Source organism: Cajanus cajan, chromosome 11 (genome assembly GCF_000230855.2).
Source record: "Cajanus cajan strain Asha chromosome 11, NIPB_CcT2T_4, whole genome shotgun sequence".
Lineage (NCBI taxonomy): Eukaryota > Viridiplantae > Streptophyta > Magnoliopsida > Fabales > Fabaceae > Cajanus > Cajanus cajan.
Window position 1 is genome coordinate 45,571,744 of NC_138527.1, and position 240,565 is coordinate 45,812,308.

Here is a 240,565-nt window from a genome sequence, read left to right on the forward strand (position 1 = left end):
ATTGGAATGGGACAAGACATTTTATTAAACATTTTTTTCATGACAAAATTACCATTCTTTATTTTTATAACTCTTTCACCACACACCCAATTAAAAATCAAAATCTTTGTCGTAATCCTTTTTCGTCTAGCACTGTTCGTTGCTTTTTTTTTTCTCTCCTTACATTGTTCATTACTCACACTGCATATAAGGATAAAGCAAGTTTTTTTTTTCTCTTTTGCTGTGCTATATGCATCATTGGAATTAGTTTCAGATGAACTTTAAAAGTTAAACTTAACTTGTGCTGATCGAATTGAAACAACTATTAGGATTACAAAATGTCCTACACTTACAGGACTGTTTCTTAAGATGGTATGAGAGGATCGAGCAAACTTTGTCCATAGGATGCTTATGGGTTGACACATACATTACTACAAAGTTTTATTTTATTTTATGTTTTGTTTTATTTCCTAATGATATTAAAACTTGATGTTTTATTTTATTTTTGGACATGATTATTTTATATAGTAATAACAATATATTTAAGTTAATTATATTTTATAAATTATATTTTATCAAATATTTCATATTTACGTATTTAGAAAATAATTATAAAATATAAATATTAATATATTAATAACTCTTAAGAATATTATATAATAATAGGCATAAAATAGCAAATGTGAAAAAATGTTATATTATGTTTTGTTTAGTTTTTTATACTCAACCAAATATTAAATATGATAGAGATATATATGTAATTAAACATTGTGTTCTGTTCTATTTAAGAGGCACCAAACGTAGAATAGAACATATAATTCCTTTCTATTTTATTGTTACCAAACACAATATAAATACATGATTATTCTGTGTCATTCCATTTTGTTCTATTTCGCTCTATCCCGTTCAATCACCAAACACTACTTAAATGATATCCAATGCTATTTAACACTTAGAAAAAGAAAACGAAAATAATTATATTAATCAAAACAATTAGTTGTTAATTAATTAAGAGATTTAAAAAAGAGTAATATTGTATGGTTGGAAACTATTTTTTATGAAAGAGTATGCAATGCATGTTAATCATATTAGACATCGAGTAAAAATAAAATAAAATTACTAATTAATTTTATGAGAATAATGAGATACGGTTGATTTAATCTTTCATACTTACTTTTCTTGCATGGTATCTTTTGACTTCTTACTGTTTTACTTTAAAAACATTTAGCATATAATTCGACAAAAATCAACTATCGTATAATTTTGACGAAAACTGCATTCAAGATAAGTATATATATATATATATATATATATATATATATATATATATATATATATATATATATATATATATATATATATATATATATATATATATATATATATATATCGAACTTAAATAATCAAATCGCTAATTAGGACGCAGAGGCTGCTGTTTAAGCTTACAATTAGTATGCAAAATTAAATACTATTAGAAGAAAAAGATATGAAGTAAAATTAAAATAAATCTTTCCATAAGTTCAATACTATATTTAATATCTTTAACAAAACTTGCTTAGTTAGATTTATTAAAAAAAAATTGAAAAAAAAGTTATTATAAATTGAGTATTTTTTTTATCTCAATATTATTATTTTATTAATTTTTCAAAATTAAGTCAACATCAAGTAAAAAAATAATATATAAAAATATATTTTTTCAATTTTTAATTATTTTTTAAAATTAAAGTTCTACATAAAATAAAATAATGACACGTAAATAGTATATATAATCATAGTGTAAAACTTAAAATACATGAAGTCATAAAGTATAAATGATAATATAAATTGTTTTAATACTAAATATCATTTTATAAAATTTACTAAAAATTAGTATCGTTGTTAAAATATTGTAAAACACCACTTTGAAAACATTTTTAAAAATATAGTCATTGATATATAAAATGTTGCTAAAAACCCTTAATAATATAGGCTTTATCTTATATTTGATAAAATATTATAAAAATATATTAACAATATTTTATAATTTAACAACATTTTTCTAATGTTACTAAAAGCATTGTAATTGTTAAAATTAATTTATACATAAATAAAAAAATAAAAAAAAACATTTTTATAAATTAACTTATACATAAACTATTTTTAATTTATAAATAAATTTATTTTTTTTTTCTTCATATTAATTTCCCCTCGGAGAAATGTTTATAGAGCGTTAATTCTTGAACAAATGTTTTAAGAAATTAACATTATATTTTCATCATGAATTAGCTATTGGGCCTCGTGGACTATTTACCATTATAAAAAATGTGTGATTTGTGGCGGTTATTTTAGCATTTTCTGGTGGTTAAAAATTTCCACAAATTGCATTATCGACGTCAACAACAACCGCTAAGTCCACGGTCGCAAATAGATTTTGTAAATGTTGGTGTCAGAAAATTTAATTACTTTGTGGCAGTTTTAAACCGCCACAAAATGTATTTTAATGTTTAGGGTTTTACAATTTCTGGTGGTTTAAAACCGCCACAAAATTCATCTAAGTTTTTTCCGTTTTAAACCGCTACAAAATTGCATTTTTTTTTTCAACTTGAAGTCTTACCTTAAATGATTACAAGTATCTTCTTATACCTGATTGAATTTGTCTATGGATTTAGATTTGATCAATAACCAAAATTAAAAATTTACACAAAATCACTAGATCATGCAAAGTCACGTCATTCAAAGAGTTTGATTATGATAACAACGACCTGAGATGACATACTCTTAATCATATGGCAATACATAATTAGATGATAGTGTTAAAAGTTCTCCATTAGCAGGATCAAAAATTAAAGTCTATATTTATTGATTTTTTTTTTCATTTTTTTTTTTGCCAATGTAGTCTTTCCCAAGCCTCCAATACCCACTAAGAGAATAATACAAAGACTTATTTATCACCATCACCAAGAGGGTGAGGCTGCATTAAATGTTTTAAAATGACTTCCTTATCATTCTCCCTTCTTATAACCCCTGTAGCATCATAGGACACTACAACAAAAATTGTTTTTAACTACAATTGTTTAATGATAATAATTTAATTGCCGTTATTTAATTATATAATAAAAATATTAATGGCTAATATATAATAGTCACTAAAAGTGTATTTATATTACACTAAAGTTTATTATTAGCGACAATTATTTATTGAAAAAAACTAGTCTCACATAGAGATAAGATAATTAAATAGTATATAAGTGAGTAATAACTATCACCTTATAAGTTAATTTATAGGATTGAGTTAGACTCTTAATTCACTATAATAAATTAGTATCAAATCACCCATTATTACCAAGTTTAATAGTGCTATAAAACAATTAGAGAGCAACTTTCACCTTATAAATCTCACATCTCTTAAGAGATAAGATAATTAAAAAAATAAATTAAAAAATATATAAATAGAAGAAAACCCTCATCTTACAAATCTCACATCGACTAGAGATAAAAAAAAAGAGTATATAAGTTATGAATTTAGAAAAGAAAATTATAGGAATAAAAGTCACTAAATGGATAGAAAGGAGACAATTGAAAAAATAACTTTTAATAGCCTTTAAAATGGCTACTAAAATTGCCACTAAAAAAATAAGTTTTCCCGACAATTTAGTAGGTCTTTACCAGCATTTTATATAAATGCCGGTAATAGTATTAGCGACACTGGATACACCAGCCATTATTTAAATGCTGGTAAAAAAAATAATGACCATTTATATAGTCGCTAAAGAATAAATTAATTGCCACAAAAACCTAATTTTGGTGTAGTGGGAATAAGTCATTTCCCTCCTTTGCACAAGTCTGTGGTCATCAATCCTCCGAAGACCAAACTTGTTGCCATCAGCTGCTATCTTATCCAATCTATTCCTAATATATTTGATTTGACGAGCCATCTTAAAACGTAAAAGAAGAGAGTTAGAGGAAGAAAAGAAGTGGCCTACCTTCATTATGGTATTGCCTCAAGCTTTGACAACTTGCTTTCTCAAGTTTTGGCACTGATTCTCAAAAATTATAATTTTCAAAATTTATAATTCTTAAAAATCATGATTTTTGGGTATAAAAAAAATCCCTACCAAACACTCCTTGCTTAAAGTTTAAGGTTTAAGTTCACCAACCAAAGAAAAAAGGTTTATTATCAGTTTTATAAAATAAAAATGGTTACATATATTGTCAAAAAGATCTCATATTGTTTGTAAAAATTGTAAAAGAAAAAAGTTTATTATTAGTTTTATAAAATAAAAATGGTTACATATATTGTCAAAAACATATCGTATTGTTTGTAAAAATTGTCCTAGTATGTTTTAAAAATACTCGATATATATCTTTTTCATTTTTAAAAAACGCATATATAAAATATACCAGCATATTAACTCATAAAATTTTTTCTTCTGTGTTTTTCAACAAAGTTATATATATATATATATATATATATATATATATATATATATACCTTACATGAAAAGTAAATAAAAGGAGAATTTTTTATGAGTAATATGGCCGAAATTTTTTATATATGCATTTTTTTTAATTTAATTTTAGCCTCACATATTATTGAACCACCCCGGTGTGAGAGAGCTAAAATGTTTATAGAGTGTTGCGAGTAATTTTATAGTATTGAAAAAATTAATAGCAAAGAAAAGTAGTTAACAGAATGCATAGTTATTAAAAAATGGTTGTTTTAAATGTAAGATTTTATCTTATATTATTTTTTAAATTAAATTTATATTATATTTAAAATTTAATTACCTTTTGAGCTTAGAAATATGTTGTGTTTATTTTTTCTTTTAGTCTGTAGTTTTTTTTTTAAATTTCGTCCATGTATTATTTTTTTTTTAGTACATCACGTTTTAGTGTATCCTAATATTTAATATTATAAAAAAATGATGTTTTATTATTGTGAACGTGATATTAATAATTTGATATATTATATTGATGTAATAATGAAAATATCATCTTACATTAGTCAATTTAATGTTTTTGTAATGAAGTGTGATGGAAACTAAAAATGAAAATATTGGAACTTGTTGATATGATTACAAATTTTTTCTGCAATGATCAAAGCATTTTTAACATGAATAATTCTAACCTTTTATTAAGAAGTATCTTGATTTCAACTTTGAATAAAAGCGTTTTAATCGTCATTAAGTTACATAATTTTTTACATGCAGTCAAAGAATAACCAAAGATACAAGTTTGAATTCTGACCTCTCATTTATAACTGTCTTGATTTCAACTTTGAATGAAGGACTATCATTAAGTTACATGATATTTTACAGCACACATTAACTAAAGATAGAATCCTGAATTCTAACCAGTAGCACTTCCTTTATTTTACATTAACTGCGCGTTGGGTCGTATTAAAAGGTTTTTAGTAAAGGCAATAATAAATGTTATTATTATTACGAGAAAATTGTACAGATACTTTACGATGATTATTAAAAATTATTTTTACCGACACAATATATATAATATTTTTTATTTTTATTAAAAAAATAAATTTTTTTATTTTTTATATAATAATGTTAATATTTTCTATTATATATTATGCATATTAGTTGTCATATTAGGTAAGATGTAAGGGTATAATTAATAACATAGCAATTCATGTTGTCTTGAAATTTGAAAATAAAAAATAAATAGAAACAAATTTTACTAAAAAAATCAATAGATAAAAAGAAATGGAATGGGTACAAAATCAGGAAATATACTCATTAAATAGAGTGCAACACCCACTACATTTTGTATTTTCCAATAAAATTCAATCAATCAAAAAGTGCATATGAAATTATCTTGCTAACATTTATCTTTTTCAAATGTTAAAATTTTTGTCATTGTGAAATAGGAGTATCTTAATTTAAACTTTGAATCCAAACAATTTTAAGCTTTTATTATTAAGTTATATGATTTTTTTCTAGAAAAAACTTAACTCACCATATTTAATGAGGTCTTTTCTTTTAATTATATCTTTGTTATTCACATGACTTAAATTCAAAAAATTATTTAAATAAATCAAGTTCAGTTCTACTTATACCAATAATTTGTTGATTAAATTACATGTTTTTGCAATAATCCTATTTACATTAAGCATTAAACTTAAATTTTAATTTATTTTTTTAATTTATGTTTCAGAATTTTAATCTTAAATTAAATTTGAAAGAAATCTTAATATATAATAAGAATGACAAAATGGATCAATTCAATTCGTTTAGGCCCAATGTTCGTATTTTTAATAGGCAAGCGCACCCAAGTCTCTGTAGTAAAAATAAAAGGTTGTCGAACCTCAGGGACTTGTGAGATAACTTAGATTTCTATTATATTAGTTGATGCTTATAAATTTAAAACTGGAATAGTTACACATATTCAAATTTGAGATATATGATTTTCCAACTTCAAGAAACCAAAGAGTAATTTGATTTAAAGAAAACAGATATAAGAAACAGTTGGGATTTGATTTCATCAATCTCCCTCCTATGTATTCCTATTGATTCTTTCTAAAATTTCCATTACTCATTGTTATTGCATTCTCTATTTTCATTCAAACCCAATCCCTTGGCATAAGAAATTCTGGGATATTCAACTCAATGAATGATTCCTCACTTCATTTAGTTCAATATTCCGCATTACGAATCAGAACTTGTTACAACTATTAAGATCAAGACCATCCCTGGCTCTTAAAAATAATAGGTGATTTGACTCAAGTCTAGATCCAGAAAATGTTTTCCAACTAAATTCTAAATCCAAAATCAAAGATAAGTGATCAGTTTATCTAAGCATTAAGAATGGAATACAAATCACTAACAAAGGGTAACAGATAATATATATATATGAATCAAAGAGAAATACATAGGAGTTTGATGACTACATCAATCCCAAACCTAGAGATTAGCTCTCCATATTACAAGAAATCACCAAGTTACAAGTTGAGAGGTAGAAGAAGAAGATCCTTTGAAGATTCGCGTTCCCACGAGCTCCAGAGTACTCTGTTTTTTTCTTCCTCTCGTGTCAGTCTCCCCTTTCTCTCTCTTTCTTTCCTTATATATGAAAACAGAGTAAGCAAGAGAGATATGAATCCGCTCAGCGCCTCGAAACGGCTGAGCGGATTGAGAGTTCTTCACCATGAAGAAACCTGAATTCTTCACCATGAAGGAACCTAGGCGCTGAGCGCCTTTTATTCGCTGAGCGGATAGGAGGCAGAGAGCACCTTCACATTTCTGGATGAAATCCGCTGAGCGGATTGGAAATGGCTGAGCGGATTGGAGGCAGAGAGCATTCATTTTCTTCCAGGGACCAATTCGCTGAGCGGATATGATCCGCTGAGCGCCTTCATTGTGGAAACTCTCTGTTCTTATTCCGCTGAGCGCCTTAGAATGGCTGAGCCATTCTTCTCCAGGTTTCAAATCCTACAAAATAAGCACAAAATTAGATCAAAGGCTTCCTATTCTATGTGCTAACATTGATCAAGAGTATCTCTTTGATTCCATGCCTATATAAATCAAAATAACATTAATAACAACACAAAAACTATTAGATAAATGTCTCAAATGAATGTTAAATCAAGCTAATTAGACACTTATCAAACTACCCCCAACTTAGAAATTTGTTTGTCCTCAAACAACAATCTTCGTTGAGAATAATATGACTGACTCATCTTTCCAGTGAATACAAAAGTTTCACCCAACAAATATATCAATACATTTTTCATGATTTCACAGAATACAATGAACTTATTTTTCAAAATCCAGTGAGTGATTGCTACAGCAATTGATACCCAATTGATGACAAACATTGTGAACCTCAAGCACACTCAAGGAAAATATCCACTCATCTTCCATTGTTTTCAGCCAAGAGCACTCAAATTTCCTCACTAGTGTATAGCTCTCTTAGTATATTGAGCAGATGAGTGTTTCTCTCCTTTCATGCACCAAACAAGCTAAGTCTGATTTGTTACCTGTCTCTCACAAGTCTATTGTTAAGACTAAGCATGAATTACTAAGGACTTAAGAGGGTTGTAACATGGCTTGGCTATCAGAGATTTGGTTTTTCTTTGGGAATCTGATCTGAAAGCCTGTTTGACAAGAGACATTCTCACTCATATGGTTAATCAAATCCTTGCTCTAGCTTGAATTCTCTTGATTCTTTATACCTCATCCCTCTTTGAATGACTTACTGGTTCCTTCTCTTTCGAAATATTGCACAAATTAATGGAATGATAACAAGGAACCTTGATTACAAAATTAACTCAATTTTTTTTTTTTTTATATATATATTTTTTTTTTATATATATATATTTTTTTAAGAGATATACATAATAATACACTGTAATAGAGATATACAATCCAGCTTCAACCACATGATCTCTCCATGCAAACTACCCCCAACTTGGTTCAAACCCACTTGTTTCATAAAAATGTCTCTTATCAACAAGGCTAAGGACAATCATGGTTTTCCATTTTGAGCTTAGGGGTTCTGTTTAAGGTCAGATTTTATGTTCAAGGATTCATGGGTTGGCTTTTTTTTTTTTTTTTTTTTTTTTTTTTTGGCTACTTGTTAAATTAAACAACTGCCTTAGAAATTTCATGCATAGCATAACTGTAACTAATGAGAGACTCAAACAAAACTGACCGCATGAATTAGTGATGACTCTCCAAGATTGTATTTTAACTGTTTGGCTCACTCACTCACACGGTTTGGTTAAGTGCCCTAACATCAACAACTTTAGAATCATTTCAACTTCACTTGAACAAACTTGAAGCACACAATCAAAGTCAAAATTGTAACCACTTGTGCAACAATGTAACTTCCCAGATTAGAAAATATTGATCATTGAAAACTTGGAATCATAAATTTGCACTTTCTAGAAAAATTTGTCAGTTGAGTTAAACCAAAGCAAGCAACTAATGTATCCAAAATAAAATGCACAATACTGATAATAAATAAAACGAAACAAAATAAACTGCACAAAAACCCTCAGATGTCCTCATCATCATGGTCATCTCCTTCAGCTCCATCTCCTCCTTCTTGCTCCTGCTCATCCTCTCCTCCTTCAAAATGTGGACTGTCCCCAGGCCAATAAAAGTGTTGCTGAAATGCCTCTGGGGATGGCCATTGGAAAGGAGGGCCACCCTGAAACTGTTGCTGATGGGCATGATACATGCTAGTGTTGAGTGACATCAATGCCAGATGGTTGGCCAGATTCTGCTGCTCTATGTGATGAAAGTGTGCAGCCATGAAGTCCTGAGCAGGTACTTGGGAAGAAGAAGAGCCTTGCCCATGCCTCTGGGGTCGAGGTTGTGAAGCATCTCCATGCTGCTCACTTTTGCAATGTATTTTAATATATGCAGCATTGATGGGAGGTCGGAGAGCTTTATTTAAATTGCCAGGCAAACGAGAACCACTAAATAAACATAGCCCAGTAATTAAACCTGGAAAGCCCAAAGGTCTAGAAACACCTGTTGAAGACGGAGAAGATAGCACGATCTTGTGTATTTCATCTGAAATAATTGTAGGTATATCCACCTCTGTCTTTTGCAAAATAGAATAAAGAAGTGTTGCTCTGGGCATGTTTAGATCAGATATGTGGGTGATGCAGTACACATTACAATATAGGAGATTCTGCCAGATACGTGCAGTGGTAGTCAAGTTCTTCCTAAGGAATGAAACTGGGTTACCTGTGAGTCCCACTGTGTATGTACATCCAGGCAAACATAACAGCTTAGCCATTTTGTCCGCATTAAAAGCATGGGCTTTCTTCAATCGGCCAAATTCATCCAAACCATCACCTCCTATAACATCACGACTACCCAAATACTGTTGAATGGCATCCCTAGAATAACTGACCACAGCGCCTCTGACCCAGCTGTTTCTAGTTTGATCAGTCCTCTAGAGCGGGTAAGCATTGGCATAAAACTCCTTGATGATCTCTTCATTATATTTCTTTTCAGGAGTAGCCAATTTGTTCCATTTCCTGCGAGTCAGCTCCCTTTGGAAGTCCATATATTCTCCAGCTTCCAACTCCACCCGTCTTTCAGCAACTATTTGGCGAGGCTCCAACTCAGTATATCGCTGCTGCTTAGTTTTGGTCATGAATCTGTTCCTGTCCAAACGGATTGAAGCCACAGGTGAATGGGTAGGCTCCTCAGTGTCAGAATCATGTGGAGGAGGATTTGAAGAAGCAGCCCCCTTCCTCTTTTTACTGGCTGGAATCTCATGAGTGGGTCTTGATTTTCCCATCTGCAATTCATTCAGAACAAGAGCGAACCATAAATGTTAGACAATTTCAGTTAATTCATGCAATAAAAGAACATGAGATTCTGCATTCCATCCGCTCAGCGCCTCTTATCCGCTGAGCGCTTTAAGCCATCAAGGGTTTCTGACCTCTATCCGCTCAGCGCTTTGGAAGCGCTAAGCGCCTTGCTCCAGAAGTTGAAACTGAACTATCATTTTTAAAACCCATGGCTATGGAACCCACGCCAAAATATACTTAAACTTAACAATGTATGGCAGTGAAATTCAAACCCTGATTTTGGAATGCAGAGAGTTATGCCCCTAACATATAAGGTACGAACCTGAATGCAGCAATTTCAAACCCTAGACATATATCTTTAAAAACAAACCATTGGATTACAAAATTTCAAGAACAGAATAATAACCAAATCCTAACTAACATAAATAGGGCAAAGCAGCAGAATGTATTTCATGAATAACAACCAAGGGTTGGCGCAAAAGAAGAATGTATATGAGCATACCTGGGATTTGAGATGATGATTTTGGAAGCACACAAAAGACTAAGGAATCAGAAGAACTTGAGAGCAAGTGAGAATAAAAATAGCAAGAGGGAGGAGGAAAGGCTCTTTCAACGTTTAGAATAGGAAAGGGCTGAGTGGGTTATGTGTGACCCTTGAGCAGTTGAGGCTTTTAATTCAAATGAAGGCTCAAACCCGTAACTCATCCGCTCAGCGCTTGGGAAGCGCTGAGCACTTTGGCTCCAGAGAGATCACTAACCCCAGGCGCTGAGCGCCTTAATTTCGCTGAGCCAATTGGCTCCAGAGAGTTCTAGGGGTTTTCTCCTTCCAGGCGCTGAGCGCATCCCAGGCGCTGAGCGCCTTGCCTCCAGAACCCCTCCTCATATGAGGCGCTGAGCGCCTATCAAGCGCTGAGCGCCTGACCTCCAGGGACTCATCTGATTATTGACTGATATAAAGGGCTGAGCCACTCAGAGGGGCTGAGCCACTGAGTCCTGGATCAGAAATTATACAATTCTTATTCTAGCTCAGTTTTGATCCCAAATTCCTTAATATTCTTCCTTTACTCCATCAAAACAAACACACATTGAACATCAAAGAAAATGCATAATCTAACACAATATTCTTGAATTTATTTTAAGCATTAAATTCTAAACTCACTCCCTAAAACATCACACATATGAAATTAAACATGCAATACTAAATAATCAAACCACTTTTAAAAACATAACGTCTGGGTTGCCTCCCAGCAAGCGCTTCTTTATTGTCATTAGCTTGACACTTCTTGAAGTCATGGATCAATGAGATGAGTGACATTGGTGAGTTGCTCAATGTCACCACCCAAGTATGGCTTAATTCTTTGGCCATTCACCATCCAAGATCTTCCAGAGTTTGGTTCTTCCAATTCTACTGCCCCATATGGCTTGACTATTTGATCACAAAGGGGCCTGACCATTTGGATTTGAGCTTTCCAGGGAATAATCTCAACCTGGAATTGAACAATAACACCTGTTGGCCTGGTTGGAAATTTCTCTGGACAATCTTCCTGTCATGGTAAGACTTGACTTTGTTCTTATAAATCCGGGAAGATTCATATGCTTGTAACCTCATTTCTTCAAGCTCATGTAGCTGGAGCTTCCTTTTTTCACCTGAGGCCTTCAAATCAAAATTCAAAGTTTTCAAGGCCCAATAGGCCTTATGTTCCAACTCAACTGGTAGATGGCAGGCCTTCCCATACACAAGCTGGAATGGAGATAGTCCAATTGGAGTCTTGTATGCTGTCCTGTAGGCCCACAATGTATCATCCAATTTCACAGCCCAATCCTTCCTTGAGCTGGCTACAGTTTTTTCTAAGATCCTCTTTAACTCCCTATTGGAAACCTCTGCCTGTCCATTTGTCTGAGGATGGTAAGGTGTAGCTACTTTGTGCCTCACACCATAGTGCTCTAACAACTTCTTCAACTGTGTGTTGCAGAAATGAGAACCACCATCACTTATGAGCACTCTCGGTGTTCCAAATCTGGTAAAGATGTTCTTTTTCAAAAACTTAATCACCGTTCGTGCATCAGCTTTCTGAGTCGCTACAGCTTCCACCCACTTGGAAACATAATCCACAGCAACCAGAATGTACTCATTGGAATAAGATGATGGAAGGGGTCCTACAAAGTCAATTCCCCAGCAGTCAAAAACCTCAACTTCAAGGATATTCTGCAATGGTAATTCATGTCTTTTGGAAATTCCTCCAGTTCTCTGACACTTATCACAATTCTTGCAGTGTTCATGAGAATCCTTAAAGATAGAAGGCCAGTAAAATCCAGACTGAAGAATCTTTGCTGCTGTGCGATCTCCATTGTAATGACCTCCATAAGGTGAATTGTGGCAGTGCCACAAAATATCCCTGATCTCTGCACCTGAAACACATCTTCTCAACAAACCATCAGCACCAATCTTAAATAAATAAGGATCATCCCATACATAGTAAGTGGAATCCTTGAAGAATTTCTTTCTCTGTTGCCAATTAAGATCTTCTGGAATGACCCCGGCTGCTTTAAAATTTGCCATATCAGCAAACCAAGGTCTTTCCTGCACAGAGAATAACTTTTCATCTGGAAATTCTTCATGGATAGCACTCTCTAGTATGGTCACCTCTTCATTTTCTAATCTTGATAGGTGATCTGCGATGTGATTCTCACAGCCTTTCTTATCCTTTATCTCTAAATCAAATTCCTGTAACAACAAAATCCATCTTATCAACCTGGGCTTGGAATCAGATTTAGTTAGCAAATACTTAATAGCTGCATGGTCAGTGAATATAGTAATTTTTGAACCAATCAAATAAGAACGAAATTTCTCAAGTGCATATACTATTGCAAGTAACTCTTTCTCTGTGGTTGCATAATTCATTTGAGCCTCATTTAAAACTTTACTTGCATAGTGTATGACATGAAAAATTTTGTTTTTTCTTTGACCCAGCACAGCACCCACTGCATAATCACTAGCATCACACATTAACTCAAAATCAAAATTCCAATCTGGGCTAGTAATTATGGGTGCTGAACACAACTTTTGCTTTAAGAGTGAAAAGGCAGACAAGCAATTATCATCAAATTTAAACTTAACATCCTTCACAAGGAGATTGCTGAGCGGTTTAGCGATCTTTGAGAAATCTTTGATGAACCGCCTATAAAATCCAGCATGTCCAAGAAAACTTCTAATTCCTTTCACATTTGATGGTGGAGGAAGCTTAGAAATGACCTCAACCTTAGCTGGATCCACCTCAATACCTTTCTCAGAAACTTTGTGGCCAAGCACTATTCCTTCAGTCACCATAAAATGACACTTCTCCCAATTAAGAACCAGATTTGTTTCTACGCACCTCCTCAGTACCATGTTGAGATTCTCCAAACATGAATCAAATGATGATCCAAACACTGAGAAATCATCCATGAAAATCTCAATACATTTTTCAACAAGATCAGAGAATATGGCCAACATGCACCTCTGAAACGTGGCTGGTGCGTTACATAATCCAAATGGCATCTTTCTATATGCAAAAACGCCAAAAGGACATGTGAATGCTGTCTTTTCCTGGTCCTTCGGGTCAACTGCTATCTGATTATACCCAGAATAACCGTCCAAGAAGCAATAGAAAGCCTGACCCGCCAACCTCTCTAGCATCTGGTCCATGAAGGGCAATGGAAAGTGATCCTTCCTTGTGGCCTGGTTCAGCTTCCGATAATCAATACACATCCGCCAACCAGTGACTGTCCTTGTAGGAATTAATTCGTTCCTGTCATTCATCACCACCGTCATGCCTCCCTTCTTAGGTACCACCTGAACAGGACTAACCCATGCACTGTCAGAAATAGGGTAAATCATTCCAGCTTCAAGTAACTTAATCACTTCTTTTCTGACAACCTCCTTCATTGTTGGATTGAGGCGCCTTTGAGGTTGTGCTACAGGTCTATAATCCTGTTCCATCAAGATTCTGTGCATGCAGTATGAAGGACTAATACCTTTAAGATCAGACAATGTCCATCCAATAGCCCCTTCATTTGCTTTTAAAACCTCAACTAACTTCCTTTCCTCCTCCGAAGATAAAGAATTGCTAATTATAACTGGTTTTCCACCATTTGCCTCTAAAAACACATATTTGAGATGGCTTGGCAATTGCTTCAATTCTAGCTGCTGAGGTTGAGACTTGTCCCCTTTGTTTAACTCTTGTACACTTGCAGGATTAGTAGAAACCTCCTTGGCTTTGTCTAACTCCTCCAGACATTTCTGAATTTCTCTTTCTTCTTCATCATTAACTTCACTGACCACACTCATCAATGCCTTCTCCAATGGTGTAGCTACTGAGAAATTCTTTTGAGCTTCCAAACACAGCTCATCAATCACATCCACTCTGAAACAACCTGCCTTATCACTTGGATGCTTCATGGCCTCAAAGACATCAAAGTTCACTTCATCATCCTGAACTCTAACCTTGAGTTTCCCATCATCAACATCAATAATAACTTTGGCTGTCTTCATGAATGGTCGTCCCAAAATAAGAGGAACCTCAGAATCTTCCTCCATATCCATGACAACAAAATCTACTGGGAACCAAAACTTATCAACTTTTACTAAGAGGTCTTCAACAACACCATGAGGATACTTGATGGACCTGTCAGCCAACTGCAGAGTCATTCTAGTAGGTCTCACCTCCACCTCACCTATCCTCTGTAGCATTGACAAAGGCATCAGATTGATACTAGCTCCTAAGTCCAATAATGCCTTCCCCACAGAAACATTTCCAATAGTGACTGGCAGAGTAAAACTCCCTGGATCTCTAGACTTTTGTGGAAGTGACTTCTGAATTATAGCACTGCAACCTGCCTCTAACTCCACTGTTCCATCTTCACTCAACTTTCTCTTCTTTGTCAAAAGATCTTTCATAAATCTTGCATAAGATGGCATCTGTTCCAAGGCCTCTGCAAAAGGTATGTTGATCTGTAACCTCTTGATTATATCAAGGAACCTTGCAAACTGGCGTTCCTTGTCTTTCTTTGACGGAGCATGTGGGTAAGGTAGATTCTTCACTGGAGGAGGCCTAATGACTTCTTTCCCTTTCTTCTTTCTCTCCTCCCTCACATCTCCATCTCTCCTCTCATTTTTTTCACTCTCTTTTTTATTATTTTCTTTTTTTTCTTCCTCTTTATTCAACTCCACCTCTTTCTCACTTTCTAACTCAACTACACTCTTTTTCTCTTCTTCCCCAACACTATTGTCTCTCAAATTGTCACCAATCCCCTTACCTATCACAGTGCCTCTCCTTGTTGTAATTGACTGACACTGCTCCTTCGGATTGACCTGTGTATTGGCGGAAAAATTTTTATTTTGTTGATCTGCCAACTGCTTGGCTAGCTGCCCTACTTGAACCTCCAGATTTCTGATAGACGCTTCAGTGTTCTTCTGATTAGTTGTGGAAACCTGCATAAATTGTGTAAGAGCCTCCTCCATTTTTGACAACCTATCAGGCTGATAAGAAGACTGATTTTGATATGGCTTTTGTGGGGGCTGCCTTTGTGAAGGCCCTGCTTCTTGTTTCCACCCAGAATACTGATTCTGATTACTCCTCCAGCCTTGATTCTGATTATAATTACCAGAGAAATTCCCTTGCCTTCTTGGATTGCTCATGTAATTAACTTCCTCCTCCTGTTCTGATTCAGATATAGAACATTGCCCATTTGGATGATCACCTGCACAAAAATCACATCTCATTACTTGTTGAGAGCGTGAAGATGATCCTACTTGAAGTTTGGACATCTGTTTCCTTATCTCTTCCATCTGCTGAGAAAGAAGCTTATTCTGAGCCAGAATTGCATTTTGAGTATCCAATTCTAGAATTCCCCGTTTGGAAGGCTGGCTCCTGTCATGGTGAGCTTGGTAATCACTGGCTGCCAAAGCATCAATAATAGTGATTGCTTCCTCAGAATCTTTCATCATCATAGAACCACCTGCAGAAGCATCCAATAACATCTTTGTTTGAGGCCTTAACCCATTACAGAACATGTTGAGTTGTGCAACATCATCAAACCCATGATTTGGGCATTTCCTCAGCAAGGATTTATATCTCTCCCAGGCCTCACACAAAGGTTCATCAGCGCCTTGAGAAAATGTTGCAATTGCTGATTTGGCACTTATATATCTAGAAGGAGGAAAGAATCTAGCTAAGAACTTCCTTTCTACGTCCTCCCATCTAGTTAGGCTCTGATTTGGATGAGCCTGCAACCATGTCTTCGCTTTTCCTGTCAAAGAGAAGGGAAATAATCTCAAGTAGACCGCTTCTTCATCTTCTCCAGGAATGCCCATAGTGCCAATAAGCTCATAGAAAGTTGACAGATGTGTGTAGGGATCTTCATGGTCCATCCCTGCAAATTGATTGGCAGTGATGAGAGATAATAATGCTGGTTTCATCTCCACCCCCTTAGCTGGTCTGGCTATACTGGAAAAGTGCCTAGGACCCAATTGATGATTGTATTCTCCAAGGAGTCTCCTTGGCTGATGATGAGGTCCATGACCACCTGGTCCTTCTTCAGCCATTGATTCAGAATTAAAGTGTTGAGCTGAAACTGAAGTGGAAGTACCCTCCTGTTCCCGTCTCTCCTGTTCAAGCTTCCTTTGTCGCCTTCTTCTGCTATTATTTTTCCTAGCTGTTTTCTCAATCTCTGGATCAAATAACAGCTGCTCAGCAGGAATTTTTCCTCGCATACAAAGACTGACTTAAACAGAAAAGTTAGAACAACAGGTAAAGAATATATTCAACAAAATGAAAACTAAGAAATATATACAATAAGATCCAACTAATACAATAGAAATCACAACTATCTTGACACAAGTCCCCGGCAACGGCGCCAAGAAACTTGTTCGTATTTTTAATAGGCAAGCGCACCCAAGTCTCTGTAGTAAAAATAAAAGGTTGTCGAACCTCAGGGACTTGTGAGATAACTTAGATTTCTATTATATTAGTTGATGCTTATAAATTTAAAACTGGAATAGTTACACATATTCAAATTTGAGATATATGATTTTCCAACTTCAAGAAACCAAAGAGTAATTTGATTTAAAGAAAACAGATATAAGAAACAGTTGGGATTTGATTTCATCAATCTCCCTCCTATGTATTCCTATTGATTCTTTCTAAAATTTCCATTACTCATTGTTATTGCATTCTCTATTTTCATTCAAACCCAATCCCTTGGCATAAGAAATTCTGGGATATTCAACTCAATGAATGATTCCTCACTTCATTTAGTTCAATATTCCGCATTACGAATCAGAACTTGTTACAACTATTAAGATCAAGACCATCCCTGGCTCTTAAAAATAATAGGTGATTTGACTCAAGTCTAGATCCAGAAAATGTTTTCCAACTAAATTTTAAATCCAAAATCAAAGATAAGTGATCAGTTTATCTAAGCATTAAGAATGGAATACAAATCACTAACAAAGGGTAACAGATAATATATATATATGAATCAAAGAGAAATACATAGGAGTTTGATGACTACATCAATCCCAAACCTAGAGATTAGCTCTCCATATTACAAGAAATCACCAAGTTACAAGTTGAGAGGTAGAAGAAGAAGATCCTTTGAAGATTCGCGTTCCCACGAGCTCCAGAGTACTCTGTTTTTTTCTTCCTCTCGTGTCAGTCTCCCCTTTCTCTCTCTTTCTTTCCTTATATATGAAAACAGAGTAAGCAAGAGAGATATGAATCCGCTCAGCGCCTCGAAACGGCTGAGCGGATTGAGAGTTCTTCACCATGAAGAAACCTGAATTCTTCACCATGAAGGAACCTAGGCGCTGAGCGCCTTTTATTCGCTGAGCGGATAGGAGGCAGAGAGCACCTTCACATTTCTGGATGAAATCCGCTGAGCGGATTGGAAATGGCTGAGCGGATTGGAGGCAGAGAGCATTCCTTTTCTTCCAGGGACCAATTCGCTGAGCGGATATGATCCGCTGAGCGCCTTCATTGTGGAAACTCTCTGTTCTTATTCCGCTGAGCGCCTCAGAATGGCTGAGCCATTCTTCTCCAGGTTTCAAATCCTACAAAATAAGCACAAAATTAGATCAAAGGCTTCCTATTCTATGTGCTAACATTGATCAAGAGTATCTCTTTGATTCCATGCCTATATAAATCAAAATAACATTAATAACAACACAAAAACTATTAGATAAATGTCTCAAATGAATGTTAAATCAAGCTAATTAGACACTTATCACCCAACCAATAATAGGTCCGTCAAAATGAGTCACGTCGAGTTGACCCACCAGAAAAAAATTGGTTGCAAATCCTAACCCATGCCACCTGACTTGCTAGCCTGCCAAAAAAAAAAGGAAAAAAATTCTATATTTGCTTTGAGTTACCCTTCCAACACACATTTTTTTTCTCAATATCTAAAGAACCAATATAAATTAGTGCACCTAAATGATAAAAAAAAATTTAAATTACATATAATAAAATAAATCAAATGCATAATAGATTTGTTGCACGATAAATCTCAAATTATATACAAAATAAATCTAAAGTGACTTAATTAAATTTAAATTAAAAAAGTAAGTAAAAAATATATTAAATATATATATATATATATATATATATATTGTGTTGTTTGAGTAGCATTGGGCGCAACATACCTATTTTATGATGATCTATTGATGGATATTGATGACCATGATGTATGTATGATAACATATAAGAATGAATACTTAGTTGTAAGTTGATAGATAAATTGATGATGTTAAGATGTAAGTTGTATGTTGTATAGCTGTAAAGTTGTGAAGTTGTGGATATATGACTGAGATACATGTCTTAGTTAAGATACATATATGCTAGAGGAGACTTATGTTTACTAGTGCAAAAAAAAGTATTTTATGTCGGTTATTTTGGGATTTTTTGTTTTAAAGTTGGATTTTCCTCTTGGGTTTATGTGAATTGATATGGAGGTGAACTAATATACCTAACTTAATTGAGATATGTTTAACGTTCTAGTTCGATAGGGTCAAGTCAATTAAGTTGTAAAAGATCTCCTCAATTAACATGTTTAATGATACATTAATTATTAATATATGTATGCTGAAATGTTGAGTATATTAAAGTTGATAAATGTCGAGCACATGATTGTTAAGTTATGAGTTCTGGTATTGTTGATATATGCTTTTGTTGTCTTTGATGTCGTATTGTTATATTTGTTTCTTTCATAAGTTTATTCTTCTTTTTCTTGTGGTTGAGATTATGATAATCATACTTAATATGCAAGTAGGATAGAATTAAGTGGTTAACTGAAGTGATAATAATGTTTTGAAATTCTCGACCACTCATCTAAAAGATATTTTTGTAATAGTTTAATCTATGATGTATATAGTATATGTACTAAATTTTTATATATCGTGTATATTTCATACATTTTACCTACATGAATAGTCAGTTATCTTTGCAAGTTGATCTATCTAAATGATTTATCTATATTTTCTTTTAACTTTTGCTTTATTGTCAATTTTTATAGTAAATACGATGACTTATTTGGATCGTTACACAATCTCCTCCTATGAAACAATAACTCAAGATTTTTATTGTCATTTCTTTCTTTTTTACAACAGATACCTGATGATTGTTAAATATTTATATTTCCGGCCACTTGCTAGCTAGCCAATACAATTTTAAGCATGTATTGTTCGTTTAATCGTTTATAGAAATATAGCGTTTAATTTATATAGTATTCAGCTCCATCTGTCATTCATTGTCAAATATTGCTGCATCCTTATCTCCACGCCCACTGCAATTCACAACTACCTTACTCCCATCGCATAGAGTAGGAGCCAACTTATCTAACAAAGCCAATGCGTGTGCAGCCTCCAGAGATGCAAATATGCCCTCTAATTTGCATAATCTTCCGTATGCTGCAAATTATATATATGTGATCACTACATTAATGGTTATATATATAGTTGCAACATTAATTTAAAATACATATGCATGCTTATGTTTATTGCATGTACCATCCAGAGCTTCTTGATCATTTGCGACGCAGAATTCGGCACGGCCAGTCTCTTTAAGGAAGCTTAGCTCAGGAGCAACTCCTGGATACTCCATCCTGAGTTAAAAGATGGATAATGAAGGTGAATGGTGAAAAGTGAAAAGATATATAATATTTGAATATATATAAATGAAAAATGAATATGAGTAGTGACCCTGGTGCGATGGAATGAGGTTGAATAACTTGACCATCGTGATCCTGCAGTAAATAAGTGAGGGCTCCGTGGTAAACACCGACTTCTCCAGCGGTCAAAGATGAAGAATGTGTTCCAGTCTCCAATCCCAAACCACCTGCCTCAACTCCAATAAGCCTCACATCTCTATCATTTATAAACTCATGGAACAAACCCAAAGCGTTGGACCCAGTCCCCACGCAAGCCACAACAACATCTGGTTTCCCTCCCCATTTTTCCAACGCTTGAATCCTCGTTTCTTTCCCTATCACTGACTGAAACTCACGAACCATTGTCGGACACGGGTGTGGTCCCACCGCTGAACCCGTCAAGTGGTAATTCTTCTCCAAATCCCCCACCCAATATCGAAATGCCTCTGATGCTGCATCTTTGAACCCTCCATCAACTCCTTCAACCTCAGCTCCTAACAACTTTATCAACCTCACGTTCGAACATTGTCTCTGCATGTCTTTAGTGCCCATCAACACCATGCACTCCAAACCAAGTTTTGCGCATGCTGCGGCCGTTGCAAGGCCATGCTGTCCAGAACCAGTGGCGGTCACGATGGTTTTCGAACCCATGCGCTTAGCAATCATGGCTTGCGCAAGAGCGTTGTTGATCTTGTGAGACCCAGTGTGGTTCAGATCCTCTCTCTTTAAGTATATGTCGGGTCCTTTCCCATTATTCATGCTCTTGTAGTACTCCGATAAACGCTCAGCATGATACAGAGGTGTCCCCCTCCCAACATAATCTCTTAATGCTATCCCTAGCTCTCTCTGCAAGTACAATCATTCAAATAAACATTTCTTCCAATTAATTAGTATATTCAATGTTTTTTAAAGATTACCCGCTGTTCAATTTTTTTAATATATTATATATCTACTATTGTACTAGTAGCCTAGTAGTTAATTGGTTCATATTTCTACTATTGTACAGAGGTGTCCCCCTCCCAACATAATCTCTTAATCCCACCGCTAACTCTGCCTGCAAGTACAATCATTCAAATAAATTTGTCGAATTCACGGCAATGACAATAAATTATTTTGTTGGCTAGCTAATTTAGTATATACAGTACTATGAGTATGTTAGTACAAATTTTTTAAATTTTTTTTTAAAACTCCTTTCAAACAAGTTTGATGTACTTTACACTTTGAATGGCAAGTGGTTTAATTGGTTCATTGGAATTAAATGTAATATTTTGTGAGAAGATATCACTAGTAGAAAAATATATTTTTATAAAAAATATTTATAAAAATATTTACGAATTTTCTTGCAATAATAATTTTACAAAAAATTTTTACGAATTTATTTGCAAAAAATAATTTGCAAATTTTGCTACAATTTTAATAATCATAAAAAAAATTTCATGGTAAAATTTTACAGAAAATATTGTAAGAATTTTATTTTATTTCTGGCAGGTTTTCTTGCAAAAATAAATTTACAAGTAATGTTTACTAATTGATAGAAAAATTTTGCAAATAATTTTTCCTGTGAATTTTCTTGTTAATCTTAATCCGCAGGAAAAATCAAAAAAATATTTAAATTTATAAGTTTAATATTTTACAAAAAACTTCAAGTTTCACATCGATTGAAAATAAAACAATTAAAGAGTATATAAGTTGGGGCAACACTTATCTTACAAGTTGATTTATATGGTTGAGTGTTAGACTTATAATAATCTACAATCTTAGGGTTTAAAAGATCATGTATCACATGTTAGAGGCGTGGAAACAAATGCTTCAGATGAATTTATTGTGAGCATTTAAAAATTGAAGAATTATTGATAAAATTTATAGTAATTTCTTTGATTTTTTTTTGTAAAAAATATTCCTGCAAAATTTCTTGCGAAAAATTTACAAAAACTTTTCTGTAAATTTTTTTTTGAAGGAAATTTTTCTGCAAAATTTTTTCGCAAGAAATTTCACAGAAAAATTTCTTGCGAATTTTAAAATTCGCAAAAATTTATTATCTACAAAGGTAAAACTTGTATATAAAATTTCGTAAAAAAATCATAAAAATAATGTTTATTACAAATTTTAATAAAAAAATTATATATAATAAGAGAAATTATAATAGTGATATGGATTATCTAAATGAAATAACCTGAAAAAGTTGATCACGGAGGACGTTATTGAAGGTCAGTTCAAGGTGGTTCAAAGCCGCTACAAGTGCCTCGGGTACAAACTTGCCTCCAAACCTACCGAACTTTCCAGGAATAGAAGTGGTGGTTGTGAGGGGTTTGGTCTCAAGAATTTGTATTGAGGGTGTGGATGGGGGCACAGAGGTGATGGCCAATTCGGGGAACTTAGTGGTCTTAAAGGTTTCTTGAGTGACCACAGCTTGAGCCACTACCGAGGTGGCTCGGCCCTTGGTCGCACTTTTCTCATCTGAGAAGTGGCTGCTAACAATTGCCCCTTGCAATTTGCATGATGCCATCATCTTTCTGTTAATTTCCGTGAGAGAGAGAGATATATATTATTTGTGTGTTGTGATTGCAAGCATGTCCCCCATCAGGCCACCTTTATAATGTGCCTGGCTAGTGGTTACGTACGATGTTTGACGCCCTCCCGTGGATAAGAATTTCACCGCATTTTATTTGTGTTTGTTGAATTTGGATCATACGCGGTGTTTATAAAACATGATTCACTTTAGCGGATCTATAAATTTTAGATAGTGAAGATAATACTTATTCATATATTTGTAGTATTAAAAATTTTATATATAATTTTAAAGGTATAAATATATCATAATTAAATTTTACAAGTTTTTATATTTACAATTACAATTAATTAAAGATGAAAATAAATTAGGTTAGATTAAATTTTATCACAATTTATTAGGTTTGAACCTAGCTTTTTAAAAAAATATATATCATAAGTATGACTTATTTATCTATTATAAATATTTTTTTAAATGTTTGGAAAGAACTACAATCCTAAAGACCTATTTTATAATAATTTAACACTATTAAAAATAAATATGTCAAATTTTATAAAAATCAAGTTTAATTTATTTATAATGTTTTTAATATCTAATATATATTTTTAGATGATAATTTATTTTAAAATATATTTTATAATAATAATTCTAAATGGAACATAAATCTTTCAATTTTTTATTATAATTTTTTTATTCAACGTATATAATAAATAAAAACACAAAAGGTAATCATGCATACAGTAAATCTTATTTTATCAAAAATTATTTTTTTTAATATATTACATTATATATGCGAGTATTAAGATATATATATATATATATGTTATAATAAAATTTTAAAAAATTGATTTATTATTAAGGAGTATTCTTTATTATATAAGAAAATTAATCTCTTTCAAAAGTTTAACAAACATCAAATAAATAAATATCTTTTCCAAATCTATATTTTATACATATGATAATTTAAACATATATATGTATTTTATTAGAATATAACTTTTTATTTTTTAAAATATATTATATTTTTAGATAAAAAATTGTGTATATCTTAAATAGTAGTGGGGCAAGTGCCCCCACTGTGTATAATGTAGAACGTTACAAATAGCTAGCCCTAAGATTTAGGGCGATTGCATGCACGAGGCAGAATTTGAACCCCTGACCTTGTTTAAGCGTAGATCAACCCTTACTGCTGAACCACACACTTTATGTGTTATCATTCTTCTTCTTTTTTTTTAATGTGTATTAGTCTGTAAAAATAACTCATAATATTATACAAATGTAGTATATATTCTGTTATTTTCTTAGCAATTACGTATTTAATTATTTATGTGTTTTTATCTTTTTAAGTCTAGGAAGTGAGATCCTAATTTCATAAATAGCATTCAAATATTTATAAAAGCAAATTTTTTTTCAGACTAAAAAAAAAAAAAAAAAAAAAGTCAGCCGGGCAGATTAAAGAACGCAAATCCGTGGCTGTGTATGTGATCTAAACGTGTTTCACGAATACCATCTGATCTCATGGCTTTTATAATTCTAATTTCTATCGACTACCCTTGGATTAGATTTTCTGCACCTATTCTGTCTCTTCAATTTTTATTTTTGTAATTTTTGTAATCATTGATATAAATCTGATCGTCAAATTTTTTGATGCGGAGATAGCACAGCTACAGAAGATCCTTACGTGAACTATATTTCTTTTTTAAAAAAACATCAATTTTTTGTAATGTTATATTAATACCAAAAGTAATAATTAATTCATACATTTGAGGATTGTAAAGGGACACAATCTTTTTTAACATAATTTATTCTATATTTAAAGTTAAAATTTGAACTCTAAATACATAGAACATCAAGTTTATTAATTTTAATGTTTAAGAAAAATATGAACTAGTAAAAATAATATAGATTAAAAAATAAAGAAAAAATTATTTATTTATTTATTTATATAAAAATAGTTTTTGACTTAAACTTTAATAAAGTTATTTATTGAAATAATAGAAAGGCTCCAATAAATAAAATAAGATTAAATTGATCTAATTTTTATGTTTTACAATATATTTCAATCAATTAAAAAATTATTAAAAAAGGTGTATTAGAGAACTTGTTCCCACATCCTATCATTTTATTGTTGTCATTCTAAATTGAAGGAAAAAGTACCCCTATAAACTTGAAATTTGAACCACCGCATGGGTGGTGGGAACCACGAAAATAACTCATTTGTTTTGTCACAATGATATTAAATCTCTTACTTAGGTATTACCTTGAAGAATTAATTGGTCACTTTGGTGGGGATACTATGGGTTAAAAAAGAAAGTATTTAAACTCAAGCGTTCAGTAGGGGTTGATTTACATTTAAGTAAGGTCAAGATTCAAATCCTGCATTGTGTATACAGTCGCGTTAAATCTTGGAGTCAGCTATCTCACCCTTTGACGTGCCTCCAACCTAGCGAGGAGATTAATCACTGTTATCGGCGGTGGATACTCTAGCTACCCTTTGACGTGCCTCCAACCTAGCGAGGAGATTAGTCACTGCTATCGGCAGTGGATACTCCAGGAATGAACAAAAAAAAAAAACATGATATGTCAATTTTAAAATTTTATGTATAGCTAAATTACAATTAAAGATAATTTATATTTTAAAATAAAGAATATCAATATAAATAAATCTAATTTTATTTATATAAAATATTATTTTTAAATTAATCTAATTGAATTAACATGCCTCACAAGTCACAATGAAACTTAAATCTCTTCTCAATATATATTTAATTTAATTTTTAAAATTCAAACTGGTGAAGTTTTATGAGATAAAAGATTAAAAGTATCATTCTCTTCGGTTCTTTTTATAATAATAAAAAAAAAAAGTATCAGTATACCAGTAATAGTTATTTTTTATGAATTAAAAGGACTCGAAGTAATATTATATTTGTATTCAGTACAGTTATATAGTTTTATTTATAAAAATACACATGTATATATAATATTTATTTCAAATGTTTTTTTATGTGTATAAAAGTTTAAATTTTTTATTAGTTTTTTCTTAATATCTAATAAAATATGAGTTAATCACTTATACACTATTTCACACTAACAATTAATTATATCTTTTAATTGTATCATGTCATTATTAAAAATAAATATGTTTATAGTGACATAACACAATTAAAATATATAATTAATTGTCAATAAAAAAAATTTACACTACAAATGTATAAGCGATTAATTTATAAAATATTTAGGTTCATTCATGAATTAATTTGTTATTAATATATAAGCTATTTTTAAATAGATATGTTGCGTGATGCATGACTGCTATCTTTCATGCAATTATTGTTCGTTATCTTTCATTTAGAACGTGGGTATATGTTTCTTTCTGGCACGCTTTTTTGTTTCATTAACCTTAAAATTGTTCTGGACCGCACATTTTCCATCAATATCCTCATCCCGAAACATATTTTAGGCATATTGGGTGGTGTATGGTTCTTCTGTGATTTAGCGGGAACAAATAAAATGGGTGAAAATTAGGGTTGGGCAGGTTTTGACTTTTGACACGCCGGGGTAGGCCTGAGCATCGGTCGGCCACGGTCGATTTCGGATCAAAATTCCTAAAATCATCCGAAATCGATTAAGAAAAATCAGGGGCCATTTTCCGACCGACGAAGAACTCAGATTTTGGCGGGTTCAATCCGTGCGGGTTACGGGTTCATCGGATGGATTTATCGGTTTGAGAAGCTTCCTCGTCGCCATCCGTCGCCATTCTTTGCCGATCTCTGTCGCTGCTTCATTTGGGGGAAATCACGGAGTTTCAGATCTCCGCATCACCACCTTCATCAACCAGAACAGGAAGTTTCTCAGCAGCGGTAGCCATGGAAGAAGAAGAAAGAAGCAGAAGAAAGAAGACGAAGTGAAGAAGAAGAATAAAGAAGACAGTGTGAAGAAGAAGAAGAAAGAAGCAGAAGAAAGAAGATGGAGTGAAAAAGAAGAAGAAAGAAGACGGAACGAAGAAGAAGAAGAAAGAAGACGAAGTAAAAATGGAGAAAATAAACGGTGAAGACGAAGGTGAAGAAGAAGAAGATAAACGGTCGGATTCGGGTACATCGGATGAGAAAATTCCAACACCGAATCCGACCGTTCAAAACCGTTTGAACCCGAAATTTGCTTCAAAAAAAATCCGATATACCTAAGAATCAATCCGCCTCACCCAATCTGATCATCGGTTTGGCCGGTTTCGGATCGGCCGGAAATTTTTGCACAGGCCTACGCCGGGGATAAAAACACATAGGCCAGGGCAAGCAGGTTGGTCAGTGGTCAGCTTCTTAAAAATGGAGAAAGAAAAATGATTGAGTGTCCCAGCCCATGATTGAAAATCATTTCGAATGATTAAAATAATAATTTAAATTATAAAATATTAAATTAAATAATTGTTTTATAATAAATTTATTCAAAAATATTAATATTTTAATATTCGGAATAGGTTATTGCTACTTTGGAACCAATTGGTAGGCCTGTCGGCTGTTCAAATTTTTATTATTAATTCAAATGACAAATCTAATTTTTCACAGTAATTAATAATCTAATTAAAACTTTTATGACATATATTTGCTTTTCAATTTTAAACTATAAAACAGAAATAATAATTTATTAATAATCTTCATATTTAATTAAACAGATCGATAAGATAATTTAATTCAACTTGTCATTTAGTTTAATAGTCTAGCCAGATCAGATAAGGTGGGTCAAAAAAACTGATGAGTAAAATGTCTAACCTATCTCACCAATTTTTTACATATTAGCTAGTTTGCTGGTTATGAACTTTACCATTTTCTAGTAAAAATAAAGGAGAAGGATAAACAAAATTATTGAAAATATATGAAAAATGGGTATATTTACATTTTAAATTATAAGTTATTTTGTTTTTAACTTATTTGGTTAGAAGAAAAATAATGTTTGAATAAATTATCGAGATTTAATTTGCATAATACTTATCATGTTTGCTCAATTTAATGGTTTTTCAAATCAATTTTACAATATTATTGAGTGTGTATGTGAGTTGGTGGGGAATCACTATGACTTTGATAAATAAAAAAATTCAAGAATGTAATTACGTTGTAACTACATATATAAGAAGATATTTGTTGTCCACAATACCCAACTTGAGCCAGTTTGGTTAAGTAGTACTTAAATCGAACAATTGTTTTTTTTATAAAAGTTCAGTCTTTAGATTTTTTTTATTAAGATAAAACATTTAGCTCTCTTCGTTGAATTTAGATATAAATTTATTGTATATTATGATAATCATTAAGTATGTTAACATTTTTTACTCAATTTAGATAATTATAGTGCATATCTTATGTTTTAGAGTCATGTTCCCATAAAAATAAATACTTTTAATTTAGTCCTATTTGCATTAAAATAGAGATACACAAAAAAAAATTAAAATGTTAATAAAAATTAACACATTTATCATTTTGTTTGTATGCATCTCTACCCTACTAAAAAAATCAATATCCGAAGATGATTCAAGCACACCAAATTGGAGAAATAACACATGGCAAGATATATGGAGGATTTTTTTTAATAAGAAAATATAACTTTTTTTTTTTATTAGGTTAATTCTTATATATAGAGATCAAGTGATATTTTTAGTCACAATTATGTATTTAAGTAGAAAATGAACTTGTAATTTTGATTAAAGAATACAAGTATCAAATTATTTGAGTTAGATTTTTGATAAATATAGAACGTTTATAAAGAAGTCCAAAATTTATTGAGAATTTAATTGAAAATCTTAAATTATTTAATATAAAGAGCTATTAAGTTATAACTATTTTGGGTAAAAAAAAGTTTAGATTGATTAGGATAAATCATAACTCCAGATTATAACTAATCACCAATTTCTTTAAAAATATTTAATAAAATAAAAAATTAATCATTTTACAAGGACAAAAATAATATTTATAAATTTTAGAAAGATAAAAAGTAAAAAAATCATTTTAAAAGAATCAAAACCAAAATCATCAATTTTACAGGGAACAAAAATACATTTAAGCATAAGTTATATAAAGTGATCGTATCAGTTATTATTTTTTTTATATTCTTATTTAACATTAAGATAATTTAAAATTAACAAATAATACATTTATTTAATAAAATTATTAGAATATTTATTAAACAAATTATATTATTTAATATTTTTTATACAAATATATAAACATACAATCACTTTTATTTCAAAATTCCTTTTTAGTTACCTCTTTTCTCATTTTTTTTAAAAACATCATTTAACTTATATATTTTATCTTACTATTTTAAAATTTTTATTATTTGAATGAAAAATATATTAAATAATAAATATACTAATATTGTATTATTTATTTTACTACTCATATTATTTTTATTTGATATTGGTAGTATTGTTTCTTATAAAAAAGATACTGGTATTTTTTATGTAAAAAATATATTTTATTTAATAAATATAAAATTTATTATTCAATAATTTTTCTATAAAAGTGTCACATCATTAATTTATGTAAGTTGTTACGTTACAGTTAAAGTATTACATGTTAACATTAAAATATTATGTTTGAGTTAACATATTATATTATTAATAATTAACAGATAATTATTTAATGTAATTAAAATTAACAGATATTATATTATGTAAATTAAAAGTAAAACTTAATAACCTATTATTTATTTAATATCAATATATATATATATATATATGCACCTTTTTTTACTAAAATTTATATACACTTTGAGTGATTCATACTTTTTCGTTATCATTATGTAATATATATATATATATATATATATATATATATATATATATATATATATATATATATATATTAATCAAGTGACCTAATATCTCAAAAACTCACATCTTGTCCCGAACATAAACCATAGTTGAGTTCTTGGTTCAATATTATTAAACATTCTTAAAGCACATCATTTTTCTGTCTTGCGAGTATCATGTCATCCCATCAGTTTTTGTTGTTGATAAAAAATAATTAGATAGCTAATTAATATTTATGGTTATGATCAATTCCTGCATGATATTTATTAATCGATAATATAAAAGAAAGAAATTTTGCAATAACTCATTACCTCTAAAATGTAAAATCCACAATTTTATTATATCACTACTAGAATTTCTTTTATTACATGCAACTTTTCCTGCGAATTTTTCATAAAATTCGCAGGAAGCGTTGTTCCTGCAAATTTTTTTGCAAAATTTTATCTATAGGTAATACCTTCGTGGATAATATATTTTTGCGAATTTTAAAATTTGCAGGAAAAATTTCCTGCGAAATTTCTTGTGAAAAAAATTTGCAGGAAAGTTTCCTGTAAAAAAAAATTTCGTAGGAAAGTTTCTTGCGAATTTTTTCGCAAGAAATTTTGCAAGAATATTTTTTACGAAAAAAATTAAAAAAAATTACTATAAATTCTATCAATAATTTTTCAACTTTCAAATGCTCACAATGAATTCATCTGAAACATTTGTTTCCATGTTTCCAACATGTGATACATAATCATTTAAATTCTAAGATTGTAGATTATAAACCTAACATTCAACCATACAAATCAACTTATAAGGTAAGTATTATCCCAACTTATATACTATTTAATTGCTTTATTTTCAATCGATGTGGGACTTGAAATTTTTAAACTTATAAATTTAAATATTTTTTATTATTTTTCTTGCGAATTAAAATTTGCAGGAAAATCCGCAGGAAAAGTTACCTGCAAATTTTTTTTACCATTTAGTAAACATTACTACGAATTTATTTTTGCAAGAAAATCTGCAAGAAATAAAATAAAATTCTTACAATATTTTTTGCAAATTTTTACCATGAAAAAAATTTCTATGATTATTAAAATTGTAGCAAAATTTGTAAGAAATATCTGTAAATTATTTTTTGCAAATAAATTCGCAAAAAAATTTCTGCGAATATTTTTTTGTAGGAAAATTCGCAAAAAATTTCTACAAATATTTTTTTTGCAACAAAATTTGCAACAAAATTTTGTGAATATTTTTTTTGTAGGAAAATTTGTAAGAAAATGATACTTTTGTAATAGTGTATAAAGGTTACTTATAAAAATTACTTGTATTGTAAATTTGTACGTGTTATAGTAAAATTGTTATATCCAATATATATTGGTATCAATGGTGCATAAAATTACTTGTATTGTAACTATTAAATAAGGAAGTGTTTCTCCTAATTATATGTTATAAAAAAAATTCAAAACAAATTATCTTTTCATTGGAAAAAAAATCAAGTTTTTACATAAACTAATTGGAACTGTATCAAAACAAAACAAAAACTAATTAGAAGATCTTATGCTTTTAAGAAGAAGAAAATCAAACCAAGTGCTAATAGAAATAGTTGCACCATAAATATTTATGAAAACAAAAGGCTAAAAAGGGATGCATCTTATTCTTTTAAAGTGAGGGATAACTCTGGAAACTAAAGTAAAAAAAATACTTATTGCTTACAAAAATAAGTATTAAGACGCGTGTACTCACATAATTTATAATAAGGTTTTTTCAATGATTATGTTGAAAACTTTAATTGAGGAAAATTAAATATAAATTATTCTATGAATTAATATAATTATTTGATCATTTAATTGTTAAATATTTTTAAATTTTTACTATAAGAAATACTTTTTAGTATTTTTAATATATTTTTATACTATAATTTAAAATTTTATTTTATGAAGAAATATAACTCTTTAATTTACTTTTCAAATTTATTTTATTATTTTCAGGATTTGATTCAAAAGTGACTGAGTAAAGTAAGTAATCACAGTTTTTAATAATATAAAAATCAATAGTTGATATTTTAAATTTATAATTGTATATATACATGTGTACATAATATTGATTATTGATTTTTTTCACCAAATATTCATATTTATTACTTTATAAATGATTCAATCAACATAAGTTATATGAGTCAAATCTAAAATAAGGTATTCTAAATTTATAATACTAAATAAAAAATATTTAACAAACATTTATTTTATTTCTCTCGTACTACATTAATTATTTTATTCATTATATTCGTCTTTTTCCTTTCTTTCTTCTTATCATGTTTCACATGCCCCCAAAACATGAAAACAACGTTTATGTGCATCAATCAATAGGTCAAATATTTTGTTTGGGAGAAGGAGAGGAATATAAGAAAATAAAAAGGAATATATGAGAATTACTATTTTTTTTTTCTTTTTTTACAATATAGTTTAAATTATTATTTTTATTATTATTAACATATATATATACCTATATATATATATATATATAATTTTTATAACGAAATTTATCTAAAAATAAAAAATAAAAAATAAAAAATATTATTATTATATTTGTTTATAATTATTAAGAGGTTAATCATTTATAAAATTATTTAAAAAAATATAATTATTTTCATATTATATATATATATATATATATATTATACAACTCCTCCCCTTCTTATTTTTATAAAAAGTAAATTTTTTCACAATTTTCCTCATTTTAAAAAGGAGTTTTTTTGGGGATTCCACCCCATTTTCTTTACAATTCTTCATAATTTCTCTTTACCAAACAATACCAAATGTTTTGAATTTTCTACACTTAGCTTGAATCCCCTCCACATCTTCTCTATTTATCCTTTATCAAACATGGCTAAATGTGTTTTTCAACCACATTGATATCGCTTTGGAGGAGGAGGAGGAGGAGACGTGAGTGAAGTGGCAATAGATGCCAGTCCAAACACGCACAACCTTTTAAACGTGTTTCCAAAACATAATAAGAAAACAGTGACTGAAGTTGTTGACTTGAATTCATGATAATGACGTTGCGGATGAGCATTAACCAATGGCCCATGGACTTTATGTTGCTCCAGTTGAAATTGGGCCGAGTTCTTGTTGCAAGTTGCATAACCAATGCCCCATGGACCTTAAGTTGCTCAGGCCGTAGGTTTTTTTTTCCAGCCTTTTTCCCTTTCTCTGCCTCTTGCCTCAGGGCCCAATATGTTTTTTTTTTAAGATTATAAATGAAACCTGAAGTTAATTACTTGAATATTAAACTACCACTCATCTAGTAATGTTCTAAAATTAATAATAATGCTTAAAATGTATCGAGGTGTAGTCACACAGACACACATCCCTGAGGGAGTAAATTGTAATGATTAAAAAAAGAGAGCAAAAAACATTATAGCTTAAGATTCTACCAAAAAAGATAAATTTATAATTTGATAAATACCAACTTTTTAATTATTTTTTGGCATGAAAAGCTAAATTATCATAAAAATGGTGATACTTAAAAATAACTTCTAACATTTATAAAAATAGAATTAAAAAGTGCTGACGAGTTGCCCAAATCTTTGTGAACCTGTCAATTTTTTTGGGTTTGCTGGTTTGGAGAAATAGAATTAGAGTTAAATTTTAACATCTAATTAGAATTAAACTATACACAAAATTTTAAATTTGAATCTTGTCGCTGTTTATTTAATTCCTTAAAAAACAAATCTCACATATGTTATTGAAATCGATAACATTAATTTAAATTTATTGATATAATGCTTAAAAAAAATCCTGATATAAAATAACGCGTTTCTATGAGAATAATGGAATAGAATATTTTGGTAATAAATTGTAAAAGTAAAACCCTATATGCCCAGAAAATATCTTTTGGTTTTCTTTGTGTAAAATGTTGTATATATTTTGTTTCTTTTGTTATTAATTACTATTGGAGTACGTCATGTAATATCATTTTCAACGACAGAAGTGTGAGAGATAAATTGATGGCATTAATGGTGGGTATGGCCACATAGATATGAGGTTTTGTAGTCCATGTACTTCTAAATTAGAGGATCCCTAACACTCTTTGTATCCAACTCCAAGGTTTCAAGATATTAGTTATACAGTTAGGACTTAGGAGGACCCTCACTAGCTCTACACTCGAATGTAGTCGCAACTCACAACCTTGTTGGTAAAGTACACACATAGGAAAATACACTTTAATTTCCACATACCATTACTTAACCTTGTTGGTATCATCCATATGGTTTAGTAGGCTTATGTGGCTCTTGGAGGCTTCACTAATCACTATATCAATTTCATTTTCCATACATCCAAATTTTAAAATTTTAAAATTTTTGAAATTTAATTTTTACCATTCTTTAAATGTTTTATTTGGATAAGTTAATTTAAAATTTTTTAATTTTAAATTCTTAATTTGATATGATAATTTGATTTTTACTATAAGAATTTTTTATATAAATTAAAATTTTAAGATTAAATTTTATCAAAATAAAAATTAATCAATTTTTAAATATTTAATAATTTTAAAAATTAATATCAGATAATATTTAATAAAAAAATTGTTTCATTTAAATTCAACCTCCAACTATGTGAGTTTTTTTCATTCAAATTCCTGACTGTCTGTTGGATTTGGTGGACTGAGGAAGGAAAGAATCATAAAAGACAAAAAAAATACTACTTTTAAAATCTTTCTATCCGTTTGGTCTATTGTATAAATTAGAATGATGGAAGGTAAGGTTGTGAAACCCGCATTAATATTCGTCAAAAAAGTAGATGGAATAGTGAAATAATTTATTTACTTTTTTTAAAAGATCAAATTATCTATTTTTCTTCTTCTTTTCTTTCTTAAAAATATTAATGACATAGATTCACTTCTATGCAACCAAATACGAAGAAAAAAGTTTTAATTTTTTTATTCTTTTTTATTTTTTTTCCTATGCAATGTTTTTAAAAAAATCATCTCACATACTTTTTTTTTTCTTTCTCTTTTATTTTTTCCCTTTCATTCTTTTTTTCTCTAAAACAAACATTTAGAATCCAAATATTAAACTAAATAAGGCTACAAAAACTAAAATCTAATAAAAATGCGATTATAGGGACTAAAGACTAAATGAAATAAAATTAGAGGTTAAAAATCAAAATTCAAAAATATAAGAAATTAACGAAGTTAAGATTGAAATTAAAAAGTGTATTTAATATACATATATAAAATTCAGAATGTGTTTGTTACATGGATTTAAAGCATATGCTAAAAAATGTCGACATGGAAATATATTATTTGTTATATGTTTTTAAAAAAATATTCTTAAAATAATGATCATTATTAAGAAACTATTGACTTCGAATTCATTTCTATTTTTTTATTTATTATGAATGACGTGAAAGTTTCATTTTCATAGAAATATAAGAAGTTATTTTTTAATATTATTATAATTTTCATTTCATTTAATAATTTTATTGCAATTATTTCAAAATTTAAAAAATATTAAAATAAAATCATACATATTATTAAATATAATGTTACATATTTTTATTGAGAATGATTGTTTTAAAAGCAATATCAAATAGATGCATGTTGTTTGTTGTGTGTGTGGGAGCCAGCAGCCTAATCTTGGTAAGAAAGATGGAAAGAGGTAGCTTTTGATATGAGTAATGAAAAAATTCCATAAAGAAAAGGTAGCATATTGGAAGATTCATATTCCAGCAGTTGTTGGACCGTATTTAAAAAAGTAAACGGTGGGTGGCAGAAACACATGGAGTAAACCTAACCCGAAGAAGCAACTGTATAGTATACGTCTTCCTCTGTGTGACGAATTTAATAATAGGCCTACTACGGTCTCTGCTACCATCACCTACGCCTCTGCTTCAGTGTTGGCTGATGCAGAAACAAAGAAATATTAAATTGCTACCCTTGAAATGATGTTTCTTCTGTTGATTCTTAATTTCCTTCCGGCAACCATATTAATTTGGTATAAATACTTAATAACACCATCTGCGATAGATAGGTACCAACCTGCATTTCTAATTTACTATCGCACCAGTCCATTTCTCTCCTATTATATTTTCTGTAATAATTCCTAACATTACTGCTTCTGTACCCCTCCTATGACACACAGACAAAGACATAACGATGAACCCTAACCAAAAACACTTCATATACTTTATTTTTTCCGATTCTCTTCTTAATATACGTCAATTTTCGAATGTATCAATACCATAACTCATTGGCTACTCATAATTTTTCTGCCGGACAAATTTTTCCATCTCTAAAAATAATAAACTATTTTTTACTGAAAATGTTTTTGAAAAATCAATGTTACAAAATATTTTTTATGAATGTTTATTTTTTAAATAATAAATTAATCATTAGAACTTAACATTTTTTATATTAAATTTTTTTGAAACGTAAATTTTTTTCTGTATCTTTAGTATTTGATAAGGTTAATTTTAAATATGTATCTAAATTAATTTTAGTCCTGTTTTTATATTTACACATGTGTGTCATGTTTTTAGTAGAACATGTGCATGTGCATCACATGAAGAATAATTTTAGTATAAAATAAATAGTTTTTTTTTTTTGTTCGTCCATGGAGTATCTAAGACCGATAGCAATGATTAATCTCTTTGCTACGTTGGAGGTAAGATAGCTGACCCACAAATTTAACGCGACTGCATACATAAGACAGAATTCGAACCTCTAACCTTGCTTAAACATGAATAACCCCTATCGCTAAACCACACGCTTGCATTTAAATACTTTCTTTTTAACTCATAGTATCTCCACCAAAGTGACGAATTAATTCTTCAAGGTAATACCTATGTAAGAGATTTAATATCATTGTGACAAAACAAATGAGTTATTTTCGTGGTTCCCACCACCCATGCTGTGGTTCAAATTTCAAGTTTATAGGGGTACTTTTTCCTTCAATTTAGAATGACAACAATAAAATGATAGGATGTGGGAACAAGTTCTCTAATACACCTTTTTTAATAATTTTTAATTGATTGAAATATATTGTAAAACATAAAAAATTTGGTACAAATTATGTAAGAAAAATGCTAAAATATAGGAAAGCGTTCATTAAGACATTTTTTAATAGTTTTTTCAACTAATTGAAATATATTGTAAATTATAAAATTTTGTTAGTCTCATATTTTATTCAATAATTTTTTTATTTTATTATTTTTAATAAATTTTAACTAATAAAAGAAAGTGTATTAAGAGTAATAATTTAGACAATGTATTGTGAACATTCTTCAACTATCTAAATCTCTTATCGTTATATCTTGATTGCTTATTATATAAAAAAATTATTTTTTCTGAAAGGTACATAAAAAGTTAATGGATATACTAGTCCATAGCATATGTTAAGTTTGTGAGAAAATTCTTAAGTTTGATTATCATATAATGTAATATCCCAAAATTTTATTCAAATGAAAAGAGTTATTTATTATGTGAATAAGTATTTTATTCCCGTATTTTACTATTCATGTATATGTATTTTACTATTTACATATACGTATTTTACTATTTATGTATACGTATTTATGAATAGTATTTTACTATTCATATGAATAGTAATTTAAAAAAAAAACGTAAGCACTTACGTAAAAACTCAAATTATTTGGATGAATAGTATTTTACTATTCATGAATAGTAATTATATTATTATTTTAATGAATAGTGCATAGTGCATAGTAACTTCAAAATTTCTATAAATAGGGACCTAAGGATTTTGAAAATTCATAACTAGAGAGAAGAAAAGTTTAGAGAGAAGGAATTCTAGAGAGATAGAAAGAGAAAATAAGAGAGAAGGTTCTGCCTAGGTTGTGAAAAGAGGAGGAGAATAGAGAAGGTTCTGCTCTAGTTCCGGTTCCGGTTTAAGGAGAAAGAGAGGAGATTCTGCCCAAATTCCTATTTATCCAGGTAAGGGGGGAGTGGGAAACCTTGCTTGGGGGTGTAGAAATAATTGTTAAATAGTCTGTTTGTTGGATTGGCTCCCGATCCCTTGTCTGTTGTTTGATTATTTGAATATATATTATTACTGTGTTTTGTTTGTACTACTTGATTTTCTTGTTGCGGTAATTAATAATTATAATTAATGGATAACTTCACTTTTACTATTCTAAAATATTCATTGAATGGAAGACTAAGCCTCCTATTAACTTATAAATTAAGACTTATTATCTAAATGGAAGGCCGAGCCTCCTTATTTTCATTAAGCTTCCTATTTTACTTAAGGATATAATTATACCAGGAAATATAAATTATATGATCCCTAAAGACCTTTGAACTATTGGACCCTTGACTTAATGACCTTGGACTATTGAACTGTTGGACTGTTGGACAATGGACTATTGGACTATTGAACCTTTGGACTATGGGACTATTGAATTATTGGACCTTTGGACTATTGGATTAATAAAATATAATATAAGTATGAATTATGCTTATGATATGGTATATTATAGGAAATTCTGTAACATGTTAAATGTTAAGTTTATGATTGTATGACATGCATCATATGCATATATACTCCAGGTGTGCCGCTGAGGCCGCATACCCACGACTAACAAGGTGTACCTTTGAGTCACCCATGATATGCTAACAAGGTGTGCCTTTGGGTCACCAATGATGTAACCAGGTGTTCCTTTGGGTCACCCACGATATGCTAACTAGGTGTGCCTTAGGGTCACCAATGATGATATGTGAACTTCCGTATGGCGCCACATGCATATATTTATGAGTTGAGTCTATGACATCATTGCATAATAAATAATTATTATATATGATAATGATTATGTGTGTGTGCTATTTAACTTTTATTTCTTCATCTACAACTGAGTGAGATGTTTCTCACTCCCTTGTTATTTTTTTTGTATATGTTTAAATTTATGTTGCAGGTGATCATCATCATGAGGATGTTGGTGATGAGGCCTAAAGGCTTCTTGGGGCATGCTCTGATAGGATGTGACATCGGGTTTAGCTAGGATTTCTCTTATGTCTTTCTTGTTCTAAAAATATTTTCTTTTCTTGTGTAATTTAATAAATTATAAATTGATTCCTAACTAGGAGGCACTGCCACCTTTACTGGGATTAATTTATAATCTTTGTTTTATAATAACTTCTTAAGTTTGATATTTATGTGTATGAATTTATGAATGTGCATCTTCTACCTTATGATACTTATTGTTTTATATCATTCTATGAAAATCTTTTATAAATATAGTTTATGTTTATTAATGATTTTGGGGTAGAGGGTGTCACATTTAGTGGTATCAGAGCCTGGTCGATTTTATCGGCCGTGAGTTATGTGTCTACTATATTTATTGATAAATGAATTGATTGTGAGATCTATTATGTTGATATGATGCTTGCCTATGTCTATTAATTGTATTATTTCTTTAGAATATGGCTGGTAGAAATGATCGTGCGATTGCTGATGCTCTCCAAGCATTAGCCCAAGCTATGAACAACAATAATATGAATGGAGTTGCTCCTAACTGGTTGGAGCAATTTCAGAGGAATAATCCACCCACTTTCAAAGGAGGTTATGACCCAGATGCCGCCATGAATTGGTTATCAGAGATCGAGAAAATCTTTAATGTTATGGATTGTCCCCTTACAGAGAGAGTGAAGCTAGCCACCTTCATGCTGACAGCTGATGCTTACTTTTGGTGGGAAGGAGCACTTCGGAGGATAATTGATGGAGGCGTACATTTGAATTGGGAGAACTTCAAGAGGGTCTTTCTTGAAAAATATTTTCCAGATGATGTAAGGAGTAGGAAGGAAATGGAATTTCTTGAACTAAAACAAGGAAACGATACGGTAGAGGTATATGCTGCAAAGTTTGATGCTTTGGTCCGCTACTGTACACACTATCATGGTGAAGGTGGGGAAAGGGCCAAATGCATAAAGTTTGTAAATGGTCTGCGTCCTGAAGTGAAAACAGCAATCAACTATCAGGAGATATATCATTTTCCCACTCTGGTTAATAAGTGCAGTATTTATGATCGTGACAACCGTGCTCGTGCTGCTTTCTATAAAGGAGCTGGAGGCCCTGCTCGTACAGTGAATTCTAATACTTCTGGTAGAAGTAAGCCTTATTCCAACCCTACAAGATTTCAAGGGAATATGACTACTAATAATAGAAGTAAGTCCTTTACTAGAGGAACCACTGTAAATACTACTGGAAGTGTTGGAGGATCTACTTTTTCAGGGAGATGTGGGAAGTGTGGACGTGTTGGTCATAACAAGTCAGAATGTCGTGACAAGGAGATTACCTGTTTCAACTGTAGTGGTAAAGGACATATTAGCACTCAATGTTCTGAACCACCAAGAACACGTGTCGTTGGATCAGGATCGCAAACCGAACGACCAAAGACTGTAGGAAGAGTATTTGCTCTTAGTGGTGTTGAAACTGCTCAGTCAGAAAATTTGATACAAGGTACTTGTTTCATAGCTGAGACTCCTTTTGTTGTACTATTTGATTCTGGTGCAACTCATTCCTTTATTTCCATCTCTTGTGTCCAAAAACTGAAATTGCCTGTGTCTTTGTTAAATTTTGATTTAGTTGTTGAAACCCCTACTAATGGTTCTGTAACTACATCCCTAGTGTGTTTAAAATGCCCTTTGACAATTTCTGATAAACAGTTTCTAGTTGACTTAATCTGTCTGCCTCTTAGTCAATTAGATGTAATCCTTGGTATGGATTGGCTATCTTCTCACCATGTTCTTTTAAATTGCTTTGATAAATCCATTTCATTTGGTGAATGTAAGAGTACGGAATTTCTTAGTGCTTCTGACATTAAAACTTGTTTAAAGGAAAATGAAAGGGTATACATGATCTTATCTTCATTAACAGTTGAGACTGAGAGTAAGCTAGATGAGATTCCCTTAGTGAGAGAATTTCCAGAAGTATTTCCTAAGGATGTGTCTAGTTTACCACCTGAGAGAGAGATTGAGTTCAGTATAGACTTAGTGCCAGGTACCGCACCCATATCTATAGCACCCTATAGGATGTCTCCTAAAGAGTTAGTTGAGCTTAAGAAACAGATAGAGGAACTACAAGAGAAACAATTCATTAGGCCTAGTGTTTCACCTTGGGGAGCGCCTGTTCTATTGGTCAAGAAGAAAGATGGGAGCATGAGATTGTGCATAGATTATAGACAATTGAATAAGGTAACCATTAAGAATAAGTATCCATTGCCTAGAATAGATGACCTTATGGACCAGCTAGTTGGGGCTTGTGTGTTTAGTAAGATAGATTTGAGATCAGGTTATCACCAAATCCGAGTGAAATCCGAGGATATCCCAAAGACTGCTTTTAGGACCCGCTATGGGCACTATGAGTATTTAGTGATGCCTTTTGGTGTGACTAATGCACCTAGTGTTTTCATGGACTACATGAATAGGATCTTTCACCCTTACTTGGATAGATTTGTGGTGGTCTTCATAGATGATATTCTAGTATATTCTAAGAATAGGGAGGAGCATGCTGAGCACCTTAGGATCGTTCTTCAAACCCTTAAGGAGAAACAGTTGTATGCTAAATTGGCAAAATGTGAATTTTGGTTGGAGAGTGTAAATTTTCTAGGGCATGTGATATCCAAGGATGGGATAGCTGTAGATCCTTCTAAGGTAGAGGCGGTTCTTGAATGGAAAACACCTAAGTCAGTTTTTGAGATTAGGAGTTTTCTAGGACTAGCTGGGTATTATAGGAGATTTATAGAGGGTTTTTCTAAATTAGCTTTACCTTTGACCAAATTGACTAGGAAAAACCAACCTTTTGTGTGGGACTCTAAGTGTGAAGAGAGTTTTCAAGAACTTAAGAGAAGACTAACTAGTGCCCCTGTGTTAATATTACCTGACCCTAGCAAGACTTTTGAGGTATTTTGTGATGCTTCCAAATCAGGTTTAGGTGGAGTACTTATGCAGGAGAGAAGGGTAGTAGCCTATGCGTCTAGACAACTTAAAACCCATGAGCAAAACTATCCTACCCATGATCTTGAGTTAGCTGCAATAGTATTTGTGCTTAAGTTGTGGAGACACTACTTGTTTGGATCTAGATTTGAGGTGTTTAGTGATCATAAAAGCCTTAAGTACTTGTTTGACCAAAAGGAATTAAATATGAGACAGAGAAGATGGTTAGAGTTTCTTAAGGATTATGACTTTCAGTTGAACTATCACCCAGGCAAAGCTAATGTGGTAGCTGACGCTTTGAGTAGGAAATCCTTGAGAATTTCTTCTTTAATGATGAGGGAATTGCACATGATTGAGGAATTTAGGGATATGAGTTTAGGGTGTGAGCTAACTCCTAAGAGTATTAGGTTGGGAACCTTGAAGGTGACTAATGGCTTGATAGATGAAATTAGAAAAGGTCAGAAGATAGACCCTTTCCTATTGAGTCAAGTTGAGAAGTTAAATCAAGGTGTGGAAAGTGAATTTAAAATTGGAATAGATGGAGTATTGAGGTTTAGAGATAGGTTGTGTATTCCTAGTGTGCCTGAACTTAAGAGAGCAATTCTTGAAGAAGGACATAGGAGTAGCCTTAGTATTCATCCAGGAGCCACTAAAATGTACCAAGACCTTAAGAAGATGTTCTGGTGGCCTAAGATGAAGAGGGAAGTGGAGGAATTTGTGTATGCCTGCCTAGTATGTCAAAAAGCTAAGGTAGAACACCAAAAACCTTCAGGTTTGATGCAACCTTTGGATGTGCCTGTATGGAAATGGGATAGCATCTCTATGGATTTCATAGTTGGATTACCTAAAACTACGAAAAACCTAGATGCTATATGGGTTATTGTAGATAGATTGACTAAGTCTGCCCATTTTATTCCCATTAACATTAGATACTCTTTGGAGAGACTAACCAAGTTGTACATAAGTGAGATTGTGAGATTACATGGGGTTCCTACTAGTATAGTTTCTGACAGAGATCCTAGGTTTACTTCTAGATTTTGGGACAGTTTACATGAGGCTCTAGGCACTAAGCTTAGATTGAGTTCAGCCTACCATCCCCAAACAGATGGTCAAACCGAAAGAACTATTCAATCTTTGGAAGACTTGTTGAGAGCTTGCATCTTAGAACATGGGGGTAGTTGGGATAGTTTCCTACCTTTGATAGAATTTACCTACAACAATAGCTACCATTCCAGTATTGGGATGGCACCCTATGAAGCTCTATATGGTAGGAGATGTAGAACACCTTTGTGTTGGGTAGAACCTGGAGAGAATGCTATCTTAGGACCTGAGATAGTTCAACAAACTACTGAACAAGTTAAGATGATCCAGGAGAGAATGAGAGCAGCTCAGAGTAGGCAGAAGAGTTACAGTGATAAGAGGAGAAAGGACCTTGAGTTTAATGAAGGTGATCATGTATTCCTTAAAGTTACTCCTTGGACAGGAGTAGGCAGAGCACTAAAATCGCGTAAGCTTACTCCACGTTTCATTGGTCCTTATCAAATCCTTAAAAGAATTGGTGAAGTAGCCTATCAAATTGCCTTACCCCCATCTCTTTCAAATCTTCATAATGTCTTTCATGTTTCCCAACTCAGAAAATATGTCCATGATCCTTCCCATATCATCGAGTCTGACAATGTTCAATTGAAAGATAATCTCACCTATGAAACAGTTCCTTTAAGAATTGATGATACGAGGGTGAAACAACTAAGAGGAAAGGAAATTCCTTTGGTTAAGGTCGTTTGGGGAGGACATTTTGAAGAAAGTGCTACTTGGGAGTTAGAAAGCAAGATGCGTGAAGATTATCCTTTTCTATTTCAGGAAAATTTCGGGGACGAAATTTCTTAAAGGAGGGGAGAAATGTAATATCCCAAAATTTTATTCAAATGAAAAGAGTTATTTATTATGTGAATAAGTATTTTATTCCCGTATTTTACTATTCATGTATATGTATTTTACTATTTACATATACGTATTTTACTATTTATGTATACGTATTTATGAATAGTATTTTACTATTCATATGAATAGTAATTTTTAAAAAAAACGTAAGCACTTACGTAAAAACTCAAATTATTTGGATGAATAGTATTTTACTATTCATGAATAGTAATTATATTATTATTTTAATGAATAGTGCATAGTGCATAGTAACTTCAAAATTTCTATAAATAGGGACCTAAGGATTTTGAAAATTCATAACTAGAGAGAAGAAAAGTTTAGAGAGAAGGAATTCTAGAGAGATAGAAAGAGAAAATAAGAGAGAAGGTTCTGCCTAGGTTGTGAAAAGAGGAGGAGAATAGAGAAGGTTCTGCTCTAGTTCCGGTTCCGGTTTAAGGAGAAAGAGAGGAGATTCTGCCCAAATTCCTATTTATCCAGGTAAGGGGGGAGTGGGAAACCTTGCTTGGGGGTGTAGAAATAATTGTTAAATAGTCTGTTTGTTGGATTGGCTCCCGATCCCTTGTCTGTTGTTTGATTATTTGAATATATATTATTACTGTGTTTTGTTTGTACTACTTGATTTTCTTGTTGCGGTAATTAATAATTATAATTAATGGATAACTTCACTTTTACTATTCTAAAATATTCATTGAATGGAAGACTAAGCCTCCTATTAACTTATAAATTAAGACTTATTATCTAAATGGAAGGCCGAGCCTCCTTATTTTCATTAAGCTTCCTATTTTACTTAAGGATATAATTATACCAGGAAATATAAATTATATGATCCCTAAAGACCTTTGAACTATTGGACCCTTGACTTAATGACCTTGGACTATTGAACTGTTGGACTGTTGGACAATGGACTATTGGACTATTGAACCTTTGGACTATGGGACTATTGAATTATTGGACCTTTGGACTATTGGATTAATAAAATATAATATAAGTATGAATTATGCTTATGATATGGTATATTATAGGAAATTCTGTAACATGTTAAATGTTAAGTTTATGATTGTATGACATGCATCATATGCATATATACTCCAGGTGTGCCGCTGAGGCCGCATACCCACGACTAACAAGGTGTACCTTTGAGTCACCCATGATATGCTAACAAGGTGTGCCTTTGGGTCACCAATGATGTAACCAGGTGTTCCTTTGGGTCACCCACGATATGCTAACTAGGTGTGCCTTAGGGTCACCAATGATGATATGTGAACTTCCGTATGGCGCCACATGCATATATTTATGAGTTGAGTCTATGACATCATTGCATAATAAATAATTATTATATATGATAATGATTATGTGTGTGTGCTATTTAACTTTTATTTCTTCATCTACAACTGAGTGAGATGTTTCTCACTCCCTTGTTATTTTTTTTGTATATGTTTAAATTTATGTTGCAGGTGATCATCATCATGAGGATGTTGGTGATGAGGCCTAAAGGCTTCTTGGGGCATGCTCTGATAGGATGTGACATCGGGTTTAGCTAGGATTTCTCTTATGTCTTTCTTGTTCTAAAAATATTTTCTTTTCTTGTGTAATTTAATAAATTATAAATTGATTCCTAACTAGGAGGCACTGCCACCTTTACTGGGATTAATTTATAATCTTTGTTTTATAATAACTTCTTAAGTTTGATATTTATGTGTATGAATTTATGAATGTGCATCTTCTACCTTATGATACTTATTGTTTTATATCATTCTATGAAAATCTTTTATAAATATAGTTTATGTTTATTAATGATTTTGGGGTAGAGGGTGTCACATATAACACATCCTTATAAGGGATGAGCGAAAAATGTGGCTTAAGCTCGAAGTAAAAGATTGATCTCATAGTTAACCTAAAAAATTGGAACTTAATTATGACTTATCAGAATAGCTGAAAGTCTCAATTAAAAAGGGAAAAAAATCCAATTATGATAGTTAAGAAAAATCATTTTTTTTAAAAAAAAGTTCCGTGTGTTTTCAAAGGCATAATCCTGGATTTTAATTCACAATTGGCTTCCTGTTTCGTGCTCTTATCAAGACAAACTAATATCTTAAAGTATAATCTCTAATGCAGTTTATTATGTTTTTTAAAATGAAAATTAATGTATTATTTTTAGTAAAATTGGCTTAATTATATATCATTTTTAATTTGATATTACTATATACGTGTGTATTTATTACATCTGATATTTGAAATTTCTTTTTAATAGCTTATCTTCCTAAAATTAGGATAATAATTATTAAACTTAATATTATAAAAAGATGGTAATGATTTGATAATTTTATATTAGAAACAACGGCGTAGTTGTATAAAAAAAATATATCGTAATTAAATAGAGTAAAAGACCTGTAAGAAAGAACTTAACATCTCTAGAATGTAACGGTAGATCTATAAAAGAATATTCTTTTATAAATACGTGGCTAACATTTTTTTTTCTAGTTTATAATATAAATTTAAATTGCTTCCACTTATAATTAGTTTTGTGATGTTAAATAATTTTTTTTTTGCACTTTCGTTGAGCATCACTAAAAAAAATTTGCCTCCTAATGACATACTCTATACTTTAACACAAAATTTCTCACTAAAAATTATTTTAGATATGTTATAAATATAATATATGTGATATATTATAAAAAATATAGATATAGATTATAATGATACACAATATGTTATTAAATCTCTTTCAAAATCAACATTAAAATTGTGGATGAATACATGTTAAATAAATAAATAAATATATATATATATATATATATATATATATATATATATATATTTATAGTAACACTTTTTACATATTATTATATACAACATTTCTTGTAGTGTATGTATATGTATAAGTCATTTATTATTTTTTTTAATGAAATTGATTTTAGTTAAAATTATTTTTGAAGTGATGTATTTATATTTTAATATTTTTATGGTAAAAAAGTTTAATAGTAAAATTTAATACATTGTTTTTTCAAAAGTTATCTTAGATAGGTACTTTCAAGTTTGATGAAATCTGTGTTAATAATGTTTGTACAAAAAAAGTTACTCTCCGAAACATAAATTATTCCTTAATTAGTTGGGGGAGAGACAACAGTTTTTAAAAAATTTCTTGTTTGTTTTAATTTTTAGAAGAGAAGAGGGAAATTGAGGAAAACAAAACTTGTCCTCATCTAATTTTAACTCTCCTAGAGGATTTGGAGGGGAAAATTTTTTTTTAAAACATTTTTAATATTCAAAAATATCTCTAATTATATTTTTAAATTTAAAGTTATAAGGATATGAAGATAAATTAATTTTAAAAATCTTTCTCGTCTCCTTAATAACCAAAAAAAAAAAACAAAAAACTACCTCTTATTTCTTTCCTCTTCTCAACCATACAAAATTTCTAATTTTTTCCTTTTATCTCTTCCCTTTCTCTCCTCTCTTTTGAAGCAACATACTTAAATTATTTCATGAATATCATAATCAATTTTACACTCGTAATTAATTCTTTCACATAAAACCAAACATGTGAACATTTAGTTAAAAATCATACTATCTAGTATTTTAACGTGATTATGGAAAATGCAACAGGAAATCGAATGCAGACTAATAAAGAGTGAATTTGGTGTGGGCACAAGTTACATTAACCGGCACCATAACTTAAGGCGACCAATCCTTATCGATCAGATCATATGCCTTAGTTGCCCATACCTCTTAAAGAAACACCACCCACTTAAGGACTCTCTGAATCCTCTTGTTTATTACATTCAATGGTTTCACCAACTCCCTGATTGAATTTTTCAACAATTTATCTTTCAATTTTTATTTTTCTTTCGCACAATAATTCTGTTATTCAAAACATAAAACATATATAAGTTTCTCACTTTCTTATAATAATTAGTATTTTAGTTTCAACATTACACATCATAAATGGTTTTATATCATTAAAATTTATAGTAAATAAACATTTTCAAATATATAAATCTTAGTATAATAAAGTTATAAAAAATAAACATCTTTAAATATAAATTATCTTTTGAATTTGTACTTAATAAACTAAATTGTAATACAAAACTACTTTTAACTATTAACATTTTTCTTAAAATAACTGTTGAATTCAGTTTATAAATAGAGCTAAAAAAAAGTCAGTTGAAAGAGATAAATTGTTAATTAAGAATTTAAATATATAAATAGTTAAAAAATAATTTTAGTATGAGATTATTAGAAGAAGAAAAATGGTTAGTTATAAAATAGAGATTTAGGTTCAATTATCATCGTGACTATCTTTGTAATTTTCTCTATTTAAAAAAAAATTGAAATTGTTAAATGTCTATAATGAGAAGAGTAAAAATCTTATTCTCTGAGTTGTGTATTCTAATTATAATTTATGATATAAAATTATAATATCTCCGATATGGTAATGTAATAGAATTTTATCCCATCGAACTTAATCTATAACTAAAATCAGACTCTTATATATATAGTATATAATCAAATGTTATAATCTATAAAAAAGTTAAATAAAAATTTCGAAGAAATAATCATGTAGAGTGAATATCATATAGTCATTAACTAATATATTTATAATAATGGAGCTTAATAATTAATATATATATATATATATATATATATATATATATATATATATATATATATATATATATACTAAAAGTAGTGTCGCAGGGATATTGATTAAAAAATTAATAGTATAGACTTTATTAAAAACGCGTTAAAATGCATTAAATATTATTATAAGATGCATTAATAATATTTTTAATTAATAAAAACTTTTTTATTCTTCAGATTAAATATTTATATGGCAGGAGTTAGATAGATGTAAGATCTAGATTCAATCTTTGTAATATTTTTCACAAATAAAAAGTATTAATATATTGTAGGTTTGATTAGAATTAAATTCAGATTTTTTAAGTAACATATTGATTTAAAGTATTGAAAAAATGTAAAATGAGTTTAAAATAATAATGGTTTTAATAAATCATTTTTCTAGTTAAAATTAGTCTTGGCAAAACATATCAATAATATAGTGGTGACAAAAACAAAACTTGTGATTAAATACACCAAAGACACTACTGAATAATGAAAGAGAGAGAAAAAAAAAGAAGAAAGAGTTAAACAATTTACAACATGTTTTTAAACGTAATAAGCCCATCATAAAACAATTTTTTTTAGAAGGATAAAACTGATTTATGCGTCTTAAAAATATTAGTCCTTCACTATTGATCCAAGAGTATATTTTAAAAAAATAAAAAGTTGCTTACCTATACGCACTAAGCCCACAATGATATTTACCCGTTAGCATAAAAAAAAAAATAAAGAACACCTCAGCACCAGAATTATTCTTGAAAAGGATCTTTCTTATTTCATTTGAATTTATTCACAATCAACCATATAATGTTAGGAAAGGGAGGAAAGGAAACAGTATATAAACGGGTTATGATATATTAATACAAGAGAGAAATAGAGACAAGAACAAAAAAAAGGTTAAAGGAAGAGAGGGAAAATAAAATAAATATGAGAAATATGTGAGAGAATTGAAGAAAGATGAAAAAAGAAAAAAAACTGAATGTATGTTAATAATATATATATTTTTGGACTATTTTAGCCATAAAAAATATGACTTTGGCGAAACTGTATACAGTATAGCTCTTAAATTATGGTACTAGAGAAGGTTAGTCGAATATTGGAACGCAGCGCTCTAGAATACAATTGCACGCTGCTCGCCTGCAATATGTAAAATGTAATGCAGGGTACAACCATTTAATTAGCTCCACCGCAGAAATGCCTTGTTTGGCTGCATATCCTCTCTTTAATTAAGAAAGCTTGCGTTAACCAAAACTTTAACCCATTTGCACCGCACTTTTTTGACATTCACAGTCACTGAAGTCGATGATACGTACAAATGGTTCAATGAAAGAACTTTTAGCTACATTTATGTACTTGAGCAATTATATTTAATAATTCATTAAACATGTTTTCAATAATAACACCTTACATTAAATAGCGAAAATTTTGAACAATAACACCTTACTTCTCGTATTATAAAAAGGTGGAGATATTTCATCAAAAAATAAAAATAAAGAAGACACATTTGTAAATTTGAATTTCCCCCATCTTATTATTAAAGGAGCATAAGGATAATATATAAAAGATACTTGAAGATAGGATTTTAGAAGTTTTTTTATTGTATCTGACGTCTACAATTTATTTATTTCTTGGGATCAATCTATTTTGGATGAGGTGTGAGATATTTTTTGAGCAAGTTTTAGTCTTCTTATGTGCCTTCTAGGATTATTTTTCTATCATGGCACATACTACAAAATAGAATTCCCACGATAGATTAATTGATTATTAGAGAAATGACCTTTTCTAATCCACAACAATCGTGTCTATTTTGTTCTAATTCTTTGAAATCACCACAACACTTTTTTTTGAAATGTGAATTTTCTATAAATGTATGACATAATGTTTTTATTTGGTCATGGATCCATTTGGAACTTCCATTCTCTTTGGGTCAAATGTTTCTCTTCTTAAGGAGCATGTTTTTAGGTAAAGTAAAAAAAAAAAAGTGGAGGGATATTTTTTGGCTTGCAACAATTTGGGTTATATGGACAAATAAGAATAAAATAGTTTTTAGAGACAAAAAGGTGTTTCATTTTGATATTCTTTATCAAATCAAAACCACTTCTTCGCATTGTGATGTATAGGAATGGTGGTAAGCTAAGTTTTTCTTTTGCATCCTGGTATACCGATCCATGACTTTATATTTTGGAGAGTTAACTAATGAATTGTTTGATGTATATTCTTTTAAATTTAGGCAACTTTATCTATAGAAGGTCTTTGATCTAGTTTGTACAAAACTTTTGTATAATCTCATTCTTTATTTTTAATTTATATATGAGACGTGCTTTTTAAAATATATATATATATATATATATATATATATATATATATATATATATAAAAGCTAAAATGTCAAAAAAGTGCTTTTCATAAAAAAGAAAAAAAGAACATTATGAAACTGTACGGTAACATCTATGACAAGACAAAGCACTCAAAAAACAGACGAAAATTTGCTTTAGTTTACAATACAATTCGAAAAGTCTACATAACACCACCACTTGAGGAATGTTTTCCCAAGCATAGCGACAAATACAACACGAAAATTCTACGCTAAAATAAATAGCGAGCATGAAATTTTGCAGTTTTCCTAAGTTAAAATACTAAGGCTAGATGGAACTAGTTTAGTTTTCATTAGTGAAAGTCAATACCCGAACCTAAGATTCTTCAAACTTCTAACATGAAGTGATTCTCCAAGGTGCGTTCATTGACTTCTAGTAGGCCTTGTTTTGTAAACAAAATAGGCACCACTCCAAGCTTGTCACTTTCTCTATCTTTGTTCTCACTGCATCAAAGGAAAGCAAAATTAATGCAAATAGAAATTACGTGGTGGCAAATGAAAATTAATTTACATAAAAGGTGGTTAATTTGATTACCATATGAAGGTTCTGAAATTAGGTACTGTCACGTATCACTGGCTCACTGCGACTTTGATCCTTTCAACTGTGCACTTAATTAAACTGTTAACAGTGGCCACTGAACCCAGAGATAGCTTAGCGGTTGGGGCTGAATCAACCAAGATCTGAAATGCAACTGTCAGTAGAGAACCTCCAGATCCAACATCAAGTATGGGCCCCTCGTTTAGTCCAGGCCCATCAGGAAGAATAGCGAAGCCCGAAGGCAACAGAGCAACATAATCTGGATCCCCTCCACTCAATACTACATTCATAGCAACAATATCCACAGGAGCATAAACTACGTACGAGCCAGTAGAATCAGTTGAACTCTCTTGCAGTATCAGCATATTACTTTGGCTTGAGTTTGCACTCTACACCAGTATTTACCAAAAGACACTGTTAGCTGTCATGAGACATATGTCAAAAAGTACTTCGTTAGCATGCTATATATAGAGGAACTTACATTGACTCGAAGTAAAGAGACACAGTTTCCAGGATCACGACCATTTGCTATGTGTGCCAATTCTTGAACTAGACCCCCGTTGGAAAGAATGTCCCACTGTGAATTCAATTGAATGTATCAGCTTCAAGGCCATGAAACCATTGTACTAATATACAGTATAATAATAATAGCAATAATAACCAATTAATCACTTCCTAACTACTGATTTCTATATTATTGTTTTTGCTCCATACATGATACAGCTTTTGTTTTTGGTCCATACATGATAGAGCTTGTGTTTGCGGTGTTCTAAAGCTGATAATAATAATCTAATTTACACTTGCAAGATGTAATTTTTAGTGACTAAATATTATTTTAATACCAGCTAATATATTATAGTTACCTCATTTCTGGAATTTTCATCACGTAGGAAATCGAAAAGCCTCTTGGGGGGAACTGGGAGCCAGAAAGAAGTGGCAGCACTGAGCACTATGCCGGGGGGTCTACCAGGGTCATCTGCGCTCTTTCTAGTCATGACCCTTACATCATCACATCCAGTTGCGGATAGCGTTGTCCAAGCATGTGCCGTTGAAGCACCAACACCAGTGCAATAGCTAATTACCATTCTCTCCGCCAGCTTCAGCATACTTTTCCTTCCCTCAGGACTCGTTATCACTGTATATTTAAAGGATATTGGAAACAAATTAATTCACACTTTGAGTATATGTAAACAAACCTTATAACATGGCCTTAAAAAAAGTTGACATGTCACATACCACAGAGGTCCCCTGCTGGTATGTTTTTGGCCATAGAACTTGCAAGACGTTCGCATTGTCTGTCTAACGTAGCCACCCAACGTTTAGCTCCAAAGGCAAGGCCAGAATTAACTAGAGGTTTATATATGCTATGCACAGCTCTATCATCCACTTCTACATGTTCAATCCATGTAACCTAAGGAATAATAAAAGAAGACAGTAAGTGATTAACTTATAGTAATTCTGTTTAATTTCTTGGATGTAGCCCCTTGATGAGTAGAAACTTATATAATGAAAATTTCATTGTCACCTTGGAGTATCCATTTGGCAATTCTTGAATTAAACAACCAGAGGGCCTTCTTCGGCTTCTTGAGATTGTGCTGGGACGCAGACTATCCAAGGAAACATCAACCACAGCCCATATCCCATCTGGATGCTGCTTACAGTACCTTACGAAATAGTTCTCACGAGTAGGAACAAGTGGTGAAGGAACTTGGAACTCCGCTGACATCTAAAACAAAAAAACAAAGACACTTGTTACATGAAATGCAGGCTCCTTGATTAGTGTCTTACCAATTCTCTTGAGAAGAAGAAGAAAGAGATATAAAGGAGAAAAATGAGTACCACTTGCAAGGCTCCGTTGTAGTTTCCAGCTACTCCAGTTGAAAGGACTTCAAGGGTCAAAGCTCTCGAGACAATACCGCAAAACACAGTTGACCATTGGTTCTGAAAAACCAGTACCCAACAATGTCATCGTCAAATGTCTCCCGCGACAAACTATGATACATAAGAAATCGTAAGGAGTTTCATTTAATTAACAGAAACACTCACAACATCCATCAGGATATCAATAAGGTTAATGTGATTCATGATGACAACCACGGATTCCCTTGAAGCTTCAGATCTCAGGCCTAAGGGTTTAGGGCCTAAGCCTCTAGTGGGGAAAGTCCTCAAGTATTCATCTTCATTAAGACTCTCAGACTGGTGGTTGTTGGGGACCCATAAAGGGTCTCCTGCCTGAGCCAGTCTTGTCAGTTCCTCCATTGCTGCAACGGCAAGCTCCACAATCATGGGTTTGTCAGCATCAGCAGGAGCTGGGAGTGACCTAAGAAGGTCACTGCCGCCATACATTTCTCCAACATGCATGTGGTTGTTATTCATAGGTGAAAGGTTGGAGTATGAAGATGTCACGGGCTTTCCGACATATTTGGACGCAATTCCTGAAATCCTATCGATCTGAAGTTTTTTTTTTTTTTGTTTTTTTTACACAAAAAAGAAGTTAGTTATTTGATTAAGAAGAAAAAAACAGGAATAATCTTTTACGTACCTCCTCTCTTAACCTAGCATTCTCAATCCTCAAGTGTTGTTCGTCGAAGGACATTTCGCCAAGAGCAGCTGGGCCTCCACAGTTGGGGCATGAAGCATTGGTTAGGGCCTCCTTGTACCTGTTGTTCTCAGCGCGAAGCTTTTCATTCTCGGCCTTCAGAATAGCATTCTCATTTCGTTCATGTTGAGTCTACATGAGAAGAGAAGCATAAATTAAGAAGCATGTCAATGGTACATTAGGTATAGTTTTCAAAGTTAAGTTGAATCTAATATAACTAACTTTTGTCCAACCGAACCAACGCTAAGGTTTACCTTCATCTGGGTGCGCTTGTTTTGGAACCAAAACTTGACTTGCAAAGGCTCTAACCCTAGTTCACGGCTGAGCTCTTTTCTTTGCTTGTCATCTGGGTGAGGACACTGCTTGAAGAAGCTGAAAAAAAAGAAAAAAAAACCAAGTAAGCAAAGATATATGTTATGAATTACGATTGATGGTGAGGAGTTAGTATTACGTACGCTTCCATTTCTTCTATTTGGCGCTGTGTGTGGCGACGGTAACCCTTCTTTTTGGGACGAGGGTTGGGGTCTTGGTCGTCGCCGGAAGGAACGTCCATGGTATCGGTGCCAGATTTGGTCTCGTACTCATCGTCTCTGGCCTTTCCCAAATCACTCTCGGAGCAAGTAGTCATGAGATTGTGAGGGTGATGGGAATCAAACAAGCTTGTGTGAAACATTGACTTTAATCCTTGAGTTCTCCAATCTGCCAGAGTAGGAAATCAAAAACATTAAACACGCGCGTGTGCGAAGCTAAAATGTGGGAGACCAAGAGCAAGTATAGTTTCTGTAGCCAGACAGCGTGTGCCCTTAAGAATATATTTTCGAGGAGAAAGGTTGACAATACCGTCTTTATAACATTTTTTCTTAATGGGTCCCATTGGTTAACACCACCTACTGAATTCACACCTTTAACAAATTCTTATAAACACTACAAGTAATTTGCGGTACAGTAACACACCCTATAATAACATTATATCACTAAAAATTACTTATACCCACCCAATAACTATAATATATATTAGTATATTATTAAAAAATGTAGATATAAGCTATAATGACACATAAAATATATTGTTAAATCTCATTTAAAATCAACACTAAAATTATGTGTAACTATATGTCAAATAGACATATACCTATATATATTGTACTTATAATGACACTTTTTGTATATCATTATATGTAACATTTTTTGTAGTGAAAATATAAATTATATCATAAATTTAATCATATTATTACTTAAATTAATTATATAAAATTATATAATTATAGAATTATATTTGATAAATCATCTTATAAATTTATTTTAATAAATAAAATAATATTTAAAATATACATATAAATATCTATTATCAAATAATATTTAAAAAATTCTAAATCATTTGAAATTTGTTATGAATGTAATATAATTAAATTAAATTAAATTAATAATTAAATCTATAAAAATTTCTTAAAGATTTAATTTTACTAATTTGACACCAAAGTGTTAATGAATGGTAACCATTTTTAAACGTCTTCATTATTAATTAAAATCTATTAAAATTATAAGATTTGTAAAATCTTATTTTTATTTAATAAGTTTTATTTATAATTTCATATTTTTATTATTTATCCATGCATTATTTTCCATAATAAATGTAAATTAAATTAAAATTTTAATATATATTAAATGTTTATTTTACACATATATTTAATGTTTACACCTACATAAGATAAGTATTTAATGCTTTTATACTATTTTTTTTGTACAAATATATATTAAATGTTTTCACCTACGTAAGGTAAATATTTAATATTCTTATGCTTTTAATATATAATATTAAATGTGCAGTTAATGAATTTTTATTCCCCATGCATATTTTAAGGAAAGAAAGTTAATAGTAAAACATTAAAAATATTTAACTTTAAGTACTCTTTTGATCTTTACAATTTTATTAATTTTATTTCAATCTCTATAATAAACAAAAATATTTATTTTAGTTCTTATACATATATTTTTGTTTTCTTTTAATTCTTATAACTAATTTTACCTTTACACCCATATAGAAATGGACTGCATGACTAAAAGAAAACAAACTAAAATAGAACATTTTTAATTATAAGGACTAAAATGTAAAGTTTATAAAATTATATAGACTAAAAAATAAATAAAACATCATGGCATAAAATATAAGGCATATTGGATTAAAAAAAAAAGTATTTAATGCCTTATTGCTAATATGTAATTAGACTAATACTTGAAACTTAAAATATTTGATGCCTTATTTAAAAAATGATTAATAAGGCATATTTAATAATATTTAAGTAATTTTCATGTACACATATTAGAAAAAATAACATTACATAAAAAATATACGAAATGATCTTTGATATCGTAACATACCTCCCATTTCTACTATTACTAGATACAGACTATGAACAAATTAAAAAAAGAAATTTAGTGTAACTTTTAAAATATTTAATAATTTTTTATATATAATAATTAGTGTTGGAAAGATTATCCGTGCATCTTTTTCTCAAAATTAATTATTAATATTATACTTATTATACATACATTAGCTATTTTTATATTTTTACTAACTAATCAAAAAAAATTATATACAATAATATATAAAATTATTATTATAAATATAAAATATAAAAACATAAATCTATTTGACATATATCTTTACATAATTTTAGAAATAAATTTAAATGAGATTCAATAATATATATTTATGTCACTATAAAATATATTTATATTTTAAATAATATATTAATATATATTATAATTAAATAAAATAGTTTTTAATAAAGGTATTTTTAGTGAATTTAGGCAAAAATGTATTAATTAATTGTCAAAGATGGAATGGAAAAAAATAATTAATTATTCATTTGTATAATAAAAAAAACATTTTTAAATGAAAGAATAATAAAAGTTGCTAAGACGTCAATCACAATGGTAAAATAGATTTGGATAAAAAGTCAATGCACGTGGAAAGAAGAAGGTAAAAGAGGAGTAGAGAAAATGTTTTCCTTTTGAATAAAAGACACTTGTTAGCATTTATTTTTTATGTATTAAAAAATACAGAATTTATTTACGTTTACTTTTTTAGGTTGCTTATACATTTTAAAATATTAAATATATTTATTTTTTTCTATTTAATGCTTTCTTTATAGAATATTAGGGGCTTTGGACGTATTTAATTGAAATTTCTGCAGCATTGATTCGAAAACACAATTTCTATGTTTGAATTGTAAAAGTATGGTGAACGTAGAAATGTAATTCTGATTTCATTCTGACACATTTAATTAAGTATACTTCAAATTTAAGTAAAAGAAAATGGTGGGAATAGTAACAACTAGGGTAAAGGCAGGAGCAATAAAAGTTTTTTTTTTTTTGGGGGGGGGGGGGGGGGGGGGAGGACACTAATATTATGTAATATAAGAACAAGTTACTAAATAAGAAGGGCCGATTTTAGATATACTATAAATGGAATTGAATACATTAAAATTGTGATTTTAATTCTAAAATGACTTCTAGGCATAAGTAACATTCCAAATTCCAGTCTTTTAAGTTAAAAATTTTAATTTAGTGTGAATGTCATATTCCAAACAAACACGTTAAAAGATTAATATGGGGAAATTTTGTTTGAAGATATATAGCATTACTCAAATTCAATCTATAGTCAAAGAGTTAGGGAGTTCCAATAAATGTTATCTTTTAAAAAATACTTAAAGATGTACAGTACAGTATATATTGCAAGAGTCAAAGGGATTGTATTTATAAATATTTATTTATTGCATTAATTGTTTTTATTATCCTTAATTAAGTGGAGATGTATCAATTAGTTATGTCGAAAGAGATTAATGTTCTATTTGAATTAGAAATAAAATAGAGAACAAAGAAATAAAAAAGAAAAATAAAAATATATGAAATTGTGTTATTTTGATAAATAAAAAAAATGATTTTTTTCTCTCTAATTATTTAGAAGAATGAAAAGTAGAGCTTTCAATTTTATCACAGACATTTAAGCGGATATTTACTTTTTAAAATATATAAAAACTGGGAGACCAATGATAAGCGGATGAACATTTAAGCGAAACATTAAAATAACAAATTTTATATAAAAAAAATTTAGAAGATTAAAATTACTGAATTAAAAATTGTAGACATAAATTAAGGATCGAATATCTTAAAATACTATTTATCTAAATTTAAATTTAAAATAATTTATTTTTTATATATAAAATATTAATAAAAATATATTTGTGCTTAAATTTTCATATATCAACTCAACCCATCATCACCCCTAATAGGATAAACACATTGAGAGAGTCTATTTTGACACTTTCTAATGAAAATAAATAAATAAGCTGTACAAAATATATTTTTATACGTAATAATTGGATCCTTTTTACTTCGTTATTTTTTGGTTAACATAGAATCATTTATTATTTTTGAAAATATAAAATAAATAAAATGAATTAAAGAGGGATGATTCTACTGTTTCATGCCAATATTGTGAACGGGGGAGTTTTTTTTATGAAACTATATAAAAATCATTTTTTATTTATTTAAACAAATAGTGAAATTTTAATATTTATCTTCTTTTTATTTTTCTTCCACCTTATTTCTATAAAAATAAATAATCTATAAGAGAATAGAATTCTAATAATTCAAAGGGCATTTATAAAATATAATAAAAAATATTAACGATTTTAACGTCACTAACTAAATTTATTAATTTTATAAAGTACCATCTCTGAACCTTTTTTATAAAACACTACTCCATATATACTAATAATAAATAAAATTATCCTATATTATTTTTTAATAATTTTCTCGCTACAATTATTTCTTAAATTACTTTTTATCTTTTTACTATATTTTATTTGGTTTTTATTTTTTATTTTTTACATTTCAAAATTATTCAAAAAATTATCCTTATAATTACAATTATTCAAAAATTGCTCACACTTTAATTGTTAACAGTTTACTTTTATTTTATTTCAGAAAATATACACAGATTCGATGTGTCTTTTTCTATAAATAACAATAAGTAATGATATTTATAAATACTTTGTTTTTATTAGTTGAGATTTATTTTAAAAAAATAAAGTTTGAGTTGATAGGTCCCACCATTCATTTAATAATCTCTTCTAATTTAATTGTAGGATTCACAAATTTTTATAAATTTTAATAATAATTTTCAACTAATAACATGGACATTCTTCTTAAGAAATGCTAAGGACATGTAAGATCACCAAATTTTAATAGATGTTGCGACTAAATTATGAAATATTCATTAAATAAAATATTACCTATATGTTTCTTTATAATATTAAAGTTTAGGATTTAGAGTTGTTTATATAATAGGACTTAAGGTTGTTTTAAATAAATTAATAAATATAATAAATTTTCTTATTTTTATAGAATGATTTTAATAATTTTTATTATACTCTCTTTTATTTTTACTTTATAATAAAACATATTTTCTTTTTTTTTTATAGAAAATACATATTAATAATATAACAAGGTTTCGACTTAAAGTTTAAAAATAAAAAGAAAAGGATGGTGTATAAGATTCAGAAATTTTTTAGTTTTCAATAAATTTTAATAAAAGTTGCCGAAAAAGAGAATGTGGTACCATTCCTCTTCCTCGTAAATCAAAAGATAATATAAAAAAATAAGTTGAAGAGATTTGATAATAATAGCGACGACTAATCGAGTTCTACATGCAAAATTTATCTAGGCCAAAATGAATTATCTCCCCGCAGAGAATAACAGAATGTTTAAGCTTTTGCGTTCATTGAAATCGCTGTTCTATTAAAAACAAAGAAGAGAAATCAAGAAATTAAAGAAGCGATTACCTGTTCGATTAACCGCTTTCGATGCCTCTGAAAAATTGATAGCGCATGCAACTGAGATTTATTTATTTATTTATTTATTTATTTTTGTTTGGGTCACCGCTTGGCAAAGCTGAAACTGATAAAACCTAGCATCTCCGTGGATCTTGTATCAGTCTCAACTCTTGAGTTTGGTTTGGCCTTGACCTTAACACGAAAAACACGGCATCACTGAAAATGAAACGCATCAAATCAGAAAAGACAAAAGGAGGGTTAGGGTATATATATCGTTGAGACTTGAGAGAGTGGGGAAGTTTGAAACTAAAACGCAGTTAGCAGTGGTAATGTAAGATTAACGTTGAAGACAGAACCTTAGTTGTGTTGATGTGAATGTTGAAACAGCGGTTAACGTTGTGTTGTGGTGTGTGGGTCATGAGAGAAGGAAAAAGCGTGTGGAGGGTTAAAATGAAGAAGTGGAAAGTGGGCCAAAAGAAGAAGAGATAAAAGGAATAAATAGAAAGGTTAGGGGTTGTGAGAAGAGAAAGGGGTTTGGCAGCATGGAGTTAATGCAGAGGGTGAAAAAGCATTTATGAAGGGGACGACTGGTGTAAATGGATATGCATAGAGTTAGAGCGTGATATGATATCACGCTTTTACTTTTTTTTTTTATTTTATTTTTCTGTCAGATATGGTGATTGGTGAATACCTTCTTTACAAAACAACTACACTACTACCACTTTGTATAAACCCTAGCCAGCCCCCTTTGCTTTTGCTACACGCATTTAGATTACCTGTTAAGTTTATTTATCCCCTCAATCTCATTTTCTTACAACCAAAGCAAAATATATATATGTTTTCTTCATAAAAACATATTACTACGTACATTCGTTTCATTTTATTTAAATTGTTTTCTTCATAAAACATATTTATATTTGTAAACAATTAGAATTGTTATAATCCGATACTAATAATTTTTTTATTATTTATCATAAAAAAATATTTCTAAAATAAATAAATGAATATGCATGCAAATTCCAAACATTTTTTTGAGGAAATTTCCAAACATGTTAAGAAATTTTGAAACAAATAAACTAAATATTTTATAGTCAATCGTGTAATTATTAATCTATTAACAATTCTCGTAATTAATTGAGATAGGAAATTTGTATCAATCACAACAACTCAACTAACTCAAACTATTCAATTGCTTGATTGAAGTAAGTTAAAAAAATAAACATTTAAAATAAAATAAAATAAAGTGTTAAAAATTATTCCTTTAATAAATTGATTCTTTTATAATTTAAACGTAAAATACTTGTCAAAATTATACGAGTCCTCATATTTAATTTGTAAACTGATGTAGAATTTCAATATTTCTAAGGAATTATCAGTATGATTATGATAATCAGTTACTAAGTAATTAAATAAATGATAAAAAATTATTGAATTAATTGACACATGAATATCTCTGAATATCACGAGACATAACATAATTTCAAACGACGTTTTTTTTTTATAAACATAATAGATTGTATATATGTTTATTTCATAAAATAGTTCAACTTATTTTGATAATTACGCAACTTCGATACATTTATCTATTATTTATATAAAAAAATGCATCTATAAAATGTCTCAAGATTATAAAAAGAGAAAAAACATAACCAAATATAGAGTCAACTAAATTTGCTCTGATGTCACGAGTAAATGCACGTATTTTTAATTATTTTAATTTTGTAAATAGCATACAGAATTTCACTATTTTAAAATTATTAATTAAATAATTTTGATTATATATTACTTGATTTTTTCTGCCACATATATCTTCTAATTAAAAACTAAAAAATACATGTATGAAAATTTATTATACGGTTTGACCTCTCCCAATATGCATTTTTCAATTTCATACTTACGGATTTAGAGATCAAGCCCTATTTACACACTTATAAACATACTAGTAATTATTTACGATAATAATGCAATATCTTATCGTTATAGATGTTCATGCATCAGTTTAGTTTATATTTGGAGTAAAATAAGGCATAGTTTTAAAAAACGGACCGGTCATCGAACCGGTTAAGGTACTGGGTCAGTGGGTCAAAGGTTGAACTGGTGGGTCATTAGTTGAACCGCATGACTCGATTTTTATTTATTTTTATTAAAAAAAATATTCATATTAAATATATTTTATACTTATAAATTTTAATAAATTCATATCTTATTTTAAATTTCAATTTTTCTATCTTATTTAAAATTATTTTTATTTTTATTTTGTAAAAAAATACATAAAAAATTACATGTTAAACGGTATATTAATACAAATTAAAAATATAAATAACATGTACATATATAATATGCTAGCAATTAATATCACAAAATAATATATTTAATATTTACATAAATATTATATTATTAAATATATAATTTAAAATTATTAATATATTATAAAAGTTATTTAATTAAGTTGTATATATTGCAAACAAATATATTAGAACAAGTAGTCATTGTTATATTTAATAAGACTCCTTGCTTTTCCATTAAGAGATTCAATTTTCATTATTATTTTTGTGGTTTATGGTCCCTTAAAAAAATTTTAAAAAAAAAGAAAAAAAAGTGGTTGAACCAGTTTGACCCACCGGTTCACCGGTTGAACCGGAAAATTGACCGGTTCAATCCGGTTTGAAACGGGTCAACTGCATAACCGATCTAACTTAAGATTCGGACCGGCTGGACTACCGGCTCCCGGTCCAACCGGTCTGACCGGCCAGTTCGGTCCGGTTTTTAAATCATTGAAATAAGGTTTAAACCAATTAATTTTGATTGATTTGATTTGAATTGAATTTACAATTTGAACTAAACCAAACTAATCAGAATAGTTTTTAATTTGTATTAATTAGTTTTCTTGAAAAAGGTCGACAGATTTAAAATTTTAAAATATAACGAATACATGGTTTTGTATATCTCAAACTTTGAATATAATCTATTATTAAAATATTGTAAATAACATTAGTATAAAAAAAAGTAATTTAAGAAAATATGAAATTAAAATAGTTGAATATAGTTAAATAATGGATACTATTGTTGATGGATGAGGAAATAGACGTTGAACGTAAGACACTAAATATGATAAATGTGTGACATAATGAATTCTGTAACTTGTATTAGTACAGTACGTACTAGATATGCATGGTTGGTGAGTAATTATGTTGAATGAGTTATGATGTATTATACTATGAATTAATCATCTATATATTATTAGTATAAAATTTTTCACACAATCAATCATATCTTTTAAATTATTTTATTTTTTATTTTTATTTATTAAATAAGCAAATGACATGACACTATTAAAAGATATAATTGGTTGACAGTGTAAATTTTTTTTTACAGTAACGATGTATAAGTGATTAACTCTTATACTATTAGTTGAATTCTCTGATCATTAGATTTGTTAAATACAAACCACCGACCAACACCCCTAACACCCTAATTACCTTAGTTAATGAAATAAGAATTCACATAAAATTTAATTTTGGATTAATTCATTTATAAAATTAATAAATTAATTACCGTAGTTAATGAAATAAGAATTCACATAATGTTTTAATTCATTATTTTTTTAAAGTTCAATAATTAAATTAAATTAAATTTAATGTTTTTCATTAATTTAAGTTAATATCTCTAATAATGGATCTGTTTTGTTTAAACTAAAAAAAAATTAAAGATTTTTTTTTAAAAATAATTCTTCAAGTAGTACGTAGATAGGATTGTTTCTTAAAAAAATATATTTTAAAAAAACAAAAGTTTAAACAGACACATAAAAGAGTAGAAAATTATTTATTTTATTAAAATATTTAAACATACATGTAGAAGAAAATATACAAAAATGTTTTGATGATGCCAAAGTGATTATAAAGCATTGAAGAAGAATCAAGGTTGAGCTATAGCAAGTTGATGCAAGAACAAGATCTCAAGTGTTACATAGATAAGTCTTATCAACTTAGCTAAGAATGTAAAAGAATTTTTTTTTAGAATTGCAAGTATGCTTGGCCTTAAGAATAGGTTTTCAAAAATCTCAAATTAATCTCTTTAAATTTAAACAAGTTTTAAATATTTTGAAAGTAAGTAAAAATGTTTTCAAAAGACTTAACAAAAACTTTAAAGAATAGTTCAAATCATTTCTTAAAAGATATTTGTGAAAGAAATTATTGAGATGAAGTTTTCTACATAAAAGTTTTTGAAACAATAAAAAAAATATGTTATGGTAATCCATTACCAGACCTTGTAATCCATTACCAGAACAGGAAACTTCAAAGTTCAAATTCTGAATACAAAGTATGTTCTGGTAATCGATTACCAGAAGATAAAATTTCAAAATTTGAATTTAAATTATACAACGTTTCAAACATTTTGAAATTAAACCGTTGTAATCGATTACCAAGTCTTGTAATCGATTACCAGAGCCTATTTTCTGAAAAATTATAGAAAGTTACAACTCTTCATAAAAAGACATTACCTAAGAAATAATTGTCTATAAATACCTATAATTTTTCAGAGAAAGGTGACGAACTCTATTGTTAAAATCATTTACAAAATCTACTTGGCCAAAATCATTTGCAAAATCTCTAAAGAGTTATTTAAGATCATGAAAGTGTGATATCCACTCTTCAAGAGAGTTATTCTATAAAACTCAATAGATCATTGGATCTGTAAAGGAGAAAAGGTTTTTCTCCTTGTTGGTGTTTGAATCTCAACACAAGGAAAGAGAGTTCCGAGGTGTCGGAGGATTCAATTCTTGTAAGGTTTACAAGAGTAGTGGAAATCTCAAGTGGGAGACTTGAGGACTGGATGTAGGCAAGATTGGCCGAACCAGTATAAAATCAAGTTTGCAATTCTTCTTTCCCTACACTTTTAATTTATTGTTATTAATTGCAATTGTGTAGTTTGCATCATCATTCGCTCTTTACATACAAATTTGTCTAAGGAAATAAATTGATAAGAATGTAATTTGGAAAAGTTTTTAATAAGAAAAAAATTTAGAAAACTTAATTCACCCCCCTCTTAAGTTAATTGAGGCTAAGTGAATAACAATACAGATGCAACATTTAAAAAAATTACAAATGCATACCTGATGATGAGTTATGTGGCATGACTTTCTGGAGGCAAAACATTACTGTTGTTCCAATTTCAAAATACATAGATAAAAATATATTTAATCCTTTTGATTAGGGTAAGAATACCTTGATTAACGAAAAATAAAATAGAAAAAAAGTAATGACAGTTACACAATTTTAATAAAACTCGCAAAGAATCTCACACTCGTGTATGCTGCGTGCAAAAAGCCTTAAAGTCAACGGTAATCATAGTTTTGTGAAGTGAAATTAGTTTTTGACTAGTATTTTTAAGTTGGGAATATTCATGGTACCGTGGCAAGATAAAAATAAAATAAAATCTCTCTTACTAATAGAGTCTTGTTCACTTGATTGAATAAAGTGTGACAACTATCGTATATATCTTGGTGTTGATTTCAATTTTGATCAATAAAAAATATAATTTTTCATTTATTTATGATATTGATAAGTATATACAATATTTATAAAAAAATAGATAAAAAAAAGACACAATTAAAAGAGAAAATAATTAATATTATCTTGAAATTTTTAATAAAAAAACATATAAATAAGAGGATATTCTTCCTGTTAAGAATAAACATAAATATAAGAAAAATTTAGTTTCTATTTCATAATAAGTGTCATATAATAAAAGAAAAAACAAGTCTCAATATAAATATCATTTCAAATTTTTTATGTAAAATTAATCAAATTTTCATTTATACGTTTAATAATATTTTTTTAAAAGTTATTATTATGTTACATTGTTTCAAATAAAGAAAATTAATAATTTCCTTTTCATTTATAAATTTATAACATAATAAGGGAGTTATATATTATAGTACCTTTATAAATTGAGGTGTTTTAGTTTAACCAATTTTTTAAATCAATAAAAATGATGTAAAAAGCAGTTTTTTTCTCCTTTTTACTTTTCACTTTTTTCCCCCTCTATACTAAGTAATGTGTTCTTGTTAAACAGATAATTTAAGTAACTTATTTTTTCTTCTCACCAAATAGTAGCTCAAATGTTTTGAATTGTTTTATAGAAATCAAATTAATTTATAAAAAAATACAGTAATATTTATTTGTTAAAATACAAGAAGATTTTATGATTTTTTCATTCAACTTACTTCTCATAATTTACACACTAAAAATATCCTTACTGAAGTCAAATGTTTGGTATATATTAATAATTTAAATATATATATATATATATATATATATATATATATATATATATTTAAATAGAAAAGATAAATATCTTGAAAATCAAACAATTTTAAAACTAATTGTTCACGTATTTAAAAAAAACAAAAATAACTCCAAAATCCTTTAAATATATAAGGCGGTAGAATTCCTCTAAGATGAAAATTTTGTAATTAGTAATAGTAAAAGAATGATTTGTAATTAGTTGCTTTGAATAGAAATTATCAAGTTGATTTTAATAGTGAATTCAGTATAGATGACAAGTCCTACTCTAACATTCAATTATTTTTCTACGAAAACCCGATTTTGGAGGGAAATGCAAGCGAAGACGAGACATTAAAAACAAAGGAGAATATTTAAACTTGTCTAATGGACCTGTTCTTAAAATTAGCATCTTAATACAATAGTATTTGACTTATTGTAAAAACTAAAACTACAAATAATAGTTCGAGTTGTAAATCTACATTACGTTGGTTTCCACTCCTCACAGGGATATGGGTAGGAATAGAACACTCTTCACCATTAAAAAGAACCTTTGAAGGGTACCCATCTCCTTTTGCAATGTGAAGGCCTGGTGTATACTTCTTAGTAAATGAAATAACAGATTGTTGTTTTCCTGGCACCTTAGGGTTTGATGTATTGTCAAGAGCTATCAAAAAGTTTGCTCCTTGCAACCCTTGCAAGAAAATAGTATGGTTGAGCTTTGGAAGGAATGTTCCATTGAAAGAATACACTTTTTCATAACCACGAGCAGCCCTCTTGAATTGCAGTGCAGTGAACCAATTCTCATAATTCCTAGTCTGCCAATTGAAGAGAGTGATTCTAGCACTCCACCCACCTTTGAAATCTGAAGCCAAGTGCCAGTTTATGCTGACTCCACAATTGTCTCCACATGGCAATCTTTTTGGGATACTAAAATGCTTAAGTTTGGCCCAAGCAACTGTCTTTGCTGACCTATTATCAAAGGGTACAAGAAGAGCTTCTGGAGGGAGAAGCATTGCAGGTGAATTTGGATTACAACGTTTTTTATTAGTATCAACATTAGTATCATCACAACCACAGGCACATGTGTTACAGGGAATTACAGACTCGTTGTAATAAGCAGAGAAAGAAACGCAACAACGAGTTTTCCTCTTGGTTGGCTTAGTGATATTGCACACTATTTGCCAACTTGAAATGGCATAAACTGTTGCTTCAAGTCCCCTAGGCTCGGGAAATTTCGCAGGTTCCACTCTAATAGGTGGCCCACATTTATAATCTGGGTTTAGAATGCCCATTATTTTCCATTTCTCTGGAGGGTAGATTGCTGTTTTATTCATGTCTGGTGGAATTTTGAACACTTGCATGTTGAAAATGGACTTGGATTTGGATGGATCCATGTGGAGAGGTAAAAGAGTTCCGTTTCTGCAACAGTGAGGTACCTTTCCTATTTCAGGGTCCTCAGCTTTCTCTGGAGGCAAGTCACTGATTATTGGATTCTTTTGACAGTTCATGACTTTAGAGAAATCCATGCCCTTGTAATACTGTCCTGCATCACCAAAGACGCAACCTGAGTAGTCTATGTCACGTGTGAAAGCACCTTTCATGCTGTATATAAATTCTCCTCGTGTCCACTCCCATGTCAAGTTCCAATGATCCATGCGTCCCAAGAGGTGATTATTCTCCATGGTCACTTGAACCATGTAATTATTATCAAACACTTGATTAACGTCATAGGATATGGAAAGATCCCCTTTTTGGCGTCTCAAGAATTTTGTCTTTCGAAGTACAGCCTTGAATTTTGGATCTTTTTTACAACACGCCCACATTGAACTCTCTAAGGAACATAGTTAATTTAGAACTCAAACAAGTAATATATATAACACATAGAAGAGAAAAAGGTAATGCATGATCATGAATAGTTAATGAGATTTTCGGTCATATTATATTTATATTCTGAAAAATATATTATATATGAATATACTACTTATGTTACATAAAGATATCTATCTAGCTTTAATTTTTTAAAAATCAATTTTATAAAATTGAGTTATTTAACTTTGTTAAACTGAGGGAATGAGTACTCACTACGGACACTTGGTTGGGGGCACTTGTATCCATCATTTTCCAACTTTATGGTTTTAGGCATAGGAACTGTAGGAGGCTTAACTCCAAACTGGGTGCCAATAAGGTTAATCATGGCTCCAATCTGTGAAAAATCCATTGCTGTGTTGATGGAGCTATCCAAATCTGGCACAGAAGTTCCAACAAAGGTGGTGCCATTTCCTACCAAAGCAGGGTAATCAGTCCCATCTAATATATTGCCACCATCGGCAGAAATTAGAATCTCATCATGTTGAAACCCTATGAACAACTTCCATGCTTTAACCACATCTTTGCCTGTGTTGAGAACTGTTGCCGTGGAATTGAAGGCCCAAGACTGTGCTGTGGCGTTCTTCACACGAGGGAATTCTTTCCTTCGAGTGAGAAAGTCGTAGGAAATGAAAACTCCGTTACAAGCTTCTGCTGCTGGAGGCAAAGCCTCGGGGCCTTGGCCTTCACACTCGTGAATTACACATGAAAGAAGGAATAATAATACCACTAATGATAGTGACAGATTTAGCAATAATGCACTTGTCATGTCCTTCTGTTTGCAATGGCCTTAGGATGATGAAATTGAAAGGTGGAGGCCGAGCTTGAGCTTCATTGTATGTTGATTGTTAGAGCAAAAGAAATTAATCTAGAAGGAAGGAATGAAGAAGAGAGAAAGTGTAGGAGTAGAGGCATGGAGAGGAAGGAAGTGAGGTGCATGGAAAATGGAATATGGGTGAAGAATTAGTCACACGGGAACCTCAACCTCAAGGTGTGCGATGAATTTGGCGGAGGCAACGAGTTTTAAAATTTCTATTTTTGGACTTCACTCCTAGTAAAGTATCAAATTCTTTCCTTGTGTCTTGGGATAGACAAAGTGGAGAAATTCATATAGTTCCTTCTATTTTGGAAGACAAAATGGAGATCACTTAAGTTAATTAAACAAAATTTATGGAAAAAAAAAAAAACTTGCAATCCTTGGAATCAAGTAAGGTTGTCTAAGAAATTTATAGTTATTTTTTCTTTCATAATTAAAAGATATAATTCATTTGTAATGGATCGATTTATTTGATGAATAAAATAATATTTTTAATCACAAATTTATGTGCAAAATAGATTGAATTCCAATCCTAAAAAGTTAAGAAATTATTAAATATAATATTTAACTACTTGCTTTAATGACTTTCTTATAAATTTGTAATTTTAATAAAGTATATTTTTAACATTTTTTAATAGAATGATTTACTTGTCAAAAATATGAATAAAATGATTACTCGAGTTTTTTAAACAGCTATTATGAATGTGTAAGATGAGAATAAGAATTAAAAAACATGAAAAAAAAATATTCAAGATTTATTTGATAGTTATGAACATTGAACAATGTTTAGGACAACATTAACTAACCGTTGTTAAAGTTAAAATTAAATTTATATTCTTATTAACAAAGCATGGTAATATAGTCTTAATTCACACGACTAAATAATAATTGGAGAGATTTATCATACATGTACATATACTTTGAACTGTAAATTATTTATTTGATTGCAAGCGCATGAGTTAAGTTAAAGATGATTTTATTTTATATGTAAGATACATTACATGCATGATGCATGGCCCCTCCAAGGCTATTTTACTCAATGTAATAAACGACAGTTACAGCCTTACAGGCCTTCAATGAAGTTGACCCCAGTGTTCTTCAACCAAACATCACCTTGGATAAACTGTCTCACCCTAAACTTGCTGGCTTCTGTAGCAGTTTTGATGATATGATAACAAGACCAATTCACTCTCTGATTGATGCCTCCACCTGGTCCATTGTTCATGTACTCTCCATAATACAATGTTTCCAAATATGACTATCCCCAACCGCGGCTGCATGCATAGGCCCATTACTATGAGGTTTATGTTCTAAGGCCCATTGCAATAACTGCAATGGTTTGCTTATTGCAGTTTTATTGTTGGGTCTCGTCTTCGAGACATGATGTCTTCGTCCAAACCAAAAAAGTGAACTGTGAATCTTTGTGTTCTTTTAAACGTTCTGGAAAAAGCTCAAATAATGTCTTTGAACAAGAAAAAACTATTGATGTTTTGGTCCTCGTTCTGTTTCTAGTTACGCCATAAAAAAGTAAAATAAATAACATTAATCAACAAACAATAAACAATAAGAACAGCATAAAAGAAAATGTTAGATATGTTGTAACTAGATTCTCTAGCCCTCAGCAGACTTTTAAAAGATATATTCAATTAATATTGGTCGTTAAAAAATTGGTGCTATTGATGTTAAGTACTAAAAGTATATCTTTCTAAAATTGACAATAATTACTTTAAAACCATTAAATTCTAATATTTAATAATATAAATCTTTTACATTCATATCCGTTAAATTATAATATTTATCATATAAAAATATAATAAGCGCTTTCATTATACTATAAAACCTATAATTTTCTTATCACAGTCAAATAATTAGTATTTGCCTTTTCATTTTAAGAATCAAATTCTTATTAGAGAAAAATTTTAAAATACAAGAGCTGCAGTGAATCAGAGTAATTCATGGGATTAAGAATAAGATGGATAAGAATGAAAATAAATTATTATAAATTTAAACTGTAACAATGTTGAAAAACAATTCCTCTTATTAGTACGTATCTTTTAAATTTTTAATAGCCTTTTTTCTATTAAAAAAAATAAATTGTACGTAGATGCTAACTAGCAAGAGCAGTGATAGGAAATAGTATGGGGCAAAAGCAGAAATGCAAAACACAAATGCAGAGAATGAGTAGGGAAGGTCCTTAGTCCTTACCAACAGTAGCCGTCCTAAAGGTGCATTACATTCTTCTTTTTCTTACCAATTTCAACATTCTCTTTGTACGTTCCTTTTTTTACATGGATAACATACCTTGTCTTGCTCTTGTTGGGTGCGAATGCCACAGCCTCAGCAACAGTTTTGAAGTTACCACTTCCATCCTTAGCCACCACAATATTGGCCTTCATATTCTCACCAGAAGACTCCAACAACCTTCGATCCTTACTTCTCACCCAAGATGGAAAGTCCTCACTTAGTGTCTCATCAATGATATGTCCAACCTTTGGAATTTTTGGAGGCAATACAGCAACAAGCATGGCTAGAGAGGTTCTTGATCTAGATATCAAGTCCTCAAGTTCAGCTACCATAAGGGCTTTTGCTGGCTCCTCTAATCCATCCAAGCAACTTGCATGGTTAGTGAGCACACTGCTTAGCCATGTGTGTGCATCTTGTAGCGAATCGCTGGTATTTTTTGTTAGAGCCACCATTGAGTCCCAAACTCTGTCCATGGACAAGTCCATCAACTCTACACAATCCCGCAAAGCTGCTTCTTCCCTTGGATTGTTGATCCTCAGTTTGATAACATTGGCTGTGTCCATGACTTTCTCAATATGTGATCGATGTTGATTTCAAGTTGAAGAAAGAGGTGGATTTGATGAGATAAGAACCAATAAGGGTTGATGAACATAGCACAGTAGCTACAAAGAGGATTAACCCGATAGTTTTAGAGACAGATTTTGTAGACTTGTCTAACACAGATTGTTGGGTAGCCATATTTCTCAATATGGTTGCTCTTGGACTGGTTATCTGTTTGTTTCACTGTCCTTATATAGACTAATAAATTTATAAATTCAGCTATATGCATAGAATGCTGATACCGTGCCACGCGTGTGACTTTTTTCTATATTCTGTTTTCCACTGATGAAAGAAAGTATGACATCTTTTTCAGTTCACTACAAAAGATTCAGGAGCCTAATACAATTATAAAAATAAAATTCAAAGTTTGGGACTTTTAGTTAATGCTTTTGTCAAATAAATTAAAAAATAAGTTAAATTAAAGAGCTAATTAATAATCACGTACATTTCATCGATTACAAATATCCCTTGCTGTTTTTCACACGCAGGACATTATTATCATAAAGCTGGGGGCCCAAAGTGTATAAATTAATTTTGCATGATTTTGGTCGAGTGAAATTTTTTTCTTAATTTTTTAATGTCCCTAAAACTTAAAATTATAGTTTTTTTTTATATAAAATGATAAAATTTTAGTTTTAGTCTTATAAAATATTTTTCTTTAATTTTTATTCATCTAACATCTAAAATTACTATTTTTATCCCTAATATTTATTTTATTTAAAAATATCACGTGTTGATATAATACTAGATATAATTATGAGTGTTATTTAGGATCGTCACGTTACCTAATAAATACATGAATAGTTAACAAAATTATATTATAATAGAAACTAAAATCAGTAATTCTAAATTTTAAAGGGATAAACATATAAAAAAAAATTACAAACACTATGATTAAAAGTTATTTATTTCGTAGGAAAAAAATATATTTAGATTAATTATTTCTTATAAAAAAAAATAAGTGGCCACAACTCAAAGTAATGAACCCGATATTTTGTTTTATTATTAGTGAAACGTAATGAATTTTAACATGCAAAATATAGTATTGTTTTCGGTAACATGGTCTTGCTTTATTGGTGTAAAATATTTACTTGATAGCAAAATAAAATTTTAAGTTGCTCGTTCAAATTTAAAACCATGATTTTTGTCTTTCTTTAACAATTAAAATTATATAAAAATATTAATATTAATTATATCGGAAATGAATTGAGTTTTTTAAACCACTATCATTTAATTATATGTTGACTAATTTTTGGATAAAAACTTTCGCTATTTCATTAGAAAATAAATAATGTGCATTATTTTAGTAATATAGCATTTAAAAATAAAATAAAAAACTAAAAAAATTATGTAAATAAGATTTAGTAATGAAATAAGTATCATTCACTCGTTTAAATAAATACAAATGAAGATTATTTTATGTGTTATTTTTAAATTTTTATTTCTATGTATTATGTCAATAAATATCACATTATTTAAGTGATAATAAGTTATCAAAAAATGTCAAAAATTAACAACAATGAAAATTAAATTGTCAATAGAACCAATATTTTATATTTTTTAAAATAAAATACTAAACATCCCTATTTTAAAATAGAGTGACCAAATTCGCATATTAACAAAAATAAAATGGTTAAAATTACAATTTATTCTACTTGAATTTAATATTTATATGTATGGACAAATTTAGGAATTAATTTAGAAGGTCTAATTTATTTTTTTATTATTGTATGATTCATATAAAATATTTACCTACTTTATTAACAAGTAATTAAGGAAACATGGCTAATAATTTTTAGTAGAATTTTCCTTCTAACATGTACATCCAAGTATGTATAAGAATAGTCATCTTTCATGAAGAAGGCATTTTAATCATAATTTTAAAATTCGAGTCGGACCTAGATCCAATTGCCTTACCGATTTGAGAGAGTTTTTGGATCAGACGTGTCAATGACCCAATGATGATGCAATTAAATCGGTGTTAAATTCAGTTTAACCCGTGATTTTTTGGATCATACCAAACATGGGTTTCGGTGTCATAGATTTTGAAATTCATGTTGTGAAAGTATCAAAGTTTCCTTTGATGCAGTTGCAGTCCAATACCCAAAGCATACCTTTCACAGGCTTTAAGTTTGTATAAATATCGCTTCTTTAGGCACTGCTTGAGGTTGTCTTGCAAAATATAAGCCTAAAAACAGTTCACAGTAAGAGTCAAACCAACTAAATCTCTACATAGGCCTGTTTAGTCCGCGGCCCATGCACAGGCTCTATTTTTTTTTAAATATTTATAACTATAACAAAGTTTTTGGCTCGAATTTCGCAAGCTTACCCTACAAGTCTTAAGGATAATCTATTTATTAATAAGTTGTTTTTATGTATTTTTTTTAAAATATTTATATCAATTTTTATGTATTTTTTCTCTCATATTTTCATATGTTAAAAAAAGGAAATAAATCTCATTGATTTTTTTAATATTTATAAAAAAAAATTAGATATAATTTGACACATTTATCTACGAGTTTTGTGAATCGAATACAGGCTAAAAAAATTAGTCTATTTATTTCGTAAAATAGATTTATCTAACTTAATAAAAATGTAAATTTCCCAAGTCATACCTTAAACGAGTCTCATTAATTCATGTACAATCCCCTACAAGACTAAACAAACCACTTTTACCATGTAACTTTTTGATAACATATCTAACAACTAAATTATACATAATATATTAAATAATATTTTATTTATACCAATTCATATAATTTAACTATTAATCTAACTAATAACTCATTAACCTAATACCTTTATTGGATTGATCACTGATCAATGTTTTAAAACATCGCTTTTTAATTGAATAAGTAGTCAGTAATTGATAAATAAAAAGACATACTAAGAAGTGTTCCGGCAAGTATATACTTAACATTCAAATAACACGTGTCAAAAGATAAATAAAATTGTGTAATTTTTTTTTTTTTGGTAAAGAAAATTTTGTGTAATTTAAATGTTCTTAATTATTATGCGTTAAAAAATTGAAATTAATTTTTTTTAGACACAGTTTATATCACACAATTTTGCAAGTTTAAATCTTATAATACACTTCATCAGCCTTTTTGTCTTGGGCTTTCTCCAAGTTTCACCTCAACAATGAATTCCCTTTAAAATCAAAAGAAAAATAAACTATTGAATAAAACATATACAAGTATTTAACATCATGAAAAACCTCAATAAATTGTAGTTAATTTTTATTTAAAATATTAAGTAATTGAAATGATTTAATAAATATAAATGGTATATATTTTCATTCTTTCAATGTAGTGGGTCTATACGTTATCTACACATTTTTTATCCATTAGAATATTCACACATATTAACTTCTGTAGTTTATATTTTCTACTGAAAAGTGGATTGGTTAGTGGGTTCCATAATTAGGTTCCACGTACTATGTCGACATGCCACATGTTAAATGTATTTGAGGCGAAGAATATTATTATATCGCTTTTAAAAGCTTACGCAACATCGTCTTAAAAAGAAAGTAGAAGAATTATGGCACCGTTTGACTTAATTTTACCTTTATTATCCAATTATTTGTGCATCGTACATGACTTTTTTTCCCTCTTCATATTTATGTCTTTCTTCCGTAATTTGTGTTCCCACTTGCAACCTCATTTGCATTCACATTCTTTTTATAGTCACTGTTTTCTTTTATTTTTAATTTATCGTTATACATAAGAGTTTGATTAATTAAAATAAAATCAATTAAGCTTTTTTTTAATTTTTTTTAATTTATAAAACTTGAATGAAAAATCTACTTAATTTTGAAACTGTAATTATCATTGCAAACAACACTAAAGATTGCATCTAAATGTTGTATTCTACATATTTTTTTTTTTAATTTGCACTAAGATGTTCAAAATCAAAGGATAAGAGTTCAAAATTAATTGAAATTTTTTTTCCGTAGAATTAATTGAGAACTTAAAAACTTAAAATTATAATTACTTAAAATACAACTTCTAATTAAATTAAAAATAATACATAAAAATATTTTAAACATTTTTTCTTCTCTTATTATAAAAAAATAAAAAAATAAAAACATTTTAAAATTAATTTATCTTCATACTCTTTATAATTTTAAATATCAAAATATACATAAAAATACGTTAAACATTATATTAAAAATGTTAAAAAAAAATCTCCTCATCAAATCCTCCAATTTATTTTGTAATAAGAAGTGCGGCAAGAAAACTACCTATTGTTCTCAATGGAGTGTCGATATTCATATTTTCAATCATGTTATGACTTAGTCACGAAAAATATAAATCATTACTATTGAACATGTGTGATAGTGCTTAAGATAATTTCCATCAGATTTTTTCCCCTCAACATATGAGGAGTATTTTCTTATACGTATAAAAATATTAGATTGTGTGTTTTACTTCTCAAAATTTGAAATACAAAAAAATATATTATTTTTACACGAAACATTTTGACATTATTGAAAATTTTAAAATGAAAATTTTAGTTTCTCATGTCTAATAGTTATTTAAAAAAGAAATTTTCAAGAATATAATTTCTTAAAAATTATTTTTATTTTATTTTTTATAAAAATATTCGCATAGAAAAGTTGAGAATCTAATTTTTTCGAGTTAAGATGAAAATTTTATGAATATAAAAAGATGACAATATCCATTTTTAAAACAAAATATCTCTCTCACACTTTCACTCTCTTTCTCTCTCTCAATCCCTCTCTCTCTCACTCACTCCCCTTCTCCTTTTCTTCCTCCTTCTATTTATCTTTCTCCTCACTTTAAATAAATATATATAATTATTTTATTTTAATAAAAGATGTTTATAAAAAACATTTATAAACTTAAGAATATACTATTATAAACAAATATAAAAAAAATTTATTTACGTAAATTATATATAAATATTTACATGAATTTTTATAAGTAATCAAATATATTTTAACTATTTTTAGAAATAATAATTCTTAAAAATTATAAATTTTAGAAATCATGATTCTTGTATGACCTCCTAAAAATAAAAATAACGTAAGTTTAATTCAATTTTTATCTAAACAGGCATAATAATATCTCCATTTAATGGTAAAAAATGATGTATATATAGAAAACAGTGAAAATAATCTCACCGTCCTAAAAATGGACACAAATATGATGGGCCCGCTCGCTTTTATGGTACCCTAATATTTTTGGATGTCTCATATAATCAAATTCTGATACAAAACTCATGGTGAAAAATTGAAAATGTTGAAGCATTAATGTTACTCCACCAATCATGGTTCTCACTTGCTCCAAGCTTGGCAAGGAAATGGATGTATGACACAACCGCACATCTTACAATCAAAACACACACACACACACTCTTTTCACTTTTCACTTGATCTAAAATTAAAGAGCCTTTTGATTTGAGACAATATTATTTTTCGTTTTATTTTATAATTTTTTTTTAATTTTAAAAGTATTATATTATTTTACTTTATTTTCCATTTTCAAAATTTCTGGAAAAAATAGAAAATAATAATAAATTGTTTTATTTGGTCCTATATACTTTTAAAATTAGAAATGAAAAAAAATAGTATTTTGTAATTAATTTACTGTGTACAATAACCGGAAAAAAAATCAGTGCAATTAAATAAAATAAATAAATATTTCACCAAACCAAGCACGTACTCCGTCAAACATTCAGACAAAAAATACATGACTATGATACCCATACCGTCATACCGAGGGGTAACCATGTTCCTTGGGTCCAAAACATTCTTACCACTTTATTCAGAGGAGCGAAATGAGGAAGAAAAATGATAAGAAAAGGAATATGATGACTAAAAATAAAATATTATTATTCTTTGGATAGATTAAAATAAAAAGGAAAGAATACTTTTTTTCTTTCTTTCTTTATTTAGATAAGTGAAAAAGAAAGTGAAATAAATAAGTTATATAATTGTTTCTTATACTAATAACAAATTATACTTAAACCCAAAATTAATGTATTTAATTTATCTTTTTAAAATCATTGTTAATTATGGTTTTTTTTTTTTAAGTTATGATTGAAAATCTACTAAATTTTATAAAAGACTAAAAAAAGTTAGCATTTTTAACCTCATTTCCACTCCATGGATGCAATTAAAGATAAATAAAGAAATGAAATGGAGACAAGAAAAGTGAAAGAAAAATTATATTGAAATTATAAATTGTTTAGATGAATAGAAATAAAGAAGACATGTATTAATAAAATTTCCTTCTGCACTTAATTAGATTTCAGATAAGTGAAAATGGAACTAAAAGTGAATTAGTGCTAGATAAATATGGTGCTTGCAGACATATATATGTCCATACACACCATGCATATACGGCATACCCCAAACAAGTACTAGCAAAATAAAATATGCATGCATGATGCATGTTGGTAGAAACATGTGCAAACAATGGGCAGCATTTTAGCAAGGTGCATCAAATAATATTTCAGGAAAACACAGAAGCACTTGGGAAGGCACAAGAAGTTAATTTATTTTACATATATATGATATGATGCGTTACATAAACCCCGCAGGCTACAAGGCTATAGAAACTTCCTAGTTCCGACGAACAAACAAGTCGAAACCTCCACTACCACATAGCAAAGATTTTCGATTTTATTTGTGAAAGGCAAAAAGGCAGCCGCATCAGATACATATTTAGATTAGAGGCCTTCAATGAAGTTGACCCCAGTGTTCTTCAACCAAACATTGCCTTGGATGAGTTGTGTCACAGTGAATTTGCTTGCTTCTGCTGCAGTTTTGATGATATGGTAACCAGGCCAATTCACTCTCTTGCTTGTACCACCACCTGCTCCACTATTCATGTATTCTCCATAATACAATGTTTGCAAAAAGTCCTTACTTTGTGCATCCCATTCTGCCCATCCTGCTGGCTCAATGTGACTGTCCAAGGTCGATTGCATAACAACGGTTCTGGAGTACTTCTTCCACGGACGGCCCAAATAAGTTTTGAAGGAGCCCACAACAGGCTTAAGATCCGAGCTTGGTGTTAGGGTACATTGTTGAATTGAAGTTCCTGTGTTTTGGTTTGGATCCTCTCGTCCTTGGGCCGTCACCATGTTTTTCTGGTTACTCATGGGCTTTCTGGCCACCAAGTTGCATTTTTGGAACACAACAGCTGCGTTTCCAAAGATGAAGTCAATTGTACCTGTGATGAAGGAGTCTCTGTAGAATTGTCTGTTGGAGTGAGCGTAGAGTGTGTCTTGATATGCATCAATGCGGCAACGATTTATGACAGATTGGTCAGCGCCTACACGAAGAGCCACTGCTTGATGCTTCTCAGGACCTGCTGCGTTTTGGAACCATATGTCTTGGGCTATAAATCCATCTCCCACAGCAGCTGAAAAGCCATATTAGAGTATAAGTGCATCGTTGGCTTGGTGTTGAAAATTTTAAGATCTATTACTTAGTTTTACACGTTACACAACCAATCGACTCTTTTAAGTTTTAAGCATTGCTATCTTATAAGACCCTCTAGACATAAAGAATGAACTGTACATGTACACATATTTTACTTTTCTTTTCTGCCCACACGAGAAATACTTGAATGTGAATATGTGATCGTTTTCCTTCTTACTAGAATACTAATACATTGCGTGTAAGATTCTCTAGCTAGCTCTCACCAACCCTCCTCATAATTAGTCTTTGCTGTGTCTTTATTTTAAGGATCAAAGTACAGATTTTAAAATATAAATGCGGATCTCTATACAATAGCTGTAGACCATTTGGCATCATTCAAGCCATTAATTAAAGATAAGAAAGATATAATAATTTATACGACATTTCCTTTTCTTTTCTTTTTATTTTATCTATTTTGATGATGTTAATTATTGCAATCCATGTTCCTGTGTTTTGTTCTTATCCATGAATTGTTGTATTTTTTTTTTATAAATATAATTTAAAATGATGTATAAAAAGTTTTAGTAAGGAGTACGGTAAAAACATTCTAGCAGACAGAAATATAGGACATACAGACACGAAATGAGACAAGATCCATACCAACGGTGGCAGTCTTGAATGTGCTTGTTCCATCTATGAAATTCAAGCTTCCGGTAATTACTGTTGCATCCTTACCATCCCCCACCAGCATCACGTTCTTCTTCTTACTACCAATTTCAACATTCTCTTTATATGTTCCCTTTTTCACATAAATAACATACCTCGTTTTACCATTGTCGGGTGCGGATGCCACAGCCTCAGCCACTGTCTTAAACCTGCCACTTCCATCCTTAGCCACCACAACATTGGCTTTGATATCCTTAACCGAAGACTCCAACAACCTCCGATCCTTGCCGGTCACCCACGAGGGAAAGTCTCCGTTTAGTGGCTCGTGAATTATTTGTTCATGTTTTGGAGGCAAGACAGCAACAAGCAAGGCCAAAGAGGTTCTTGATCTAGATATCAAGTCCTCAAGTTCAGCTTCCATAAGGGCCTTAGCTGACCCTTCTAATCCATCCAAGCAAGTTGCATGGTTAGTGAGCACACTACTTAGCCATGTGTGTGCATCTTGTTGCGACTCAATGGTTTGTTTGGCTAGAGCAACCATTGAATCCCAAACTCTATTAATGGACAAGTCCATCAGCTCTGCACACTCTCGCAGAGCTGCTTCCTCCCTAGGACTGTTGATTCTTTGTTTGATAGAATCGGCCATGTCCATAGCTCTCTGAATGTGTGAGGTGGATTTCATTAGAAAGGTCTGCAATAATTGGAATTTGTGATCTTTTGTAGCAGTCATAACTTGACCTTGTGCTACTTGTGAGACATGTGCAAAGCATGATTTTGTATCAAGTGCATGTTCACAGACATGATGAAGGGAGGATTGATTGAAGAAGGAGGTAGGTTTGATGAGATAAGAACCGACAAAGGATAAGCTTATGACAGTAGCTATGGAAAGGATTAAACAGATGGTTTTGGAAAGAGATTTTTTAGGCTTGTCTAACAGAGATTGATGGGTAGCCATATTTCTGTTAGTGGCTGCTCTTGCTGATATGCGATTGCTTCGTTATCCTTATATAGACCAAAATCTTCTTCAAAGGCGCTTGAGATTATATAAATAATCACTAAATATCACGTTTTTCACTGAAGCATCCATCATGTGATAGGCCTGTAGTGTCTATAATATAATGTCACGATTATCTTTCTTTTTTTACTTACTGGATTCCACCTTACATTCTTTATTAACAAATACTCTGTTCAATAATATATGGGTAATAGAGGAAACGAACTTTTTATGTATTACATTTATATTTTTTAATTTTGGTAAAAATTTAAAATAACAGTATAAAAGAAATAAAATATTAATATCATTATAAACAATAATAAAATTATATATTTTAAGAAAATAAGTATGACAAAAAGGTCTTCACTGTAAATAAGAAATATTTTTTTTCATTAGATGAAAATAAATAATAAATTATTTGAATTAAGATATAATATTTTTATTTTCATTTTCATAAAATTGTTTTAGAAAACGATGTTATTTGTGATACTAACATTAAATGTGATCACTTTTCATAAAAGTTTTTAATTGTAATTTGTCACTTAATTTGCTGAAATATGGGCAAAAATAATAAATAAAAAATAAATCTCAACTTTACTACATAATAAAATAGACGTATAATAATAATAATAATAATAATAATAATAATAATAATAATAATAACTCTTCCATTTGTTAAAAAAAAAACCACATATAATAAAATGCATAATATATTTACTACACAACAAATAACAATTACTTACATAATAAATTTCATCTGACTTATTTAAACTTAACATTAAAAAACAAAGACCAACAAATCAATTGGTTGGCAAGTTAGATAATATATAATGACTTAAATCAACTAACAATAGAAAAATATAAATACAACTACTTAAAATCCTCATACTCATAATATCTAAATATATATATCATAAGATATATACACATAAAAGTTTATCAGCTGTTAAACCATATAACAATATATAAAATATATATATATATATATATATATATATATATATATAATTGTAATAATAATAATAATACTCCTGCACTAAAATATAAAAATAAATCTTAGTTGTTGATGGGTCAAACAATACTATTACCATCCATTTACATTAAAGTAATTCAAAAGATCCATGTAAAAATCATCGGGCTTAACTCAATATTAAGTTCTACATTAATATTTAATAAATACAATTAATGCGAGCAATTGAATTCTTCGATAAGTACAATTAAATCTATTTAATTTGGCTATATCTAATAGCTTTTGGTTCAAATCAACTACTGATGTTATGTGAGTCTGGTTTAGTGTGTGGAAGACAAATAAGATTCATTTCATACCAAATAACACAATTTTTTTTTTCTTACGCTTTATACTTTTTTAATATACTGTTTTCATTTTTATTTCTACACCATAGGTACCAAATGAAAGTCTAGTTTAGTTGTGAATAGTGCAACTCCAAATATTAAATATCCAAACTTGGAGAAACATGCACAAACATTGAGAATCAAACTGCATTAATTTACTTATTATCCATCTCCCAGCAATTATAAAAGAAAAAAATTGTTCAAAAATAAAATGTTAGCTCAAGTACATAATATTAATTATATATTTTCATTTATATCCGAAATAATAATATATAGAAAGTAAATCCTTTTTATTAAAGAACTTATTATACAAGTTATAGAATGAATGGAGTATAATATTTGAGGAAAACAAGTTAAGAAGCGCCACGGAAGTCACAAACAAGTTTATTTGACATATATATGATACGTTACATGGGCCTTACATTCTAGAAGGCTAAAGAAGTTGGTGCATGAAAGGTTTATATTTGATTTCCCGCAAAAGGCAAGGAAATGAGATAGAAGCAGACATATTATTATATTTAGAGGCCTTCAATGAAGTTAACTCCGGTGTTCTTCAACCAAACATTACCTTGGATGAGTTGTGTTACTGTAAACTTGGTAGCCTCTGCTGCAGATTGAATGACATGGAAACCAGGCCAACTGACTCTCTTACTGGTACCAGCTCCTGGCCCACTATTCATGTACTCTCCATAATACAATGTTTGCAAAAAGTCCTTACTCTGGGCATCCCACTCAGCCCATCCACTTGGGTCAATGTGGCTGTCCAACGTGGATTGCATCACAACGGTTCTAGAGTACTTCTTCCATGGACGGCCCAGAAAAGTTTTGATGGAGCCCACAAGAGGCTTAAGATCCGAGCTGGCTGTTAGGGTACATTGTTGAATTGAAGTTGCGGTGTTTTGGTTTGGATCCTCTCGTCCTTGGGCCGTCACCATGTTGTTCTGGTTACTCAAGGGCTTTCGGGCCACCAGGTTGCACTTTTGAAACACAACGGCAGCGTTTCCGAATATGAAGTCAACGGTTCCCGTGATGAAGGAGTCTCTGTAGAATTGCCTATTGGAGTGGGCGTAGAGAGTGTCTTGAAAGGCGTCAATACGACATCGGTTTATCACGGATTGGTCTGCACCCACTCGAAGAGCCACTGCTTGGTGTTTTTCTGGGCCTGCTGTGTTTTGGAACCATATGTCTTGCCCAATAAACCCATCGCCCACAGCAGCTGCAAAGGGATACAAATATACTTATGTAACTGCCATACAAAGAGAAAGAATTAAACAACAAAAATATAGAGACTTAGGCCATAGGCCATACCCACTGTGGCACTGTTGAAGGTGCTTGTTCCATCAATGAAATTCAAGCTCCCAGTGATTATAGTCGCATCCATGCCGTCACCTACGAGCATCACGTTCGTCTTCTTCTTCCCAATTTCAACCTTTTCTTTATATGTTCCCTTTTTCACATAAATAACATACCTTGTCTTACCCTTATCAGGTGCTGATGCCACTGCCTCAGCCACTGTCTTGAACTTGCCACTCCCATCTTGAGCCACCACAACATTACCCTTTATGTCCCCAGCCTTGGATTCCAACAGTCTCCTATCCCTGCTACTAACCCATGAGGGAAACTCTTCTTCTTTTAATGCCTCCTCAATCATTTTTTCAACTTTTTGACCCAAAACATCAACAAACATGGCTAGAGAGGTTCTCGCTCTTGATATCAAGTCCCTAAGTTCACCTTCCATCACACCCCGTGCTGTCCCCTCTAATCCATCCAAGCACGTTGCATGATTAGTCAGCACACTGCTTAGCCACGTCTGTGCATCTTGTTGCGACTCAGCCGTTTGTTTTGTTAGAGCCAACATCGAGTCCCAAACTCTATCCATCGACAAGTCCATAAGTTCCACGCAGTCTCTCAAAGCTGCTTCCTCTCTCGGGTTGTTGATCCTGAGTTTGATAGCATTGATTGTGTTCATGGATTTCTCAATATGTGAAGTGTATTTCATTAGGAAGGACTGGAGCAAAATGAATGGGTGGTCTTTTGTCGTAGTCAAGATGGGAGCTTGATGAGATAATTCTGAGACATGGGCTAAGCAGGATGTGGTATCAAGTGCATGATCACAAACATGGTGAAGGGAGGAATGGCTGAAGAAGAAGGAGGGTTTGATGAGATAAGAAGCAATAAAAGCTGATGAACTTAGAACTACAGCTACAGAAAGGATTAACCAGATGATTTTGGAAACAGAATTTCTAGGCTTGTTTAACAGTGATTCTTGGATAGCCATAATTCTCGGTGTTACCACTACTCTTGGTTATCCGTACGTGTTTGCTTACTTGTCCCTATATAGGCCAAGAAATTCTTCAAAGTCGCATGAGATATATTTAAAGATTGTGGTGTTTTAAGTTTTCCATGGTATCATGTCCTGGATACTATTTCAATTTTTAACTAAAAAGGAAGATTCAAAGACCTAACCTAAAGAAGGGATAAGATAAATTTTTTAAGTTTGTCAATTTTAAGTACATAAACTAAGTCAAGTCAGATTTTGAAGATTGTAGGCTTGTAGCGTCTATAATGACACCATTTTCTTTCTCTTACTACTTGCTGGATTCCACAACACATTCTTTATTAACAAATACTCCATTCTATAATAGATAGGTAGAGGAGACGCATCCCGAGATTCAAGTAAATTGATTGATGTTCCACTAATCAAATGATACTAGCAACTTTTTATATGGATAATTTTTAAAATTTATGTAAAAACTACCACTCCATTGTAATTTTATAACTTGTAATAAGATCCTGGCATGTGAAGTAGCACTTTCCACCTTACAATTAATACTTTTTAAAAGAAAAGTATGGCAAGTTGAGTCACATGTATGTATTTTGTTTTTCAATATTTGCACAAGTCATAATTAGTGCCAATGGTTTTAAATAATTAAAAGAAAGTAGAAGACATTATTGCCCATGGCTATATTTAATTGCACCTTAATTAGTCCACTTGTTCATTCTCCTTTCTTTACTGTCAAGTAGAAAAAAAAAAATTTAATAAAGGGCCGCGCCGGCTCATGAACTAGACATTACAATTATCTAAACTAGTGTTATAATTCATAGTTTCCAATGTATTTAGTTTATTATATATATATAAATTAATAATTATATATATATATATATATATATATATATATTTAAAACACATATATCTTGTATCATTCTGATTTATATAAATGTGCTTTTAAAAAATATTTGCTTTATAAATATATTTGTATTTGTTTATAATTTTGATATATACATGATTTTAATAAGAGGTATTAACAAAAAATAAAATAAAATTTATTTCAAGTAATAAATGTATCATTATTAGTAAAAAAAAATACTTATTTATTAAATAATAATTTCATTAATAAAATATCAAATAATTTTTAATTGCATGGAAATGTCTATACTTTATCTTCTTAATGTAAATTTGAAAATATAATTTTATAAATTTAAAGATTTAATTTTATTTTTGGCCCTTTATTCTAGATCCGAAAGACTGGTATACATGGCCGTCGGATTCTGATGCGGTGAGTGGTGAGGAAATGTGTGGTTTACAAATTCACAAAAAAAAATTGTTTAAAATAGGATTTCAAACCTAAGTTCTTAAGTTTGGTGGATATCTTGATCATATGTGAGTAAAATGTAAATATATATATATATATATATATATATATATATATATGATTAGTAATTAAAAAAAGTGACACGTAAGTAGGTTAGGCCATCCAATTTATGAATTTAAAAATCAAAGGTAATTATCTGAAATTATTCATTAAGTTTTTTATCTATATAAAAATCGAATTTAACAACAAAAAAACTTATAATACCTACCCACGTTAATCAAATAATTGAGTTAAATCTTATTGGTCCACTCATTAAGTTTACTCTATGTTTGGTTGGGTAGATGAATTATGAGAGAAAAGAAAAAAAAATGAATTTTAAATTGAAGAAAAAATGTAAGAAAAATGAAATTTAAAATTTTTGTTTATGCAAGTCAATTTTTTTCCCTTCTACTTTCTCTCCAATCAAACAAAAGAAAATGCATCGTTTTCTATATTTCATTTCTTTATTTTTTTTTTTTTCTTTCCTTTCATTTTCATCTCTTTCAAACATCGGGTAAATTAAAAAACTATACTAAAATCGGAACACATGTATTTGAATTGGGTCGGATTTACGGTTAGCCTGAGGCATAAACACCGTGTTCATGTGCCTGTGTTTTATTATTTAAAGGGGTAGCTAAACCCAAGCAAGTAAATGCATCGTCTCGTCAATTGAGCAAAAACATTGATTCCATCTTATCCATTTTTGTTGGGCTAAGTGGTATTGGTATCTTAGTCTTTCTATTAATTTATTCATAATCTTCTTCATTGGTAATAAAACAAAAACAAGCCTTGTTTCTCACTGCTTAACCATCGTATAAAAAGTAGCATATAGGCATATAGCGTTCATAGATTTTTTGATTATCATTGCCAAAGCAATTTGTTAAACAATGGCTAAATTTAAATATCTTGTATTTCTTGGTTGCCTAAATTGCCCTTATTTTAAGATTGTTGCTTAGGTTTCTCATGTATTCAACTTTTAAATATTGGTGCATATTTAGATTTAGAAATACTATCTTTTAGTTGTATGTGAAAGGGCATCTGATTTTCACATACCATCTCCATTCTCTTTGTGCTCAAAATGAATCATGTGGTTCTTCTTTTTATGCACACCATTCTCCATCCTCTTTGTGCTTAAAATGGATTATGTCATTCTTCTTTTTATTTATATTAGGGGAGTTGTGATATTTTGTGTTTTTATATTTATTTAAATATATTTAAAAATTATTAATATTTATTAAATTAATTGATATAGTACTTAATCTTCAAATTTTAAGATTTAAAATTTGAGTCTTGAATTTAAAATAATAATTAATCTTTAATATTATTTTTATTATTTAAAAAATAAAAAATAAAAAAATCTAAAAATAATGTACACAAGAACATAAAATCACTTTTATATATAAATTTAGGATTCAAGATTTACTCCAGGCATCCAAAGATGGCCATATCTGGTAAAGTGGCAAATCAATAACTTTTTTTATTATGTCCTTACGTGCTCAATCCATCTTACCAACGTTATCCAACCCTTCCAGAGGAGTGTTCATTGAGACCCTGGGAATAATATATATATATATATATATATATATGTATATACTGCCACGTAAGTTTCTTGAATGTGCAGTTCGTATTCGTATGCATTAGCCCATCTTTCTGTTTTGGAAGTATTTAGACTTTAAAGTTTAGAGTATACATATGACCATCGAAAACATTGAATTTTAATTTATTTTCTGCAGAGACAAATGCTATTCTAAAAATATTCTTAGATAAATGTAAATTAAATAAAATATATTTTATAAATAGCTACGGGATGAATGTAAGATGTTGAAAGTGAAGCTATATTCTCAGATTCTCAGCTATGGTTTAATGGAAAGTGAAGCGGACAATGATAAAACATTTGAAAGCCCAGTTAACTCTTCTTTTTTTTTTTTTTTAATATATTAGTATTTTTGAAAGATAGAAGCCCACTTGACAATTGCCATGGCCAACCTGTGTAAAGCGACTTGCGTGGGCTCAACTAATACACCCAAAGATGTTAGAAATTAAAAAAAAAAAAAAAAAATATATATATATATATATATATATATATATATATATATATATATAGCGTTGTAGTTCGTACACACTCTATAAATTATATGCTTTTTTATAACTTCTTTTCAAATAAAATAAAAGGAACTAACATATTTTGTTTGATATTTTTTCCTTTAAATGTTTATATAATTGTAACAAAAATAAAAGGTATTTTTATTTCGTGTACATATTTTTTTTAGGTGTTTTTACCTTTTTTTTTTGGTAAAGTACTGACAAAGAAAAAAACAAAACAAAATTATAACCTGACGATCGGATCTCCATGTTTTTACCCTTTAAATGCTCTTTAAAAATTCACTGCTCTATTTCAAACTCTTGCACCAAATTAATCACATTAAACTCGTCTAAGAAAGGTAAAATAAAGTAATTTTTTTCTTCAAAAAATTATTTAAAAAAGTAAATTGAATGACTTGCCTAAAAAATAAAAACGATGTAGAGAAAAAAATGATAATGTATGTCTTTTTATTTCACTAGTAATAATAACAAACAGATACCTTTTATTTTAAAAAAATTATTCAATTTAATCAAATTATAGATTTTAGAGTTTTTCAATGTTTTTGCTATTTTAAAAAAGTTGAAACAAATGCCTAAGTTATTAAAGAAAGCTGACGTGGACGAAGAAAGTGGCGGTGAAAAGAGTGAAGAGCGTCTAGGTACATTGACTCCGTTACGGAACCGCTCACCTAACCAACCGATTCTAAATTTCGACGTCAGCTTCGGAACGTGGTTGGCGAAGAGGTCTAAGTCGGTTATCTCGCCATCTCCTATAAAATGGACCATACCATACCCTTCTTTCCTCCATTCCCAATTTCACTTATTTTCATTCTCATTCTTTCAAACCTTTCAAGGTATGCCTCCTCATCTTTTCAATTTTTGTTCTCCAATTTGTTAATATTTCAAACCTCTCTCAAATTCATTCTATTTAGGTTTTCAATTTTTACCTAACTGATCATCATTCTGCGAGCATCAATCGTATCGCTCTTCATTATGTTGTTCACACCTGCTTTTTAAAAGCGATAATGAAATTTTCCCCACGTTCTTGAAATTTCAGCCTTCGAATTTTCAATTTTGCTCTCGAGTTTCATTAAAGCCTAAAATTGTGAAATATTCTAATAAAGATTCTTGTGTGTGTGTGTGTGTGTGTTGGTTTGATATTGATTTTGATTTATCTGCTGTTGGTGTAGATGCAAATCTTCGTTAAGACTCTGACCGGTAAGACCATAACTCTGGAGGTGGAGAGTTCGGACACCATCGACAATGTGAAGGCCAAGATTCAGGACAAGGAAGGGATCCCACCAGACCAGCAACGTCTGATCTTCGCCGGGAAGCAGCTCGAGGATGGGCGGACCCTCGCCGACTACAACATCCAGAAGGAGTCGACCCTCCACCTGGTCCTCCGTCTCCGTGGTGGCATGCAGATATTCGTCAAAACCCTCACCGGAAAGACCATCACCCTTGAGGTGGAAAGCTCCGACACCATCGACAACGTAAAGTCCAAGATTCAGGACAAGGAGGGGATCCCCCCAGACCAGCAAAGGTTGATTTTTGCTGGAAAACAGCTTGAGGATGGACGCACCCTCGCTGACTACAACATCCAGAAGGAGTCAACCCTTCACCTTGTTCTGCGTCTCAGGGGTGGCATGCAGATTTTTGTCAAGACCTTGACGGGGAAGACCATCACCCTTGAGGTGGAGAGTTCAGACACCATTGACAATGTGAAGGGCAAGATTCAGGACAAGGAGGGAATTCCTCCGGACCAGCAGAGGCTGATCTTTGCAGGGAAGCAGTTGGAAGACGGGAGGACCCTTGCTGACTACAATATTCAGAAGGAGTCCACCCTTCACCTTGTCCTGCGTCTCCGTGGTGGCTTTTAAGTGTTCGCTCTTTCTGTGATGGTGTCTTTAAATTTCAGAACTTGGGCCGTATTGGTTTCAGTCGGCCCTTGGAATAAATTTGCTTCTTTATAGTCTTGTGAACAACTTTATATCCATTAGAATAAATTTGCTTCTTTATATTCTTGTGAAATACTTTATATCCATGAATGCCTTCCATTTTAATATCAATTGAATGTGCTTTGAAATATAATACTTGCCATTTGGTTCTTCATCTATTGCGATTTACAGCGATGTCTATGTATTAGCGATGTTTTTGGGATGGTGTTAGAGGTGAAAGGCGAATATAAGCAATAAGCAAGCACGAAGTAACTTAGTATTATGAGATATCATAGACCCCGGCCGAAGAAAATAAAACTTCCACGGAAATCTAAAGCGCGGGTTTGCTTCAAGAATAATCCATCCTCCTGTTCCTGTTGCTTGTTTCAAGCTATCAGTTCTACAGCTAGGCATGATCTTCTGTTATTAAAATATATAAATAAATTTTGCATCCAAGTAAATATCTGGTTTTCAAGTCTGGTACATCTGTGCACTAAGCTTAAGAATGAGTTTTGGGAAGATGAAAAGAGAAAAAATGTTGAAAATTTTGGGAATAATTTGAAAATAGTTCTCGAGAAAAAAGTAATATTAAAAACAATTATAAGCTGTAGACTCTTTGATGCATGAAATATCATCTGACTAAATAACATGTTACATTATTATCTATTACAACTGATGACTGTAAATAAATAACCTTTTACATTATCTAATGACAATAAATTATTTTTACATTATTGTCTAAAATATTCAATGAAATATCATGTATGTGACGATATAAATATTTTTTTTATATTATTCTGTAATAAAAAATATTGTATGATAAATTTTGTTGGTTCTTATAGTAACTATTTTAAAATTACATAAAAATAATTTCTGATTATTGGTTCTTATATTATTTATAAACTTCATGCAATGCATCAGGGAACAAGGTTGGAATCTATCAAAGATTCGATACTTTTGAATGAAAAACAATATGAAACAAACGAAATCCTCTAGAATCAAAAGAAGTAACATTTCAATTTTTGGTGCATTTTACTCCAAATCAAAAGTTTACCATGATTTCTGACAAGGAATAAAAATGAGACACCTTCGCCTCATGTAAGACTTAAATATTCATGAAGAAAACTCGGTTGCAATAAGAATGGTGCCATTATTCACAAAGGAGAGGAGTCCAATTGATATGTACAGTAAGAATGTCAATAATCTTGATGCGCTTACATCCGCGGCCAAACATTACCATATACATCTTTCTTGTTATATTGCCGGTCCCAAGACCAGGGGGTATCTGCAGAGGGAAACCATAATTAGAAGACATGTAACAAGCTCGGGCCACTTTAGACATACCAGAAACAGCTGAGTGACAAGGCACGACCTTGGGAAGAATAAGGCATTGGAGGGAGCTCGTAAGGCAAAGGTAATTGGATAATAACTTCAGATGATGAATGCATTCTTCCCCTTAGCCCAGTTAGGGTTACCAGTTTTGTTTTCTTCATTTCAGATGTTTCTCTGGCTGGGATTTTATCCTGCAATTCTTAGTTTATTAGTATTTGTCTCTTTCTCATTTCCATGGTTAGGGAGCTGAAAGTAAGGTCCTTCCTTCTCCCTCACAATTTGAAGTTCAATCATGTCAAGCATAAAACATCATCAAAGAGCAAGGATATGTCGGCTAACCTCAGACTGTGCAACATTACTGGTACAGGAAAATACAGATCCATGTCGTTTGAATGATGATGGTAGAAATAGCACCCCCAGCTGAAAGAAAAATGTGTATTAATATTTTCTAGCGCAACCTCTGGTGAACAGGATAAAATTTATTTGACAGCAAATGTCCCAAGTATAATAAACAAAACAATAATCAGAGAAAACACTCTTCTTGGCGTCATTAGGTAAGGTTTGAAAATAATGAAGCTCACACCAATTCTTGGGTCTGAGCTGTCAGATAAGAAACACCAACACTAAGATAACATGACATACCTCATATGAACGAATCATCAACTGAGTATTATTCTTCTGGAGAGCTCCCCAGGCAGCTTTGCTAAGATTTGACGAAGTTAACAAGAACCAACTATTTGGGAAGAGGGTATTTCCACAGTTAATTATCTATAGAAAGATTGTATGTGTTTCCACAGTTATAACTGTGGTTCCACAGTTACTTAGCAGAGCAATACATGACCAAAAATTTCAACATAAAAAGATTTTTTTTTTTTTTTTGTGAATACGAACATAAAAAGCTGAAGTGCATGTAAATAGGTTTGCTGGAGCTCTTACGCAAGATTCTGATTATTATAACGAGCAAAAGTCTTTATATGTGGCATAGCACGGCTGAAACAGCACAAACATAAATATAATTGGTGAGACAGATTAGCATTTATGTCCAATAAAAAAATTGTGAGGCATATTCAAACTAGCCAAGGAGTGCCAAGTTTTCTACTTTAGGACTAGGAGAGAATCATGACTTGTTGATTACCCTTTCCAGCTTCGGAGTTAGGAAGAGAGGGGAGGGGGGTGTCTAAGTAATACTTTCCATGGAAAGGAGAAAAGGTTATACCGCAAGCAGTAAAGCAAAACTTCTACATAAAAGCAATCGATTTCTTGATTCAAAATCAATCAATAGATTGCCAAAAAAAAATAGTATAATTATTATAGTTCCAAGAGAATGTGAACAAATTAAATGATAAAATTTAAAAATAATTGGCAGGCTAAAGGGGTATAGCAACCATTTACGACAAAATATACTTACCAGCGACCTGTATGGTCTGCTTTCCATTTTGCCCAGTACTTTTTCAAAAATGCTTTCTCCACATTCTTCAGAGGACTTGGAATTGCACTTCCAGCTGCATAGCCCTACAGAACAAATAAATATAAGGTAAAAAAAGTTGACTAGGAAGTTGCACATAGAAATTCAATTATGAAACACGCCTAAATGAAAAAAGAAACAACATAAAACAAAAGCTCTTGCCAACAAATTACTTTTATAGCCAAGAAATGCTTGTATTATTTATCAGTTAACACCAAAAGATTGCCTCTGGTGAAAGTACAAGAGAACAAACATTCCTAGAACCAACAAGCTCAGGAAATATCTACAAGAGTCTGGGCTTTATGCTATTCATCCTGCTTCATACTCTATAATATATATATTAATAGATTTTTTTATGTATAATAATTACTATTTAAAAAGCATTGCAAATATCTTATATTGTAGCATAATTTATAATAATTATAGTGTTTGAGCTCTCGTCTCTCACTTTTCATGTATAAACACCAAACTAGAGTTGCAGACTTTCACTTACATAAATAGGAACTGAGTAAATGGGTCCAGGTTTAACTAATCAGGAATCAAGCAGGTAAGATCTAGGGCTTCTATATATTATAGGTAACAGGTGCAGCATATCTCTGGGTTTGGATATTAGGCACGCTGCCCATTGCCTATTCTCATTCCTAAGTGAAACAGAGATAGAAGATGACCCATATTTATTTTCATAAGTATTAAAGAGAATTACTAATCATGCATCACAAAATTCAAAAGGTTCTTGACTCGATACAAATAGACTAGGCACATGATATATCAATAAATTTTTGATTAAGCTCTAAAATAACATTTAAAATTGAACATGAAATGCAAACCAAAGGTTTTTTTTTTTTTTTTCTCGGAAAGTAAAAAATACATCCCCAGCATCTACATACGTTACCTCTAAAGAGCATCTGACATCTTCAACAGTAGGCCATATGATTAGAGGCTCCCCCATACCAAGGGGTGTTTTGTCTTCAGAGAGACCTGCTGACATTGATGATGCTAGCTCAGCCATCCATTTTTCATCTAAAGAGCCAAGGGAGGAGAACTGCAGTAGATATAGACCAAGTATTCAACAAAATTCTAAATGGTAACTACTGCACTTTTATAAAATCTATCACATTCTGGTCAAAATAGATACATTATGGTAACTACTACAAGTTGAAGAAAATCAAATGAAAGAAAATAGTGTGATACTTGAACATTTAAGTTTTTTCATTTAATACTGGAATCATAAGATTAACATGAATACTGCACCCGGAGTATAATGCAACCCAGCCAAGAGCCCAACTGTACCTGATAAACAAGTGGAGATTTCTTAAATTCTTCATCAAAAGTACACTCCTGGAGCAGAGAACGTAGTTTCATATGTCCCCACTTTTTTAAACTAGCACCAGAGTGATATCCAGGTACAGATGCAATTAATCTAACCTGAATATAATGCAAACAGCATTATATATTCTAATGTACAGTGTATCTGACAATGTAACATATTTTAAAACATAATAAATAATAATTCATAACATTTAAATAACAAAGGAAATAATTTAAGAACAATGAACGGAAAACATACCCTTGCCTCACTATAATCAAACTTCCTGAAGAAAGATGGACATACACTGACGTTTCCAAGGGATGGAAGTTTAACAGAGAATTCTGGCCACTGAACCACCAAATAAATAATGATGTGCATAATATGAATAGTTTTAGTAGCGACACTAATGATAATACTCAATCAATAAAATCAATATCTTATTTAGCTTTCACAAGCCATATAACTACTCAGATTGGCAACAAGTTTTTAAAGTAATCTAAGTTGAAAACTTTTAACATGTGAATTTTCTAGAATAATCCAACTGTCTTAAGTGTCCGGTAATTTGGGAAAGGTTACTTCAACTGGGTCTTTCAAGAACTATTTGAAGCATTAATTTTATTTATCAACACTAGAGATTGTGTATTCATTTCTCTGCATATAAAAGAACAGTATATATCATTACCTTCAACATACTGAGATATTCAACCAGGTCATTTTCAAATCCAGATCCCTTGCTCAGACTATTTTGATCTTTCCATGGAAAATCTTGCATCCACAAACCTTGGCTTTTATTGTTCCAATCTACATAAATTAAGTTTGCTGTATGAACAATGACTCTCACCCCTTGAGGATATATAAGCAGCATGGCCTTTGAGTGGTGTGTCCCAAATGAAATTGGCAGTGGTGGTTTGTGCAGAATCCAGTTTGCTGGTTTGCTTCTCTAACAATAATAGAAGTAGCAAGTTAATATTCATCCAGCCAATCTTACATATTCAACCTTACAAATAACAAGCCAAATGAATTAGATCTGAGACAAACCTTAATGTAATCCACCCTCCCATCACTTTCTCCATGAAGAACTAGCACATGAGGCACTTTTGAAAGTGCAGGACATGCTACACCAAGAAAATATAGAAAGGGAGAAATAGAATAGACTCAATAGTGAAAGAACTTCAATCAAATGTATTCATGTAAGCAGAATTTTTAGAACACCAGACATGCCAGCAGCCTATGGCGGTGCATAATTTAGAGATAGATGATTAGATTGCCTTTCCTGCTATGATAACACGTGAGATAAAATAATAATCATGGAAGCATAAGAAAGACAAATCATGCGCTATTTCAGTGGGAGTGAAGGAGCAGAACAAAAAATTAACACAAGTGTCCCCAATCAACTTCAAAACAGAACAAAAAAAGAGATTAACGTCTGAATATTTTAAATTGGTACAGCATCTCAGAAGTGTCAAGGATAAAAATGAAAGTCGGACATCAAACAGGGAAAATTAGGGAAAAGAATAGAAAAGAAAAAGCAAAGAGGAGTTGGAAACTCCGGACAGAAAAACTCACCAGGAACCAACCAGTCAATGTCTACCATGTAGTTTGAAAGAATAGCAACTAGAATATCCCCCTACCAGTGATGAGCATTAAAATAAAATCAATAAGTAGTTACAATTTTTTCTAGTTAAATATACTTGTGCTAGCCAACTTATGTTAGTGCAAAATTATTCTGGAGCCAATGGTTGCGGCAATAAAGGTATCTTTTGAAGCATTGCATAATTATTGTAAGCGATGGTTAAAAACAGTTTACCATGAAGCACAAAAGCAGTTGATTTGTAGCTCAAAACCTCCATTCAAGAGAGTACAGCAAGAACAGAATACGTTAAAATCTATAATATAATCATATTGTTAGAAACGAACCTGGATAACATCCGCTATAGAAACAGAAGAAGTATTTGCCCAAGATGGTAACCCTTGCACGCGCAAAAGCCGAAATGTGGTAGGTACTTGGTCATTAGTGAGACGGAAATTACGAATAGCCTCCACACTATTGTCTTCACTCGACTGAGAATGCACATACTTCCGTTCTTGTTTCTGGCTGCATGTTTCAACCTTATCCTGCAGATTTCACACAATACACAACAATTCATTTTACACAAACAAACAAAAAATGGGAGCATAATTAATTAGCTTAATGCACATGAACAATTGAATGCCTTAGAAGTCCTGGCTGAAGCTTTATTTTTGAATGATGATTGAGCTTCGTTGAAGAGCTTATATTTAAAAAGATGGTGACCGGGAATGAGCTCGATTATATCACCATTACAAATGGTAGCTTCTTCTTTAGGGTTCAGCTTCCTTCTCTTATTCCCGGAATTAACGACGATAGGGTTTGTCCCCTCCTAACATTAACAAAGCGGAAGGAAATAAAACTAAGGAATTAAAGAAAGAAAAGAGAGTGGGTGGTAAGGTGTTAGGGTTAATACGACGAGCAAATTAACGGAGCCATTGGGAGAAGGAGTTAAAGTGAGGTGTTTGCGGCTAAGCCTCTTGTCGGAGACACGAATGTTGTTCCGCCCAATAACATTTGTGCCATCTGAGATAGATAACTTGGGAACTGAAGCTTCTTCCTCTAAATTTTGATTCAGCGGAACCAAGTATCCAACCTGAGACACAGACATGAATCAAACTAGCTCGCTACAGCGCACACTGCACACTGCACACTGCACACTGCACACCCAGAATCACAACCCTCTTCCTTCAATCCTTCTTCCTGCGTCAGTCCCGACCGAAACCACTGGGCCCTCTCTCAAACTCCAGGCTTTCGCTAAAAGGCCCAAAAGCCTGACAGGCCAGTCCACTAGTGGACGGATGGATTCGGAATGGATTTCAAAATGATGAAAAAAAGTAAACATGTCATTTTAAAAAAAATTACATGCATTATTTGTTAAATACTTATCATATATAACTAAAATTTGAAATAAATATATCAAATATATATTAAATAAATAAATAAATAAATATTTTTAAATATATTGATTATATTTTATATTTAAGATAAATAATTATATTGTAGAATAACATTATTTGTATTTATTGATAACTAATATTTTTGTTTGTATATTTCAAGAATAAATGTTTATAACTATTATATTATAGATAAACATTATATTTAAATATATTATATTTAAATTTGTATAAATATACATATTTTAATAATATATATTATATTTTAAATTTAAAATAAATAATTATATTGTAGTACGGAATTATTTTTATTAATTGATAATTTATTTAAACAAATTAAAATTTTCACTAGTATAAAAATGACTTTTAAAATCAGGGTTTTAAAATCGGTCATTAGGTAGCCGATTTTAAAAGTGACGCGGTGGCAATTTTGTAAATAATGGCATTACTTTTAAAATCGGCTACGTTATGACCGATTTTAAAAGTCTCTTACGCTATTTTTAAAATCGGCTCTTGAACATCCGATTTTAAAAGTGAGACTTTTAAAATCGGTTCCAAACAGCCGATTTTAAAAGTCTACTTTTAAAATCGGCTATTGAGTAGCCGATTTTAAAAGTATTACTTTTAAAATCGGTTATTGAACAATCAATTTTAAAAGTAGTATCAGAAAGTTAATTATAGTATCTCTGCTCCCATTACTTCATTCTCTTCTATTTTGCTTCAATATCATATATATTCTTCTCCTTACTCTCTCAGACTCTCATCTGAAGTGTGCAACTTCTCATTTTCTGGGACGAATACAACATCTAGGTAACACTCTCGTCTTATGCGTATTATTTCGTTATTTCTGGGTGAACTTTGAGTTTGGAACGGCCCTGAAACGGCCCCATAACGGCCTGTACTGCACTGCTTGCAGAACGGACCGTTCTGCAAGCAGTACAGGCCATTTTGCAAGCAGTACAGGTCGTTCTACTTGCAGAACGGCCCGTTCTGGGGCCGTTCCAGGGCCATTCCAAACACTCAAAGTTCGCCCGGAAATAACGAAATAATACGGTGGCAACATGGGAGAAACCATTGGCAAGTTGAAACTGAAAGTTTCCTAACATAATAGTTTTTCCCTAATGCGCGCATGTGTCACCATATTTCATTTACCTCATAAGTTTTCATTAGCACTTAATTTTGGAGTTTCACTAGTGTTATAACTTCACATATACCTACACATCTTTGTTAAGTATATTTTTGTCTTCCACCTTGTTATAATGCGCTTGTTTCTTTCTTTTCCTTAGATGCATGGTAGATGGTAAAAATGAGTGAAACGCATAGAGAAATGAAGACTAGGAGAACTTTGAAACAATGGCTCTCATCATCGAAGGTTCTATGGAGCATGATATTAGTGCAAGTTTTTATTAGTGGGATGCAGCTATTATCAAAGGCCATACTAGTTAAAGGCTCTTTCATCTTTGCTATCGTTTCATATCGCCATACGGTTGCTGCCATTTGTATTCTCCCCTTTGCAATCTACTTTGAAAGGTAAGTTATTTTTTTTATTTTTATTATTTCATGCTTTGCTTTTATTCTCTCTATTTCTCTCTTACATTGTTTCTTCCTCTTCTTCAACTCCTCAATTCTTCATTTTCTCTTTTCTTTTACCTTCCATGTTTTTGGTTATGAAAGTGAATTGTTAGAGAGGATTTGCGGGAGAAGGAGAGAGGTTTGCAGGAGAAAGATAGTGTGAAAAAGGGAGATTGTGGAATTATATTTTTTTCATTAAAATAATATCATACAAGAAGAACTTTGTTATGAATATTCTCATAATTAAACAGAATATAGAATTTTTAACTAAAGAATAAGTTATCACCATTAGGGAGCAATGAGCTACATTTTTCATTGAAACATTGGCTAGCTACGAGTTATGATTATATTTTTACTCATTTTGTAGTTTAGGATGTACATAATTTGTAAGTTACTTTGATTACATATATGGTTGACATTTACCAACTATTGTTATTTGTATGTAATTTAGTATATTAAAAATATATGATTGTCTAGTATTTTATTAATTTGCAGGTTTTGTTCAGGGATCCTCCTAAAATAAGTCAAATATTCTAAAAAAAATTAACAACTTTTAAAATCGGTCATGCCATGGCCGATGTTAAAAGTAGGACTTTTAAATTCGGTCATGCCATGACCGATTTTAAAAGTGCCATTTTTAACCATGATTTTAAAAGTGAGACTTTTAAAATCGGTCAGCGAATGATGTTAAAAGTCTCACTTTTCAAAATCGGCTCTTTTAAAATCGGTTGACCGATTTTAAAAGTCAAAAACGACCGATTTTAAAAGTATTTTTTCCACTAGTGTTTATTTATAAATAAATATAAAATTGAATTAGATAAAGAGTTTAGAAAATTCTTAAAAATTCGACTAGATAACTTCTAATGTAACATTATATTGGGAGTTTGTTTTCTCTTAATTGGATGAGGTGAGTGTATTTCTGGTTGAAATTGAGATTCTCGATGGCTAAAAGACTTGTTTTTCTTCTTTTAATTCTTGTAGTGTCTTAGTCTTAGTCTTCGAGTTAAAGAGGGCTAATTTTACTTCTTATGCCTAGAGTTCGGAATTCATGACTTGGTGCGAAGTTTTCACTATTTAGAGCTTGAAGTAGTTTTCAATAGCTTTGAAATCACCTAATAAAGATATTTAGATATCAGGATATGACATTTTTAATGAGCAAATGTCAAGTTGTCGGCATTAATCCAAAATGTTGCATTTTTTTATAACTTTTAGTATAGTAAATGATGGAATTATAACTTTAGGTCTTCATAAGAGTTGTAGATAATCTTATTATCTTTAATGTGACATAAGGGCAAGCTTGAAAGGGGGTATTCTAACTCTCCATGTAGTGTTTTATGTGAAAGTTATTATTGTACAATTGTTGATTTTGATAAGTTGTATATTGATATGTGTTGTATGATGGGTGAATTTGATAAACATGAATATAATACTTGTATCTATTGCATGTTATATGATATAGGATGATGATAATAAGCATTGGTATGTTATATTTGTGTAGTTGCAATGGTGATAAGCATTGATGTGCTATACTTAGATGAATTGTTAAGTATTGGTATGCTATTATTGTTTGAGATATTAAACATTGGTATATTGTACATGATTGGTGTTTATTTGATCTCTATATGTAGTGACACACGATAATGTATATAGAAGACGTATATTAAGGTGTTGATGCTAATAACTTTGAGGTCATTAAAACATGTAAGAATAGAGGAAAGAATGTTGTTTAGAAAGTGAAAATCCTATAAAGGAAATATTGTTTTGACACTCTAGGAGGTTAATTGTTGAAAACCCTCATTAAGTAAGCGTGAAACTCTTAAAATGGATTTTGCTGAGTCATCTCTATGTCTTTAGTCAATGTAGAGCAAGGCATGAAGTTGAGGGTTATCACTCTTAACTAGTTACTAGAAACGTTGTGTGATTTATTGAGGATAATTAGTGAGCTAAATCCATATGTGATTTGGTAATGCATGTCGAGGTCATGTTACGCTTATACCCAACTATATCATTCCCGATTGTGAAATCGGGCTCTCATAGTGTAAGTGACGACACTTGAGAAAGTAGATGAGAGATTGATATTCCATTTTAGTTGTGGCTCCAACAAATGCATATGACGTGAAATCGATCACATTGATTTAGTAGAATCAAACCACTTAGACTACTCAAATGTATTAGAAATTTTTTGTAATTAAATGTGTGATGACACAATTAATAATCGAGTTATTAATTGTAGATTTCACAAATGAAGCGATTATAATAGATTGTTACATCTAAAAACTATCTTATGCAAGACAATACTAAAATACTAAAATATATAGGGGTTGATTTATTTTCAAAATACTAAAAATTAATTTACAAATAATTATAATAAATAAAATTAAATTGAATATAAAATAATAAAAAAATCTCTAAAACTTTGTCTTCAAAGAAAAGTCTCTAAAAAATTTCTTATTCCTTAAATAATGTAAGGTTTTTTACACTTTTTTTAATAATTAATTATTTAATTTAATTTAATTAATATCAGATAATTAATATACACAGAATTATAAACTTTGTTTTTTGCAAAGTCAAATTATTTATTTGAGAGAATTTGATAATTTGTTGAAATTAAATATTCATATTAATATTTTTACAAAAAAAATTCATATTTAAATTATATATATATATATATATATATATATTCCTTAATTTAATAATTACTTAACATATTTCTTATATTTTTAATTAATTTTACTAAAAGTAATACATAGTAATGAAACGTAAATAATATCATATACATTCATGTGAATTAATATAATATAAAATTATAAATTTTGTTATTTGATAATTATATTTTCAATTTTGAGGAGATATTCTTATATATATATATATATATATATATATATTATAAATGAAGAGATATCCATTTATTTTAAGAGTAAGTCTTAAACTTACTCTATTCAATAAGTCAAATTTATTCCAGCAAGTATCAGGGACGGTTTAAATTTGCGAGAGTAGGGGCGGGGAACGTAAAACTCGCCCTCATTCTGTCCCGTTACCATGTCTAACACTTGCCACTCCAATCACACCACATGCATAACTTTCCAAGGAAATAATTAATTATGAAAAAACTATATAATTCAATAATTTTTCCTTTTCCAAACTAAATTAGTCCCTGTCGATTAAGTGGTATTACTATAAATCATTCATGCACAATTTTTTTTTATTAAAGTAATTTCTCTAAAAATAAAACATAGAGGTAGATTTTATTTGGATTTTTTTTTAGAAGAATCAATATTTAACATATATTTTATAAAATAAAGATTAATATAAATTAATAAATAGTTAGTCTGAGTGATATTAAACGCAAATTTTTAAACAAAATTTTAAATTTAATCTCATGAGTGACAAATGTGATTGAAAAATTGGATCATATTAAATATCCAAAAATTTAAGAGTTTTTAGAAAAATTAAAAGTAACTTTTATCGGTAGCAGATTCAAGACTTAGAGTTAGTGGGATTATTTAAAAAAAAAAAATTATTATCATCAAATAAAAGAACAAAACATAAAATATAAAAAAAATGAATAAATTTAATATATAAAATTAAAAAAATATAAAATATAATACTTTTAAACATATATTAATAATTTAATTAAAATGAGAAATATATCCCACTTATATATTTTCAAAATAAATGAGCTTATAAAATTCTGAGAATCAAATCGTAAAGTTTGTCATAACAAGAATGTTCAAATCAATAATAATTTAACATGGGTTGCTACAATGTTATTGGTGGTATGGTATGCGTATGTAGGAGCTAAAGCAGAGACAGATTTGCTTGTATAAGAATGGGGCAGCTGCTCCTACTAATTTTTTTTATCTTATGAAAATATAATATATTTATAATTTGAAATATGATAAAATATTAATTTTATGTCATAAATATTATTCTTATTAATTTATTTTAGTTTGTTTGTTTTTATTCTTTTTATTAGATATTTTTAATATTATATTTCCTTTTCTTTGGATATGAATTTTACAAATTATTTTTGTAATTAAAAAATTATCTCTTGATTATTATTTTTTATATTATTTATATAAATATATATTTTTAATTGTCTAACCTTTCCATTCATTATATTGTATTTCTATTTTTGAATTGAATCTTAATATAGTTCTTTTTAAGAAATGTCAATAATTAAAATAATTTTATAATAAAGCATAAATTATTGATTATAAATTCAAAATTTAGTTTATATATTTAAATATATTTATTTATTATAAACTTAATAATGATATAATTTAAACATTGCAAATATTTGTTAATTTTTAATTATATTTTTTTTATGTATAAGTAAAATATATAAATAACTTTTCCTGCTTCAAATTCATAGATATATGTACCTTTACTTCTAGTTCTAGATATGTCATGAGTTAGAAACGAAGCATGTTTGATGGCATGAAGCCGAGGCCTCTCATAGAAAATCATATCCTATTTTGATATAGCAATAGCCAATATATAGGTAACTTTACTTCTATAAGATAGATGTGATCCCTTGGCCACAACTCACAAGTATATGTCGGTGTCTCTATTATTTAGGTTGACTTCAATAATTTTAGGTTAGTTTAGTGTTCGGGCCTATAAATTATCATTATAAAAATTAAGGTAAACCTCGTTGCTATAATTTTATAAAATTTTACAAACACAAAACAAAGTAAACATAAATTAATATTTTTGTATGATCATAAAAATTAAAATTTTTGCAATTAAAAGTTAAAACAAAAAATATTTTTCAAAGTTAACCAGCCGATATGTTATCATATCTTAAAATATTGTCTACTAATTAAATATTTGTTCCTTAAAATTTCTTTACAACAAACTTAGAATGTAAATGCATAAATGTTTTCCCCCCTTTGTTTCTATGTTATTTTCTCCCTTATTTAATCCAACCTTTGTTATAAGTTTTTAAAAATTAAAAAAAAGTTATCTACAGTATAGAAATTGATATACATTTCTGTTTGGTCATACCTTCTATTTTTTTTTCCTACTCATTTACAATACATTTAAGCATATTTTCTAATTAGTTACACAATCTTTATCTTTCTAGTTCATATTATTATTTTCTATATAAGAAAGAGAAATATTAACTATTACTTGTGGAATAAGGGATTTAGGACATTTTAGTTTTAAGTTTTATTACATTTCTGGGTTTTGATTATAAATATCTTATATTTTGTTCTATTATATTTCGTTTATAATTTTCATTATGTTTTAAGTCTAGCTTATAAATACTACTCACAATAATAATAATAATGTATTTTGTAGAAAGTTAGAGTATTATGCATAAATTTTAATTATTAAAGTCGAATTTTTGGTATTTTCATTGTATTTTAACTTGTAAAAAAAATAATTAACCCAAATTTACTTTTGAATGATAAAGCTTTTAATTTGTGTTAAAGTTATCTGTAATTTTCTAATATGTTTTATCCCTTTCATACTTAATAATATTTCACATATGGTTTTTTCTTTCTTTAAATAGGAAATAAATTGAGAAGATAATAATTGACGGTGTTTTAATTTTTTTTTGAAATAACAAAGTATAAATATAGGATAAATTATTGTTTCTAAGAACGCTTAAAAAATATCATTATAACTTTTAAATATTGCAGTTATGATATATAGCATTATAAAGAATAAGTTATCGTATCTTTAATTTGATCATATTATACTATATTATTTATTTAATATCTACTTTGTATGTATATTTTTAGAATCTAATGAAGATATAATATTAATTCAAAAGATTTGATGTTATTAATTAATTAAAAAATATTTTTAATAAAACTTTTAAAGTTATTATTAAAGTCAATAACTTATATATTATAGTTTAGGAGTGAATAATAGTGTAAAAAGTTACATTCTTATTATGGATATTTTTTTCAATTTTAATTTTCATATATAAATGTTATATATAATATATATTAAAAAATTAAGTGGTTTAACGACTCTCACCTTTGTGAATTTTTAAAACATACATCTCTTCTATCATGTAAGCATTTTACGTAAATAAACTTAATTATAAAAGTGAGAGAAAAAAATGAAAGAGGTAACATAAGAACATGATTTACTTTGGTTTCTTAGCAGGGATGATCTACGTTTTGAAGAGTGGGGCACTTGCCTCACTACTATTTGACACATACATAATTTTTTTATTTAAAAATAATATATTTTTAAAAATAAAAATTATATTATAATAAAATAAATATATATGTTTAAATTATCATATGTATAAAATATAGATTTGGAGGAGATGTTTATTTATTTGATGTCTGTCAAACTTTTGATGGAGATTTTTTTTGGTAAAGTTTTTTTTTTTGGTAAAGAACTTTTGATGGAAATTAATTCTCTTATGTGATAATTAAACAATATTTCTTAATAACGAATTAATTTTTTTTAAAAAATTAATATATATATATATATATATATACATTAATACTCACATATATAACGTCATATATTAAAAAAATCAATTTTTGATAAAATAAAATTTGCAGTATGCATGTTTACCTTTTGTATTTTTTATTTGTTGTATACATTGGTTAAAAAAATCAAAATATTAAAATTGTATATGTTAATTAAAAAAAATTAAAAAAAGAAAAATTGGAAGATTTATGTTCCATTTAGAATTGTTATTATAAAATATATTTTAAAATAAATTATCATCTAAAAATATATATATTAGATATTAAAAACATGTTTATATCATAAATAAATTAAACTTGATTTTTATAAAATTTAACATATTTATTTTTATATTTTAATAGTGCTAAATTATTATAAAGTAAGTCTTTAAGATTGTAATTTTAACCAAACATTTAAAAAATATCTATGATAGATAAATAAGTCATACTTATGATATATATTTTCAAAGAAAGTTAGGTTCAAACCTACTAAATTATAATAAAATTCAATCTGACCTAATTTATTTTCATCTTTAATTTTAATCGTAGATATAAAAGTTTGTAAAAAATAATTATGATATATATTTATGTCTTTAAAAGTTATATATATAATTTTTAATATTACAAATATATGAATAAGTATTGTCTCCACTATCTAAAGTTTTTGGATTCGTCGTTGCTTCTTAGCATGAACTTGAGTATTAAGGATTGAATTGGTTAAAAGGAAAGGATGGAAAGGAAAAAGTATATTATATTTTGCTTAATTAAGAGTAAAAGAGAAGACGAGAAGAATTTTAATGGAAGAGATGTGAGATAGTTTTTATTACAAGATGGAATAAAAAAAAGAAAAACAAATTTATCTTCATATTTTTATAATTTTGAATTTTAAAATTAATATAAATACAAATATTTTAAACATTATCTTAAAAATATTTAAAATTTCTTTCATATTTTTTCAATTTTTTTTTAATATAGAACTAAATTTAAATCTAGGAGGACTTTGCACTTATCGGTTTCTTTATCATTCCATATTAAAGATGAAACTAAACAATAAAAATTATAAAAATATATATCTTCATTCATTTAAATATCTAACGTTATATAAATTAACTTTACAAAATTTTCTAATGAAGTGAGAATCATCTCTCAAACTTATTGTATGCCGACAGAAGTCGGGAAGATAACAGAATTTACATGTCCCATAAGTGTATGTTGCCTGTATGAATGGGCATCGAATCACAGGGACTGATGAATTGGTTATAAAATACATAGTCTCGAAGAAGGCCTTTTGATGCGATTCAGCTAATGTTTGTGACAAGAGGGGAGGGGACCACAGCCACTTGTGCTTTCCATCATTACACCACCAATAGATTCAGCCACACATTACATACAAATAGTGACCAAATAGCAAGTTTATTATCATTTTCATACGTTTATGTCATTTCACTTGAATATGTACGTTTATATATTCGGTTAGTTATTACATCATCCAAGTCCTTGTCTTTCATTAATCATCACATAGAGTCTCATATGTGTGGCTTTCGGATCGATACACCAAACCGTTCTTTCTAGTTTGTAGTGTTGATATACAACCTCATGATAGATTCATGTCTTCTTCTCTATTGGAAATAATATCAGCGCCACCATTGTTTTCCTACTAATTATTTTATTTAATCATTACAGGAGGATCCACCATCTTTGTCTGTTTTACCAAGAAACTTACTAATTTACTTTCTTGCAAAAAAAAAAAAAGATAAAAAATTATATTAACATCTAATCATTGTTATAATTTGTTGCTATTCTCAATTGGGAGGGTATAGTGGAACCTGTAGCCAAATATTGTTAATTTTCTTTCCCGAGAAAACGTGAACAATTAGCCATTTACAGCCATGATTGTCATCAATAGAAAGGTCTAGTTTTTCCAAAATAAATCAAACATAGTGAGTCAGTGCTGTCCCCGGAGAATCGATCAGTTTTATTGTATATATATTGTGAAAAGTAATTAAAAAAGACTGAAATAGAGGAAATGATATTTTGATGGTTTGGAGGAGGTGAGCCATGGATCCTTCCTTACCTACACTGCCGATTCTTGTGTCTTTTCTAATAAGCAATGCACATGTCCTTGCCTCAACCTCTCATCGACCTTGCCCAGTTGAAATGTTGACGTGCAAATTAATGTTGACATGATGGAGTCATGTTGGGTTTGCCGACATGAATTTGGAGAATATGATTGATTATTTTGGTTAATAATGATGGATTGTTTTTTATTTGTTTTATAGAGATTGCTAGAAAAAGAAGTACTTTTTTAACTTTTAAAAATTAAAAATAAAATTAAATAAAATAAATTGAATAGATGATTATGAATGATTATTTAAAAATATAAATAATTGTTTCATTATTCTCTTAAAAAAATATAATAATCTACTAAAATTACATATTAAAAATAATTACATATCATATATTCTCTTTATAATAGATAAATGTCTTTTTCAAGAAGTATATGATATTAGTGTAAAGAAAAAAGAGTATAATATATTTATTATATAACGAAAATTTATACACGCCTTTACATTTATATTTATTATTTATTTTAGACTAAGTTTTTATAAATTTATTTTAAGTTATTATTAAAAAACTTCAAAATAATAAAGATTTTGTGTATAATTGTTATCTCATGTTCATTTTCTTATTTCAATAATATAATTTCTTTTGTATCTCAATAATTAAACTTTGTTAAAAAATTTATATTATGTGTAATTATAAACTCTTGTTGATTCTCGTATTTTTAGGTCATTATTTAATAAATCTCATTATTAATAGAAATTTTGTATGTAATTCTAAAATTCCGATTATTCTCTTATTATAATAATGGAAAAGTTTATTTGTATCACAGTAATGCTTATGTGTTTTCCATAGGGCTTGTCATCTATCTGATATGTGCAATTCTTTCATGGAGGATCTATTCGATTGGGTTGAATTAATTTTGAGCTTTTGTAATAATAATAATAAAATGACGAAAGTAAAAGCAATTCACGTGTGTTAATTTTAATACTGCATGGTACCAACTGTACTGTAAGACAGATTATGGTTCTCATCCTTCCAAGTCTTTCTTTTCCTATCTCTACTCTCCACGTTGCATCAAAGATAAGAGAGACAATATTCATGATTAGGGAATTGACAAATGGCAACAGGGGACATGTATTGAGAAAATTAACATTTCTTAAAAGAAAATATATACTTAGTCTGAAATAACGTTTCGAAAATCATTCATAATTATTAAAAATTAATTTAAATTATAAAATATTAAATTAAATAATTATTTTATACTAAATTTATTAACAAATATTAATATTTTTATATTTCGAAGAATAATTCGAAAGCCGTTTTAGAAGATATAACAATCCTCTTTCTCAAAAATTATATAACTTTTTTTAAGTAGCTATAAATTATGTAAGTTTTTTTTTTTTTAAAGTTATATATATACTTTTTTAAGTAGTTATTATATAAAATTAAAATTTAATTATCTGTATTATTATATAACATAGATTTACTTTTTCACTCTCATGTAAATTCCCGTGTTTTAACAAATTCTATTTCTATAAATAAATATGAAAACAACTTTTTCACTGTAAATATTGTCTTTCTATATATTGTCTTACATAGAAAGAGACAAAAAGAGAGAGTGGATGTATATAGTGAGAATAAATATTAGATCTTAGATTAACTTAATGTGAGACTCTACCCGGCTCCGGGAAATTATATTGCTTTTTTTTTTTTTATGTTTAAAATAATATTTTTTTTATAAGTTTTACAATTAAAGTAAACTAACGAGATATCTAAGAATATTTGTATAATATTTTCAAATATTATTATAAAGGTAAAAAAAAAGTAAAAAAAATGTGTGCGAAATTTCATAAAACCTCTCGTGGTCAATATTAAACAATATATATCATGTAAATTTTAATTTATTTTTTCTATTGTGGGTATCTCTCAATTTATTAGATCAGAGACTAACATTTAATCTTGCTTACAATATTATAATTTCTATTGATTTGAAAGATTTTAATGAACAACAAAATTGAATATAAAATTTCTCGCTTAATAAATTATGTTCATAATTGAAAAAAAATAGAGTATCTAATCACTACACCAATCTATTCATCTAAGTAACTTCACTCATTTAAATATTCGTGTGACTTTAATATTTACTATTTATATATATAGTTATATGACTCCTTTACTCATTTTATTCTCAATCATTCTCAAGATAAGGTATAATTACAAAAATCTTATTTTAGCAAATAAATTAAAAAACATTGAATATTAATAAATAAAAAATGATAACATTCAATATATTTTAACAATTAAATGACCAAAATAAATAAATAAATAAATAAATAAGAATTACTATTTTTTTTATCTCCTCTTCATCTCTTCTTATTACATTAGTTAATTTCATAGTTATGAAAATCAGATCAAATTAGTTAATAAGACCAAAAATCAGTTTAGAATCAGTTTTATTTACGCAATTTTATAATGAATTAGTCAAATTGATTTGAACCGTCCAAATAAAAAATAATTTTTTTATTTTTTAAAATTCAATGAAAATTTTTTAATTAAATAATATTTAATTAAATTATAAATTAAAATAATTTATTTTTAATATTTCTCTCATAAATATAATTTATTAATTTATGTTAATTTATAGTTTTTAATATCTTTATTTTTATAGTTTATATTATATTAATTCAATATTTTTTATTATAAATATAAACTTGTTATTAGTTGATATTGTTATAGTTTATTAAAACTTAAACTTAAATATTATATTATATATAATTTAAAATTTTATGTGTATATTAAATTTTAAGAATTTATAAATAATATTTTTATTTTAATATATAATTTTATAAAATTATATTCATTTAATATTATTTTTATATTAATAATAATAATAATATTAATATCAATTTGATCACGATTTAATCATAATTAAATTATAAACCAGTATGTAAATCAGTCCAATAACTGGTTTGATTTTAAAAATATTAATCAATTATTTCAATTTAATTATTTTTTTACTTTTTATCTGTCTTTTTCTTTTCTCAATATATAATAGATTGTACGATTTAACATTTTTTTAACAAATAGGTGTGAACCTCATTTTTAGCAACTCAATGTTAAGGAATGGGGACTAGGTGGGGCAGGACATGCACGCAAGTTGACCGATTTGTGACCCTTATGATCCAATTCTTGAATGCTTTCTTTACTTTCCTATAATCCTCGAATGAAGTAAGTTCCAACGTTCCTATTTGTTTGCTTTAAAAGGAAAAGAAAATCAAAATGTATATAAAAAAAGGCAGATACTAGATATATTTTCTCTGATAAGTGATAGCTAGCATCATGCGCCGCGTGGTCTTCTCTTCAGCATAAGCTTTCAATCATCGAAGTGTCCTTTACATATTAATGCATGTTGACAATAATTGATTCTCTTGTTGCCTATATAAGTTATCAGCTACTTCGCCGATCTTACTCACTGAAGCAGAGCTTGATTCTTCATTGCTATTCTTATTCTGTAAGTAATTGCATCCTTCTTGCATATATGATTCCTCTTTGGTTAGCTACTTTTGAGTCATTTTTCAGGTTGATTAACTAAAATTAAATTTCTACTCCCCAAATTAACTAATTATTTGGACGCTGTGCAGAAAGAATCGATCAGTTTTTCTAAATTCTAATTGATAGCTTACGGTTCGAACCTAATTAAATTATCAAAGCTAGAAGCAGTGCAAGTTTATTTCCTCCAAAATAAAAATGTTCTGATCTCCCCAAATAATAGTATCCTATGTATATTGTCATTTATATAATAATGGTAACTAGTTTATGTGGTGCACGTGTTTATCATTTGTATGCCCAATTTCTTTTTTGGCAATAATTCATCGTAAGTTGATGCTTGTCTTAAATTATCATTGCAACTTTGGTATAACATATTCTTGAATCTTCTTTGCAGAACCCGCGACATAAACATATATAGCAGTTGGCCACGTACATGTTTTGAATGGTTGCGAAAGCACTATATAATATCTAGGAGTCTGATCGATTGATAACTTCTCAAAGATCCTCACCAGGTATCTAATTACCTACCATTACAGATATTTTATTAATCTTTTACCTGTCTTTATAATAAATTAAACTTTTAAATTCAAAGGTCAACAGATCGAGCAACATGGTTTTGACTATCTAGCTGATGAATAATTCTATTTAAATGTGATCATGTGAATCTGTCAACTGAGATTTAACAAGTAATTATCTCATAAAAATATGTTTAAATACGAGGTAAAAGTGTTTTTGAGAATTTTTTATCAAAAATAAAAAAATATTTTTTAATAATTTTTTTTCCAAAATTAATCTTAAATTTATATTTAATAAATAGGTTCTATATATATTCAGTGAGTCATAGATGTAGGTGTGTGTAGGAGATAATTTTTCTGTAATTTCATATAACGTCCATTACTTAATTTTCTTGCTTGATCTGCAAAATGGTTATGCCCTTTTGACCAATTAAAAGTCTCACTTTTCATTGTGGTTATTATTATTGTTGTTATTATTATTATACACAAAAATTTAGGGCATGGAGATGTGAATAAATAGTGGTCCAGTACTGCTATATCTGTTATCTGGTTTATATCAATTTGTGTATGAACAAACTAAAGCGGAGTGAGCGATAATATATATAGTTGAAGAAACTAGCCACAAATTTAACATGTTATGGAAAAATCCATATTCGGTATCGATGGATTATAAACACAAAGACAGGTTTGTTATTACCGTGCCTTGTCGAAGTTTCTTTGTACCGTTTCCATAGGTGGAGACGCAACTCTTTTTATTACTAGATATAAACTTATTACGTCACAAATATTGCTAGCCAGCACACGTATATATTGTATACTGATTAATTTGATTATTTTCTAAAAATATGTTACTAAATTTTAGTTAATAATAGAAAATATGTTACTAATTTTCTCTTAAAAATATTTTTCATGGGAATTGATTATTTTCTAAATTCCTTAGTACGTTTTATTTTTGGAAAAATATTTTTTGATACCAATTTAAAATATTAAAATTGGTTATTTTAGGTTGGAGATGGAGATAGAAAGAGAAGGGAAAAAAATTTCTGGTGATATATATATATATATATAGAAGATGTAAAGATCGTGAATGTAAACGATATGTAAGATAAAGAGATATAAAAGTAAAAGTGTTTAAGATATATGCACATAAAAGTAAAAGAGGAGATATTAAAATTGTGATAAAAGTGAGAAAGGACACAAAAGAAAAGGTCAACAAAATAAAAATAAAAAATAATTTGTGAACACCTCATTCCTTTAAATATCTCATGAGATTTCTTCAAAAAAAAAAATTTTCTTATCGAATTATATAAGCTATGATACTTATATTTTAGTCTCTTTCGCAAAATGTATAGTATCTGAATGTCCAAAATTATTTTTTCAAATATCAATATTTTTGTTTTTTTAACTCCGAGACACTCACGGAGGTGGGGTTATATGGGAGCATCTCGAAGTTAGTTGTACATGATTAGATTCTAAGCCCTAAATCTTATTAATTGGAGTGCATGATTTAATATTCAAATTAATGGAATCATACTAAATTGTACCATACTATTTTATTAAATTGAATCAATTTATTAACTATTTGAACTAAATTAATAAATCAATTTCGAATCAAATTACTTTTATATATAAACTATAAATCAGTTTTAAAATCAAATTAATTTTAAATTAATTTGAAGAACTTAACTAGTTTTAAGCTGATTTTTTAAGAAAAAATATTTTTTTTCTCAAAATTGTGAATAAAGTCATCATTAATGACTCTTTAGAGACAAATTATTTTTTTCTAGTCGAACATTTAATTCAGAGACTAAATAAATAGATAAACACATTATAAAAGATAGAAAACTATTTATTTTATTAAAAAAAACACAAGAAAAAAGTTTACACAAATAAAACAATTATCATATAAAAAATTAATTATGAAACATGATTTTTTATCTTTTAACACCTTGAATTAATATTAAGATTTTTTTATTGAAAATTATATTATTATTATTATTATTATTGGAACAACACAATCTACAAAATGGGTAGAATGGTGGCATCCTTGTACTTGGTATGACTAAAAGTTAGTGAGAAGATTAAGTAATTAGGATTGGGCTTGAATAGCTCCGTCAAGAGAAGAAATAGTTGCCGAGAGTTAATGATCCTATATATGAAAATTTAAAAGAATGGATGTTATTTTATGAGGAAAATAATAAAAATAAAAAAGAATATATGTAAGTATATTAATGGGGTTAGAGTTTAGCAGTGAAAGAAAAGATAATAATTAGAAAGTAAATGAATCTATCTGAAGTGTGAACAAAAAGACATGTAACTAACTTTGTCTCCAAAGTCTAAAACGTTTTCATCAAAGGCGAAATAAACAGAAAAAACAAGGGAAGGAAAAAGGAGTTGTCCTTATCTCTTTGTTGGATCCTATATTTGTTGAAAGAAAGCCTTCAATTCACTCGTTTACTTTTTGTTTTAACATCCTCCTCTTCACCTTCACCTTTTCTATCAGAATTAACATGGACTCCAATTCGGACCCACCCTTTCAGGAGGCATACAAGCTTCTCTTCGACAAGACACGAAACATTAATAATGAAGAAGAGAATAAGGATAATTTTGATTATAAAGAGGTGGTGGCTGAGGAATGCGAGCTTCCGGTGATCGATCTGAGCCGTTTAGAAGCGAGTGACGAGGTGGCGAGGGAAGAGTGCAAGTCGCAGATAGCTAGGGCTTCGCAGGAGTGGGGTTTCTTCCAGGTTGTAAGACATGGTATTTCCACTGAGATTTTCAGCAGGTTGAGGTATGAGCAAGAGAAAGTCTTCAAGCAACCCTTTGAAAAGAAGATCAAAGAGCACAAGTTCTTGAACTTCTCAGCCGGTAGCTACCGTTGGGGAACACCCTCTGCCACATGCATTAGACAGTTATCTTGGTCTGAAGCCTTTCATATTCCTTTAACTGATATCCTAGGATCCACTCGATCAAACTCTCTTAGGTATTCACTCTCTCGCTACTTTCAATGTATTCATCTTCTTCTTACTACTTACTTTTCCATACGCATTCTTTTTATTATATTTTTGCTCTCAATATCAATCCAAATATATGTATATTTCGCTGTTCTATGCAATATCTTAACTTATTTTATAATTTTACACATAATCTTATATGCTTACTTGTTTCTTTTGTAGATAAAATGTTTGTTTACTTAAACTAGTGCTTGTTATTTATTTATTTATTGCTCTACAACAATACGAAATTCTTTGCTGGGAGCAAAACTAACTCGCCTTTATTTGATTTCAAATAAAGTGAATGTATGAACTTTTTTTTTGTCGAAAGTGAAATAAACGTGTTATTTTAATGTGTAAGTTAATTAAACAACAATTAATTATGAATTCAAATGATATTTGAATGTCATTTGTCTACATATCACAACCTAGTGCTTGTATTCTTTTTTGTTCAAGAATATATGAATTTTCCATAACGAGACAATTTAACCCAATTGCATTTTCTCTTTGTTAAATATTTAAATTGAATATCACTAATTAAAGTAAACAATTTAAGTCAATTAATTGACACGTTCCTTCTTACTTTTTCGTTAAACAAATTAAACCTGAAATTTTCATATGGCCCCTCTTCACACTACACCTGAGTGAGCTCAAGTCATTCTCGGAAAGAGGAGCAGCTTTGACAGAGCAGAGCACATTAGCCTATAGACTATAGTCCTATACTTTACACAGATCGAATTAATGTTTTGTCAACTTCTTCTGCCACTGCCACCACAGCACTCCCTTAAATTTGTTCAGTTCCGTCATGTGTTGTCTTACTTTTACTCTCACACACATAATTTATTAGTTGCATGCATTTTATTAACTGTTCACTCTCTACTCACATGACGTAGACATTGCTTTCTTCCTTGCCCCGAACTTGTTCACACAAATTTGGTATATATGCACATGGCTTGTTATTTTTATGGTTCCCCTGACCTGCACGTTCCGTAGTTCCTCACGTGATCAATGTTGCCAATCTGCTTCAGCAGAAACCAGAAAACTCTGCTAGGCATGGCAGACCGACACCATACCACCAATTGATGACTCAATTAAAATAATACTATGTACAGATATTGTTATGATCATATCGATGAAAGAGTTTACTAAAAACTTTTAAAGAAAATTATTACTAAAATCTGGTAATTTCAAAATGAGTGAAGTAAAAACAATTTTGGCACTAAATTTAGTTATTAATTCATTGGATTTTACTAGCCAGTTCTATACAATGTAATAAATAAAGTTTGATTAATATTTTCATATGGATGCATATATGTTTGCAGTTGGACAATTGAACAGTTTGCTACAACAGTATCCAGGCTTGCACAAACATTAGCCGACATCCTGGCCGAGAAAATGGGTCACAAGTCAACTTTCTTTAAGGAGAATTGCTTGCCCAACACATGCTATCTTCGATTGAACCGATATCCTCCATGCCCTATTGCTTTTGGGATTCACGGTCTCATGCCACATACTGATAGTGACTTTCTCACCATATTGTACCAAGATCAGGTCGGAGGTTTGCAATTGGTCAAAGACAGCAAATGGATCGCAGTTAAACCAAACCCTGATGCACTAATAATCAACATTGGTGACTTATTCCAGGTACGTACTTAATTATTATAATTCTTTCATGTCGTCGGGCAATCTAAAATAAATTTTAAGAAAAAAATTAGTATTTTAAATGAAATAGTTACGTATTGATTTTTTTTTAATTTTTTTATTGATGTGTTTGAGATTACATTTCACATTTAATAATACGATTAATAAAGTACTCCTAATGATTTTATAAGAAAGTTTGTTATATGTATATTAAATTTTATTAATTTCATAATATTTTTTAAAATTATTTTTCTTATAAATGTTAAACAAAATAATACAACTAATCAAATCTTTTGATCTAAGGTTCGTTTCGATATTTATCTGTACTAAAATAATATTTAGGTAACGAAAGTCACATGTTGTAAATACAAATTAATTCTTAATTATCAACTTTTAGATATTATGTAAATAACGTTTATGAACAACAAAAACACAAAATAGTAAAATTGAAAAGTCATACATTAAGAAAATAGTATTTTTTAAAGTCATACATTAAGAAAATAGTACTTTTTAAGAGAATATTATTAAATGACAAAAATAATTAAAACTTATTAATATTTGAAAACAAAAAAGTGTATGTTTTTTTTTTTTGCTTACAGTAGAGAACATATGAAATATATATAGGTGAAGATCAATCTTTATTATAAAGGTAAGTTTCATAAAATTGAACTAGGTTTAAAATTTATATTCTAAAATAGAATGAAAACACATGCTAGTAATTATTGATTATTATTAAATATATCATGTCACTTATTATAAAAATATTATCATGGCCAATATGATGTGTATAATTAGTGGCGGATCTTGGTAATGACAGGGGGAGTCACGGCTCCCCCAAATTTTTCTAAATCTTTATATATATATTAATATTATATTTATATATTATTATATTATTAATTATAATAAAACTAAAAAAATTAAGTTAAAAAAAAAGAAATTATATTATCTTTTTAACTAATAAAAAAATTAATTTATAATTTTATATATATAAAAATAATTTGGGACCCCTAAAATTTTTTTTTAAAGTTCCGCCATTGTGTATAATTAAATAATAATAGTCAATTTTATAATATTGAGTTTAACCCAAATTCATTTCTTAAGATTATGTGACTTTTTATTTCACAAATGAGTTAATAACATTTTTTTATTATTAATTGACGTAGAGTTTGAGTTTTAGTAGGCTCACTGATTATTCATTCTTCTGATAGAATTATGATATTGTTTGGTCTTGTAGCTGGTTAATGAAATGCAACATATATATATGCATGCAGGCATGGAGCAACGGGGTGTACAAGAGTGTTGAGCATCGTGTTATGACGAATCCGAAGCTAGAAAGGTTCTCTATGGCGTATTTCTTTTGCCCTTCAAACGACACTGTGATAGAGAGTTGCAGAGAGCCGTCTGTTTACAGGAAATTCAGCTTTAGGGAGTATAGACAACAAGTTCGGGATGATGTTCAGAAGTTGGGGTCGAAAATAGGGCTACCAAGGTTTCTCACACTTGATAGGGCATAATCATTTATGACGGTGCTAGTGTTGAAAGATGAAGTAGGTTGCTTACGTGTACGTGTGAAGAGAGATGAATCTAGAAGTAGAAAGAATGAGAGGGTAGTGTGGCTGTGTCAGTGTTACCTTTGGTTTTGGGTTAATTAGTAATAAATAAATAAAAATTGGGAGAGATATGGTCGATATGGCAGCTGGTTTCAGCCTGCATGTTTGATGCTGTCTCATTTTGTCTGCTGTTAAGCTACAATTTGTAATATATATACCACATGTCTCTACAAAGGAAGCCATTCCCCTTCATCCAATGTTATACTCTTTCTTCCAATTCCATACCTAATACTTTATAAACCAAATATTATTTATGCCAACTGCCCATTTATCAAAATGTTACAATAATATTACTTTTTTTTTATTATCATATTATTTACGTTTATTTATTTATAAAATTAGAATTGTACTTGATAATATGAATTGATATTTAATAAAATTATTTATTACTTATATTACTAAAGTGAAATTCCGATTCTCGCAAGTACAAGGAATTCTAATCCATGAGATTAGGATTTAGGTGTCCTGTAGCAGTAATTTTTGATAATGTGGAAAGTCATGATAAGAAAAAATAAACCTTAAGAGGTTCGTGTCATTAATTAAAATGAACCCAGCTATAACATATATTAATTAATTATCTTCTTAGAAAGATAAAATATAAAATAAAAAATAAAAAATAATAACTTAAACCACTCTAAAAGAGAGTGTAATCTACTCAGCTTCCAGTCAGCAGGGTTGGTGTCCACAACTCATTATCATGCAGATTTTATGACTCCTGCTATAAAGAAAGTGAGCACGTGTATTTAAATGAGATTTTTCCTTTTGGTACTTAAGTTAAAAGGACATAGTGAATTCAATAACCGCGTCTGCTAAGTAGGCCCGTAAATTAATGGGTGAGCCCAAAAACTTTTCCATTGAATTTACCATTAGGCAATGATGGGCCCCTCGCGAGAATTCGACCAAGGCCTGACAGACTTTGCTCTCAATGAGATTTCTATATATGCTAAAATGAAAACTGTATAAAGGTCACACCGCCCTTAATTTCCGCCAAACCACTTTTTCTATATATTTTAATTTAATATTTATCTAATAATACTTATACACGTGGATTTCATTTTCATTTGTACTAATTGATTTTGTATCATATAGCAAGCATCGTTATAAAAGACAGGGCATTCAACGACAGCATCTGCTAAATAGGCCCACAAGTTAGTAGGTAAGCCCAATAACTATATTTTAAAACGACCCCCTCCCCAGCATTCGGCCAAGGCCTCGTTGGTGTCTTGTGCAACCTCTTGGATCTGGACCCTAATGGGCCTTTTATTCTTGACTTATATAGTCCTTTACTTTTAACACACATAATAGAATTTTGACCAAATTAAGAAACATGAGAGAATTAAGTGCTGAAACATATGGCTTAGAATTCTGTTTGGCCAATTATTTTTACGAAGACAAGTTGTATCAAGTTCACATTTCTTTGACTTTGAAAATGTAAAATATCGTTTTGTTGATGGTAGGGTGTTGCTTGAATATCGAATAATGATGCATGACCACAAGCATAAGTGCAAGCTCCACTATGTTGAACTGCAACGTTGAAAGCACCATAGTTGTCCATTTTCTACCACTCCTTGTGGACACATGTATGCGTATTTAAGTTGTCATATCAATTTACATCGGACGGTGAATTGTTAATTAGTTTCAAAACTTAGATAAACAAGCACTTTGAATCTATCTTTGATCTTTCTTTCTTTTTGGTCAAAACTTAGAATCTATTGGAATGGTCATTATGCTTTGTTGGGGGTGCGCAGAATGGTCATTATTCTACCATGTCAAAGATCATATACGTCCAAATATCACTCAGCCCAACTAACAATTAGAACATGTTTTGCTGTTGTGAACCTATTTCCAAATTACAATCATTAGCCCTATATTTTGATTGACAATAATTAATAGGGATTTCTTTTTTAAAAAAAGAATATTTTATTTAGTAAAAAGAAAAGTGAAAAGTAAGAGGAGAAAACCTAAAATTAAAAATTAAAAATCATCTCTTCATTTTAAATTTTGAATTTTTCTGTCATCTATCCTTTTACTATGGTTTTTGTTAACAATTGTGTTTAGTTTTGATTCTTTTTAGTGCAATTGTGTTGATTTTAAGCAACTAAAAAAGAGTTTTTGTTGTGAAAGAAAATATTTATATATTAGGCGAATGTAATACATTTTTTCAACATAAACCTTTTTACATCTAATTATTACTTAAAATAAACGTTATAAAATTACATTATTATTATAGTGATAATATATACTATAGTGATATGATTCAATTCAAGAGGAAGATATGTTGCTGAAAAATCTGTAGTGAAAATTATAGTACATTTTTACTTATCAAGTATAGAAAATTTATTGATCCTCTAATTAGATTTATCATTTTTCATTTGTCTAGGTGCTTTATACTTATTATGCCCATCAATTTTATTTGTCTATACATGTCCCATTTAGTTATCAAATATCTAGATAAAAGGATTTTAAAAATTGATGGGGACACAACACTTATTTATAAAAACTGGCATACCAAAGATCCATGTTGAAATCCATATTTGAATATTCCTTAATCAGGAATGTTAACTGCATGTTGAGTTGCTTCCCTAATGGAGTTGCGGATTAGGCTACCTCCACTGCTAACGAAGAATAATCCTCAGGATGAAACTTGATCTGTAAATATGGTTGATGACACAAGTGACGCTCAATCCTGCCAGGGCATACATAATTTATTATGTGGAAAACAGATGTAACGTTTACATTTGCAGTTATTTCTTTCGACCATAGTACACAAGCATATGAAATTTTCCAAATAGTATATTCCACACGGCTTCCATAAATAAATAAACATTCTTTGTGCCTGGAAAAAGCACTCTTGGACTGCAATATTTCTGAGAGGGAAAAAAAAAGCCTTTGAGCACGCATGCGTTGATGTCTACTTCCTAGGTAAACGCTATTATGGCTTATAGGCACCTCTCGTGGTATTGGTTTTCTTTTTCTCTCTCTCATATATGACATATGCACATAACCAAAGGTTCACTTTCTTTTAGATTGCATGTAAGAGCAAAACAGAAGAGAAAGATAGAGGGGAGAGAGATAAAGATGAAGGCTCAGAAAGAGGAAAAAGGTGACTTTATGATCTTCCACTAAGCCCTGCGATCACGCAACAAATAAATTAAAGGGCTATGTCCTCCATCTGATCGCTTGTCTTCCATTTACATAAAAATAAAATGGAAGATTCCTTCTCCTCTGTCATACTACATTATGTCTTTCTATCCATCTCTTGTAGTCGCCAAACAGATGATGCTGAAAACCAGATTTTAACTGGTTCTGACATTCGGTTAGCTTTTGCTACTCCCGCAGTGTTGTCTTCTTCTAACTTCCAACTTTTGCTCCAATTCAGTGATTTTCAAATGTAACCTTGCTCCACAGTGCATGTCCTTTTTTTTTTTTTTTTTATGTTCAATATCATAATCCAAAAAACCTTCACTCACGGCTTCAAATCGCCCCCATATTCATCTGCACTTTGTTTACTTATTGTCAGTGTGAAGTATATCAGCAACATTGTTCCCATGCTAGACCTGTTTCATAGCATCAACAAAATAATTTAGGTTAAATGACAAAGGGTATGTTTGGATACATTAAAAGAGTTTTTCTGCTGAAAAAAATTCTTTATGTTCAATAAAAAGAACTTTGAAAAACTATTCTAAATTTGTATCAGAATAGACTCAAAATAGTATAAAATATAGGAGTTGAATATAATCTTACAAGGTGGCAAAGAAAAGGAGAACCCTTTTAGGATCAAGGGTCCATGAAGATGGTCGTCTGAAACTATTTCTTCTAGTTATACATTTGTTTTCTGTTTTGTTGCCACCGATGTTGTTGGCTGTCACAGAAATCTGGTGATGGGCTTGTGGGTTGATGGAATGATCCATGGGTACTACTGCCATCCCCGCTTGCTTTTCAGGCACGAAAGGCCCAACAAGTGTAGTAGCTACAAATAAATGATATCAACAACAACCATAATTAGATTAGTATAAGGAATTTTTTAGCTCGCAAGGATTTTCAAATTTCAGATAATGCCAATTTTTGTGGCCCCCCAATGACTAGAAACATACCATTGTAATGTACTTGTACCAAAATGGTTTTGGTTTCCCCTAACCAATTTCCCATTTACTTATACTAGGGTTGACCAGAGCCTTATTTCACAGGCTACTAAATGGTCCCATTACAGTGTGACAGGTTCACGGATCGGATTGAAATAAGCATTCTGAAAAAGGAAAAAAAAAAATCATCCTAACTAATCTTCAGATTCAATTCAACCACCAGTGACCAAGCCAAGAAATTACAACATTCTCATTTACAGTTTAACTTATCAGTGTGGTCACATTTGTGTTTGATCAATTTGAGTCCAAAACGCACTTATAGTGGATCTGCAATGTCGATAATGACAATTATAATAATAATTCACATCATAATCCAGCAAGGTGAGGCCTAACAATCAGGGGACATCCATCTTGTCGTGACACAGGTACAGGTTGTTAATGAAATATTTTTTAACCTTTATGTACATAAACTAAGGCATGGAGGAAACATTTCAATATGTCACTTGTGTGTCCTATGTATAATAAATTCATATGTCGTATCAATGAGCCACGTCCTTAAGGGCCAGATAATGGAAACAAACAAACGTGTAGATAATTATATTAAAATTCTCTTCGACCAAAGATATACAAACAAATCCAGGGTAGTGGAATCGTTCAGCCTACGTTTATGAGATTAATGAAAGGACAAAAAAGTAAATTTATATTGGAATAAAAAATAAGATGAATGAAATAGTACCTTTTGGTGAGGATATGGCGGGAAGGGCATCCTTATCATAAAGTGTGGCATTGCCATTCATCACCTTCTTGTCACCCAAACGCTGGGATCCCTTCCTGGAAAGGCTCCTCTGCAACTTTTTTGTGGGTTCATATGATAATATATTTAAATAAATTTAATTTTAAAGCAAAACCATCATGTATAGCCAAAAAAGACATCTTCAGGATATACTTCGTTCCATATGCAGCATATTATGAGCGAAAAGGAAAGTAAGTGGGGAAAGGATTGGACCCTTCCTTTTTCTTTTTTTTGTTATATGGCAAGATAGAGTAGGGATTTGGATGGATATATTTTAAGTGGGTCTCACATATTTTCCATTACTTGGATAGATAGGGAATGGAATTAGATGAGAGAAGAAAGTGCTTTTTTTTTTTAATTTTAATTTTTTTTATATATTTATATGATTATCGTTTATGTTAAAATATATGTAAATACAAATTAACTTTTAGTTGTTAGTTTTGAAAAAAAAAATACAGTTTTATCTTTAATACTGATTTTGTTGGAAGTAAAAAAATTGACCAAGAATGTTTAGCTAAAAATGATATATTAAATAAAGCATTTATTACATAAAATTATAAAAGTATATTATAAATGTTTTATTTTTTAATAAAACATTTTTTCTTTTAGATTCTAAGAATTGAGAAGGATGGAAGTTAAGGAAAAATATTTATATGCATTTTTATTTATTTACTTCCTTTTTATTTGTTTAATCTTTAATAAATAAAAATAAAAAATAAAAACAAGATTAAGATTCTCTGCAGTTAATTTTTTTTTTCTTAACTACATAGGGTCCAAGTTATAGAAATGATCTATCCTGTATTAAAAAAAGGGAAAATAGTAACTAATTTCTTAGGACCCTAGTATAATATTTAAAAGTGGTCTTTTTTTATTAAAAGTATTATTAATACACTTTTATCATAATTTTGAAAACATTCCAACATTATTTTTCATAAAAAAAAAAGGATTTATTTATCCAAACACTTATTAGGAAGGTCCTTCAAAGAAATAGAAGATGCAGTTTTCAACTGCAGGGATCCGATTCCACGGAAGGAGCATCGTTTTCACTTCTCCACGCTTATCTTTCTAAAACAAAAATTATTGTACCCCTTTCCCTCTGCAATATTAGGCACAAGAAAGTTGAAAAATGGTAAAATTAAACAGCCTAGCCTAATTTAAAGGTATCATTAGTGAGTTCAGAGTTATAGCTAAAGGCTAAACAATATTTGAGAGGGACATTGGATCTAATGGCCGTAAAAGTTTAACGGGTATTGATTATTTTCCCTCTGACTTCAATCGGTAATAATGTCACCATTTATTTTTACGAAGCCTAGCATTCAAAAGTGAACTAGTAACCTTCATGGCTTTAAATTACGTGTATAAATTCCAACAAGAAACAGAACACCCTCTGTTTTGTTCTTTAACAAAAATTAAATAAAAACAACTACCGAAAATAACAAACAGAGAGAGAGAGTTACCGTAATTCTCGAATTTGCATTGGTGGCTTCTTTGTTGTTGGCGGAAGAGAAGGCATCCATATCAATCACAAAGCTATCGGCTTTCTCGGCTGTGTAATGAAATGCGTTTATGTGATCCGAAACTGAAATTCTCTGTGTTCCTATGTTCTTCTCTTCCCAATCTAAACATGATGAAAATTCCTGCAAAACAAAACCACCCCTCACCAAAAAACTACGGGACACTTACAATGAATAAAGAGAGAACTAGGAAATTCAGTTCTTACCAACTTCGGGATTTCCGCCATCTCAATCTCTTCCTATGAGATGAAAAAAAAAAGATTAAAACATATTGCGTAGAGAAAGGGACAGAACACGATGGACCCCGATTAGTCAAAACTAACAAAAAAAAAAAAACGAGGAATAAAGAAAGACCAATTAGAACATAGCCCCGTGAACCATAAGGCTAAGTTAAGTTTTGGTCTTTTCCTTACTCAATTACTTGATTGGTTAGGAAAATAAGGGAAGACCAAACCCGTAATACATGAAAAAAAAAAAAAAAAAAAAAAAAAAAAAGTACTTACAGAGGCTATAACGTGGTCTTGTTCTGGGTCTTGATTCTCTTAAAGAATGGATCTTTTTTATCTTTGGAAGCAGTTGTTTGTATGTATGTGTATTTGTGAGAAAGATAAGATAATTAATATGAAGGGGTGTAGATAATAAAGTGAGTTGTAACTGGCGTGTGCTGCTTAGAAGGGTTGGATTTTGTTGCGATGGAGAAAGAAAGAGACGATGAAATGGGTGCAGAGAAAGAGTGTAAGAGAGAGAGACTTAAGAGCTAGAGAGAGAGAGAGAGAAAGGCATGATAATATGATATATTATTGGGTTAGTTTGAGGTCTTCTTTGTGTTTGCCATGTCATGAATTTCATATTTGCTATCTGCCCATTATATAAACATCCTTATTGCTATTTCTTTATTTTATATGGAATAAGTTTACACAAACATATTAAGAAGTAAAAAAATTATTTGGCTTAAATATGTTTTTAGTCCCTCAAATTTAAGACAAATTTGTTTTTGGTCCCTCAAATTTAAAACTGTTGTTTTTAGTCCCTATAATTTTTAAAAATCTTATTTTAGTCCCTTAGGTCACCAATAACATATTTAAAAATGACTAATTAATACAGTTATGCAACATTAACCAGATTTAATGTGATATTTTCACTGATAAGGATACTAATAAATAAATTTTATGCAATAATGTTTGATAAATTTCTTAACAAAATTTGAATATAAGGACTAAAATAAGATTTTTTGAAATTACAAGGACTAAAAACAACAATTTTAAATTTGAGGGACCAAAAACAGAATTACCATAAATTTGAGGGACTAAAAACATATTTAATCCAAATTGTTTTTATATGAAAAAAAAAAAAACAAACGGAATCAACATTATTAGTCGATAACTATACTTCAAGAACTTGTTTAAATTAAATATATCTAGCCTAATATCAATTGAAGCAATATTTTTTTTTAGTTCTTATTAAATGGTGTAAAAGTTAAGCCATTAACTTTTTAATTTTTTTTAATGAATTTTTATTTGCATCCTTATATTATAAAAAGTATAATTAACATTTGATGTTATATAACATTTATAATTATATAAATAAGAAAAATAAATAAATTTAACATAAATATTATTAAATATTAATTGTTATATTATTTTCTTGATATCAAATTATGATTAATATTATGATTTTAACGATTAATGATGAGGAAATCAAAATTGTACATTTTAAAAAATTAAGAGATAAAAATTATAAATTTAAAAGTAGAAAGATAAAAATTATAAATTTAATATTATAGGAGACCAAAAACATATTTAATCTTTTATTTTACACTAATGCTAATTTGTTATAACCTATATATTAAATTTGCTCATTTAAACTTAAAAAGAAGTGTTTATCATCAAGTGCTTTTAAGAAAAATAATTCTTTCAAAAGCAAATAGGAGATACTTTATAAAAATAGAAAATTACTTATTTAAAAAAAATTAAACAAACATATAAAAAAAAAGTGTTTATTTTATTAAAAAAACTTTTATAATAAAAAATTTTAATTGACAAACTCATTATTTCATCTATTCCAAGATCACTGAGTTAATCTACTGATTAGAAGAATCAATTTTGATAATAGAATTATAAAGACCTTCATTGTTATTATTTTTGTAATATTTTTTATTTTTATAAAAAAAATCATTTGTTCAAAAAAAATTTAAGTTAATGCACATAGATTAATAAATATAAATTTGAATTGAAAAATTATATTTAATATCTCTTTTTCATAATCTTGTTTTTGTAAAAAGTAAATGAATAATTAATAAAGAAATGCTTATTAAATAGGGATTTGATTGAAATATATATATATATATATATATATATATATATATATGTTAATTAAATTTTAAAATTTTTTAAATATCAGTTGTTTTGAAGGAAAAAAAAGGCTGAAAATAGTACAGATTTGGGATGAATAGAATATAATATTCAATGACACTATAATGCAAAAGAAATGTTTTTTTTTTCAACTAATGAGTATAACTTATAACACTATTGATGCAGTAAATGCATTCGATTCATGAAAAATGAGTGGATTATTCATAAATAGGCTGTTAATAAATTAAGTGTATAAAAAATATTAATTAATACATCTCAAAATAAATTTATGTTACTTAATGAACCCATTTATTTAAACTTTGTTTTCCCAAAAAAAAAACTTTTTTTTAATAAAATAAGTAGTTTTTATTTACGTGTTTGTATTAATTGCTTTGAATAAAACATTTTTTTAAAGAAACAATTTCTATCAATAATTGTTTTTTTTTTAAATTACTTCTTTTAAAATAATTTTTTGTATTTTAAACAATTTAACCTAATATTCTCATTTATTAATTATATATTGGAACAAAAGTATTACTACCTGTATTGTTTTATATATAAGAAACATATTGATTCTATTTATAGTAAGCATATGTCTACCTTTATTTATGTTAATTGTTAATTCATTTTATATCATTAATTTATTATTAGACTATTATAAGTCATCCACTTTAACATTTAAAAAATTTAACAAAATAACTGATATTTTAAATTTTTAATGTAGTATTAATTACTTTTTTTTTAATTTGTTCTCTCATTAATTTTTTAACTATTATAATTAAAAGTAATGTAATTATCAAAAAAGTGAAATATTTTATTAAAATTTTACAAAAAACTAATACATTTATTATTACTTTTAATCTGTATTAAATCCTTAAACTGCGTTCACTTAAAAACAAAGCAAATAAGTTATATTTATTAATTATTCATTGATTTATGAGGAGAGTTATTAAATATTTTTGCCACTTACATCATTTAATATTATAGATATATTAAATAAAATTTTAAATTATAATATTAATTAAAATTAACTACTTCACTCGTTCTGTAATAATATTTCAAGAAAAAAAATATATTCTAAAATAAGTGACACGTAGGTTTTTAATATAATACTAATTATCTCTTTTTTCATTTATACCCCTTGTAATATTCTTTGGAAGATGATATTGTGTTATATGATTTTTAATAAAAGATTAATTATAAAATTAATTATATATATATATATAACAATTATTATAAAATAGAGATAATATTTTGGATGAAATAACACATGGATCATAAGTAATATTAGAGATTTTAATAACCTCATTATACTTTAATAATTATGAGACACGTGCAACTGTTATGTTGTAAAAGCATTTGGTAATTATACAATCATGCTCATTTATTTTAACTACTTTCGAGACAAAATTAATAATATGTACGCATATAGTTACATGCAACTAATATGTACGCATATTGTTACATGTGACATGTGTAAGGCGAGTGAAAAATCACAATGTATGCTTATCGTTACTCTAAACTATTTCATGAAATTATTAATTAATTCAAGAACAGTATTATTTAATAAACAGTTTTTTCTAAATATTTTTTTAAGAGGTAAGCAGAATTTCTTTTCTTAAAATAAATAGAAAGTTGTAACAATATGACATTATCTCTACGCTAAACGACATAATTATTAGTAGTGAAACAATTACTAATTTAGAGTTATATATATACAAATATGAAAATATGTATTATATATCCTAGGTGTAAAGGTGAAGCAACTATACAAATATACATAATATAAGTACAATATTGAATATTATAATAAAAGTGAACTATACAATCTAAGTTATCAGTCAAACAATTTCTATATGTAGTACTACATAATAGTAATCGCAAAAAGACTTCACTTTACCATCTACTAGATGGTCTCCATTGCATAACATCTCATTCTATCCTTACTTTGTTTTTATGATTGTCACATTTATGAAAACATGCAAGGATAATCTACTGTTCAAAATAACAACATATACAACAAGAAATATGAGCAACAGGGTTTTACAACACATCTCACATTTTTCAGCATCAACATTTCAACACATTCAACTTTATCAACTTTCTAACTATATCTACTACAACACAAGGTCAACTTAAACAACACATCAACATACTTCATCATAAATCAACATTGCATATGAATAACACAATTAAATCAATACATCATACGCACAACATAATAATTACATGCGTTGTCACATATTTTAACTAAAAGATCTCTTACTATAAGGGTGAACAGTTTAAGTAGTTTGATCCTATCAAACTAACAACACAGTAATTTTTTTTGTTTACTAGATCAATAACAAATTGGATACCAATCCTCAACACAACAACTTGGTTTCTTGGATGCTATCACTTAAATAAGAAAGTTTAGAATTACCATCAAGATATAATAGCTGGTTATAGGCATACCACGACATTAGCTAGCTTAACTAACCATCTTATGGGATTATCTTATCAATTACCTTCCAAATATTACGCTCTTTCCATACTTAATTAGGAACTAAGTTCCCGACTTCGTACTTTATTCTGTTGGTCATTTGTAATTAGTATAGCTCAACTTGGCCCATATATTGTAGTCATTTTATACATATGTGCATCAACTTACCCACACACAGTAGCAATTAACATTTTAGAGGAGACTCAATAGCCCTCTTCAAAGGTCAACTTCTCAAGAAAAGTCTCAAGCATTCTTCATCCTTAGTTACTACCATATATCAACATTAATCAACTTAATACATATTATAAGGTAATATACTTTACTCATATTCAATAATTCATCAATCAACTAGCATATTTTCATTCAACAGTCAATGCCTAACGCCACACACCCAACACCTAATGCCATATAGGCAGAGAACTCTCTGCAACATTTAAGCCCAATGCTACACAACCCATGTCTGACGTGGATAAGATTAAGACCCTTGAGCTCTCACGTTTGGCGTGAAAAAGTCTCACACTTGACCTCATTTTAGGTAGCCTCTGCCTAACGCACGCTTAACGTCACCATACCAATGCCCGATGTCATCCAAATAAAGAGTTATGATTTGGCCACACAAGGCGCCACTCAACCTTAGCCTAGTGTCACCAAGACAAATATTTCCCAGTGTTTTTTACATTCAACATCATTTAAATCATGTCCGACGCCAAAATAACTCGTTAAATTTAGAAGCTAAAAATCACAATAAAAAATTAGTAATGTAATTTTATAATTTATAAATTTTAAATAACTATCAAATACCACATCTTAAGAAAATTATATAACTATTTAACTTTTATTATTAGATTAAGGAGAAAAGTGATGAAAAAATAGTAATTCATATCTAATAACAAATAAAAAATGATGTAATAAAAAGACACAATAGAATAATTTATTAAAAGTTTATACATGAAAAGTTGCACTGATTATTTTTCTTGAAAAATAATGTAATTAAAAGTGATAAAAAAAACAATGTCTAATTGATTATTTAATTAATTTATATTTTAATTAGTTAATAAAATTAATGTGTTTTTGTGTTTGTTGTTCAAATGATAATGGATTCAAAAAATATTAATTAAATTTTTTATTTTACAAAGGGATATTGTTATATATATATATATATATATATATATATATATATATATATATATATATATATATATGCGAGAAGGGTTCAAACGACACCAATGTAACTTTTATTAAGTATTACATGGCTCAATAACTTTATATTAAATATGAATTTTATAAATCCAACTGTTAGATTGAAAGTTTTTTACTCTTAGATTATATATACAAAATTTTATATTAATTTAAAATAATTTAATACTTCATTCTTATAAAATAAAATTGACGTAATATATACATTTCAAAATATAATAAAATATGAATATTTTGATTAACTTCAAGTTGTTATTCAATTTTAACGAAATTTGATATAAACATATAAAGTGATATGAACTTTCAATCTAACGATTAGATTTATAAAATTCACATTTAATATAAAATTATTGAGCAATGTAATACTTAGTAAAAATTACATTTGTGTCATTTGAACATTCTTCTATATATATACACGCGCGTGCGCACACACACACACACATATATATATATATATATATATATATATATATATATATATATATATATATATATATAATTTTTCTCCAAACTAAAAAAAGTTGTATTCCTACCCGCTATCATAGAATTTTTTTTTAGAGAAGTGAGAATAATTAAATACATATATATATATATATTTTATGAGAATTCTTTATTTTTAACTGCTATTAAACAAAAAAAAATTAAGATTTTTATTTAAGATTCTCAGAAAATTTTAAAAAAAATTGCATATTAAAAGTTAGTTAAGTGTATGAAAACTAAGGGGGTGTATTGGATTAAGATTTTAAAAGACTTTTTTAGTTAAAAAAAGTTCCTGCGGATTTTAAAAGATTTTGCAGGATTTTCATGACTTTTAAGATTTTGCAAGATTCTACAAGACTTAAAATCAGGATTTTAATGGATTCTGCAAGACTTTTAAATCAGGATTTTAATGGATTCTGTGGGATTTTGTAGAATTTTCGTGGATTTTTTACATTTGATAAGATTTCATAAAAAATTTCATACATTCAAATTTAAAAAGAGTCAAAGACAAAAATAATAAAAAAACAATAATGTCTAAATAAATAATAATAACAATAATTCTCCATAATATTCTATCCTCTTAAATAGCATTCACTCACATATCCATAGTTATACTAGTCCTTCAAGCATTAGCGTCTTTTTGTTATTGCTCCTGGGTTTGAATAATAGGCTCAAAAATATGATCTTCATTAATTGGTAACATTGAAGATGAAGGTTCATCCACCGCTTCAATTGAAAATTCATCGGAACAACATTATTTACGTAGAAAGTTATGTAGTGCTGCACATACTAACACAAATTCTACTTGTGTCTTAAATAAAAATGGAGGCGCTGACTTAAAAATTGTGAACCTTGATTTAAAAATACCAAATATTCTCTCGATCATATTCCTTAAAGACGCATGACGAAGATTGAACAATTCTTTCTCATTTTCAGGGTCAGTATCCTGACCTGCAAAATCTTGTAGATGATATCTTACACCTCGAAATGGAGCTAAAAATTGGCGTCGATTAGGAAATCCACAATCCACCAAGAAATATTTACCTAATTACATATGCAATATATATAATATTAGTATAATAATAATTATTATTATTTAAATAATAAGAATTTAGATATAGAGAATATATATATATATATATATATATATATATATATATTATTTTAGTTATATATTTTTAACAATATTTATAAATGTAAATTATTCTAACAAATATTTTTAACAATATTTCTTTTTTTAAAAAATAAGCTAATGAAGGCATAAATCCTAAACCCTAAAAAATTAGATACTGGAATGTTTTATGTTAATTTTTTTTTTCAAAATATAAAAAAATCATAATTTCACAATATAAAAATAAAAAGAAAAATTCATAGTAAAAAAAAATAATTGTTGAGTTATAAAAGGAGGAGAGATAATAGTAACAAACTTAAGAGAAGGAGAGAGATTGCAGTTTTTATGCTGAGAGGGTTCTTCCCCCAACTAAGATCCATTTTCATCTCATTCTACTCACAGAAATCCTAACAAATTCATCTTATATATATATATATATATATATATATATATATATATATATTGTAGAGATTATGATATCAATTTCATCTTTCACCTTTTTCTTTTCTTGACGTTTGTTATAAAAAAAAAAAATATCACTTAAAAGTTGAAATTTCAAACATTTTTTTGTGTTATATGAAAGAACAAATTCAACTACATAGAATAAAATAAAGCAAGTCAATTAAAGAGAACGAACAGAAAAATAGAGCAAGTCAATGACACTATCATTTACATATCGGAATTTCACAAAATAGGGGAATAGAATGAGAACAGTATTACAATATTATATATGAGCAATGAATAATAGTGCAATATTATTAGTAGAGAATAAATGGAGAAGACAAAAGCATAGAAAAAAAAAAGATGAAAAACTCACTTGAAAATTCTTGAAAAGTCACTTCAAACAATCCTTCAAAATTCGATGGGTTTGGATGAGATTGTTTTATGAATTTGGTATTTATAGATAACACTAGAAAGTCTTTCAAAATCCCTCTCACACAACAATCTTTTAAAATTCTTTTATTTTTGAATACTAATAGATTGCTTTTAAGTTGTAAAAAATCTCAAATGAATACCAATGGATTTTAATGGACTATTTAAAAAATCTTGAAAATTCAGATTGAATACCACTGAATTATTTTTAAGTGACATAAAATCCTGATTGAATACCAATAGACTTTTTTACTAAAAAAAAAGTCTTTTAAAATCTTATGAAATCCTAAATCAATACACCCTTATAAGACTATTGATATGGTTTGAATGCATCAGCCATAACATCCTCTTAGGATGCTTTATTTGCATTTAATGATTCAATGAAACTTCGGCAAATTATTACTCCATCTTATTAAAAAAAGAGTTTATTTTACAAATATTTTACATAGAGAATTAGTAATTTAACCTACAAGTTTTAAAGAAAGTTGATTTAAAGAAAGTTGATTTGACTCAAAAGAGACAATAAATATCACAATTTATGAAAAAGAATTCTAAAATAGCGTGAATTAACATAGAAATAGAAGTACACAATACATGCATGTAGAAAAAATCATCTTTTAAGAGTGTATTTTACAAGATATTGAGGAAGTTATAATCTTTTTTATTTCATTAAAATAAATTTATTTAATACACAAGTTTATTTTATAAGTTAATTGATGTAGTTTATAATTTATGATTTTTTTTATTCTTTCATTTTTTATCATTATTAATTTTCTTCTATTTTTTTCTCTTTTTAATTTAGAAACTATTTTATCTACATATTAATCTCTCATCTTTTTATTAAATAAATATATGTGTCATTTTATATTAAATATTTAATTTTATCACATACTTTCAATTCAATCAATTAATTTTTAAATTTTTAAATTTTCAATTCCTAACTTATAACTTATAAATTTATAAATTTTTAATTAACTTATAATTTAATTTTATAAAAACACACCTTTATTCATCGGAATGAAAACTTCCCCTCCTAAATACATAAGCAAGAAATCTTATTTCCTCTCTAAATATCTAACTAAATAAGAATAATATTTGATGCTTAAATTAATTAGCCCCAACATTCAAATTAAAGCCTTTTTTTTTATATACTAGAATTGAAGTTTTACTTCCGGCCACTATTCATTTAATACCTATTTGTATTTTTTTTTTCTCTCGTGAATTTCTCGATTTTATAAATTCCCTACATTTTTTTTCGTGAATTTGATTTGGACTATTTTAGTTATATAATTTTAGTCCATTAACTTAGCATTCAATATTAGACGGAAATGTTTATGTATTAATATTGTGAAAATGTCGCTTTAACATGAAGTTGTTAATGTGACAGTATATTTCGATGTTTAGAATAACTGAATAGTAAATATATTTTAATTCATGTTAACGTGACAGTACATTTCAATGTTTAGAGTAACTGAATAGTAAATATTATATATATATATATATATATATATATATATATATATATATATATATATTAATTAGTATGATTGAGTTAGATTAGGTGAAGTAATATTTTTCCATACCACCTGACAATTCAATTTGTTCCGATATGTTTAGCTCGGATAGAGTTGATTAAGTCGATTTAACTTATCATCATACTTAAATTTCAAATTCTTCACACAAACAAAATATTTTACCTCAAAGTATTTAAAATTTAAAAAAAAAATTAAATTACTCTAATAAAATCCCCCTTCCAAACACATTCTAAAACTAAAAGTTTTGATTTTCTGTCTTATTGCCTTCAAATAGTTTCTAGCTCAAACACTCTGTAAGTAATTGTCTATTCAATGTTCCTCATCTAGTAATTACTAATTAGTGCTCCTGTCAGTACTCTAATACCTGGTCTTAGCTACAAAAATTTCTAAATTTTTGAAAAATTATGATGAGAAATACTACAAATAGGTTTTTGCTACTAAAAAACTAATTTGAGAGTATGTAATAATGCGCCAAAATATGTTATAAGTTAAAATTCTAAATTTAAATAAAAAATATACATTAAATCTACACCAATTGTATGTTTATCACATGTGGTGGTGCTTTCTCCATTAGCATACTGTTTGATACTAAATTTTGAATTGAGCGACCTTTATCATCACAGTTCTTACAGTAGGAATTTCATGGCCATGCCCATTGAGATAATTGTTGGTAAGGCTTAAATCAGAAATGTCGTCTTCCGGACAAATATGTTGAGATAACTTGGTGAAAATATTGAATATACCCTACCACAATTGGATTGTTTTAATGTTAGAACTATATGATTCTAAACAGGAATAACAAGAAAGCACTAGATTGCTTCACGTAATCTGCATTGCATAAAAAAGGCTTAAGTTGCAACATTTGTTTTTGCTGCGATTCAATTAAGAATGACATAATTGCACCATGCTTATAATCATCGCCGTTTTACTCTTTTTATCGACAATTTAATAAAAAAAAAGATTACCATGTCCTTAGGTGATGATATTAATTGCCTTGTGTTTATATGTAACATCGTACTAAGCTATCAGCTACATTATTTAGATTAATGTCATCTATTCTATCTCCTTTTATATTATACATGTATATATTTCGTAATTATTTTTAAGATTTGAATATTTAACTGATACGTATTAGAGAAAGTGTTTCAGCAAAATATCAAAAAGTATCAATCATTTAAGATTTTCATAATTTTGTTAGACTTAAAAACTTCACTGATAGATATAGTAAAGTATCAAAACTATCGGTGCGAATACGTGAATCAAATTGAAATATTGGTTCTTTATAGGTAATGCTCAAGAAATGCATATATTCTTCCCTCATTCATACTTCAACAACACACGCCTACTTTATCATCATTTTAGATGCAATAATTTTATATGCAATTGCTGCTCCATTCTACACTTTGTGATGAAATTAATGCGCACTCTCGAGTATCAGAGATTTTTGTAAAGGATGGTTGAAAGCAAGGGTTTATGTCTGACGCAAACTATAGGCATCTTAGGCCTTACCATTCTGTTTATATGGCTTTCCTTACGACCCAAGAGCCCCTCATACTCCATTCTGTCCATCTCCATTGAACAGCCATCAAACTCGAATCAAAACGGCAGCATCCTTTACAGCCTTGAAATCAAAAACCAAAACAAGGACTCGAGCATTTACTATGACGACACCATATTAAGCTTCTTATATGGGCAGGATGAGAAGGAGGTGGGGGAGACAACTATAGGCTCATTCCATCAAGGAACTAGCAACACTCGGGAACAATCTAGTACTGCTAATGCCAGACCTCGACAAATCAAACCTCTCTTAAATGCAATCTCAAATGCAACCGCAGAGTTAAAAGTTGATTTGATCACACGATATCGATACAAGACATGGGGAATTAAGAGCAAGTTTCATGGGTTACATCTCAGAGGCATTTTACCAATTGATTCTGATGGGAAGCTCTCACGCAAGAAGAAAAAGTACCCACTTACCCATTATTCCAAGAAACTAGGAAAGTCCAAAATACGGCACTGATCTAACCTTTCTACATTTGCTTCTACTCTTCCTTTACTTTCCCTACAACACGTAGAAAGATTCATGTTTCCACCTTGCATGGGAGATATCCTTGCTTCAACCCCCAGTATAAGCAGAAACAAGAACAAGCTTAGCATCTGATGGGTCCTGTTAATGTGGAACTAAAATACCTGGAGATCACTTGGTTTGAGATTGACGTGGTTTAAGAAAATTTCTTCCATCTAGTATAAGATTTTCTCTAGAACGTAGTATGTGTATACTGGATAGAGAATTCAGAACTTATACATTTGTAAATCTCTTGTAACAAGTATTCATGTAATGTGTGTTTTAATGAAACTAAAATTTAGCTCTGGAAACTGTGCACACTACATATTGATTTTAGTATTTGGTGTTAATTAATCCCTTGCATAGTTCTCCACTAACAGACAATCTACCAGAAATTACCGCATCAAAGGTTCTTAGTGAAGCAAGTATTCAGACTCCACTAACTATATATAAAAATATATTTTGCTGACTTTAAGGATTCCTTCTCACCGGAGTCTGATGATATCTACTGGCAACTTGCCTCCGCCATTGGTGAATTGAAACCTGCAAAGCAGTAAAGGAGATATTTTGTAAATACACCGAAAATGAAATACGCATGTCATATTGTTAACTTTAAAGTGTGTTAAATCATTACAGCTGGAAAGCCACCATAGTCCCCTGGCTCTTTGATGTCCTTGGTTACACAACTGACTGCAGCAAGCCGAACCTGCAAATACTGTGTAATCAGATATTTTCTCCTAAACCTCAAGCTCCCAATTTCCCAAAAGAAAAAAACAGTACAACAGCAACCAAATTATAGTAGTATTGATTGATCAATATTTACTCTAGAAAGCAAAGAATTTCAGGTTGTACTGACACCATGAAGTTGCAAATTATGCATCTCGTACACTACTCAGATGAGAGAACATGCATATATGAAAACTTCAGATTAACCAACTTGTATGTTGGTCTCAGATACCCTGTACTAGTTTCCAAGTTCCAACGCCTATCTAGTTGAGATTAGTGTTGGTCTCAGATATGCACTCAAAGTCCACTTATTCATTCACTAATCAATATTCACTAGCCATCCTCAATGCACCAAGGCTATGAGAGGTTAACCTTGTAAGATCAGGAAACAAATACACACCTTTGATGTGATGGATACATGATCTCGCACTGCTACCCTTCCTCCCATAGTCACATAATCTCCTATGCTGAACACACCAGAGTACCAGACAAAGTTGTAAGTCGGAAGAAATTCAAAAGCCTCATCTAGAAATTTAGTTCTAAGATGAATGAATTTAAGCAGATAACTCAAAACCAAAATTCACAATGCAAAAGAAAAATTAATGAAGATAACATACGTTGCTGAACCTGCAATCCCAACTTGTCCACAAAGCAAACAATTCTTCCCAATTACTACATTATGACCAATCTGAAGAACCAATCAGAACAAAACGAACAAATTTCTTTCTTTTAATTAATAATTATGAAAAAAGCTAAAAGTCAACCTGAACTAAATTATCTATCTTTGAATTGTCCCCAATTACGGTATCTCGCCAACTGCATAAACAAAGAGTGAGTAAAATTAGAAATAAAGCAAGTGAAAATCAAATTAAAACACATTTTACCACATGATTAAGAAAAAATAAAATGATAAAACCATTAAACCACTAACCTGCCTCGGTCAATACATGTATTTGCACCAATTTCCACCTTGTTCCCTATTATTACATTCAATATCTGACAGATTTAAGCAAAAAATATATATTAATTATTATGCAAGGTTAATGATAAATATGAATAATATAGTTTAACAAAAAGCACCTGTCAACAAACAAAGTTTAAATTCAGACACAATAAGACATACAACCAACCTGAGGTTTCTTTATCATATTACCGTCACCATCCACATAAAATCCAAATCCTATAGGTCAAATACATAAATATTATCAGACAAAAACTGTACTTACAAAAGACATGTCCAATGTTAAATTAGTTTATTCAAATATGCATGCAACAGCTATTCAATACTAAGCATCATCTGAGGAAAAAGGTTAAACATTTCTGAACCACAGATATTACAATTGTTTCAGGAAATATAGTAAGGTCCTTACTAGGACTCTACTTCTTTATTAAAAGTGTACTTGACTACATAAAACAAGCAAGCGTAGAAATCCAGCCTTACCATCCTGACCAATGCAGACTCCATTATGGATTACACATGAATCACCTATACAGCAATTACTTAGTGCAACGTTATACCTGGAAAAGTGTAGTATCAAAACCACATCTATACAAATATAAATTACTTTGCATCAGACATAACCCACATGAGTTTAATTTGAATTTCCTAAATATGAGCGTTTAGCCAAAAGCATGCATGTGAACCTCTGCAAAGACACATAACATCCTTCCAATTTGAGTTATAACTTATAAATATAAACCTACACCTATTAATTCCAAACCACCATGTTGCAAGTTTCAAAATAATAAAAGTAGTTTATACTTTATACCTCATGCCTACAGCAGCAGCATATTGGTATTTTTCAGTCAACTTCTACCTTCTATAACAAGTAACAACATTAACATATGCTTTCGGTGTAGAGTGCAAACCTATCAAGTAATAGCTAAAAAAAAGCATCCAAGACTATTACAAATCAATGGTAAAGAGGAGCAACAAAGCTAAGAGTTTAAAACCAAAATGACCCTTTATTTCAAGCAATGATATTGATGGGATAAAGTTGCATAGCTTAGTTACTGAGAAAAAGGAAAGTGTACCCTATCTTTGTGGAATGTGCAATTGTAACAGAAGGCCCAACAATAGTTCCAGAACTTATACGAACATTTGGACCAACAACAGATTCTGAATGAACTACAGCGCCAACCTCCACAAGTGCTGAGGAGTCAATGCAAGCTGACTCGTGGAAAGTGCCACCTCCGTTATGCCACTTGTGAAATTTATGACCAAAGGAACCATCCTCTAATCTTGAAACAAAGGACAACCGCAAAATGGAATGAATTAAGTTAAAAGATGAAACAATATTAAGAAATGTACGGAGTGATCATTCACCTGAAGAAGGGGCAGAAAGTGTGGAGAAAAGACGTGGAGAAGCGAGCAAGTTTGCATTTTGATAGAGACTGAGAAAAGGGGTTGAAGTGGAACTAGCAAAGGCAAGTACCCTTCTTCCGGCCATAGACATAGTCATCGCAAATGAATCACTTGGCAGAAGACAACAAGGACGAGGATTCGTTACGGGGCTCCGACTAACTTGCCTCTATATATACGAATCATCCAATTTTCGATTCAGCGGCCACTGCCATAGGCTCTTTTTTTTTTTTTGGGCCCATAGGGCTTTGGTTTTCTTTTCATTATTACCTGCTTTTTAAGTCTCTATCTTCTAAAAATATTATAAAAAATTATTTCAATCATCATAAATTTATTTTAATCACAGAAAAAAACATATCAAAGTATTAAAATATTTACATTTAAAATTTAGAATGTCAAAAAAAATTAAAGGTATTTTACAATACTTTATTAAATATAATATTAATTAAAAAATTAAGTATTAATTACGAAAGATATTTTTAAATCTTCTATATTATTGTTCAATAAAATTTTTAGACTATAAAAAATAATTTACTTAAACAGAATACAATAGCATCAAAAAATATATTCAATAAATAATCCAAAAATTATTTAATAAAATCTAAAATAATTATTTCTTAAAAAATTAGTATATATATATATAATTTAGACAAATACAAAAAAAATTAGTATTTTAGCCTGTGAATGTACATGCATGTTTATTATATATAATTAAAATTATAATAGATTATATATATATATATATATAATTTTTAAATATATAAATTATATTTAAAATTTATATAAATAAATATTTTAAATGTATAAATTATATTTTAGATTTATAACATATAATTTATATTATAACACAAAATTATTTTTGTTTATTGATAATTTACTTTAAAATATTAATATTTATTTCATAAATAATTATAATAAATAAAAAATGAATTAGATAAGAAATTAAAATATTTCTTATAAACTTTCTTGTCTAAAAAAAGTTTCATAAAAATACTTTTGTGTAATATAATAATTCGTATTTAATTATAGAAGTTGATTAGAAAATGATTTATTTTATTTAAAAATAAATTTAAAAAAAAATGTTGAGAAACATACACTTTGTATATTAAAATGAGTTGGGATTATAAGAGCCGGATGGGTGAAAAAACTCCTTTTAATAACTTAATTAAAGGGGTTTCAAAAAAGAAAATTTGATCAAAATTATTTTTTTATTAATATTTGGAAGAGAGATATTTAGTGTATTTATCTTCTTTGATCTTATTAAGAGAGTAAGTTTTTATTCAATTAATTTCAAACATTTATTATTATTTTCTAAAAAATTGTTAATTAAATAAAAGTATTTTATAAAAAATATATATATAACAATGCAACCGACAAATTGAATAAAAAGGATAAGTAAAAAAGACTGTTATTTACCAGTACGGAGTAGTAAATATTTTTAAAACTGAATATTTTTTTAATGAGAAGTGTGTCAATCAGTTTGTTTTTTTAAAAAGAAAGTAAGTTAAGAAAAACTGGTCAAACCGTCAAACACATAACACAAAACTACATAAGGAAGCTTCGTAGTTTTTGTGATTTTTTTTATACTAGCATGGATGGAAAGAAAATAAATAAAAAAGAAGATAATAGCAGGCGGTTCTGTTTAGGCAAGTGCCTATGCCAATCCCAGTCTATTCTGATGTAATGAACTATCTTCTCAATTCTGATAATTTCCTCCTCTCATTGTCAGTCACATCTCTTACTATCTATTATTGGCTTATTTGGTATATCTGACACATTGGTTAAATCTTAAATGTTTGATATTCCTGACTTTTCATTTTGTCAACTCTAAAATTTGCACACTGTTGACTTAACATTTCAAGCTCAGTACCTTGATTTCTTTGCTTGGAAATTTTTAATTAATCATTGATCACTTCGGAATTTTGAATTAATCATCAGCCTAGCATCTTCTTGTTATTTGTAGCATCTTTTCTAGGCAGGGAATGAGAAATATTGAAATAGGAGTGACAACTTCTGAATGATCTTTCAAAATCAAAAGGGGAAAAAACATTGATTCATTCTCTAATGGTTTCAATTTCAAAATCCATTCAATTCTTCCTTCTTTGTACTCTAGCTTTTTTTTCAGACGTTGCAATTGCCGATCCTCCATTTGAACATTGTTCCGGAACCAACAGTTATGCAAACCAAAGTTCCTTTCAGAAAAATCTAATCACCCTCCTTTCCTCTTTATCCTCCAATGCTTCAATCTCCAAATTCTATACTACTTCTCATGGGATTGCCCCAAATAGAGTTTATGGCCTCTACATGTGCCTCGGCTATATCACAAGCGGATCGTGTCAGGAATGCATCACCACGGCAACAGAAGACATTGTCACACTCTGTCCTCAAGCCAAAGAAGCAGTTGTATGGGAGGAGTTATGTCAATTACGTCATTCCAACAACAATTTCATGGGTAGGTTGAATGTCTCGGGGAACATTGCCTTAGATAATCGACAGAATATTTCAGAGCCTGAGAAATTTGTGTCTGTTGTGGATGACACACTGAGTAATCTAACCAAGGTAGCATCTTTTGATGTTTCTGCAAGCATGTATGCTACTGGAGAAGTCCCCTTTGAAGACCAAACAATATTTGCCTTAGTGCAGTGCACCAGAGATTTATCTGCCAATGATTGCAGTATGTGCCTGCAAAGTGCCATGAGAGATATAGCAGGTTGCTGCTATGCCTCCATTGGGGCAAGAGTTCTGAGCCTTAGTTGTTATTTGAGGTATGAATTTTATCCCTTTTATCATGGTGCGAATAATGGGGCATTAGGACCCCAGGATTCTTCAAATGGAAAAAAAGAAGACAAAAGTAAGCAATTCAAGTCACTCTCATGTTTTAACAAATGATCTAACACATATTGTAAACCGCAACTATTCAAAGCTGCATTGGATTCATTCTTTATGCAGATCATTTGTGCAAAATATGGTGGATTACAGGTATTGTAGTTGGAGTAGGCATTGTAGTTGTGGTAGGCTTGGTGATAATATTTTTTACTTTCGGACAACACTTGGTCAGGAAAAATCAGCAAAGTAAGTTGTTATACGAAGGTATGTTCAGGTTTTAAAATTATTTTCTTCTCCTAACTCATTTGGTTCTTGTCTCTAGGTAAAAATGCAATAGTTAATCATCAAATTAGTCTTAGATCTCTTCGAGTGGCTACCGATAATTTTTCTGATTTGAATAAGCTTGGACAAGGTGGCTTTGGCCCTGTTTACAAGGTAAACAGAATTCAAGTTTATACTAGGTTCATCCCTTCTTGCTTGAATATTTATCATAGGAAAGTTCAGACAGGTTTTTTTTTTTTTTTTTGTTAGGGGACACTTGGTGATGGCCAAGAAGTGGCCATCAAGAGGCTCTCAACTCACTCTGAACAAGGCTCAGAGGAATTCATAAACGAGGTAAACGAGGTTCTTCTGATAATGAAACTTCAACACAAAAATCTTGTAAAGCTTCTTGGATTTTGTGTAGATGGAGAAGAAAGGCTTCTTGTATACGAATTTTTACCCAATGGTAGTCTTGATATTGTACTCTTTGGTACGTATATTCCTTCACTCCTTTTAAGGATGAAGCAACCAATTACATTATAATAAAATTCAACTGTGAGAAAATAGGTTGATTATAGCATTCATTTTACCATTTGTGGGGGTACTAATACAACATACTTACATTTTTATTGATATGGAATATGGATAGACACAACGCAACGTGCACGACTTGATTGGACCACACGCCTAGATATCATTTATGGAATAGCAAGTGGGATACTTTATCTTCGTGAAAATTCTCGACTAAAAATAATTCAGAGACTTAAAAGCAAGTAATGTTTTGTTGGACTATGACATGAATCCAAAGATCTCAGACTTTGGAGTGCAAGGATATTTGCAGGAAGTGAAGGTGAAGCTAACACTGCTACAATAGTTGGCACATAGTAAGAAGCACTTTATTATTCCTCGCATGAACGTTTCCCCTTTGCATATATTTACTTGTTTAACTCTTTTTTTTTTTCTTTCCAATTTGCAGTGGGTATATGGCTCCAGAGTATGCAATGGAGGGGTTATATTCCATAAAATCTGATGTTTTTGGGTTTGGATTACTATTGCTTGAGATCATTACAGGGAAACGTAACGCGGGTTTCTATAATCCTGAAAACACTTCTGGCCTTCTGTTTTCATATGTATGTGTGCGCCTCCAAACTTCCTAAATGTGTGATTATTTGCTGGGAAATTAAAGGTAGTAATGGGAGTACACGAGTTAAATTCTCCAATATGGAAATTCTTCCATTATGCAAAAGAATAGTAGGATTACAAGAATGTAATTACAAAATTGACTCACTCTATGGTGGCACACTCAAACTTGAGACTATCTCTCTTCTCTCACAAAGAGACTTTCTCACTTTCTCACTCTAAGAAGTGGATTCATTCTTGGCTTGGATTGATAGGAATGAAGCCTCCTACCCCTATTTATACTACTCCACCTTCAAAATGAATGGTGGGGATCAAGGGTTGAGATTGGTTCTCTAGAATGCTCCACACATTCCAGGAATCTCTACTCCCTTCTATATCCTTCTATACTCTTCCATAAGGTTCCGGAAGGCTCCACACATCTCTAGAATGTTCCAGAGGGTTTCACACTATTCCACAAGCTTCTAGAGAATTCTACAATTCTCTAGGATTCTCTAGAATATTCTAGAAAATTCTATACTTCTCTAGAAAGCTCTAGAATTTTCTAGAACCTCTCCAATTAAGGAGGGATCGTAACATTATTTAACATGATAATTGATAAATGACTTTGCACTCTGTAGGCATGGCATCTATGGAATGAGGGAAAGGGGTTGGAATTAATTGATCCGTTGTTATGCGATTCATGCCCCGGAGATGAGTTTTTGAGATACATGCATATTGGACTGCTATGTGTTCAAGAAGATGCATATGATAGGCCAACCATGTCTTCGGTTGTTTTGATGTTGAAGAACGAATCAGCAACGTGTTGCCAACCACAACGACCACCTTTCACGATAGGGAGATTCAATTCTAATGATCGTAAAATCCCAGATTGTGATGAATGTTGGGTCAATTTCTGAACTCTGTCAGATATAGTGCCCCAGTGAATGAATTAAAACATCCCTCGTTGTAGTGTCAACTCTATCTCTATGGATTAAGGCCTTAAGGGCGCTAATTTTATGTTCCTTATTTTTAGGATTTACTTGTAAAATAGTACAGTAAATGTTTATATTTTGATATGAATAATGCAAATATAGTTAATGTGTGGACCCATTTATGCATAGGAGATAAGACTTCTCTACATACATATATATTCAGGGATGTGGACATATAGAGAAAATAATATCTATATGATTAATCATATAATGCGACAAAAAGAGATAAAATTATAAGTGTATATATATAAATACATAAATAAATAGATAGATAGAGAGAGAAAGAGTGAGAAGGAGGATTAACTTACTCAAAAAATAAGTCTATTTAGATTTAGTTTACCTAATAGTTCATATTTTATTTCAAATTTTACCGATCTAATCGTTGAATTAAAAGTTAAAAATCAAGTATGTAATTTTTTTTAAAATTTGAAAATTATTTGATTTTTTTTTAAATTTCAATCAACATATAAAATATTTTTATGTATAAAGTATTTTTATAATTATCCGTCAATTTGAATTAATGAAATAATATATCAAATAGTTTTCAATTTTAAAAAAAATTATAGACTTGATTTATATATTAAAATTTTTTAATTCAACAGTTAAATCATTAATGTTTGATGTAAAATATGAATTATTAAATAAAATAAGTTTAAGTAGACTTATTTTTTGAATAAATGAACCTCTCCTCGTGTGTATGGGTGTATGTATATATATATAGTTATTTTTAGTGGAATTTGATTTGAGAATCAAATACAAATAATTTTTGAAGTAGGACTCAAAATCTTTCAAAATTGTGTGGATTCTTTTTATTTGAACTATTAACCTATTGATTTTCAACTTGAAATAAAGTAAAAAAGAGAGATATTTTGTAGAAAATGTAAAATAATAAGAGTTTGAAAAAGAAGTTAAAATTAAAAAGTGAAAAGTTAAATTTGAAGAAGAACAAATAGGAAGAAAAAGATGTAAAACAAATCTAAATTTCTAGAAAGGACATAGTAATTAATAAGTTGATTGAGATTTAAGATAAATAAGGTAAGGTGTTTATAAGTTTTAACTTTTATTATATGATACAAACTATCATTTATAAAAATAAAATAAAATATAACTATCCGTAACTACTAATAACTACTTACAATCTTCATTATTGATGACTTTTGTCTCCGATCTCTATCATTAATGATATTTATAGCCTTAATTCTCCAAATAATCTAATTTTCATCGTAATCTTATTATAGTAAGATTAATTAAAAAATAATCTTCTCACACTTGATTATAATAATACACAAATAACATCTTCCAATATTTGGTCAAACTACTTTTAAATAACCATTTTTTGATATTATAAAAAAGTGATATGATATGAATAATATATATATATAGTAACCATAATATGATTTTGTTAATAATATTTAGGTTGTGAGGGAATCATTTTTCTATTTTTTATTGTAATTTTCTCAGATATATCCTCCCGTCTTAAGAGATCATGTATTGGTTCTCCATTTTTTTTTATCTCACGCTTATCACACGGGTTCCAAATTATTACTTTCTTTGTCAGGTAACAAAAATAGCATACCTTAAACATTTGGTCGCTTGTTTAATTGTTTTATTCGAAGTCTTCAAAGAAGAAAAAAAAACACTTGTTTTATACTAGTTTAATTAACAAATGAAACAAAAGTTGAATGAATTTATATATATATATATATATATATATATATATATATATATATATATATATATATAATGATGAATTAAATATAAATTTGTATGTAGTGATACTCTATTTTTGCGTACATAAATTTTTAGATTATTTTATCTTTTTAATTATTTTAAAATCATTTTCTCACTATTATTTATTTATTTTTTCGTAAATCTTTGACTAATAGTCTATCTCATTATATTTTTTAAAAAAAATTTAAATGATAGAAGTATCTAATGCATCTCCCTTATAGTGTAATGTATAATCTCGATGTTAGATCCAGTGGTTCAATTGAAAGAGTTAGTGACAAATCAGTACATTGCCATTTCCGAAACTTATGAATATTGTGTTAATTCATGAGAATTTGTCAAAGTGTAGAGATTTTCAATTAATTCATGAGAGAATTTGTCGGACTATAGACGTTTTCAAAACAAAAGTTGATAGGTAGAGAAAAAAAAAACGTAGGCAGGGCTAAGCCACCAAACCTTTAAATTTTTCCATCAATAATAAATATAATATTTAATGTTATTAGTATATTTAATGATAATGTTTGATAAAAAAATATTTATAAGATATTTTTTTCCGTCAAGATATTTACTCTGATTTTGTGTATGTTGTAGAATATTAATTTAATACAGATAATTATGTTTTACATTGTAACTTTCAAGGACAGTAATTACAAAATATTTAATATTTCCATTTATAAATTAAATTGAATTTAACAGAAAAATTTATGATATTCTTTAATTTTGTATTATAAATATTAATTTATACAAATAATTAATTAATAATTTATAATTTTTTAGGAAAATAATTGAGGAATATTTAATATTTTCATTATCTATAAAAATAATATATTATATTTAGGTAATATTTTGAAGATACTCATTAGTTATTGCAATGAAATATCAATGTTTGAAAGTTTTAGAAAATGATCATTAAACTTTTTATTAAATATAATATATTTAAAATTACTTGATTTTAATATTTATGAAAAAAATTAAATGCTATATTAACTAAATATTATATAGTCAAATTTATTTATTTTTATATAAATTACATATATCTTTGAGAAGAGACAATTTTATTTAAATAAAATAAAAATTATTATAAGTAACAAAGTTCTTTCTCAAAAAATTGAATGGTATATATATTTTTTTATTTATTGAAATTATAATATCAAGGTTTTAACTAAAACTTCTACTTCAACCCTACTTTGAACATAAGTAACAAAGTTCTTTCTCTAAAAATTGGATGATATAAATAAATATAATATTGAGTTGAAACTAAAAATCCTACCTTTGACTCAATATGTAATATGGTACAAACAGAAATTATTTGCTTCATAGTTAAATATAAGAAAAATAATTTCATAAATTACGGTCTTAGATATAAATATATCTTAATTATTTTTATATTTCTTAATGACGATAAAATCTTCAAAAAAAACACTTTTTATTTAATTAAAATTATAGTTTTAATGTTACTTTTTAATTTTGATATCAAATTTTAATAAAAAGTAGTATAAAAATAATTAATTAAAATTAGAAAAATTAAATGATATTAATTAATTTTATTAACTAAAATATAAATTATTTAAATTTATTTATAATTGAGTTAGAAAAGAATACGCATCTTATTTAGATGGATAATAATTTGAATGTTCAATGTTGAAGAAATATTAGTACCTAATAAGTGTTGGCACACACAAATAAAAATAAATACTAATATATAGATAAAATTGCAAAATTAATCTTATTATTATTTATATAAAAATGATACAAAAATAACAATAATTTTAAAAAAATTATATTTAATTACTTTTTATTTTTTAATTATATGTTTAGTATTTTAATATATATATATATATATATATATATTGTTTATTTTTAATTTTTTGTAATTTATCTTTATAAAGACTAAAAATAAAGTTACAAATTATAAAAATTTAAAAAATATATATGTATATATAAATTAAAGTAAAATATTTTTATTCACATGACTTAAAATATAAAATTCATTATAAAGACTAAAAAGATATTTAAATCAAAATATTATTTAAAAGTGTAAGCGGATAACTCGCGAATCCGAACCGACTCAAATCAACTCAATGAGTTTGGATTGGGTTTTTTTAGTGTTCGAATCAAACTCAACCCAACCTTATCAAAACCTGACACTTTCCGAGTCGGGTAACAAATTTTGTATTTTTAACTCATTAACAACCCGACTCAGCCCGATCATACATTATAATAATAATAATAATAATAATAATATAATAATAATTTGAATGATCATTTGTTCAGGATAATACTTATGTCACTCTTACTTAATAACAAATTCCGTGTTTTAGGTTTATAGCATTGTAACAATATAATATATTTATTTTAAATTTTATTTTGTATTAACTAATGTTAATTTTTTTAGTTGATAATTATGTAACAAATTAATAAATTTATTTTAGAATTTAATTTGTATCATTGTTTCTTTTATAAGTTGATGACATTAAATTTGTAACAATGTATCAAATGAATGATTTACATCTATTTTGAAGTATTTAAAATTTTACAATAAATAAATAAATATAATTATATGTTGACCTGATTAACCCAATCAAACTCGTTCGTGATTGGATTGGATTAGATTAGATTTTTTTTAAAAAATTGTACAAATCTGACTTAATTCAATCCGTTAAATTTTGATTATGTTGGATAACGGATTCATCCAAATCCGAACCAATTCAATCCATTTATACTCCTAATACTATTAGATATATAAATAAAATATATGTAAATAATAATATTACATTAAAAAGGCAAATATACACTTATTTAGAAAGAGGAAATAAGTGACACAATATAAATTAATTTTATACTTTATAAATCACTATTGATGATAAGCTTGTGACGTTTATAATTAATAAATAAAAAATTATATCAATTACAATACTTAATTAATTGACAATGCATCATCATTATTGATACTTATTTTTCTTATTAACAAAATTTATTATGGACGAAAAAAGATTATACACTACTATTATCTAATTAAAAAAATTGTTATTTATTATAATTTTTTAATTTTTATAATATAATAATTATCTTAAAAGTGATATAAACGATAATTTTTTTTATTGTTTGAGTGGGTAAAAACTTTTACGGTAACTATACTTGAACCAATAAATACATGATCAAGAAATGGATGAAATATTAATTGTAATATATTAAATGGACTTAGGGGCGAAAGCCAAGAGATACCCAGCTTGACTGCTCCATGTTCTTGAAATCACGCTCCTTTCTCATCAATCCTGCCCCCCATTGAATGTGTCTCAAACCCAAGCAATTAATTAAGCATCAAATGCAAATTGTAAATTATTGACCAGTTTATTATATGAGAAAAAAAAAATGAGTCTAATAATTTGGAATAAGCTTAGCCCCAATCAGGTGGGAAAAAATACAGATTCAGATTATACTTTACGGTTACAATTACGGTAACTTAAAAGTTTATAAAAATAAACATGTATATTTCTTTCCATAAAGTCAGAGGACACATTTCAAAAAAAAAAAAAAAAAAAAAAAAACTTTTAACAGGTTTAGTTGGACTATGAATAAGGACCTGGTTGCTTCAGTGATTTTATGCCCCAACAATTCATACTTGAGTCATTTTCCATGTGATATCGGGATCATGGTCAAAGATAGACTTTCGCCTATGCTTTCATTCATCATATTTGTATCTCTCAAGGGCGTTTCTGGAGCAGACCCCATTGATAGTTATTGTCCCAGTGAATTCCCATTATACACCTTCAATAGTTCATTCCATTACAACCTCAAACATGTTGTGGCGTTGATTTCCTCCAGCAAGGCTTCAAAGGAAGGTTTCTATGACACATCAATCGGAGAAGAGCCAGACAAAGTATGTGGACCATCACTGTGCAGAGGAGACATCACGAACTCCACAATTTGCCAACAATGTGTTGAGAAAGCGAGCCAAGATATAATGAATAGGTGCAGGAGTAAAACTGCGATAATATGGTATGAACTTTGCCAAGTGAGGTACTCCTTTCAGAACTTTAATGTCGTTGCTTACACTGGAAAGTATCCTGAGCAGAATGACGAGGAGAAGAATGTACCCGATCCTATCAAATTTAGGGAATATTTGACATATTTAATGAAGAATCTCTCGGAGGAGGCTTGTTTTGATCATGCTAAGAAAATGTTTGCTGCTGGGGAAATAGACTACAGTGGGAACAAGACAATTTATGGGTTAGTACAATGTACGAGGGACATGTCCCAAAGGGATTGCAGTAGTTGTTTGAGTTCTGCCTTCACGGAACTTACTGCATGCTGCTCCAACAGGGAAGGTGGGATTATTGTTAGCCGTACTTGCAATATCAGGTTCCAATCGTATCACTTCTTCAATGCTTCATCTGCATATCGCTTGATTTACCCCACTTCCCAAGGTCAGCATTTTTAATTCTTCATCCAAATTCTTCATTGCTTACACAACTCAATGCAACTTCAAAATTACCCAGATATTTATTGGGGGTAGGGTTCAGTCATTAGTTCTTATTCAAGTTTAATTTTAATATATTCTATTCATATGTTTATTCCCATTTGCTACAGGATAATTTTGAAAATATATAGTTCAATTTTATTTTAGTTTTAGTTTTTTTTAGTGTTGATTCTTATAATTTTTTTAAAGTGGTCATTGTCACCAACTCATGATGTGACATATATTTGTTTGAAATTTCTTCATTATCCGTATACCATTGAAGTATGAGTGTACTAAACATATGCTCAGGTTCTCTTCTATGATTCTATCTTGCTTTCATTGTATTTTTTTCTTTATTTCTGTCTTGATTGTTTATTATATTATTCGTTATGTTTATAAAAAAAATTCTCTCCTCTTTCTTTCCATACACTAAAAAAAATAATTTACAAATATCATTACTCCATTCAAGGTTAACAAAGTATCAATTAATTTTGTTAATTCAAACAAATATGAATTACAAGAGTTCATTAACCATTCTTCAAATTTCGCGCATCTTTCTTTTGTATATAGGCGAACTGGTTAAAAATTAGAGTTATTAGATAATGATAGTAATAATGAAAATTCTTGTAAATTGTAATTCTTTTTAAGAAAGTCTTATTTTATTCTTGTGAGAATTGAGATATACTAAATTATTACTAGATGAGATTAATATACCGTCTTGTGCCAAAGAACAGAAATATTGTCACCATATTTTTAGCAGTGAATATAATTTACTACATTTCATATGGTTTTCTTTGCTCAAATTAATAGGGTTTTATGTATTAAATTTTGTGGTTTTATTCTTCTTGTATTTATTTTGTTTCTATTTGATGTCTATTTTGAATTCTTAAAAATATAATTTATTCTTTTAATTCCAACACATTTAGAGATATCATGTCATATGCCATATCAAATGGTGACTAATATATAGAATAACTATATGCGTCCATGTTACATTATTATTATTATTATTATGTAATGACATGAATCATTTTTTAAAAAAATTTACAATTTATAATAATCAATACAAACAACTTTTTAAGACTAATATCAAGTTTAATTTTATTTGATGGGCGACATGAATAGGCGATTAGGATTTTAGCATCATCATCTTGGTTTCATCCATACTGTGGAAAAGGTATTGACAGAAGGTTTTATTTTTTTATTTTTTCAATTTATAAGGAAGGAAATGGAAACCCTGGATGATTGTGTTGACTACATGTGGCTCAATTTTAGTATTATCACTTCTTATTGGGCTGGGCACTGCTTGCATCCGACGAAAAAAACACATAAACAGAGGTGAACTTCTATAATTGTAATTTATTAAATATCACAAAACCATATAGAAACTGTCAGCTTCAGTTTTATTTAATTGGTTTCTATTTGTGTCTTCAAAACATAAATGAAACAGATGGAGAAATGAATGAAAGAACGCTATTACGAGAGTTGTCTATCTCCAAGAATGTTGCAGTCACACAAGAAGGTGACTTGATTAGTTCCGATGAATTGTTCATGACTGTAGTTGCCCTTAAGGCAGCTACTAAGGGCTTTTCTGATACAAATAAGCTGGGACAAGGAAGCTTTGGTTCAGTGTACAAGGTCATATATAATCCACATAAGCTCTTTCTTTCTTAATAGTCTTTTCATTTATGTTTGATCTTTGAATTCAATTACATTGCAGGGTGTTCTACCAGATGGTACTGAAATAGCAGTTAAAAGATTATCGAGAAAATCTTGGCAAGGCGTAGCGGAATTAAAAAATGAGGTCATACTCATTGCCAAACTTCAACACAAGAATTTGGTGAGGCTCTTAGGCTGTGCTTTAGAGGGGGATGAAAAGCTGCTCGCATATGAATTCATGTCAAACAAAAGCCTTGATCAGTTTATCTTTGGTTCGTTCTCTTGCTTACCTTTCAATTCATAAACCTTCCACAACTTGCTTTTACACAAGATAACATTTAATTGACTCTTCAAGATCGAGCAAAACGTTCAAAACTTGATTGGAAGACATACCATGGCATTATCAATGGCATAGCCAGAGGACTACTTTACCTTCACGAGGAGTCTCGCCTTAAAATCATTCAGAGACTTGAAGCCAAAAAATGTGTTGTTGGATCACGAAATGTTGGCCAAAATATCAGATTTTGGCATGGCCAGGATATTTTCTGAGAATCAGAATGCAGCAAACACGAAAAAAGTTGTGGGAACATAGTAAGCTAATTACTTGCATGCACCCATCGTTTATTTAATTTCTGCATTTGTATTAATATTTTATATGCAAGATTACTTTCTATGAACTGAACTATGAACCCGCACGATGTTGATGATGAAAATAGTGGATATATGGCTCCAGAGTATGCAATGCAAGGATTGTTCTCCGTGAAATCTGATGTCTTCAGTTTTGGTGTTATCTTGCTTGAAATCATCAGCGGGAAAAGAAACAGTGGCTTTTACTTAACCGAACTTGCACCAACCCTGCTGGCATATGTAATTTTATTAGTCCAACTCTTCATTAGTGATATATCTTGTCTTTTGTTAATTCCAATTAGTAAATAACAAGGGTAGGAAAAATATGTTTAACTGTGTTGTTGATTGTAACTATGACAGGCATGGCGACTGTGGAGTGAAGGAAAAGAATTGGACTTTGTAGATCCAATGCTATTGGAATCATGCATTGCCTCTGAAGTCGTAATGTGCATGCACATTGGGCTGCTGTGCGTGCAGGAAAATCCGGAGCACAGGCCCACCATGTCTAATGTGGTGATGCTTCTGGGAAGTAAAGCAAAGCCTCTTCCCCAACCAAGACAACCAGCATTTTCTTTGGGTAGGGTGCCTCGTGTTGATCCATCCACAAGAACTGATCCTTCAGTGAATGAGATGATATTTTCTGATATTTTACCACGATGATTTGACACTCTTTGTCGTAATGTAGGGGTGTTGGTATCTTACCATGCCTTCTTAACTGGCCATGTTATATAAACTGTGATGTACCTTACATGTACAACTAACTCCGCAGGGAATTCAGATGAGAAGACTTGGTCTACTTGTGATGTTTGATGTTTTACTAATAAATGGAAGCATGTTCTGTATCTGCTACTACTTAATAGTGCTCTGTCTATCTACGTGTTGACTTGTATATCGGTGTGAAATGTTCCTTTCATTGAAGTCCCCACCCATCGCATCCCCGGCGACTTTGAGTCATCGCTCCTTTATTTTGGACGACCCTAACTCAGACTCAGTCACGGTTTTCCATTTCAAATTTTGGACTTTTCTTCTTTATAACATTCGATAATCAAAATTAATCACGGAAGATTACAAATTCTCACCGTACAAAGATTAAGTTAAATCTAAATTCACTTTCTATCAAAATTTATCCTAACAAAGTTGTTGGATTTACTATCTCACACCCGCTATTATACCACATGCATGTGTCTTACAAATTTGTGTTAAAATGTTATACAGCAATTAATAACATGAACAAAATAGAACGTGGAGCGATGCTTACATCAGCCAACTTATACAGTACATTGATATAGACAGGGTGTGAAAGTTTTAACCATTAACCATCTGATGTAATCAAGTTTGTGATAAAATTAGAGCCTGTTTAGGCGCTTGTAAAATTGTTAGTTTGAAAAGAAGTTAATTTAAGTGGACACTTGTGCCAGATGAAGGAAGCAACAGCTACAGTGTATGCCAAAAAGTCAAGAAGTCTCCACTCCAGTCACTATTAAACAAAACAAAAAATAGAAAGTGCTGCAAAACCAGTGCGTATGTGAAGTGGAGAGAGAGATGGTTATGCAAGTATCCATGACCATGGCATCCTTGAAGCCTGTGTTGCTGATGATCTTCCTCAGCTTCTTCAACTTGGAGACGTGTAAAGCACAGGTGTACCTGTACCATAACTGTTCAGGCAGCAACACCACCGCCAACAGCGCCTACCAACTAAACACCCGAACCCTTTTCACTTCCTTAACATCCAACGCTTCCTCCGCCGAATTCTCGAACGCCACCGTGGGAGCGTCCTCCTCCGACACCGTGCGCGGGCTGTTCATGTGCAGGGGCGACATGTCCGCCGCGCCGTGCCAGCAGTGCGTGGTGAACGCGACGCGGCGTCTCCTCTCCGAATGCGCTTTGGCGAAACAGGGAGTGATATGGTACGACGAGTGCATGGTACGGTACTCCAACCGGTCCTTCTTCTCGACGGTGGACACGCGGCCACGCCTTGGTCTCCTGAACACCGCCAACATCACCAACCAGGAATCGTTCATGAGCTTGCTTTTCAAAACCATAAACGAAACCGCTGACGAGGCTTCCAACTTCTCGGTGGGCGTGAAGAAATACGCGACGAAGCAAGCCAACATTTCGGCGTTTCAGACGCTGTATTGTTTGGCTCAGTGCACGCAAGATCTGTCTCGGGAAGACTGCAGAAGGTGTTTGAGTGGTGTGATTGGAGACCTTCCTTGGTGCTGTCAGGGGAAGCAGGGAGGAAGGGTTCTCTATCCCAGCTGCAATGTTAGGTACGAGCTTTACCCTTTCTATCACTCCACTGCTTCTCCGCCAGCGCCTTCACCCTCGCCATCGCTGCTTCTTCCTCCTCCACCTTCCTCAAATTCCGGAGGTAAACGAGTTTTATATTAAGAGTAAAAGAATATTCATAAGGTCATTGATAAGCCTCATCAAAACTTCACACTAATAACAAGAATACCAAAATCAAATTATATATAACCTAATTTTAACTTCTTATTTTGTTATTTCCTTTTGTTTTCATGTTTTGGAACGGCATGCAGGAAGCAGTGGGATTTCAGCTGGGACGATTGTTGCAATTGTGGTTCCAATAGCGGTTGCTGTGCTTATATTTATAGTGGGAATTTGTTTCTTAAGCAGAAGAGCAAGGAAGAAGCAGGGCCCTGTCAAGGAAGGGAAAAGTAAGAATTCACCAAAGGATATTCATTTTTTTTTCTTAGTGATTTTTACTAAGCATTTGATTTGGGTTTTTAGCTGCGTATGACATCAGCACTGTCGAGTCCTTGCAATTCGATTTCGGAACAATTGAAGCGGCCACGAATAAATTCTCTGTGGATAATAAGTTGGGCGAAGGTGGATTTGGTGAGGTTTACAAGGTAAGTTGCTGGTGTACTTTTTTTGTTTCTAAAATACAAGCAAATGAAATCGGTCTACATTACATATATCTCATTTAATTTATTTTGGAAAATGCAGGGTACTCTTTCGAGTGGACAAGAAATAGCTGTCAAGAGACTCTCCAAAAGTTCTGGACAAGGTGGGGAAGAATTTAAGATGGAAGTGGAAGTGGTTGCCAAGCTTCAACACAGAAATTTGGTTAGGCTTCTCGGGTTTTGCTTGCAAGGAGAAGAGAAGATACTTGTTTATGAATATGTGCCCAACAAAAGTCTAGACTATATTCTCTTTGGTAGGACCAGTGCATTCTTCTGTAATCTGTATACATGCTTTACATGCCTGCTTTCTTTTTTTTTTTTTTTTAATTTTTGTCCAGTTTTTGCCCTGTTGGCATGTTCAGTGTATTCGTAAAGTCCTCAATAAAAGAAGCAATGCATAAAAAGCTAAAACAATCATCCATTTGCCTGACAATAACCTGGATGAAACCGTGATAAGATGGTTATAACATTTTTCATATGACTTGAATATTTTGTCCAATTTGTAGATCATGAAAGGCAAAGGGAGTTGGATTGGGCAAGGCGTTATAAGATTATTGGAGGGATTGCTCGAGGTATTCAATATCTTCATGAAGACTCCAGGCTTAGAATTATACACCGTGATCTTAAAGCTAGCAACGTATTATTAGACAGAGATATGAATCCAAAAATCTCTGATTTTGGTATGGCAAGAATATTTGGAGTTGATCAAACTCAAGGAAACACTAGCAGAATTGTAGGGACTTAGTAAGTACAAATTTCTATCTTCCTTGAAGCACCTGTATTTGTAGAAGCACTGTTTTTTAATTCTAACACATCAATCAAAACCATTTCAAATATCTTGGCAGTTTCAATCAAATTCTAAACATCATTTGCGTTACTCCAGATTTTAATCAAACTTTGTTTCTTGTGCTGACGGTTGTGTTGATTCAATCTGTTTTATATGCAGTGGTTACATGGCTCCTGAGTATGCTATGCATGGAGAGTTTTCTGTTAAGTCTGATGTGTACAGTTTTGGAGTCCTCCTTATGGAGATTATAAGTGGCAAGAAGAATAGCTCTTTCTATCAAACGGATGGTGCTGAGGATCTAATGAGCTATGTAAGTAGAGCAGATATTTAGCGTCCTTGAATTCATTTATCCAAATGAAAAGGAAAAATATGTGGTTCTCACACTGACAAATACTTGATAAAATCTTTTTGTAGGCTTGGCAACTTTGGAAGGATGGAGCACATTTGGAACTGGTGGACCCCATATTAAGAGAATCCTGTAATCAGAATGAAGTTATCAGAAGCATCCATATTGGTTTGTTGTGTGTCCAAGAAGATCCAGATGACAGACCTACAATGGCAACAATAGTTCTCATGCTAGATAGTAATACTGTTACTCTACCAACTCCTAAGCGTCCTGCATTTTTTGTCCACAGTGGAACTGATACAAACATGCCAAAGATGCTGCAATTTGATCAATCCACAACAAAGTCAATACCAATGTCTGTCAACGAGATGTCGATTAGCGAAATGGATCCTCGATAAGCTTCATTGCTTTTTAATATGTTTCATTATCCATGTACGTGTCTGTATTGTCGTAGTTTCATATGATTGTGTTTCGAAGTCTTGGAAAACTTTGTATTCCAGTTGCTTATTTTTCAACAGGAAATAATATGTGCTGGCTGGCCGTATATAATAAGTAAGGAAGAGTTATGACATTGCTAAAAAAATTATTCTTGAATCTAGAAGGATTTGAAAATTATACATGATAATAATACCCACCCTAGAAAAAGAAACATGCATAAGGACTTGGTCTTGCGTTGGTACTCCTACCCATACTGAGGATAAGGTGGAAAAGAACTTTCCACAACGAGAGGGAAATCCACAGATGTTAACATAGTACGGTGATGCTCCAGTGACATCGACACTTGAGCCATCAAAATTGACTAAAATGTAAACCAATCAGTCTCTAGCTAACAGATAAAGATATTTACTCGGATGAAACAACCAAGTGCCCGTCTTCTTGTTTCCCATCATTCTGTGATTCATCATTTTCAATTACTAAAAAATAAAATGGTTAAAAGTAGCTTTATTTATAGACTTTTAGTTGATTTAAAATATCCTTGAGGCCACGCCAATCCCAACGTGAGTTCGTGCAGGTTTATATATTCTCTAAATCTCTCTCCAATTTAGTGTCTGTTATGTTATCGAATGAAAAGATTCTCTCCATTTTTTTTATTTTTAAGTTTTTGTTAAAGATAAATAAAATAAAGATTCTACATAACAGAAAAAACTAAGTAATACTATTTATTTTCTCAAAAAAAAAAAAAAACTAAGTAATAGAAAATAAATAATACACCATCAAGAGATCAATCGACTAATTCATGAAAGGAGAAAGCCGTCAATTGGAGTTTTAAAATGCAACACATGATGTAACATTCTTCGAAGATACTGAATCAACTAATTCAGTATTAGAATTTGTCTTAGAGATTCAAATGGAATATTTGTCATGACAAAAATAGTTCATTACCCAGGATGACCATTGGTTCAAGAGGTAGAAGCAATGGGTTTGATGGAGGCTACAAATTGACTCCTGAAGCTTAACTTTTACAACATTATTCTTGAGCTTGATTGTAAATAACTCATCAAAATTGCATTGAATTTGGATCCATACTTAACCTATGTAAAGAAAACTCAAGACATATATATGCAAAACTATATGAAGTTGGTTTCATCATGAAACAAACTAATCATGTTGTTCATATAATCTTGCAAGGACATCTATATGATTTGCTAGTTACCATGTTTTTTAATTTGATTTTTACATGTATTGAAGTTTTCCTTATTAATTAATTGGTGAGTTTTATTTTGTCAAAAAAAAACTTAGTAATAGAAAAAATGATAAATGAAGAAGGTCTTTTCTCGTTATCAACAACAATATCATGTCTTTAGGATTGAGGACCTAGCTATTAATGAAGAGTGTTTCTAGTAATAGAAAAAATATGAAGAAAAAATAAATGAAAAAGTAATATTATGATTTCTTGAGAAAATATAGTATTAGGTATGATCATTTCATTTAAATTTGGAAGAGTAGTCTTCCCTCATTTTACTTCTCCTTTGTTGCCTAATTTTATGGGTATCTTACATATTAGAGCATAGTTCTTTATTTTTGTCTTTACATTTTTTGAGGCATAAAAGAATAGGATAAAATATATTTTTAGCCCTTCTAAAATTCTTAAAATTCTGTTTTAGTCTCTTATAAAAAAAGTTGTATATTTTAATCTATTTAATTTTAAAATATATCACTTTTAGTCCTTATAATGATTCAAATAACAATTAAAATTTGTTATAAAGGACTATCTAAACTACTTTGAGGAGTAAAAGTAATACATTTTGAAATTAGAGGTCAAAATAATACAAATTTTTTCTGAGGGGTTAAAATCAAATTTTGAAAATTTTAGAGAGACTAAAAACATATCTTATCCTTAAAAGTATTTATTTATATAAAATTTGAACCGATTAAAAAAGAAAATGTATTTTTTTAATATAAGAGAAAAGAATAATATAATATTTATATCTTTTATAATTTACTCTTATTTGTACTTCAATTTAAAGTTATGATGAAATCATTCATTTGAATATAATTTGACCCAACTTAGAATTATCCAAAATGTAGCATGAACTTGCTTATAAAAAAAAGCAAGTCTAATTTTAAAAATTTAAACCTAACATCAAACCAAACCAAAACAAGGCATGTATACCCTTAGTGAGAATAGGAACAAGGAAAGTACCGAAACCTTGGTCATGTAAACCAGCCGTGCTACTTGAAAGAGTGATTAAAAAATTTGTTGGAGGAATGGAGAAATGGAGAATAAATACAATACAAGAATTATTCATGTCCGTGTGTCACCACCATGAATATATCGGAAATATTGTTGGCATTTTGTAGAAAGAATGTAGATTAATTAATATTGAAAATTGTTACTAGAAAGAGAAGTTGTTTAAATTTACAATAAATCCTAATTTGGTAAATACAGAGTTGCTGTGTAATTTCCGAAGAAAGCAGTTGCAGTGTTAAAGGCTAAACCCTCTTGGCTTCGCCTTCTGTTCCATTCTTTACTTTGCTTGCTTCCTCTTCTGCTCTTTCAGGTTTTGCCTTTTTTTCAACTTCACTTTTTATTCTTTCTCCGTCTCTCTCTTCTTTTCTGATTCATCTTTCATCAAGATTTTCTGTTACTTTTGCTTCAGGGGTTTTTCGTTTTCTAGGGTTTGCTTGTGCCTCTCTCAAACATCACTTCACTCACTCTCCTTCTACTGTTCCTGCCAACTCTATACATTTTCAAGTCTTGATGGAAATAACAAATTGATCGATTACATTATTTCCATTTCTCATAAATTGTTTCTTTTTCATATTTGAGGTAATTTGTGTTTGCTTCTCGGGGAGCATTTGTCTGGCAATAATTTTGGTTTTGTTTTGTTTAGCTTTGAGTTGGTATTGCGTTCTTAATTATTCCGGGGCCTAGTTTAAGTGATTCTGATATTCACTTTTCTTGAAATTTTCGTTCGACACAGGTTATGTTTTGAGTGAAATGTTTTTTGGTTCTTTATCCCGTTTCCCACCCTCCTTCCCTTCAATTTGATGCTATTTGCGCGAAGACGTTTATGAATGACGCATAAATGTTGTTTCCCCGTTAAATTTCATTATTTCTCATCTTTTTAAACGGTTCTTGGTTGTTGTTGATTTGGGCATTTCAAAGGAATGCGATTCTTTATTTTGTTGTGTTTAATTTTATTGTTAATATTGCCTTGTATTTGTATCTGTACATTGCTTATTGCTCACGTAGTTCCTTAATGAAGGATTTCTGGTTGAAAACAGGTGGCGTGCCCTTGCTATTTGGAGGGGGGGAAATTTGGAGTTTCTAGTTAACTTAAGCATGATAAAACGTTCACCAAGTAGGAACCAAAGATCCAGAGGCATCAAGGTAAAACATGTTCTGCAGATTACTCTATTGCTTGGTGTTTGTTTCTGGTTGATCTATCAGGTTAAGCACTCTCATGATAAGAAAAAGGAATTTGATGAGAATGACACAGAAGTGTCAGTCGGAACTCAGACTTCGAAACTTGGAAGAAAAGATCTTCGTCTGGGTAAGGATGAAGTGAATCAAAATGAAAAGCCTGATGAAGAGGAGGAAGATGAGAATGTTGTAGAGGATGATGAGGATAAGCATGAACACAGTGAACATGAAGGAGGAAATGAGCACGAATCTGTGGAAAAAGATGACAAACATGGAGTGAGAGGAGGGGGAGATGAACAAGAGGTAGATGAAAGGGGGGGAGGAGATGATGAGATAGATGAAAATGATCAAGAACAATCAGCAGTAGATACTGATCATGATGAGGAGTTCATGGATGAAGACAAAGGGAGAGAAGAGGAGAGCGATGAGAAAGACAAAGAGAACATCAAGGATGAGGAAAAGGATGGTTCAGTTACCAACCACAACAGTCATGAAGCTCGGGAGGAAAATTACAATGGGGATGATGCTTCTAGCGCTGTGTCTCATGATACTGGTACAATTAGCACCGAAACTGAGGCACTCAGTTTAGAAAACTCTGATGTAAACTTGGAAATGAATATCACGAAATCAGTGAATAGAAGTAATTATTCCAAGGAAAGTAACAAGAACCAACATAGTTCAAATTTTAATATTACAGAAGCTGTACTGCCTGGTGAGCCTTCTTCCAATGCAACTTCTGGTAAAGAAACTGGAAGCAACGGTTTGTCCAACATTGTGGATAGCTCACATCTAGAAAATATTACCACAACATTTTCGGGCAGTCATTCAGAAGCTGGCAGTAATCTGACAGTAGTGATCCCTGGAGGTAGCAATAACTGGACAGGAACCAGTGCCAATAATTCATCTGAACCTAATAAAATGGTAATGTTTTCGGAATCAAACCAAGCTCAAAATGGTACTGTGAACACAACACTCACTGGAGATGTCAAAAATGTGCAGACAGAAGGATTAGAGCAGGGTGGCAATATGCTCTCTGAGGAAAACCTGCTAGGTTTAAACCTAACAGTCCCAGCTGAAACAGAAAAGCGAGATGTAGCTGCAGGTGAATCTTCTAATCTAGAGGGTGGTGAGTTAGAGAAGACAAGAAGATTTGTAGCACCAAAAGAAACCGAGAACAGCGGCAACACTGAGTCGAGTGAAACAAACAAGACTCAGAATATTTCATATATGAATGAAAACATTGATGCCACTAAGGATGAGATAAAGGGTGACCCGGCAACGGATGAAACTTCCGACTCAGTTGAACACCGTGACTTTGATTCTTTAGATTCCCACATCCTTAAGAATGTGGCAGAGGTACGAACTGATCTGGATACGTTGCCAGATATTAGGAATGAAGGGGATAATGGTGATGCAACTGCAACAGACTAAAAACATGGTCTTTTTGTTCTCGAGGTTTTTCTTCTGACCCAAGTTATTTGAAAACTTTTGCCTGTCAAAAAAAGGAAAAAAAAAAAAAGGTCTAGCTGAGATCGTCAAAGGTACAAAGTAGACTTGTTGATATTCATATCAAGATCTGAATATGTATAACTAATTTTGTTTTCCACTGTCTACTGCTGTTGTTAATTTTGCTTCCTGTCCTATTACTTGTTGCCATATTCTTTTTCCCCTTTTGCCGAGTAGTTTTTTCTTGTTTGAATTTCTCTTTATAGTATCCAATCCCATCCATGTCTTCTAAACCATTGCTTTAGTGGAGTGGAAAGGAAGATAAAATTGAAATTTCAATTAAAATGAAAATGAAAATAGAAAGAAAGAATTTTTTTTTTTAAATTTTTTTTTCTATTTTCTTTTCAATCAAATAAAAGAAATGTTTTTCTATCATCCAAATATACCATAAGAGTGCAGTACATAAAGTAAATAAATGCACAGTTGAGAAATAGGAAATGTGTTGTATGTAGTGTATGGAGAAACAGCAGAAGGGGATTAATAGGGGAAAAGACATGCAGTGCATTAGTTAATATTCAGCAATAATTTCATACATCATAACATTCATTTTAATGCAAAATTTGTAGTGAAATTAGTTTAAATTATACGGTGCAGTTTAAAAATATTCTTTTAAAAAATAATTTTATCAAATTCTAAACGTAAAGTTCAAAACATATAGAATCAGAAGGCACATGTGGATTCAATGAAAACTGTTGTTTATGAAATCTTCTAACCTTTGCCTGAGAAACAAAATTAGGCACTAGCAATATTTTCACAATATGAAACCGACAAATTAGCATACATTTATTGCCATAGCTTCATCGCACGATCCAAACATGGGAATCTCATCCAAAATCTGTAACTCATGCAAGACATATTGGAACAGTTAGAATCCTTAGATAAAGGAAATAAAAATAATAGATTATTAAAAAGTGTTATTGCTATTTTTTTATTATAATTTTAAAAAACTTTTAACATGATTTTAATAAATACTTTTTTTTATCAATTTGTTAATTAGTGTCCTTAAGACATTGGATTGGGGATAAAATAGCAAAATGCATGCATACCTTGGCCCAAAATGTTCCACTACTCCTCATCTAATTTGTTCTTAAACTTTGAGTCCTGACTGTGTTTTACAGCTCCAGTGTCGTCACTCCATCACCTGCATTCGCTGGCCCTGTGACCACTTCACACACAGCCAGCCTGAGAAATCCCTATTTCTACAAGATAAAGATAGTGAATGCTGTTGCCAATTGGGTTTGCATTTTTTAATTAATACCATGCTAGTTTGGACGGATTTGATGGTAATATTTGATTTGATAAACATTAGATATTAATATTTGATTTAATGGGCCAACAATAATTCCGTAAATTTTGTTATGATTTATGATATTGTATTCTGAAAATAAATATAAAATAATTAAAATGGGCCAACAAGCCAGACTGAACAAGCAAATCAGTGAACTATATAAATTATAAAGAGTTCGTTTGGTCCAGCTTATTTGTAGCTTAATTTTACTTATAAGTGAAAACTGTGCCAAACATACTTGTGAGAACATTGAATTCAATAATTAGATTAATAAAATTTACTTTTAGTAAAAATTATTAAAGGTTGACATTTTTTAAAATTTGATAGTAATTCACAAACATTTTTCTCTAACACACATTGTATATAAGAGATAGCACATTCATGTATAAGAGATAAGTTGAGAAAGTGTGAAACTACAAAAAGATTAAATATAATTTATCTACTCTTTTATTTTTCCATTTTTTGGAATGTGGGACGAAGATTTGGGGTAAATTTGCAAAAAATAAGGCCAGGCCTTCAAAGCCGTTTGTTTTGGGCCCACACTTTATTTTGAAATGAATGTGGTGGGCGTAAGCCGTGTCCCTGTTCTTCTTTTCGTCTTTCTTTTGTTCATACGAAAACGAAAACATTATTTTCTATTTGGTAAAATATATAATTAGAAACTAAACAAACTGTTTTCTCATACACTTGGATTCCATAGTAAGTGAATAAAGTACCGTATAAAACAAAATTTATGCAGATCAAAATTTAAGTCAACCAATCTTTGTACTGATTTTGTTTCCTAATCTCCCTCTAAGTTTTCTATCTGTCAACTGTCATTATTTTTAACTTAAGTGGAGGACAAAAGAAATTTCAGCTAATATAGGTAATATTTGATTTTGTATATATTAAGCTTAATTTGGTTGCTATACTTCTACCGCCGTTTTGGTAATATATATATTGTTTCCTTTTCAAAATATACTTGCATAATATTTGAAGTATAAATTCAAATTGGATCTCGTTAATCAAGCACCAGTTTAGAAGGTAAGAGTGTTAAATCTCATCTAATCGTATGTACAGTTGCATATATTGATTAAATAGTCCTACCAGACTAAATTAGAAGATTAACAATTAATTGTCTTTGAATTTTTTTTTGAAGGTCAAAATTAAAAGACTGTTTAAGAACATGTTGAAAATACTTTTTTTTTTCGGCAAGACATGGTTGAAGATAAGGACGGTTCTCGCCTCTCTGTCGATATATAAAAGTAACATTTTTATTTTGATATATAACTTTAAAAATATTTTGTAAACATAATAATGAAAATATTTTTTTAAGATATATAATTAATTTTAGTTAAATTTATAATATTACTATTATCCAAAACGTAACTGTTCTCTTTTTTATTTATTTACATTTTCTTTGTATTGTTTTTTGGACTTAGGCAGCACCGTGTGATTTACTGTCGGAATTATCGGCTAGGTGACAGCAGTCTTCACGCAATGCCTCTTCTTTGCGACGGTGAATTTTGTTCACATGTTTGTGCCGCAACGTGGTGGAGATGCAACTGAAGAAGGAAATGAGTTCCAGTTGTGTCGCCGACCTCGACTAGTCCAAGTTCACCAACATTGTCATGCTACTCACCACAACTCTTATTTTCCTTTAATTCAACTATTTGTCAAGCTAATATCAAATAGTTCCAATAAGATTTTTGTCATAGTCCTAATCACCAGACTTACTATTGGAATAAAAGGGTTACGGACTTGTTATATAATATGTTCAATTAATTTAATATATTAAATTGTAGTTTAATGTGTTATCAATTTTTTATTGGTCGGGTTTGCCATGTCATTTATGGTCTGAGGCCATATATGTCTTTCTTGATGAATGTTTACTTAGACAAATAAGGCGGATAAATAAGTAAATTCCTTTATAACCTTAAGTATATAATTTTTAATATACTCAATAAATCTTAACCGTTTCATATTAAATTCATATATCTAACTGCTGTAAATCATTATCTATACATGAAGCACCTGAGATGGTACTTTAAAACCCTCATGGTTGAGGCATTCATCTCCATGCTTCATGTTAGACTTTCCCTGAAAATAATATGTGAACAAATAACTTGAGTCCGTGGGTTCCTGCCAATCCATGTCCAAATTTATAATACCCAATGAAACATCAAACAAAGCAACCTCACAGATGCATGCACTAGAACCAAAACCAAAACATAGGATTCTGAAGGTTCATCTTATATTAATTCCAACACACGAGACATGAATTAAAAAACTGTACAAACTCTTCATCCAAAAAAAGAGAAGAATAAAAGAATACAAGATCTGATGAGTAAGCAAAATAAGAATTCAAAACTTTATGTCTAAGCTAAGAAAATGCCAAATAATTTCCTAACTGTACATTCCCTCACTCAGAACCCAAAAAAAAAAAAAAAAAAAAATTGGTCCTTGCTCTCCTTGTTACAGATTCCGCTTGGCCTTAATTGCACGCAAAACGACATAGGAATTAAGCTCGAAACGACAAACACAAACGGAGGAAAGTATTCTACTGCCGCAACTCCTTTCGGAGTTTCTGAGAGAACAACTTGCAAGCGTCGATGCTCAAATCCAAGGCCGCGGCGAGAGCAACGAACGCCGCAGCATCCTCCGTGCAAGTCACGTGCTGCACCCCAACCTCCACTTCCGGTTTGCTACACTTTCCTTCTCCGTTCACCGTCGCCGACATCACAAAACCCTTGTAAAAGAATTGCGACTCAAACCCAAAATCCGAACTTGACATGGACCCGGACCCCAAATCCCAGCTTCCGTTCGGGGTGTTCGCCGGAGTGACGCCGGAGGTGGCGTCAATGGTGAATTTCCCGCCGCGCTGTGAGCTTAGGGTGGAGGCGGCGAGCGTGACGGGGTCGGCGGTGGCGGGGAGGACTTCGAAGCGGTAACCGACGGCGGCATTGGAGTGGTTGGGCTCGCGCCAGGCCTCGAGGCGGCCCCAGGGCTTCCACGTGCCGTCTCCGTCGGGGCGGATGATGAGCCAGGCCCCCGGGTTGGAGCGGCTGACCCGCTGCGATCCCGGCGAGGGTACAAAGGGCGTGACCATGGAGGCGGCGGCCACCGGCGAGCCGGAAAGGTCGTGCACGGTGATGGACCAGCCTTTCCGGTTGGCGTTGAGGGTAGGGAATTGAACCGGGTTCTTGTCCCTGAAGCTGAACTTGCAAGTGAAAACCGGTTGCTTGACGTGGCCTTTCACTTGAAATACCTGCGGGCTGCATTCGGGCTCCCCGTCGAAGCGAAAGACAAAGCGAGGGTCTGGCTCCGCCCGCACTGTCAAATGCAAGAGCTGGGCCTTGGAAAGGCTGGCCCACCCGTTGTGGATGGTGCAGGGCCGCGACTGGGCCGAGGCGAGGTCCAGCGGTATGGTGATGCAGCCCATTAGTTTAGCCGAAGTGAAGAAGCAGGTGGGCGTGGTGGGCCCCTTGTAGACGGAGATCTTTATGTGCGCTTTCTTTGAGGCTTTCATGATTTGGGGTTTGGAGAAATCGAAGGAGGCGGCGAGGGAGTGAGGGTTTGGGTCCCTTTCTGATATGAGAGGCAGTGTGGCCACGTGGCATCTGGCCGTATCCGAAGCCACCCCCTTTAGCTTTATCCTGCAGAAGAAGGGCGAACTCGATGGGTGCACCTTCCCTGAGTAGGATGAGGCCTTGGACGACGCCGGCGATTTGACGGCGAGGTTTCCGACGAGGATCCGCACGAAAGGGCACGGATCCATATTGAAGGTTTGTGTGAGTGTGAGTGAGGGAATTGAATTAACAAATATCCTTCTCTTCTCTCTCTCTTTATATCATTATTCATTAGGCATTAGCTGACAGTGAGAGCTGAGAGGGAAACTCATTGTGACAGCCTGTAACCTCGTTGGATCCTACATTACATTCTTCTTTTTCTTTCCACTCTACCACTTACCACTTACCACTTACCACCACTCATTCATTTTTTCTTTTTCCTTTTTCTTATATACATACATTCACATTCACATGCACATGCACACTGCACTACTCCTACTTTCTACATCCAGATGACACCTAATTCTTTCCCATCCCTTCATTTCAATTCTTTTTTAATTGCACGTACCCTAATAACTAAACTATCTACCCTACCCGATCATGTCATCCAATCTGTTTTCCCAACCTAAGTAACTTACGGATTTCACTTCTAATTTTTCGTCAACATAACATTTACTTTTCTTTTTTTTTTTAAAAATTCCAATATAAGATATACTTCCACGTCTATATGGCAAAAAAAATATTATACTCTTGTGAAATTTTCAAACATCAAAAATTACTAAATATAGAAAAGTGGGTAACGGATATACATATTTTGAATTTTATGATTCTGTGATTCACTTAATCACGGTCAAAAAAAGTCAATGGCTGCTTTGTTTTTACAAATAATTTTATTTTCGATGTTGTAGTATTGGAATCATTTATAAATGGTAAGTAGTAAATATAGAATATTTTGTACTAAAAAGGATATGAAATATAGGTTATCAAATCAAATAAAAAAAGTGAACTCAATGATCTTGAAAGGATATCATTTTTTAAATATTATATTCCCTGACATATTATTTTCATATAAATTTGAGAGTTCAGTCTTAAAAATAAGATAACTTTTACACTTACTCTTTTTTATTTAGGCATAGTTTTTGTTTTTATTTTGTGATATATATATTTATATATATATATATATAATATTTTTTTCCCTTTTGATTGTTTATCTAATTAATGGAAAATCAAAGTCCTTTAATTGTTTTAGCTAATATTAAAAAAATCTCGATAAATATAGAATATAATATTTTATTCATAAATTATTTTTATATATTTTAATATTTAAAACAATTTCACTCAACTAAATATTTGTATTTTTAACGTCAAAATAAATAAATTTTAAAAACCAAATTTTACATTTTATGTATATTTTAAAATATTCTTGTGATCAATAAGATTTTTAATAACACAACTATATATCCCTGCTATATAGAGCATGTGAAAAGTTTTTATTTTTTTTTAACAAATTACTATATTTATTCGAAAGTATATTTATAGATTTTATTTTAATTTTACTGATGGTTTTTTTTTTGTTGAAAAATATAGTTGACTATCTTTAATGTATTTTTTAATTATATTTTTTTAATTGATAAATTCAAATATGCAACTTGACTTGAAAAAAAAAGAGTTGAATACTAGTCAAACTAAAAATTTATTAGTAGTAGTTTGGAAAAGTGAAAAAGAAAACTTATGTTTAATGATTTTAAAAAAAAATCAGAATAACATTTTGACTGCATTTATAAATAGTGGTTTAATGAAAAAGATATGTTAATTAAGAAAAATGATTATGTTAATTGAAATGTGAGGTTTTATTTTATAAAAAAGGATGTGTGGGAAATGAAAGATAGTAATAATAAAAGGGGAGAAGCAGGTATGTGTGTTGGATGAATAATAAGGCAATTAGAAATGGATGGGTGTTGAGCTGGAAGCGTACAGCGAAGAGTGATTGTGAAAGATTGTCGTATTAGGATGGAGTTGGGAGTGCGCACGTACGGCAACAGCAGCATTTCTCACGCATTTGTCGGGGATCCAACGCTCACATAGCTGGCATTTGCGTCCACTACGGGCCGTTATCTCGATTATGTGGGCCCTTTTTACTACCCTCCACACCTATTGCCTATTGCCTATTGCCTATTGCCTATTGCCCATCTTTCTTACTTCTTACTGCAAAGGAAACAAATTATTACCAGTTCACCTTCTCTTTAGTAATCAAGATACAAGACAAATCAAGTCAAGCAAATTCATGAGAAAACACAAAAAAAGTAAATAGAAAATAAAGTAAAATGGGCATTGGCCTTTCATCCTAAAATTATACTTGAAGAAAATAGTTAGTTTGGATTTTTGGATAAAATAATAATGAGTGCTAAAAACATGAAGAAGAAATAAACATATTCCTTCGGCCACAAAATGTACACAAATAATGTTTTTGACAAAGAGTTAATCATTCATAAATTGTTGTGTAAAATTTTTTACACTGACAAATAATTATATTTTTTATATATTTTATTTTATTTTTATTTCATTAAATAAGCAAATGATATTACACTATTAAAAGATATGATTAGTTGTCAATGTAAAAAAATTTTACACCGACAATGTATAAGTGATTAATTCTTTGACAAAATGTATTTGAGAAGAAGTTAAAAAAAATTCATAAATTAGTTTGGTTAATTTATAAATTAGTTTCACTGAATTAAGTTTGTTTGAGCTTATTTCAATAACTTTTATCATATTTTCACAAATTACTTCGAGTAACTTATGAAAAATAACAATTTATAAAATATTATATTTCTTTACTTCATAAAATAATTTTTTTAAGTTTTATCCTCATTAAATTTTTTTGCCTTGAATAGTTAAATATGTCATCTTATGAAAGTTTGTAGCAATTTTTTTTTAGAGTAAAATACTGGTTAATAATATAAAAAAGGTTAAATACATATTTTGGTCCCATATAATCTTTTTTTGTTTCAATGAAATCCCTCATTAATTTTTTGTCTCAATTTGGTCCCAAACTAATTCATTGGTTTCAATTTAGTCCCAAATAAATTAATTGGTTTCAATGTGGGACTTCCGTCTAAATTTCTTTAACGGAGTTAACTTTTGCATAGGTGGATGTCATGTGGATGCATAGGTGGATGTCACGTAGATGCCACGTGGATCCCAATTTTTTGAAAACACTTGGAACCAAAATGGCTCGTTCTGGCGTTCTGGTTGCACTTTTGGTGTGTTAAAACGGCCCGTTCTGCTGCACTGGTGGTGTGTTAATTTTGCAACTGAAACGGGCCGTTTCAGATGCGAAAATTAACACACCACCAGTGCAGCAGAACGGGCCGTTCTGGTTTCAGAACGGCTCGTTCCAAAACTGAGAATAGGTTTTTCTTTGTTTAATTGTGTTTTTGATCGCTCGAGTATTATAATTATGCAATTTTGATCCCTAAGATTTTAATTGAGTAATTTCAGTCCTTAAAAGATTTTAGTTGTGTAATTTTAGTCTCACAATTTTTAATTGAACAATTTTAATCTCTCAAATATCATAATTGTGCAATTTTAGTCTTTCTCATTAAAAATTTAATAATTTTAAAATTTTAATATATATATATATATAATGTTTTAAAACTATATAATTGTTTGCTTATTTAAATTAACGTATATTATAATTTTTTTTAATGTATTAAATGATATATATTTATTATTAATTTTTAATGGGAGAAACTAAAATCGTATTATTATGATATTCGAGGGACTAAAATTGTTCAATTAAAAATTGAAGGACCAAAATCGCGCAATTGTAATTCTTTAAGGACAAAAATTACTCAATTAAAATCTTGTGGATCAAAACTGCACAATTGTAAACCAATATTCTTTATTAATTTTATTAAAAAGTATAATAATTTTGAAAAATATTTTTTTATGGTAAAAATTTTAACATTACTTATTTTTATAAAATACAATTGTCTTATAAATAGAGTAATAATTTTTTCTTTTTCTCTTTATGTTTGAAGAAGTATTTAAGTATCACTTTATAATTTTTTGTAATTTATTTTAAATTAGAGGAATAAAATAATAAAAATTAATAAGATAAACATAATAAAATAAAATATAAAAAAATATTAATATATTTATTTTATTAGATATAACAACATAATTAAAATATAATTAATAATATATATTTTATAAAATTATTAATATTTTATATATATAAAAAATGAAACCGGAACGGGCCGTTCTGGTTGTACTTTTAGTGTGTTAATGTTGCACCCAGAACGGGTCGTTCCGGATGCAAAATTAACACACCAAAAGTGCAACCAGAACTGCCCGTTCCGGTTTCAGAACGGGCCGTTCTGGGTCCAGGTGTTTTCAACAAAATTGTCATTCACGTGGCATCCACGTATGCATCTACGTGGCATTCACGTGGCCAAAAGTTAACTCTGTTTAAATAATTTGGACGGAAGTCCCACATTGAAACCAATTAATTAATTTGGGATTAAATTGAAACCAATTAATTAGTTTAGGACCAAATTAAGACAAAAAATTAATGAAGGACTACATTGAAAAAAAAATTATAAGGGACCAAAATAGGGATTTAGCTTATAAAAAAATTGTGCCAAAATCAGTGATTTTTTAATGCTTTCAGTAACAATTGATGATACGTTTTATGTCGTTAGGATGTCATTGATTCTCTTGTATAACCTCCGTTGTATGCGTTTGAAATTGAGTGTAACGCATGTACGAATGCTAAGTAATAACATTTTTATTTCCAAAGAAACTGGAAGCATTAAAAGTGTATGACTGTTAATTAAGGCTACAGCGCAACAATTTATGTCTTGCTTGTGGAAGCACATATTTCTCGTTTGCTTTCTTCTTATTAACTTTTCAGGAAAAAAAAAAAACATTATATATTCTATTAAAATCACATTAAAATTCTGTTGCTACATTTTCACAGGGTTTGCTGCTTAGTTATTTTTTTTACATGGTATCCCTGCAAAATTTCTGTACCATATATATATATATATATATATATATATATATATATATATATATATATATATAAGATATTCTCTATTTTATTTTCCACTTTTTTTAAAATAATTATACCCTTGCTGTGTATTTATTTATTTTATATAAAATTAAGGGTTTTATCTTTTTCTATTTTTTATCCTCAAATAGTAGATGAGAAATTAATATACTGTCAGATATTTGAGGAGTGGTCTTAACATTTTTTTTTCTTTTGCCATGAATCTTACGATTAAACTCAAAACTATGTGATATTTTTATATTATTTTTCTTATTTTGTTCAAAATTTTAGAGAGAATAAAAAAAATTAAGGGGATTGAAATTTTTTTCATCTAATTTTCACTCCCATTTAGTAAAATGAAAGGAATTCGTTGGGTAAAGAAATTTCGAAATTAGCAAACTTAAGGAATCTTGACTTCAATTTTTTGTTTGCCTATTTTATATAATAGTAATTTTCTGTTTTTCTAGTAAAAAAAAGTGTACTTCTATTCTCTTCTATTAAAATTTATCTTCTCTTATTGAGTAAAAAATTTACTTCAAAGGGATTTAAATAACTCAATTTGAACTAATAATACACAGTGATATAGTTTACCTCTTTGTTTAGCTTAATTCACATATATGATTATTAGAATTTGGAACATTGATGTAGCCACAACTATAACAATAACGCTAAATTATTTTTAAATTTATTCTCAATTCATTGTTCTGAGAATAATTTCTTCACGTTTTCTTTTTCAATTAGAGACCAAAAATAACTTAAATCCTGAATTACGTTAAGTGGAGTCGTTTAAGAGCAAACAATTTTTTTTCTTCACAAAATTGAAACATGATTTATTTTTTAAAAAACTAAATATGAGTTTCTTTCTAATATATGAAAAGAAACAATTAAAACAGATTACTAGGCAAAATGTGAAGGGTCCTTATAGTGTGAAAAATTTGATTGTAATAAAAATTGTTGTAGAAGAATATTATTAGAATGGGAAGTAAAGAAGGGGAGGGTAGAACTAGTGAGGTACTAGTCGTCCCCGCAATAAAAATCCTAATTTAAAAAATCAATATCGAAAGTTGAAAGCGGAGGGATTAATAAGAGTGGAAGAATTAACATTGGCGTAAATCTGAGGAGGTTTGTGGCCAAAGGCATCAAAAGGCCCAAATCCGTTAGGCGCAGGCCCAGGCCCATTAACCGGTGCAGGAACATTGTTCTGGTCCATCAACATTTGGGTAGCATATTTTGCAACATTCTTCTTCAACTCCTCCATTGAAAACATTAAATGTTGTAACTCATGCAATCCAAGTTGAGGAACAGGGATCTCCCACCAAAACTTACTCTGTCTAGTTTTCCACACTCGATCTAACTCTTCTCCTTGCTTTTTCTCAATTTCCAACTGATTAAGAATTTGGGTGAGTTGCATGTTGAGGTTACCAATATTTGCATTGCGGTGTACCTCAACAAGCTGGTGACCACTACTAGACTCTAGGGAAGAGTTTGGAGTTAGATAAGAATCGATTATGGATTCAACTTCTGGGTGGCCAAAAGAGAAGGCTTTATCAGCAGGGGAGAAAACAATGATTGCAATTTCCACTCCACAAAGTGTGCATAACTCACTAGCCTTTTTGAAAAGCCCCGAACGACGCTTTGAGAATGTCACTTGTAAATGACTCTTTTTTGGTATTTTCTCAATTGGAATCTTTTGACGACCTGAGCTACACTTTCTCTTAATCATTATCATCAATGCCTCAAACACACAATACCTAAGTAAGTTCCTGATGTCGGATTTGTACAACAAAATGGACTATTTATATTTACCTTAGGCTTTGTGGCTATTAACAAGATTCATCATCCTATCAGACTCTTTTATTACTCTTTATAAGTAGTCCAGGATTAGCAAGTTATGAAATCTTAAATCTTAATATCCTCATTATATCATATCTCCTATCTCTTAGTTGGCATCATAAGTTTTTCACTTTTGCAAATTTAATTATTTTAAGCTAATATATATATGTCATATTTTATCCCAACAGTTACTTTCCGATATCATAATTCTACAATTAAATATATTTAATACTAAAAAACAGTTTGTCTCAAAGAATTATTTCCACGAGAGTTATGTAAAAACACTAATCTTGGTTTTTTTTTTAGAATAAAAAAATCTTGGTATTTTTGTTTCATGAGAATCGAGTAATATACCAATAAATTTCAATGTATTGAGCTAATATATATATGTCGTGGTAATTTTTTTATCAATAAAAATCTACAATATTTTCAACAGTTACGTTCCAATCTCACTGTACACATGAAACTTGTTTTTATTCAAATATTGATGATAACAGGTATTCTGTATTATTTTGTTCTTCAATAGGAATATCTGAAATGGATTGAATTCTAGACAATATACATAAATGGAAATATCCTTAAATTTTAAATTCAGAATAAACTATATAAAGAAACATCGTGAATTCAGATTACAGGAAAATAACCTTGAGGATATTACCTAATAGCCGTTTTATCTTTATTAAATTTTGATTTTCTAGGTTTGTTCTTCTTTCACTGCTTGTGGGGTTCTTTCGTCATTTTTTTTATTCAAAATAGTGACGTCAATTTTCCTTTATAAAATATACTCAGAACTAATAGTTTAGGATACGCAATTTTCAAAATAATTTTTTATTTTATATAAATAAAACTTATAATAAAAAATAATTTTAAATATATAATTATATTATAATTAAAATTTGTAATAAATAAATATTCTTATCATATAAATTTGATTTTATATTTATAATAAATAATTTATATTAGGATATAAGATTGTTTTGATTAAACAATATTGTTATTGTGCATTTTTTTTAAATAAAACTAATGCAATTAATTCACACTTATTTTTCTTTATTATAATTCCTTTTATACTTTGCACATTCAGTTTATTAGTTAAATTTTTCAGCATTATCTTTTAAAGTGATTATAATATTTGTTAGTGTATTCACTAAAAAAATTTGATAATTTAATATTTTCTTTTTTTATTTTACCATTTATACTCCTTGAAAAAAAAATTATTAAAATTTTTTTATAAATAAATCACCTAAAAAAATTATTAAAGATCACAATAAAATATTGCGATTTAAAATTTCAAAACCTTAACCATTTAAAGAAAACAAACATTTGATAAATCAAATATTCAGATTCGATTTTGTTAATATCTATATATCATCATATAAAGAAAATAAATTGTTTGTTAATTGTTTTTAGTTTCCATTTTCTTTAGTACTATTTTACTATTCAATTTTTATTCCATTACAATTGTTTTTGGTTTTCAAGCATCTGGTCTGGTATCTTTTCCTCTTTTTATTTATTTATTTTATTTTAAAAAAATCTTGTTTCACATATATAACTGTATCTTTCACGATTTTTTTTTCTCACACATGCTTTTCAAAAAAAAATTTCTTCTTCAGAATGAATTTTTTTTTATATCAAATTAATTGGAGTTTTAGTAAAATTAATGCAATTTATCGAGGCTTTCTTCGTGAATAAGATTTATTACAAAATTTGTTCACATATTCTCCTCATCAAATATTAAAAGGAAATGATATCAAATATAGTAAATATACTAATTTGTACTATAAATTTACAATAACTTGCATATTAAAAATAGTAAATATAGTATTTTGGTTATATAAATTTATAACATTTTGTATATAAAAATTTTAAATATTTAATTTTGGTATTAAATTTTTTTCATAGAGGTGTGAATGCCTTCATATTATAATTTTTCAACTATAAATAACACATTATAATAAGAAGTTATAGTTAAACAATAAATAATTATTATTATAACTTAAAAAACACTCATCAAAAAATAACTTAAAAATTATCTCCTTGTTGAGAAACAACATCTTAATACCAAAAGAATTGTTAGGATTGTTATTGTTTGAAAATAGAAAAATATTTATTTTTATTTACATGAATAAAAACAATAGAAACAATTATCATAAAATTAAAAGAAGCTGAAAAATAAATAAATATAAATATATGATAAATGATATTATAATATAGCATAAGTGAAATAATTGAAATATATACAATATAATTGAATATGATCAAATAAGGGACTTGAAGATGTTAAAATAATTAAATATCTTGATAAAAAAAAATTAAATATCAATTATATTTTTTTAAGTAACGTAATTAACAGTTACATTAGATAACGATGTTAAAAAAAACAATTAAATAAAATAAATAGTATTCGTAACATATATGAAACATTATATTGTAGAAAGTGGGACAAAATACATAATTAGGATAAATATTCATTGAAAGAAAAAATAATTAGTAAATAATAACGATATTTAAAAAAAATCTAATAATTATTAGTAATCATTTACATTATATTTTGTTTAATAACAAATATATATATATATATATTTTTTTTATTTTTATTTTTTATTTTTTTCTTGTTGTTAGATCTAAAAAAAGTCTATAAAATCAAAAAATATATAGAATCATTCCGGTAACAAACAAGTTTCCTTAGGAAATTATTTCAGACGAAACAAGTGAACCAGACGAAGTGTATTATCTTGGTCAATGTCACATTTATTTCTCGTTAAAATAAAATAATAGTCTTTAAGAAGCATTAACTTTTTATTCTTTAACAAATTAGATGAAAAAACTTCCTTAAAAATAACAAAAACTTTCAAAAAGAAATGTCAAATCATTGCGTCCGAAAAGAAAGAGAAAATCACATATTTTATGGAAAAGACACTACAAAGACTATTATGCTTCAACCTCAACTGTTCTGTTCTAACACTAGTTTTGCTATGCTCAAAATATAAGGAAATGATGATAAATAACTACTTAGATCAAATAAGAAATACACGTTTCACTGATAAATAAACTTGTGAAAAAATTTGAACGTTTAAATCTAACATTGTTGTAATGTCGTATTCTTTAAAGATACCATGTAAGGGTGAAGCTTTCAAACAAGAAATAGACAAAAATATTACAAATAAAAAAAGATAAGCGCTGTAAATAAAAAAAATATATCATTACTAGGAAGCATATTGAACTTACATAGCTAAAGCACTACAAAAAAGTTTTTCATTGAAATTCTTGTAAATAGTTATTTGTAAATTATTTGTGCTTAAGTTTAATAACACCACATTTAGAATAGACCAAACTATTGGTATAACTTTTGTCAAATTTATTTGTAAGGGTGAAATATGGAGATGCTTGTGCAAAAGAATACTCAATGATTAAACCTAAAAAAACTTGTTGAAAGAATACTCTGGATTGAACTTATAGAAACTTGTTGAAAAAATACTTTGAATTAAGTTTTGAGAGAGTTATTGAAATAATACTTGGTGTTGAGCCTGAAAATATTTATTGAAAAAGTACTTATGATTGAGTTTATAGAGACTTGTTGAAATAGTACTTGAGATTGAGTTCGAAGAGGTTTGTTGAAAAAATACTTAATGTCGAGTCAGAAATGACTTGTTTATGAAAAAATACTTTTATCTTGTATAAAACAGTAGAATTCAATCTGGTTGGATTGATAATTGAACATAGTCTTCATGTTTAAGACGAACTAGTATAAAATACTTGTGCCACTTTGTCTGATGATTTTCAGTACTTCGTCTATCACAACTTCTACCATTTCACTGTACTTTAAAAGCGTGAGTTTTTTATATACATTACTCAACTCCTCTCCAGTGTGTATCCTTTTCTCTAACATATATATTCTTTAAATTTTATCGATACATTTATATATTTTTTGTTAACATATTAATATATTTAAATTATAATAAATAAAAATCTTAATATAGTTTTATTAATAAATGTATAATTTATATTTTGTTTGAGTTCTTAACATAGTAGTATTGATAATTAGTAAAATAATATTACAAATATCAACAATTATTAATTAATGAAACTTAAATGTAATAACTATTACTATTATTTTTATTTAAATTTAAAATATAATAGTTATTAATTAATGTATTTTAGTAAATAAAATTAATTTTGTTAATATGTAATTTTTGTCCCTTATTTAAAAATAAAAATATTAAGTTCTTTTGTCTTTTTGTTAATTCAACATTTATTGATCGTTAAATTTTGATGTTATTGCCTAATAACTCGTCATTGCCGACATGTATGATAAAATTTTTAAAAGCAACATATAAAAGATTTTCATTTATATATTTTAACAAGTAATTAATATTTATTTTATATTTTTATAGTTTTTTTATATTTGAATGTCATGTCACATTACTTAAACATAAATAAATTAAAATTTAATAATTAAAATATGTTCATATTTTTAAAAATAAGAAAATAGATATTTCTATTTTAAAATAAAGAGACTAAACATAAACTTAATCTAAAAAAACAGGGAGTGGGGTAGTGTAATTATTTTAGGGATAAATTTTGCACAAAATTTGCACGTGAAAAAATATTGTCCCCTTTATTATAAACCAATGAAGCGAAACACTTTATATATCTATGTATTTAATTTAAATAAAAATAAATATAAAAATTAAGAAATAAAATAAATGTAAAGTAAGATATATGGTGAGTTGTACTTGTATTACAATAGTTACAATAAAAATAATAAAAATACAACGTGTTTAATACAAACTTAGTGATAGTTTACATGTTACAATAAAAAGAGAATGTGTTCAATATAAATTAAAATATTTGAAATTATTATAAAATAAATTAATTAAAGATTAAATATATATAAAGAAAAGACAGCTAAAATAATTTTTTAAAATAAAGCAAATAAGTAATTATTATATTATCTTATTTATTTTTTCATGTATTAAAAAAAAAATTATGAGTAGTTACTTTTTATTTTGTCTATAAATGAACGATTTTTTAGTGGCATAAATTAACGCCTCAAATAGTTAAAGAATCTTCGTATTCTTCACGAAATTGATTATTATAAATTATATTTGGTATTTAGATATCTACTTCAAAAGAAACTTGTCTAAAAGACTAAAACTACCTATAAGTGGTAGGGGTTGGGTTATTAGTGTGAGATGGATAAAAAAAAGAAGACTCTAGTTATAATTCATAAATGATTTGTATATATATTTTATAAATGTGAAATTAAGATAGGAAATAAAGTGGTCAGAAGACATGATATATATATATATATATATATATATATATATATATATATATATTTATTTAAAGGATAAAAATGTTTTTATAAAATAAAAACTAAAAGATAATTATAAAAAAGTATATCCTCTACATACAACATAAATTATAGATTATAAATAAAGGATAAAATCAATTCTTATATGTAAAATGCGGACAATTATCTTGTGAGAGAATAATTTTAGGATCTATTATTTGTTGAGAATGATTTGTAGAGAATAATTTTTTGAAGGATTTTAGAGTTATTTTAATTTTTCATATAATTTGCTTTTTTATTTATAAATTAAACCATTCTTCAATATCTATATATTAAACCAAATTACTATCTTGTGCAAAAATATTTTTAGTAACTAGTGTTTAATAAGAGAGTTTATAATTTTTTTTAATTCAATTTTCTATTATATTTTATTTACAAATTATTTTTGAATAATTTTAAAATAAACTATCAATAATTTAAAATAATTTTATATCACCATATCAATTATTTATCTTATATATAACAATATAATTTGTATTTAAAAATATACATTTATACAAAATTTAAATATAATTTATTGAAATATAATATATATTTAATATATAATTTATTATAAATTTTAACTATACCTAATAAATATTTTACCTTTGAAATATACATATTAAAATACTAGTAAAAATATATGGATATCCTACCATGTGTGTTTTTTGTTTTAAAGATAAAATATAACTCTTTTTGAAGGAGTTGGCCTATAGTGGTAAGTAGTAAAAAAAAATTAATATTAATATCACAAATATATTAAAGCTTAAATTTTTCTTTTATTTTTTTAAGATTCGTTTAACTTTTTAGCTTATAAAATGTTTATTTTAATTTTTTATCTCATAAATTTGAGTTGATTTAATTTTTTTGAAACAAGAATTGATTTTGTTATTGATTCAAGACAATTTGAAATCAAGGTTGACCTAATATATCATTAAGTTTAAAACAAATCTTAAAGTGAAATTTTTTCAAATTAATAATAATATTTTTTAATAAAAATATTTTTTTGAGATAAATATTGAAAAAATATAATTATATTTGTATATTTTTTAGAAATAAATATATTAAAATAAATTTTTAAATATACAAAAAATAACTTTTAAATTATGAAATCTTAAAAAATTATATAAATATTAATAAAATAATTTTTAAAAGGGCTTAAAGCAAAAAGTTTGTTAATCTCATCATAAATCATCTTGTTTGAAATTTGTTCAATTAAATTCTGAATAATTTTAACTGTAACTGCATTTCAAATAAAAAATATATTATAATTATGATGATAATTTCATAAAAATAAGTATAAAAATTTATTTTAATATTATTTTATAGTAATTTATAAGATATATTTTTTATGTGATTTTTTATTACATTTATAATTTTTTTGAATTTTAATGTCAATTAAATTTTATTATATCTATATAATTGAATGTAATATACAATAAATTAAAAAATTATTAAAAAATGTATCATAAAATCGATAATGATAATTATTTTAAAAAATTGAATCAATTAAAAAAATAAAAAAGATAAAAAATTATAATAAATATTTAGCTTATAATAAGCTAAACCAAACCGTTAGTGACCGTGATTTACATGATATGGTACTGAAAACAGTGGTCGACCATCCGAGACGGAGACTCCATCCTGGTACCTAAGGAGAGCAATAACAGCATTGGTTGGGGTTGGAAAAACTGGAGAAGAAACACAAAGCATGGCGAAAGGCGATGTCCCAGCTTTACCCTTCTAAAATTCACTCTCTCGCCCTTTCTGCTAAATAATAATCTTAACTAATTTAGGGCTTAGGTTAGAGTAGCCTAAGCCAAATAATATGGCGACCGCGTCTCAGTCCCACCGTTACATAGGCCCTCCCTCCGTCGGTCCGGGCGACGCTCTCAACCGCACGCTCGCTGACCTCTGCACCCGCGGCAATCCCAAGGTACTTTCATACTCACTAGTTAGTAGTTAGTGCCACTTTCTCTTCACTTCAATTCATATCAATCGCTCCACTCTTCACTCACTCACGCACGCAGGAGGGTGCTACGCTAGCTCTGAAGAAGCATCTCGAGGAAGAAGCTCGCGACATTAGCGGCGAAGCCTTTTCACGTTTTATGGATCAGTTGTATGACAGGATCTCCAGCCTTTTGGAGAGCAGCGACGTTGCCGAGAATCTGGGAGCTCTGAGGGCTATTGACGAGTTGATAGATGTGGCGCTTGGGGAGAACGCTTCCAAGGTCTCCAGATTTTCCAGTTACATGCGCATTGTGTTTGACACCAAGCGTGATCCCGAGATATTGGTTCTTGCTAGTAGGGTTCTCGGTCACCTTGCCAGGGCTGGCGGAGCTATGACTGCTGATGAAGTCGAACGCCAGGTTAATGCATCCTTTCTCTATTCCTCTCTTTCTCTCTTAAACTTCACTGTGCTGATTTTACTTTCCTTTTTCTGTTTAGGTTAAAATTGCTCTGGATTGGCTTCGAGGGAATAGAGTGGAGTATCGTCGATTTGCCGCTGTCTTAATCTTGAAAGTAAGTGCCATTGCTATTATTATTTTTATGAGAATTGATCTAGGCTTTGATTCTTGCATTACATTTTCTAGTAGGAGAGTTTTTTTTTTTTTTTGTTTTCATTTTTTCAACGATGAAGTTTGATTGTGCTTTCGTGCTTTCACATTTTTTGAAACTCCCTGTTCCTTAGAACATGCATTATCTTTTGTATATGGTCATGCAGGAAATGGCAGAGAATGCTTCCACAGTTTTCAATGTCCACGTGCCAGAATTTGTCGATGCTATCTGGGTTGCTTTGAGAGATCCAGCATTGCCAGTTCGTGAGCGAGCTGTGGAGGCATTGCGAGCTTGCCTTCGTGTTATTGAAACACGTGAGACACGGTGGCGTGTGCAGTGGTTAGTTCTTAACGTGTTAGACGTATGTAAAATTTAAAGCTATAGTAAACCTGAAGCTGGTAGGTGATAGTAATTCTATTTTGTCTCTATGTTGCCTTTCGCGGCAGTTAATGTGCTAGATGAACTTTACTAAAGTTTCTTTTTCATTGAAGAGTTTGAACCATCAAAGGTTGATTGTGTACTTGCAAGATTATTCAACTGCTTGCTCCAGTGAATTTGAGTAGAATCAATTAATGAATAGACTCTGAAGGCTGAAGTTCTTGTCCTAGATGTGAATAATTATGACTGGCATTTTGAGATCATTTAGCTCTACATAATACTGTTAAATTACAATTTTTTTTTCCAATTGATTGTAGTATAAGCCTAGCCTGCTTCCAAAAGTGGTTATGTGTCATTTCAAAGTTTGGAGTGCCTCAGTTTTCGCTGCCTTACTTAATGCTTGGTTCCGCAGTTATAAATTGCACAAATTTTGGCATTAATTCATTGACTTGTTTACTTTATTGTATGAGTTTTCACGGTAATAAAAAGTATGGGCTGGGCCTGTTATCAATAATAGTAGAATAGATTTGGCTTGTGAATAATGACAGAACAAAGGATATATCTTTGGTCATTTGATTCCACATTGATGGGTTATGGTGTTGATACTAATGGATAGAGCAATGCTTTCTGGAGGGTTTTGACTAGAATAAGTGTGCTGTTGCCTTTTGGACACTTGATTTATATTTACTTTCATCTTACATCATGCTTACCTTGCTTTAATGAATACTAAGCCGCTATTTCAGAGTAAATCCTTTATTTTCTATTTTATGGCAGGTACTATCGAATGTTTGAAGCAACACAAGATGGATTGGGTAAAAATGCACCTGTGCACAGCATACATGGTTCACTGCTTGCTGTTGGAGAGCTTTTGAGGTTGATAGAATTTTCAACATTTGCATTTTTTTGTTGATATGTGGAACATTTTTAATATTTTCAACATTTCATTCTGGACAAATCGTGTCTTTTTTTAGTTTTAGTGAGTGTTATTAACTTGATATATATGCTTGTGTACATAGATAGCATATATAAGTAAATTTATGTTCAAAACATCTGCAAGCTTGGAAATTGTTGCTTGGTTTATTTAAGCACTAATGGGTACGAGATATAAAAATTGTATTTTATATATATATATATATGTATATATTTATAGATGGTCAAAAGTTTAAAAAATACCCAAGATAGAAATTAAAAAGAAAAAATGGTAGAAGAGAGCATGCAGCAGGAAAAGATGAAACTTGAGATACCTGTTTCGAAAAAGTGGAATCTAGTGCAACATCGGACCGAACAAATCAGAGAGAACAAGGGGATGCAACATTAATTTAGGTCTGAGAGGACGGGATGAAACAGAACAGAGGATTGCAGAGATCTTAGGCTGGTGCGAGGGGGCTGGAATACACTGGAAAAACTGTTGTAGATGGGGTGGGTATGGTTGGTCCAGACGCTTGAGAGAATGTCACATGGTGGGAAAATTAGGAAAAGAATAGGGTTTCCCCATAAGTAGTAAAGGGAGGATCACAATCCCCCCCCTCCCGAAACAACCCACCCTCTCCCAAAACAATGCCGTTACAAGAGGTCAAAATGGGTAGCACTACTATAGCATGCAAAATGTCACTTTTCGTCCACAAATGCAGCTGCAGTGGCCACTGCGAAAATCCCCTCTTCTATTTGAATTTTGAATCCTATAGCAGCTCAGGGTAACTCTGCTCACTGATGTCACTGTAGAATGCTATCGACTACTATTACCACCTCTAGGCAACTCAGCCTGGTGCTAATGTTCTGTCCCTCATGAATTGTTGTTTAGAAAAACTATGTTTCAAGAATTACTTAATATTACATACTAAACACGAGATGGGAGTTGTAAATAACTTACTATTCATTTTACTGGCCCTACTGGACCTTTGTTAGAAACTATTTGATTTTCTGGTTATTTTATTGTATCAAAATTCATCTTTGTTCTTTCTATTGTCTGTTTTCTCTTGATGAAAGCTTGAAGATTCCCTATGAATATGGTTATCATCTCTCAACTGAGATTTAGTTTCATCACTCATGGATTTAGTATGTTTAGTCATCAATCAAGTGTAACGTGTGCTCTTGACATGTCCACTTATGGGGATTAGTATTGACAACCAATGTTGCAAACTTAAAGTTATATAGTTAATTTATATTTATATAAAAATGTAAAAAAAGTTGAGTGTCAATTATGCCCATTGGGTGATTTGGGTCTATTACTGTTATGCACAACATTCTACATTATTTCTTTGTATACGGTAATAAAAGGATGGAGTTGGTTTACGTTAATGAATTTATCCATTTTTTTTAAATACATGTACTGTTATGAAATTAGTGTCAGATACTAACTGTTAATCTTTTACCACTATTTTGTGATAGAATTGGATCAAATTTAGATGAAGTTGAATAGAAAAATATAGTTGTATTCTATTTTCAAAATCTAAATCAGATAGATCACAGGTCTGGGGCAGAAGAAAATCATTTAGTGTACAAAAATGATCACAACACCCAGGAAATTTGAGACCCGGCTCTCCACAACCTTTCTCTACAATTTTCAATAAATGCCTCCTTCTTTGTATATCATATTTGTTAAAATCTTCTCAACTAATTGACAGTAACTGACAGCTTAACTAATCATTTCTCCATCCTAACCATCCTTGCTTTTATGACAACTGTCAACTACATTAACTAATGCCCTTGATTGCCTGCGCTCCTTTCTATTATTTCTAGTATGTACCATTTTAATTGGGGGTCTGCTATGAATTCTTGTCACTGATTATGGTTGGGCAGGAATACTGGTGAGTTCATGATGTCAAGATACCGAGAAGTTGCTGAAATTGTTCTCAGATACCTTGAGCACCGGGATCGGCTTGTTCGCCTTAGCATAACTTCGTTGCTGCCTCGAATTGCACATTTTCTACGTGATCGTTTTGTTACTAACTACTTAACTGTATGTTAACTTTGCCCTATTACTTATGCTTTTTAAAGTGGGAGGAAACTGAGAATGAAGACTTGTCAGTTAGTTAAAAATTTACTTATTTGAGTGCCTATATGGAGATGAAATTCCTTGCAGATATGCATGGATCATATTCTTTCTGTCTTGAAAGCACCACAAGATCGTGACAGTGGGTTTATTGCTCTTGGAGAGATGGCTGGGGCTCTGGATGGGGAACTCATCCATTATTTGCCGACAATAACTACTCACTTACGTGAAGCGGTATGTTTCAGTAACTGCTTTGGATGTTAGTCTTGTGCCATAATTTATGTTATTGTGTGTAGCATTTCTTATTTAGAGGAGTGCTTGGTTATTTTGTTCAATTAAGGATTTGATTTGACAGTTTGGTCACTTTATGAATGTAGATTGCTCCACGTAGGATCAAACCTTCGCTTGAGGCCTTGGCTTGTGTTGGAAGTATTGCTAAAGCAATGGGTCCAGCTATGGAACCACATGTACGTGGACTTCTGGATATTATGTTTTCTACTGGCCTTTCTACTGTACTTGTGGAAGCCCTTGAGCAAATAAGTACCAGGTATAGTGTTGGCTTGGACCAAAGTATTGTCACCTTTCTAGTGATTAATTTTAAAAGGAATTTTGTATTTGTGTTATTTTTTATTCAGCATTCCGTCTCTGCTGCCAACCATTCAAGACCGGTTACTAGACAGCATATCTATGGTTCTTTCTAAATCCCATTATCATCTGGGGAGACCTGCACAAAGCGTTGGTAGAGGAACAGTAATAAATGCCCCCCAGCAAGTCTCGGAGCTTAATGGTTCTGCACTTATACAACTTGCTTTGCAGACTCTTGCTCGTTTTAACTTTAAGGTTCTTTCTATTCATTTGCTAAAATGACTTATATTCATATCTAATAAAAATCTTCATTTAATTTTTGTAGATTTATAAATTGTTGGAAAATTCCATTTTATTCTGTTGATATAGGGCCATGAGCTACTTGAGTTTGCTAGAGAATCAGTTGTTGTCTATTTGGATGATGAAGATGGAGCTACGCGAAAAGACGCAGCTCTATGTTGTTGTAGATTAATTGCTAGTTCTTTCTCCGGTATGGCGTGTGCACATTTTGGTTCTAGCAGGTTGACTCGATCAGGAGGGAAGCGCCGACGCCTTGTTGAGGAGGTTTGGTGATTTGAAACATTTAATATCTTTGTCAAGTTTCCTTTTTAATAAATATTACTACTAGTTCTTGAAGTTTTCATTTTCTGGGGACCCACATGTTAAGAAGCTTCTTTATTTGGTGTCCTTGTGTTCCTTTGCTGTTGGGTCTGTCCATCTGATTTCTAACTTGGACACGATTTTTGGCCTGTGACACTTTTGGATTGTGATTTAGTGTATGCTGAACCGACTTAAGCTCTCAGAAGTTGAGAGTTTCTCTTAATTACTTTTTAAATGTTTCGGAATAGTAAGTGAAGGAATCTGAGCATGACTGAGAAAATGAAGGAAATTGAGGGTAACTATGAGAATGTGAAAGGGAGTAAAGTCAGAACAATATCTGAGTAGTTGTGTATTTCATATTCGATGAACCGAATGTTGAGTAATTAGATTTTTATAGTTTGCTGTACATTTAGAGAAAGCCGTTACAACGGCATACTAACTGTGACAGAAGCTGCTTAAACTCTAATTATTATACATTGAACAGTTTTAATAGAAGCTAAGCTTCTGTGATTGAACTGGGGAATAGCTTACTTAGCTACAGAAGTATATGCCTCTAACTGTAATAAGGGCAGAGACTTGTGATTGTGCATTTTAGGGACTTTTCTCTAATGAGAGCGATTTTATGGATTCTTTTAACTTTTTATCTAATTCAATTTTTATTTATCATATTTATCTATAAATTAAATTTTAATAATTTTAAAATAAATTATCAATAATTAAAAATAATTGTGTTTCTCAATATAAACTATTATTATAAATCTAAAATATAATTTATATGTACAAAAATATTCATTTATACAAGTTTTAAATATAATTTCTATATTCAAATATAATATTATTTGGGTATATAATTTATTATAAATTTTCATTATATATAATAAACATTTAGAATAAAAGCAAGTTGTGCTTGACAGACTTGATTTTGTTTTTTAAATAGAGATGCATAAGATGCATAAAGTTGTGTCCTCATGGGCTATGGCTGAGACTTACATAACAGCCTTCTGTTTAGTACATTGAGTATGGGCCTGCATCTGATTAGGCCCATCAAGTATGGGTTTATGTTAGCAGACCAGTAGCTGTATATAAATAGGAGGAAGTGTTGAAAGGGATGGAAGCTGATCATTTGTGAGAGGAAAAATTCTTTATTCTTTCTAATAAAATGCCTGGTTTGAATCCATTGGTATCAGAGCTCTGACATTGGAGCTGTGGGTACGAATTCTCTAGAGATGATTTTGGTGATTTCTATTTCTTCCCCCACAATTTCCTTTTTCTTATTGTGTCTCACCTAGTTTCTTAGGACATTTTGGTGATTTCTATTTCTTCCTCCACAATATCCTTTACTAGAGCTGGACGTGGAGCTTGAGCTCCCCATCTGAATTGGTGACTTGGTGGATTTCGCATGTCCCTCTGATTTCCAGGGTGATTACGTTGCTATCTGTCATGCCTACTTCCTGATTCAAACAATGTACTACTCTGTCGTGCTTGCTGTTGAATTCTGGCAACTCACTGCCATTTAGGCTTCACCCTTTTTCTTGTTCTGTCCCACTTATGTTTTCAGTTTTTGCAGTTCCACTCCTCTTTTCTGTTTTCTCCCTCTTGTGCTCGCTTTCATTTATTGCTGGACTTGTTAATTATTTCTTAGATTTATGGTGATTGTGTATCTAAACTATGTCACTGTGACTATATTGGCTTTTGATTATTAATGATGAATGTCTTTAATCTCTCTATTTATACTAGAACCGAGAGTTCTTCCCAAATAGCTCTTCTATCCATCTTTTCTGCCCCTATTTGTGGATTTAAATTATTTCTTGATGCCTTCTTTTCCTGTCCATTTGAATGATTTTTTCCTGCCTATTCACATGGTTTTTTTTGTTCATTTCTGTTTTGGTGATGATTGTGTTGTTTGTTGTTTAGGCCTTTTATTGTTCTTTGCAGGTCTTACTTTTATGTAATAATATATGATATATGATATACAATATGCTTGTTGCTAACTGATCTTTGACATTCTGCAGCTTGTGGAGAAGCTTCTTATTTCTGCTGTTGCAGATGCTGATGTTACTGTTCGGCACTCTATCTTTACTTCTCTCCATGGAGATAGAGGTTTTGACGAGTATCTGGCCCAGGCTGACAACCTAAGTGCAGTATTTGCTGCTTTAAATGATGAGGTAGAACTAGCCCAGATACTGTGTATTAGGAAGTTGCGATGCTATTTGCCTTTAAGATTTTAATTTCATGTTGTTTAAATTTGGCTCTATTGGCTGATTTGTACCTGGGCAGTTGTGTAGGATTTTTTTTAAAGCTGGTTATTGGGTTTTCTGGGGAATTTTGTTTATTGGTTTTTCTTCATTTTTTTTGCATGAATTTTGAACAATTTTGGCTTGTTGGGTTTGTTGAGTACTTTGATGTGTTTGATGGTGAAATTTTATTTTTTCCTTCATTTTTTTAAATTATAATCAGTTTTCTGATATGTGCCTATGGGCATATGGTGTAGAATTACATACATTTTGTTGAATGATTTTTTTTTTCAATAAAAGTTTCTGTTTTTATCTTCTAATCATGTGCCCATGGGCACACTTTAGAAAATCCCAATTACAATTTTGATTTACTTGGCTTATGGGCAAAAAATTCGCTTTTCATTCATTAGAAGAAGTGTGCACAGATCGGATATTCTACCTCCTTTCCCCCCTTATGAGCTGTGTTTGTGATATCATCATATTCTCTTGTATACTTGAGTAGGATCTTACATTCTGTTGACATTGGAGAGCCTAATTCGTCACTCTGCAGGATTTTGATGTTAGAGAGTATGCAATTTCTGTGGCTGGAAGGTTATCAGAAAAAAATCCTGCATATGTTCTTCCAGCTCTTCGGCGCCATCTTATACAGTTGTTAACATACTTAGAGCAGAGGTAATGTTCTAGTGTTTTTTTTTTATTGGGCGACAAAACACATATATGGAAAGATTCATTGTTATGGAGTCAATTTCAAGAATCAAAGACTTTCCTTTACATGTCCATTTTATTCTCTTGCTATGTCAGCAGTGCAGATAGCAAATGCAAAGAAGAAAGTGCGAAGTTAATTGGCTGTTTGATAAGGAATTGTGAACGGCTAATACTTCCATACATTGCTCCTATTCACAAGGTTTAACTAGTTATTGTGTTAAAGATACATTCCTGTTTTATAGCAATTGGTATCTAAGTGATTTTCTGATTATATCAGGCACTTGTGGCCAGACTTATTGATGTTAATGCCAATACTGGAACCATTAGTGGAGTTCTTGTAACTGTGGGGGATCTTGCAAGGGTGGTCAGTAAATTTCTCTCTTCTGGCTTGCTTGCCTGTTATATTTATTGTTAACCAACTTATTTGGGTTGTGGTTTTGTTTAGGGCGGTTTTGCAATGAGGCAATACGTTCCTGAACTTATGCCTTTAATTGTTGAAGCTTTGTTGGATGGAGCTGCTGTCTCCAAACGTGAAGTTGCTGTTGCTACATTAGGTCAAGTTGTGCAGAGCACGGGGTATGTACATGTTTGTTTTTGTCAGTATATAAAAAATATCACATGCCTTTTGTGTATCATTATGACTTTTTGTGGGGTTTTTTCCCACTAGTAATATGCTAAAACTGTTATAAAAAGGTACAAACTTGCAGCCATGTGCAAATTTTTACATTCAAGTTTTTTTAAATTACATATATAGTTTTGATTTATTTACATATTATTTTGATAGTCGAGAAATATTCATATGAGGAATAGAACAAGGTTTGAATAAGATTTCCAAGTGATGTACTCAAATTTTCCTGTTTTGATGTTGCTTAAATTTGTATTTGTTTTGACAGGTATGTTATAACTCCATATAATGAGTATCCACAGTTACTTGGGTTACTCTTAAAATTACTGAATGGTGAGCTAGTATGGTCAACCAGACGTGAAGTATTGAAGGTGATGATAAGAATTAAGTAAATATTTCTTTTTGATACAGGCATATACACATAATTAAATTGTAATTGGGTTTTGCCAGGTTCTTGGGATAATGGGTGCTCTGGATCCTCATTTGCATAAACGAAATCAAAAAACATTGCCAGGGCCTCATGGAGATGTTACCCGTCCTGCTAGTGATTCAAGTCAACAGATTCAGTCTATGGATGAATTTCCCACGGACCTGTGGCCTTCTTTTGCTTCATCAGACGACTATTACTCCACGGTCGCATATCAACATTCCCTGTTAATAATGTTCTAATTTTTCCCACTTGTTTTGATATTTATGATATCTTCGTTACAATTACAGGTTGCTATTAATTCTCTCATGCGTATATTGAGGGATCCATCACTTGCTAGTTACCACTTAAAGGTGGTTGGGTCTCTTATGTTCATATTCAAGGTATGCAAGCATAAAAGAGGCACTATAGTTGTTACTTTTTTCTTTCTTCCCTATTGTTTTCTGTGTGGCCTGACATACGACATATTTATAATCCTTGTGATTTGTACTCTCTGGTTTCTAAATGAATACTTCTGTTTATACAAAGAAAAAAAGAAGAAAGAGTTGTTGTATTTGTTCTGTTTAGTTTACTTATCTCCTTGCTGTACGTCAACATAATTTACATATTTTGAAGAAGTTACTAGTGATGGTTTTGGACCTGAAATTTTAAGGGGGCCTGGAGCTTGAACCTTATTTGATGAAATCTTCTAACAAAAGTTCTATACAATATTGAAGTTATTATCTTTCTGAATCCTCTCAAGTTAGTGAAAACTACCGTGATGTTAATTTTCAATCTAAGTTCTCAATAACAGAGATCCCATCACCCCTTACCGTAACTACCTAAAAAGCCATCTTAGATCACAAGCAAGTAGTACTTATATATATATATATATATATATATATATATATGAGGAGGGATTCGTTTACTACATGAGTAAATTTACCTAGACTTACTTCGTTTAATAACTCATGTTTTACATCAAATTTTAACGACCCAATCATTGAATTTAAAGTTTTTAATACATAGATCAAATCAATGTATAAAATGATTTTATGATTATCCGTTATTTGAATTAATGAAATGAAGTATTAAATGATTTTCAAATTTTTTAAAAATTTGCAAACTTGATTTATGCATTAAGAACTTTAATTTCATCAGTTGGATCGTTGAAATTTATGTAGAACATAAGTTATTAAACGGAGTAAGTCTACCTAGACTTACTCCTGGAATAAACGGATCCCTCCTATATATATATATATATATATATATATATATATATTACTTGATTACACTTTAATTTACTTTCAACTACTGTGATTACATCTTCAACATCAAAACATGTTAAAATCATTCTCTGAACAATGAAAAACAAGTTTGTTTTTACTTCCAATGTGTACTTAGATTTAGCAAGACAGGTAAAACTCCACCAAAATTCACAAGGTCACATGTTTAAAAGGCATTGCAAATTTCTTTGTTTGGAAACACCATTCAGTAGGAAAATATACTAATACAGTATAACTTTGTTTTTTGTTGGGGGTGGTACCCTCATCTGCCCTTAAAAGTGCTGATTGTGGAAGGAGCAATTGTGATGCACCAGAAACAGACAATGCAACTTTTCTATAATAATAATAGAAGTGCAAAATGAAGAATTACTACTGGGTTCTTATTCTCTTCTTCCTTGGGCAGTTTTCCCCCCATCTTTTTTTGTTTTCTCAAAAGTTCCAAATTTTTATTTAATAATTGTATTATAATGTTAAATTGTTAGAAGTGCATTTGAATAATTATATAACTATGAACCATTCTCAAGCTTTCATCTAAGATATTCAACTTTGAAAATTTGTTATCTTGGTATGAGTTTGAGTTCTGAAACTGAAGAATATCAAGTGTTTTGTTTCATTAGTTGGATGTTGTTGAATTGCAGTTAGTTCGATATGTTATTGATATTCATTGCCAATATGATTTGTATTTTTGTTTGTGAGGTCAGTCGATGGGTCTTGGCTGTGTTCCGTACTTGCCAAAGGTTAGCTCTTAGACTTTTATTTGTAACATACCTTACTTCCTATACTTAAATTTTATTTTATATCTGGCTTGCTGTGTTCCTTCCTTGTAGGTTTTGCCTGATTTTTTTCACACTGTTCGTACATGTGAAGATAATTTAAAGGACTTTATAACATGGAAACTTGGAACTCTGGTGTCTATTGTGCGCCAGGTAGATTTGATTGTCTTTAAAATATGTCTGATATTTGTATGGTTATTATTCATCTGTGCTTACTAGCTCAAGTATGATGTGGTTGTGCAGCACATTCGTAAATATTTGCAAGATTTGCTATCTTTGATATCTGAATTTTGGTCAGCATTCACTCTTCCTGCACCAGCTCGTCCTGCTCTTGGCTATCCTGTTAGTGTGCTTCTTCCCCAATTTAGGTAAAATAACCTAGGGATATTTTTTTTTGTGGTTTATGATTATTATTTATTTTATTTGATGTTGCAGGTTCTTCACCTGGTGGAACAGCTTTGCTTGGCTCTCAATGATGAATTTAGAACATATCTTCCAGCTATTCTGCCAGGTTGTATTCAGGTCCTTAGTGATGCAGAACGGTGCAATGACTACACTTATGTTCTTGATATCCTTCACACTCTAGAAGTGTTTGGTGGTTAGTAACCTTTCCTGTAGCACATTCTGTGTATTTTTATTCAAGAGAGTGCTAGCAATACCCTTTGACACACACTTTATTATTGGTTAAGGTTTATTGGAAACTATAAAATCATGATAGACTCTATAAATAAGAAGTGAGACCCACTTTTGTTTGTGATTTCCAATAAATTTCACTCAATAATAATAAGCATGTTCAAAAGTGTGTTCTTATTGTATTTCTTTATTCTATTGCTTAATCACATAAGGCCCCCTCAACTTATGGTCATCTGCAGCTTACCCCTTGTGCTTTTGATTAATGTTATCAACTTCCTTAACCATTATGGTTGTCTAAATCTCACCCTGTTACAATTTGCTATTTTGGTTTCAATTACTATTGGAATTATGCATGAATAGTTATTGATATCAGATAGTGGTGCGTAGAGGCCATATCTGAAAATGCTACAGTGGGACAACCGCTATTTTAAATATTATAAAATAAACTAAATAATTTATACTACACATATAAATACTCAATAACCAAAAAATCCAAAATTAAAGAAATTCATGATAAATAATAAGATGCAGACAACGCACACAATCACCATAAATCTAGGATCAATATAAACCTAATAATGAAGTCAAAATCAAAGATGCTGGTAAATTAATAGAAAAACATGATATTAGATAAAAAATAATGAACTGGGAAGTCTAAAGAAATAAGAACAGAAGTCAAGAAGATAAGTAATCCTGTAACTTGTGAAGGACCAGAAGTCAAAACAAATGTAGTGAATGGTCAAGGAAGAGGGGTTTCAAATCCTATTATGTTTCTGAAGCAAAACAGGCATTAAAAAATGGGGGATAAATCACAATATTACCTTCCAAACCTTAAAAATCTCTATTTCAGGGGTTAAAATGGTGCGCTGATATAGTGTGCAAAAAGCCATGGTAGCCACCATAAAAACCACCCCACTATTTGAGTCCTGCAGCAGCCTAAGGTCACTCCACCCCACTCTGCTATAGCACCCTATTGATTACTATGGGTGCGTGTGACATGCAAATGTTTGAAATAGACCTGAAATTCAGAAGAAAGAAGATTGTGGGTGCCACTACTATTGAAAACTGGTTTTATTTGTTCAATTTTGTGGGGGTAATATTGGATTAATTTACTGTGTTGAATGAAATCATAGCATAAGTAATTGTCATGGCCAGGAGTGCAGTCAGTGACAATTTTGTTCTTGGTTGTGTAGGGACTTTGGATGAGCATATGCATCTACTTCTTCCTGCTCTAATAAGATTGTTTAAAGTGGATGCTTCAGTAGACATAAGACGTGCAGGAATTAAAACTTTGACATGCTTGATCCCTCGTGTGCAGGTTGGTTACTGTGCTTGCTTTGATTCATCCTCAATTTTTAAAAGTTGACTCGTTTATGCAATATGCTGGATAGTGTGATATTTTTACTTTTACTGTTTGGTCTTTGATTGTTCTTGTCTGTTTTTTAATTTTCCCTTTTTATTATCAGGTCACTGGTCACATATCCTCTCTTGTGCATCACTTGAAGTTAGTTTTGGATGGGTGAGTATGCAAATTCTGAAATTTTAAAATCTTTATGTATGTATCAGATTGCCCTCTTAGCCATTTCAAATTCTTGTGTTGTGATAATGAAAGTTAATATTATTATTTGTTTCTGGGAAGTGATAAATGATTATTTAGAAATTTATGTCAAAACAAATAGGGAACTTTGAAGCAAAGGTTTGCAAATCCATTGAATCATTACTATTCAATATTAGTATTTTAATCAAGTGGTTGATTATGCTTGACTGAATTGCTGAGATTACCTGGCAGCTTGTTTTCCAACACTAGCAAAATGATGCAGTATGAGGAGATAATATTTATAATTAATTTTGATTTATGAAGTGATTGTAAGTTCTAACTTAGGGCTTGCAATTGATGATTTAGGGGTTTTGTTCTGGGGTGTCTATTCCCTATATGAATTATGGCTTTATCTTTTTTTCTTCTTCTTCATAATTTAGGTTTTCTTGAGTTCTACGATTGGACTGTTATAAATTTTATGTCCTTTGAGAAACCCACATTAGTCATGCTAATTCGTCTTAGGGTTGGCATATTGTTATTTAATGCTGAATACTGGGAATTTTGAGATTGTTCCTTGCTTCCTTTTTTCATTTGTTCTTGATCACCTGGCACCTGCTTATGTGATTGATACTTGCCATTGAAGCAAATTGAAATCTACTCCCTTTGTTAATTTATATAGAAAATATTTAGTGTAATTTTTTGGTCCTATAAGAAACTTAGACATCTTTTTAAGATGTATTAATTACTCATTTTCTTTTATACTTTGTTGGAGATCCCACATCAACAAGTGGTATGGGAAAATTAGAATATATAAGTTGGGTAATCTTCATCTTACAAGCAGGTTTTGTAAGGTTGATTTAGGCCTAAATTTACTCTCTTAAGATGGTATTAAAGTCTATTTTAGTGATTATTGTCAGGCTTATTGGGCCTTCTGTTATCAGAACGTTACTTATCAGATGTCCAATATTGCAAACTTTATACTCGAAATGTCTAGTTCTCAGCATTAGTGGTGTGTTAGAAATCCCCCATCGACCAGTGGTATGAAAAAATTAGAATATATAAGTGGAAACAATTTTCACCTTACAAACCAATTTTGTAAGTTGATTTAGGCCTAAATTCACTTTCTTAAGAACCCTTGATTTATTGGAACATTTTCAAGCCACCCGTAGAGATGTCCAATATTTTAAACTTCATGCTCGAGATGTCTAGTTCTTAGCGTGAGGGATGTGTGTTGGAGATTTTATATTGACTAGTTGTATGAAAAAATTAAAATATATAAGTGGTAACAATCTTCACTTTATAAGCTGGCTTTGTAAGGTTGATTTAAACCTAATCCACTTTTGTTAGAACTCTTAATTTATTGTGAAATCTATTAACGAGACACTAATTTTTTAAGCAAGTGGATGCTTCATAGGCTTTTTAACAATATATATCATTACATGTAATGTCATTGAATATAACCACTACTTAAACCATTTAATTTGGTGGGTATTTCTGGAATCAATTTAAATTTTATTGACATTATTAATTAATATTAACTAACTTAACTACTTTCATTGTTCTTCATGAATTGGTTATTTGTTTCTTATATAAAGGACCATAGGGAGTATTTTAGAATCCCATGAATAATTTGGGTTGCTCAATTTTCTCCTTTAATTCATGTTTTCATTTTTTACATTCTTCTTACCTGATCTGGTGATTCCTATCAATTGTACTTATGTCTTACAGGAAAAATGACGATCTCCGAAAGGATGCTGTTGATGCACTTTGTTGTTTGGCTCATGCACTTGGTGAGGATTTCACAATTTTTATTCCGTCAATTCACAAACTGCTGCAGAAATATCGCTTGCGGGTATTGAGTTTCTCCATCTTTATTTTTTCATTTCATTGCTATGATGTGTGTGAGATTAAATGTTTTCTTAAAAATTTCTAAAAGTTGTTTACTACTGAAGCACAAGGAATTTGAGGAAATTGAAGGGCGGTTACAGCGACGTGAACCACTTATTCTTGGGATCACAGCTTCACAAAGACTGAACAGACGGATTCCTGTTGAGGTCATTAGTGATCCTTTAGATGATGTGGAGACTGATCCTTACGAAGATGGGTCTGATGCTCACAAACTCAGAGGCCATCAGGTACCCTCTTGTGATGAACTGTAAACTTTATTGGCCTTTGTTTTTTGCCTTGGACCACTGGGAAATATAGCTACTGACTACTAAGCACACTTCCAGTGAATTTTTGAACCAAAGCTTAAACTGACCAAAGAAAGTTTGAATGTTGAAATGATAATCCCCTGATGATTGCTTGTTAGGATAACATGAAGTGGTCTGGTGAACATTAGGCTTGATAATTTTCATTTTACATATTCAAATAAAAAAAATTCAAGAACAGAATACATGGCCTAACAAGCAATGAATGGAATCCTATGTTTTGGAGCTTGTTTGAATACAAGCTAGAAGTGTTATTGTGAGCTTCTCTATTGGAAAAAAAACACTTTATGTTCAGTAGAGGAGTTCTCAAAAGTACTTTTAAAATTGTATCCAAACAGACTCTTGGTCATATTCAGATTCATTTGAGGCATATATATCACAACTGAAACTGACCACTATTGTTAATAATACCCCTGATGCAGACGAATTAGCAACATATAGGATGGATTTTTGCTGAATTCAAATTTATTCTTACCCTAAGCATTATGACCATAAAGAGTTCAAAAATGCTTTATCTCTTAAACATGGCAAGTGGGTAACAGCAAAATTATAATGCATTAGTCATTCTGTACACCACATAAAATTGTAATACGCCTTACCCCATTCACAATTTTTAAATGAAATACAAGAAAGTTCACCAAACTCTTGGTATATTCAACATTCTAAACCACAAATATTTTGCCACTTGATGTGTAAAAATATATGGATACTAGTCTTATAATAAGAAACATACAACTCATTAGGTAGAACTTTGTTTAGTTTGACTACCTTCAACACAGCATTTGTCCTGATTCTACTAACCACTATTGTCCTAATGAAGGATTTCACTTAAGAGGTTACCTTAGACTTGCTTGTTTGGAGTGTGAGGAAATGGAATCTTGAAATGAGATTTACAGATATCAGGTTCAGAGGAGTCTCAGCTCTGTAGTTTAATTTTTTATTTTTTTATTGGTGGCTTGAAAACTTCCATACAGGTTAATGATGGTCGATTACGGACAGCTGGGGAGGCTTCTCAACGAAGTACTAAGGAGGATTGGGCAGAATGGATGAGGCATTTTAGCATTCAACTTCTGAAGGAGTCTCCTTCTCCAGCCTTACGAACCTGTGCTAGGCTTGCTCAGTTGCAGGTTTCATTGGTTATTGATATTATTTATTGTGGCATTAGTGTTTTTGTATCTCATTTTCACCTCTAGTTTCTGAATTTTACAGCCTGTTGTTGGTCGAGAGTTGTTTGCAGCTGGATTTGTCAGTTGTTGGGCACAGCTGAATGAGACTAGTCAGAAACAGCTAGTTCGGAATCTAGAGATGGCGTTTTCATCTCCAAACATTCCTCCCGAAATTTTGGCCACACTTCTTAACTTGGTATATCTTCTCATCTCAGTGAATATATTAAATCTGCAAATGTGGACTTTGACATCTCTTTTATATCTTCTTCCTAAATATTATTGATTATTAGATTTGTCTTGTTATGAAATGTCAAAATTGTCAGCCAAACTTGTTGCTTCTGAATTCACAATTCTAATCATATACTCCCCCATTATTGATTTCCCTCCTAGTTATATATTGATTTCTAAGAAATGTAGAATTTCCACTGAAGATAGTTTGGTCTTCGGTCATCTGAGATGACCAATAAAGGGTCAGTAGACAAAGCAGATAAGACAGAGGGTATTATTAGAAATAAGGGGAGACCGGGAAAAGCTCTAGGTGAAACCATTAAAAAGGACATATCTTTTTAAATGACTTTTTTTTAGAGAGGAATTCAGTGTTTTGGTTCTAGAGGGATCTCTTGGTTATTAAACTAAACTTGCAATTATCTGGAAAATATTTTCTATCAAGTTTGGCTTCTTTTAAAAGAAAGGTGAAGGCTTAGACTTAATTATTGATTTTAAAGATGATGGACACAGATGAAACTATAACACTTTTCTACTTTATAGAATTTACGCTCTTGTTTTTGTTAACTGAATCTGCAGGCTGAGTTCATGGAGCATGATGAGAAACCTCTTCCTATTGACATACGCCTTCTTGGTGCTCTTGCTGAGAAGGTCCTTCTATTTTATTCTGCATTGTCCTTTGGGGTGCATGTGTGTGTAGTTCATGATGCATGCATGTCCTTGTTCAATGCATGCTGCTCTTTTAAACAACCTCTTTTACTTTGTTATATTGGACTGTTTCTTCTACTTTGCCTTATACCTTTCACATGTCACTTTTCTATGGCACACAGTGTCGGGCATTTGCAAAAGCTTTGCACTATAAAGAAATGGAATTTGAAGGAGCACATTCCAAGAAGATGGATGCTAACCCAGTTGCTGTAGTTGAAGCTCTTATTCATATAAACAACCAATTACACCAACATGAGGTTAAATTGAATAGAAATGATTTTTTTTATCAAGTTTATCATTTTGCTGGCTGCTCTTTTAGTTTTAACGTTGTTATCTGATATCTTTGCATTTCAATATAACCTTTTCTTTTTGTAGGCTGCAGTTGGAATACTAACCTATGCCCAACAGCATCTAGATTTCCAACTTAAGGAGTCATGGTACTGTGTGATATATAATTTCTAAGTTCATCATCCCTTCTTTTTTTTTTTGTACAATTCTTGTTTATATCTCCAGCAAGATCTTGAGGATAGAGACTTATAGATGTCCTTTAGGTATGAGAAACTGCAGCGGTGGGATGATGCACTCAAGGCTTATACTGCAAAGGCTTCTCAAGCAACAAGTCCACATCTTGTGTTGGATGCCACTTTAGGTCTGTAATGATAACTTTACCTTCATTTATATCTTTCTTCTTTTGAGTTATTTGAATGTTTCTCAATGAATAACACCGATTTTGGCATGGTATGGTACCCGATTATCTGTGGCTTGTGGGTGTGGAGGGTATAATTCTGGATAATCTCAATACTTATCTTTTGTAAAGGCACTAATTCAGGAAAGAATATTTCCTGTATATATTCAGATTATATTTATTAGGACGGATTCTTATCTTTTTGTATTTTCTGTCTTTCTTTTAATAAGTTTAGCCTATAAATATGGATTAGTGCTTGTAGTGGAAAAATCATCAAGTAATATACAATTTTATCTCTTTTCCAAGTTGGTAGCAAAGCTCCTAATCTTAGGTGCTCTGCTTCTGCTGCCACTCAGCTATGTTCCACTTCCACTGCTGCCCACTGTCATTAGTGCAGCCAATTGGTCTGGCAACCACACTGGGAGCAGTGTCATGTCCAGACTGGCCTGGTCCCTGAAGCTTTGTTCCAGTGCTCATTCACGTAGCTGCTGCCATTGAACTAGTTGTAGATGAGCCCCCTTTAGGGCCTGGGTAAGTTCTCCCTAGTCTTGTCCCATTTAGTGGTTGTTTGAAGGCCTGCTTTCTCCTCTTTGAATGCAACACTACTGCTTCCATTTTTCATCGTGGCTGAAGATAAGGGTTCCTCATTTCAGTCCTTGGGTTCCAATGGCTTCCCAATCTTGCTGGGCTTGGATCGACTTGATCATAAATATCTTTAGTGGGCCCCGTAGGTTTTGACTACTTCCAAAGGGCATATGATCTGAATCATGTTGAAGGGAATGATCCATCCAAAACTAACCCAATGTTTGAAGACAAGATTTTTAATACTAAGCAAGGAAGTCTCTTGGTATTTTTGGATGAGTTGGATAAGTATCAGAGTTTGAAGATGACATGCAACACTGACTCTGCTACATTGATAGTGTTCATTGAGAGGGTGAGCATTTTTATGTTTCTCTTCGGCCTGTATTCTGAATACGGTCCTATTCAGGTTCGAATTTTGGCAAAAAAATCTTCCTTCTCTATTAGAGGTATTCTATACTGTGTGGGGTGAAGTCAGTAGTGTTTGATGAAAACACTCCTATTGAAGGATGAACCTTAGTCTTTAGAAAAGGTCCAATTATAGGGTTGTCTTCTTCTGGTGTCCATGAAGTCTAACAGTGAGGATTGCTACACTCTCCCTAAAAGGTTAGGCCTACTAAGGAGAAATGTTATAAACTTAAAGGAAACAAAAAGGTTCTTGAGCGCATCACACAAAGGTATGTCAATCGACAACATCTGACTTGGATATTGTGGTAGAAAACCTGTTGGTACCTTAACCCTAAACAAGGTACAAACACTTGGTAAAGCAGAGTTTGATCGCCTGCTGGCTCTTATTGCGAAGAAGCTGTCTTACCTGCTACTATGATAAATAGGTTATTTTCTTGTGTTTTGAATGGTATTTATCAAAGGAGTTGGCCATTGACATTTATCAATGAAAAATAGCCACAACTTACATCCCTTTGGGACTCCCCACATCGAGATTCCAAGAACATGTTAGCAAGTTGGGAATGATTGACATTCATTCACCAACTTGAGGGGAGTGTTGTAAATAGGCATTGATTTAGGATGGAACATTTCCTGTTTATATTCAGATTATATCTGTTACAGTAATGCCCTGTGTAGGTTATCCAATGAATATAAAGGTATATAAACACTCATGCCCCTAATAGAAATGGCTGGAGGTTTCCTTGTTTTAGTAAAATAATGTCAAATGTTGCATTCCCTAGTTCTCTTTCCATTATTTTCTTATTACGGTTACTATTTAATATAGAACACATTTCTGTGCTTTCAAGTATGGATTTTCCTGCTACAATCTTAGAAGTTTAGATTTACAATTTAGGATTATTTTTTTACATGCATGGGAATGTTTGAGCCTGGATCTTGCTTTGCAGGTAGAATGAGATGCCTTGCTGCATTGGCTCAATGGGATGAGTTAAATATCCTCTGTAAAGAATTTTGGACCCCAGCCGAGCCAGCTGCTCGTCTTGAAATGGCACCAATGGTTGGTTTTATACTCATGTCATGTGTGATGGATATTTTCCCTGCATGTGCTCAGTGTGTATGTATTTTTAGGCTGCAAGTGCTGCTTGGAACATGGGAGAATGGGACCAAATGGCAGAATATGTGTCTCGATTGGATGATGGTGATGAAACAAAACTTCGAGGTTTGGGGAATACTGCTTCCAGTAGTGATGGAAGTAGTAGTGGTACCTTCTTCAGGGCTGTTCTATTAGTTCGCAGGGGAAAGGTACTTGTTTTGCTTCAAATATCAACTACACTTGGTTTTATTATTCAATTGTACTTATTGCTATTCTAATCTATTGGCAGTATGATGAAGCACGTGAGTATGTTGAAAGAGCTAGAAAATGTCTGGCAACAGAGCTTGCAGCTCTGGTGAGTTTGTTTTATAAACTTTTCTTATTGGTTTTATTCTTCATTGATGTTTTGAATTTATTGTGTAGCTGCATTGAGTACTATGTTTTTGGGAATGGGGTAAAGAAGTTTTGCAATTTCTTTCCATGCTGTACCAGTATTTAATCATGTGCTGGACATTCACCATATGCACGTGACATTGTTAAGTATATGTTCATCATCTTCACGTTGCTTTACGTTAATGTAATCACATCTTGAGAGTGCATTTGATAGTATGACCTTTAAACCAGCCCTGCATTTGATATTTGTTTAGAAAATTGAGAAAAATTAAAAACCCTTCCTGAGCCTTCTATTAACAACATAAGCTTGAGATGAGTTGACCCATGACACAAAGGTACCTAAGCTTTTTATGGTGACATCTTTTACTGTTTATGATCATTATTTGAATAATGTTGTCTTGTATGCCTATAGATATCCTTAAATTTCAATGAAAATGATTTTTATAGCCTTTTCTGCATGGCTTCCTTTAAAAACATTTTATTGCCTACTGTCATCTTTTTGTAGTTTCTGGAGGTGTTTGATAGTCCACTTTAAATCAGCAAAAGCTAAAATTAGCTTTTGCACAAGTTAATTTGTAGAAACTCTCTCATATTAGCTTTTCCAAATTATGTTTTTTAACTTGCATGTATGCTAGTTTTAAGCAGAAATTTGTTTCATTTTTTTTTATATTTTCTTCTAAAAATGCTTATGCAGAAGTTTATTTAAAATAACCCTCAGTTTATGATTATGTATTTTAATTCTGTTATCAAAGCTTGTCTTTGGGATTTATATTTGATATTCTGTTTTATCTATTTTACGGAGTTGGTTGAGGTTGAGGGAGATGATGATAATAAATATAGGCTACTCCCTCCGTTTTTTATTCATAGTCGTTTAAGGTTTTGCACGGGACTTAAGAAAATGATTGAATTTTTAGTTTTCAAAAATATTTATTACTTACTTTCCTATTCTACCCTCTATTTTTTTTTATAGTATTTCACTGGAAACATATTATCCTTTTAAATGCAACATTAACTTCACATAAGTGGTTAAAGAAAAAATAGGTAGATATTAGAAATAAATAGACACATTGTTCAGTAAACATACATTAATTATCAAGGATAAAAAAGAGAAAAAAAATTAATAAGTCATTGATTTTAGTAAAATGACAATGAAAAAAAAACGACAAATTCTGACAAAACGACTATGAATAAAAAATGGAGGGAGTAGTTTGTAAGGGAGAGGAACTTTTGGTGATTTTCTTTTGAATTGTATTTTAGAGTTGTTGCTGTGGGAGAGGGACTGTAGATTAATCTGCCAATCTTTTTCTTTTTCTTTCTTTTTGAAATAATAAAACCCAACCGTTCTTGGGCATTCATCAGTGTTCGATTTATATTTTCAAAAATTTAGTCTTTAAGAAAAACAAACACTCACACCAAGCTCCTGCCTCACCACTTGCATCGACACACTAGATGACCTAGGACCACAAGACAGAAGAGGATAAGAAAACATCTCTCAACTGTTTCTGTTATTTTTTGTAACCATTTTCAAAACTTGATAGATTTTGGATAACATATTGGTTGTTGAGTACCATGGAAGGAAATCAAACATGAGAAGGGAACCAAACAGGTCCTCCTCGTGTAGTTCTCATGACGTAGGCTATGATTGATTTCATTTGACTAGACCAATGGATTTGAAAAAATGTGCGTTGAATGTGTATGAACCACAACATAAACACACGTAATTGTTACTTTTATTTCATTTGCTTTCAAAGAAGTTTGTATATAATTTTTTTACTTCCAGGTTTTAGAGAGTTATGAGCGTGCTTACAGCAATATGGTTCGTGTTCAGCAACTATCAGAACTAGAAGAGGTTAAGCTCTAATATATTCAGACGCATTACTTTCAATTCCTGTCCTTTACTCAATGTTATTGTAATGAATATAAATTGGGAATATCTTCTCTTTACCAGGTTATTGATTACCGTACACTTCCTATTGGAGACCGAGTAGCAGAAGAGCGGCGGGCTCTTATTCGCAATATGTGGACTCAGCGTATACAAGGAGCCAAAAGCAATGTTGAGGTAGACAGATTTCCCTACTTAAAATGTATATGTATGCTTAAACATTATGATTGATTTGTGAATCATTGTTTATTCAAAAACAATGGGAATTGTTTATGCAAGGTGCATAATCCTCTTGTGCCCTAAAAGCCCTAACGGTGGCTGTTTTGTTGAATTGTGTGTCAACTTGTGAAGATTGGTCTTGATTGATATGCCTTGCATATGTTCAAAGTTTTAATGCTGCAGAAAGGGGTGTGAGAAAGATGAAACTATTTTGGAACAACAATACATGCTAATTTTCATTTCATCTTAAGAGCTGGACATGATTGTCACAATCTTTTTTTAATAGTTAATTATTGTTAAGCTATAGTACTTTGATGTTGAGGTTTTGTCATATTGTTTATTAGTGCTATCAAATTCACACGGTTGGACCCACAAACAATGGTTGTGTGCAATTCAACTAATAAATGTTAACTGGCTGTTCCTTTGTTTAATATTCAGTACTATGAATGTTCTATTACTTCCTACTTTTCATTCAGGAGAGAGATGTGAATATCATGTGTTTGAACCTAGGCCAACCCAAGAAAACACAATAATGGTATAGCTGGTTGCAGAGTGGTCACTGCATTGAAGATAGTAGATACAATGCAGATAACTTCTATTACACACATAATAGACGCTCAAAACTGAAAAAAGTTCTAAAAGATTAAAAATTTATCATTAATACTCGAAACTCCAAATTCTTCCTTGAACAATAAGTCAATAATAATGAAAGGATTATCAAATTAAAGGTGGGTTGGCCAGGGATGAATGAAATAAAGACTAAAAAACAGGTAGTGCTGCTAGAAGTTTGCTGAAACTGATGTAACCTTCTCAGAACTTGCTGCAAAAGGGGGGGGGGGGTGGATGGGATGAAACCAAACCAAGGAAGGGAACTTGCATTCATGAGGACAGAAGACCACAGCATCCCTATGATTCTAATTTATTTATTATTATTTTTTTTACAGAAAGAAGAGGTTATCAGTCCTAATTATTTGCCTGTGTGCTATGAATGTTGGGAGACCAAAACTCCCTCAATCAATGGAAGTGGCTGGGTTTAAGGGAGAGTAAAATGGAGATTTTTTTAGTTTAAGAGATTGCAAAACAGAGATGAGCAGATTTTTTTAGTTTAAGAGAGGATTAAGCTTTGAAACAGATATTCCATTAAAAAGAGATATTCAAATTTTGTAGCATGCAGCTGGAATAAACCTTATAGCCACTGTGATGTTATATGAATTCTGGAGTGCCGGAGGGATGCAATGCAATGCTATGCTGTGATACTGCTGCTATTTTCGTGATTGTCATATTTGGATTTTCAATATTGAATATTCAGTTTTAAATCTCTCAACAAAATTCATGTCGAGCTCTTGCAAACTGAAGTTTATACTTGTAATTAAAATTTTGCATAATTAGGCTTGGTTTTCCTTCCTCTAATGCTATTTTGCTTGTTTGTAGGTTTGGCAGGCACTCTTGGCTGTTAGAGCACTTGTGCTGCCACCTGTGGAAGACATTGAAACCTGGCTCAAATTTGCCTCTCTTTGCAGAAAAAGTGGGCGTATTAGCCAAGCAAAATCTACTTTAGTTAAACTTCTACAGGTGCTGTGTACCTGGTCTAAGTAGTTTGCTGTCTCATTAATTTTCATTCTTGTGTACCCAACTGAAGTTATTCTTCTTTCTATCAGTATGATCCTGAAAAATCTCCTGAAAATGTACGATACCATGGCCATCCTGAAGTAATGCTGGCATACTTGAAGTACCAGTGGTCACTTGGGGAGGATTCAAAGCGCAGGGAAGCATTTATTAGGCTTCAGGTACTATATCTTTTATATATGTTCAGGTGTAGATAGAGAATATCTGGACTTGCTTATTTATCACCAAATCCAATCATCTGCCTGCTTTACTTGATCTAGAATTTGGCTATGGAACTTTCAAGTGCACCCAACATTCAACCAGTTACATCATCAAGCTTTACAAGTGGTTTGAATCCTGGTGTTCCTCTCCTTGCTCGTGTTTATCGAAATCTTGGCTCTTGGCAGTGGTCACTTTCTCCTGGGCTGGTCGATGAATCCATAAAAGGTTTAGTTGTCATACTATTGAACTTAAAGATAAAATGATGTTGGCCAATTTTTTTAATTTAATTTCAAATTTTGTAGATATTCTTAATGCATTCACAAAGGCTACTCAATATGCCAATAAGTGGGCCAAAGCTTGGCATAAATGGGCATTATTCAACACAGCGGTGATGTCTCATTACACTTTAAGAGGTTTCCCCGATGTTGCAGCACAATTTGTTGCTGCAGCTGTCACTGGATACTTTCATTCTATTGCATGTGCGGCAAATTCCAAAGGTGTTGATGATAGTTTACAGGTAAGCTACAATTTCTGTTATATTTTGCAACTTACCTTTTTGTTATCCAATTGGAATATGTTAGTCCTTTTCCTTTGAATCTTAAAATTGCTGTTGCATTTGCTGTAGGATATTCTTCGACTTCTGACCTTATGGTTCAACCATGGAGCTACAGCAGAAGTACAAATGGCACTAAAGAAAGGATTTTCTCTAGTTAATATCAATACTTGGCTAGTAGTTCTGCCTCAGATAATTGCCAGGATACACTCTAATAACCATGCTGTAAGAGAGTTGATACAGTCACTTTTGGTTCGGATTGGGCAAAACCATCCACAGGTATGTGACTGATATTGTGGAACTTGGACATGTTTCCATTTATGAATTTTTTGAAAGTATCATTCTGTAAATGTTCACTTTGTAAAATTGAAGATATTGTGATTCTGTGGAAGCAACAAGTTTTTTTTCTTCATGTTTTGATGAATTTCAGTTTTTGTTTGGCTATCTTTATATGATTTTTTCCCCTAGTATGACTAGAGAGAGTTAGGGAGGGTACTTAATCCCACATTGGTTTGCTCCTTGTATAGCCGCAAATAGTATCAATTATCTTGTATGATGGCAAGTTTAATACTGTGCTTGCTGCAGATTCTATTGTTTAACTCTTGACAGTTGACATGCTCATCTTTTTTCTACTCAAATAATAATTTAAGGCATTTAAATTTTCCCTATTTGAGAATTATTTTCTTGTTTAACTTGGTATGAATTATGTCTATGGTGAATGTAATTTTACCCAACTCAATTCTGCAATACTTAGTGAATGAAGTACTCTTCAATGAATCTTTTGCTGGAGGTGGATTATAGATTCAAAAGAAATTATGTTGCACGAAAGTGTTTCTTAAATGAGAGGGTTTATTGGGATTGTAATTACTCTATATATTTGATTTTCTTAACTGCTTATCTCATTTAATTTATACTTTTCATCTTTATATGAATTTTAATATTTTTTTTACAAGAAATTACCAAATAGTTCAAAAGGACCTTCTATCACAATATAAATTATTTATTATAAATTTTAATACAATTTCTATTTTTAAAATATTTATTTATTATTATTTTCATTATAACAATCTATATATTCAATAATATTTATTTATTGTAAATTTTAGTTATATAAAAATAAACATATATCCTGTGCATTGTACATACAAGACTATTAGTATTAAAAAAAGCAGATGAAAGAGATGTTGATTAGCCGATTAGTTTGCAAGATGAGAACTAACTTTAATTGGTTCTATAATCTGGTGTCTGCAGTGTGGTAGTGACTTGATTTTGTCCGTTTCCTTTGTTGTTATTTTTACTTGATATAATATTTCTGCTACTTCTCAGCAAGTAGCGTGTGACTGACTTACTTAATGCTTCTTATTGAATTGTTGGCCATGTGACTGTTATTTATGTTTGATTTCTTCTGTAGGCTCTCATGTATCCTTTGCTTGTGGCCTGTAAATCTATAAGCAACTTACGCAAAGCTGCAGCTCAGGAAGTTGTTGACAAAGTTCGGCAGCATAGTGGTGTACTAGTGGATCAGGTTTGATAATAATCTATCTGAAGGTTATTCTTTTAGACTTCTGCCATGTTAATATGCTGGTTTTGTTTGCAGGCACAACTTGTATCAAAGGAACTGATCAGGGTTGCTATTCTTTGGCATGAAATGTGGCATGAAGCATTGGAAGAAGCTAGCCGTTTGTATTTTGGTGAGCATAATATTGAAGGGATGCTAAAGGTGTTGGAGCCACTACATGAAATGCTTGAAGAAGGAGCAATGAAAAACAACGTCACCATAAAAGAGAGAATATTTATTGAGGTGTGTTATAATCTTGTTTTGTTTCTTTGTTTGTTTATGCCATTATTATAATATATTGTCAATTTTTTTTATTTTAATTTGTCAATACCTTGTTATTTCAGGCCTATCGACAAGAATTATTAGAGGCTTATGAGTGCTGTATGAATTATAAGAGAACTGGGAAAGATGCCGAGCTGACCCAGGTATCAAAATTGTAGCAAATTACTTGTTATGAAGGCCATTCCGACAAATAAATGTTGTGGAGCCTATTATTCATAACTGATGTGGTTCATACAGTTTTCAGCCAGTTTCTATCAATTGCTTATCCTAACAATAACTTGGAGAAAAACATCTGTCAATTGATCATTTGAATGGATGGAGCTAGAGCTGATGTTTCCTTATAAGATCGTTTTTCAAATGAAATGGCAATCTATATGAGTATGGTTGAAGTCATAGTATCCCAAATAAATGTCATCTATGAATCTCTAGAAATCTGTATTTTTTGAGTCACGTAAGTTAGTGGCTGAAGCCATGGCTTGAACCTTTCACTGTTTCTTACTTTTCTAGAAAATCAATTAACCACTGGAAATGCAGTTCCCATAAATGAGAAATGGATCTCTATTAGTCTGCCCTAAACCCTAAACTTAGTATGACTTTTATCTTCATACAATATCCTTCATTGCATGAAATGCTTCAAGGAGGATTGAATTGAATATTGGTAGTAGCAGCTGCATGATAGCAAAAAAGATTGAAGCAAAAGTGACAGGAATGATGTTCCTCTATTGTATTGGTCTTTGAAAGATAGATTTTTTTTAGGAATCCTATTTGAGATAGGTAGGAACACTTTGGGTGGCAAAACTTTCATTCCAAGTATTTAACACAGTTGACTGCTGATTAAGTTAGAACAATTTCTTACTAGTTGATCCACGTGCCTGTCGGTTTTTAAAAAATGGAACTGCTAAGAAATATTTCTTAGGATTTGATTTTAGGGCCTAATTCAACCCTACAAAACTAGTTTGTAAGGTGAGGACTTCCCAAGTTTTATATGCTCTATTTTTCCATATATCTGATCAATGCGAGACTAAATCACCACCCTTGAAGTTGCAATTAAGGCACCGCCAAAGATGCCACAACAAAGGCAGGCTAGGGGTGACTGGCTGATTGCAATTTAGTTGGCTATACAATGCTCCCCCTAACGCCTAGGGCTACCGCCTTAGAGTGTGGCAAATGCAAGTTGCCCCAACAATGGATCTAGGGTATAGACTCTAATAATATTTTAGAATGTGAGTGTGGACCTAATTTGACCCAATAAAATCTACTTATATGGTAAGGGTTATCCTCTACTTATATATAAACTACTTTGGCTTTACTACTAGTCAGTGTGAAATCTTTAACACGCTTCTCTCATGTCAAGGACTAGATATCTTGAGCATGAAGTTTGCAGAATTGAACATTTGCAAGTGATTTGATAATGACTCAATAGCGGGTGGCTCGATAGATCTAACAATAATCGCTAGGATAAACTTTAATACCAATCATATAATTTGGTTTTAGGGCATAACTAAACTACATAAAATCGGTTTGTTAGGTAAGGGTTGCCCCCCCCCCCCCCCCCCCTTATATAAACTACTTTGCTTTATCACTAGTCGATGTGAGATCTTCAACACACTCACTTCACTAGACATCTCGAACATGAAGTTTGAAAGGCTGAATATGTGGGTAGTTTGATAACAGCCTGATAAGCCTGACCACAACTACTAGAATAGACTCTGATACCATCATATTATTTGGTTTTAGAGCTTAATTCAGCCTCTACAAAACCGGTTTGTAAGATGAAGATTTTCTAAGCTTTATAAACTCTATTTTATCCTATCTTTGATCAATATGGAACTAAACCTCCACTCTTGATGTTACATTTAAGGCAGCTCACAACTATGACTGGCTAAGGGTGACCACAATTATGGTGGCTTTTCAAGAATATTTCATTCTTAAATAACCTAGAAATGCTGGATTTAAAAAAAGTAAATCATTTAAGTATCATTTTCCTTTCTTGGAGCTAGTTTTCTAATAATTTCTTTATCAGGCATGGGACATCTATTACCATGTATTCAGAAAGATAGATAAGCAACTTCAAAGCCTTACAACTTTAGACTTGGAGGTAAGAGTAATAATGTTTTTTCTTTCATCTGTTTTGTCATTGTTATGGGCATTAAGTTTTATGCATATTCTTTGTAGTCTGTTTCTCCAGAATTGCTAGAATGCCGCAATTTGGAGCTTGCTGTTCCCGGGACATACCGTGCTGGTAAATTAATTTCGTTACTTGATGCTGAATTAGATTTAATCCTTTAGTCTACTAATACTTCCATATCCTTAATTCAGATGCACCAGTGGTTACAATTGCATCATTTGCACGCCAACTTGTTGTCATAACATCTAAGCAACGACCTAGGAAGTTAACCATTCATGGTAGTGATGGTGATGATTATGCCTTCTTATTGAAGGGACATGAGGATTTACGCCAGGATGAACGAGTCATGCAGGTATTTCCTTTTTACTGGGTTTCTTTGGTCATGTTGTCTATATATTTGGCATATGGTAAATTTTCCCTAGGTTCGTTCATCTTGACAAATTACTAAGCACTGTCATTATTTTTTCTAGCTTTTCGGCTTGGTGAATACTCTGCTTGAGAATTCTCCCAAAACAGCAGAGAAAGATCTATCTATTGAACGATATGCTGTAATCCCCTTGTCACCTAACAGTGGTTTAATTGAATGGGTCCCAAATTGTGATACCTTGCATCATCTTATTCGTGAGTATAGAGATGCTAGAAAGGTCAGTAAGAATGCTCATTTACGAATGATTGGGTTTAAATATAGTAATAGTTAACTCATAATATGATTATTTTTCTTGACTTAAGTTGCTTGACTGTTTTATCCTTGTTGTACAGATCACCTTGAATCAGGAACACAAATGCATGCTCAGTTTTGCACCTGATTATGATCATTTGCCTCTTATAGCTAAAGTGGAGGTGTTTGAACATGCTTTGAACAATACTGAAGGAAATGACCTAGCTAGGGTATGTGATGTTTGAATAAATTTGACTTGGTAATTGGTATATGGCTTTCTATAACATAATACTTACCCTGATTTTTGCAACATTCCAACTCCTAGGTGCTTTGGTTGAAAAGTCGAACATCTGAGATATGGCTTGAAAGGAGGACAAACTATACAAGGAGTCTGGCAGTTATGAGCATGGTTTGTTCTTGCTATTCACAAGCTGTTATCTACTTGCCAGTTGACACATTTTTTATATACTGTATAATCCACCAAGTTCCAACGTTCAAGGAGGACTGCAAAACATATGCCTTTCAGATGTTCTTAATATATGAAGTTCTGGTTTTATTGTAGTTTGAAAACATTTATTAAAGGTCCCTTCAAGTAGCTTTTCTAAACCTTCGACATGACAATTCAGCTGGGAAAGGTGGACATGTGCTTTGTATGCTGGTGAAAATTTTGACCATCAGTTCATGGCCTTTTGTTTTTGAGCCGGTCCAACCACTATTGTGAACATATTTTTTCTACTCAATTGTTGAAATGATCTTTTGATTTTGCACAAGTTTCCTACCATTGAAATTGATCTGTTCTTAAATTTTTAACATGTTTTGCTATTTTAATTTTCTGCCTACTTTATACATCCTTCCATGACCAATGTAAATCAGATTGCAACTTCCAATTTCTGGTATCAAAGTTTTTCCATTTTATTACATTTTGCACATGATATTCTGGCAATAGTATCCAGAATGAGTTGCCAATTGCAATTGTGTTTCCCTGTTCTTGTTATTGTTTAACTATTGTATAATGTGAGCTAAACTAGTGGTTGGGTTTTGCTAGGTTGGTTACCTTCTTGGTTTAGGCGATCGCCATCCGAGCAATCTTATGTTACACCGGTTTAGGTAGCTTATCATAAAGAAAGCTTAGCTATATTGGCATTAATTATATTTTTTCAATCCTCTAATATTTGTGATGTGCTGCAGTGGGAAGATTTTACACATAGATTTTGGAGACTGTTTTGAAGCATCGATGAACCGTGAGAAATTTCCAGAGAAGGTGCGCCCAAACACTAACTATTCTGAAGTTTGAATGATGGCGATTATGGATATTTTATTGTATCTTACCTTCTAAGTTATAATTCAGGTTCCATTTCGCTTGACAAGAATGCTTGTGAAAGCCATGGAAGTTAGTGGTATTGAGGGAAACTTCCGCTCAACTTGCGAAAATGTTATGCAAGTTCTACGAACAAATAAAGATAGTGTTATGGCCATGATGGAGGTATATATACATGGCTTACATCCCACCAACCTCTTTAGTTATTCTCAGTTGATGAAATTCTAAATGTCGAATGCCATTTTCTTGGTAATGGGAGAATTTCAGATGCTACATTGAAGTTTGAAACTATTTTTTAACTTGTGAAAATTTTTTGTCCCTGCCGATGTGGCAGTGTGGGTTAGAATTGCCATATCAAATTTAATGGCAATAAAAAAAAAATGTATAAAAAATATTGCCTTGTTTGTTATTTGTTTTTAATTTTATTATTTAGTTCATAAAATCTTAATTGAGGAGTAGATGAATAATTAGGCTATCATCTCATTTGGTACAAGTAATACGAGGTTTAGAACTACTTGTTTTGATTTTCTTATATGGGTACCAGGTAGTAGGTAATTGACTGAAATTGTTCGTGTATGAAGAATTATTAAGGAAAACTGTTAGATTTATCAAAGCGTTGGCCCTTAATTAATGGCTTGATTTCTAGCATAGACACCTTTGTGGGTGAGAAGCAAAGTATATTTTAACGTAAGGCCTTTCTTCATTTCTTTCCTTTCTCATGCAAACCCAAAAGAACAGAGAAGTGGTAGAAATTTTTCTTTTAAATTTCAGATTTTTTCTTTTGTAACGTCGCAAAGATATTAGACAAGCATATACTAAAGACTATATGATATGGCAAAGAAAGAATTAGGTCTAGATGAACAATTATGAAGATTTGTTAAAGGTTAAAAAAGACTGGTTACAATATTATGTTGGTTCTCTTGAAAGAACACTTCTCTAACTACAGATGTTAAATTGGGTCACATGAGGATTATTTCTCTGAATCATCTTATGTTGCTAGTTGTGATTATTTTTTTTAATATATATGTTGATTCTTTCTTCTTTCTGTGTTCAGGCCTTTGTACATGATCCTCTCATAAATTGGCGTCTTTTTAACTTCAATGAAGTTCCACAAATGTCTATGCTTACCAGCAATCATGTGCCTCCTGTTGTAAATACTGAGGAATCTGCCCCAAATAGAGAGCTTCCCCACCCTCAGCGTGGTGCCCGTGAAAGAGAACTTCTACAGGTATCTTCATTCTGTATTATTTTGTTGCTTGCTTTTGATTAATGATGCTCATTTTATCTACCTACCTTTGCATATAGGCTGTTAACCAACTTGGTGATGCTAATGAGGTTCTGAATGAACGTGCCGTGGTTGTCATGGCTCGCATGAGTAATAAGCTTACAGGGCGGGATTTTTCAACTTGTTCTTCAGTATCAAATAGCTCCCTTCAGCATGCTGTGGACCATAGCAGCTTAATTTCTGGAGACACTCGTGAAGTTGATCATGCTTTATCTGTTAAACTGCAAGTTCAAAAGTTAATTATCCAAGCTTCCTCACATGAAAATTTGTGCCAAAATTACGTAGGGTATGGTTTCTAAACTAAATATTTTTCTTTGATTAAACATCTACACAGGCAGAGTTGTGGTAAATGGGCTTGGCAATATTTCTCTCCCTCCTTTATTTTCTCTTTTAGATGAGATAAAAAGAAACTTCCATGATTTGGTATTAGAGTCTATGACCGTTTGGTCTAGAGTTTGATCCTTTCCACCCCCATTCTTCAAATAAATAAATAAAATATTATAAGCACATGGGTAGGTTGTGCATTATCCATGATTCAAGTCCAAAGGACTCGTGTGATGTTTTAAAATTTTGATATAAAACCATTCATGTGTCGTTGCCTAACTGCTTAAGCTTTTGAAATAGTTGCTTCATGACATAATGAATCTATCATGTCTTGGCGAATTATGACATCTATATTTCTGTATTTTTTGTCTCCCTTTTTACAGGTGGTGCCCTTTCTGGTAAATCTCAAGGGAGCAGTAAATATTGTATATAATCTGTACATAGTTTAATTCAAGTCCATTTTGCCCCTCTTTCCCTTTCTTTCTCTTACCTAGCATCTTTAATTTGTGTATATGTACAGTCATTTGTCTCCTGACACAGCAATGAAAAAATTGAACTATAGCACATATTTGTCCTTGTAGTTCAAACTACATTTTAACCTGGTCTTTGTAAATATCATCTTTCCATTAGGGAGTGTGTTTGGGTGTGTTGTAATATATGTGGAATTAATATCCCTAAAAGATGAACTTGGAATTGGGTCATAGTTGTGTCAAGGCATTTTTTGACCTGATATATCAGATGAGACAGTCATAAATAGCTATTGTTAATTAAAATACAACGCAGTAAAGCCACACATGTTTACACTGGAGCTTAATCCGATGATGGAAGCGATTTGTGGATTTTAAGTTTGAGTTTCTCTCTAAAGCATTTCAATTTCCTTTGATTGTAAATATTATGAACTAAAGTCTAAATTAATCAGGAATATAGTGATCCAAACTTCGTTTAATCTTATATAAAAGATTAGTACAAGCAGCTTGAAATTTAATGTTGCAGACGATATTTAAATCTGCCTGATTAGGAACATGTCTTCAATATGTGATACGTTTTTGAAAACTTGGTTATTAATATTTACAAATTTTGTTAGATAATGACGCTAAAAAAATAGAACGGTGGGTGAGATTTTATAATGTATTTGCTGAAAAATTAAAAAGAAAGATAATATGATGAATTATGTCTTAAAGGTAAAATCAGCCAGTTAAGTCCAAAAAAAAATACGAATTCTAGGGTGCTCCACTTCATGTAGTCTAACGTGAACCAAAAATAATGATCATCATATTAATTTAGCTTTCAACAATTATAATGCACCCTTTCACGCATGAACTGTTTCTTTTTTCCTTTCAATCTCACCATCAGGAACCGTCACCCTTACCTTGGCTGTCTCTCACCTTTCTGACTAAGGCAGCAATTTTGTCTCTCTAAACCTAACAGTTTGGGTTTTATTCTTCCCTCCCCCACTCAAACAAAATCACCATGCTTTCATTTCCCCTTTCCCAAATTTCTCACTGAAAATGCCAAACATCGTTTTCAAATGAAAACTTCCCTCAGTATAAGGTTAGCATGGTGGTAGGAAAAGATTCCATTGGTTAAGGAAATTGTATCACCTGAGTCAAAAGCAATCACACTCATCTCCCAAAAGCTGAAAGTGAACAGCTGCAGATTCCTATTCTGCCCTTCTGCTGTTGTGTCTTGCCTTTCTCCAAAACTATAAATTTAGTGTCTATGTTGTTCTCAGCAGCAGGCACAATGTCTTCGCAAGAACCATCTTTCATATGTTCCTGCAAGAACCCTCCACTTCATTGGATAAAACCTCAAATCATCCTAATAAAATTTGTTTAGTTTCTTAATTAATTTTTTATTTCTGTGTGTTAATAAAAAAAGTTAGTCTTGTTTGGGTTTAATCAGCTTGAGTTGGATTAGTTAGGGGTGATGATATTGGGTGCGAGAAGAGGCAGAAGCATAAGCATAACCACCCACAACGACCCGAGTCCTTCTTCTTCTTCTTTGAACCTGTGAGGCTGTGACTGTGAGCTTCACAATTTCATGTCATAAACAGGTTTCCTAAAGATCTGTTTGGTACGTTTGAGCACTATTTTACTATTTTTCACCAAATTACGGAACGGAGAACGAGAGAAGGACTTCTATAATTCTAGAGTCATCAATATCTACTTATAAGCGAATCGCGACACTAGCTTCTATTAAAGTTCCAATTTTTACATATAATTTTTCTTTCATTAAAATTACATATATTTTTAAAAATAAATTTTAATTTAATTATTTTAAATAAAAATATTACTATAACTATATAATATAAAATTATTTATAATATAATCTTGTTTATATTTTTCTGTCATGTCGTAATAATATAATATAATATTATATAATTATTTATTGTATTATTAGTCTTAATATCTGTTTTATTATTAGTCTTAAATATTAATAAAATTATGTTATAAGATAATATTATTTTATTTTTATTATTGTTTAATATATTATGTTAAAAGCTAAAAAAAATATTTATTATTATTATTAATTCAACATTAAACATTAAGAATTTGATAACCAAGATATTATAGAATAATTATTCTATACTATTATAATCTGATATTTGTTATATCAATGGAATATGGTTGTCTTGTTATATCTTTTATCTTATCTTAATGATTTAGTTTTTTTTTTTATTCTGAAGAGAGAGTTGGGTTATAGGATAAGTTTTTCTCCTTATTGTACATGATGTTATATTAATTATAAAAAAAATAGATGATAAATATAAATTGCATATATAGTACTAAATATTAATTTATAAAATTTATAACAATGTGTATCATATATTAATATAAATAATATATTATTAATTTACATTTAACAGTTTATCGTATATATAATATAATTATAATAATTTTAACATGTAAATAAATTATATATATAAAGCATTAAATATTAATTTATAAAAGATACAACCATATATATTATATAATATTAAGTTATATAGTAAAATAGCATTATATATACTTGTACGAATTGGGTCTCTAAATTAATTTTCTGATGGAATCTTCTCTAGAAAAATAGTAATTCGGTATAGATTCTTGGGCAGAAATTGATTTTTAATGTAAATTTTTGACAGAATCTATCAACCATATATCATCATAATTATAATTTATATTTAATATCATAAAATTTAATAATTTTATCTATTACAGATTTTTTTTAGGTAAAGTTTTTCTTTATTTGGTTAAGTATCTATTACATATATGATAAGATAACCAATTACGATTGAATATTAATTAATAATGGAAAGTAATATTTAATTTACAATTTTTTAATTACGGTAACAAAATTTATTTGATTTATATATATATGTATCAATATTGGACAAGTGTTATCCAGATTCCAGACAATCAGCAAAAAAAATGGTTATTGAGAAATAGTCCTTACAGAAATCTAAGAGAGAATTTGCGATTTGCGATTGAGAATGAAGTCTCCCGAACATGGTGATCTTGAGGCTGCACCTGCAAATGAGTTTCTTTTTAGCTTATGGGTGTTTTACTGAGACACAATTCTACCACTTATACATCAACAACAGTGATTTTAATAAAGTTGGAGGTCTGCTTTTCTTGGTGGCTGCATTTGGGATACACACTGTATGTATCTTTGTTTTCATGTTCTTCAGTTTCTGGCTGGTGGCGTTGGAGAGGTACAGGTACCATCACCTTCTTAAATCCATTGGTCAAGAATTATCTCTGGAGACTCACACAAGTTTCCACTAATGAACCGCTTCCACTTGCTTGCCTTCCTTCTCATGTTGTTTCACCATTAACTAGCTAGCTGCTTCTTTCTTATACATGTACGTAGCTACTTTTCCACACCAGATTCCTCAAATCTCCTTAAATTCAACTAGTTATTTCTCCTTTTACATATGGGAATTGTACTTTGTTTACTGTGCTATGGAAATCTCAAACAGTGTTAGAATATTCTCTTTCTTACTGCTATTCTTATTCGTATTATGAACAAACATATGATACAGACAAATATGTTGAAAATATGATATATAATACATTTCTTCATGTTTAATTTATACGTTTATATTATATCAGATATTTTTCTCATGTTTGTTTACGTGTTTAATTTGCTCATATATATCATATATTTGTTCAAATGTGTCTAACATATATGAGCCAACAAAGATTGATCTAATCAGTAAAGAAAAAACTTATTAATTCGCATAAAATCTTGAAATTTATTCCAACTATAGCGAGTCTTGAAAATCAACTCATTTAAACGTTTATCTAAAAAAAAACGTTTAAATATATAATACATAAACAAATATTAATTAAATTTTTTCTAGTAATTTTTTCTAGTACGACAGACAAAGATTCTCGTGCAAATACGTTTCTCACCGATGACTTTTGTTCATGTCCAAATCAACTTGATATGTTTTTTTTAATCTTCCTTAACCAGTAGTCACTCTACATATGTAGTCATTTTGTATCTTGTTTTTTCTTGTATGACTATACGTTCATCTTAATATTCTCACTTAGGTCACCTGCAACCTTTTTTTCTCGTTGTCCCTTTAAACGAAGTTCAATTAAACTTGTCCTCGAACATGCAATGGCAAGGATAGCAAATAATATTTAGTTATTTCGAAAGAATTTTTTTATATAAAATCTAATATTCTAAGTAGCTTTTTAATTTCCAGATTTATATTATTTAAAAAATAATAATGAACAAGAGTACAACATCTGGCAAAGGAAGTTATAAACTTACTGGCTATAATAACGCAGATACATGATCTCTCCTAAACTAACACTACATTTGATATGAATTGTATCATATGAATCATCTTTTTATTAGCTCTAAAAATGGTAAATAAAATAAAATAAAAATTAAGTTAGTGACTGCTTCTATACGTTTTTTATACAAACCACAAATATTTTAACTGAATCTTGTTCAGCAGCTTCCCATAATTTTTTATTCTATGTCAATCAAACTTGCAGTAAGGTATGCTTCCAGTGGCAGTGTAAAATTTTCTCTGGTGTTATTTCCCTAATTCGACTTCTTCCCTGTCTTCCACAAGTAGTAATAAATCTTAATTGTGACTTGTTTGTGCATGTCTTCAGAACTACTCAAGTCACGGGCTGCGCACCATTCCACTTCCAGGCATTGGGCATATCTAGTTCATCCATTTTTTGGCGTCTATTTTCTTGTAAAAAACTAACACCAGACCATATCCCACGGATTAATAAGATGCTTACAAACACTACACTTCCAAGTGTGCACAACACCTGCATTGAATTATACTAAATGCATCAGTACCAAAAGGTTTAAAGTTGAACAAGTTGAAATGGCCCGGGTTGTGCAAAACCAAAATCCTGAGCAACTACAAGTCCAGAACAAGAATACATCTATTTTTCACTCCCTGCCAATCATCATAATGGAAAATTCACCACCATTACATTTTAACAAGCACTGCCTGCATAACCTATTGCTACATTTTAGACATCAATGCTAACAGAAACAATCTGCAATGTGAAACAAAGTTTGACAGAGTCAAGCTCTTGATTATTCAATGTTCTTTATGGAAATTAAGTAAAGCACAACATAAACAGCAACCAAATCCAATTTCAGTTCAATAATGCACCCAAATGTTGCATGGAAAATTTCTTTATAAGGATATGCTGCAAGTTTTCTTCTTGTAGTTAGTCCTGGACTTAATAGAAACCAGGTTCCCTGTGATTGTCAGCCTATCTTCAATCCTAGCTTTGATGTGGCGCAAAGAGGAGTAAATGAATTAAATTATCCGTGAGCTATTCAAAATCAACTCATTAACCGCTTAATCAACCTTGTTTGCGTTACAAAATAAATTCTGGCCTGGACCTTGAGCTCAATTATGAATCTTTAACTCATTTAAATAGACCACTCAAACTGAGCATGATCTCTTCTTTTTGCAAGCAAAGCCCAAATTTCAGTACAGGACTTGACTCGAGCCATTTGCACCCCTCGTAAGAATAGGTTTGTTGCTTTAAGACCACATCACTGGTTTTTGTCACAAAAACAGCCTTTGCATAAGGGCACAAACAAGGCTGTGTACAAATGACCCTATTCAGACAAACCTTGTGCATTAGGACACCCTTCTACACCTCGATCCCATCGTTCGTGAATTCTCATGTTCTAAGGTGCTTTGAACAGTAGTAGCCCAAATATTTTGTAAAACCATTTTCTAGTCGGTAATTCGAAAACAAAAGTCAAAAACAGCTAAAAAGGTAAAACTCAGTAAATGTTATCGTATCGAATGTGACTATAATGATGCAGGTCTCCACAATCATCATTAAATACCCAAAAACAGAAAATATGTCGCAGATTAGAAGAAAGAATTCTACAAATGGCGTTCAGTTAGGGATGTCAACGATGCTCGTGGTCATTGTAAATGAATGAAAAGAATACCTCAAGAAATATCTTAAAAATCCACAAGAACGTCAGCATCAGGATCCCATTCACAGAAAACCGCACCTGTATCAAAAGAAATGTTTAATCCCCTAAAAAATCCAAACTTGTAAATTTTCCATTGAAGAGATTAGCCCTACCAAATGAGTGGAGATGGGAAAAGGAAGAACGGATCGAACCGCTTTCCTCGCTCTCTTCGAAACCTTCTTGAACACATTCTGAACGAACCTCCCCAACAGTTCCCAACTCCGATCCTCCTCATTTTCATCGTCATCATCATCATCATCATCATCGCGGATTGGAAGCATCCACGTGCGAGGACCATGGGCGAAATTATTGCGACTCTGAAATAAATTTCGATTGTAATCACTACGGGACAGAGAGGAAAATGGAGTTGATGGAAGCTGAACCTGAGATAGAGAGAAACAGGAGACGCGTTGACTAGAATTAGAAGCGTGGTGAGTGGAAAGAGCGATTCGACCAAGACGATTGTGAGAGCGAAACCATGGGATTGAAAGAGGAGCAGATTTAACTGTCACCACTGTGAATGACATAATTTAACACCTCTCAAACAATAACAATACTAGTCTGCCATTTTATTTATATACATGAGTGAGTATGCCTAAAGACTAAAGTAAAGCATTTCTTCCCCAAGTTTTCTCACTACACCTCCAATCATGTCATCAATTACCCGTCTAATGAATTTTTAATATTCATCATATAAAAATAATTCAGTATACGATTTCAACTACAATCAGGCTTCTTGAAATTTTTATCATGTTTATTACGTTATAACAAATATGGAAGGAAATAAGTTAGGCTTTTGATATGATTCATGATCATAAGTTATTTTTTATAAGGCCGATATGATTTTTTTAATGTATATTATACTAGTTTAAGATCACATTTAAAAGTAAATAAAAAAGTAAGTGTAGCTTTTAAAGACAATAGACCCCTACAAAGGCCTATTCTATTCCATCGCTGAAGACAAAGCACAGGTATATCTTCACGTGAGAAGCTGAACGTGTAAAATAAAAATACTACCATAATTACATATTCCTAGTGAGCAGTGAGCATAGACTACATTTACATTTCACCCCTGAAAAATGGACCACTGAGGAATGAACTGGAGAATGTGCCTCCACCATTAGGGAAAAGTGTGAGAAAACAGATGAGACCAAGGATGATGCCCCAAGCATATCTGCTTTCACCTACAGGGGTGATCTCGTCTTTTGCCGGTATTTCTTCTCCGCCCCGAAAAAAGGTTGCGAACAATCCCCATGCCAGGCACAGAACACTGCCACTGAGGCCACCAACACCGAGCAATAATGAAGTGGCAAAGGATAAGAGCGTGGCAGTACTTCTCCCCAACATGGCTTGAGCAATGCGCCCTCCTTCTAGTCTCCCACACGGCAACAAGTTCAAAGAAGTCACCACCATCCCTGAACAAACATCAAATTGTTTAGCCATCTTACATCCATAACGCTGTTTTTCAACCAATAAAAGAAACAAAATATGCTATTATCATTCACTTATAAAGTTTGAGGAACAAATTACGTTAGTAATCTCTACAAACTCACCTAAAAGCCCAGCAAATGCAAGCGGATCAACAGGAACTCCAACACCTTCCACAGCATAAGGCAATACATTTCCAAGATCATCTGCGTAAGGTCCAATAACTAATTGGATGAAAGAAAGCAAGGGGTTGTTATAGAAAAATTGGGGCCGTATATACCTGAGAATAAATAAGAATAAGTTATAATCGGGGAAATAATTTCCACCAAGCATGTTGACTATAACTGCAATGCATAGAATTTATATGGCCAATATCAGGCAAGTGGCAACGATGTCCATTGTGCATGCTGGCCGTATAATCTTATCAATATTGCTGTATATTTAATGCATGGAACTCCATGGCCAATGCTATATCCCAACGTATCTCAGTGAAGCCTTATTAAATTTATTCGACAATGAAACTATATGCCATTTTCAACTTACATACTCAATAATACATTACATAGCCTTACTAGATCACGCGTTTGTGGTTCTGGCAAACAATGTTCACTTAAATATTAATCAAGTTTAGTTTTCTTTCTTTTCTTATTGACCAAAGAAAAAACATTAAAAGGAAAGAGCAGAACTTGTGCAGAAGGTATTATATGCAACACTTACAATGCATTATCACCCCCATTAAAGCTTCCATCAGCTACAAATGCAGCAACAGCTAGCAATAGTGAAGTTAGATATGCACTAGCAGTACGTGCTACAGGAATATCAAAAAGAGCTTTCTTGTTTGGGAGGAGAGACTCATAATTATTCATCACTCCTAAGCACCCTGTCCAATTAGATGGCACCAGGAAAGAAGGGCTGAGCTTAACACCATACCGGGCTGCTGTTACCCTGGTGGCTATCTATGTAATGAAAAAGATACAGCCAATCAGCCATAGAAGAGATTGAATATCAAAGATGCTACTATGTATGTAATGCAATTGCAAAAACCGTGGCCACCAAAAAAGGTTGAGATAATTACCACGAATACACAAACAAAAACTCAAATATACCAGTCTTGTGTTGGAGATTGTCTGTTTAACCACTAAAAAACTCAAAATAACAAATTTAGCAACTGTTACTGTGTCCCTTATAGATAATGATGTCTATCCAGTAAATTACATTTCTACAAGTGTACAACACAATGTATGAGGAAAAAAAATTCAAAATTTCTTCAGGCTTTTTGCAAGCGGTTTCTTGGTTATAAAAAGAAACACAAATTACTTATTAGTAAGAGGATTACCAATAAGGGCAAAATAGATCAAAAATGACATAATATGGAATAGACTGCCATGTTTGGTGGAAATATTGAAATATAACTTACCTCAGACACTCCCAGAATAAATAAGAAGCCACCAAATAGAGGCACAACATCAGCCAGATAGTCATCAAATGTGGCATTGGGTTTAAGGAAGAAGCCACTCATCAAAGCAACTGTTCCAAAGGTAGTAACAGCTAATGCAATTGCACTAAAATAGCCCAAAGGAGTACTGAGCTTAGTTGACTCGAATTGGAGATCTATTTCTGCTTTGGGTTGCACCACACAAGCCTGAATGGACGTTATATTTAGTAATGGTCGTTCTAGAAAAAGAATCTTTACAACATTAAAATTTTCTTTTAGGCTATGTAGAAAGAAAGAAACAAAGCCAGGAAGACAATGACGATAAAGGCGCATTCTTTGTGACATGAGTGCTTGTAATGAATCAACAATATATAGTATGTGACATGGGCACATGATGTGCACATTTAACTGAAAAACATTTATAATTCAGAACACTATGTAATCAAAGTATTTTCCTCGAAAGATTCTTTCATTGCTTGAATTACAAAATTGAAGTGATCCACAGCAGTTGGCAAGTAATCATTTTAAGTATGTGTAAAAAGTAACAGTGAGAGTTGAGGTTATAGAACTGGAAAAGTGAGAAAGAAATGGAGAATTCAAAAACATTGACAAGTACCTGTTTGGTAATGTCATTTGTTTTTTCTTCCATGAACCACACTACGACCTCTCGTCCTGCTGCATCAGAGAGCTTGTTCTCCAACTTGGGAATGGCCTCATCGATGGGCTTCCTCAAATTGCCAATGAAAATGCCTCCATCTCCGAATCTTCGAACATCGGTGGCGAAGAAGGTGTCAAAGCCAAAGCAACTCTTCAACTGCATAACGCCAAAATAAATAGGTAATGATCCTGATTGAATATAAGGAATGAAGAATGAAGAAATGATAAATATGAATAAGGAATAAGGTGACCTGGTTGAGATCAAGAGCCTTGAAAGTTTGCTCAGCCTTTTGCAGCCTCTCCTTTTCTCTGAGCAAGTTGTCACGCGTTAAGGTGTTGAAGAGGGCCAAAATAGGGTTAGTGGTGGAGGTTTCCCTGTCAAGCTGCTTGAGCTTTCTATCAGCCCTCTTCTTCTCGAGCTTTATGGCGGCTTCGATGGAAGGGTTTCCCATGAACTTCTTAAACTCCTCGTCGCTCTTCCAGTCCACTTCCTGTTGGGTGGAAGAGGAGTCAGTCTGTTGGTCATCTTTGATGGAGGACCTGCACCTGCACGTGAGGGAAGTGCGTTTGGTGAAGAAGGAGAAAGAGAGAGGTGTGTGATTGTGAGTGGGAGCGTGTGAATGGTGTAATGGGAAAGTGGTGGTGTTTGCATTGATAAGAGCGGTGAAGGAAAGAGTTGCCATTGGAAAATGTTGTCATGATGAAGGATGGTTGAAAGTTGAAAGTACTTGTGCCTTGTGATGGGTGGCATCGGAAGTGCATTCCAGAAGTTAACAGTTAAAACTGGAAAGTGGAAGAAGGACCCCACACATCGCTTCTTCTCGCACGCCGTCTGCCCTTTCGATTCTGTGGGACACCCTCTTCTCCAATTATTCTGGATTACAGATAACAATATAAGATACTGTCTCTTATGCTGCCACCTGGTTTCCTCTTTTTCTTACTTTCCACCATCTACCTTAAATTATCATCTTCAATCACAACTCTATCTTTTATGCTAATCAATCCTATCACCACTGGTTTAAGGGAAAAAACATTATACATTATTTTTTTAATATAAATTATACATTGTTTGACACGAAAGAAAATAATATTTCTTTTTTTCAGTTGTATAGAAAATAATATATATAATGACATAAACACTTTTAATAATAAATAATAATAATACTAGTATTTTAATTCTAGTTTAAATATACTATTTGCTCCTCAAATATAAAGTGAATATCTTTATTTTTATTAAGTTGTCATAACACTTATATCATGTTTTAAGAATAGGATGATATTCGTAAAAAAAATTAGGTGAATGTCTTTATTTTATCATATAAAAATTAGGAATTATTAAAAAAAAAGTTAGATAAATATTTTTATCATTTTATATAACGATAAAATGATATTATAATCAGATATGATGTTCTTATTATATGTTATTATAATTAGGTGGATATCAATATAATTAAATAAATGTCATTTAATGAAGTTTATTGTTTGTAAATTTCCTCTTCTACAAATAAAAGGTTATATAATAATTCAAGGTAGATAGAATTGAATGAAATAAACATTTTTTTTTCAAAAATAAGTATCAAAATCTTTTTGATACACAAGGTTAAATATAAAACATAGTTACATCTATGTAGGAGATTAATAATATGAATGAATTATTTTATATTTTTTGAGAAAAGAAAAAGTTTTATAAAAAACTTATTTTTTAAGGAAACATTTATGTCATCCAATTCAATTTGCCTTAAATTTATTTGTGTCTCTGAATGAATTAATATGCTAACACTTACATTTAAGAAAAGAGTAAAAAGAGATAGAGTTGATCTTACCATTCTTCAATTATCTCTCCCATTTCTCAACTTTTTAGGACTAAAACAATTGAAAATATGATGTATATAAAGAAATACATTTACATTTTCTTAGGGAATTTAAGTAACATGCTTTCATCATTTTATTTTGTTTTCCTATTTATTTTATTAAAAAATAATATGTATATTTTTAAAAATAAAGACTAAAGAGTATGCTCTTTCTTGGTTATAATTTTTTTATCCATAAATTATTATTTAATTAACGAATGACTAACGACGACGTGTAGATGAGTTAGGTAATTTTATTTTGGGTAAAAAAGAATGAGGTTTTGATGATTTGATTCTCTTTTAGCGAATCTTATTTGAACTTGAAGTGTGTATAATGACTATTTAACGCCAAATGTATAATAAACAAATGTACCAAGAAATACGTACAATAAACATAGTTAAATTATTAAGATTACAGTTTAATTAGCAGTCACATCACCAACTAATAAATCTTGAGTACTTTTTATTTAAGGTTAAATAATATGTCAGACTCTATAATTTTTTCAAATTTTTAATTAGACATCTAATTTAAAGCACTAAAAAAATTCTTAATTTAAAAATTTTTGTAATTAAATCTCATATTCACTAACATCGTTATTATTAAATCTTTATAGTAGTTAAATATTGTGATTTAATGGATTATTTTACAATTTTTAATTTTATCAAATATTTTTTAATTATTTTTTTCAAGTGTATTTAAAAACTGTTAACCAAAAGTTATATACAAAGACATGAGTTTTGTTAATTAAATATTATTTTAATATTGTGATAATTAATTTTAGGAACACTAAATCGTCTTTGTGTTCCATACAGGCCTTCCTCCGGACCAAAAGTCTTGATTTGTCATACTCTTAATGAAACTAGTAAAATATAGCATGGTCCTTCAAGCTTAACACAACGTAAATACACAATAAATATTGATAAATCTTGAACCAATCTTGGCTCGGCTAGTCTACGAGCTATCATGATAAGGAATGGATTCGGTTTGAAGCTAAAAAAAATTGTCAAAAATATAAATAATTTAGGCAATAAAAACCCATACCAACTCTTTAACTTGAATTTACATCAACATGGGTGATTGTCAAAACAAGGTGCAGGTGAAATCTCCAAACATAGAACAGGCAGAGACATATGATCCTGGATGTTAATACATTCAACAGTGTTGCTAAATGCTACTAAACTAATCAGCCTGGTTATGCAAACCAAGCGAGTACGCATGCTTCTATTTAAAATAAATCAATGATTTCCCTGACAATGTCATCCGTGATCGAATCTCCTATCTCCATGTATATCTCCCAATTTACGATTTGGAAGCTTTTCCACTCTTCTGATATCACACACGATTCTGCATACAACAGGTGCTTCATCTTAACTTCTATATATTGTTTCTCCAAGAAGCTAAAATGCTCATGTATCATACTCTGAAAATCTTCTGATTCTGAAACTGCTTTATTTGATACACTTTTACCTCCATGTTCATGAAAAACTCTGTCTTTTTCAACATAGTCAAACCATCGCTGCTTCCTCTTTGGCAGACTGCTTCTGTTTCTTTGGCATAAAGAAGCTGTCTCAACCATGTCCTCTAGTTTGTCTTTTCTTGCACGTCTAAATTTCAGAATATTTGAGTTCGCTAGTAACTTTCTTACATAATCTCTAACAAGTTTCTGGGACAAAGTAGGAACAGGTAGTGCTACCTCACCTTCTGGACTTTTTAAGTGACACACTGTTTCATCATAATAAAATATAATAATGCTAGTTAAAAATTAAAGCTAAATGCGAATGCATGCTGCATGAATAATGTTAATATTTTTTCCCCTTTTGATTTTAGTGAAGTTAGTGTCTAACTCTAACCTGCACTGGGTAATGGTTCTTTCCATTCTAATCCTCTGCTATCTTTTGAGCTTATCCAAAATGGTTTAGTTCCTGCATCGACCTGTTAGCTTAATAAGTGAGATTGCTTACTTCATACTGTGGACGGTAATGAAATTCATGTTGCATATAGTATACAATTATATACTAACAATAATGTGAAGCGAAGCGAGTATACGTTTCGTACTGTTGTTTACAAAAATATATTGTGGTTGCATTAAAGAATTCCATGCTTACCTCAGATCTTCTCAATTTGGGGAGTGTGAATGTCTGAAACATCATGTTCGCTGGCAAAACCTTGTCCTGAACATCATTGTTAGTAAAATGACCGGACACAGCTAAATTTGTTTGTTGAGTTGTCTGGGAGACTGCTGTTAATTCATGCACATAATATAGATCACTGATGTGCTCTTCATCCCAGTTTGAGAACTCGTGGTTGTCATCTGTGGGAATGAACTTGTATAACAGTGATCTTAGCATCCCCGTAGCATGTAATAATCTTTTCCTTATCTTGTGTATATCATATTTGATCGACCACTTTAGATTCTTGGCCGAATTGATGTTGCTACTACCAAAGTTGAAGTTCTCGAACATGTAACTTCTTTCAGCAAGGTAACTTTGCAATGAAAAAGGCTCTTGGTGGTGCTGGAGGTGTTCTTTTAGCTGTTTTGAAGACTGTGGCTCGGAAGTATCCATTGGAAGGACCTAAAAGTTGTAAAAGAGACAAGATATTTAAGCCGTGAATGTGAGACTTTTTGGAGAAAGATGGGGTGTAAGCAAATAGAACAATCTTGTCTTTGGAATGCAAATAAATTTGGTATGGAGGGAGGAGCCTAAGAGGGGTTGGTGGAGTGGGGAAGAGGCATTTATGTATAGCAAATAGTTTATTTGACCGGGGAACCAGAAAGCTAAAGCTTGGCAACATAGCAATCGATTGGTGGTGCCAACATGTTTAATGTATGCAATTGCTTTGGTTATTCTTCCAGCTTATGTGCTGCATATACTATAGGACATTCTAATTCCAATGGCTTTCCCCTTTTTCTCTTTTGGATGTTATGTCAATCTTGATCATTGTGTCATGTCCTTGTCTATTTCCTTTTATAAAATCAGAACATTTTTTGGACTATTATATAAAATTGATCATGTGGGTGGGTCTTGCAATGGGCAATAGCCATATTACTTTATTCCTTTGGCCACGAGTGAGAGAATTTTATATTTTATTTTGTAGTTTATACATATGAGACGTCAGGTTTAGGCATCCAATACATTGTTTCCTGACTTGTTAATTTAGCCTTCAGAGGCGGGCAAAGTGATTTGAAAGCATAAAAAAAGGGCATATTGCAAACCTCTTTATCATTTATTAAATATCTTTTTAGTAAGCAATTATTATTCGGGTAAAAAGGTTGTGAGGTACATTGCTGGGTCTGTCCAACCAAGCTCACCTCAACCAACAAATAGCAGAATTCAGCTTTTAAAATGTAGTGATAATAAATAATTTGAAATGGCCTTTGGTAATCTTTTTTGGTGGTGGAGGTACCATTTTGCGTTCTCCTTAAGAAAATGCGTGTCCTTGTTTGCAGGGCTCTGCCTGACATCTGAAGCTGAACCATAATCATTCACTACTCCCTGAATTGGTTGTTTTATGCTACAGTCATTTTCTTGCATTGCCTCACCTCCTCCGATTCTGTGTTCATTTTCGTGATGCCCTTTCATCATAAAAAATATAACTACCATCTTTTTGTCTACATCATTTCAGTATTGTTAGTCCATGAGCAATGATTCATGACCTGTTCAAGTCCGTTTAAAAACGTATTAATCAAAACACATAGCTTTGACATTAATAATGAATACCATTGACTGTATATACATACAGGTTGAGTACATCAAAGTTGAAGTTTAAGCTAAGCCTAAGATCATCTTACTACTTTTTTCATAGTGAATGAATGATGGCACAGGCGCCTCTTGTAAACGTTGGTCTATAGATCAAACCAGTTGGGTTCTTGCACGTTTCTTCTCGAGTCCTGCTCTATTATCAAATCAACAGCTCTATATCATGTTTAAACCTGAGTCTTCAAAGGAATGATAATGATAAGGAACAGCCTGCCATCACAGAAATTGGATTGCAAGAAAATTATTACATGGGTGAAAAATAAAATGAGAAGATACGTAAAAAATGCTACAAGTATTGTGACATGACAAAAAATATGCCATGTAATATAATAGTAAAAAAAGTACAATACTGTATACAGAAATTATCACAAGGCTTTGTACCATTGGTTTGCCAACAGCCACAAACTTTACTATTAACCTGTGCGATGATTTGAATCGCCACAGCCTGTGATCAAAATACACTGCAAGCAATAATGAGAAATTGAGTACCACCGCGTGCCAAATGAGATACGAACACGACAAGGGAAGTTCAGAATTAAGTACTAGGAGCTGTATTACATACATATCACTTGTTTTTATTAGAAGAATCTTATTTTCACAGCTCATTTCATTATATATATATATATATATATATATATATATATATATATTAGTAGCAAAAAAATGTTTTATTTTCATATGTGCTTAAAAGTAAGATTCTTTCCCATAGCCATATTCCTTGTTTTGGAGTGTCATGATACTTGTAAACCTTATTCATTTTTGGATTGGATGGGCCGCACGATTTAAGCCATTTAGTTGAAAAGGTTCTATGATTCATCTTTGCTCCAATTTTGGTATTCTTGGACCATCGACCTCACCATGATCCCATGACTCTACTCCCTCCCAATCATTGCACTTCCATTATATAACTCTCATTACATGTTTGCATCTCAAGGAATTTCTCAATTTTCATTAGCCCTTACACAATCAAATAACTCACTTTAATGCAAAATTATAATCCCTGTAATCTAAAAATTAGTTAAAATGAATTTAAAGTTAAGGGTGCTAGGAACAAATTTTAGGAGTTTGTATACTCTTTTATCCAAATAAGGTAATATTTGTTTTCATCCCAAATAGTTCTCGATCCGACAAAGCCCAAAAAACAGTAATACGATCTAGTCTCGACAATTTATGAGTCCAAAACCAAAATAGTAGATAAATATTTTTTTTACAAATATTCTAAACTATATGCATATATTTAATAAAAGAAATTAAACACTTAATTTTATTAAAAATTATATATTTATTATATACAAAATATTTCTTCTACTCCTAATTATATATATATATATATATATATAGAGAGAGAGAGAGAGAGAGAGAGAGAGAGATAAAATATGTAGATGTTTTATTTTATTTGTTTTAGAAATTGAAATCTTGTTAGTTTTGTTTGGATAAGTTGAAATTTAATGATTGAATTAAAAAAAAAAAAAAAAGTGACAAATAAAGTTGAAGCGTCATTGTAAAAATAAATAAATAAATAATCTTAAATAAATGTTGTTTGAAAATATATATTCATGCTTTTGGTTTAGAAAATATATATATTGGGCCAAAGCGATGGCATGTTCCAACTCCCACTCCCTCGGCAGAGAAAATGACGGGCCGACTGTATATTCTAAAAGCCACTTAGAAAATGCACTATTAATTTTTTTGGACCAAAAATTGTAGTGTGTAAACATAAAATTAAGTAAATTAAATTGTCAAATTATCATGAGAAATAATCAAATGATTGGTAGATCTTGGGTTTTCAACGTTATTGGAGTGTCATTATTCTTTAGTAATGCAAGCCATGTCTTATTTTTATTGAAATTTTTTCACTTTTTTTTTTCAAAATGTATAAAAAAATAATTATTTTCAAAATAAAATAATTTAAACTTTAAGGACCTGGTTATTTGTGTTTCTCTCAAAAGATTATATTCTTAATATATTTTTCCAATTTTTTTTATAATTATTAAGTTTGTTTATTTAGGAATTTGTTTTGCCTTTTTTTATAAGTTAAAACCTATCTTTAAAGACAAAATAAGAAATTATATCATAAAGCCACTTTTCATAGAACCTCAACCAATCATGCCTAATTCATCCTTTTCAAATGGTAAAGGAAAAGTCCGTTCTCTTTTCTTCTTTTGTTAGGTTTGCAATAAAGTTCAAATTTGAGTGTGAGGAATAATGTCTGATAGATGGGACTAATAGCGAGAGGATTAATACTTTTATATTCTTTTTTATTACTCTCTTTAAAAGTTTTTATTTTCTCCAAAAATAATATTTTTAATCATGATTTATATAATATATAGAATTCATTTTTAACTTTTAAAAATTATGATACATAATTTATAATCATAGTTATATATATATATATATATATATATATATATATATATATATATATATATATATATATATATAACTGATTTCTCATATTATATTATTAATTTTATTTTTTATAAACTAAAATTAAGTGATTAGTAATTTTTTATTATTTTTAATATTATCGAGATATATAATATAATTTTAAAAAAATTATTTAATTATTTTTAAAAAATTTATTTTATTTTCAATCAAAATTTAATTTGTAATTTTTTAAAATTTTTAAAATAAGATTACATCTTATAAGTGATTAAATAATAATATATTTAAACATTTTAAAATGATATTAGTGTTTATTATATATATATATATATATATATATATATATATATATATATATATATATATATATATATTCAAACATAACAACTTATTGAATTTTAGACATTTATAGGATATTTTTTTTTTATTACATAACATCTTAATTAAGTTGTTCATTCAAACATTTCATAGTTTTAATTAAAATGCTTGAGATAATAATTGCTTAAAACATTTTCAATGATAGTTCTTATAATTAGCTTATTAAAATTTTTATTTTATTTTAAATGAAATTCACCTGTCACATTATTATTAACTAAGTCACATTACATTTTTACAAATTTTGTTCCAATAGTGAAAATGAGATTTTATAAGTAACTCACATTTTTATAATTTTTTATTTTTGACAACTTAAAAAATTAATATAACTATTATAATTAAATATTAATTTAATTAAACATAATAAAAAAAATTATTTATGAAAGTGATTTGTGTTATAAGTAATGTTGTTTATTTAAGAGTCATGACTTATTTTTAAACAATTTATTATATTATGCCATCATATTTTAATAAAAATTACTTATAAACATCATTATTTTATAAAATACATCACAAACACTCTATATTAATATACTCTTATATATGGACAGATTATTATTTTTCTCTCCTTTACTTTAAAGTGTTGCATTATAGATCCCTTAATACAAAATTTGATCTGGTGGATAAAAAAATATGGAAAGAGATGTAAAAATAAAATAATAATGAATAAATAAATAAATAAAAACTCATCGTGGTTGAATCAGATCCTCTTCTCTTTCGACTGCTACATGTTGAGGATCCATTTGCATCAAGGATGGGGTGATGTAGCAATTCAATAGTCAATTACGTACTCTATATATTAGTAACATGTAAGTGGCATAGATACTTTGGTTCAATATGTGCAATATAGGTAAACAGGTAAAAGCCACAAGAAAAATCAATTCATTTATTGTGGAAGACATGTTCAGCACATTTCTGAATCAATCCCTGAATTTAATGCTCCTAGCCATCTCTTTTGTCCCTTTCTACTGCCTTCAGTCCTTCACCAGCATCAGGCATCACCATTACTCCCTCGGTCTGTTTTCTCACTATTATAGATCAAACATTACGTACTATTTATAAACTGATATATTTAATTAAAATAACCATTTTTTATATAAACAGTTGTAAAGTAATATATGATTATTAAATAAAAATAATAATTACTAAATTTTGATTATCTACTGTTTTTTATAGGAGTATAATAATTTTGGCCATTTGGTGAGGGGTGGGGGGAATAGTTTTAAACAGGGAAACTACTACTTCACTACTCTTTTCTCTACAAACCTTTTGTCTGTTATGCTATTGTTACATGAGAAATGGTAACACAGTCTTCTTTTATTTACTTATTTTCTAATTTGCAACATTTTGCAGGTCTAACGTGTTATTTAATTCTCTCGCTATTTTTATAACTTTCGACAAAGGTTTAGTTATGTTTTTAGTTTTCATAATTTTATAAATTTTATTTTTCAATCTTCATAATTAAAAAGGTTTTATTTTAGTATTTGTACATACTATTTTTATTTTCTTTTAGTCTCTGTAGTCTATTAATATAAGAGACTAAAATGTCAAGTTTATAAAATTATAAGAACTTAAAAGAAATAAAAACAATATGCATGAAAATTAAAATAAAATGTTTTTATTATAATGATTAAAAAATAAAATTATAGAGAAGAGAAAAGTAATTAAACTTTAATAAATTTTAATTATAAAAATGTATTAGAAATTATGCCTTAGAGAATGTGTTTCATTTCTCTTTTTATATATATTGTAAATTATAATACAAATTTAGAGTGTGATTCTTATTTCCCCTACAATCTCAATTAGACATTCACAATATTCTATCTTTTTTTTTCTGTTTAGGACATTACACATTACCTTTGCAAACTAGTTAATTTGTTTTTTCAAACATTTCTTATTACTTGTTTATTATATTAATCTGTATACTTGATATTTTTAGTTGTCTTTTTTTAAAATCTATTTTCTTTAATTTTTATCTCTAAATTAAGTTTTAATAATTTTTTTAAAATATTAATAATTAAAAATAACCTTATATCACAATTTAAATTTTTCACATCTTAAATCTACAATCTATTTTAAATTAAAAATATATTTATTATTTATGAATTATAATTATAATTATAATTATAATTATAAAAAAGTAAACATATATTTATACCATACAATGTGCAATCTAACATACAAATACTAATTTGATGAGTTGGAGTAGTAGTTTTGACACTCATTGTAGGATGATGTATGCAGCAAAAAATTAGTGTTTGATTATAGTCATGTGTTAAAATTTGTTAGATCAACAACAGTTATAATAGGATGAACAAGATTAGTCTCTATCCAATAAATTGAGAGAATCTCATAATAAGACCAACATATTAATTAAAGAGGATGCGGAAATTTTAGAACCATGCATTCATTACTATTTTATATTACAAATATTGCATTATGGTATCATTTTTTATTTAAGTTGTAGACACTACTATATCAGAACAATCTAGGTGATATCACCTTCACTTTAATACTAATGGTTAAATATGTCAATATTTTTTTTATCCAATTTAGATAATTATTCGAATATATTTTATACTTTAGAGTCTTGGTTTTCTTAAAAATTAGAATTTTAATTTTGTTCCATTAATTAATTGATCGCTTAAAGCGAGAGGGAAGCACGTTTTAAGCGACTTAATATACTTAAAACAAACTATTTAGGCACTATGAGTGAGTGACTCAGAAGACGTCTTTGGAATATCACGAAGAGTTCCCTCAAGCAAGTCATCTAAGTGTTATGAGTGAGTAGACATCACAAGTTCAATTAAAAAAACTCATTAAAATATTATAAAATAGGGTTAATTTGGAGAAAATAGAAACACACTTCACATATTATATATTTTAGAGAGATTTGAGGGAATAAGGTGATTCATTGTTGAAAATTATGTAATTCTTCATGTTTTTATTCAATAAAATTTATTTAGTTAATCATTTTACTCTTATACTTAATAATTATTATTACCTAATCAACTTTTTCATGATTTTATAATTTTTAATTGAAGTTAAAAAATTATTTTAAAATTACGACTTAAATAAAATGCTAATAACATTTATTACTAAATAATTGAGACAATCGACTTTTAAACCTCTGATGTTAATGTGGGTTGTTTAATAAACTTGACTAAAAAATTGAGATTTTTCTTAAATAATCTAAAATTTCTCACCTAAGAAACTATAGTTAAAATATTTTCTTTTGAATTAACTTAATTATTACTAAAATTAAGTAATAATTGAGAAGAATATATTTGAGAAAAGCTAATGAAATTAATCCCTAGTGTTTTTTATTATAAATTTTCAATTATCTTTTTTATCTTTATTCTAAATTCATAAAAATACGTTTTTTTTTTAATCTTTATTATATTTTTCAAATAAATCTATCCTTTTCTTTTCCTTAATTAATATTAAATTAGATTAATTAATTATTACATTAAATTTCTATTAATTTTACTATGACAATTAATATATTTGTCAAATATGTATTAAATACTTAAAAATATTTGAATGGTTCAATTATGGAAGTTTCTGTTCGTGTTAATTGATGGTTGGTTCTACCGTTACATATCTATAACGATGGTTGATTTAGGATACAAATAAAGACTTTCTGTGGGATCGACGAGAGGGAAGGCAGAGAGTGAACCAATTTTGAATCCAAAACTATCTTGTTTTCATGCCTCCGTCCATCCATGCATCCTTTTCAGAAGCAACAAATCCCAACTGCATTCATATTCATAAATATCGTATACATAAATATCGTAATCCTGATGAAACTCGTGAAGCTACAAATAAAGTTGATTCCTAATTACTAGATTACACTAGAGATGCAAAAAATGAATAATAAATGGAAAGCTTCTTCCATTTGCAGATGTCATGCTGATCCTTAATAACTTTTCTCTTTCCATATTTAAGCCATCCAACCCCACTGCTACCAGCAGCAACCAAACTAATCAATGCGAAAATAACCGTGCACCATTTGGGCCCTCTCATTGCTTCAAGATGCTATTGTTATCGTTCACTTATTGGACAAAAATATAGGCATGCATGAATGTTGCCTCCATCGTGTGAATATAGGAACCTTTTAAGCATGCAATAAATCATCATTTCGTATAGCAACAAAAAAATCATTGTCACAAATTTTGCATTACAGTTTTGCTATCACAATATGATGCAAAGATAAGATAAAGTCAGAGTCATTAAGCAAATCTTATTCTTATCGATCAAAAATATCATAGGAAGCTATCGTCATAAGTCATAACACGCATATATAAGTCGTATATTTGCACTTGAACCGATAGGAAAAGCGCCCATAAAATATAGTTTCACAAATCCAAAGCAACTTCAAGGATATGATTGAGCCAAACAAAGGGTCACATTAAAAATCACGTCTTGTCGAATATTATGATCATTGAACGGAGGAAATTGATAAGCCTAATTAAAGATTTTGTCAAAAGAAAATGTAATAGAGTTATTGACGATTACTAGTTTGATTCCAGAATGTCTAGCAAACGAATGTCCATCACAACTATTGACTACTATATAATTTATAAAACAGAATCACTAATTTTTTCGATGGCTGCACCAAGTATTAATTTATGTCAGTCTGCAATTGATATCTGATCTTGAACATTCCATTTCTATTTTATAAATGAACCCCTTATCTATTAATTGATTTTATTGTCATTTATTTTGGTACAAGTGTGAAAGAATAAAATTACATTCGTGTCCCTCATTAATCCCTAGTAGTGTCTATAAATGAATTCCACGGCAAGCGTACTGTGGCAGTTGGGTGTTGTAGAAAGCAGAGAATGAAAAAGTTGTCTAAGGTCAGCGTTTGCATGGCAGCCCTCTCCTTCCTCTTCTTAACCCTCACTTATGCAGACGGAACTGGTCCTGCTTCTTCCTATGTTATTCTGAGCAAAGGGGTTGGTTTCTTAATTTATATATATCTTCTCTTCAAAAGTGCTGCAATTACATCACATGCATACATTTTCTTTATTATGTTTAGTTATAAATTGTATGGTCTTATATATATATGGTTGAACGTAGAAGGTTTTGGAAGAGGAAATGGCCAACGTAGAAGAAAGTTGTCAAGGCATTGGCGAAGAAGAATGCTTGATGAGGAGAACTCTTGCAGCCCATACAGACTATATATATACACAGAAGCAAAAGCCAAAGCCATGACCCATGAGTTAGATCAATTATTTGTACTGTCTTGAAATCTGAACCATGCTACCCTGGTAGAAATTTATTTTTTATAATATAGCCTCCATATGTAGCTTTTCACAAGAGCAACTTTAATCATCTATATCTTTCTCTTGCAATTGCAGACACGAGGGATTTTCTGTTTGTCTTCCCCCCTTTATCCATGCGGAATATATATGTATTCCGATAGATTTATTTCTTTTGACTTCGTATTGTAAATATCAATGTCGTTCATTTTAGTATAAATAAATGAGAAATTTTATAGTACCCATCTTATTTGAGAGGGTACCGGTACAGTTTTTTTATATTTTATATTTTTAATAATTTATTTAAATATTTATGATATTTTATTCTTTTAATTTTTAAATTATTTAGTCATTTTATTTTTATTTTATATATTCTAATTTATTTATAATAATATTATTATATATTTAAATAGTTTAATTTTAATAATTTTTTAAGCATATTTTAATCTTTTCACTTAAAATTTTTGAATTTCTATATTTTAATTTTAATAAATTTTTAAGTATATTTTTTTGTCTTTTTGTCCTAAATTTTTAAATTTCTATATTTAAATTTTAATAATTTTTTATTTCTACTATTTATTAATTTTTTTTTTAATATTTTATAATATTGTTGAAATCTTATAATTTTAATCTCTATAATTTTATCTTACTTTTCATTTTATAAATATAATTTAAATTATTCATTTTATAAGTAAATTAGTTTTTCTTTTAATTTTTATAAGTTTACATAAAGAATATATTGAAATCTCTCGATCTTTGAGGGTACCATAGCAACTCCCTAAATAAATTTGAACATGTCAGTTTATCATTAGTTATTATCAACTTCAGTCTCCTATTGCCATAATCTTGAGATTGGGATTCAGAAATACTTCAAAACCTATTTGTTCGCAGCAACATTTCAAATCAAATCAACTAACCTGTTAAGAAGGAAGTGGGAGTTAGTGTAGGGCCCGATTGTCCACCTTTTGCACCACCATAGTATGATATTGTCCGCTTTGGGCCCAAGCCCGCACGGTTTTGTTTTTGGGCTCCTTCCCAAAAGGCCTCATACTATGTGGAATGGTGGACACTTATAAACTAGCCAATGTTCCTTCATTTTACCGATGTGGGACTTGGGATGAATCCCAACAAACCTCCCCTCAGACCAAGGACCACATGTCTCGTGATCTCCTCCCCTCAAGCGATAATCCGTCACCATCTTGTACCGCCGTTAACTCTACGGGACACGCCGCCTGAACACCACAATATCAGGAAGACTTTCGACACAAGACACCAAGTTCGAATCTCCATCGCGAGGCACAACACTGAGGGTCTTCCCGCATCAAACCCAGACGAACCGTTGGCTCTGATACCACTTGTAGGGCCCGATTGTCCACCTTTTGCACCACCATAGTATGATATTGTCCGCTTTGGGCCCAAGCCCGCACGGTTTTGTTTTTGGGCTCCTTCCCAAAAGGCCTCATACTATGTGGAATGGTGGACACTTATAAACTAGCCAATGTTCCTTCATTTTACCGATGTGGGACTTGGGATGAATCCCAACAGTTAGCTGATGAAGTGAATTAGAGAACAAAATATATAAAATTTAAACGAGTAATCTTAGTATACACATTATACTAAATATGTAGCAGTATCTCTCTCTTTATTTATTTATTTATTTATGTGGACACTAAAGATATTTTGACTAAAAATAGGATAGGAGACTAATTTTTTTTATAACATGAAAGTTTACCGAAGTCAATTACAGAAACTCAACTACCAATTCATTGCATCAATCTTTGGATTACATATTTCTTTTACAGTGTATAGTAGTTTTAATATTAAATTAATGTTAACAAAATAAATTATACCGACTACTTAAAGTCTTATGAGATTATATATTCTTATTTATAAGATGTAAGTTAGACTATTTATTTATTTATTTTTATGTAAGATTTAATTTACATTGTCTCTTATATTAATTATTTTTAATTAAAATATATTTTTGAATTTGATAAAATATATTTATTATGAACTCTTTAAAAAGTATGCATTTTAATTAGTTAAAAAAATGAGTATTAATTAGGACTATGAGAGATAAGTAATACAAGATACATAATCTGGTTAGAAAATATATACATATTAATTATAAGAAAGAGAATTAATATAAAAATAATTATATATATATATAAATAAAATAATTATTATTAACTAAATTAATTATATTTTAATATTAATAAATTAAATAATTAGACCTTATATATAGAGGATTGAAAGATAGTAATATTTTTTCTTTAATAATGTTTATAACAATTTCAATTTTCCTTATAAAAATACGTGGTGCAATGCTATTTAAATAATTAAAGAGTATTCCCGTAGTGTTCAGAGTGTTAATGTAATGCTTTCTAATCAATTAAGGAGGTGAATATAAAGAATTAATTCAGAGGTAAGTATAAAGATAAAAAAAATGTAAAAAAATTGAAAAAATAAGAAAGTGTAATTTATTCATTTCATTGAACTTGGTATTTTTCTGTTATTTTAGATGAATATATTTAAAAAAGATATATTTTAAATCAAGATAGAATAATAAAAAAATTGAAGCCGAGAGAATTTAGTTAAATATAGTTTTTTATATTTGTTATGAGTAAATAAAAGAGATATGAAATGTGGTGGGAGGTGGAAGGAAAAGAGTAAAGAGTAAAGAGAGGTTTTGAGTTTAGAGAGAGAGGGAGATGGAAAAAGAGAAAAAGAAGTATCTTCTGAAAACGGAGCCGTCGGAGTGGTCGTGGGAGGATCAGGCAGCGAACGGAGGCATAAGCAAGTGGGACGGAGTGAAGAACAAGCAGGCCCAGAAATACATGAAGGCCATGTCCATCGGCGACCTCTGCTTCTTCTACCACTCCGGCCCCAAGGCACGCCGCATCGTCGGTGTTGTTTCCGTCGTCCGGGAGTGGTACGGCGATGCTGTCGACGTCAAGGCTGTCGGAGAGATGAGGAGGCCCGTCGACTTAACGGAGATGAAGCATTTCAAGGATTTCGCTCTCTTGAGGCAGCCTAGGCTCTCTGTTGTCCCTGTTCCCGACCTCATTTGGAACCAAATATGTCATTTGGGTGGCGGTTACGACGGTGACGATACCTCCTCTCCATCACTCTGCTCCAATGTAAATTAACTTCTGCTTTCTACTCTCCATTCCATTAAATCTCTTACTTTTGCTTTTCTATTCGATTTAATGTCCCAGCAAATCTAACCCTAACCCTAACCCTAACCCTAACCCTAATCAACAAACTGTCTTTTCCCTCTTCAACTAACAAGTATTGTGGGCTTATGCCCAACTCTTGTTTGGCCCGCTTTCAACTATTATTAGCCTTCCTGAAAGGACAATTTTACAATTACACTATTATCGGTATATTACCGCCCAAATAAACTATGTTTATTCTATATAACTAATATTTATAATAAATTATGTATATAAATAAATATATAATATTTATGAATATATAAATTATA

The 240,565-nt window shown here is 30.5% G+C and overlaps 22 protein-coding genes, 1 long non-coding RNA gene and 2 pseudogenes across 30 annotated transcripts; 10 read left to right on the plus strand and 15 right to left on the minus strand.

The window, feature by feature from the left end:
• Nucleotides 1-11,669: 11,669 nt before the first annotated feature.
• Nucleotides 11,670-19,708, minus strand: LOC145953566 (uncharacterized). The gene is made up of 2 exons (XM_083067544.1): nucleotides 18,515-19,708; nucleotides 11,670-18,332 (listed from the first exon to the last, which is right to left on the minus strand). Exon 2 carries the CDS (start codon nucleotides 16,992-16,994, stop codon nucleotides 11,670-11,672), a length of 5,325 nt encoding a protein of 1,774 aa, XP_082923670.1. The 5' UTR covers nucleotides 16,995-18,332; nucleotides 18,515-19,708.
• Nucleotides 19,709-19,835: 127 nt separating this feature from the next.
• LOC145949337 (tryptophan synthase beta chain 1) lies at nucleotides 19,836-22,998 on the minus strand. The gene is made up of 4 exons (XM_083066251.1): nucleotides 22,599-22,998; nucleotides 20,478-21,271; nucleotides 20,286-20,380; nucleotides 19,836-20,186 (listed from the first exon to the last, which is right to left on the minus strand). Exons 1-4 carry the CDS (start codon nucleotides 22,932-22,934, stop codon nucleotides 20,020-20,022), a joined length of 1,392 nt encoding a protein of 463 aa, XP_082922377.1. The 5' UTR covers nucleotides 22,935-22,998; the 3' UTR covers nucleotides 19,836-20,019.
• Nucleotides 22,999-50,708: 27,710 nt separating this feature from the next.
• LOC109800631 (homeobox-leucine zipper protein MERISTEM L1) lies at nucleotides 50,709-60,084 on the minus strand. The gene is made up of 13 exons (XM_020361424.3): nucleotides 59,939-60,084; nucleotides 59,592-59,798; nucleotides 54,198-54,441; nucleotides 53,997-54,114; nucleotides 53,686-53,874; nucleotides 53,190-53,594; nucleotides 52,983-53,084; nucleotides 52,669-52,869; nucleotides 52,380-52,554; nucleotides 52,007-52,278; nucleotides 51,625-51,720; nucleotides 51,141-51,532; nucleotides 50,709-51,049 (listed from the first exon to the last, which is right to left on the minus strand). The coding sequence occupies exons 3-12, from the start codon at nucleotides 54,413-54,415 to the stop codon at nucleotides 51,176-51,178; spliced, it is 2,133 nt and encodes a 710-aa protein (XP_020217013.1). The 5' UTR covers nucleotides 54,416-54,441; nucleotides 59,592-59,798; nucleotides 59,939-60,084; the 3' UTR covers nucleotides 50,709-51,049; nucleotides 51,141-51,175.
• A 6,099-nt stretch (nucleotides 60,085-66,183) lies between these two features.
• LOC109800582 (COBRA-like protein 10) lies at nucleotides 66,184-68,759 on the minus strand. Its single transcript, XM_020361360.3, has 2 exons — nucleotides 67,952-68,759; nucleotides 66,184-67,700 (listed from the first exon to the last, which is right to left on the minus strand). The coding sequence occupies exons 1-2, from the start codon at nucleotides 68,502-68,504 to the stop codon at nucleotides 66,280-66,282; spliced, it is 1,974 nt and encodes a 657-aa protein (XP_020216949.1). The 5' UTR covers nucleotides 68,505-68,759; the 3' UTR covers nucleotides 66,184-66,279.
• A 360-nt stretch (nucleotides 68,760-69,119) lies between these two features.
• Nucleotides 69,120-71,668, minus strand: LOC109800581 (pectinesterase 2.1). The gene has a single exon (XM_029271571.2). The coding sequence runs from the start codon at nucleotides 71,357-71,359 to the stop codon at nucleotides 70,772-70,774; it is 588 nt and encodes a 195-aa protein (XP_029127404.1). The 5' UTR covers nucleotides 71,360-71,668; the 3' UTR covers nucleotides 69,120-70,771.
• A 6,227-nt stretch (nucleotides 71,669-77,895) lies between these two features.
• On the minus strand, nucleotides 77,896-80,452 carry LOC109801366 (pectinesterase). Its single transcript, XM_020362418.3, has 2 exons — nucleotides 79,450-80,452; nucleotides 77,896-78,790 (listed from the first exon to the last, which is right to left on the minus strand). The coding sequence occupies exons 1-2, from the start codon at nucleotides 80,408-80,410 to the stop codon at nucleotides 78,093-78,095; spliced, it is 1,659 nt and encodes a 552-aa protein (XP_020218007.2). The 5' UTR covers nucleotides 80,411-80,452; the 3' UTR covers nucleotides 77,896-78,092.
• A 1,718-nt stretch (nucleotides 80,453-82,170) lies between these two features.
• On the minus strand, nucleotides 82,171-84,175 carry LOC109800891 (pectinesterase). The gene is made up of 2 exons (XM_020361808.3): nucleotides 83,111-84,175; nucleotides 82,171-83,018 (listed from the first exon to the last, which is right to left on the minus strand). The coding sequence occupies exons 1-2, from the start codon at nucleotides 84,078-84,080 to the stop codon at nucleotides 82,321-82,323; spliced, it is 1,668 nt and encodes a 555-aa protein (XP_020217397.2). The 5' UTR covers nucleotides 84,081-84,175; the 3' UTR covers nucleotides 82,171-82,320.
• A 4,035-nt stretch (nucleotides 84,176-88,210) lies between these two features.
• Nucleotides 88,211-89,547, plus strand: LOC109800243 (polyubiquitin 11). The gene is made up of 2 exons (XM_083067230.1): nucleotides 88,211-88,370; nucleotides 88,707-89,547. Exon 2 carries the CDS (start codon nucleotides 88,707-88,709, stop codon nucleotides 89,394-89,396), a length of 690 nt encoding a protein of 229 aa, XP_082923356.1. The 5' UTR covers nucleotides 88,211-88,370; the 3' UTR covers nucleotides 89,397-89,547.
• Nucleotides 89,548-90,446: 899 nt separating this feature from the next.
• TDP1 (tyrosyl-DNA phosphodiesterase-like protein) lies at nucleotides 90,447-96,346 on the minus strand. 2 transcript variants are annotated; one of them, XM_020362143.3, is made up of 16 exons: nucleotides 96,043-96,346; nucleotides 95,773-95,958; nucleotides 95,477-95,674; nucleotides 95,126-95,186; nucleotides 94,598-94,674; nucleotides 94,401-94,494; nucleotides 94,242-94,324; nucleotides 93,818-93,907; nucleotides 93,541-93,675; nucleotides 93,143-93,292; nucleotides 92,194-92,297; nucleotides 91,722-91,775; nucleotides 91,428-91,518; nucleotides 91,125-91,205; nucleotides 90,826-90,976; nucleotides 90,447-90,738 (listed from the first exon to the last, which is right to left on the minus strand). In XM_020362143.3, exons 1-16 carry the CDS (start codon nucleotides 96,235-96,237, stop codon nucleotides 90,668-90,670), a joined length of 1,821 nt encoding a protein of 606 aa, XP_020217732.1. In that variant the 5' UTR covers nucleotides 96,238-96,346; the 3' UTR covers nucleotides 90,447-90,667. The 2 variants fall into 2 exon arrangements, with proteins under 2 accessions (XP_020217732.1, XP_020217731.1); XM_020362142.3 differs by having other exon boundaries at nucleotides 94,242-94,499; nucleotides 96,043-96,345.
• A 13,386-nt stretch (nucleotides 96,347-109,732) lies between these two features.
• On the plus strand, nucleotides 109,733-117,084 carry LOC109801471 (gibberellin 2-beta-dioxygenase 8). Of its 2 annotated transcripts, XM_029271930.2 has the most exons (5): nucleotides 109,733-110,113; nucleotides 110,546-110,663; nucleotides 113,170-113,649; nucleotides 114,982-115,303; nucleotides 116,572-117,084. In XM_029271930.2, exons 3-5 carry the CDS (start codon nucleotides 113,177-113,179, stop codon nucleotides 116,812-116,814), a joined length of 1,038 nt encoding a protein of 345 aa, XP_029127763.1. In that variant the 5' UTR covers nucleotides 109,733-110,113; nucleotides 110,546-110,663; nucleotides 113,170-113,176; the 3' UTR covers nucleotides 116,815-117,084. The 2 variants fall into 2 exon arrangements, with proteins under 2 accessions (XP_029127763.1, XP_020218134.1); XM_020362545.3 differs by lacking the exons at nucleotides 109,733-110,113; nucleotides 110,546-110,663 and having other exon boundaries at nucleotides 112,556-113,649.
• A 2,500-nt stretch (nucleotides 117,085-119,584) lies between these two features.
• LOC109801540 (uncharacterized) lies at nucleotides 119,585-124,143 on the minus strand. 2 transcript variants are annotated; one of them, XM_020362639.3, is made up of 6 exons: nucleotides 123,803-124,143; nucleotides 123,506-123,538; nucleotides 123,243-123,422; nucleotides 121,729-121,837; nucleotides 120,655-120,880; nucleotides 119,585-120,467 (listed from the first exon to the last, which is right to left on the minus strand). In XM_020362639.3, the coding sequence occupies exons 2-6, from the start codon at nucleotides 123,524-123,526 to the stop codon at nucleotides 120,377-120,379; spliced, it is 627 nt and encodes a 208-aa protein (XP_020218228.1). In that variant the 5' UTR covers nucleotides 123,527-123,538; nucleotides 123,803-124,143; the 3' UTR covers nucleotides 119,585-120,376. The 2 variants fall into 2 exon arrangements, with proteins under 2 accessions (XP_020218228.1, XP_020218227.1); XM_020362638.3 differs by having other exon boundaries at nucleotides 121,729-121,843.
• Nucleotides 124,144-134,781: 10,638 nt separating this feature from the next.
• LOC109800946 (protein NDR1-like) lies at nucleotides 134,782-135,348 on the plus strand. The gene has a single exon (XM_020361882.3). It carries the CDS (start codon nucleotides 134,782-134,784, stop codon nucleotides 135,346-135,348), a length of 567 nt encoding a protein of 188 aa, XP_020217471.1.
• A 271-nt stretch (nucleotides 135,349-135,619) lies between these two features.
• LOC109800945 (putative UDP-3-O-acylglucosamine N-acyltransferase 2, mitochondrial) lies at nucleotides 135,620-138,647 on the minus strand. The gene is made up of 10 exons (XM_020361881.3): nucleotides 138,446-138,647; nucleotides 138,154-138,355; nucleotides 137,561-137,637; nucleotides 137,250-137,299; nucleotides 137,051-137,115; nucleotides 136,884-136,935; nucleotides 136,737-136,807; nucleotides 136,520-136,586; nucleotides 136,028-136,099; nucleotides 135,620-135,936 (listed from the first exon to the last, which is right to left on the minus strand). The coding sequence occupies exons 1-10, from the start codon at nucleotides 138,579-138,581 to the stop codon at nucleotides 135,865-135,867; spliced, it is 864 nt and encodes a 287-aa protein (XP_020217470.2). The 5' UTR covers nucleotides 138,582-138,647; the 3' UTR covers nucleotides 135,620-135,864.
• A 1,449-nt stretch (nucleotides 138,648-140,096) lies between these two features.
• On the plus strand, nucleotides 140,097-143,807 carry LOC109800579 (cysteine-rich receptor-like protein kinase 10; annotated as a pseudogene). The gene is made up of 7 exons (XR_014430711.1): nucleotides 140,097-141,332; nucleotides 141,431-141,553; nucleotides 141,630-141,742; nucleotides 141,839-142,058; nucleotides 142,218-142,452; nucleotides 142,545-142,698; nucleotides 143,326-143,807. The product of XR_014430711.1 is annotated as a cysteine-rich receptor-like protein kinase 10 (transcript).
• Nucleotides 143,808-149,059: 5,252 nt separating this feature from the next.
• Nucleotides 149,060-153,445, plus strand: LOC109800578 (cysteine-rich receptor-like protein kinase 15; annotated as a pseudogene). The gene is made up of 7 exons (XR_014430856.1): nucleotides 149,060-149,834; nucleotides 151,142-151,204; nucleotides 151,317-151,504; nucleotides 151,587-151,797; nucleotides 151,881-152,116; nucleotides 152,242-152,392; nucleotides 152,513-153,445. The product of XR_014430856.1 is annotated as a cysteine-rich receptor-like protein kinase 15 (transcript).
• Nucleotides 153,446-153,604: 159 nt separating this feature from the next.
• Nucleotides 153,605-156,764, plus strand: LOC109800594 (cysteine-rich receptor-like protein kinase 10). The gene is made up of 7 exons (XM_020361375.3): nucleotides 153,605-154,523; nucleotides 154,693-154,830; nucleotides 154,904-155,025; nucleotides 155,123-155,333; nucleotides 155,586-155,823; nucleotides 156,026-156,176; nucleotides 156,281-156,764. The coding sequence occupies exons 1-7, from the start codon at nucleotides 153,695-153,697 to the stop codon at nucleotides 156,608-156,610; spliced, it is 2,019 nt and encodes a 672-aa protein (XP_020216964.1). The 5' UTR covers nucleotides 153,605-153,694; the 3' UTR covers nucleotides 156,611-156,764.
• Nucleotides 156,765-158,935: 2,171 nt separating this feature from the next.
• On the plus strand, nucleotides 158,936-161,693 carry LOC109801317 (uncharacterized). Of its 2 annotated transcripts, XM_020362361.3 has the most exons (3): nucleotides 158,936-159,214; nucleotides 159,314-159,483; nucleotides 159,942-161,693. In XM_020362361.3, the coding sequence occupies exon 3, from the start codon at nucleotides 160,000-160,002 to the stop codon at nucleotides 161,509-161,511; it is 1,512 nt and encodes a 503-aa protein (XP_020217950.1). In that variant the 5' UTR covers nucleotides 158,936-159,214; nucleotides 159,314-159,483; nucleotides 159,942-159,999; the 3' UTR covers nucleotides 161,512-161,693. The 2 variants fall into 2 exon arrangements, with proteins under 2 accessions (XP_020217950.1, XP_020217949.1); XM_020362360.3 differs by lacking the exon at nucleotides 159,314-159,483.
• A 3,392-nt stretch (nucleotides 161,694-165,085) lies between these two features.
• On the minus strand, nucleotides 165,086-166,749 carry LOC109800754 (uncharacterized). Its single transcript, XM_020361614.3, has one exon. It carries the CDS (start codon nucleotides 166,629-166,631, stop codon nucleotides 165,414-165,416), a length of 1,218 nt encoding a protein of 405 aa, XP_020217203.1. The 5' UTR covers nucleotides 166,632-166,749; the 3' UTR covers nucleotides 165,086-165,413.
• Nucleotides 166,750-172,230: 5,481 nt separating this feature from the next.
• On the minus strand, nucleotides 172,231-174,546 carry LOC109800577 (agamous-like MADS-box protein AGL61). The gene has a single exon (XM_083067056.1). It carries the CDS (start codon nucleotides 173,205-173,207, stop codon nucleotides 172,530-172,532), a length of 678 nt encoding a protein of 225 aa, XP_082923182.1. The 5' UTR covers nucleotides 173,208-174,546; the 3' UTR covers nucleotides 172,231-172,529.
• Nucleotides 174,547-180,231: 5,685 nt separating this feature from the next.
• On the plus strand, nucleotides 180,232-214,211 carry TOR (target of rapamycin). The gene is made up of 57 exons (XM_020361528.3): nucleotides 180,232-180,582; nucleotides 180,677-181,015; nucleotides 181,095-181,169; nucleotides 181,372-181,544; nucleotides 182,358-182,456; nucleotides 184,383-184,542; nucleotides 184,666-184,809; nucleotides 184,953-185,122; nucleotides 185,211-185,415; nucleotides 185,530-185,724; nucleotides 187,773-187,925; nucleotides 188,545-188,666; nucleotides 188,799-188,898; nucleotides 188,977-189,063; nucleotides 189,145-189,275; nucleotides 189,593-189,695; nucleotides 189,775-189,957; nucleotides 190,042-190,134; nucleotides 191,718-191,753; nucleotides 191,844-191,942; nucleotides 192,033-192,131; nucleotides 192,225-192,387; nucleotides 193,616-193,740; nucleotides 193,889-193,941; nucleotides 195,688-195,811; nucleotides 195,912-196,094; nucleotides 197,144-197,296; nucleotides 197,379-197,531; nucleotides 198,140-198,211; nucleotides 198,391-198,525; nucleotides 198,644-198,705; nucleotides 198,820-198,917; nucleotides 200,885-200,994; nucleotides 201,066-201,239; nucleotides 201,320-201,385; nucleotides 203,204-203,272; nucleotides 203,372-203,482; nucleotides 204,956-205,096; nucleotides 205,183-205,311; nucleotides 205,411-205,576; nucleotides 205,654-205,868; nucleotides 205,977-206,183; nucleotides 207,316-207,429; nucleotides 207,502-207,705; nucleotides 207,807-207,887; nucleotides 209,768-209,842; nucleotides 209,920-209,986; nucleotides 210,064-210,224; nucleotides 210,343-210,516; nucleotides 210,632-210,760; nucleotides 210,856-210,939; nucleotides 211,576-211,637; nucleotides 211,719-211,791; nucleotides 211,879-212,013; nucleotides 212,903-213,076; nucleotides 213,154-213,419; nucleotides 213,841-214,211. Exons 1-57 carry the CDS (start codon nucleotides 180,475-180,477, stop codon nucleotides 213,857-213,859), a joined length of 7,401 nt encoding a protein of 2,466 aa, XP_020217117.1. The 5' UTR covers nucleotides 180,232-180,474; the 3' UTR covers nucleotides 213,860-214,211.
• A 3,921-nt stretch (nucleotides 214,212-218,132) lies between these two features.
• On the minus strand, nucleotides 218,133-220,600 carry LOC109800196 (ATP phosphoribosyltransferase regulatory subunit). 2 transcript variants are annotated; one of them, XM_020360940.3, is made up of 4 exons: nucleotides 220,306-220,600; nucleotides 220,036-220,239; nucleotides 219,896-219,961; nucleotides 218,133-218,736 (listed from the first exon to the last, which is right to left on the minus strand). In XM_020360940.3, the coding sequence occupies exons 1-4, from the start codon at nucleotides 220,447-220,449 to the stop codon at nucleotides 218,578-218,580; spliced, it is 573 nt and encodes a 190-aa protein (XP_020216529.1). In that variant the 5' UTR covers nucleotides 220,450-220,600; the 3' UTR covers nucleotides 218,133-218,577. The 2 variants fall into 2 exon arrangements, with proteins under 2 accessions (XP_020216529.1, XP_020216528.1); XM_020360939.3 differs by having other exon boundaries at nucleotides 220,036-220,600.
• A 209-nt stretch (nucleotides 220,601-220,809) lies between these two features.
• Nucleotides 220,810-224,211, minus strand: EGY3 (ethylene-dependent gravitropism-deficient and yellow-green-like 3). The gene is made up of 6 exons (XM_083066093.1): nucleotides 223,694-224,211; nucleotides 223,402-223,599; nucleotides 222,768-222,992; nucleotides 222,068-222,306; nucleotides 221,476-221,630; nucleotides 220,810-221,337 (listed from the first exon to the last, which is right to left on the minus strand). Exons 1-6 carry the CDS (start codon nucleotides 224,123-224,125, stop codon nucleotides 220,982-220,984), a joined length of 1,605 nt encoding a protein of 534 aa, XP_082922219.1. The 5' UTR covers nucleotides 224,126-224,211; the 3' UTR covers nucleotides 220,810-220,981.
• A 1,902-nt stretch (nucleotides 224,212-226,113) lies between these two features.
• LOC109799787 (uncharacterized) lies at nucleotides 226,114-228,204 on the minus strand. Its single transcript, XM_020360411.3, has 3 exons — nucleotides 227,399-228,204; nucleotides 227,144-227,225; nucleotides 226,114-227,015 (listed from the first exon to the last, which is right to left on the minus strand). The coding sequence occupies exons 1-3, from the start codon at nucleotides 227,855-227,857 to the stop codon at nucleotides 226,519-226,521; spliced, it is 1,038 nt and encodes a 345-aa protein (XP_020216000.2). The 5' UTR covers nucleotides 227,858-228,204; the 3' UTR covers nucleotides 226,114-226,518.
• A 7,925-nt stretch (nucleotides 228,205-236,129) lies between these two features.
• LOC145953102 (uncharacterized) lies at nucleotides 236,130-237,359 on the plus strand. Its single transcript, XR_014430652.1, has 2 exons — nucleotides 236,130-236,772; nucleotides 236,897-237,359. It is a non-coding gene; the product is annotated as an uncharacterized LOC145953102 (long non-coding RNA).
• Nucleotides 237,360-239,703: 2,344 nt separating this feature from the next.
• LOC109793299 (thymocyte nuclear-like protein) lies at nucleotides 239,704-240,283 on the plus strand. Its single transcript, XM_020352765.3, has one exon. It carries the CDS (start codon nucleotides 239,790-239,792, stop codon nucleotides 240,225-240,227), a length of 438 nt encoding a protein of 145 aa, XP_020208354.1. The 5' UTR covers nucleotides 239,704-239,789; the 3' UTR covers nucleotides 240,228-240,283.
• Nucleotides 240,284-240,565: the final 282 nt, after the last annotated feature.

What these genes read in the sequence shown, in the direction of transcription:
- LOC145953566 (XM_083067544.1), bottom strand. Translation starts at nt 16,994, where the DNA reads ATGCGAGGAAAAATTCCTGCTGAGCAGCTGTTATTTGATCCAGAGATT.
- LOC145949337 (XM_083066251.1), bottom strand. Translation starts at nt 22,934, where the DNA reads ATGATGGCATCATGCAAATTGCAAGGGGCAATTGTTAGCAGCCACTTC. An exon ending in CCTCATTCCATCGCACCAGG is followed by an intron (nt 20,381 to 20,477) that starts GTCACTACTCAT and finishes CTTTTAACTCAG; the next exon opens with GATGGAGTATCCAGGAGTTG. An exon ending in TGATCAAGAAGCTCTGGATG is followed by an intron (nt 20,187 to 20,285) that starts GTACATGCAATA and finishes TATAATTTGCAG; the next exon opens with CATACGGAAGATTATGCAAA.
- LOC109800631 (XM_020361424.3), bottom strand. Translation starts at nt 54,415, where the DNA reads ATGTTTCACACAAGCTTGTTTGATTCCCATCACCCTCACAATCTCATG. An exon ending in CAAATAGAAGAAATGGAAGC is followed by an intron (nt 54,115 to 54,197) that starts GTACGTAATACT and finishes CTTTTTTTTCAG; the next exon opens with CTTCTTCAAGCAGTGTCCTC. An exon ending in ACAACGGAGCCTTGCAAGTG is followed by an intron (nt 52,870 to 52,982) that starts GTACTCATTTTT and finishes TTTTTGTTTTAG; the next exon opens with ATGTCAGCGGAGTTCCAAGT.
- LOC109800582 (XM_020361360.3), bottom strand. Translation starts at nt 68,504, where the DNA reads ATGACAAGTGCATTATTGCTAAATCTGTCACTATCATTAGTGGTATTA. An exon ending in CCCCCAACCAAGTGTCCGTA is followed by an intron (nt 67,701 to 67,951) that starts GTGAGTACTCAT and finishes TATGTTCCTTAG; the next exon opens with AGAGTTCAATGTGGGCGTGT.
- LOC109800581 (XM_029271571.2), bottom strand. Translation starts at nt 71,359, where the DNA reads ATGGACACAGCCAATGTTATCAAACTGAGGATCAACAATCCAAGGGAA.
- LOC109801366 (XM_020362418.3), bottom strand. Translation starts at nt 80,410, where the DNA reads ATGGCTACCCATCAATCTCTGTTAGACAAGCCTAAAAAATCTCTTTCC. An exon ending in ATTCAAGACTGCCACCGTTG is followed by an intron (nt 78,791 to 79,449) that starts GTATGGATCTTG and finishes ATGGCTTTTCAG; the next exon opens with CTGCTGTGGGAGATGGATTT.
- LOC109800891 (XM_020361808.3), bottom strand. Translation starts at nt 84,080, where the DNA reads ATGGCTATCCAAGAATCACTGTTAAACAAGCCTAGAAATTCTGTTTCC. An exon ending in CTTCAACAGTGCCACAGTGG is followed by an intron (nt 83,019 to 83,110) that starts GTATGGCCTATG and finishes ATCCCTTTGCAG; the next exon opens with CTGCTGTGGGCGATGGGTTT.
- LOC109800243 (XM_083067230.1), top strand. Translation starts at nt 88,707, where the DNA reads ATGCAAATCTTCGTTAAGACTCTGACCGGTAAGACCATAACTCTGGAG.
- TDP1 (XM_020362142.3), bottom strand. Translation starts at nt 96,237, where the DNA reads ATGTCTGTGTCTCAGGTTGGATACTTGGTTCCGCTGAATCAAAATTTA. An exon ending in GGAGGGTGGATTACATTAAG is followed by an intron (nt 94,500 to 94,597) that starts GTTTGTCTCAGA and finishes TATTATTGTTAG; the next exon opens with AGAAGCAAACCAGCAAACTG. An exon ending in AATCTCCACTTGTTTATCAG is followed by an intron (nt 93,293 to 93,540) that starts GTACAGTTGGGC and finishes TATCTACTGCAG; the next exon opens with TTCTCCTCCCTTGGCTCTTT.
- LOC109801471 (XM_029271930.2), top strand. Translation starts at nt 113,177, where the DNA reads ATGGACTCCAATTCGGACCCACCCTTTCAGGAGGCATACAAGCTTCTC. An exon ending in ACTCGATCAAACTCTCTTAG is followed by an intron (nt 113,650 to 114,981) that starts GTATTCACTCTC and finishes ATATGTTTGCAG; the next exon opens with TTGGACAATTGAACAGTTTG. An exon ending in ACATTGGTGACTTATTCCAG is followed by an intron (nt 115,304 to 116,571) that starts GTACGTACTTAA and finishes ATATGCATGCAG; the next exon opens with GCATGGAGCAACGGGGTGTA.
- LOC109801540 (XM_020362638.3), bottom strand. Translation starts at nt 123,526, where the DNA reads ATGGCGGAAATCCCGAAGTTG. An exon ending in CGCCATATCCTCACCAAAAG is followed by an intron (nt 120,881 to 121,728) that starts GTACTATTTCAT and finishes ATTTATTTGTAG; the next exon opens with CTACTACACTTGTTGGGCCT. An exon ending in CTCCTTTTCTTTGCCACCTT is followed by an intron (nt 120,468 to 120,654) that starts GTAAGATTATAT and finishes GCTATGAAACAG; the next exon opens with GTCTAGCATGGGAACAATGT.
- LOC109800946 (XM_020361882.3), top strand. Translation starts at nt 134,782, where the DNA reads ATGGTTGAAAGCAAGGGTTTATGTCTGACGCAAACTATAGGCATCTTA.
- LOC109800945 (XM_020361881.3), bottom strand. Translation starts at nt 138,581, where the DNA reads ATGACTATGTCTATGGCCGGAAGAAGGGTACTTGCCTTTGCTAGTTCC. An exon ending in GGGATTGCAGGTTCAGCAAC is followed by an intron (nt 136,587 to 136,736) that starts GTATGTTATCTT and finishes TGGTGTGTTCAG; the next exon opens with CATAGGAGATTATGTGACTA. An exon ending in ATGTATCCATCACATCAAAG is followed by an intron (nt 136,100 to 136,519) that starts GTGTGTATTTGT and finishes CAGTATTTGCAG; the next exon opens with GTTCGGCTTGCTGCAGTCAG.
- LOC109800594 (XM_020361375.3), top strand. Translation starts at nt 153,695, where the DNA reads ATGGTTATGCAAGTATCCATGACCATGGCATCCTTGAAGCCTGTGTTG. An exon ending in GATTTGGTGAGGTTTACAAG is followed by an intron (nt 155,026 to 155,122) that starts GTAAGTTGCTGG and finishes TGGAAAATGCAG; the next exon opens with GGTACTCTTTCGAGTGGACA. An exon ending in AGCAGAATTGTAGGGACTTA is followed by an intron (nt 155,824 to 156,025) that starts GTAAGTACAAAT and finishes TTTTATATGCAG; the next exon opens with TGGTTACATGGCTCCTGAGT.
- LOC109801317 (XM_020362361.3), top strand. Translation starts at nt 160,000, where the DNA reads ATGATAAAACGTTCACCAAGTAGGAACCAAAGATCCAGAGGCATCAAG.
- LOC109800754 (XM_020361614.3), bottom strand. Translation starts at nt 166,631, where the DNA reads ATGGATCCGTGCCCTTTCGTGCGGATCCTCGTCGGAAACCTCGCCGTC.
- LOC109800577 (XM_083067056.1), bottom strand. Translation starts at nt 173,207, where the DNA reads ATGATAATGATTAAGAGAAAGTGTAGCTCAGGTCGTCAAAAGATTCCA.
- TOR (XM_020361528.3), top strand. Translation starts at nt 180,475, where the DNA reads ATGGCGACCGCGTCTCAGTCCCACCGTTACATAGGCCCTCCCTCCGTC. An exon ending in TTGAAGTTAGTTTTGGATGG is followed by an intron (nt 193,942 to 195,687) that starts GTGAGTATGCAA and finishes TATGTCTTACAG; the next exon opens with GAAAAATGACGATCTCCGAA. An exon ending in GTGAGAAATTTCCAGAGAAG is followed by an intron (nt 211,792 to 211,878) that starts GTGCGCCCAAAC and finishes GTTATAATTCAG; the next exon opens with GTTCCATTTCGCTTGACAAG.
- LOC109800196 (XM_020360939.3), bottom strand. Translation starts at nt 220,449, where the DNA reads ATGTCATTCACAGTGGTGACAGTTAAATCTGCTCCTCTTTCAATCCCA. An exon ending in TTCCCATCTCCACTCATTTG is followed by an intron (nt 219,962 to 220,035) that starts GTAGGGCTAATC and finishes CTTTTGATACAG; the next exon opens with GTGCGGTTTTCTGTGAATGG. An exon ending in TTTTTAAGATATTTCTTGAG is followed by an intron (nt 218,737 to 219,895) that starts GTATTCTTTTCA and finishes AATTCAATGCAG; the next exon opens with GTGTTGTGCACACTTGGAAG.
- EGY3 (XM_083066093.1), bottom strand. Translation starts at nt 224,125, where the DNA reads ATGGCAACTCTTTCCTTCACCGCTCTTATCAATGCAAACACCACCACT. An exon ending in CAAATGACATTACCAAACAG is followed by an intron (nt 222,993 to 223,401) that starts GTACTTGTCAAT and finishes ACGTCCATTCAG; the next exon opens with GCTTGTGTGGTGCAACCCAA. An exon ending in TGCATTTGCTGGGCTTTTAG is followed by an intron (nt 221,338 to 221,475) that starts GTGAGTTTGTAG and finishes ATGTTTGTTCAG; the next exon opens with GGATGGTGGTGACTTCTTTG.
- LOC109799787 (XM_020360411.3), bottom strand. Translation starts at nt 227,857, where the DNA reads ATGGATACTTCCGAGCCACAGTCTTCAAAACAGCTAAAAGAACACCTC. An exon ending in CCAAATTGAGAAGATCTGAG is followed by an intron (nt 227,226 to 227,398) that starts GTAAGCATGGAA and finishes TTAAGCTAACAG; the next exon opens with GTCGATGCAGGAACTAAACC. An exon ending in AGAACCATTACCCAGTGCAG is followed by an intron (nt 227,016 to 227,143) that starts GTTAGAGTTAGA and finishes ATGATGAAACAG; the next exon opens with TGTGTCACTTAAAAAGTCCA.
- LOC109793299 (XM_020352765.3), top strand. Translation starts at nt 239,790, where the DNA reads ATGGAAAAAGAGAAAAAGAAGTATCTTCTGAAAACGGAGCCGTCGGAG.